General features: G+C 37.9%; 12 protein-coding genes and 2 long non-coding RNA genes across 27 annotated transcripts in view; 5 read left to right on the top strand and 9 right to left on the bottom strand.

The window, feature by feature from the left end:
- Positions 1–49,936: 49,936 nt before the first annotated feature.
- Positions 49,937–65,513, bottom strand: LOC141362430 (tripartite motif-containing protein 16-like). Of its 2 annotated transcripts, XM_073864489.1 has the most exons (7): positions 64,816–65,513; positions 63,254–64,513; positions 62,959–63,054; positions 62,640–62,873; positions 62,331–62,484; positions 62,120–62,179; positions 49,937–53,514 (listed from the first exon to the last, which is right to left on the bottom strand). In XM_073864489.1, exons 2-7 carry the CDS (start codon positions 63,836–63,838, stop codon positions 52,985–52,987), a joined length of 1,659 nt encoding a protein of 552 aa, XP_073720590.1. In that variant the 5' UTR covers positions 63,839–64,513; positions 64,816–65,513; the 3' UTR covers positions 49,937–52,984. The 2 variants fall into 2 exon arrangements, with proteins under 2 accessions (XP_073720590.1, XP_073720589.1); XM_073864488.1 differs by having other exon boundaries at positions 63,254–65,513.
- Positions 65,514–83,133: 17,620 nt separating this feature from the next.
- On the top strand, positions 83,134–84,647 carry LOC129453934 (uncharacterized). The gene is made up of 2 exons (XR_008647624.2): positions 83,134–83,513; positions 84,019–84,647. It is a non-coding gene; the product is annotated as an uncharacterized lncRNA (long non-coding RNA).
- A 483-nt stretch (positions 84,648–85,130) lies between these two features.
- Positions 85,131–86,788, bottom strand: LOC129444658 (uncharacterized). Its single transcript, XR_012368213.1, has 2 exons — positions 86,398–86,788; positions 85,131–85,893 (listed from the first exon to the last, which is right to left on the bottom strand). It is a non-coding gene; the product is annotated as an uncharacterized lncRNA (long non-coding RNA).
- An 11,753-nt stretch (positions 86,789–98,541) lies between these two features.
- LOC141362428 (tripartite motif-containing protein 16-like) lies at positions 98,542–102,262 on the bottom strand. Its single transcript, XM_073864486.1, has 6 exons — positions 101,619–102,262; positions 101,328–101,423; positions 101,009–101,242; positions 100,679–100,832; positions 100,468–100,527; positions 98,542–99,765 (listed from the first exon to the last, which is right to left on the bottom strand). The coding sequence occupies exons 1-6, from the start codon at positions 102,207–102,209 to the stop codon at positions 99,236–99,238; spliced, it is 1,665 nt and encodes a 554-aa protein (XP_073720587.1). The 5' UTR covers positions 102,210–102,262; the 3' UTR covers positions 98,542–99,235.
- Positions 102,263–104,662: 2,400 nt separating this feature from the next.
- Positions 104,663–107,971, bottom strand: LOC129443218 (tripartite motif-containing protein 16-like). The gene is made up of 6 exons (XM_073864487.1): positions 107,353–107,971; positions 107,058–107,153; positions 106,746–106,979; positions 106,420–106,573; positions 106,209–106,268; positions 104,663–105,280 (listed from the first exon to the last, which is right to left on the bottom strand). The coding sequence occupies exons 1-6, from the start codon at positions 107,935–107,937 to the stop codon at positions 104,748–104,750; spliced, it is 1,662 nt and encodes a 553-aa protein (XP_073720588.1). The 5' UTR covers positions 107,938–107,971; the 3' UTR covers positions 104,663–104,747.
- An 837-nt stretch (positions 107,972–108,808) lies between these two features.
- On the top strand, positions 108,809–114,675 carry LOC129443226 (pyroglutamyl-peptidase 1). 3 transcript variants are annotated; one of them, XM_055203703.2, is made up of 6 exons: positions 108,814–108,875; positions 108,959–108,991; positions 109,762–109,814; positions 110,976–111,092; positions 111,624–111,856; positions 112,039–114,675. In XM_055203703.2, exons 2-6 carry the CDS (start codon positions 108,961–108,963, stop codon positions 112,229–112,231), a joined length of 627 nt encoding a protein of 208 aa, XP_055059678.1. In that variant the 5' UTR covers positions 108,814–108,875; positions 108,959–108,960; the 3' UTR covers positions 112,232–114,675. The 3 variants fall into 3 exon arrangements, with proteins under 3 accessions (XP_055059680.1, XP_055059678.1, XP_055059677.1); XM_055203705.2 differs by lacking the exon at positions 108,959–108,991 and having other exon boundaries at positions 108,809–108,875; XM_055203702.2 differs by having other exon boundaries at positions 108,828–108,991.
- Positions 114,676–116,090: 1,415 nt separating this feature from the next.
- Positions 116,091–154,771, top strand: LOC129443210 (regulator of nonsense transcripts 1). Of its 2 annotated transcripts, none has more exons than XM_073864448.1 (24): positions 116,091–116,470; positions 123,600–123,736; positions 124,387–124,476; positions 124,576–124,743; positions 128,968–129,148; positions 129,733–129,894; positions 130,850–130,934; positions 131,319–131,417; positions 132,262–132,370; positions 132,452–132,611; positions 135,745–135,863; positions 136,191–136,355; positions 136,601–136,715; positions 138,426–138,569; positions 138,703–138,916; positions 139,006–139,123; positions 139,326–139,482; positions 141,262–141,404; positions 141,496–141,670; positions 146,950–147,031; positions 147,151–147,312; positions 147,399–147,622; positions 149,861–149,983; positions 151,237–154,771. In XM_073864448.1, exons 1-23 carry the CDS (start codon positions 116,300–116,302, stop codon positions 149,978–149,980), a joined length of 3,300 nt encoding a protein of 1,099 aa, XP_073720549.1. In that variant the 5' UTR covers positions 116,091–116,299; the 3' UTR covers positions 149,981–149,983; positions 151,237–154,771. The 2 variants fall into 2 exon arrangements, with proteins under 2 accessions (XP_073720549.1, XP_073720548.1); XM_073864447.1 differs by having other exon boundaries at positions 130,850–130,937.
- Positions 154,772–156,218: 1,447 nt separating this feature from the next.
- Positions 156,219–185,665, top strand: LOC141362375 (homer protein homolog 3-like). Its single transcript, XM_073864364.1, has 10 exons — positions 156,219–156,639; positions 157,688–157,740; positions 165,750–165,906; positions 170,730–170,861; positions 171,033–171,140; positions 176,991–177,124; positions 179,552–179,708; positions 181,665–181,772; positions 181,932–182,012; positions 184,321–185,665. Exons 2-10 carry the CDS (start codon positions 157,718–157,720, stop codon positions 184,504–184,506), a joined length of 1,086 nt encoding a protein of 361 aa, XP_073720465.1. The 5' UTR covers positions 156,219–156,639; positions 157,688–157,717; the 3' UTR covers positions 184,507–185,665.
- Positions 185,666–186,368: 703 nt separating this feature from the next.
- On the bottom strand, positions 186,369–188,997 carry LOC141362376 (ubiquitin-ribosomal protein eL40 fusion protein). The gene is made up of 5 exons (XM_073864365.1): positions 188,874–188,997; positions 188,098–188,207; positions 187,664–187,750; positions 186,603–186,705; positions 186,369–186,521 (listed from the first exon to the last, which is right to left on the bottom strand). Exons 2-5 carry the CDS (start codon positions 188,198–188,200, stop codon positions 186,428–186,430), a joined length of 387 nt encoding a protein of 128 aa, XP_073720466.1. The 5' UTR covers positions 188,201–188,207; positions 188,874–188,997; the 3' UTR covers positions 186,369–186,427.
- Positions 188,998–189,692: 695 nt separating this feature from the next.
- Positions 189,693–203,394, bottom strand: LOC141362398 (ceramide synthase 2-like). Of its 3 annotated transcripts, none has more exons than XM_073864403.1 (11): positions 203,048–203,393; positions 201,965–202,146; positions 199,853–199,970; positions 194,928–195,046; positions 194,540–194,597; positions 194,184–194,234; positions 193,811–193,903; positions 193,179–193,307; positions 190,905–191,011; positions 190,599–190,755; positions 189,695–190,285 (listed from the first exon to the last, which is right to left on the bottom strand). In XM_073864403.1, the coding sequence occupies exons 2-11, from the start codon at positions 202,132–202,134 to the stop codon at positions 190,082–190,084; spliced, it is 1,206 nt and encodes a 401-aa protein (XP_073720504.1). In that variant the 5' UTR covers positions 202,135–202,146; positions 203,048–203,393; the 3' UTR covers positions 189,695–190,081. The 3 variants fall into 3 exon arrangements, with proteins under 3 accessions (XP_073720505.1, XP_073720504.1, XP_073720503.1); XM_073864402.1 differs by having other exon boundaries at positions 189,696–190,285; positions 201,965–202,134; positions 203,048–203,392; XM_073864404.1 differs by lacking the exon at positions 193,811–193,903 and having other exon boundaries at positions 189,693–190,285; positions 201,965–202,134; positions 203,048–203,394.
- A 6,181-nt stretch (positions 203,395–209,575) lies between these two features.
- LOC129443235 (cortexin-2) lies at positions 209,576–213,230 on the bottom strand. Its single transcript, XM_073864437.1, has 3 exons — positions 212,873–213,230; positions 210,975–211,237; positions 209,576–210,837 (listed from the first exon to the last, which is right to left on the bottom strand). Exon 3 carries the CDS (start codon positions 210,657–210,659, stop codon positions 210,399–210,401), a length of 261 nt encoding a protein of 86 aa, XP_073720538.1. The 5' UTR covers positions 210,660–210,837; positions 210,975–211,237; positions 212,873–213,230; the 3' UTR covers positions 209,576–210,398.
- Positions 213,231–225,606: 12,376 nt separating this feature from the next.
- LOC141362367 (ras-related protein Rab-11B) lies at positions 225,607–231,553 on the top strand. The gene is made up of 5 exons (XM_073864347.1): positions 225,607–225,822; positions 227,072–227,267; positions 228,095–228,288; positions 229,094–229,174; positions 231,247–231,553. Exons 1-5 carry the CDS (start codon positions 225,783–225,785, stop codon positions 231,390–231,392), a joined length of 657 nt encoding a protein of 218 aa, XP_073720448.1. The 5' UTR covers positions 225,607–225,782; the 3' UTR covers positions 231,393–231,553.
- Positions 231,554–238,300: 6,747 nt separating this feature from the next.
- On the bottom strand, positions 238,301–286,360 carry LOC141349220 (phosphatidylinositol 4-phosphate 5-kinase type-1 gamma-like). Of its 8 annotated transcripts, none has more exons than XM_073864340.1 (19): positions 286,026–286,345; positions 262,847–262,878; positions 261,390–261,479; positions 260,942–261,072; positions 260,604–260,721; positions 257,336–257,488; positions 252,451–252,750; positions 252,169–252,371; positions 251,877–251,960; positions 251,717–251,765; positions 249,162–249,246; positions 248,921–249,082; positions 248,626–248,758; positions 248,512–248,547; positions 248,121–248,231; positions 247,160–247,379; positions 246,055–246,123; positions 243,006–243,077; positions 238,301–241,194 (listed from the first exon to the last, which is right to left on the bottom strand). In XM_073864340.1, the coding sequence occupies exons 1-18, from the start codon at positions 286,117–286,119 to the stop codon at positions 243,012–243,014; spliced, it is 2,136 nt and encodes a 711-aa protein (XP_073720441.1). In that variant the 5' UTR covers positions 286,120–286,345; the 3' UTR covers positions 238,301–241,194; positions 243,006–243,011. The 8 variants fall into 8 exon arrangements, with proteins under 8 accessions (XP_073720441.1, XP_073720440.1, XP_073720446.1 ...); XM_073864339.1 differs by having other exon boundaries at positions 243,006–243,080; positions 286,026–286,344; XM_073864345.1 differs by lacking the exon at positions 286,026–286,345 and adding an exon at positions 267,630–267,851 and having other exon boundaries at positions 243,006–243,080.
- A 1,379-nt stretch (positions 286,361–287,739) lies between these two features.
- LOC141362386 (phospholipid hydroperoxide glutathione peroxidase-like) overlaps positions 287,740–288,358 on the bottom strand; it is a 10,078-nt gene continuing 9,459 nt past the window's right edge. The window contains exon 7 of the mRNA XM_073864383.1: positions 287,740–288,068. Coding sequence (XP_073720484.1) covers positions 288,036–288,068 — 33 coding nt within the window. The 3' untranslated portion in view covers positions 287,740–288,035. The remainder of the gene's footprint in view (positions 288,069–288,358) is intronic.

The following is a 288,358-nucleotide window of genomic DNA, read 5'->3' as shown; positions in this document are numbered from 1 at the left end:
GAGCACCGAGGAGCAGGCCAGAATGGCCTGCACCGTGGGTGCAAAGCCCTATTGTTTTTGCTTCGTTTATTATTATTATTATTATTATTTTCCGAAATGAATCGCATTTTTGAAGGCCTAAACATACCCGAAAACTCATGAAAATTTGCACACGTGTCAGAAGTGGCGAAAATTTACATGTAGTATAGTCGTCAGAAGTGGGCGTGTAAAAATGGCTCGATAGCGCCACCTGCAAAATTTCAAGAGAACAGCCCCCCCACTACGAAAAACGTACAGATACGAAATTTGGTAGGATCATCTAGCACCCCAAGACCTACAAAAAAGTCTCTTGGAGCTAAGCTCTAAACCCCACAGGAAGTCGGCCATTTTGAATTTTCTCTGTCATTTTTTGACATTTCCAAGCGTTGTACTTTAACGAACTCCTCCTAGCGAGTTAATCCGATCATTATCATATTTGGTCAGTCTCATCTAAAGGCCTTTGCGATGCTAAATTGCGGAGATCTTGACTTTTCGTCGGAGGGTGTGTCCGTGGCGGCCTGACAAATTTCGGCATTTTCGCCATGAAACAGGAAGTTGTTATAACTCAGGCATACAATGTCCAATCTGCCCCACGCTTCACATGTTTGATAAGAGTCTTGACCTGAACACATTTTAATGCCAATATTCAGCTTCAGTCATAGCGCCACCTAGAGGTAGCAGGAAATGCCATGTTTTACGCTGTGATTTACTGCTCTTAGAGATTTAATCAAATGATCATCATTTTTGGTCAGACTGATGTTAAGCCCTTTGCCGTGATAAATTGCGAAGATCTTGACTTTTCGTTGAAGGGCGTGTCTGTGGCAGCCTGGCAAAGTGTGATGTTTCGCCATGAAACAGGAAGCTGTTGTAATTCAGGCATACATTATCCGATCTGCCCCTGACTTCACACGTTTGATAAGGGTCCTGGCCTGAACACGTCAATATAACAATAATCAGGTACAGTCATAGCGCCACCTGCTGCACACAGGCGGTGTGGCACATCAGTTTCCCTTTGAATATCCACCTATATTTACCCACTTTAATTCATATCCCCCTGGTTCACTGCTTTACCGATGCAATAGGGTAGCGGTGCACATGCGTGCGAGGGCCCTTCCATCGCTGCTTGCAGCTTTAATTAGGGCCCGAGCACCGAGGAGCAGGCCAGAATGGCCTGCACCGTGGGTGCAAAGCCCTATTGTTTTTGCTTCGTTTATTATTATTATTATTATTATTATTATTATTATTATTATTTTCCGAAATGGATCACATTTTTGAGGGCCTAAACATACCCAAAAACTCATGAAAATTTGCACACGCATCAGAAGTGGCGAAAATTTACATGTAGTATAGGCGTCAGAAGTGGGCGTGTAGAAATGGCTCGATAGCGCCACCCGCAAAATTTCAAGAGAACAGCCCCCCCACTACGAAAAACTTACAGATACGAAATTTGGTAGGATCATCTATCACCCCAAGACCTACAAAAAAGTCTCTTGGAGCGAAGCTCTAAACCCCACAGGAAGTCGACCATTTTGAATTTTCTCTGTCATTTTTTGACATTTCCAAGCGTCGTACTTTAACGAACTCCTCCTAGCGATTTAATCCGATTATTATCATATTTGGTCAGTCTCATCTAAAGGCCTTTGCGATGTTAAATTGCAGAGATCTTGAGTTTTCGTTGGAGGGTGTGTCCGTGGCGGCCTGACAAAGTTTGGCATTTTCGCCATGAAACAGGAAGTGGATCTAACTCAGGCATACAATGTCCAATCTGCCCCACACTTCACATGTTTGATAAGGGTCTTGGCCTGAACACATTTCAATGCCAATATTCAGCTTCAGTCATAGCGCCACCTAGAGGCAGCAGGAAATGCCATGTTTTATGCTCTGATTTACTGCTCTTAGAGATTTAATCAAATCATCATCATATCTGGTCTGACTGATCTTAAGCCCTTTGCAATGATAAATTGCGAAGATCTTGACTTTTCGTTGAAGGGCGTGTCCGTGGCAGCCTGGCAAAGTGTGATATTTCACCATGAAACAGGAAGCTGTTGTAATTCAGGCATACATTATCCGATCTGCACCCGACTTCACACGTTTGATAAGGGTCCCGGCCTGCACACGTCAATATAACAATAATCAGGTACAGTCATAGCGCCACCTGCTGCACACAGGCGGTGTGGCACATCAATTTTCCTTTGAATATCCACCTATATTTACCCACTTTAATTCATATCCCCCTGGTTCACTGCTTTACTAATGCCATAGGGTGGCGGTGCACATGCGTGCGAGGGCCCTTCCATCGCTGCTTGCAGCTTTAATTAGGGCCCGAGCACCGAGGAGCAGGCCAGAATGGCCTGCACCGTGGGTGCAAAGCCCTATTGTTTTTGCTTCGTTTATTATTATTATTATTATTATTTTCCGAAATGAATCGCATTTTTGAAGGCCTAAACATACCCGAAAACTCATGAAAATTTGCACACGTGTCAGAAGTGGCGAAAATTTACATGTAGTATAGTCGTCAGAAGTGGGCGTGTAAAAATGGCTCGATAGCGCCACCTGCAAAATTTCAAGAGAACAGCCCCCCCACTACGAAAAACGTACAGATACGAAATTTGGTAGGATCATCTAGCACCCCAAGACCTACAAAAAAGTCTCTTGGAGCTAAGCTCTAAACCCCACAGGAAGTCGGCCATTTTGAATTTTCTCTGTCATTTTTTGACATTTCCAAGCGTTGTACTTTAACGAACTCCTCCTAGCGAGTTAATCCGATCATTATCATATTTGGTCAGTCTCATCTAAAGGCCTTTGCGATGCTAAATTGCGGAGATCTTGACTTTTCGTCGGAGGGTGTGTCCGTGGCGGCCTGACAAATTTCGGCATTTTCGCCATGAAACAGGAAGTTGTTATAACTCAGGCATACAATGTCCAATCTGCCCCACGCTTCACATGTTTGATAAGAGTCTTGACCTGAACACATTTTAATGCCAATATTCAGCTTCAGTCATAGCGCCACCTAGAGGTAGCAGGAAATGCCATGTTTTACGCTGTGATTTACTGCTCTTAGAGATTTAATCAAATGATCATCATTTTTGGTCAGACTGATGTTAAGCCCTTTGCCGTGATAAATTGCGAAGATCTTGACTTTTCGTTGAAGGGCGTGTCTGTGGCAGCCTGGCAAAGTGTGATGTTTCGCCATGAAACAGGAAGCTGTTGTAATTCAGGCATACATTATCCGATCTGCCCCTGACTTCACACGTTTGATAAGGGTCCTGGCCTGAACACGTCAATATAACAATAATCAGGTACAGTCATAGCGCCACCTGCTGCACACAGGCGGTGTGGCACATCAGTTTCCCTTTGAATATCCACCTATATTTACCCACTTTAATTCATATCCCCCTGGTTCACTGCTTTACCGATGCAATAGGGTAGCGGTGCATATGCGTGCGAGGGCCCTTCCATCGCTGCTTGCAGCTTTAATTCTTTTTATTTTTATTTATTTTTTTTTTTTTTTTTCAACACTTTTGGACATTTTGGGGGCCTTAACATACTCGAAAACTCTTGAAATTTGGCACAGACATCAGAGTCGTCCGTGATCGCCGAAAGCCAAAGGCTGGAACACGGGCGTGGCACGGGGGCTCTGTAGCGCCCCCTGTAATGCAAAAACAAACAGGAGTGCACAGATCGGGCAAACATGTACGCATATTTACGAAAGTTGGTACGCATATAGATCTCATCGACCCGAACAACTTTCGCCCTCTAACATTTTAGCTCCGCCCAACAGGAAGTCCGCCATTTTGGATTGTTTAAAAAATGCATGCGGTGAACTTTTGAATACTCCTCCTAGGGGATTCATGCAAATGACACCAAATGTGGTGATCATGATGTCAAGACATTGGACTTGCTAAATTGCGAAGGGATTTTTGATATCTCGAACGGTGTTGCCATGGCGAAGCGGCAAAGTCATGGTGAAATCAGAGAAACAGGAAGTGTCTAATATCTAAGGCAAAAAATGTCTTATAGTGATGACACGCGGGGTGTTTGTTCGTCTGAAGATTCCGATCGCATCGATGTGCCTATTGTAAGTCTCGGGTATAGCGCCACCACCAGGCGCCAGGAAGTGTTGCAGTCACAAAGGTTGATTTTTTTGACAGTTCCATGTGATGTTCTTTTAAATACTCGTCCTAGAATGTTTATGCGATTGACACCAAAAGTGGTCAACATGATGCCAAGACATAGTAGATGATAAATTGCGAAGGGATTTTTGATATCTCAAACGTTGTTCCCCCGACAACGCGTCAAACTTTACTTTCATTTTAAAGGCATATTTAAGCCCATGCAGTGAACTTTTCAATACTCCTTCTAGGATATTCATGCGATTGACACCAAACGTGGTCAACATGATGCCGAGACATTGGAGATGATAAAAAAGTGAAGGGATTTTTGATATCTCAAATGCTGTTCCCATGGCAACGCGTCAAACTTTTTACTTTCATTTTAAAGGCTTATTTAAGCCTGACAGTCGCATGCAATGTTCTTTTTAATACTCCTTCTAGGGAAATAATGCAATTCACACCAGAAGTTGTCAACATGATGCTGAGACATTGTAGACGCTAAATTGCGAAGGATTTTTTAACATCTCTAACGCTGTTCCCATGGCAACGTGTCAAACTTTACTTTTATGTCAGGCATATTTAAGGCTCTTGGTGTGCTTAGATTAACTTTAAATTTGGCACACACATCAGATTTGTCGGCTGTTAAGTGTTGACAAAAACGTCAGATAAAGGCGTGTCTATTTAGTGGCTCACTAGCGCCCCCGTTTGTCTAAAATGTGGGGTTTCTTTTACCTACAGTACCTAAATGGTTCAGTAGCAGCATGATATTTACCCACTTGATGCACTTGCCCACCGTGCATCGTTTTCTCGGAGACACCGTGTAGCGGTAAACAAACGTGCGAGGGCCCGCCATCGCTGCTTGCAGCTATATTTATTATTATTATTATTTTCCGAAATGAATCGCATTTTTGAAGGCCTAACCATACCCGAAAACTCATGAAAATTTGCACACGCGTCAGAAGTGGCGAAAATTTACATGTAGTATAGGCGTCAGAAGTGGGCGTGTAGAAATGGCTCGATAGCGCCACCTGCAAAATTTCAAGAGAACAGCCCCCCCACTACGAAAAATTTACAGAAACAAAATTTGGTAGGATCATCTAGCACCCCAAGACCTACAAAAAAGTCTCTTGGAGCTAAGCTCTAAACCCCACAGGAAGTCGGCCATTTTGAATTTTCTGTGTCATTTTTTGACATTTCCAAGCGTCGTACTTTAACGAACTCCTCCTAGCGATTTAATCCGATCATTATCATATTTGGTCAGTCTCATCTAAAGGCTTTTGCGATGTTAAATTGCGGAGATCTTGACTTTTCGTTGGAGGGTGTGTCCGTGGCGGCCTGACAAAGTTCAGCATTTTCGCCATGAAACAGGAAGTTGTTATAACTCAGGCATACAATGTCCAATCTGCCCCACGCTTCACATGTTTGATAAGGGTCTTGACCTGAACACATTTTAATGCCAATATTCAACTTCAGTCATAGCGCCACCTAGAGGTAGCAGGAAATGCCATGTTTTACGCTGTGATTTACTGCTCTTAGAGATTTAATCAAATCATCATCATATTTGGTCAGATTGATGTTAAGCCCTTTGCCGTGATAAATTGCGAAGATCTTGACTTTTCGTTGAAGGGCGTGTCCATGGCAGCCTGGCAAAGTGTGATATTTCGCCATGAAACAGGAAGCTGTTGTAATTCAGGCATACATTGTCCGATCTGCCCTATACTTTACACTTTTGATAAGGGTCACGGCCTGAACACATCAATATAACAACAATCAGTTACAGTCACAGCGCCACCTGCTGCACACATGCGGTGTGGCACATCAAAGTTCCTTTAAATATCCACCTATATTTACCCATTTTAATTCATATCCCCCTGGTTCACTGCTTAACTAATGCCATAGGGTGGCGGTGCACATGCGTGCGAGGGCCCTTCCATCGCTGCTTGCAGCTTTAATTATTATTATTTTTCTTCTTCTTCTTCTTCTTCTTCTTCTTCTTCTTCTTCTTCTTCTTCTTCTCCGAAATGGATCGCATTTTTGAGGGCCTAAACATACCCGAAAACTCATGAAAATTTGCACACACGTCAGAAGTGGTGAAAATATACATGTAGTATAGGCGTCAGAAGTGGGCGTGTAGAAATGGCTCGATAGCGCCACCTGCAAAATTTCAAAAGAACAGCCCCCCCCCACTACGAAAATCGTACAGATACGAAATTTGGTAGGATCATCTTGCACCCCAAGACCTACAAAAAAGTCTCTTGGAGCTAAGCTCTAAACCCCACAGGAAGTCGGCCATTTTGAATTTTATCTGTCATTTTTTGACATTTCCAAGCGTCGTACTTTAACGAACTCCTCCTAGCGATTTAATCGGATCATTATCATATTTGGTCAGTCTCATCTAAAGGCCTTTGCGATGCTAAATTGCGGAGATCTTGACTTTTCGTTGGATGGTGTGTCCGTGGCGGCCTGACAAAGTTCGGCATTTTCGCCATGAAACAGGAAGTTGTTATAACTCAGGCATACAATGTCCAATCTGCCACACGCTTCACATGTTTGATAAGGGTCTTGACCTGAACACATTTTAATGCCAATATTCAACTTCAGTCATAGCGCCACCTAGAGGTAGCAGGAAATACCATGTTTTACGCTGTGATTTACTGCTCTTAGAGATTTAATCAAATCATCATCATATTTGGTCAGACTGATGTTAAGCCTTTTGCCGTGATAAATTGCGAAGATCTTGACTTTTCGTTGAAGGGCGTGTCCGTGGCAGCCTGGCAAAATGTGATATTTCGCCATGAAACAGGAAGCTGTTGTAATTCAGGCACACATTATCCGATCTGCCCCCGACTTCACAAGTTTGTTAAGGGTCCCGGCCTGAACACGTCAATATAACAATAATCAGGTACAGTCATAGCGCCACCTGCTGCACACAGGCGGTGTGGCACATCAGTTTCCCTTTGAATATCTACCTATATTTACCCACTTTAATTCATATCACCCTGATTCACTGCTTTACTAATGCCATAGGATAGCGGTGCACATGCGTGCGAGGGCCCTTTCATCGCTGCTTGCAGCTTTAATTACTTTTGTTTATACTTACAGTAAATATTTGAGATGAGTTGAAGGGTTTGGTCAAAGTGATAGAAAACAGGTTTGAGAGTTTGACTCCATAACTTCAGTAAATGAGTGAAGGGTTAATGAATTAAAAACAGTAAAGATCATGAAGGATTTCTGCTATAATTTTCTCACAACAGACATGTTTATAGTGTTTGTATGCAACATGAATTGCGAAAAGTCTTAAAAAGATTATATGTCAAGAGTGTCTTTCAATGCTTTGGAATAAAAAAGATTAATTAAAGCTGCAAGCAGCGATGGAAGGGCCCTCGCACACATGTGCACCGCCACCCTATGGCATTAGTAAAGCAGTGAACCAGGGGGATATGAATTAAAGTGGGTAAATATAGGTGGCTATTCAAAGAAAATTGATGTGCCACACCAACTGTGTGCAGCAGGTGGCGCTATGACGGTACCTGATTATTGTTATATTGACCTGTTCAGGCCGGGACCTTTATCAAACGTGTGAAGTCTGGAGCAGATCAAACAATGTATGCCTGAATTACAACAGCTTCCTGTTTCATGGCGAAACATCACATTTTGCCAGGCCGCCACGGACACGCCCTTCAACGAAAAGTCAAGATCTTCGCAATTTATCACTGCAAAGGACTTAGCATTAGTCTGACCAAATATGATGATGATTTGATTAAATCTCTAAGAGCAGTAAATCACAGTGTAAAACATGGCATTTCCTGCTACCTCTAGGTGGCGCTATGACTGAAGTTGAATATTGGCATTAAAATGTGTTCAGCTCAAGACTCTTATCAAACATGTGAAGCGTGGGGCAGATTGGACATTGTATGCCTTAGTTATAACAACTTCCTGTTTCATGGCGAAAATGCTGAACTTTGTCAGGCCGCCACGGACACACCCTCCAACGAAAAGTCAAAAGCTCTGCAATTTAACATCGCAAAGGCCTTTAGATGAGATTGACCAAATATGATGACGATCTGATAAAATCTCTAGGAGGAGTTCGTTAAAGTACGAAGGCTGGAAATGACGAAATTTGCACAGAAATCACAGTGAAAATTCAAAATGGCCGACTTCCTGTGGGGTTTAGAGCTTCGCTCCAAGAGACTTTTTTGTAGGTCTTGGGGTGTTACATGATCCTACCAAATTTCGTATCGGTACGTTTTTCGTAGTGGGGGGGCTGTTCTTTTGAAATTTTGCAGGTGGCGCTGTTGAGCCAATTCTACATGCCCACTTCTGGCGCCTATGCCAAATGTAAATTTTCGCCACTTCTGACGTGTTTGCAAAATTTCATGAGTTTTCGAGTATGTTTAGGCCCTAAAAATTGCGATTCACTTTGGAGAAGAAACGGAATAATAATAATAATAATAATTAAAGCTGCAAGCAGCGATGGAAGGGCCCTCGCACGCATGTGCACCGCTACCCTATGCTATTAGTAAAGCAGTTAACCAGGGGGATCTTAATTATAGTGGGCAAATATAGGTGGATATTCAAAGGGAAACTGATGTGCCACACCGCCTGTGTGCAGCAGGTGGCGCTGTGACTGTAACTGATTGTTGTTATATTAATGTGTTCAGGCCGGGACCCTTATCAAAAGTGTGAAGTATAGGGCAGATCGGATAATGTATGCCTGAATTGCAACAGATTCCTGTTTCATGGCGAAACATCACTCTTTGCCAGGCCGTCACGGACACGCCCTTCAACGAAAAGTCAAGATCTTCGTAATTTTTCATCGCAAAGGGCTTAAGATCTGTCTCACCTGATATGATAATGATTTGATTAAATCTCTGAGAACAGTAAATCACAGTGTAAAACAAGGCATTTCCTGCTACCTTTAGGTGACGTTAGGACTGAAGCTGAATATTGGCATTGAAATGTGTTCAGGCCAAGACCCTTATCAAACATGTGAAGTGTGGGGCAGATTGGACATTGTATGCCTTAGTTATAAAAACGTCCTGTTTCATGGCGAAAACGCTGATATTTGGCAGGTCGCCACGGACACACCCTCCAACGAAAAGTCAAAAGCTCCGCAATTTAACATCGCAAAGGCCTTTAGATGAGATTGACCAAATATGATGACGATCTATTAAAATCTCTAGGAGGAGTTCGTTAAAGTACAAAGCCTGGAAATGACAAAATTTGCACATAAATTACAGCAAAAATTCAAAATGGACGACTTCCTGTGGGGTTTAGAGCTTCGCTCCAAGAGACTTTTTGGTAGGTCTTGGGGTGATAGATGACCCTACCAAATTTCGTATCTGTAGGTTTTTCGTAGTGGGGGGGCTGTTCTCTTGAAATTTTGCAGGTGGCGCTATTGAGCCATTTCTACACGCCCACTTCTGGCGCCTATGCCACGTGTAAATTTTTGCCACTTCTGACGTGTGTGCAATGTTTTATGACTTTTTGAGCTTGTTTAGCCTGTCAAAAATGCGATTCATTTAGCGATACTTTGCGAGGCTGCAACGCACACGCCCTTTAATGAAAAGTCAAGGCCGTTGCTCTTTATCATCACACAAGGTCTTGAGATTACACTGGTGAAATATGATGTTGATATGTTTAAATCTCTAAGAGCAGTAAGACATAGCATAAAACATGGTATTTCCTGCTGCCTCTAGGTGGCGCTATGAGTGTTACTGAATTATGCCATGTTGATGTGTTCAGGCCTGGACCCTTATCAAACGTGTGAAGTCAGGGGCAGATCGGACAACGTATGCCTGAATTACATCAGCTTCCTGTTTCATGGCGAAACATCAAACTTTCCCAGGCCGCCAAGGACACGCCCTCCAACGAAAAGTCAAAAGCTCCGCAATTTAGCATCGCAAAGGCCTTTAGATGATACTGACCAAATATGATGATGATCAGAGTAAATCTCTAGGAGGAGTTCGTTAAAGTACGACGCTTGGAAATGTCCAAAAATGACAGAGAAAATTCAAAATGGCCGACTTCCTGTGGGGTTTAGAGGTTCGCTCCAAGAGACTTTTTTGTAGGTCTTGGAGTGATAGATGATCCTACCAAATTTCGTATCTGTACGTTTTTCGTAGTGGGGGGGCTGTTCTCTTGAAATTTTGCAGGTGGCGCTATCGAGCCATTTTTACACGCCCACTTCTGATGCCTATACTACATGTAAATTTTCGCCACTTCTGACGCGTGTGCAAATTTTCATGAGTTTTCGGGTATGTTTAGGCCCTCAAAAATGCGATTCATTTCGGAGAAGAAGAAGAAGAAGAAGAAGAAGAAGAAGAAGAAGAAGAAGAAAAATAATAATAATTAAAGCTGCAAGCAGCGATGGAAGGGCCCTCGCACGCATGTGCACCGCTACCCTATGGCATTAGTAAAGCAGTAAACCAGGGGGGTATGATTTAAAGTGGATAAATACAGGTGGATATTCAAAGGGAAACTGATGTGCCACACCGCCTGTGTGCAGCAGGTGGCGCTATGGCGGTACCTGATTATTGTTATATTGACGTGTTCAGGCCGGGACCCTTATCAAACGTGTGAAGTCGCGGGCAGATTGGATAATGTATGCCTGAATTACAACAGCTTCCTGTTTCATGGCGAAATATCACACTTTGCCAGGCTGCCACGGACACGCCCTTCAACGAAAAGTCAAGATCTTCGCAATTTATCACCGCAAAGGGCTTAACATCAGTCTGACCAAATATGATGATGATTTGATTAAATCTCTAAGAGCAGTAAATCACAGAGTAAAACATGGCATTTCCTGCTACCTCTAGGTGGCGCTATGACTGATGTTGAATATTGGCATTAAAATGTGTTCAGGCAAAGACTCTTATCAAACATGTGAAGTGTGGGGCAGATTGGACATTGTATGCCTTAGTTATAACAACTTCCTGTTTCATGGCGAAAATGCCGAACTTTGTCAGGCCGCCACGGACACACCCTCCAGCGAAAAGTCAAGATCTCCGCAATTTAGCATCGCAAAGGCCTTTAGATGAGACTGACCAAATATGATGATGATCGGATTAACTCGCTAGGAGGAGTTCGTTAAAGTCCGACGCTTGGAAATGTCAAAAAATGACAGAAAAAATTCAAAATGGCCGACTTCCTGTGGGGTTTAGAGCTTCGCTCCAAGAGACTTTTTTGTAGGTCTTGGGGTGCTAGATGATCCTACCAAATTTCGTATCTGTACGTTTTTCGTAGTGGGGGGGCTGTTCTCTTGAAATTTTGCAGGTGGCGCTATCGAGCCATTTCTACACGCTGACTTCTGACGCCTATACTACATGTAAATTTTCGCCACTTCTGACGCGTGTGCAAATTTTCATGAGTTTTCGGGTATGTTTAGGCCTTCAAAAATGCGATTCATTTCGGAATATAATAATAATTAAAACTGCAAGCAGTGATGGAAGGGCCCTCGCACGCATGTGCACCGCCACTCTATGGCCTTAGTAAAGCAATAAACCAGGGGGATTGAAATTTCAGTGGGTAAATATAGGTGGATATTCAAAGGAACTTTGAAGTGCCACAGCTCTTTTTGTGCAGCAGGTGGCACTATGATTGTAATTGATCGTTGTAACATTGATGTGTTGAGGCCAGGACCCTTGTCAAACGTATGATGTCTGTGACAGGTCGGACATTGCATGCCTGAGTTACAACAGCTTTCTCATGGCGAAACATCAAACTTTGACAGGCCACCACGGACACGCCCCTTTAACGAAATGTCAAGATCCTCACAATTTATCATTGTGAAGTCCCTAAGTTCAGACTGACCAAATATGATGATGATCTGAATACATTTAGATTAGCCGTAAATCACAGTGTTAAACATGTCACTTTCTGCTTCCAGCAGGTGCCGCTATAACTTTTACTGAATATTGGCATGTGTTCAGGACAGGATACTTATCAAACTTGTGAAGCATGGGTCAGATTGGACATTTTAAATCCGAGTTAGAACAACTTCCTGTTTCTTTGAGAAACACAGAAATTTGGCAAGCCGCCACTGACACACCCTCCATTGAAATGTCAAGATCTCCGCAATTTAGCATTGCAAAGCCCTTTAAATGAAACACACAAAATATGATGATTATCTGATTAAATTTATAGGAGGAGTTCGTTAAAATACGAAGGCAAGAAATGGCAAAATTTTCACTCAAATTACAGAGAAAATTCAAAATGGCTGACTTCCTGTGGGGTTAAGAGCTTTGCTCCAAGAGACTTTTTTGTAGGTCTTGGGGTGATACATGATCCTACCGCATTTCGTATCTGTGCGATTAACGTAGCGGGGGGGCTGCTCTACTGAATTTTTGTAGGTGGCGCTATAGAGCCATTTTAACACCCCAAGTTCTAAAGCCTATATCACATGAAAATATTCGCCACTTTTGACACGTGTGCAACATTTCATGACTTTTTGAGCTCGTTTAGGCTGTCAAAAATGGGATTCATTTAGCGATACTTTGCGAGGCCGCAACGGACACGCCCTTTAACGAAAAGTCAAGGTCGTTGCTATTTATCATCACACAAGGTCTTGAGATTAGACTGATGAAATATGATGTTGATATGGTTAAATCTCTAAGAGCAGGAAGTCACAGCATAAAAGGTGGTATTTCCTGCTGCCTCTAGGTGGCGCTATGACTGATACTGAATTATGCCATGTTGATGTGTTCAGGCCGGGACCCTTATGAAATGTGTGAAGTTGGGGGCAGATCGGACTATGTATGTCTGAATTACAACAGCTTCCTGTTTCATGGTGAAACATCACACTTTGCCAGGCTGCCACGGACACGCCCTTCAACGAAAAGTCAAGATCTTCGCAATTTATCACCGCAACAGGCTTAACATCAGTCAGACCAAATATGATGATGATTTGATTAAATCTCTAAGAGCAGTAAATCTCAGCGTAAAACATGGTATTTCCTCCTACCTCTAGGTGGCGCTATGAGTGAAGTTGAATATTGGCATTGAAATGTGTTCAGGCCAAGACCCTTATCAAACATGTGAAGTGTGGGGCAGATTGGACATTGTATGTCTGAGTTAGAGCCACTTCCTGTTTCTTGGCGAAAATGCAGAAATTTGTCAGGCCGCCACGGACAAACCCTCTGACGAAAAGTCAAGATCTCCGCAATTTAACATCGCAAAGGCCTTTAGATGAGATTGACCAAATATGACGATGATCTGATTAAATCTGTAGGAGGAGTTTGTTAAAGTATGAAGCCTGGAAATGACCAAATTTGCACAAAAATCAAGGCAAAAATTCAAAATGGCGGACTTCCTGTTGGGTTTAGAGCTTCGTTCCAAGAGACTTTTTTGTAGGTCTGGGGGTGATAGATGATCCTACCAAATTTCGTATCTGTACGTTTTTCGTAGCGGGGGGGCTGTTCTCTTGAAATTTTGCAGGTGGCGCTATCGAGCCATTTCTACACGCCCACTTCTGGCGCCTATACCACATGTAAATTTTCGCCACTTCTGACATGTGTGCAAAATTTCATGAGTTTTCGAGCATGTTTCGCCCCTCAAAAATGCGATTCACTTTGGAGAAGAAGAAGAATAAATAATAATAATAATAATAATAATAATAATAATAACAATAAACCGAGCAAAAACAATAGGGTCCTCGCACCCCGGTGTGCTCGGGCCCTAATAATAATAATAATAATAATAAACGAAGCAAAAACAATAGGGCTTTGCACCCACGGTGCAGGCCATTCTGGCCTGCTCCTCGGTGCTCGGGCCCTAATTAAAACTGCAAGCAGTGATGGAAGGGCCCTCGCACTCATGTGCACCGCCACTCTATGGCCTTAGTAAAGCAATAAACCAGGGGGATTTAAATTTCCGTGGATAAATATAGGTGGATATTCAAAGGAACTTTGAAGTGCCACTACTCCTTTATGCAGCAGGTGGCGCTATGATTGTAATTGATTGTTGTAACATTGATGTGTTGAGGTCAGGACCCTTGTCAAACGTATGATGTCTGTGACAGGTCGGACATTGCATGTCTGAGTTACAACAGCTTTCTCATGGCGAAAAATCAAACTTTGACAGGACACAACGGACACGCCCCTTTAACGAAATGTCAAGATCTTCACAATTTATCATTGTGAAGTCCCTAAGTTCAGACTGACCAAATATGATGATGATCTGAATACATTTCAATGAGCAGTAAATCACAGTGTAAAACATGTCATTTCCTGCTTCCAGCAGGTGGCGCTATAACTTTTACTGAATATTGCCATGTTGATGTGTTCAGGAAAGGACAATTATCAAACTTGTGAAGCGTGGGTCAGATTGGACATTTTAAACCTGAGTTACAACAACTTCCTGTTTCATTGAGAAACACAGAAATTTGGCAAGCCGCCACATACACACCCTCCATTGAAATGTCAAGATCTCCGCAATTTAGCATTGCAAAGCCCTTTAGATGACTCTCACCAAATATGATGATTATCTGATTAAATTTATAGGTGGAGTTTGTTAAAATACGAAGGCCAGAAATGGCAAAATTTGCACTCAAATTACAGAGAAAATTCAAAATGGCTGACTTCCTGTGGGGTTTAGAGCTTTGCTCCAAGAGACTTTTTTGTAGGTCTTGGGGTGATAGATGATCCTACCAAATTTCGTATCTGTACGTTTTTCGTAGCGGGGGGGCTGTTCTCTTGAAATTTTGCAGGTGGCGCTATCGAGCCATTTCTACACGCCCACTTCTGGCGCCTATACCGCATGTAAATTTTCGCCATTTCTGACATGTGTGCAAAATTTCATGAGTTTTCGAGCATGTTTCGCCCCTCAAAAATGCGATTCACTTTGGAGAAGAAGAAGAATAAATAATAATTAAAGCTGCAAGCAGCGATGGAAGGGCCCTCGCACGCATATGCACCGCTACCCTATGGCATTAGTAAAGCAGTAAACCAGGGGGGTATAAATTAAAGTGGGTAAATACAGCTGGATATTCAAAGGGAAACTGGTGTGCCACACCGCCTGTGTGCAGCAGGTGGCGCTATGATGGTACCTGATTATTGTTATATTGACGTGTTCAGGCCGGGACCCTTATCAAACGTGTGAAGTCTGAAGCAGATCGGATAATGTATGCCTGAATTACAACAGCTTCCTGTTTCATGTCAAAACATCTCACTTTGCCAGGCCGCCACGGACACGCACTTCAACGAAAAGTCAAGATCTTCGCAATTTATCACGGCAAAGGGCTTAACATTAGTCTGACCAAATATGATGATGATTTGATTAAATCTCTAAGAGAAGTAAATCACAGCGTAAAACATGGCATTTCCTGCTACCTCTAGGTGGCGCTAGGACTGAAGCTGAATATTGGCATTGAAATGTGTTCAGGCCGAGACTCTTATCAAACATGTGAAGCGTGGGGCAGATTGGACATTGTATGCCTGAGTTAGAACAACTTCCTGTTTCATGGCGAAAACGCTGAATTTTGTCAGGCCGCCACGGACACACCCTCCAACGAAAAGTCAAAAGCTCCGCAATTTAACATCGCAAAGGCCTTTAGATCAGATTGACCAAATATGATGACAATCTGATAAAATCTCTAGGAGGAGTTCGTTAAAGTACGAAGGCTGGAAATGACAAAATTTGCACAGAAATCACAGCGAAAAATCAAAATGGCCGACTTCCTGTGGGGTTTAGAGCTTCGCTCCAAGAGACTTTTTTGTAGGTCTTGGGGTGATACATGATCCTACCAAATTTCGTATCTGTACGTTTTTCGTAGTGGGGGGGCTGTTCTTTTGAAATTTTGCAGGTGGCGCTATTGAGCCATTTCTACACGCCCACTTCTGGCGCCTATGCCACATGTAAATTTTCGCCACTTCTGACGTGTTTGCAACGTTTCATGACTTTTTGAGCTCGTTTAGGCTGTCAAAAATGCGATTCATTTAGCGATACTTTGCGAGGCCGCAACGGACACGCCCTTTAACGAAAAGTCAAGGTCGTTGCTATTTTTCATCACACAAGGTCTTGAGATTAGACTGATGAAATATGATGTTGATATGGTTAAATCTCTAAGAGCAGGAAGTCACAGCATAAAAGGTGGTATTTCCTGCTGCCTCTAGGTGGCGCTATGACTGATACTGAATTATGCCATGTTGATGTGTTCAGGCCGGGACCCTTATGAAATGTGTGAAGTTGGGGGCAGATCGGACTATGTATGTCTGAAATACAACAGCTTCCTGTTTCATGGTGAAACATCACACTTTGCCAGGCTGCCACGGACACGCCCTTCAACGAAAAGTCAAGATCTTTGCAATTTATCACCGCAACAGGCTTAACATCAGTCAGACCAAATATGATGATGATTTGATTAAATCTCTAAGAGCAGTAAATCACAGCGTAAAACATGGTATTTCCTCCTACCTCTAGGTGGCGCTATGAGTGAAGTTGAATATTGGCATTGAAATGTGTTCAGGCCAAGACCCTTATCAAACGTGTGAAGCGTGGGGCAGATTGGACATTGTATGCCTGAGTTAGAGCCACTTCCTGTTTCATGGCGAAAATGCAGAAATTTGTCAGGCCGCCACGGACAAACCCTCTGACGAAAAGTCAAGATCTCCGCAATTTAACATCGCAAAGGCCTTTAGATGAGATTGACCAAATATGACAATGATCGGATTAAATCTGTAGGAGGAGTTCGTTAAAGTATGAAGCCTGGAAATGACCAAATTTGCACAAAAATCAAGGCAAAAATTCAAAATGGCGGACTTCCTGTTGGGTTTAGAGCTTCGCTCCAAGAGACTTTTTTGTAGGTCTGGGGGTGATAGATGATCCTACCAAATTTCGTATCTGTACGTTTTTCGTAGCGGGGGGGCTGTTCTCTTGAAATTTTGCAGGTGGCGCTATCGAGCCATTTCTACACGCCCACTTCTGGCGCCTATACCACATGTAAATTTTCGCCACTTCTGACATGTGTGCAAAATTTCATGAGTTTTCGAGCATGTTTCGCCCCTCAAAAATGTGATTCACTTTGGAGAAGAAGAAGAATAAATAATAATAATAATAATAATAATAATAATAATAATAATAATAATAATAAACCGAGCAAAAACAATAGGGTCCTCGCACCCCGGTGTGCTCGGGCCCTAATTAAAGCTGCAAGCAGCGATGGAAGGGCCCTCGCACGCATGTGCACCGCCACCCTATGGCATTAGTAAAGCAGTGAACCAGGGGGATATGAATTAAAATGGGTAAATATAGGTGGATATTTAAAGGAACTTTGATGTGCCACACCGCATGTGTGCAGCAGGTGGCGCTGTGACTGTAACTGATTGTTGTTATATTGATGTGTTCAGGCCGTGACCCTTATCAAAAGTGTAAAGTATAGGGCAGATCGGACAATGTATGCCTGAATTACAACAGCTTCCTGTTTCATGGCGAAATATCACACTTTGCCAGGCTGCCATGGACACGCCCTTCAACGAAAAGTTAAGATCTTTGCAATTTATCACGGCAAAGGGCTTAACATCAATCTGACCAAATATGATGATGATTTGATTAAATCTCTAAGAGCAGTAAATCACAGCGTAAAACATGGCATTTCCTGCTACCTCTAGGTGGCGCTATGACTGAAGTTGAATATTGGCATTAAAATGTGTTCAGGTCAAGACCCTTATCAAACATGTGAAGCGTGGGGCAGATTGGACATTGTATGCCTGAGTTATAACAACTTCCTGTTTCATGGCGAAAATGCTGAACTTTGTCAGGCCGCCACGGACACACCCTCCAACGAAAAGTCAAGATCTCCGCAATTTAACATCGCAAAAGCCTTTAGATGAGACTGACCAAATATGATAACGATCGGATTAAATCGCTAGGAGGAGTTCGTTAAAGTACGACGCTTGGAAATGTCAAAAAATGACACAGAAAATTCAAAATGGCCGACTTCCTGTGGGGTTTAGAGCTTAGCTCCAAGAGACTTTTTTGTAGGTCTTGGGGTGCTAGATGATCCTACCAAATTTCGTATCTGTAAATTTTTCGTAGTGGGGGGGCTGTTCTCTTGAAATTTTGCAGGTGGCGCTATCGAGCCATTTCTACACGCCCACTTCTGACGCCTATACTACATGTAAATTTTCGCCACTTCTGACGCGTGTGCAAATTTTCATGAGTTTTCGGGTATGTTTAGGCCCTCAAAAATGCAATCCATTTCGGAGAAGAAGAAGAAGAAGAAGAAAAAGAAGAAGAAGAAGAAGAAGAAGAAGAAAAATAATAATAATTAAAGCTGCAAGCAGCGATGGAAGGGCCCTCGCACGCATGTGCACCGCTACCCTATGGCATTAGTTAAGCAGTGAACCAGGGGGATATGAATTAAAGTGGGTAAATATAGGTGGACATTCAAAGGGAAACTGATGCGCCACAATGGCTGTGTGCAGCAGGTGGCGCTATGACTGTACCTGATTATTTTTATATTGACGTGTTTAGGCCGGGACCCTTATCAAACCTGTGAAGTCGGGGGCAGATCGGATAATGTATGCCTGAATTACAACAGCTTCCTGTTTCATGGCAAAATATCACACTTTGCCAGGCTGCCACGGACACGCCCTTCAACGAAAAGTCAAGATCTTCACAGTTTATCACGGCAAAGGGCTTAACATCAGTCTGACCAAATATGATGATGATTTGATTAAATCTCTAAGAGCAGTAAATCACAGCGTAAAACATGGCATTTCCTGCTACCTCTAGGTGGCGCTATGACTGAAGCTGAATATTGGCATTAAAATGTGTTCACTTCAAGACCCTTATCAAACATGTGAAGCGTGGGGCAGATTGGACATTGTATGCCTTAGTTATAACAACTTCCTGTTTCATGGCGAAAATGCCGAATTTTGTCAGGCCGCCACGGACACACCCTCCAACGAAAAGTCAAGATCTCCGCAATTTAGCATCCCAAAGGCCTTTAGATGAGACTGACCAAATATGATAATGATCGGATTAACTCGCTAGGAGGAGTTCGTTAAAGTACGACGCTTGGAAATGTCAAAAAATGACAGAGAAAATTCAAAATGGCCGACTTCCTGTGGGGTTTAGAGCTTAGCTCCAAGAGACTTTTTTGTAGGTCTTGGAGTGCTAGATGATCCTACCAAATTTCGTATCTGTACATTTTTCGTAGTGGGGGGGCTGTTCTCTTGAAATATTGCAGGTGGCGCTATCGAGCCATTTCTACACGCCCACTTCTGACGCCTATACTACATGTAAATTTTCACCACTTCTGACGCGTGTGCAAATTTTCATGAGTTTTCGGGTATGTTTAGGCCCTCAAAAACGCGATCCATTTCGGAGAAGAAGAAGAAGAAGAAGAAAAATAATAATAAATATAGCTGCAAGCAGCAATGGCGGGCCCTCGCACGTTTATTTACCGCTACACGGTGCCTCCGACAAAACGATGCACGGTGGGTAAGTGCATCAAGTGGGTAAATATCAGTGGACTATTTTATGTTGTTACTGACCCATTTGTGGACTGTAGGTAAAAGAAACCCCACATTTTAGACAAATGGGGGCGCTAGTGAGCCACTTAAGAGAAACGCCTATATCTGACCTTTTTGTGCACAGTTAATAGCCAACAACTCTGATGTGTCTGCCAACTTTTAGGTTAATCTAAGCATGCCAAGAGCCCTAAATATGCCTGAAATAAAAGTAAAGTTTGGGGCGTTGCCATGGGAACAGCGTTCAAGATATCAAAAATCCCTTCGCAATTTATCATCTACAATGTCTCAGCATCATGTTGACCACTTTTGGTGTCAATTGCATGAAAATCCTTGGAGGAGTATTTAAAAGAACATCACATGGAACTGTCAAAAAATCCACCTTGGTGACTGACACACTTCCTGGCGCCTGGTGGTGGCGCTATACCATGGAGTCACAATAGGCACATTGATGCAATCAGAATCTTTAGACGAACAAACACCCTGCGTGTCATCATAATAAGACATTTTTTACTTTAGATATTAGACACTTCCTGTTTCTCTGATTTCGCCATGAATGTGTCACCTCGCCATGGCAGAACCGTTCGAGATATCAAAAATCCCTTCACAATTTAGCAAGAACAATGTCTCGGCATCATGTTCACCACGTTTGGTGTCAATCCCATGAATCCCCTAGAAGGAGTATTCAAAAGTTCACCGTATGCATTTTTGAAACCATCCAAAATGGCCGACTTCCTGTTGGGCGGAGCTAATAGGTTTGATTGTGAAAATTGTTCGTGTCGATGGGATCTATATACGTACCAACTCTCGTACATGTGCGTACATGTTTGCCCGATTTGTGCACCAATAATTTTTTTGCATTATAGGGGGCGCTACAGAGCCCTACTGCCACGGCCATGTTCCAGCGTTTGCCCGGTCCTAATGGCCGATGACTTTGAGGTCTGTGCCAAATTCCCGGTGTTTTCGAGCATGTTAAGGCACCCAAAGTGCATGCCAAGTGCTTAAATATGCCTGAAAATGAAAGTAAAATTTGACGTGTTGCCAATGGAGCAGCATTCGAGATATCAAAAATCCCTTCGCAATTTATCATCTACAATGTCTCAGCATCATGTTGACCACTTTTGGTGTCAATCGCATGAAAATCCTAGGAGGAGTATTTAAAAGTTCACCGCATGCAACTGTCAAAAAATCCACCTTTTGTGACTGTCACACTTCCTGGCGCCTGGTGGTGGCGCTATACCCGAGACTCACAATAGGCACATCGATGCGATCGGAATCCTTGGCCGAACATACACACTGCGTTTCATCCCAATAAGACATTTTTTGCTTTAGATATTAGACACTTCCTGTTTCTCTGAATTCGCCATAAATTTGTCGCCTCGCCATGGCAACACCGTTCGAGATATCAAAAATCCCTTCGCAATTTAGCAAGTCCAATGTCTCAGCATCATCTTCACCACGTTTGGTGTCAATCGTATGAATTCCCTAGGAGAAGTATTTAAAAGTTCATGACTGACACACTTCCTGGCGCTTGGTGGTGGCGCTATACCCGGGAGTCACAATAGGCACATCGATGCGATCGGAATCATCAGACAAACAAACACCCCGCATGGCATCACAATAAGACATTTTTTGGCTTACATATTAGACACTTCCTGTTTCTCTAAATTCGCCATGACTTTGTCACCTCGCCATGGCAGAACCGTTCGAGATATCAAAAATCCCTTCGCAATTTAGCAAGTACAATGTCTTGACATCATGATCACCACGTTTGATGTCAATCCCATGAATCCCCTAGAAGGAGTATTTAAAAGTTCACCGCATGCATTTTTTAAACAATCCAAAATGGCCGACTTCCTGTTGGGCGGAGCTAAAATGTTAGAGGGCGAAAGTTGTTCGGGTCGATGAGATCTATATGCGTACCAACTCTCGTACATGTGCGTACATGTTTGCCCGATCTGTGCACCAATGTTTTTTTTTGCATTACAGGGGGCGCTACAGAGCCCCTGTGCCACGCCCGTGTTCCAGCCTTTGCCCGTTCGCAATGACGGACGACTTTGACGTCCGTGCCAAATTTCAAGAGTTTTCGAGTATGTTTAGGCACCCAAAATGCCCAAAAGTGTTAAAAAAAAAATAATAATAATAAAAAAAAAATAATAATAAATATAGCTGCAAGCAGCAATGGCGGGCCCTCGCACGTTTTTTTACCGCTACATGGTGCGTCCGAGAAAACGATGCACGGCGGGCAAGGGCATCAAGTGGGTAAAATATCAGTGGGCTATTTAATGTTGTTTCTGACGCATTTGGGGACTGTAGGTAAAAGAAACCCCACATTTAAGACAAACAGGGGCACTAGTGAGGCACTTAAGAGACACGCCTGTGTGTGACCATTTTGTCAACACTTAACAGCCGAAAACTCTGATGTGTGTGCCAAATTTAAACTTAAACTAAGCACGCCAAGAGCCTTAAATATGCCTGAAATTAAAGTAAAGTTTGACGCGTTGCCATGGGAACAGCGTTCGAGATGTCAAAAATTCCTTCGCAATTTATCATCTACAATGTCTCGGCATCATGTCGACCACTTCTGGTGTCAATCGCATGAATCCCATACGAGGAGTATTTAAAGGTTCACAGCATGTAACTGTCAGCCTTAAATATGTGTAAAAATGAAAGTAAAGTTTGATGCATTGCCATGGGAACAGCGTTTGAGATATCAAAAATCCCTTCGCAATTTATCATCTACAATGTCTTGGCATCATGTTGACCACTTCTCGTGTCAATCGCATGAAAATCCTAGAAGGAGTATTTAAAAGTTAACTGTATGCAACTGAAAGGCTTAAATATGCCTTTAAAATGAAAGTAAAGTTTGACGCGTTGCCATGGGAACAGCGTTTGAGATATCAAAAATCCCTTCGCAATTTATCATCTACAATGTCTCGGCATCATGGTGACCACTTTTGGTGTCAATCGCATGAAAATCCTAGGAGGAGTATTTAAAAGAACATTGCATGGAACTTTCAAAAAAATCCAGCTTTGTGACTGACACACTTCCTGGCGCCTGCTGGTGGCGCTATACCCGGGAGTCACAATAGGCACATCGATGCGATCGGAATCTTCAGACGAACAAACACCCCGCGTGTCATTACAATAAGACATTTTTTGCCTTAGATATTAGACACTTCCTGTTTCTCTGATTTCGCCATGACTTTGCCGCTTCGCCATTGCAACACCGTTCGAGATATCAAAAATCCCTTCGCAATTTAGCAAGTCTAATGTCTTGACATCATGATCACCACGTTTGGTGTCATTTGCTTGAATCCCCTAGGAGGAGTATTCAAAAGTTCACAGCATGCATTTTTTAAACAATCCAAAATGGCGGACTTCCTGTTGGGCGGAGCTAAAATGTTAGAGGGCGAAAGTTGTTCGGGTCGATGAGATCTATATGTGTACCAACTTTCGTAAATGTGCGTACATGTTTGCCCGATCTGCGCACTACTGTTTGTTTTTGCATTACAGGGGGCGCTACAGAGCTCCCTTGCCACGCCCGTTGTCCAGCCTTTGCCCGGACCTGATGGCCGACGACTCTGACGTCTGTGCCAAATTTCAAGACTTTTCGAGTATGTTTAGGCACCCAAAGTGCCCAAAAGTGTTAAAAAAAAATAATAATAATAATAAAATATAGCTGCAAGCAGCGATGGCGGGCCCTCGCACGTTATTTTACTGCTATACGATGCCTCCGTGAAAACGATGCACGGTGAGCAAGTGCATCAAGTGGGTAAATATCAGTGGGCTATTTCATGTTGTTATTGACCCATTTGGGGACTGTAGGTAAAAGAAACCCCACATTTTAGACAAACGGGGGCGCTGGTGAGCCTCTTAAGAGACGCGCCTACGTCTGACCTTTTTGTGCACACTTAACAGTCGACAACTCTGATGTGTGTGCCAAGTTTTAGGTTAATCTAAGCACGCCAAGAGCCTTAAACATGCCTAAAATTAAAGTAAAATTTGACGCGTTGCCATGGGGACAGCGTTGGAGATATCAAAAATCCCTTCGCAATTTATCATCTACTATGCCTCGGCATCATGTTGACCACTTTTGGTGTCAATCGCATGAAAATCCTAGAAGGAGTATTTAAAAGAACATTGGATGGAACTGTCAAAAAAATCCACCTTTGTGACTGACACACTTCCTGGCACCTGGTGTAGGCGCTACACCCGAGACTCACAATAGGCACATCGATGCGTTCGGAATCTTCAGACGAACAAACGTCCTGCGTATCATTACAATAAGACATTTTTTGCCTTAGATATTAGACACTTCCTGTTTCTCTGATTTCGCCATGACTTTGTCGCTTCGCCATGGCAGAACCGTTCGAGATATCAAAAATCCCTTCGCAATTTAGCAAGTACAATGTCTCGCCATCATGTTCACCGCGTTTGGTGTCAATCGCATAAATCCCCTAGGAGGAGTATTTAAAAGTTCATCACATGCGTTTTTGAAACAATCAAAAATGTCCGACTTCCTGTTGGGCGGAGCTAATAGGTTTAAGGGCAAAAGTTGTTCGGGTCGATGAGTTCTATATGTGTACCAACTCTCGTACATGTGCGTACATTTTTGCCCGATCTGTGCCCCAATGTTTGTTTTTGAATTACAGGGGGCGCTACAGAGCTCCCTTGCCACGCCCGTGGTCCGGCCTTTGCCCGGACCTGATGGCCGACGACTCTGATGTCTGTGCGAAATTTCAAGAGTTTTTGAGTATGTTAAGGCCCCCAAATTGCCCCGAAACGTAAAAAAAAAATAAAAAAAAAAAAATAATAATAATAATAAAAATAATAATCCGAGCAAAAACAATAGGGCTTCGCACCTTTCGGTGCAGGCCATTCTGGCCTGCTCCTCGGTGCTCGGGCCCTAAAAATATAGCTGCAAGCAGCAATGGCGGGCCCTCGCACGTTTTTTTACCGCTACACGGTGCGTCCGAGAAAACGATGCACGGTGGGCAAGGGCATCAAGTGGGTAAATATCAGTGGGCTATTTAATGTTGCTACTGAGCCATTTGGGGACTGTAGGTAAAAGAAACCCCATATTTTAGACAAACGGGGGCGCTAGTGAGCCACTTAAGAGACACGCCTATGTCTGACCTGTTTGTGCACACTTAACAGCCGACAACTCTGATGTGTGTGCCGACTTTTAGGTTAATCTAAGCACGCCAAGAGCCCTAAATATGCCTGAAATAAAAGTCAAGTTTGGGGCGTTGCCATGGGAACAGCGTTCGAGATATCAAAAATCCCATCGCAATTTAGCGTCTACAATGTCTCAGCATCATGTTGACAACTTCTGGTGTGAATCGCATTATTTCCCTAGAAGGAGTATTTAAAAGAACATTGCATGCAACTGTCAGGCTTAAATAAGCCTTTAAAATGAAAGTAAAAAGTTTGACGCGTTGCCATGGGAACAGCGTTTGAGATATCAAAAATCCCTTCGCAATTTATCATCTACAATGTCTTAGCATCATGTTGACCACTTTTGGTGTCAATCGCATGAATATCCTAGAAGGAGTATTTAAAAGAACATCGGATGGAACAGTCAAAAAAATCCACCTTTGTGACTGACACACTTCCTGGCGCCTGGTGGTGGCGCTATACCCGAGACTCACAATAAGCACATCGATGCGATCGGAATCTTCAGGCGAACAAACACCCCGCTTGGCATCACAATAAGAACTTTTTTGCCTTAGATATTAGACACTTCCTGTTTCTCTGATTTTGCCACAACTTTGTTGACTCGCCACGGCGGCACCGCTCGAGATATCAAAAATCCCTTCGCAATTTAGCAAGTACAATGTCTCGACATCATGATCACCACGTTTGGTGTCAATCCCATGAATCCTCTAGGAGGAGTATTTAAAAGTTCACCACATGCATTTTTGAAACAATCCAAAATAGCCGACTTCCTGTTGGGCGGAGCTTAAATGTTAGAGTGCGAAAGTTGTTCGGGTCGATGAGATCTATATGCGTACCAACTCTCGTACATGTGCGTACATTTTTGCCCGATCTGTGCCCCAATGTTTGTTTTTGCATTACAGGGGGCGCTACAGAGCTCCCTTGCCACGCCCGTGGTCCAGCCTTTGCCCAAACCTGATGGCCAACGACTCTGACGTCTGTGCAAAATTTCAAGAGTTTTTGAGTATGTTAAGGCCCCCAAATTGCCCCGAAACGTAAAAAAAAAATAAAAAAAAAAAAAATAATAAAAATAATAATCCGAGCAAAAACAATAGGGCTTCGCACCTACGGTGCAGGCCATTCTGGCCTGCTCCTCGGTGCTCGGGCCCTAATAATAATAAAAAAAATAATAATCCGAGCAAAAACAATAGGGCTTCGCACCTTTCGGTGCAGGCCATTCTGGCCTGCTCCTCGGTGCTCGGGCCCTAATAAATCCTAAGAAAAACAATAGGGCTTCGCACCTTTCGGTGCAGGCCATTCTGGCCTGCTCCTCGGTGCTCGGGCCCTAATTAAAGCTGCAAGCAGCGATGGAAGGGCCCTCGCACGCATATGCACCGCTACCCTATGGCATTAGTAAAGCAGTGAACCAGGGGGGTATAAATTAAAGTGGGTAAATACAGCTGGATATTCAAAGGGAAACTGGTGTGCCACACCGCCTGTGTGCAGCAGGTGGCGCTATGATGGTACCTGATTATTGTTATATTGATGTGTTCAGGCCGGGACCCTTATCAAACGTGTGAAGTCTGAAGCAGATCGGATAATGTATGCCTGAATTACAACAGCTTCCTGTTTCATGTCAAAACATCTCACTTTGCCAGGCCGCCACGGACACGCACTTCAACGAAAAGTCAAGATCTTCGCAATTTATCACGGCAAAGGGCTTAACATCAGTCTGACCAAATATGATGATGATTTGATTAAATCTCTAAGAGCAGTAAATCACAGCGTAAAACATGGCATTTCCTGCTACCTCTAGGTGGCGCTAGGACTGAAGGTGAATATTGGCATTGAAATGTGTTCAGGCCGAGACTCTTATCAAACATGTGAAGTGTGGGGCAGATTGGACATTGTATACCTGAGTTAGAGCCACTTCCTGTTTCATGGCGAAAACGCTGAATTTTGTCAGGCCGCCACGGACACACCCTCCAACGAAAAGTCAAAAGCTCCGCAATTTAACATCGCAAAGGCCTTTAGATCAGATTGACCAAATATGATGACGATCTGATAAAATCTCTAGGAGGAGTTCGTTAAAGTACGACGCTTGGAAATGTCAAAAAATGACAGAGAAAATTCAAAATGGTCGACTTCCTGTGGGGTTTAGAGCTTCGCTCCAAGAGACTTTTTTGTAGGTCTTGGGGTGATACATGATCCTACCGAATTTCGTATCTGTACGTTTTTCGTAGTGGGGGGGCTGTTCTTTTGAAATTTTGCAGGTGGCGCTATTGAGCCATTTCTACACGCCCACTTCTGACATGTTTGCAAAATTTCATGAGTTTTCGAGTATGTTTAGGCCCTCAAAAATGCGATTCACTTTGGAGAAGAAACGGAATAATAATAATAATAATAATAATAATAATAATAAACCGAGCAAAAACAATAGGGTCCTCACACTGGTGTGCTCGGGCCCTAATTAAAGCTGCAAGCAGCGATGGAAGGGCCCTCGCACGCATGTGCACCGCCACCCTATGGCATTAGTAAAGCAGTAAACCAGGGGGGTATGAATTAAAGTGGGTAAATACAGGTGGATATGCAAAGGGAAACGGATGTTCCACACCGCCTGTGTGCAGCAGGCGGCGCTATGACGGTACCTGATTATTGTTATATTGACGTGTTCAGGCCGGGACCCTTATCAAACGTGTGAAGTCTGGAGCAGATCAAACAATGTATGCCTGAATTACAACAGCTTCCTGTTTCATGGTGAAACATCACACTTTGCCAGGCTGCCACAGACACGCCCTTCAACGAAAAGTTAAGATCTTCGCAATTTATCATCGCAAAGGGCTTAAGATCAGTCTGACCAAATATGATGATGATTTTATTAAATCTCTAAGAGCAGTAAATCACAGCGTAAAACATGGCATTTCCTGCTACCTCTAGGTGGCGCTATGACTGAAGCTGAATATTGGCATTGAAATGTGTTCAGGCCAAGACTCGCATCAAACGTGTGAAGTGTGGGGCAGATTGGACATTGTATGCCTTAGTTATACAACTTCCTGTTTCATGGCGAAAATGCTGAACTTTGTCAGGCCGCCACGGACACACCCTCCAACAAAAAGTCAAAAGCTCCGCAATTTAACATCGCAAAGGCCTTTAGATGAGATTGACCAAATATGACGATGATCTGATTAAATCTGTAGGAGGAGTTCGTTAAAGTACGAAGGCTGGAAATGACCAAATTTGCACAGAAATCACAGTGAAAAATCAAAATGGCCGACTTCCTGTGGGGTTTAGAGCTTCGCTCCAAGAGACTTTTTTGTAGGTCTTGGGGTGATACATGATCCTACCAAATTTCGTATCGGTACGTTTTTCGTAGTGGGGGGGCTGTTCTTTTGAAATTTTGCAGGTGGCGCTATTGAGCCATTTCTACACGCCTACTTCTGGCGCCTATGCCAAATGTAAATTTTCGCCACTTCTGACGTGTGTGCAGAATTTCATGAGTTTTCGAGTATGTTTAGGCCCTAAAAATTGCGATTCACTTTGGAGAAGAAACGGAATAATAATAATAATAATAATAATAATAATATAGCTGCAAGCAGCAATGGCGGGCCCTCGCACGTTTTTTTACCGCTACACGGTGCGTCCGAGAAAACGATGCACGGTGGGCAAGGGCATCAAGTGGGTAAAATATCAGTGGGCTATTTAGTGTTGTTTCTGAGCCATTTGGGGACTGTACGTAAAAGAAACCCCACATTTTAGACAAACAGGTGCACTAGTGAGCCACTTAAGAGACACGCCTATGTCTGACCTTTTTGTCAACACTTAACAGCCGAAAACTCTGATGTGTGCAGAGATGTATAGTAAACGAAGTAGAACTACTTCACTACTGTACTTAAGTACTAAAAGACAGTATCTGTACTCTACTGAAGTATTATTTTTTTCTCCTACTTCCACTTTTACTTCAGTACATATTTTCGATGAGTTTAATACTTTTACTCCAATACATTTTTTATGTGCTGCATAGTTACTCGTTACACTCAAATGTTACGAATCATTCCAAACCTACATTATCACTGCCGGAGCGGTGATACACATTAGAAACACACACAGATTGTGGTCTAAACCAATAGGAGATAGTGAAGAGCGGACCCCTCCCTCCCTCTCACTCACAAATATGAGCCGCGGTTGTGGACAAATGTGAAGTGAAGAGAGAACCAAAGTGCACGAGAGAGACCGATAGAGAGAGAGAATTCGCGAGAAAGGGCGAGTGTGCGCGAAAGAAGGAAACCTAAATACATTGAAACATCTTGTACCTTTACCTATTACCATTACATCGACTAATATTTTATTAATTCTGAATTCTCTATTGCCATATTAGTTAAATTAATCTGAACATTCCTGTCCTTGTACTCCTGCTACAGCCAAAGCAATTGTGAGTGTCCTTTAGCTTAAACATTTGAAATAATATATAAACAATATTATATTAAAACTTTTGACTGTTTTCTTTAATAACTACATTACACAATACACTCTAAAAAAAAAAAGGTTCTATATAGCACCAAAACTGTTGCTTTGGATCGTAACGATAGAAGAACCATTTTTAGTGCCATATAGCACCAGTGAAGAACCAGTGAAGCACCAGTGAAGCACCTGTGTAGAACCATATAGTGCTATGTAGAACCATATGTGGTGCTATATGGCCCCTATATGGTTCTACACTGGTGCTTCACTGGTGCTTCACTGGTTCTTCACTGGTGCTTCACTGGTTCTTCACCGGTGCTATATGGCACTAAATGGTTCTTCTATCGTTACGATTGAAAGCAATAGTTTTGGTGCTATATAGAACCGTTTGTTTTTTTAGAGTGTACTTGTACTTTTTACTTTCAGTACTTGAGTATTATATTTTAAAATAAACTACTTGCAATACTTAAGTACAAAACATGTTTAATACTTCAGTACTTCCACTTAAGTGGTGTGCTCACTTTTTTGATAGAGCACTTGTACTTTTACTCAAGTCTGGGTGCCTAGTACTTTATACATCTCTGGATGTGTGTGCCAAATTTAAAGTTCAACTAAGCACGCCAAGAGCCTTAAACATGCCTGAAATTAAAGTAAAGTTTGACGCGTTGCCATGGGAACAGCGTTCGAGATGTCTAAAATTCCTTCGCAATTTATCATCTACAATGTCTCGGCATCATGTTGACCACTTCTGGTGTCAATCGCATGAATCCCATACGAGGAGTATTTAAAGGTTCACAGCATGTAACTGTCAGCCTTAAATATGTGTAAAAATGAAAGTAAAGTTTGATGCATTGCCATGGAAATAGCGTTTGAGATATCAAAAATCCCTTCGCAATTTATCATCTACAATGTCTCGGCATCATGTTGACCACTTCTCGTGTCAATCGCATGAAAATCCTAGAAGGAGTATTTAAAAGTTAACTGTATAAAACTGAAAGGCTTAAATATGCCTTTAAAATGAAAGTAAAGTTTGCCAGGTTGCCATGGGAACAGCGTTTGAGATATCAAAAATCCCTTCGCAATTTATCATCTACAGTGTCTCGGCATCATGTTGACCATTTCTCGTGTCAATCGCATGAAAATCCTAGAAGGAGTATTTAAAAGTTAACTGTATAAAACTGAAAGGCTTAAATATGCCTTTAAAATGAAAGTAAAGTTTGACGCGTTGCCATGGGAATACCGTTTGAGATATCAAAAATCCCTTCGCAATTTATCATCTACAATGTCTCGGCATCATGGTGACCACTTTTGGTGTCAATCGTATGAAAATCCTAGAAGGAGTATTTAAAAGAACATTGCATGGAACTTTCAAAAAAATCCAGCTTTGTGACTGACACACTTCCTGGCGCCTGCTGGTGGCGCTATACCCGGGAGTCACAATAGGCACATCGATGCGATCGGAATCTTCAGACGAACAAACACCCCGCGTGTCATTACAATAAGACATTTTTTGCCTTAGATATTAGACACTTCCTGTTTCTCTGATTTCGCCACAACTTTGTCGGCTCGCCATGGCAGAACCGTTCGAGATATCAAAAATCCCTTCGCAATTTAGCAAGTCCAATGTCTCGACATCATGTTCACCACTTCTGGTGTCAATCGCATGATTCCTCTAGGAGGAGTATTCAAAAGTTCAACGCATGCATTTTTTAAACAATCCAAAATAGCTGACTTCCTGTTGGGCGGAGCTTAAATGTTAGAGGGCGAAAGTTGTTCGGGTCGATGAGATCTATATGCGTACCAACTCTCGTACATGTGCGTACATGTTTGCATGATCTGTGCATCAATGTTTGTTTTTGCATTACAGGGGGCGCTACAGAGCCCCCGTGCCACGCCCGTGTTCCAGCCTTTGCCCGTTCGCAATGACGGACGACTCCGACGTCTGTGCCAAATTTCAAGAGTTTTCGAGTATGTTAAGGCACCCAAAATGCCCAAAAGTGTTAAAAAAAAAAAAATAATAATAATAAATATAGCTGCAAGCAGCGATGGCGGGCCCTCGCACGTTTGTTTACCGCTACACGGTGCCTCTGAGAAAACGATGCACGGTGGGCAAGTGCATCAAGTGGGTAAATATCATGCTGCTACTGACCCATTTAGGTACTGTAGGTAAAAGAAACCCCACATTTTAGACAAACGGGGGCGCTAGTGAGCCACTAAATAGACACGCCTTTATCTGACGTTTTTGTCAACACTTAACAGCCGACAAATCTGATGTGTGTGCCAAATTTAAAGTCAATCTAAGCACACCAAGAGCCTTAAATATGCCTGACATAAAAGTAAAGTTTGACACGTTGCCATGGGAACAGCGTTAGAGATGTCAAAAATTCCTTTGCAATTTATCATCTACAATGTCTCGGCATCATGTTGACCACTTCTCGTGTCAATCGCATGAAAATCCTAGAAGGAGTATTTAAAAGTTAACTGTATGCAACTGAAAGGCTTAAATATGCCTTTAAAATGAAAGTAAAGTTTGACAGGTTGCCATGGGAACAGCGTTAGAGATGTCAAAAATTCCTTTGCAATTTATCATCTACAATGTCTCGGCATCATGTTGACCACTTCTCGTGTCAATCGCATGAAAATCCTAGGAGGAGTATTTAAAAGTTAACTGTATGCAACTGAAAGGCTTAAATATGCCTTTAAAATGAAAGTAAAGTTTGACGCGTTGCCATGGGAATAGCGTTTGAGATATCAAAAATCCCTTCGCAATTTATCATCTACAATGTCTCAACATCATGTTGACCACTTTTGGTGTCAATCGCAGGAATATTCTAGAAGGAGTATTTAAAAGAACATCGCATGCAACTATCAAAAAAATCCACCTTTGTGACTGTCACACTTCCTGGCGCCTGGTGGTGGCGCTATACCCGGGAGTCACAATAGGCACATCGATGCGATCGGAATCTTCAGACGAACAAACACCCCGGGTGTCATCACAATAAGACATTTTTTGCCTTAGATATTAGACACTTCCTGTTTCTCTGATTTCGCCATGACTTTGTGGCTTCGCCATGGCAGAACCGTTCGAGATATCAAAAATCCCTTCGCAATTTAGCAAGAACAATGTCTCGACATCATGATCACCACGTTTGGTGTCAATCCCATGTATTCCCTCGGAGGAGTATTCAAAAGTTCACCCCATGCATTTTTTAAACAATCCAAAATGGCCGACCTCCTGTTGGGCGGAGCTAAAAGGTTAATGTGCGAAAGTTGTTCAGGTCGATGAGATCTATATGTGTACCAACTTTCATGCATGTGCGAACATTTTTGCCCGATCTGGGCCCCAATGTTTGTTTTTGCATTACAGGGGGCGCTACAGAGCCCCCATGCCACGCCCGTGTTCCAGCCTTTGCCCAGACCTGATGGCCGACGACTCTGACGTCTGTTTCAAATTTCAAGAGTTTTCGAGTATGTTTAGGCACCCAAAGTGCCCAAAAGTGTTAAAAAAAAATAATAATAATAATAATAAAAAAAATAATAATCCGAGCAAAAACAATAGGGCTTCGCACCTTTCGGTGCAGGCCATTCTGGCCTGCTCCTCGGTGCTCGGGCCCTAATAATAATAATAAATTCGAGCAAAACCAATAGGGCTTCGCACCTTTCGGTGCAGGCCATTCTGGCCTGCTCCTCGGTGCTCGGGCCCTAAATAATAAACCGAGCAAAAACAATAGGGCTTTGCACCCACGGTGCAGGCCATTCTGGCCTGCTCCTCGGTGCTCGGGCCCTAATTAAAGCTGCAAGCAGCGATGGAAGGGCCCTCGCACGCATGTGCACCGCCACCATATGGCCTTAGTAAAGCTGTGAACCAGGGGGATATGAATTTAATTGGGTAAATAAAGGTGCAGTTTCAAAAGAATTTTGATGTGCCACACCTCCTGTGTGCAGCAGGTGGCGCTATGACTGTAACTGATTGTTGTTATATTGATGTGTTCAGGCCAAGAACCTTGTTAAACATATGAAGTCTCTGACAGGTCGGACATTGTATGCCTGAGTTACAACAGCTTTCTCATGGTGAAACATCACATTTTGCCAGGCCACCACGGACATGCCCTTTAACAAAAATTCCAGATCTTCACCATTTATCATTGTGAAGTCCTTAAGTTCAGACTGACCAAATATGATGATGATCTGAATACATTTCTATGAGCAGTAAATCACAGTGTAAAACACGTCATTTCCTGCTGCCAGCAGGTGGCGCTATAACTTTTACTGAATATTGCCATGTTGATGTGTTCAGGCCAGGACACTTATCAAACATGTGAAGTGTGGGTCAGAGTGGACGTTTTAAGTCTGAGTTAGAACAACTTCCTGTTTCATTGCGAAACACAGAAATTTGGCAGGCCACCACAGACACACCCTCCAACAAAATGTCAAGACCTCCACAATTTAACATCGCAAAGGCCTTTAGATGACACAGACTAAATATGATGATTATCTGATTAAATTTCTAGTAGGAGTTCGTTAAAGTCCGAAGCTCAGAAATAGCAAAATTTGCACTCAAATTACAGAGGAAATTCAAAATGGCTGACTTCCTGTGGGGTTTAGAGCTTTGCTCCAAGAGACTTTTTTGTATGTCTTGGGGTAATACATGATCCTACCACATTTCGTATCTGTACGTTTAACGTAGCGGGGGGCTGCTCTCTTGAATTTTTGTAGGTGGCGCTATAGAGCCATTTTTACACCCCCAGTTCTGAACCTTATATCACATGAAAATTTTCACCACCTTTGACATGTGTGCAACGTTTCATGACTTTTTGAGCTTGTTTAGGCTGTCAAAATGTGATTCATTTAACAATATTTTGCGAGGCCGGCACGGACAAGCCCTTTAACGAAAAGTCAAGGTCTTCGCTATTTATCATCACACAAGGTCTTGAGATTAGACTGATGAAATATGATGTTGATATAATCAAATCTCCAAGAGCAGTAAGTCACAGCACAAAAGGTGGTATTTCCTGCTGCCTCTAGGTGGCGCTATGACTGTTACTGAATTATGCCATGTTGATGTGTTCAGGCCGGGACCCTTATGAAACGTGTGAAGTTGGGGGCAGATCGGACTATGTATGTCTGAATTACAACAGCTTCCTGTTTCATGGTGAAACATCACATTTTGACAGGCCGCCACGGACACGCCCTTCAACGAAAAGTCAAGATCTTTGCAATTTATCGCCGCAAAGGGCTTAAAATCAGTCTGACCAAATATGATGATGATTTGATTAAATCTCTAAGAGCAGTAAATCAGAGCGTAAAACATGGTATTTCCTCCTACCTCTAGGTGGCGCTATGAGTGAAGTTAAATATTGGCATTGAAATGTGTTCAGGCCAAGACCCTTATCAAACTTGTGAAGCATGGGGCAGATTGGACATTGTATGCCTGAGTTTGAGCCACTTCCTGTTTCATGGCGAAAATGCTGAAATTTGTCAGGCCGCCACGGACACACCCTCCAACGAAAAGTCAAGATCTCCGCAATTTAACATTGCAAAGGCCTTTAGATGAGATTGACCAAATATTACGATGATCGGATTAAATCTGTAGGAGGAGTTCGTTAAAGTACAAAGCCTGGAAATGCCAAAATTTGCTCAGAAATCACAGTGAAAATTCAAAATGGCCGACTTCCTGTGTGGTTTAGAGCTTCGCTCCAAGAGACTTTTTTGTAGGTCTTGGGGTGATAGATGATCCTACCAAATTTCATATCTGTACGTGTTTCGTAGCGGGGGGGCTGTTCTCTTGAAATTTTGCAGGTGGCGCTATCGAGCCATTTCTACACGCCCACTTCTGGCGCCTGTGCCACGTGTAAATTTTCGCCACTTCTGACATGTGTGCAAAATTTCATGAGTTTTCGAGCATGTTTCGCCTCTCAAAAATGCGATTCACTTTGGAGAAGAAGAAGAATAAATAATAATAATAATAATAATAAACGGAGCAAAAACAATAGGGTCCTCACACCCCGGTGTGCTCGGGCCCTAATAATAATAATAATAATAATAATAATAATAATAATAAACCGAGCAAAAACAATAGGGTCCTCGCACCCCGGTGTGCTCGGGCCCTAATAATAATAATAATAATAAACGAAGCAAAAACAATAGGGCTTTGCACCCACGGTGCTGGCCATTCTGGCCTGCTCCTCGGTGCTCGGGCCCTAATTAAAGCTGCAAGCAGCGATGGAAGGGCCCTCGCACACATGTGCACCGCCACCCTATGGCATTAGTAAAGCAGTGAACCAGGGGATATGAATTAAAGTGGGTACATATAGGTGGCTATTCAAAGAAAAATTGATGTGCCACACCACCTGTGTGCAGCAGGTGGCGCTATGACGGTACCTGATTATTGTTATATTAACCTGTTCAGGCCGGGACCCTTATCAAACGTGTGAAGTCTGGAGCAGATCAAACAATGTATGCCTGAATTACAACAGCTTCCTGTTTCATGGTGAAACATCCACTTTGCCAGGCTGCCACGGACACACCCTTCAATGAAAAGTCAAGATCTTCGAAATTTAGCATCGCAAAGGCCTTTAGATGATACTGACCAAATATGATGATGATCAGAGTAAATCTCTAGGAGGAGTTCGTTAAAGTACGACGCTTGGAAATATCCAAAAATGACAGAGAAAATTCAAAATGGCCGACTTCCTGTGGGGTTTAGAGGTTCGCTCCAAGAGACTTTTTTGTAGGTCTTGGAGTGATAGATGATCCTACCAAATTTCGTATCTGTACGTTTTTCGTAGTGGGGGGGCTGTTCTCTTTTTTTACACGCCCACTTCTGACGCCTATACTACATGTAAATTTTCGCCACTTCTGACGCGTGTGCAAATTTTCATGAGTTTTCGGGTATGTTTAGGCCCTCAAAAATGCGATCCATTTCGGAGAAGAAGAAGAAGAAGAAGAAGAAAAATAATAATAATTAAAGCTGCAAGCAGCGATGGTAGGACCCTCGCACGCATGTGCACCACTACCCTATGGCATTAGTAAAGCAGTGAACCAGGGGGATATGAATTAAACTGGGTAAATATAGGTGGATATTCAAAGGGAAACTGATGTGCCACACCGCCTGTGTGCAGCAGGTGGCGCTATGACTGTACCTGATTATTGTTATATTGACGTGTTCAGGCCGGGACCCTTATCAAACATGTGAAGTCTGGAGCAGATCAAACAATGTATGCCTGAATTACAACAGCTTCCTGTTTCATGGTGAAACATCACACTTTGCCAGGCTGCCATGGACACGCCCTTCAATAAAAAGTCAAGATCTTCACAATTTATCATCGCAAAGGGCTTAAAATCTGTCTGACCAAATATGATGATGATTTTATTAAATCTCTAAGAGCAGTAAATCACAGCGTAGAACATGGCATTTCCTGCTACCTCTAGGTGGCGCTATGACTGAAGCTGAATATTGGCATTGAAATGTGTTCAGGCCAAGACTCTTATCAAACGTGTGAAGTGTGTGGCAGATTGGACATTGTATGCCCTAGTTATAACAACTTCCTCTTTCATGGCGAAAACGCTGAATTTGTCAGGCCGCCACGGACACACCCTCCAACGAAAAGTCAAAAGCTCCGCAATTTAACATCGCAAAGGCCTTTAGATGAGATTGACCAAATATGATGACCATCTGATAAAATCTCTATGAGGAGTTCGTTAAAGTACGACGCTTGGAAATGTCAAAAAATAACAGAGAAAATTCAAAATGGCCGACTTCCTGTGGGGTTTAGAGCTTAGCTCCAAGAGACTTTTTTGAAGGTCTTGGGGTCATAGATGACCCTACCAAATTTCGTATCTGTACGTTTTTCGTAGTGGGGGGGCTGTACTCTTGAAACTATACAGGTGGCGCTATCGAGCCATTTTTACACGCCCGCTTCTGACACCTATACTACATGTAAATTTTCGCCACTTCTGACACGTGTGCAAATTTTCATGAGTTTTCGGGTATGTTTAGGCCCTCAAAAATGCGATCCATTTCGAGAAGAAGAAGAAGAAGAAGAAGAAGAAAAATTAAAGCTGCAAGCAGCGATGGAAGGGCCCTCGCACGCATGTGCACCGCCACCCTATGGCATTAGTTAAGCCGTGAACCAGGGGGATATGAATTAAAGTGGGTAAATATAGGTGGATATTTATAGGAAAATTGATGTGCCACACCGCCTGTGTGCAGCAGGTGGCGCTATGACTGTACCTGATTATTGTTATATTGACGTGTTCAGGCCCGGGACCCTTATCAAACTTGTGAAGTCGGGGGCAGATCAGATAATGTGTGCCTGAATTACAACCGCTTCCTGTTTCATGGCGAAATATCACACTTTGCCAGGCTGCCACGACACACCCTTCAACGAAAAGTCAAGATGTTCACAAATTATCACCGCAAAGGGCTTAACATCAGTCTGACCAAATATGATGATGATTTGATTAAATCTCTAAGTGCAGTAAATCACAGCGTAAAACATGGCATTTCCTGCTACCTCTAGGTGGTGCTATGACTGAAGCTGAATATTGGCATTAAAATGTGTTCAGCTCAAGACCCTTATCAAACATGTGAAGTGTGGGGCAGATTGGACATTGTATGACTGAGTTATAACAACTTCCTGTTTCATGGCGAAAACGCTGAACTTTGTCAGGCCGCCACGGACACACCCTACAACGAAAAGTCAAAAGCTCAGCAATTTAACACCGCAAAGGCCTTTAGATGAGATTGGCGAAATATGATGACGATCTAATAAAATCTCTAGGAGGAGTTCGTTAAAGTACGAAGCCTGGAAATGACCAAATTTGCACAGAAATCACAGCAAAAATTAAAAATGTCCGACTTCCTGTGGGGTTTAGAGCTTAGCTCCAAGAGACTTTTTTGTAAGTCTTGGGGTGATAGATGATTCTACCAAATTTCATATCTGTATGGTTTTCGTAGTGGGGGGGCTGTTCTTTTGAAATTTTGCAGGTGGCGCTATCGAGCCATTTCTACACGCCCACTTCTGGCGCCTATGCCACATGTAAATTTTCGCCACTTCTGACGTGTGTGCAACGTTTTATGAATTTTTGAGCTTGTTTAGCCTGTCAAAAATGGGATTCATTTAGCGATACTTTGCGAGGCCGCCACAGACACGCCCTTTAATGAAAAGTCAAGGTCGTTGCTTTTTATCATCACACAAGGTCTTGAGATTACACTGGTGAAATATGATGTTGATATGGTTAAATATCTAAGAGCAGTAAGTCACAGCGTAAAACATGGTATTTCCTGCTGCCTCTAGGTGGCGCTGTAAGTGTTACTGAGTTATGCCATGTTGATGTGTTCAGGCCTGGACCCTTATCAAAGTTGTGAAGTCAGGGGCAGATCGGACAATGTATGCCTGAATTACATCAGCTTCCTGTTTCATGGCGAAACATCACATTTTGCCAGGCCGCCACGGACACGCCCTCCAACGAAAAGTCAAAAGCTCCGCAATTTAGCATCGCAAAGGCCTTTAGATGAGACTGACCAAATATGATGATGATCGGATTAAATCTCTAGGAGGAGTTCGTTAAAGTACTACGCTTCGAAATGTCAAAAAATGACAGAGAATATTCAAAATGGCCGACTTCCTGTGGGGTTTAGAGCTTAGCTCCAAGAGACTTTTTTGAAGGTCTTGGGGTGATAGATGACCCTACCAAATTTCGTATCTGTAAGTTTTTCGTAGTGGGGGGGCTGTTCTCTTGAAATTTTGCAGGTGGCGCTATCGAGCCATTTTTACACGCCCACTTCTGACGCCTATACTACATGTAAATTTTCGCCACTTCTGACGCGTGTGCAAATTTTCATGAGTTTTCGGGTATGTTTAGGCCCTCAAAAATGCGATCCATTTCGGAGAAGAAGAAGAAGAAGAAGAAGAAGAAGAAGAAGAAGAAAAATAATAATAAACGGAGCAAAAACAATAGGGCTTTGCACCCACGGTGCAGGCCATTCTGGCCTGCTCCTCGGTGCTCGGGCCCTAATAATAATAAACGGAGCAAAAACAATAGGGTCCTCACACCCTGGTGTGCTCGGGCCCTAATAATAATAATAATAAACGAAGCAAAAACAATAGGGCTTTGCACCCACGGTGCAGGCCATTCTGGCCTGCTCCTCGGTGCTCGGGCCCTAATAATAAAAATAATAATAATAATATAAACATTTTACAACACAATGTGAATCTAGTAATGGGTTTAGACATCCACTATAGATTCTGGTTTGTTTATTGTACACTTATTTGATTTATACACTGTTCTGTATACTGTACACATTATATTAAGCACAAGCTTTGGTCATTATTAACTTCACAATCAGATAATGAATTAATGTAAGAGATTAATAATAATGTCTCTGCAAATCTTCAAGTATTGACTTCTGAATTTAATTAGATTAGATGAAAGGTGTTGAGACACATCTGAACATTATCACAGATTGAAAAACTTTTATTTTGATTTTATTTTAAACCAATTAACAAAGAAGAACCTAATAAATAAATATACATTTAAAAACATTACATTATCATCATTACACAAGAGTAAAGTTTAGGTGCATTTTGCTGATTGTCCTGCAGGTAACTTTTTAACATTTACGATGCATTCAGGGATTTAATTTAGATCTAAAACGATTTTCAAGTGTCTGGTGATTTTTCAAAAAGCTTTTGCACGGCCCATAAGTGTAAGATGATCTTAACGATTGATTGTTTTTACGATCTGTGCTGGTCATATAATTACAATATCATCAATTTATTTTACTAATTCCATTCAAAAAGTGAAATTTGTATATTATATTCATTCATTACACAGCCTGATATATTTCAAATGTTTATTTCTTTTAATTTTGATGATTATAACGGACAACTAAGGAAATTCCTAAATTCAGTATCTCAGAAAATCTGAATATTACTTAAGACCAATAAAAAGAAAGGATTTTTCGAAATCTTGGCCAACTGAAAAGTAAGAACTTAAAAAGTATGAGCATAAAAAGTATGAGCATGTACAGCATGAAATACTTAGTTGGGGCTCCTTTTGCCTGAATTACTGCAGCAATGTGGCGTGGCATGTAGTCAATCAGTCTGTGGCACTGCTCAGGTGTTATGAGAGCCCATGTTGCTCTGATAGTGGCCTTCAGCTCTTCTGCATTGTTGGGTCTGGCATATCTCATCTTCCATTTTACAATACCCCATACATTTTCTATCTGGTTAAGGTCAGGAGAGTTTGCTGGCCAATTAAGAACAGAGATACCCTGATCCTTAAGCCAGGTACACTGTAAAAAAATTCCGTAGAAATTTCAATGTTATTGCAGCTGGGTTGCCGGTAATTTACCATAGATTTACATTTATGTTATTTACTGGCAAGAATTTGTTCAAAGTTAAATACATTTTTAATATTAACAAGTATTTATCTTTACAGAATAAAACTATACAATAACAGCCTCATGCAAAGCATTCGGGGAACCAGAAGTCATCATCAACCTTTTTCTGTTTTTTGCTTCAGATTTTGTTTACCAGAATGTTTTGCTTGATAATGTTTTTTTAGTTTTACTCTATAAAGACAAAGACTTGTAAATGTTTAATGTTCATTTAACTTTGAACAAAATGTTGCCAGTTAAAAACATAAATTTAAATCTACGGTAAATTACCGGCAACCCAGCTGCAATTATACGGAATTTTTTTACAGTGTAGTGGTAGCTTTGGCACTGTGTGCAGGTGTCAAGTCTTGTTGGAAAATGAAATCTGCATCTCCATAAAGTTGGTCAGCAGCATAAAGTGCTCTAAAACTTCCTGGTATACGGCTGCATTTACCTTGGACTTCAGAAAACACATTGGACCAACACCAACAGATGACATGACACCCCAAACCATCAATGACTGTGGAAACTTTACACTGGACCTCAAGCATTGTGGATTGTGTGCCTATATCCACTCTTCCTCCAGACTCTGCCCTGCTGAAAAAACCAGCATACCAGCAAGACCAGCATATGTTGTGTTTTGGTGCTGGTTTGCTAGTGAACACCAGCTAAACCAGCATCAAACCAGCATCAGCACCAGCATTAGCACCAGCTAAACCAGCAACAAACCAGCATTAGCACCAGCTAAACCAGCTTTAGCACCAGCATCCCATGCTGGTCATACCAGCATATGTTGTGTTTTGGTGCTGGTATGCTGTGACCACCAGCTAAACCAGCATAGACCAGCATAATTCCCATGCTGGTCCATGCTGGTTTGATGCTGTTTTTTTTCAGCAGGGTGGGACCCTGATTTCCAAAGGAAAATTTACTTTCATCAGAGAACATAACTTTGGACACTCAGCAGTCAGTCCTTTTGTCTTTAGCCAAGGCGAGACGCTTCTGACGCTGTCTGTTCTTCAAGAGTGGCTTGACACAAGGATCAACTTTATGGAGATGCAGATTTCATTTTTCAACAGGACTTGGCACCTGCACACAGTGCCAAAGCTACCAGTACCTGGTTTAAGGACCATGGCACTTTATAGTGATATTGACCCAGTTAATTCATGATTATCAGGCTTATTAAGATTGTTAAAGCGTAACTAAACCCCTGGTCAGAGCCTGACTCCACCCACTGGCAATATTTGAAAAATGCAAGAAAAGTGGGCAGATCCCAACAGAGATAGAGGGGACGAACTAAGCTCGTAACAAGTGTGTGGTGAGATCGTAACAAGGGCGTGGTAAGCTTAAACCTGCTTACGTCACGAGTCATTTTTGGACCCAGCATCCAATAGGAAAATTCAACTGCAGTAGCCACCGTTCAACCTGAAGAGGGCAGCACTAAGACGTTTGTACACCATATATTGCAGTATTGAAACACTTTATATCCAAATGTCAAAATACTTACTCAAATCAATGAACAGCACTAATAAACCATCATTCTTACAGATCAGTAACTAAAAAAAGTTGGATAAGGGTTTAGTTACTCTTTAAGCAATTCAGGCTGGGAAACCAGCTCAAATCAGCTATTTCCATCTCAAACCAGCTAAAACCAGTCCACCAGTGTAAGAATTATAGTCAGCCCTGAAAAAGATTCCACTCCAATTTAGCTGTTGAATAAAGCTCATCCCTCTTGTCAGAAAGTCTTTTATTTCCGGTAGTTTTACTTTGAAATCGCATTAATATAATTTCCTTTCCGAGCGCGTCACATCTTCATTCACGACTCTGCATTCTGTGGGATGGTGGCTCTCGTGTGCGTAATCTAAGCGAAAGTAAGTTTTATTTCGAACTAAGATGCAAATATTGCTATAGGAAAATGTTGTTTACTTTCACTTGTTTTACTGTTAAGTATATTATGCGCATGGTTTAATACTTTTGCGTGTATTTCTTTAGTTAATAGGCATCACGTGACTGTTATAAGCCATTGTTAGACTGGAGATTATTTCCTTTACATTATGTCAGCTTTACGCTGTATTCATGAGTGCTATATTTCAGTTCTTGTACCCTTTTGTCTTACTGCTAAATTGTATTTAACATGTGTGTCACCGTTGTTTTATTACCGTTAGACGCATTTAGTGTGTAGTTCAGCACGTCTTGATCACGCGCCCTCACATAATAGCTGTGTCCCAATTCAGGGGCTGCGACCTTGTAAGGACGTATTTTAAGACCGATTGCGTCACAGCAGCGCGACTTCAGGCTGGTAAGGCCGTCCCAATTCGAAGGATGCTTAGAATGAAGCCTCAAAATGCGTCCTCATTTCTCCGCGATGTTAAGGATAGAACGAATGGATCCTTAACAGCCGAGGATATCCCAAGATTCATTGCGCGCCTGCAACGGCGGCTGGATATTCTAAAATAAATAATTAAAACCTTCATTAAATAAAAGTGTGTATTTATCAAAAAAAGTTTGTCACTGTTTTAGTATTATAAGTTATGTTTTGTGTTAATATTATTATTTTTATAATGCATATATTTCTAAGGTGAATTAATTAAATTTAATATACTGTTGAATAGTTTAATCTACATCAACGTGTCATATTTTATAAAGTAAATTAATATTTTTCTGCTTTCATATTTATTTTAATAAGTCAGAAACGTTTCCGCTATGTCCTGCTAACAGGCGCAGCAGGTGACGCCAATTATGGGTCGTCTGAAGGTTAGACCGTCTCATTTCAGGTCGGCGGGCCAAGATGGCGGCGTGAATAGATGCACATGTTATAGCGCTTACAAACAATATAGGGTATATCTTACAAAAGTTTATGTAAGAAGAAAGTCACATTTGTTACGGCTTAGTGATAAATAATTGCAGGTAATTAATACAAATTCCGCGGTTTCTTACTTGAATAGAAGAGGAATTATCATGGATTCGTCAGCCCATGAGATGGATACCGAACTTCAGAGATCAACAGAGAAAAGACTTATTAGCCAAACTCACTCTTATACTTGTCAACAGGAAAAGGAAGATGAGTGGGATTCGACTCCAAATACGCCAACCAAAGCACCACCGTCGAAAAAGCATGCAAAACGTGCTGCCCCGGATGATCTAACTTTAAGTCAGGTGCAGCAAAGTATCATACAAATAATCAGACAGTCATCCGAGGAAATAAAAGACATGGTGAAAGAAAATTCGAACAGCATCAATCTCTTGAAAGATGCTTTAGAAGTGGTGCATTCTGAAATTTTCGACATTCGAAAGGAGAATGACAATCTTAAAAACAAAACCGAAGAAAACATGAAGCGCATCTCTGAGTTGGAGGACAGATTAAATGATCAGGATCGTTACTGTCGAAGGTGGAATCTTCGATTAGAGGGGCTGACTGAACAGGCAGATGATAGTGTCAAAACTCGTGTAATGGAAATCTGCAAAGCGGTGGTTGTCGAAGAAGATCGTAACTTCGTGGCAAACAACGTGGACATTGCTCATCGAGTTGGAAGACCCAGTCCAAATAGTGGCAAGGAAAAGAAACCAAGGCCGGTAATAATAAGATTCACTTCCAGAACAGCGAGGGACCTCACATGGAAAGGTGCAAAGGGAAATGACTTTCTTAAAAGGAACAAGATGTACTTCAAAGAGGATCTCACGTTTAAAGACAGGGCTACGCGGAATCTCCTTTGGCCTTCGATCGACAGAGCACGGAAAGAGGGTAAAAAGGCCTTCTTTGTGGGAGTCAAGGCAATCGTAGATGGTAAAGAAATTAAAATGTAAACCTGCACTACTCTCTTTACTTTGTGATCTGAATCTTAAATGACTATGAAACGGAAAATGGGTTGGCTTTAGGCTTCTATTCTTTAAAGACTAAAACTAACTATGCGTTTATTTATATTGCTTCTATTCATTAGAAATGTGAAATTACAATTTCACAAGGTTTCTTTCTTTTCATTTTATTCAAATTGAAGCAAGCAGGATTTCAAAAATGACTACGAATGTGACTGATTTTCGAAAAGATGAGAGTAAGATTATACCCTTTATTATACACTCTCAACACTTTCAACCTTAATTTGGTTATTGTTCACCTAATTGTTCTATTAAGGTGTTCTTTCATTCTTGTTCGAGTTCATGTCAATAACAATATTTTCAGTTAATGCCAGGGGAATACGAGATATGTTAAAAAGAAAAGCTCTGTTCTTGTTTTGTAAGGGTAAAGAAGCAGATTTTTGTTTTATTCAAGAAACTCATGCCTGCAAAGATGACGTTCTTTTTTGGAAGAATCAATGGGGTTCTGACATTTGGTTTTCTTTTGGTGCCTCAAATAGAACAGCAGGTGTCGCTATTTTAAAAGACAAATTTTCAGGGAAGGTTCTAAGTCACAAAACAGATGATCAAGGTCATTGGGTTGCTTTACTTATTGATATTAACCAAATTAAAGTTATTATTATAAATATATATGCCACCAATAATAAAAAAATAAACGAGTTGATTTTTCAGGATATTGAAGGCCATATTAATAATTTACATTCGAAATTCCCATCTGCTGAGATCATTTGGGGTGGTGACTTTAACACAGTGTTTGATGGACAATTAGATCGATGGCCACCCAGAGTTGACAATATGGCAAATGAATTAAGCAATGTTTGTTTACGGCTGAACATGATCGACATATGGAGATATAAAAATCCACAATCACTTATGTATACATGGAGTAATAGGGACAGATCTCAACAGTCACGTATTGATTTTTGGCTAATTTCAGAACATATAAAAGAGAGAGTTGAATTTGTTACTATTGAACCATCAGTTTTAACAGATCACAAAGGCTTATCAATTAAAATAAATGTGTTAGTATGTCAGTCAAGCAGAATTAAGCGAGGATATTGGAAGTTAAATAATAGTTTACTGGATTACAATGATTTTTGTGACCAAATTAAGAAGTTAATAGTTAAATATTGGCAACAGGCTTCTTTGATTCAAACTTATGGGGAATTATGGGAACAAACTAAATTTGAAATAAGGAGATTTGCAATATCATATGGAAAATCAATTAAGAAAAAGAAAAAAGAAAATGAAAATAAAATAATTAATGAAATAATATCCATCACTTGTAAAAAGAACCAAAATATGACAAGCACTGATTTATTAAAACTTGCTACATTGCAGAATGATCTGGATAAGATTTATGAAGAGAAAGCGAAGGGTGCTTTTGTTAGGTCTAGAAGAAAATGGATGGAAGCAGGAGAAAAAAACACAAAATACTTTTTTGGTTTAGAAAAAAGAAATGGAGAAATAACATCTGTAAATAAATTAATAATTAATGGAGTTACTAATGATAATCCCAGGGATATTTCTTGTTTTGTTCATCAATTTTATAGTAAATTGTATAGTTCAAATAATCAACTAAATGATGCAGATTTTTTTCTTGATAATGTGTCCAACAGCATTAATAAAATTTCATCAGATTACAAACTGTTATGTGATAAAGAATTAAATATTGAGGAAATTACTAATTGTATAACTGATCTTAAAGACAACAAGGCACCTGGGAATGATGGATTGACAGGGGAATTTTTTAAAAAGTTTTGTGATGACCTTGCACCTTTTTTACTTGCTGTTTTTAAAGAAGCCATTGATTTGGGAGAAATGCCTGCATCATTAAAACAAGGGGTAATTACACTTATACCAAAGCCTAACAAAGATCAATTATTCTTAGACAATTGGAGACCAATTAGTTTGTTAAACAATGATACCAAAATGTTTTCTTTAATCTTTGCAAAACGTCTCAAAAAATATCTGAATACAATAATTGACGAAGAGCAGTCGGGTTTTCTGAAAGGACGTTTTATTGGAAATAATATTAGATTAATTTTAGATTTAATTGATTATAGATTCCTTATTCCAGATGATTCCTTTATATTATTCATTGATTTCTATAAAGCGTTCGATACTATTGAACATTCGTTTATGTTCAAAGTTATCGACTTTTTTGGTTTTGGATTTTTTTTTCAAAAAGCAATTCGTACACTTTATAATGGATGTAATAGTTCAGTCCAGCTTTCCCACGGTACTTGTCAGAGATTTGATATAGGCCGTGGGATAAGACAAGGATGTCCTATATCACCTTTTCTCTTTATTTTGGTTACTCAGGTCATTGCTGCATATATCAAAAAAGCAAGTTTTCAAGGAATATCAGTGTTTGGGAAAGAGATTAAACTTAGTCAATTAGCAGATGATACCACAATTTTTATCAAAAACAGTGATGATGTGGGCGAAGTTATTAATTGTATTGAAACATTTTCTGGTATATCTGGATTAGTGATGAATAAGAATAAGTCCATCTTATTTTCTCTTAAAGAATGTGTCTTGAAGGAAATTTGTGGAATACCAATTAAAGATAATCTCAAATACCTTGGGATAATGGTATGTAAAGATTTGAATCAAAGAAGCAAGTTAAACTTTGAGCCTATTATAGAGAAAATTAAGAATCGATTTAATATGTGGCTTATGCGAGATCTGTCCCTAAATGGACGTGTTCTGCTTTCAAAGGCAGAAGGGATTTCAAGGTCTGTTTATATATCAATGTCAGCAGATGTACCAAACATTGTTGTCAAAGAACTGGATAAGATTCTTTATGATTTTATTTGGAGGAAGAAAATACACTATTTACGGAAAGATATTCTAAATAATAATAGAGCTTTTGGTGGCCTTGAAGTCTTAAATTTTACAGATCTTAATAACGTGTTTAAGATAAAATGGATAATTGAATATATTAAAAATAAAGACAGTATTTGGAATATTTTCCCTAATTACATATTTAATTCTTTGGGTGGCATTAATTTTCTTTTAAAATGCAACTTTTCAGTTGACAAAATCCCAATTAAATTGGCAAACTTTCATAAGCAGGCATTGCTGGCTTGGCAATTAATTTATAAACATAACTTTTCTCCGCATCGATACTTTATATGGAATAACAAAGATATCCTGTACAAAAAAAAATCTATATTTAATCAGACTTGGTACGACAATGGAATTCTTACTGTTAATCAATTGCTTAATGAACAAGGATTACTCTTAACATATTCTGAATTTCTCAACAAATTTATGATTCCTGTGAGACCAAAAGAATATGCTATTATCTTTGATGCAATCTCTGATAAAATTGTACTACTATTACGGAATCCTGGATTCTATCCTGTAAATGTTGATCTTCAAACCAGTTTTTGTAGTGATACAATGTTTATTGGGGATGTTGATATACTGAAAGATAAATGTAATAATAAATATATAAGAAATATTTTAAAAACAAATTATTTACCATCCTCAACAGTGTTTTGGTCCACAAAATTTAAAGATATTAATTGGAAAAAAGTATGGTCAATTACAAATAAATTTTTTATTAGTAATAAAATTAAAGAAGTTTCTTATAAAATTTTACATAGAATTTATCCTGTCAAAGAGGTGATTGAACGTTTCCATTTGAATATTGAAAACTTGTGTGAATTTTGTGGTGTTGCCAAAGAATCTATCACTCATCTTTTTTTTGATTGTGTATACTCAAAAATGTTTTGGGTAGATGTATCTAACTTCATTTCTAGGATGTGTGAAATATGTATACAAATTGATCTTTATGATGTAGTTTTTTTCTTTGTGCAGGACATTGTTGATTCCAAAAGTAAGATGTTTTTCCTTATTCAACTTTTTATTTTACTTGGGAAATACCATATTCATGTAAAAAGATGGACAAAAGCTAAGCCAAACTTTGAACAATTTTTAAAAGAAATTAAACAATATGGTATTACACTGGACAAAATCAAAAACAAAAAGGCAAGAAAAACCCATGAAATTCTTTGTTATTTTAAATTGTTATAACTTACCACTGGCAATTTTTTTTTCTATTTCTTTTGCTTATTATTTATTTTTTAACTACTCTATATTCTATGTTTACTTGATATTATATTGTTGCGAGTTGTATATTTTTTTTTATAACTCCTTGTATATTTTTTGAATTTCTGAAATAAACTTTCTATAAAAAAAAAAAAAAAAAAAAAAAAAAAAACCGTCTCATTTCAGTTCTCTTCGCGGATTTCTGAGGCTGCCACCTTGAAAGACTGAGTGCTCATATTTAAGGTCGCATGCTTATAAGGTCGCAGCCCCTGAATTGGGACACAGCTAATGAGCGCATGGGGTGCAGTTGCGTCCGCTTCCACTAGAGGGAGGCAAAGACCACCAAATCCACTTAGTACTTTGCTTCATTACCCTTTGTATGCCTGTATATTAGTTGTTGATGACTCTTTCCAGGTTTTTTGACTAAATAATTATATTTCAGTATTCTGATTCAATGTTTATTATTGTATTGGATATTACTATATACCTTTGTACATTTTTATTTTACTTTGTACATTGTGACTGATAATATTTTATGCTTTGTTTCTTTTATAGAACACACACACACACACACACACACACACACACACACACACACACACACACACAAACTTCAATAATAAAGTTATCTGGAATGATCTCTCCGTACCCTTCTCTTCAGGGGCGTCAGTTTGTGGTGGTGGGGACAAAAGATCAGATGAAAAAACATTACAGCAGGACGGGAAAAATATTGAAAAATGGCGCATCAAAAATGGACATAGTGTAGGCCGGTCAACAACACAAAAATACTCAGCATAAAACCCTCAACAATGTCGACTGCACATGTAACAGTCCCTACAACACCAGCTCAACCGAACAGTGCCAAAGCACCATACTGTAGAAAACAGTAGATTGTAGATAACAGTAGTACTGTAGATAAGTCAATGATTACAATGAAATTCATTACATATGTAAAATAAAACACACTATAAGCACACAACGCAACATATGTGACCCTGGACCACAAAACCAGTCATACACTGCAAAAAATTATTTTCAAGAAAAAATGTTCTTAGTATTTTTGTCTTGTTTTCAGTAAAAATATCTAAAAATTCTTAAATTAAGATGCTTTTTCTTGATGAGCAAATGGACCCAAGAAAATAAGTCTAGTTTTAAGACCAAAAATACCAAATGTAAGTGATTTTGTGTATAAAACAAGCAAAAATCTGCCAATGGGGTAAGCAAAAAAATCTTGCAATTTTTTCTGAAACACTAAATTCAAGAAAAAATCAAGAAAAAATTGCTTACCCCATTGGCAGATTTTTTTTTGCTTGTTTTATGCACAAAATCACTGAAATTTGATATTTTTGGTCTAAAAACTAGATTTTTTGCTCATCAAGAAAAAGCATCTTAATTTATGAATTTTTAGATATTTTTACTTAAAACAAGACAAAAATACTACAAATCTTTTTCTTGAAAATTGGACTTTCTTACTTTTTTGTCTCGTTTTCAGAAGAAAGTCATTTTTGCAGTGTAAGTGGCACAGGTATTGTTTGATTTTTCAGAACATTTTAACCAAATGCTTTCAAAAAGTGGTGGGGACAAAAAAGGCCATTTCAAAAAGTGGTGGGGACATGTCCCCAGCGTCCCCAGTGTAAATGACACCTATGCTTCTCTCTGACCGGAGCACTGTCAAAGGAAACTGTCAGCCAGCATTATCCCCTTCAGAGTGACTTACCCTATCACACCTCCTCTAAAAGGCTTGGTAATCATAAAAGGTAATCTCAGTTCAAGCAATACAATAATCTGAAGTAATATTTTTTAGTAGTATGGGAGCAAATGTGAGACTTCTTGAACCAACACAGGTCAAAGAGGGTTCATGATAGAAAGACATCTATCTAAACATTATCTGATCAATTGGTTGATCACACAGTTGGGTACCAAGATAGTCTGATCATATAAATACAATTACCCATTTGGGCACAGTGGGAGATATAGGGGCCATTTGTAGTATTAGTCTTAATTTACATTTAAAGAAATACTTCATTAGCATTAGGGGTGGGAAAACAGGTTTGAAACTATAAAGTGTTAAGACTGACTTTGCTCATGGTTCACTCCGCTGAACCCAAACTACGACGTGCTTCGTCACTGCTACCACAATAAACTACATTCATCAAGATTTTCAATGTCCTCCTCATTTTTTCTTACAACCAGCATAGGCTGGTTTAAGCTGTTTTTTTTTCAGCAGGGCTGTCACCATAAGATATAGTGTGGAACCCCCCCCCCCCCCCATTTATGCCATCCTTAAAGTAAAAATCTGCAACTGTTCAGCTGTGCACAATTTCAAGCTCGTTTGCGATTTACAGATTTCACATAGTGAGGTGTATGCACGTTTTCTGTGCGTACATTCGTTTTATGAATCACACGTGTGCTTTTTAGAAATTTTCCTAAGATCAAATTTAGGACATTTTCTATGCAGCATTTTATAAATGAGGCCCCAGCCAGCTGTTGAAAGGACGCGGCTACTATACTGTCCCTCAGGCTAATATGAAGTATTTAGTTTATTAAGTACACATTATAACTATATTAAAATTACCAAGACAGACACTTAACAGATGAAATATAGAGGATTAAGTCCACTGCAGTAATTAAAACAATGAAAAATTATCTCTTGTTTCAAACAATAAGGACCTGAATGACTTACAGTAGCGTAGAAATAAAAACATTTACAGCAACTGATCCATGAAGGTTTCTCTATTTCAAATGAATTTAACTTCAGAATTAACTCTCAGTTCATCTCTCCATATACTCTATCTGTTTAACAACTCAAAACACATTTAGATAAAACCTTCATATCTACTTCAAAAAAATCTAAATATTAACTCCCAAACTTAACAAAGGACTAAAAGACTTTCCTGTACAATGACTCGACTCTCTGCTTATGAAATAAATCAAAAAATCTTCTCATGAAGCTAAGATGTTGGATTTCAATGTGTTATAGTCTAAAGTTAAAGACACAATCTAAACAGAAAAATCTCAAAGATTTAAGAAAGAAATGTATAACAAATATGAATTATAATTTATCTTTTGATTTAGGTGACACTTAAGCAATATCGCTCGAGTAGGAGTGTGATATAGCTCTATATCATCACGGCTGTGATTAGGCCAGAGGCACGAGGCCGGAGGCAATCACAGCCGTGATGATATAGAGCTATATCACACGACTCCGAGAGCGATATTGCTTTTATACAACAGTTCGACGGCACACGTTTGAAAAACGAAAACTAGAAAACAACAACGGAGTTATTTTAAAAGCCTCTTTGTTTGAAAACTACTTCTTCCGCCACGGATTTGAGGGCGGCCAGAATGACAGGAAACACTTTCGGCTGCTTTGAATCTCATAACAACTCAATGGACGGAAAAGCTGTTTCTTTATATTACCGTTTCTTGGTCACAAAGTGTAGTTTTAAGATTATTTCAGTCGAGAATGTATCTGTATTATATTTAAATCTGCAGTCGATTAGTAAAGATAGCGCCTTTTTGAACGTTTGCTTAGTGAGATTCGGTACGAATGAGAACCAAAGCATGAGAGGACGTCAGTGTTCACTCGCCCCGCTGACCACCGCCCTCTCTGGGCTACATCTCTGAAAGGGATACCCTGGCTCTCATGTTGGCCTTGTTTGTTTATGATCGTCAAAATGAGATCAAATCAGCAGTATTTGGTGTCATGATCAAACTATTACTTGTTTTTTAATTCATATTTAGTGTCTTTTGTGTTGTTGTTGTTTTGGCGCGAGGTAAAAGTTAATAAAACTACTTGTATAACGTTACTATTGCTTTCTCATTTATTCTTAACGCGATACGAGCACTCGATTATTATTATTATTAAACTTTGTTCTTGTCAGTACTATATAAAACGTTGTTTTATAAGTGTCAGAGAGATGTTTTTGCATGCTGCTTATAAATATATCAGTGGCGATATCTCATAACATGTTTTAATAGTCAGGTCACGATAAAGTAAATGATCAATGTCCACGTTTAAAAGCTGCGGGGCTTACCTGCAGTTCCACGGTGTTTTCGTGTTCTGATAAGAGATATAGCTCCAGAAAAAAAACGAGTGTTTATATTCCTCTTTCCAAGTGTTAATCGTCCACGCGATGTGACAAGACATTTCTCCCAATAACTTTAACGTAACATCCAAGAGCGCTGATCTTTGACTAATAACTTCCGATTGGGGATTCACAGACTGATTTATGAGCTAGTAAACTAATAAGACACACAGAGAGTGATTCCAACAGCGCGTCTGTGTTTTTCCATTCAGAGATGAGCCTGCTTAGGACCTCCATTCACTAGGTGGCGGAATAATACGAAAGGTGAAGCGGTTACAGTGCCGTTATCAGCACAATATCGTATAGCTCTTAGCCAATCAGATTCGAGAACCAGAAAGAACTGTTGTATAATTGTGTATATAATCTAGTATAAGCATGTATCATTTATAGGTTTAGATCACATAGTTTCACTCTTGAGCCAAAAAAGTTAAACCAAAACCCAGGATAGAGAGGTTTAGTGAATGTGGTGTTGACTCTGTGGATGAGGGTCATTGTGTCAGAGACGCTGTAGAAGGACAGAGATCCTGAACTGTGATCCACATAAACTCCTATTTTACTGGAGACTACTGGCAGTTTAGTCTCTATATTATTGTGCCAGAATGAACATTTATAGGAAGAACAGAACAAACTCCAGGACTGATCATTAAATCCAAATCTACACTCATGACCTCCCTTCCTGCTGATGCTCTTATATGACACTGATATAAACACACCATCAACACCACTCCACTCAATCTCCCAGTAACAGCGTCCACATAAACTCTCTCTACATAACACCTGACGCCAACATTCAAATCTGTCTGGATGATCAGGATACGGCTGATCTGTGTCAGTGCAAGTAGCTGCTCTGTTCTCCTCAGACAGACTGATACTACTGTGGGCTGTGTTTGGATCCAGAGAGAAGAGACTGAAATCTGAGCAAGATAAAAACATCATATTTTAATGTACATTAGTTTATAATATTTGTTTGCATGTTTCTATGATGATTTATTTGTTAATTTGAGTGTAAAGGTCAGGTTAGTGTATATACAGTATCTATACACTGATCATTTAAAGAGATGAAGTGAATAACATTGATTATATTATTACAGTCAGATATATTTCGACCTCATTCAGACCGTCGCCTATCCTCGAGACCTAATATCAACAATGTCAGGTGAATGACCCTAGGTTGGCTATATAACATCCGGATGAACCAATCACTTCCTCTTGCCTTTCTCGCCTCATCTGAGACCGAAGCGGTAGAGCACATTTTTTTGAACTTATTTACAGAAGAAGACTAAACGTTTCAATCCATCACATTTTTTTCGTGCAGGTGCTTTATGTCCCTGAGGATTGCAAGGGTTTTCTTCTTATTTATCTATCTCGGCACGTTGTTGGAACGCTAGTCGGTGAGTATTGCTTCAGTTTTATAGTTAGTTTTTCAGGTGCTCTGTCTTACGTCAGCTATTCGCAGCAAACAGTAGTTTTTCCATCACAGTTTACTGCGTGTACGCATGTAGAATGGTGGATATATAATTAGTGTGACGTGCTGTCCTGGGGCGACGGTTTCGAGCTCGGGAAATACCCCCCGAGTTCGGAACGTTCGTCCCTTTGAACGGGGAAGGAGCCCCGGGCCTGGGGCATGCCCTGACCCGGGTTATCTCCAAAAAGAGCAGGTGGTGCAGGACAGCCGCCTGAACAACAATTCCCCAAAAAAGGCTGGCTTGAGAAGGCGAGGTGCTGGCCCTCACTGGGGAAAATGCTGAAGCAGTGGGTAGAATTAAAAAGGCAGCTCTGGAGTGCTGTGAAGAGATAGGTTGAGAAGGACAGTATGAGGTGGGGCAGAGGCCTAGACCCAAAGGCTGTAGTTTGAAGAATATAGGAAGCTCCAGAGGAGCAAGTTTTGCTGCTGCCAATATGTAGGGATAGGAGAAAATTTGTGCTCCGAAGAAGAGTGGGGAGTTTTTAAGGTAGTAGGTGAGGTAGTGCTGTAAGGAGCAAGGTAGGACTCCAGGGGAGCGAAGGAAGCAGTTTGTGCCCTGAGATGGGACTGAGCTCTAGAGGAGCCAGACATGAGGTAGTTGGGGAAGAAGAAACTCCATAGGGAGCAGTACTGCTTAGGCAGCTTTAGATGCATAAATTCTGCGGGGGCGGTTGCGCTGAGATACGAGCTTCGAGGTTGAAAGAAGTCTGCTGCGGCTGATCGAGGAAAAGGCAAGGGCCCCTGTGGGGGCGGTCGCTGCTGTGATACTGGCCTAAGTTGGAAAGGCAAAGTTTCTATTGGCAGAGAATGTGAAAGAAGCACGGGCCCCTGCGGGGGCGGTCACGGCTGCGATACTGGCTTCTGAAGTCGACTGCTGCGGCAGAGCGAGAAAGAAGCACGGGGCCCTGCGGGGGCAGTCGCTGCCGCGATACTGGCTTGAAAGTATCTGTGGCAGAGAGTGAAATAAAAGCTTGGGCTTCTGAAAGAGCAGTCGCGCTGCGACAGTAGTTGTAATTGAGAAGGAATCTGTTGCGGTAGGGCTGTGTAAGATTTGGTGGGGGGTGTCGACTTGAGTTGTCGGTACTGGCTTCTGCGGAGACAGGGAAGTGGATTGAGGGTGATGATGGGTTTATTTGTAATGGGGTGATCTTGTGTCCGTTCGCTGGGTTGTGAGTGTTTGGTGGGCTTTTTTGATGGAAGCACGGTCTGCCCTGATGTAATCTTTGAATGCTTCCGAAGACCAGCGGCCTAGGGTTTGTATCTGGGAGTCAGGGAGTCCGTTTTTTGGCAGCTGTTATGGCTGCTCCAATGCTTAAGGAATGACTTGAAAATTCATGGGGGGGAACCGGATGTTAGCAGAACTTGTTTTAGGTGCTTCTGAAACCAAAAGCGGGTTACTTTGCGGTTGAATTCATCCCCAAAAAGTGGGTCGGAAGAGGATTTGATCTGGTGGCAACGGAAGGAAGTGTAGGCTTTGAGAACTTAGTATGGTTGGATGGGAGTTTGAATTTTGAAAATGTATATGTGGTGTCCTTTTCTCATTTGATCCGTCTTGCTGTGTTTGATAAAAATGAGATGGTTTCGTCATCTATTATGGCTAGATCGGAGATGGTTGGGTGTAGGTTTGGGTCAAAGGTGGCTGAAGCGGTGAATTCTGAACAGCGGAGGAAACCAAAAAAGGCTAACACAAACATGGCGTCTTGGGTTCGGGGAGTATGTACTGAGGAGTTCTGAAGCTTCTCCAAGCTGTCAGATAGGTTTGAAGAGTTCCCATGGAGACTGCTTGGAGTATAGTATCTATAGAGGCGGTTAGAAGGTCCTTGAGGGGATGATTTATGGGAATATTAGTGTTAAATAGGGAGGCACTGGTGTTGGGTGAAGATCCGCTTCTGGTGCCGGCTGCCTGAATTTCTGCAAGGATCTGTTTCCTGATGGAACTGATGACAGGGGGAGGTTCCATGATCAATGCGTTCGGTGGGATGGGCATCTGTGACGCTGTGTCCAGCGTGAAAGTTTGACGTGCCTGGGGAAAAGAATCTTGTAAACTAGAAGCCACTGGAGCCACTTGCAGAGGCAGCCTCACGCTTTGGGTCGATCCTTGGGCGAAAAGTTGAGGAGGAAAAGTTGTATAGGTTGCCGGGGCCTGACCCGAAGGCGGAGGCATCCTCACGCTCGTGTCGGCTCCTGCGGCAAAAGAGGGAGAAAAGTGAGGAAATGTGAGTGAGACCGGCGCGGCTGCTGAATGCAACTCAGTATTATAGAGAGACAGAGGGGCAGCAGGCCATTGGCCAGGAGAAGAAAGCAGTGGTGGGAGGAGCGAAGCCGTTGCAGAGAGCAGAGGCTTGCTCACGCTGTCTGGCTGGCTTGCTAGATGCCTTGTTTGTGGACTAACCTCTTGAGAAACCATCGGGGGCCTAGACTAGCCAATGGTTTGTTGCAACGTCTTTGAGACCTCCGAGTGTTTGCCAGAGTCTTTCTGGAATACGGGTTTTCCGAGCTTGCACACAACCAACACTCGCTACTACAACCAACACTTCAACATCAATGCAAACGTACTGCAAAACCCCACAAGAGGCGCGAGTTTCGAACCAGTTTTATCCGTAAGCGATACTCAGAATGAAGCAATGACGTATTCAACAGAAAACGAGGCCTCGTTTGTCATCATCACGTGATTTCCACGGAAACGATACAAGCCTCGAATCGGGGCTTCATCTGGAACGCCCCTTTTTGCTCGACACAAGCTCCGGAGCCTCGCTTCAGATGTCCCATCACTACCAGACAGTTTATTTTGAGATTTCATTTAACTTTAATCAGTGAAAATACTGTGATTTGTTAACAGCTATTTGTTGCTGTTTCTTTCATATCTAGACTGTTATCATATTAAGTGAACTCTGACTTCTCATCATGAGTCACTTAAAATGTAGATTTTGTCAATCGGTTGTGCACCTACAGGATGGGCACCGGGAATGCCCCTCCTGTTTGGGTATGCAGCATTTATTAGATGACATTGAAAGCCCATGTGCAGCTGCAAAGGAGCTTTCTTTACAGGAGAGAATACAGAGAGCAAGACATTCAACTGGTGGTAGTAAAGTGATTCCCAGTGGGTCTTCTCAAAAGCGCAAGAGGCCTGATGAGTCCACTGTATCCTCATACTCTGACATGCTTCAGGATAAAAGGGAGAGTGCTGCGGCAACTCAAGAGCCCAAAGATGACACGCAATTACATATTTTGGCAGCATTACGTGACTTAGCTAGTAAGCTTGAAACGTGTAGTTCTCCAGTAAGCACACAACCATCTGTACTAACTGTTGCACCCTCTCTCAGAGATTTAACATCATGTCAGGAAGAGAGGGATTCTATGGATGCTGTATCACTCCACGTTAATAATTTTCTCTATGGTAGTGAGGGGGATGCTGAAGAAAATGATGAAGAGGAATCTAAGTCAGACGTTTCAATAGGGAATCCTCAGTCTGATATCCTTGCCCACATCTTAAGCGCAGCAAGGATACTGGGCCTTGACACTCAGGAAGAAGCTGCTGCAGCCCCAGCCCCCACACAAGGTGTATGGACAGGCATTTCTCGTACACAGCCTCCTGTGTCTATTCCTGTGGCTGATGATTATTCCCAGATGCTAAGGAAAGCCTGGAATAATTAAATGGCTGCACCCCAGTTTAACGCAGGCTGTAGACGGTTTGCTAAATTAAATTACCCCGCTGAGAGTGGTATGGGAAACATGCCTCCAGTGGAGCGAGAGATTGCAACCTTAACAACTCTGGGACCAGACAAAGTTACAGACAATCCCCGTTGTTCTGGTAAGGAATGTCAAAAGACTGATCGATTAATGAGTCAAGCGTATAATGCAGCTACCTGGGCTGCCCGATCAGGGAATGCTTTGGCAATAGTGTTGGCTGCTTTGAGGAAAGTTGTCAATACAGAAGAGCGTGATGTCATGAATTTAATTGACACAGCACTCATCACACATTCACAGCTTACCAGGGTTATTGGGATGTCTTCAGCAATTTTACCCAGAAGACAGATTTGGTTAGCTCAGACAGATTTGCCTGAAACCATTAGAAGAGAACTGACTATTTCACACCGATTCCCAGTCCTTACTGGATACTGCTGACCAGGCAAGACGCAGAAGAGAATCGGTTCAGCAAACATTTGGTGGACCTACTAGATATGGTCATAGAGCTATTCATTCCTTTCAGTCCTCACGCTTTCATCATTCAGAGCCTTGGGGGCATGACAGTTACCAATCCCATGACAAGGGCACTAGACCGTTTTATCAAACTCCCCAAATGGACCAGTCCCACACTCCAGGTAGGGGAGGACCTCTTAAAAGGCGACCTACCAGGGGTTTCAAACCCAGAGGAGGCCATGTATAGCGGTCTCGGAGTCGCCGGAGAATGCTCCCAACTAAGCCTGTACAGTTGGGAGAAAGTAACATCAGATCCTTGGGTTCTAGATACCATCAGGAAAGGATACAGGATACAATTCCGGCGACGTCCTCCTACTTTTTCAGGGGTTCATATGACTGTAGTCAGAGACCCAGCCGAGGCACAAATTCTGACCAACGAGATCATGGTCTTAACTACAGAAAAAAGCAATTGTACAGATAAACACCAACAAACAGCTAACTGGGTTCTATTCGAAATATTTCCTAGTACCCAAGAAAGATGGGGGGCTTCGACCCATTCTGAACTTACGACAACTGAACAGATTTCAACTTTCAAAATTCTGACTACAGTGCAAATTCTGGAATCCATAGAACTGGGAGAATGGTTCACTTCCATAGACTTAAAGGATGCATATTTCCAGATACCCATCTGTCAGGATCATCACCCCTTTCTTCGCTTTGCCTTTCAAGATCGGGTTTACCAGTTTAGGGTCCTCCCATTTGACCTGTCTCTGTCTCCAAGGGTCTTCACCAGGGTGGTCTCAACAGCACTTCGTCCTCTTCATGTCCAATCTTTTGACTTCAAAGTGAACTGGGAAAAAAGCAATCTAATTCCCAGACAACAGACAGTGTTTGTGGGAATTTCGCTAGATTCCAGACTGATGAGTGCATCTTTATCACCCCAGAGGGTGGTACAATTGCTACGTCTAGCCCAGTCATTTCGCCTGAGCAAGAAAATAAAGTTTGTTGTGCTTGATTGCAGCAGCTGTGATTCCACTCGGCCTCCTCAAAGCATGTCCTCTGCAGCGGTGGCTGAACAATTTTCAATTACACCCCAAATTACACAGAAATGTACGGATAAAGGTCACCCGAAAGTGTATCCAAATGTTATGTCCTTGGAAAAGCAATGTGTTGCTATCACAAGGGGTTCCCTTAGGCAACATCCCAGCGAGGCGGTCTGTGATAACAACAGATGCCTCTATCGGGTGGGGGGCAGTGTGGGAAGGCAGGTCCATCAGGGGTCTGGGAATCTCCTTTAACTTTGGAGCACATCAATGTGTTGGAACTTAGGGCAGTGCATCTCTGCCTGAAAGCTTTTCTCCCGTTAGTACAGAACAAACTTGTACTGATAAGAACGGACAACATGTCTGCAGTGTACAACATCAATCACCAAGGCAGCACAAGATCAGCACGATGCCTTCAGGTGGCACGAGAACTACTTTCCTGGGCATTTCCGAAACTCCGGTCACTCAGGGCAGTATATATTCCGGGAGTAGCAAACAAAGCTGCAGACTTGTTATCTCGAACCGGACCTCTCCCAGGGGAATGGCGTCTCCATCCCGAAGTAGTGAGGCTCATATGGGATCAGTTCGGTGTGCCGAAGATCGACCTGTTCGCGACAACCCATTGCAATCTATGGTACTCCTTGAACAAACAGGGGGATCCCTTGGGGATAGATGCACTATCTCAAGAATGGCCTGAAGGATTGTTGTACACTTTTCCTCCCCTACCTTTGATTTCGCTGGTGCTCAGGAGGATAGCATTGGTCCATCACAAAGTCTTACTTGTAGCCCTGAGGTGGCCAAAGAAGCATTGGTTTCCGGCCCTTGTACATCTGATCCAAGGTCACCCTTGGCAGTTACCGAAGAGAGCCGATCTCCTCTCCCAAGCGGAAGGCCAGATTTGGCACCCCAGACCAGAGACGTTACAACTATGGGTATGGCCCTTACTAAGTCCCTCTCTAAAGACTTAGATGAAGGTGTGTTAAGGACAATAAATAGTTCTAAAGCACCCGCTACATGGAGTAATTACTCTAGCAAGTGGCAAATATTCTCAGCACGGTGTCAAGACCATCAACTAAATTCAGCCGATTGTGACACCAGTATGGTTCTTCGGTTTCTTCAAATATTACTGGGCTCGGGGAAATCAGTCAATACCATAAAGGTCTACATTGCAGCTATTTCCCACTTCCACACGTTAATAGATGGTGTAAGTGTCGGTAAACACCCCTTGGTATCTCAATTCCTTAAGGGTGCACATCGTTTAAACCCAGGGAGATTTATGAGATCTCCTACTTGGGACCTTACCATTGTTTTACACTCTCTGACCAAAGCACCTTTTGAACCTTTGGGAGAAACTGATCTAATGTTGTTGACATGGAAGACCGTTTTCCTCCTGGCGAAATGTTCAGCCAAGAGAGTCGGTGAATTGCATTCCTTATCAGTCAGTGAAGACTGTTTGAGATGGAAGGCAGAAAGAGCAGGGGTTTTTCTTTGGCCAAACCCATCATTCCTACCCAAGATTCTTAAGCCTAGTACCATAAATCAGGTAATTGAGCTTGATGCTTTCCAACCTGACCCTCTTTGTTCGGGTACAGGGTTAGATAATTATACCCTTTGTCCTGTTAGAGCGTTGCACACATACATTGAGCACACTCGACCATTGCGGCACGCACACACAAACTATTTGTATGCTTTGATAAGAGGTGTACAGGTAAGCCTGTGTCTAAGCAACGTTTGTCTCATTGGATTGTTGATACAATTTCACAAGTATATTTAGCCAAGGTCTACCCATTCCTGGTGAGCTGGTTGCTCATTCTACCGGGAGCATGGCTACTTCCTGGGCAGCACTCAAAGCAGTGGCACTCTCAGTCATTTGTGCTGCAGCCTCTTGGAGTACTCCATGTACGTTCTCAGAGTTTTATAGGATTAATGTGACAAATCCTAACTCTTTAGGGTCTACTGTTTTATCTGTAGCTAAACTACCAGGGAAGGGGAAAGATACTAATCCCTCGTGACCCTGATGTTATAAGTCATCCAGGATAAGACCGTGGTGACGGTCTGAGTGAGGTCGAAAAAGATTGTAAGTTATGTCCATAACTATGGATCTATAAGACCGAACGATGACTGTCACCATCTCTTGTCACTCGGTAAGAGCTGGGGCGTTCCAGGCAAGAGAAAGTGGTTGGTTCATCCGGATGTTATATAGCCAACCTAGGGTCAGTCACCTAACATTGTTGATATTAGGTCTCGAGGATAGGTGGAAGAATGGCGTCATTCAGGATAAGACCGTGGTGACGGTCATCGTTCGGTCTCATAGATCCATAGATATGGACATAACTTACGATATATTAGACAACAAGTCAACAGTCAGTTCTTCAGTTTCATCTGTTAGAAGAAGAAAAGATCTGAACGACTCTGACAAGAGGAAAATAGTGATGATAGACGACTGGATCACAAAACATCAAGACTTGTGTGACAAAAGTGATGCAAACAAGGACAAGCAGTGAAGCATCATCAGGGTCATCATGGGTCTCCAAGGTTTATTGATGTACGTGTGAAGTGAGATGAAGTCAGGACGGTGAACATTACACTGACCAATGAGAGTCCTGACATTCATGTGGATCGATCTTTGTTGTGGTCATCACTTTTATAAGTCACTTTGGATGAAAGTATTTGATAAATACCTAAATGTAATGTACTTTGACACAGACCATCTACCTAAAGATTATTACATGTCCACACACCACAGGTGCAAAGTGTAACATTATTTTCAAATAACTCAACGACTCGTCGTCAATTATTCCTTACATAACGTATTGGGAGTGTATTGTATGATCTGAATGTAATGAATGAGAAAATAATAATGTGTCTTACACTTTAGGAACTCCTCTCTGATCTTGGGTTCATCGGTGGGAATAACTACAGTGAATAAAACTAAAGAAAATAAAGTGACATCATCAGATTAAATCTCATATAAAATCATCATCATTTTAATCTGCTCTGTATTTCTTCTGTTATATTTGATGTTACTGTAAGACTCATTTCTGAGAGTAAATCACAGTCTTAGTTTGAGATGTTTCTTTACCTTTCTCAGATATCTTTTCAATCTCTTCTTTCCAAAAATCCTCAATCTTGTCTTTCAGTTTAGTGACAGATTTCATCACATCATCAAAAGAGAGAAGAGAAGAGACAGTGATGTTGTCTGAAGATCCAAGAGATGAAGAGAGAGACTGAAAACTCTACATGAACACAACACAATGACAAAAACATCAAACCTACAATACACAACAATCAGATTTGTGTAGATTTAGACATGAATAAAACTCAATCCTATCTGATTAAAGTCAAGATGTATTTATTGTAATGTATGTTGTCGTGTACAGTGTTGAGTTACCTGAAGGAAACTGATGTGATCTTTTGTTTGTGAAAGTTTCTCCATCTCATAATTTCTCCTCCTCAGATCATCAATCTCCTTCTTCAGTTTCTTCAAGAGATCTTCAGCTCGCCTCACTGCAGTCTTTTCCTGAACTCTGATCAGTTGTATCACCTCAGATCGTCTTCTCTTAATGGATCGGATCAGTTGAGTAAAGATCCTCTCAGTGTCGTCCACTGCTGTCTGTGCAGAGATCTTTTAACAAACATTAAAATCAGACTGAAACTCAATCTCAAACACTTCTTCCAGTATTTATGTTTCTCTATTGATCAAAACTCACCGTGTGAATCTTCACAGACTCTCTTAGATCCTGAAGCTTCTTCTCTTTCTCCTGGATTCTCTGATGGAGTTTTCTCTGTTTGTCCTCCACTAATCTCTGTTCAATAGATTCATAACAGATAACTCAACTGGTCAGGTAAGGTTTGAGTAAGTAATCTTCTAAACTACTTTCTGTTTTACAGTCAAGCTGTCATTTCTTCTGCTCTTGTGCGCCCTCATGTGGCCGCGCGGCACTAAGCAGCCGCTTCACTTCTGCTTTATATTTATATTTCATATATTTGTTCATTTGTTCATACCTGTTTCTCAGTTCTCTCTGCTGCAGCTGATACAGTGTCGTGATTTTTATGTTCATCCATCGCACACAGATAACAAATACATCTCTGATCAGTGTGACAGTAAACCTCGATGAGTTTGTCATGTTGAGAGCAGATCATCTCCTGAAGTCTTCCTGTCACATCAATCACTTTGTGTTTCTTTCCTCTGTGAAAAGCTTCATGTTGTTCAAAGTGAGTTTGACAGTAAGATTCAAGACACACCAGACAGGACTTGACAGCTTTGTATTTTCTCTCAGTACAGACGTCACACTTCACATCTTCAGGTCCAGCAGAACTGAGAGCAGATCGATCAGTCTGAAGTCTCCTCAGGTCCTCCACCATATTAACAAGCATCACATTCTTCCCTAAATCAGGTCTTGTTCTGAAGGTCTGTCTGCATTGAGGGCAGCTGTAGTTTCTTTTCTGATCATCTTGATTCCAGCAGTTTGTAATACAGCTCATACAGTAACTATGTCCACAGGGAATGGTCACTGGATCCTTCAGTAAATCCAGACAGATTGAACAGATGAACTGATCCTGAGACACTGAAAGATTCACTTCTGCCATTTTACTGACTGCACAAATAAGTTACAGTCACGCGCCAAAAACTCTTCAGTTGTTTCTGTTTCTCTTCTCAATAAATGTTTACGTGTTGAGAAATGCAAGCAAAGTAGTTTAGTGCTCGTTCACAAAATGTCCACTAGGTGTCAGTGTTGTCACGGCCGGCTCGTTCTCGACCATAACATAAAATAGGTTCACACTTGCACAGGTGATTTCACTTGCAAGACAAATTTATTAAAGTAAAAATGAAACCATTACAAAGAATATAGTAAGGTCTAGGGACTTAAACAATACAAAATAATAATCCAAAAAGGTAAGGAATGTTGTTAAATGTGAATCAGAAGAAAATGCAGGAGTACGGATGACTTCTCTGGAGACTGCCATTCCCCAGAGAAAGTAACAAGAGATGCATCAGTCCATCATTTATTCGCTCCACCATCAAAGTAATCAGGCAACAGGGGTGTGCAATCAACCACACGCTTCCAAGAAATTCTGCCACCAGCAGGAATGGAAAGGGAGCACAGGGTCGTAACACCTCCCTCCCCAAAAAAAGATTCGGCAAACGAATCTAAAAAAAAAGGAAGAGAGAATCAAACACCATCCAGAAGAACAAGACAGTAAAGTAATCTAGATTTTCAAGAAGCATCTTCACTCCACTTCATTCTTCAACACCTCTGGGCCCTAGAGGTGAAGAAAACAAAGAGAAGAAAACACATAGGTCACGATGTTACACTCTAGAAAGAGTGTCGGCTATCACGTTGTCTTTTCCTCTAACATGCTTATTATCAAGGTGGAAAGGCTGTAAAATAAGACTCCATCGCATGAGTCGTTGGTTTCGATTCCTCAGCCGATTTAAGAAAACTAAAGGATTGTGATCTGTATAAACTATGATTGGTGCTGCAATTTCTTCTGTTATATTTGATGTTACTGTAAGACTCATTTCTGAGAGTAAATCATAGTCTTAGTTCCAGATGTGTCTTTACCTTTCTCAGATATCTTTTCAATCTCTTTACAGAAATCCTCCATCTTTTCTTTCAGTTTAGTGACAGATTTCATCACATATTCAAAAGAGAGAAGAGAAGAGACAGTTATGTTGTCTGAAGATCCAAGAGATGAAGAGAAAGACTGAAAACTCTACATGAACACAACACAAAAACATCAAACCTACAATACACAACAATCAGATTTGTGTTGATTTAGACATGAATAAAACTCAATCCTATCTGATTAAAGTCAAGATGTATTTCTTGTAATGTATGTTGTAGTGTACAGTGTTGAGGTACCTGAAGGAAACTGATGTGAACTTTTGTTTGTGAAAGTCTCTCCATCTCATCATTTCTCCTCCTCAGATCATCAATCTCCTGCTTCAGTTTCTTCAAGAGATCTTCAGCTCGACACACTGCAGTCTTTTCCTGATCTCTGATCAGTTGTATCACCTCAGATCGTCTTCAATCAATGGATCGGATCAGTTGATTAAAGATCCTCTCAGTGTCGTCCACTGCTGTCTGTGCAGAGATCTGTTAACACACACAGAGAGAAACATTAAAATCAATTAACCCCAAATATACCTCAAAATGTTGTACAGCCAACACTAGGGCGAGGGCTTCTTTCTCAATAGTCGAATAAATTTGTTGATGCCGGTTAAACTTCTTTGAAAAATAACTAACAGGATGTTGAATCCCATTCAGCCATATCACCCTGTAGCCCAAGACAGCTTGCCCACTGAAGCTAAGCAGGGCTGAGCCTGGTCAGTACTTGGATGGGAGACCACCTGGGAAAACCAGGTTGCTGCTGGTAGAGGTGTTAGTGAGACCAGCAGGGGGTGCTCACCCTGTGGTCTGTGTGGGTCCTAATGCCCCAGTATAGTGACTGGGACACTATACTGTCAAAAAAGCACCGTCCTTCGGATGAGACGTTAAACCGAGGTCCTGACTCTCTGTGGTCGTTAAAAATCCCAGGATGTCCTTCGAAAAAGAGTAGGGGTGTGCCCCGGCATCCTGGCCAAACTTGCCCATTGGCCTACTAATCATCCCCTCATACTAATTGGCTATATCACTCTGTCTCCTCTCCACTAATAAGCTGGTGTGTGGTGGGCGTTCTGGCGCAATATGGCTGCCGTCGCATCATCCAGGTGGATGCTGCACATTGGTGGTGGTTGAGGAGATTCCCCCATTCATATGTAAAGCGCTTTGAGCACTGGAAAAGCGCTATATAAATGTAACGAATTATTCAAAGCTTCTTGCAAGAGTACTGCGCCGGCACCACAAGCACTAGCATCGATTGCAAGACTAAACGGCTTTTCAAAATTTGGGTCTGTCAACACAGGAGCACGTGCAAATAAAGCTTTACAATTTTCAAAGGCCTGCTGACATATCTCAGCCTCTGAAAAGTGATTTTCGGACTCAATAGATCGGTTAAGGGGGAAACTACGTTAGCGAAATTTTCACAAAAACTCCTATAGTATCCCACCATGCCGAGAAAACGATGCAACTCACGACGAGTGGTGGGGATTGGAAAATCACAAATAGCTTCTACCTTAGCCCCGATAGGTTTCACACATCCATTTCCCACTACCTTACCTAAATACGTAACAGTCGCTTTACAGAATTCAGATTTCGCAAGGTTGATAGTAAGATTGGCCTTTAGCCACACGGGAAAACAGTTCTTTTATCTGGTTAAGGTGGTCAGACCAGGAAAAACTATATAAGACGACGTCATCAAGATACGCTTCGCATCCAGACATTCCATATAATACACCATTCACCAATCGTTGAAAAGTCACAGGTGCATTACGAACCCCGAAAGGCATCACGGTGTATTGTAGAAAAGCATCAGGTGTAACAAAGGCAGATTACTCTTTTGCATGAGTAGTCAAAGGCACCTGCCAGTACCCCTTTAGAAGGTCAAACTTACTTACGTATTGGGCAGAGCCAACATGATCAACACCATCGTCAATATGAGGTAAGGGGAAACAGTCCGGTTTGGTCACAGCATTAAGTTTTCGATAATCGGTGCAGAATCGGTACGAGCCATCAGGTTTATTAAAGCTCCACTGTGTAGGATCTACTCCCATCAAGCGGTGAAAGTTTATATGACAACCAACTGAATATTACTTTCTAGCCCCCACCATTCGGAACGCGTTTTAACTCGTACGGTGGCCCGGCCGTGTCATGGCAAGGTTAACATGGCTTCCAGTAGCTACAAAGCAAAAGCAATGAAAAAAAATGAACAATTTGCAATGTCATTTGCGTGTGATCCATCAAAGCACACAGATTTATGTTTAACATGGAAAAAGTCTGATTGTCATGATATGTCCGCTTAAAATCACATACAAAAAGCAACCATAAACGTAGCTTAGACACTTCTTTTTTCATCGACGCGAGGAAAATTATCACAGGGGCCGTTAAACTTGGTATTCAGATGTGTTTTCGTCGATCAGATCACAAGTAGACGAGAGAGACACATTACGTTTACACTTGGTGTTTAAATCCGTCTCTTTTTGTCCATTTTCGACCGCTTCTCTTCAGATTACTGAGGAGATGGTCTGTGGACGAGTCCCTCTGTCATTTAATTATGAGCTGGATTAATGAAGGGTTTAAATGGACGCGAACTAATATGTCAGAGTCCAATGCTTATGTTTAAGTAAACGTTACATGTCCGTGTATATGTAAAAGCTTTCTCTGATATTGGTGAAATAAGATCGCTCAACTTTCACACGCTTGTAAAATTAAACGAAAGACGCGCAGATCAGACGCTTTTATCAATGAAAGGCTAAAAATAGCGCTGTACACCGTGTGTTTGTGTTAGAGGTCAGAAAAGATGAAAAACATTTATCTCATACATTACATAATTTGGGCGGAGAGACGGCGTGTGGCTGTTCCAAGACATTAAACCACATGCATGTTTATGTAGCACCCCCACACCTGATGAGGGGAGATATTATGTTAGAAAAAACACACACAAGGCACGGAGCTGCTGCTTCACAAGGAGTCTGTGTATTTCTGAGCAGCGCGCCCGTCTCCCCCTACAGGTCAACACTTGCAAGGAAAAGCAATCAAACACTGCAATCATCGATCAAGGCAAAACAAGACAAGATAATAATGGTTTCCACAAAGTAATTAATTATTATTAATGTTCTTATTTTTCATTTAATATTCAGTCATTGTTGCATAAAATTTATAATTTTGATCTCCAAAAAAAAATTTATAACACCACATATATTTCAACATTTTTGTAACCACCACACTCTCCCCTTCAAAACAAATGTCGTCCCGACATTACTAAAAACACATAGTTGATTCAAATAGAAATTTGCTTGCGTTAGTGCTACAACTAGTGTATGGGCTGCATGATGCCTAATCATATTTTTGTTAGTGTGTTGGGGGGTGTATAGTATATGGTCCTTGCTTTACAGCTCGTATAATTATTTCATGCCTTTACAGCTTCTCTAATGCACAGTCATTCTCTCTAGTGGACATATAAATAAACTGGTGCATATGGCAGCATTGGATTAGTCCACTGGTTTAAGTTCCAGGTTCCATATGGCACTGACTGAGGTGTTACTGGCGTTACTTGCTCTATATTGTAGCATATGGGAGTACCCAAATAATCATAAGTAAATGTCTTTGGTGGTCTCCTTTCTCTTCTAGGCCACCGAGCATTCTGTCTTTCTTCATGGCTACTTATACTTTGCAAGTCATCCATGTCTCTCATAGTATCCAGTTCATCATGTTCATTCTCGGTAACACCTGTTTGCTGCTGATGTACTCTCTCATTTTCTGTTTGTATTCTTGCATTTTCTTTTATCTCTTTACTAACTCTGTCTCTTTCTTTTTCAGGTTCATCAGGCTGGACAGCAGGTAAGTTTGCATTCTCTAACTCAATGTTTTCTTCCACAGGTTGATTGTTTTCTTTCCTCAGGTTGATGGAGCTGGACCTCAGGTAAGTGTGCATCTCTTAACTCACGGTTTTCTTCCACAGGTTGACGGGGCTGGATCTCAGGTAAGTCATAATAGTAGGCACATCCCTCATCCTCATCTTCTGAGCCAGAATTCTCCTTGACTGCATCAGCTGGTTTATCCATCTTTCTCTTGGTCTTCGACTGTGTGCTTAGCTCTATTTCCAGCGGTAAGTAATCACACGGCAACAAGAGATTGCGATGAAGGACTCTTTACCTCCCTTTTCCACGTTCGGGTTTCACTTCGTAAACAGGACCTTCTCCGATTCTTTGGACAACAGTGTGTATAGCATCTTCCCAATGATTGCGCAGTTTTCCTGTGCCTCCTCTGGGTGTGAGATTTCGTATTAGAACACGGTCGCCTGAGTGCAGCACTGAACTCCTCACTTTTCCTTCAAAGTTCCTTTTATTTCTTTCTGCTGATTTTTTTGCATTTTACTTGACGATTTCATATGCCTCCTGCATTCCTTTCCTCCATCTCCTTACATACTCCTTATGGTCGTCAGTCCCTCCTTCTGGTGCTAAGCCAAAGAGAAAATCAACAGGCAGTCTTGGCGATCTTCCAAAGAGGAGATAAAATGGGGAAAATCCAGTGACCTCACATCGTGTACTGTTGTAGGCAAAGGTCAGTTTATTGAGTGATTCCTTCCAGTTGGCCTTTTATGTCTCTGTCAATGTCTTTAACATTTGGAGCAATGTCCGATTGAAACGTTCCACCTGCCCGTTTCCTTGGGGGTGGTACGGGGTGGTTCGTGACCCTGCGATCCCGCAGTTCTTTTTCAACTGGGAGAACAGCTGATTTTCAAATTCTGCTCCCTGATCGTGATGGATCCTTTGGGGAAATCCGAATTTCAGTGCGTAGTCATTGAAAATTCGATCAGCGGCAGTTTTAGCAGATTTAGATGTTGTGGCATAGACCTGGGCAAATCTTGTAAAGTGATCAACTATTACGAGTATATACTCGTATCCTCCTTTACTTTTATCAAGATGCAAAAAGTCAATAGAAACAAGTTCAAATGGGTGAGTGGTTACAATATTCACAAGAGGTGCTCTGGTCTCTTTACTTGGTTTCTTTTGCCTTAAACAGTTACATCTTTTTGTCACAAAATGTTCAATTTCACAGTGCATTTTTGGCCAGAAGAATCGATCTCCAATCAATGACGCTGTTCTTTCCACTCCTTGATGTCCCATTTTATTATGTAGTTCTTCCAGGACACGTGGTTTATATTTCTCTGATAGCACAAGCTGTGTTCGAGTAGCTGTCTTTCTGCGAAGGACTCCATCCTCCTCTATGTAAAGCTTGTCCCAGTGACGCAGCAGACTTTTACTTGTTGCACTGAATGTCTTTAATAATTGCTTGGTTGGTTTTTGGCCAGCTACCTTACATTGTACTACTGGTCCAATGTGAATATCATCACTCTGTGCTTGTCGGATTTGGTCAGTAGAATAAGTTTCAATCTGGTCTACTGTACTCTCAGAATCAGAAAACAAAGATGTGGCAGTCCATGCCGTGGTCAGATCTTGAGCTTCAATGGCCTGGATGGTTGCTTTGACACAATCAGATGATAGTTCTTCTGTACATTGTTCTAACATTCTTTCAGCATCCAGTGGCATTCTGGACAAGCTATCTGCGTCAATGTTTTCTTTGCCTGGGCGATATTTAATGGTGAAATGAAAGTCTGCAAGTTCTGCTACCCATCTACACCTTGTTGCATTGAGCTTTGCACTTGTCATTACATAAGTAAGCGGATTGTTGTCGCTGTATACGGTGAAGGTGGGTGCATAATACAGGTAATCTCGGAACTTTTCTGTGATTGACCACTTTAAGGCTAAAAATTCCAATTTCCCTGAGTGCAAATGGTAATTTCGTTCAGAGGCTGTCAGTGTGCGAGATCCGTAGGCAATCACTCTAAGTTTTCCACTCTGCCTTTGGTACAGGACAGCACCAAGCCCTTGGTTTGAGGCATCTGTGTGAAGTATACTGCCCTCCAAAGGCTAAGTGCAGTATCTATGCAAACACTGAAACTGAGAAAAATGGCTTTAAAGTTTTTTACACCAGCCAGTCAAACATGTTACTGCAATTTTGGCACACACATTTCTCTGAAATGGGACAAAATTTAACCAGGAGACTTTGTCACAAGACACAACAGATCTCACAAAGCCCATTTTAACCCTTAACTCAATTTTGACCAAATGCGTAGTTACTGCGCTTTCGCTTTGTAGGGCAGTATAAACGGCTGTGAAAAATCAGGGAATCCCAGCACTGGAGGTTTCGCCAGGCAGTCTATTAGTCTCTCTAATATCTGCTGGTGTTGTTCTGTCCATACAATGGGCTTTTGAGAAGGCACTCCTTTTTTTCTGTTTGTCTTAACATTGGTGGTTATTCCATTACTTCCTCTCTCCTCTGTCTCAGTTGCTCCTTTTAGCAGGTCATACAATGGCCCAGCAATCTTGGAAAAATCTTGGATATACTGCCGATAATAACTCAACAGGCCAAGTACTGCTCGCAACTGCCCCACCGTGCTCGGTCTTTTTTCCTTCAGCGCTCTTACCGCCACAGTGTCAGCAGGGTCTATTTTACTCCCTTCTGCGGACACGATCCTCCCCAAGTACCGGAATTTTAAATAATTCACACTTTCCAGGTTTGAGCTTGATCCCATATCGTCTCAAATGCTGCAGAACCTTTCTCACATCATTCACATGGTCTTCGAAGGATTTACTGAACACCAGTGTGTCGTCGAGGTAGGGGACACAGCAGTCATCTCGGAGATCTTCCAGGCACTCTTCCATGTGTTGTGGTTTTCCTTTTCCTCAAATGAAACAATCTTCAGTCTTAGGTTCTGATTTCAAGAGATAGACTTTTATTTTCCGGACAAAATAATAAGCCGAGCCTGCCTGATGAAACCTCCCAGAACCAGTCAGGCCGGCCTGGGAGCAATCTTCAAAACCAGTCTGAAGTCTGTGAGCCCGGTCTTGGTAAATATATATGGTCTTTGTCCCCTCCCTCATGCTTAAAACAATATGTTTCTGTTCAGGCTTGTAACTTGAAGAATCACATGACAGTCCCCAGACCCGTGGCTCTTTCCCATGACCTATTTGACCCTGGGCTATTCCCTTTGTGCCTGTCCATTGTCCAGATGGCTCTTTAAACTTCCTTGGAACCTGAATACACCCAGCTGGTCCAGATGGTCCAGATGGTTCTTTAGACTACTGCTTAGTTGGATTATATTAGTAAACTCATAATGCACATATTTGGATTAAAATAAACTACTTCATAATCCCCGCTCTGAGGCTTACCTAGCCTCAGTTTTCCTGTTTATTTATTTTAATCCGGAGTGCTGTTTCATAATTCAGTGTCTCCCCTATTACTATCTTGTGGCTAAAGAAAGCCACTATACATCACCAATTACCCAATTATGCCACAGCACTTCGAACTATGGACATTAAGAACAAACGTCTTTCCATTCTTATTTTGTCTTGAATGTAAAAGTAAAAGAACTTAAGCCCTAAACAGTTGTGCGCAATTGGTTCTGCGCTTACAGATATCATTATAGTTATGTAGAGTATATGAAAAACATCGTAAATGTAAAGTCAGCATTAATGAACCAAGTAAAAAATAATAAAAACAAAAGTAAAGTATGCATAATAAACACAAAAGAAAGGTTAAAGACTCAATATTCAAATTCAAAACGAGTAAATATAACTATTTGATACTGAATTGAAGCATAAAAACTCAAAAATTAAGTATAATAAACAAGTATAAATGTAAGTTAATTCAAATAAACAAAGTAAAGAGCAATAACCAATAATAAAACTAGGTAAAGATGGCATCAAAAACACAAATAAATGTAGATTAACTCGAATAACACAATAAAATGTGAACCCCTAATATACTAAGTAAAGATTGCAACACAAATGAAAGTAAAGTATTCCAAATATAACCAGTAAATGTAAATAACCAATAATAAACTAAGTAAAGATTGCATAATACACACATAAATGTAATTAATTCAAATAAAACTAGTAAATGGAAATAACCAATAATACAACTAAGTAAATCATGCATAATAATTCTTGATAACAATTTAAATGAATTTTTCCCATCCTCATCAGAGGTGCTTGAATTCTCGTTTACTAGTTGTAAATTCATTACCGTCTTGTAACGTAAGTCCTGATAATATTCTTGTTAATTTCAAGTAAATTTTCCATCATCCTAATATTTTAACTTCCATTTGGTTCTCTAACCAGACACCTACGCCTCATTTACCCACTAACCTTTAATTAAAATTGATTCAGTATGTGTTATCATGTATTTCTAATGGCTGCATCTAGTTGTTATCCTAAGATAAATTAATGCCTTATTTGTAAACTTAATAATCTACTTTTTGATTGTAGTACTGTACATAATTTATTTATTCTGTATTTTTATTTTGACAAAACTTTATTAAATTCCTTATTTAGCTTAATCCCATCCCTTTATCTAATTTGGTACCCATTTGGTTGATCAACAGAATCTACATATAATATATGATTAATTGTTGTGTTCATCCTTTTATAAGGATTCTAAATACCCTTCTTTTGTAGTGATTTCTTGTCTCCATCATATTTAAGTACTTTTTCTCTCCCTCCTAATGAGGTCAAGCATTTTCTTTTTCTACCAATCCAAAATAATTCTCCAATCGATATTATTTGATCTTCCAATACCTTCATTGTATATGTTGCTCTGATTTGATTATATTATTCTTCTAATAGCATTTCTCTTCTCACTTTTACACCTTAAGTTATACTTTTTAATGTCTTCATAATAGATCTAGAGGTTTCTTAGTTGATTCATTCAAAATTCTTGTTATAAAACATTTCCTATTTAATTTCCTTAAGTCTATAATTCCATAAGGCTTATATTTTCTTGATTGTAATCTTACTGTACCATTCAGAATTTTTACTGTACCATTCTGAAATATCTATCCTTCCTTTTTTATATTTAGTGTTTTGTTATTTACGTCCATTGACACAAATTTCCAAATTGTGGCCTACCAGATGTATTTTTAAACTCAGATATTTTCAAAGGACCTTAAGTATTATCAAGATAAGTTGACCTTAAACTTTTTCTCGTAATCCATAAGAATTCTTGTTGAACTTATCACCCCAAACTATGTGGGCTTGAAAATGTTATTGCATTATTGAAATCTGGTTTAGTTTAAATCATAAAAAGCAACTTTGTGAGCATATTTCCTTAACTTTAAATATTCCCCATTTGTATCCTTGGGATGTTTCCCATAAAATGTCCACCTTATGTTCTCTGTTCAATGTCTCTATGTTTTCAGTCTTTCTTTCAGAGTCTGTTCCTTTGAAATTATTGCAGATCTTTCACTGGGCCTTGTTTAAGGCAAAAGTCCATCAAGGCAAAAGTCCATCGCCAGGAAGTTTACTTGACTGTAGCAATGCAAATCTTCTGTAGTAATCGGTTTAGTTCTTTAATTGACTGTAGCAATGCAAATCTTCTGTAGTTATCGGTTTCGTTCTTTAATTGACTGTAGCAATGCAAATCTTCTGTAGTAATAAGTTTCATTTTTTAATTGACTGTAGCAATGCAAATCTTCTGTAATAATCAGCTTCGTTCTTTACAATTCAATTTCTTTTGACAATTTCTCTTTTTAACTTGTTCCACTCGGTGCTCAGAACTTTGCTCTCCATCCGTCGATATACTTGAATTGCTTTTACTTTGATTTGGTTTTGATGTTTCTTTTTTTCATATCATGGCATTCTTTCTCCTTCTCTCCTTCCTACGAGCTCTGCTACATTGGCTGCTCCTCCCACTTGGACATTCTGGGGCTGGTCTCATCCTGTCTCCCCCAGTTAGGCCCCCTGTGGCCGTGTTTGGGCTCCTCCGACCTCTCGAACCTCAGATAAGCTAGATCATCTCGCACTCATCAAGTCATGTTGTCTCATGTCCTCCTCAACTCCTTTCAGCTTTTTCTGTACACAAATAACTCAATACATAGACAATTAGTTTGTTCATATAACACTTAATTCCAGATGTTTTTACAATACGCATAGGTCTATCAGCGAATATTTCATGCAGTGTTAAAGGTGTACGGTTGTTAGTTTAGGTAAAACATAAGTTCTGTTATGATTAGTATTTTCACACATTTTGTTAAGTATGGCTTTGATGATTATTCCTTTTCTATACCTTTTTATCTACCATCCTTTGTGATTATAGATGATAGTCAAATTTTTCTTCTCTCTTATCTGTCACATCAATTTTTCCCTTCTTATCTCAACTCAAAATCTTTATTCTTCTCATGAATCAAATAATTTATTTTCATTCCACTTATTTGCCCCATGTACATCTATGATAATAATCTTTATGACTGAAATTTTTCACTTCTATACAATCTAAAAAGATCTCCTGACACTCTTGAGACCCTTTTTAGCTTCCACATCTGTTTGCCCCTGCTGGCAAAATTAACTGTTCTCCTGTGTCCCTATAACTCAATAACAACCAATAATTTTATCAACTTTTTAGCATTAATCAACCAAATTAACTTTCCGCATGTTGGAATAGTAGTTCATCCATTCTAAACCTGTATAATATTTTCCCTTATAATTAAATACGTAAATGCAAGTATCTACTTCTTATGCAAATCATAATTCACAGTAAAAATGTTTATCAAATGGAGAAACACTTGTAAGCAAAGTATGTAATTTTTTGGATCATCAATCTTTTCTTGTCATTAATTGCTCTTAAATCGTGACTAGATACAATTTAGATTTATTTCCTTCAATCGTATGTTTGTTACAATAATTAGTTATTTCTTTTTCTATTCTCACAGCTTTTTCTTGTTTACCTTTTATAGTATCCTATGGTGTTTTTTCAATTTATTTCTTTTATCTATTTTATTTTCCTTTCTGCCATAGCTGTTCTATGCCATTTATATTTGCTTTTTAGCTTAGTACCATCATTGGAGTTCTAACTTCCTCTGTAGATACCAAATTCAAACCCCCCCCCCCCCCCAATTTTCATTATGCATTTCTTCCTGTCAGATTAATAGGAGTCTGATTTGATTTCAGAACAGGTAGTCACACCTAACAACATAAGTTCTTGATCAGCCTTTAAATTTGTCTAGCTGATTTTCACCTAAAGATTGTATGTGTCCCTACAGTTATAAGGTCCTAGCCAAACATTGAACGGCTGTTTTACTCTTTACCCTCTTTCACTCAAAGGCTCGTATGAAAATGAAAAAGTTCAGTGTCCAGTGAAGTGTTGTCCAGTTTCTCTTGCCTCCAAGAACATTATTGTCTTTGTGGGTCTTTCTGGACTCCACTCAGTCTTTTTTCTGAACATGTTTCAGAACATTGTGCAGTGCCCCCATCACTGCTTGAGATCAGTTATAGTCCCATTCTTAGGATGTGTTCTCAGTCCAGTTTATGAGTTCTCCTGTCTTTGCAACTCCAACACTTTGATGTCACACAGTTTTTGCCATTGTCTTTTCATCGCCAGCTTTTATTCACTTTCTTGAATGTCAAAGGATGCGAGCTTTCAGCTTTTCAATGTTTAACTTAACCCATTGCAAAATATTGCCTGTTTAATTTAAAATAAAATGTATTTTGTGACCACCTTCAATCATCAGATGAAGACTCCTCTTCATTTTGTAATAATGTATCTTTGTCTAATTTATCAGTGTCATTCACCTTTTAATAATTTTCCTGTCCTTTTTATTTTCCTCTTTATTTCCACCTTTAATAACTTGGTCTCTTTTTTTCTAATTTGTTGTTTTTCTTTCAAATATTTACTTCTGTCTTCCTGCTAGATTTGGCTTATCCCACAATTCCCTCGAGCTATGGGAGTTGACCTTCCCCCTCCCTTTCTCTCTCTCTCTCTCTCTTTCTCTCCTTCTCCCTTTGAGCATTTCTTTGTCTGTTAATTATCTCCTCTTATCTTTCATTAGTTTATATTTTTATTTAATTGTATTTCTCCTCACACAATGCCACATCAAATGTTTCCTCATTTGAACTCCAATTATTTTATTTTCTAATTCTCCACACAACAATTGTTTAATCTTTATTTTTTCATTAATGTGACTGCCATAATCTTTTCTTTGCAATATAATACACCTTATATTTTATAATTATTTCTCATTTAACCACTTCACAAACTTATTGTTTTTATTTATCCAATTTATATATTCCCCAAATTGTTACTTAGATTTCCAATGTGTCTTTAAAATAAAATTTCCTTTATAATATTTGGTAGTGTTTTGTCAAATAGAATCAAATACCTTCACCAACATCTGTCCTTTTTTGGACTAGCAATCTTTTCCTATTGAGCACAATTTTCTTTATTTTAATCAATCATTTAAACGAATTATTTAATTTCTAGAATTAGCTTTATACTTCACTGTAATAACTAATATTTTTGGCTACAATACCTCAGAACCACAATGTCTTCAAATCTAATTTTTAATACCCAGCATTTACAACTGTCTCTTATTCATACTCTTACTCATATTTTCAAACTTTATCTCCTTTTTTATAGTTTTAAACAATCTTCACTCCTGTAACACAACACCTATCTGTGCTCTCTACAGAGCAACAGAAGAAAGACACACCCACTGCTCACTCAGCCCCCACTCTTGCCATCTCATACATTCACACACAGACTCTATATATTACAGACACATTGCATTCTCACACAAATAAAATAAAACAACTCTATCTAGACTACCTGGCCAAGTTCATCATTCCACTTCACTTCCATCAACGTGGAAAAGATTCACTTACACAATTTACCAATCCGACATGACAAATAAAACAAAAACAATATCTCTCATCAGCCCGGGCCTTCCAAAACAACAAGACAAATAACACATAGACCGTACCTGACCTGCAGGACTTAATAACTCTTTTCTCCGAACCCCAACGTGTCTGCCCCGACACGGTAACACTCAGGTTCGCGAAACTTCTTAGGCATTTTCTCAACTTAACATTAACTCTTTATCCAAGCCACTCAACGACAAAAATAAAACTCATTCACACCATAAACCATCATTTGTCCTAGCACACATTCCTTTTGAAAATGAAACCCTTTATTCTTGTCATTTAATCTAGTAATCTTTAATTTCCCCTTTTTATTCTTAAATTTGGAAGAGCATTTGTGATTTGACCAGCACTTGTGATTTGACCACCCCGAGCCATCTCAGGTGAACAATACAATCTTTTAACAAGCAAAACTGCTCATCTCTGTAGGTGGCCACCTAATTGCATTGTCCATTGAGAAAGCCAGCTGTGGTCTCAGGTTCTGTGCTCCTTTTGATGTCCCATCTGGTGTCAATTGTTTTTACCAAACCTTAATTTTCAAATGTATGTTTGATAACCTATAAACCAAATTGTTAACCCAACCATTTTTCAGTAATAACCAATTAGCATTTATTTATTTATTTTTTAGGGCTCATTCTTCCACACTCTAACACAGTAATTTACCCTATACTCACAGGATATACCCCCCTTAACAGCCCGCAGAGACTGCCTAAGGGAAACTTTCTCCCGGCCTGCCAGATGCACGTTCACATTTCTCTCACTATCATCCATTTTGCAGCTGCATACACACTCAAAATTTCAAACACACAGAGTACATATATTTTCATACATAAAACCTTGTATGCCACCTCTTGATATCACCTAATATACCCAAATCAAATGACCATTACACCTCCTACAACATGGTCGTTAACTAAAACAATAAAATATACCACTTTTACACGGTATACTGTCAATATCGATAAACACTTCCGACCACACGACATTGACCTCTATACCATGCACCTCCTCCACTGGTATAGACTTCTGTATCATACACTTCCAATCAACAGATACAGGCAACTCTTACGCGTTCTCTTCACTTAAAATCTGTTTCAATTCACCCTGATCATCAAAGCCAAAGTAACAGATTCCTGCATGCATGCCTTAATTAGATTGTACCCTTGAAATCAAAACCCAGTTCACCTATATGGTTCTTAAATTTAGAAGAGCTTAAATTTCTCACCACGTTGAGCAAAGTCTGGCCAACAACACAAACCTAATTTAATAAGCAAAAAGTGCTTACCTTTAGTATATGGCCATACGCTGTTTGTGTTGCTCGTCAGATTTGCCCAGGTGGTGTGACTGTCCAGCTCTTTTCTATCCCGGGTTTCGGCACCAAATGTTGTGGTTTTCCTTTTCCTCAAATGAAACAATCTTCAGTCTTAGGTTCTGATTTCAAGAGATAGACTTTTATTTTCCGGACAAAATAATAAGCCGAGCCTGCCTGATGAAACCTCCCAGAACCAGTCAGGCCGGCCTGGGAGCAATCTTCAAAACCAGTCTGAAGTCTGTGAGCCCGGTCTTGGTAAATATATATGGTCTTTGTCCCCTCCCTCATGCTTAAAACAATATGTTTCTGTTCAGGCTTGTAACTTGAAGAATCACATGACAGTCCCCAGACCCGTGGCTCTCTCCCATGACCTATTTGACCCTGGGCTATTCCCTTTGTGCCTGTCCATTGTCCAGATGGCTCTTTAAACTTCCTTGGAACCTGAATACACCCAGCTGGTCCAGATGGTCCAGATGGTTCTTTAGACTACTGCTTAGTTGGATTATATTAGTAAACTCATAATGCACATATTTGGATTAAAATAAACTACTTCACATGCAGCGTTGGAAGGCTGCGGGGGCATTCATCAATCCAAATGGGACGCGGATCCACTTATAGAGCCCCCATGGTGTCACAAATGCTCTCAAAGGTTGACTCTCTTTGGCCATAAAGCCCTGATGATATGCCTTCCCTTGGTCGAGTAATGAGAACCAGGTGTTTCCTCCTAGACTGTCCAATATATCTTGAACACGTGGGATGGGCTGTCGATCCGGATTTGTCTTTCTATTCAATTCCCTATAATCTATGCACAACCGTAGGCTGCCATCTTTTTTGCGAACACAAACAACAGGCGAGGAGTATGGTGAGTTAGACTTTTGTACCCATCCTTGTGCAATAAGGTTGTGTAGGTAATCCTTCATTTCCTTATACAGAGGTCTAGGTACTGACTGGTAAGTGCGTGTGACTGGGGTGGTGTCTTTTAGTGAAATAGTCAACTGCAATCCATCTATGCAACCGATGTCATCATCAGATTTTAAGAATGAAGCTGCCTCTTCTCTTAACATCTGTTGTACAATTTCTCTCCTTGATTCACTGAGGTGACTTAAGTCCAATGGTGGGTCCCATGTTGGGTCAGAATGTGGTTCAGATTGGTTTGTGACTTGATTTATCTTCACAGATTCCATATGAGGTTCCTCGAGGACAGGAGATGGGTATACGGCCTGGACTGGGTGCACTGTGCCGATAACTGTCTTGCCACCTAATATTATATCATGGTCAGTAGGATTTTGGACAGAGACGATGACATGTGGTGAGGTCTGTTTCCGCAGTTTCACAAGGGTTTCACAGAACTCCAAGCCCTCGGTCCACGTAGGGTTTAAGGCAGGCTCGAACATTAGCACTGTGTCCTCCTTTGGTGTAGATGTCTGCACTCTACATTCAATTTGAACTGAGGTATGTTTAGCCACATTGACTTGTTCTCTTGTTGTTTTAATGATGTAATCACGTGGTGTTTCTGCATGCACTTGTTTGATGAATGCTTGAATCTTCTTCTCTTTAGTATTAGGTATGGCTGACATCTCTGTGTCACTATTGTGGGGCTGGAGTAACGTGCTCTTGTTTGCTATTTGTTCAATCACATTATACCCAATGATAGGATGGCATAAGTGTCTACCCCTCATCACTAGCACAGGTATGGTGAGTTCATTCTCTTTCCTTTTATCCAGCTCTAGTCCAAAGGTGATTTCCATCCATCCTATATAGGGTATATTTTGACCATTTGCAGCTACGAGACGAAGTTCTTCAGGTGCATCGATTGCTTCTGATACATCTCTTACTCTCACACTTGGCAAGTAGCTATTTTTCCACCATTCATCGACAATGCAGACTTGAGAACCAGTGTCCCATAATGCCTCCACTAGTAGACCTTGAAGGTAGCATTTTACAAGACATTGTTTTCCTACCAGAGAAGCACAAGTAGGTTTGTTTGTCTTCACAACTTTTGCACTTGAGACAGGGTTCACATTTAACTTTGAATATCCGTTACACTGTTTCTTATGGTTGGCCCAATGATCCATTTGGCATGCTTTTGAGCAGTACAACGTCTGTTTACAATTTGAGCATTGTCTTAATACCATGCCATTATTTCTAACGCCACAGTATGTACAGCACTGAGGGGACTTTTGTATAGAACCGGTCACTCCCTGTCCCGCGGTCGTGACCCAGTCCCGTTTAACGGCCCATCCCTCTGCATGACGGGCATCCTCGCCCGACAGCCAGCTGCAAAATGGTCGCCGCCACCACACTTGTAGCAATGGGTACAGTAGACGTCTAACCCACTTTGCTGACAGGCAAAGCACTTCCTTACTCGAGTTGCAGGAGGGTAATAACGCTGTGCTGGAACCCATCGTGGATGCTGAATTGTCTCTCTCCTCTGGAAGTAAGGCTGCTGATAGTATTGATTCGGCGGCGGTGGCCCACTAGCTATATCTCCTACCAGAGAGGAACACTGGGGTGACGTGACCTGGGGCTGTTTGATTGACTCTTTAATCTGCGAAACTTCTACACTGAGGTCTTTCAACAAGGCCATCCCAGAGCGCATTTCTCTCAGCTCACTTAAGATATTGAGTTCAGCCTTCTCTGTGTCCTTCTGACACTGTCCTTTTCCCTTCCTTTCGACACTAGTGTCGTTTGATTGTACAGTATGCACTTTGGTGACACTTGGTTGTGCAAGCCTCTTTTACTTTGGCGTTCTGTCTCATGGGCACATGCTAAATTGACCTTGTCAAAAAGCAGCTCATCACTTACATCAGCTTGAGTCAGGTAAGGCCTTAGATCACCTCTGATACTATCATTCTGCAGGCCGGTCAGAACGGTATGGAGAAACATACTCTGAACTAACTGTGGATCGTACTTCAAACTGGAGTCGGCTTCTTGTGAGGCGAATAGAATTTTCTGTCTTAAATCTAAACAGCGAACAAGAAAGCTCTGTGGGGTCTCTTTGTTGCTTTGTACCTCTGAGGTAAGTTGTTTATACAATTCCGTTGCACCCCTTTCTTGGAAATGAGCTCTGAGTATGCGTCTCAGTGTGGGCAGAGTAAGATTTGTCTTTCCCTCCAGGTAGCTACGAAGCTGCATTCCCGGTGCAATTGCTCTTATTACTGCATCAACAATTTCGAGTTCAGAGAAACCCCTACTCAGTCCATGTTCAATTTGGTGAGCAAGACTTGAGAAGGTGAGTTTGTCCTTTTGTCCAGGTTCACCTATCTGACCTGATATCTTAAACTCTCTGCTCCAGGTCGCCACAACTGGCCGCACTGATGGTTGGGGCATATTTGGGATGATGTTTCTTTGTGTATCATGGTCTAATTGTGTGCTACAGTGAGTTGAAACACTAATGTGATGTGTGTCTGCAACAATATTCTGTTTTCGTTTAATCAACTTCTGCAAAGCTAACTGCAAGTTGTCAATTTCTTTTTGCAGTAATTCCTGCTCTGTGACCTGCTCTACTGAGTCTACAGCCACCCCCTGCTGTGTTATTTGTGACCCTGAAATGTTTTCAGTATTCTGCTGAAGTTCAGAAATTTTGTCCCTTAAACACAAAAATTCAGACATACCCTCATCTTCTAGTTCACTTAGCCCCTCCCTCTCAAAGTGTTTCACCAGGGTAGAAATAACAACTGAACGTGTTTGGCTAACAACATTCTCACACTCATCAAAATTTACAAACTCACATAATTTAACAAGTTTTTCTTTTGACAGTGAATACAATGCTCCAATCACTTCAAGCTTTAAGTCCTCCAATGGTTCCATTGTTCATTTAGACTTTAGGTGAGTGCAAAGTGATGTGCAAAAGCGTCCTTAGCTGGTCTGAAGATGACGATGCACTGGGAATTAACGATAAACCTCAGATGACACGCTATTTTCTTCCAAACCCAACGCTGACGCAAGCCGTTCTCACTCTGCTGTTCTCCCAAGCCAAATTTTAGAGTGAATAGCACCGTAGGTAGACCATCATCTATGGACGCCGACCTTCACTGCATATTCATCCTCGCTGGGGCCTCCAAAATGTAGCACCCCCACACCTGATGAGGGGAGATATTATGTTAGAAAAAACACACACAAGGCACGGAGCTGCTGCTTCACAAGGAGTCTGTGTATTTCTGAGCAGCGCGCCCGTCTCCCCCTACAGGTCAACACTTGCAAGGAAAAGTACGGTGGCCGTCAGGGGTCACTGCCTTGCAATGAAAGAAAACACATGCAAATAGAAAAAACACCAGCAAATCAAGAAAACATCTTCATCAGTTTGACAACACATGCGCTGCAGATATCGCAACACATCCAAATACAGAAACGCGTTGCAAATATCACAACACGACCAAAAACAGAAACGCGTTCCAAATCTCACAACACATCCAAATACAGAAACGCGTTGCAAATTCTTACAACACGACCAAAAACAGAAACGCGTTCCAAATCTCACAACACAACGGAAGTGTTTCAGGGGGGTCACAAAAAGTGATGCACCGGTCTGAGAAGTGTTTTCGGTTTACATTCAATTCGTCCGTGGAGCTTTTGTGAGTTTACATCGATCAAATGTAAGTTTTTCTTGTTTATTTTAATATCCTAATTGCATATTTTTTTAGCCTTTCTATTATTATTAGCCTATAGACTCAAATAACTTGACGAAATACATAATAAACTGTGAAACGTTGTGTTAGCTGGCTTAGTTACACAAATGTCACTAGATAGTGTTCTAAGAGGACAATAAATACCACATTCTTCATTAAAACAAGTAAAAATAACGTGTGTGTGTGTACACGTGTGTTTCTATGGGAGGTTTTTGTGCTAATAATAGCTTATTGAATGTCTAACCAAACGTCTTGTGTGTGTGTGTTTTATTTTCAGGCAGCAAACATACTGTTTATAACTATATATAATAGTGTTAATTCAAGTTGTTTTTCATATTTTATTTACACATTTATCAGTTTTATATCATCTCTTTTATTAATGTCTGAAACTTGTTTAATTTATATTGTGTGCTATGTGATTTTACGAATAGTTAACATAATTATTCTGTATTTTGTCTTTTTATTCTTCTAGGAAAGCTAAAGGACCTGCTATTACATTGAGAGCATCCTGAGCAGATGCAGTGTGATATGGTAGCATGATAGAAATTAACTGCAAGAGCCTGTAGAGAGGGATAAAGTCTACTGAGAGGAACACCACTGCCTTCCTTTTCACATTTGACAAACTAACGCACCAAAATTAACCAGAGTTTTGTTAGGTAGCTTTAAATTTGAGCTTGGGGCTTGTGTCAGACTGGTCTATCATTGTATCTATTCCAGAGCAAGATTTCTACTGCAAACTAAATAAAAATTAAATTGCATTAAAAAAAACATTTGTTTACTAGCTTAAAACAACATAACATATAACAAATAACACGTTTTCTAATTGTAACACAATTTTAAGTTAAAGTTAAGCATCAGGGCCATAATTTGTATTTTTCATTAGTAACAGCTTATGTTTTGTAGCTCAACTTCTGACAGTTTTAGATGCTGGTAGGTGATAATCTGGTCATACAGATTTACAATGTTAATGTTAATCTGAGAATGGTGATTATTTGTAATTATTTCTCTTGATTCTTTGTAGACCACTGCATTGTATTTCATATCATATCAGCTGCATATGAAGATGCATAAATTGGATTGACATTAAACATCTTGTTCAAAGATTCCTCTCCTGATTTTCTTACTGGAATCTGCTCCATATTTAGCCACCTCAACCAGCTAAACCTTAAATGTAGTGAAGCTAACTACAACCAGAACATCAATCTTATCGCTTTGACATGTACTGTATGACTTTTATTTGAATGAATAATACAGTTACTATAACATCTTACAATGTTGATACTTCTTTTTAGTTCCTGCTTAGAACTTCTTGTAAAGGACAATGCTGTTAAAAAATGTGCAGTAAAGCTGATTGATTGCCTATTTGTTTACTACAAATACCATGGCTATATGCAAATACAGTAACAAAACTGTTTCTTTTCTATCATCCTTGGTAGGTTATTTTCTATTTTTATCAAATTACTTACATTTTAAGATTATAAATCTTGCTGTTTCCTTTTCTTCCCTAAAATGAAAGAGTGTTTTAAAAGGAATCAAAGAAATTATTTTAAATATTCTCTCTTAAATATGCAAATGAAAAATGCATTTGAAGTTTAAAGCCTTTATTTTCATATGTATAGATACCTGTACAATGACATTCTTCCTTTTTATTGCCACATTACATTAAACTGTGGTTGTCATTAAAATAATAAACTAGAAAGAAACCTGTTATACAATATAATGTTGTCTGTGCAGTGTAAGTGTGACATGCTTGCCAAGTATGCAGCGCATACTCAAAAATGTGACCTCTGCATTTAACCCATCCCAGTAAATGGTGAACACACATGGAGCAGTGGGCAGCTATTCCTTCAGTGCCCGGGGAGCAATTGGGTTTAATGTGCCTTGTTCAAGGACATCACAGTCGCAACCTGCCGGCAGAGACGGAAACTGGAACTGGCAACTTTCGGGTTACAAGTCCAACCCTCTAACCACTAGGCTATGACTATGTGTATCAAAACCTGCAGTATTAAACTAATGTTTGTGTAGAGATTAAAATAATGACAGTGATATTGGGGTCAATTAATGTTTTTGACATATTGAACACTGAGGGCTGCTGGATAAAACGGTTCCTCAATCTTTACGTCCTGTAGCTTACACTTCTGTATGTATTGCCAGAGGATGTAGGTGGAAACAGTTTGGTATAAGTGGGCATTTTAACAATGGAACCGGCTCCTTTCTGTACTGTGTTCCTCTCAGTAGACTTTATCCCTATCTACAGGCTCTTGCAGTTCATTTAAATCATGCTACCATATCACACTATGCATCTGGTCAGGATTCCCTCAATGTTAAAACAGGTCCTCTAGCTTTCCTAGAAGAATAAAAAGACAAAATACAGAATAATTATGTTAACTATTCGTAAAATCACATAGCACACAATATAAAATAAACAAGTTTGAGACATAATAAAAGAGATGATATGAAACTGATAAATGTGTAAATAAAATATGAAAAACAACTTGAATTAACACTATTGTATATAGTTATAAACAGTATGTTTGCTGCCTGAAAATAAAACACACACACAAGACGTTTGGTTAGACATTCAATAAGCTATTATTAGCACAAAAACCTCCCATAGAAACACACGTGTACACACACACACACGTTATTTTTACTTGTTTTAATGAAGAATGTGGTATTTATTGTCCTCCTAGAACACTATTTAGTGACATTTGTGTAACTAAGCCAGCTAACACAACGTTTCACAGTTTATTATGTATTTCGTCAAGTTATTTGAGTCTATAGGCTAATAATAATAGAAAGGCTAAAAAAATATGCAATTAGGATATTAAAATAAACAAGAAAAACTTACATTTGATCGATGTAAACTCACAAAAGCTCCACGGACGAATTGAATGTAAACCGAAAACACTTCTCAGACCGGTGCATCACTTTTTGTGACCCCCCTGAAACACTTCCGTTGTGTTGTGAGATTTGGAACGCGTTTCTGTTTTTGGTCGTGTTGTAAGAATTTGCAACGCGTTTCTGTATTTGGATGTGTTGTGAGATTTGGAACGCGTTTCTGTTTTTGGTCGTGTTGTGATATTTGCAACGCGTTTCTGTATTTGGATGTGTTGCGATATCTGCAGCGCATGTGTTGTCAAACTGATGAAGATGTTTTCTTGATTTGCTGGTGTTTTTTCTATTTGCATGTGTTTTCTTTCATTGCAAGGCAGTGACCCCTGACGGCCACCGTAGAAAAGCAATCAAACACTGCAATCATCGATCAAGGCAAAACAAGACAAGATAATAATGGTTTCCACAAAGTAATTAATTATTATTAATGTTCTTATTTTTCATTCAATATTCAGTCATTGTTGCATAAAATTTATAATTTTGATCTCCAAAAAAAAATGTATAACACCACATATACCGTAAAACTTCAAATAATAGCCCGGGCTTTTATTTTCCCAAACCTATTATCACACCAGGCGTCTAAAAGAGACAGGCGTCTATAAGAGACAGGCTTTTAATTTAATTGTTCCAGCATGACAGCAGGAGGTTACCACATATTACGTTTTATTTTTAATTTGAATGTGTTTAACAAATTAGTTCGTGTAATAACAACAGTCTTAAATTATTGGCAGTATAAATAAAGCAAACAATGATATGTTTTTTTATTGGTAGTTGCGTGAAATCTTACCCAGATACAACAGTGCTATTTTCTGATTGGCTATTGTGTAGCCTCTTTCTTTTTTTGTATTGGCTCGCTCGACTAGAACTCTAGGGAAGACGGGCTTGATAGAGAGAGAGAGAGCGCAGTGCGGCCAAATACATTTTAAGCGCTGCAGCATATTAAATATGATAAATAGTGTTTCCGCGTGAGAAATACAATGTGTGGCGGGAGTGCATGCATGACAAAAGACTGAAAGCCCGGTTATTATCAGCGGCCCCAAAACACTCCCGATTGCCACTTCGCTACTGTCATCATCACCTCAATCCTGACGACGAAGCTTGTTGTGTTGTCATAGTGATGAGTAAAGGAACGACTGCGTCTGTCACGTGACATCTACCGGTAAGCAAAAAAAACTTTAGCGTGTTCAATCTGCACCATAGAACTGTCTTAAACAGACTATCTGACGGGTTTTAGAAGATTAAATACAACCCGAAACTAAAAAACAGACCAGGCCTTTATTTGAGACAGGCGTTTATTTACCCAAATTTGTCGTCACACCAGGCGTAACCACCACATTTACACTAACAAGGGTTACGCATACCCATGCTATAGTTAGCCAAGGAACTATAAAACTTCAAGTTTACAACATAAACTCTATAGATGTAAACGAATATGCTGAATTACCTGTGGTGAAGATAACTTAGCAACTTCATTGTCCAATGAGCCCCATCTTGGAAAACTAACTCCAATATTGACTTTGGTCTTGATGTTTTTCCTGTCGCGTTGTCATTTAAAATCCCTGTTTCGCTTCCTTGGCGACTTGTTTTAATGTCCTCGAGAATAGTTCTTCAACAGGCTTTCAAATCAAAGCATTAGATTGCAGGTTTATCACGGCGTGCGGCCGAAGGATTCAGTCTAACGCAGGTCGCATATCCGGGCTGCATACGTCATCAAGCCTGGTTTATTTAAATTAACTGAGCATTACATTCGCAAGTCATAAGCATATTACATCAATTTACAATTAACTAAGAATAAATGTCAGCTTTATAATTGTTAATATTCTGAAATAAGACTGTCTTGATGACGTATACCGCCTACACATGCAACCTCCGTAGGCTTCAGCTCGCGGCCAGCTTGAGTGTACTCTGAAAGCGCGAAAGGCGGAGCTTGAATTTCAGGAATGTCCCTCGTCGGCGAATGTATTTTAAAGATGGAGGCACAACATGGATTCAGCCAGAGAGCGCTACGGCGGTATGTATTTTAAATAGCAGATTCTACACTTACGAGAATACTTTGATTAGTGGGGTGGAAGTAATTACACATGAATGAGCACATACTTTTGGAAGAAAACATGGGTTTTTGCTAAGAATTAATTAAAAAAAGTACACACTGGAGCTTTAACTAAAAGGCAAGGAGAACTCCACGAACTAAAACTAGACTCAGCCAAATTATGAGCAAGCAAATAATTCACTTCCTGCTTTAACAAGTCCCCTTTTAAAGGGTTGACCCTATAAGCGTTTTGTTTAAAGGTCACATATGGTAAAAACTGACATTTTGTGGCTTTTTTCATGATAACTGAGGTCTAGGGGCTATGTAAGTACCATTTAAGTTTCAAAACAGTCATTTAAGAGTCAAATTCACACAGCCTGCTTGAAGTAGCTGTGAGCTAAAATCTTCGTTTGTACTTCCGTGAAGTTGCTACGTCACCGTGAGACAGTTGCCGCCTTCAGTCTCCACCCCGAGCACTGTCCACCATCCACTGCCCCACCCCCTTGTTGCTAAACAAACTCCTAAATTATATCACACCATGTGAGAAAATGCTGTTCAATTGATGGATGTCAGGAAACTAAATCATTGCAAAGGATTCTGAAAAACATTAACATACGAGAACAATGGTTAATATTCATTTAATAAGAAATTCCTCAACAATTAGTTCAACTTTAGCCGTCTGATCTAAACATTTCACAAGTGACTGCTTCGGTGTGGCAGTTCAATGTTGGTTTCTCCAGGAATCTACTCAAAGATGTTGCAGTCCTTTACTTTGTTGGATCCGACCTTAAATCCACAACCCGTAAGTAAACACATATTAAGCAGGGCTGCACGATAACTTGCACGTGATTGTCACGCAAATCTCGTCGTAAGTAGTAAAGCGGCATCACCTGCTCTCAGAAACGACTGCCGGTTGCCGCTTCTGAAAGCAGCTGATGGTGATTTACTACTAATCAATGAACCGGCTTTACTGAAGAGGTGAGTGAGACAATCGCATGCGAATTATCAGCAGTCCTAACTTTTATGTTACATTATGGAGCCAGAGAAAACTGAAATGATTATATTGTAAACAGTTATGCAACGCTAACGTGATGCTAACTAGATGCTAAAGTGTTATTTTGTAACGTTAAAGTCTTTGGTAGCCACCGGTTTTTATAGAATATATGTTGGAAATCAGACGTTGTTTGTATTCTTAAGTTACAGACACAAGCCCTTTTGGTGTCTGTTTCTTTATTGAGTTAAACATGGTAAGGTTAAAATCTCTTAGTCTCTGTGTCTATTGGTTTACTAACCTAACATTTAGTGTCCAGAAACGAACACTTAGTGTAATTCCATGGGTAACTTTATTTCAATTGCGTATTTCACTCATAAAACAACAGGCCTATCAGAAGAGAGGCTCATGAATATTACTTATTATAGGCCAAAACGACCTGTTTTTAGATGAGTTCCTGAAAGAGGAGCTGTAAAAAATATATAGAGATTGTTTTTGGTACTTAAACAGCAAATATATATTCTTAAGGACATCATAACCTAAAATAAAACTGTAGAAAGCTTAAAAATATGTGACCTTTAACGGGACATGCAGTTCCTACATCGATATCATGTTCAATGGCGGAAGTACACCCAGGAACATCAAGAAAAAGAGAAGGGAATGACATCACTATCTCAATGATGTCATTCCTCTCCTTTTCAGCTAAATAAGAAAGATGAGCAGACAGATCAGTTAAAATTTCAGAGTTGTTAAGTCGTCCCATCATCATCAGCATTCTCTAAAGAATCATCACCCATACTACAGGAAAGAGACTGTTGTTCTGGATTAAAAGAGTCACAGGTGTTAACAAGACCAACTGAGACAGAAGACACAGAAGCTAAATAAGGTTTCAACAGATTACTGTGACAAACTTGCACTTTTCTCCGACGGTCAGGAGTATTCAACAAATAATTATTATTTGAAAGGCATTTAGTTACTCTGTAAGGTCCTATAAACTTAGCTTGAAATGGATTAGCAGGAAGAGGCAACAAAGCCAATACCTGGTCACCCACATTAAAGTTTCTCAGCTTAGCCTTCCTGTCAAAGATTTGTCGCATTTTTGTCTGGGTCTTACTCAGCTTCTTTTTAGCAATAGCTCGTGCTTCATAAAGTCTACACCGAAATCCACTTACATAGTCTAAAACATTTTCTGAAGGCTTAGATGTATGCCACTCATCAGCTAAAACAGCAGTAGGTCCTCGGACTGGATGTCCAAACACCAGCTCATTTGGGCTTAAACCAATGCTTTCTTGGATTACCTCACGTATAGCCAGTAACATCCATGGCAGCCCTTCCTCCCAATCTGCATCAAGTTCCACACAATACGACCTTTCAAGAGCTCCTTGACTCTGTGGATGATAAGCACTAGAAATATTGTGTTTTACTCTAAGCTGACGCAGGGCATTTGAAAACTGTTTTGACGTAAAATTTGAACCTTGATTGAATTGAATTGAAATTTATTTGACAGAATTTCATAAAAATGTATAAAATAACAATTATCCCATACACTTAAAAAAACTGCCGAGGATATAGACACAAAAAAGCCTAAGGCTTATTTCCATTGTGGTCCTCGCTGTAAATAAAGCATATAGGCAATTAGCAGAAATAATGCAAAACCCCACAGATGACAAAGACTACAAACGTTTCTCCTAAGTCCACTTTACATCATATACAATAACACTGCAAACATTAACACATTTGTCATACAGTATCTTCCATCAACCACTTTTTTAATACCCTTTTAAAATGCTTCAGCTCTGTTATGTTCTTTATAGATGTAGACAGTTTATTCCATGCCATAGCACTAGTATATAAAAACGAATTTTTCCCTACTAAACTTTTAAATCCACAAGGATATATGTTAAAATCCCTGCCCCTAGTATTGTATAGATGTTGGGTTCTCACCATATTATTATAATTCACTAAATATTTTGGAACCATATTGTTTAAAATTTTACGCGACATACCCAATTTTAAAAATATGACTCTTTTTTCGACATTCAAGAGACCCAACTCTTTAAAACAATCATTATTTATGTGTGTACGTGGGTGCATTTTTAGGATTGTTCTGACTAATTTGTTTTGAGACTTTTGTAATTTATTTTTCCATTTCTGTGAACAACTACTGTACCAAAATGATGATGCATAATCAAAATGAGGTTGTACAAAAGCATTTGCCAATAATCTTAAAGAATAAGTGTCCAGTAAGTTAGCTTGCCTAGCTAAAAACTTTACCTTCCCACAAATCTTTGCAATCATTTTACTAGCCATATAATCACCTGTTAGTTTATTATCTATAAAACAGCCCAAATATTGTACTACACTTTTTGACTCCAAAATCATGTCGTTACTTTTAACTACAAAACTACCCTGTTTATTTAATTTCATTTTGGAAGCAAAAAGAATAGCTTCCGTTTTACCTAAGTGTAAAAATAACTTATTATCTAAAAACCATTTTGAAATCTCCTCTAACTGTAAAGACATTGTTTTCTCCACCATCTCTTTATCTCGATGGGCAACCACAATTGCTACATCGTCAGCATAAAGAAAGAGTTCCTCAGGACACGCTACCTTTAAATCATTTATATATAAAAGGAAAAACAAAGGTCCTAATAGGCTCCCCTGAGGCACACAATAAGGGATCGGATAATGTACCCTTAATGTCAACTTGTTGCTTTCTATCTTTTAAATAAGATTGAACCCACTTAAGAGAATTTTTATCAAATCCAATTGCCTTTAATTTGTGTATTAAAATTTCATGATCTATGGTATCAAAAGCCTTCTGCAGGTCCAGCATAACCATCCCACAGAAGTCTCCTTTATCTACTGCTTTCCTTATGCTGTCAGTCAGATGTATTATACAGGTTTCAGTGGAATGTAAGGGTCTGAACCCGGATTGTAAAGCATACAAAATACTATTTTTAACAATATAATTTTCAATTTGATTATATATAACCTTTTCCATAATCTTAGATGCCACACATAAAATAGAAACAGGCCGATAATTTGTCATGTCTGATTTACAACTCTTTTTATGTAAGGGAACTACTCTAGCATTTTTAAAATCTAAAGGGACTTCCCCTTGTTGAATAGACAAATTTATTATGTATGCTATAAGGGGTGCTGTTACCTTTGCTGAATCCTTAAAATATTTAACAGGAATATTATCAATTCCAGGAGCCTTGTTTATGTTTAGCTCACTCATAAGTTTATAAATGTCACTATCAATAACAGGACATAATTTAAAAGCATCAGAGGCTACTCCTTTTTGACCATAATAAAACTGAGTCATCTTCTCATTATACTTATTTATACTTGGTGGAATTTGCTTTCGCAAATTACTAGCTAACGATATAAAATATCTGTTAAAACTTTCAGACACCTCCTTTGGGTTAGAAATTAAATTCCCTTTTATCTTAAGATTAATATTTCCTAATTTCCCTTTCACTGTATCAGAGTAGCCCAAGTTCTTTAATACTCCCCATAGCTTTTTTGGATTCTGACTGTTTTGTTTTATTTTATCCTTAAAATAATTGATCTTAGCCTCCTTAATCCCATCTCTTACCTCATTTCTCCTTTGTTTATACTGCTGAAAACTAATAGAATCCATCTTTTTCCTAAATATCTTAAAACTAACATTCCTTGATCTAAGAAGCTGATGTATATCATCCGTAATCCATGGTTCAGATTTTTGTTTTACTCTTACTTTCTTAATAGGTGCTACCATATCTAAAACCTTGCAAAATAACTCCTTAAAACAAGCCCAAGCAACATCTACATTTTTACAATTTAATACAGGTGACCAATCAACTCTCTTCAGAGCCTCACAAAATGCCTCTGTGTTATAAGTCTTCGTCGATCTCAATAAAACTGTATTATGACCATTATAGTTTTTCTTCTTAATCTTTCTGCATAAGTAAACCATACAGTGATCACTTAAGCAACAATCAACAACCCCACTACTGACAATCCTCTTATGGTCAGATACCAATATCAGATCAATAATAGATTGAGACATTGGAGTAATTCTAGTCGGCTCCTTAATCAGTTGCTTCAATGAAAAAAAATCTGAAAAACCTTAAAAATGTTTGTATATCGAAGAGTCTTGTTTTAACATGTCCGTATTTAAGTCTCCACATAATATAACCTCAGATCCCTGTAGTTTTGAGCAGTTATTTAACACGTCTTCCAACACGTCATAGAAATCACTTTGGTCGGGAGGTCTATACACATGACCAATTAAAATAGGTTTGCATTTTGGGAACAATATATCCATCCACACAGCTTCAATAAGAGCATTGTCCAAGTCCTTTCTTATGTTGAATGCCAACTCCGTGTTTACATATACACATACGCCTCCGTTTCACTACATCCAAATATTATTGATGGTTTAAGATCAGAGCATAATAATCTTATCTCTGTAATTTTCGGTAGTGAACTCCTTACATTTAGATGTGCGATAAACAAACCCTTTGGAGCTTTCGTGAAGTCTGTATTGCTAACGCTATCCCCTGATCAGATTGAATAACTTTGGGAATTCCAAAGGTCGACATAAAATTAGTGAGGGCCTTCAAAATAGACTTTGTAGTAATTGATCTTAAAGGATAAGCGGCAGGATAACGGGTAGTCTGACACATGAGAGTAAGAAGATATTGATGACCAGGGGCAGAGGACCAACACAGTCAATAATCAAATGCTCAAAAGGGGTGGAAAACTGGAATAGGTTGCAATGGAGCAACAGGCACTTTTTGGTTTGGCTTACCGGTAATCTGACATGTGTGACAGGATCGTATATACTTCGCCACATCTTGTTTTACCCTAGGCCAGTGGTCTCAAACTCCCGGCCCGCGGGCCATTTGCGGCCCGCCCTCCCCCTCCATCTGGCCCGCGGCCAACGTAAAAAATAAAACGCAATCCGGCCCGCAAAATCATTTTTATAATAATTCTTTTTTGTTGTCAAATACCAAAACTTAAGATTCATAATCAATTTAAAGAAAAATATGTTTCTGTTAAAAATGTAAAAAACGTAAACACAGTACGCGTGCGTGCGTGCATGCTTGGAAATGTGACAAGCGCTGTTGGTGCTTTCCTATTATTTCGTCTGCGTACTGCGTAGCGCGGACGAAAAGATGTCTCTTTCCAAACAGAAAAGAAAAGTGGATGATGAACACAGACAGTTTCAAGAAAGATGGACATTGCGTTACTTTTTCGTGGAATCCTACCTGTCTGATATGCAAAGAAAATGTTGCGGCTATAAAGGAATATAATCTCAAGCGTCATTACTCGACTAAGCATGGAGAACAGTATGACAAGTTTCATGACGATGAGAGAAAACACAGAGTCACGCTGTTGCAGAGAGAGCTAACATCACAGCAAAGCATTTTTCATAAAGGTAAAAAGGATGCTGATGCTGCAGTTGAAGCAAGTTATGTGGTGAGTCAGTTGATTGCTAAAGCGGGAAAGCCATTCACTGAAGGGCATTTTTTGAAGGAGTGTATGCTTAAAGTCGCTGATATTCTCTCCCTGCTGAAAAAAACAGCATACCAGCAAGACCAGCATATGTTGTGTTTTGGTGCTGGTTTGCTAGTGAACACCAGCTAAACCAGCATCAAACCAGCACCAGCATTAGCACCAGATAAACCAGCACCAAACCAGCATCAGCACCAGCATTAGCACCAGATAAACCAGCACCAAACCAGCATCAGCACCAGCATCCCATGCTGGTCATACCAGCATATGTTGTGTTTTGGTGCTGGTATGCTGACCACCAGCATAGACCAGCATAATTCCCATGCTGGTTTGATGCTGGTTTTTCCAGCAGGGCTGTCCAGAAAAGAAAAGCATGTTCAACAATCTCGCTCTATCTGCAAACACGGTGGCAGAGCGGATTAGCGAGTTATCGAGTGACATTTACGATAAGTTATGTGACAAAGCTAGAGTCTTCACTGCATACTCTGTGGCACTTGACGAAAGCACAGACATAACTGACAGTGCTCAGCTAGCCATTTTCATAAGGGGTATTAATGATCGGTTTGAAGTGACGGAGGAGTTGCTAAGTTTGTGTCCAATGCACGGCCGTACCACAGCCAAAGACATATTTCAGCAGCTGTGTAACGTGATTGAGCGCAGTGGTTTGCCTTGGAACAGACTTGTAGGCATTACCACTGATGGCGCCCCCTCTATGACAGGCAGAAAAAACGGACTGGTTGCACTGGTACAAAGAAAGTTAGAAGAGGAAAATGCAGACCCAGCAGTTGTTCTGCACTGCATTATACACCAAAATGCACTGTGTAGCAAATGCTTGAAATATGAACATGTTATGTCTGTTGTCTTGAAATGTATTAATTACATCAGGTCGAGGAGTTTACAGCACCGTCAATTTCAGGCATTTTTAGAAGAAATTGAGTCAACATATAGTGATGTACTATATTTTACTGAAGTGCGCTGGCTCAGCAGGGGGAATGTTCTGAAGAGATTTTTTGAATTAAGAGCAGAGGTGAAGAGATTCATGGAAGATGGCAGAATGGATATTCCTGAATTTGATGATCCTAAATGGGTCATGGACCTTGCATTCTTAATTGACATAACACAGGAGCTGAACATCCTCAACCTAAAGCTCCAGGGCCCTGGTCAGCTTATCCAATAAAGATTACTGTTTGGCGCCATCTTGTGACAAACACTGGACAACCACAATTAAGAATGGAAAATTTTGACATTCATTTTAACATGTACGGAAAAAACAAAACATTTAAACAGTGGATAGAAGAACGAACAACGACAAGACATGGAGAGCTTACTGAGACTGAACTTGACAAAATAGAGCATGACAGCTACGAAGCCAACACACAAAAAAATACAGAATGGGCATTAAAACTTCTCAAAGACTGGCTAAAACAGAAAAAATAGAGACAGACAAGTATGAAGCAGACGATCTTAATAAGGTATTACGATCATTTTATGCATCTGTGCAAAGTTTCGCGGAAGGATAAAAATGTTAATTTAAAACAAATATGCCAAAAAAATGTTTCAAATTCATATTCATGTCCAGTTTTTTTTCTTATGTGGCAAGTAGCCGTGTAATAACAGGGATAATGTTTCAAACTTCCTAGTATACAGCGTGTTGACCTCAGAAAACACAGTGGACCAACACCAGCAGATGACATGGCACCCTGAACCATCACTGTCTGTAGAAACTTTACACTGGACCTCAAGCAACGTGAATTGTGTGCCTGTCATCTCTTCCTCCAGACTCTGGGACCCTGATTACTTTCATCAGAGAACATAACTTTGGACACTCAGCAGCAGTCAGTCCTTTTTGTTTTAAGGCCATACGAGATGCTTCTGACACTGTCTGTTGTTCAAGAGTGGCTTGACACAAGGATCAACTTAATGGAGATGCAGATTTCATTTTTCCAACAGGATTGGCACCTGCACACAGTGCCAAATCTACCAGTAGCTGTTTTAAAGACCATGGCACTTTATAGTGATAATGACCCAGTTAATTCATGATTATCAGGCTTATTAAGATTATAAAGCAATTCAGGCTGGGAGACCAGCTCAAATCAGCTATTTCCATGTCAAACCAGCTAAAACCAGATTCCACTCCAATTTAGCTGTTGAATAAAGCTCATCCCTCTAAAAGGCTTGATAATCATAAAAGGTAATCTCAATTCAAGCAATACAATAACCTGAAGTAATATTTCTTAGTAGTATGGGAGCAAATGTGAGACTTCTTGAACCAACACAGATCAAAGAGGGTTCATGATAATAAAAGACATCTATCTAAACATGATCTGATCACTTGGTTGATCACACAGTTGGGTACCAAGATAGTCTGATCATATAAATACAATTACCCATTTGGGCACAGTGGGAGATATAGGGGCCATTTGTAGTACTAATTTACATTTAATAAAGAAATACTTCATTAGCATTAGGGGTGGGAAAACAGGTTTGAAACTATAAAGTGTTAAGACTGACTTTGCTCATGGTTCACTCCGACTCCGCTGAACCCAAACTACGACGTGCTTCATCACTGCTACCACAATAAACTACATTCATCAAGATTTTCAATGTCCTCCTCATTATTTCTTACAACCAGCATAGTTAGCTAGTTTAAGCTGTTTTTTCAGCAGGGCAGTCACCATAAGATATAGTGTGGAGCCCCCCCCCCCCATTTATGCCATCCTTAAAGTAAAAATCTGCAACTGTTCAGCAGTGCACAATTTCAAGCTCATTTGCGATTTATAGATTTCACATAGTGAGGTGTATGCACGTTTTCTGTGCGTAGATTTGTTTTATTAATCACACATGCACACTTTTAAGAAATTATCCTAAGATCAAATTTAGGACATTTTCTATGCAGCATTTTATAAATGATGCCCCAGCCAGGTGTTGAAAGGACGCGGCTACTATACTGTCCCTCAGGCTAATATAAAGTATTTAGTTAATTAAGTACACATTATAACTATTAAAAATACCAAGAAAGACACTTAAAAGATGAAATAGAGGATTAAGTCGACTGCAGTAATTAAAAACAATGAAAAATGATCTTTTGTTTCAAACAATAAGGACCTGAATGACTTACAGTAGAGTTTAAAAGTAGAAATAAAAACTTTTACAGCAACTGATCCATGAAGGTTTCTCTATTTCAGATCATCAATCTTTATTCTTCATTGTTGGTTTGTAAAATGTTCTCCAAATGAATTTATCTTCAGAATTAACCCTCAATTCATCTCTCCATATAATCTATCTGTTTAACAACTCAAAACACATTTAGATAAAACCTTCATATCTACTTCAAAAAATCTAAATATTATTAACTCCCAAACTTAACAAAGGACTAAAAGACTTTCCCGTACAATGACTCGACTCTCTGCTTATGAAATAAATCAAAAGATCATCTCATGAAGCTAAGATGTTGGATTTTAATGTGTTTTAGTCTACAAACTAAAGTTAGAGAGACAATCTAGACAGAAAAATCTCAAAGATTTAAGAAAGAAATGTATAACAAACAGTGTTGGGTGTAACTAGTTACTAAGTAATTAGTTACTGTAATTTAACTACTTTTCCCTTGAAAAAGTAAAGTAAGGGATTACTCTTATTTTTCTTGTAATCTAATTACAGTTACTTCTGATGTAACTAAATACTGTGTATGGACAATTGTGTATACTATAATACAATAGTGGATTAACATGGTTTAAGTTTACAATTCTCACTATTAGCTTGATTATTAGCATTAATATTAATGAGATGCTGGCTGTCTATTTATACTTAAAAGCACATATTAATGCCTGATTCTGCTAAATCTTACTCTACGTCCTTAACCCTCCCCATTTCTACCAATACTTAAAATTAACAACTTCTTTACTATTAATAAGCAGTAGTTGGAGTATATTGAGCTTCAAAAGTAGTTAATAGTTAGTTAATAGAGAGAATTGGACCCTAAAGTGGGACCAGAACAAATGATGTACTTTTATACATTATTTTTTTCGAGCCATTTCAAGCCTATCCTTGTATCATGTACTAAAAAGGATTTAGAAAGTAATTAGTAATAAGTAATTAAATACTGTTTGGAGAGAGTAATTTCTAAAGTAATCTAATTACATGATTGAAGATGTAATTAGTAACTAGTAATTAATTACTTTTTTTGAGTAACTTACCCAACACTGATAACAAATATGAATTATAATTTATCTTATCAAGTATCAATTAACAAGTATAAGCATGTATCATTTATAATGTTAGATCACATAGTTTCACTGTTGAGTCATAAAAGTTAAACCCAAACCCAGGATAGAGAGGTTTAGTGAATGTGATGTTGTCGACTCTGTGGATGAGGGTCATTGTGTCAGAGACGCTGTAGAAGGACAGAGATCCTGAACTGTGATCCACATAAACTCCTATTTTACTGGACACTACTGGGAGATTTGTCTCTATATTATTGTGAATGAATGAACATTGAGAGGGAGAGCAGATTAAACTCCAGGACTGATCATTAAGTCCAAATCCAGACTCAAGACCTCCTCCCTTCCTGCTGATGCTCTTATATGACACTGATATAAACACATCACCACTCCATTCAATCTCCCAGTAACAGCGTCCACATAAACACTCTCTACACAACACCTGAGACCAACCATCAAATCTGTCTGGATGATCAGGATACTGCTGTAATGTCCTAGTGCGAGTAGCCGCTCTGTTCTCCTCAGACAGACAGATACGTCTGTGTGGTGTGTTTGGATCCAGAGAGAAGAGACTGAAATCTGAGGAAGATAAAAACATCATATTTTAATCTACATTAGTTTATAATATTTGTTAATTTGAGTGTAAAGGTCAGGTTAGTGTATATACAGTATCTATAGACTGATCATTTAAAGAGATGAAGTGAATAACATTGATTATATTATTACAGTCAGATATATTAGACAACAAGTCAACAGTCAGTTCTTCAGTTTCATCTGTTAGAAGAAGAAAAGATCTGAACGACTCTGACAAGAGGAAAATAGTGATGATAGACGACTGGATTACAAAACATCAAGACTTGTGTGGTGTTTCAGGTATGAAGTGCTTTGAAGCGGACAAAAGTGATGCAAACAAGAATAGCAGTGAAACATCATCAGAGTCATCATGAAGGTTTATTGATGTACGTGTGAAGTGAGATGAAATCAGGACAGTGAACATTACACTGACCAATGAGAGTCCTGACATTCATGTGGATCTGTGTTTGTTGTGTTCATCACTTTTATAAGTCACTTTAGATGAAAGTGTTTGATAAATGTAATGTAATGTACTTTGATACGGACCTCAAGATTGATGCTGACCACACACGAGGGGTGTAAAGTATAACATTATTCTTGAATAATTAAACAGCATGTCGTCAATTATTCCTTACATAATGCGTTATAGTGTATTATATGATCTCAATGTAATAAATGAGAAAATAATAATAATAAAATGTGTCTTACACTGAAGGAACTCCTCTCTGATCTTGGGTTCATTGGTGGGAATAACTACAATTAATGAAACTAAAGAAAATAAAGTGAGATCATCAGATTAAATCTCATATAAAATCATCATCATTTTAATCTGCTCTGTATTTCTTCTGTTATATTTGATGTTACTGTAAGACTCATTTCTGAGAGTAAATCAAAGTCTTAGTTTGAGATGTTTCTTTACCTTTCTCAGAAATCTTTTCAATCTCTTCTTTACAGAAATCCTCCATCTTTTCTTTCAGTTTAGTGACAGATTTCATCACATCATCAAAAGATGGAAGAGAAGAGACAGTGATGTTGTCTGAAGATCCAGAAGATGAAGAGAGAGACTGAAAACTCTACATGAACACAACACAATGACAAAAACATCAAACCTACAATACACAACAATCAGATTTGTGTTGATTTAGACGTGATCTTTTCATCTATTGACATGAATAAAACTCAATCCTATCAGATTAAAGTCAAGATGTATTTATTGTATTGTATGTTGTAGTGTACAGTGTTGAGTTACCTGAAGGAAACTGATGTGTTCTTTTGTTTGTGAAAGTTTCTCCATCTCATCATTTCTCCTCCTCAGATCATCAATCTCCTGCTTCAGTTTCTTCAAGAGATCTTCAGCTCGACTCACTGCAGTCTTTTCCTGATCTCTGATCAGTTGTATCACCTCAGATCGTCTTCTCTCAATGGATCGGATCAGTTGAGTAAAGATCCTCTCGGTGTCGTCCACTGCTGTCTGTGCAGAGATCTGTTAACACACACAGAGAGAAACATTCAACTCAATCTCAAACACTTCTTCCAGTATTTATGTTTCTCTATTCATCAAAACTCACCGTGTGAATCTTCACAGACCCTCTTAGATCCTGAAGCTTCTTCTCTTTCTCCTGGATTCTCTGATGGAGTTTTCTCTGCTTGTCCTCCAGTAATCTCTGTTCAACAGATTCATAACAGATAACTCAACTGGTCAGGTAAGGTTTGAGTGAGTAATCTAAACTAGTTTCTGTTTTACAGTCAAGCTGTCATTTCTTCTGCTCTTGTGCGCCCTCATGTGGCCACGCGGCACTAATCAGTCGCTTCACTTCTGCTTTATATTTATATTTATATATTTGTTCATTTGTTCATACCTGTTTCTCAGTTCTCTCTGCTGCAGCTGATACAGTGTCGTGATTTTTATGTTCATCCATCGCACACAGATAACAAATACATCTCTGATCAGTGCGACAGTAAACCTCGATGAGTTTGTCATGTTGAGAGCAGATCATCTCCTGAAGTCTTCCTGTCACATCAATCACTTTGTGTTTCTTTTCTCTGTGAAAAGCTTCATGTTGTTTAAAGTGAGTTTGACAGTAAGATTCAAGACACATCAGACAGGACTTGATAGCTTTGTATTTTCTCTCAGTACAGACGTCACACTTCACATCTTCAGGTCCAGCAGAACTGAGAGCAGATCGATCAGTCTGAAGTTTTGTCTTCTTCAGCATCTTCATCATCTGAGCAAACACCACATTTTTATTTAAATCAGGTCTTGTATTGAAGGTCTGTCTGCATTGAGGGCAGCTGTAGTTTCTCTTCTGATCATCTTGATTCCAGCAGTTTGTAATACAGCTCATACAGTAACTGTGTCCACAGGGAATGGTCACTGGATCCTTCAGTAAATCCAGACAGATTGAACAGATGAACTGATCCTCAGACACTGAAAGAGTCGCTTCCGCCATATTAACAGACTGCGTAAATACAGTCAAGCGTTCACAAACTCTTCAGTAGTTTCGGTTTCTCTTCTCAATAAATGTTTACATGTTTGAGATGAAAATGCAAGCGAAATAGTTTAGTGAAGTGAATACTGACATCTACAGCCCAAACTCATTTTAACAACACAAACCTGTATATGCACTGAGTACTAGTCTTTCTTAGGTTATATATTTACTTTTATTTATACTTACAGTAAATAATTGAGATCAGATGAAGAGTTTGGTCAAAGTGATAGAAAACAGGTTTGAGAGTTTGACTCCATAACTTCAGTAAATGAGTGAAGGGTTAATGAATTGAAACAGTAAAGCTCATGAAGGATTTCTGCTATAATGTTCTTGTTTCTCACAACAGACGTATTCATAGTGTTTGTATGCAACATGAATTATAGCGAGAAGTCTTAAAAAGCTTATGTGTCAATAGTGTCTTTCAATGCTTTAGACTCAGAAAGATTAATAATAATAATAATAATAATAATAATATAAACATTTTACAACACAATGTGAATCTAGTAATGGGTTTAGACATTCACTATATATTCTGGTTTGTTTATTGTACACTGATTTATACACTGTTCTGTATACTGTACACATTATATTAAGCACAAGCTTTGGTCATTATTAACTTCACATCAGATAATGAATTAATGTAAGAGATTAATAATAACGTCTCTGCAAATCTTCAAGTATTGACTTCTGAATTTAATTAGATTAGATGAAAGGTGTTGAGACACATCTGAACATTATCACAGATTGAAAAACTTTTATTTTGATTTTATTTTAAACCAATTAACAAAGAAGAACCTAATAAATAAATATACATTTAAAAACATTACATTATCATCATTACACAGAAGTAAAGTTTAGGTGCATTTTGCTGATTGTCCTGCAGGTAACTTTTTAACACTTACGATGCATTCAGGGATTTAATGTAGATCTATCTATTCATTTATTGCACACAAACTGATATATTTCAAATATTTTTTCTTTAATTTTGATGATTATTACTGACAACTAAGGATAATCCCAAATTCAGTATCTCACAAAATTTGAATATTACTTAAGACCAATACAAAGAAAGGATTTTTAGAAATCTTGGCCAACTGAAAATTATAAACATGAAAAGTATGATCATGTACAGCATGAAATACTTAGTTGGGGTGTTTAAGGTCAGGTGAGCTTGCTGGCCAATTAAGAACAGAGATACCCTGATCCTTAAGCCAGTTACTGGTAGCTTTGGGACTGTGTGCAGGTGGAAAATTTAATCTGCATCTCCATAAAGTTGGTCAGCAGCTGGAAACACAAAGTGCCCTAAAACTTCCTAGTATACAGCGCGTTGACCTCAGAAAACACAGTGGACCAACATCAGCAGATGACATGGCACCCTGAACCATCACTGACTGTGGAAACTTTACACTGGACCTCAAGCAATGTGAATTGTGTCCCTCTCCTCTCTTCCTCCAGACTCTGGGACCCTGATTTCCAAAGAAAATTTACTTTCATCAGAGAACATAACTTTGGACACTCAGCAGCAGTCAGTCCTTTTTGTTTTAAGGCCATACGAGATGCTTCTGACGCTGTCTGTTGTTCAAGAGTGGCTTGACACAAGGATCAACTTTATGGAGATGCAGATTTCATTTTTCCAACAGGATTGGCACCCATTTGCACACAGTGCCAAAGCTACCAGTAGCTGTTTTAAGGACCATGGCACTTTATAGTGATAATGACCCAGTTAATTCATGATTATCAGGCTTATTAAGATTTTTAAGCAATTCAGGCTGGGAGACCAGCTCAAACCAGCTATTTTCATCTCAAACCAGCTAAAACCAGATTCCACTCCAATTTAACTGTTGAATAAAGCTCATCCCTATAAAAGGCTTGATAATCATAAAAGGTAATCTCAATTCAAGCAATACAATAACCTGAAGTAATATTTCTTAGTAGTATGGGAGCAAATGTGAGACTTCTTGAACCAACACAGATCAAAGAGGGTTCATGATAATAAAAGACATCTATCTAAACATTATCTGACCACTTGGTTGATCACACAGTTGGGTACCAAGATAGTCTGATCATATAAATACAATTACCCATTTGGGCACAGTGGGAGATATAGGGGCCATTTGTAGTACTAGTCTTAATTTACATTTAAAGGAATACTTCATTAGCATTAGGGGTGGGAAAACAGGTTTGAAACTATAAAGTGTTAAGACTGACTTTGCTCATGGTTCACTCCGCTGAACCCAAACTACGACGTGCTTTGTCACTGCTACCACAATAAACTACATTCATCAAGATTTTCAATGTCCTCCTCATTTTTTCTTACAACCAGCATAGGCTAGTTTAAGGTGTCTTTTTAGCAGGGCAGTCACCATAAGATATAGTGTGGATATAATCTCAAAGATTTAAGAAAGAAATGTATAACAAATATGAATTATAATTTATCTTATCAAATTAAACTAGTTTAGGTGACACTTGTGTATATTAACCAGTATAAGCATGAATCATTTATAATGTTAGATCACATAGTTTCACTGTTGAGTCATAATAGTTAAACCCAAACCCAGGATAGAGAGGTTTAGTGAATGTGGTGTTGACTCTGTGGATGAGGGTCATTGTGTCAGAGACGCTGTAGAAGGACAGAGATCCTGAACTGTGATCCACATAAACTCCTATTTTACTGGACACTACTGGGAGATTTGTGTATATATTATTGTGCCAGAATGAACATTCAGAGGAAGAACAGATCAAACTCCAGGACTGATCATTATATCCAAAAGCAGACTCATCACCTGCTCCCTTCCTGCTGATGCTCTTATATGACACTGATATATACACACCATTATCACCACTCCATTCAATCTCCCAGTAACAGCGTCCACATAAACTCTCTCTACACAACACCTGACAATAACCATCAAATCTGTCTGGATGATCAGGATACTGCTGATCTGTGTTAGTGCAAGTAGCTGCTCTGTTCTCCTCAGACAGACAGATAACTCCGCATGCTGTGTTTGGATCCAGAGAGAAGAGACTGAAATCTGAGGAAGATAAAAACATCATATTTTAATCTACATTAGTTTATAATATTTGTTTGCATGTTTCTATGATGATTTATTTGTTTATGTAAGCAATAAGGTACGAGAGGCTGTGCTGTATCATGAATAAGTAACGGCTGAAGGGCGTTGTTAGGCACGAAGCGAAGCGGAGTGCCTGCAACCCCTTCAGCCGTTACTTATTCACGATACAGCACTTGCCTCGAGTACCTTATTGATTTTATAAAACGGTTACCACACAATATTAAAGTAAAAAAAATATTAGTGCAACTTTCATGAAGTTAAATCAATAAAAGCATTCCTTCCACTAGAAAAAATACTCCCTGACTGCGAACAACAACATGAAAGCTCAAATAAAAACAACAAACTGTTCTCAGACTTTGTCTCATTATATGTTTATGTGTTGCTAAGGGCGCAGTGATATTAAATAGAACCGTTGGGTGAAGCGGTCATAGCAGGGTTTTATCGTGAATAAAGCACACCTATTGACCAATCAGAATCAAGGATTGCAACTAACCGTTTTATAATTTGAGTGTAAAGGTCAGGTTAGTATCTATAGACTGATCATTTAAAGAGATGAAGTGAATAACATTGATTATATTATTACAGTCAGATATATTAGACAACAAGTCAACAGTCAGTTCTTCAGTTTCATCTGTTAGAAGAAGAAAAGATCTGAACGACTCTGACAAGAGGAAAATAGTGATGGATAGATGTGTTATAAAAGGGACAAATTCAGCACTTAAATTTAACCCATAAAATGTTTATATTTGACCCAGCATATTAAATAGGTTTGGTTCATCCCTTTTAAACCCAGAATGTTTTAGAGTGTATTATCAGATAATGTATTATAGTGTATTATATGATCTCAATGTAATAAATGAGAAAATAATAATAATAAAATGTGTCTTACACTGAAGGAACTCCGCTCTGATCTTGGGTTCATTGGTGGGAATAACTACAATGAATGAAACTAAAGAAAATAAAGTGACATCATCAGATTAAATCTCATATAAAATCATCATCATTTTAATCTGCTCTGTATTTCTTCTGTTATATTTGATGTTACTGTAAGACTCGTTTCTGAGAGTAAATCACAGTCTTAGTTTGAGATGTTTCTTTACCTTTCTCAGATATCTTTTCAATCTCTTCTTTACATAAATCCTCCATCTTTTCTTTCAGTTTAGTGACAGATTTCATCACATCATCAAAAGAGAGAAGAGAAGAGACAGTGATGTTGTCTGAAGATCCAGAAGATGAAGAGAGAGACTGAAAACTCTACATGAACACAACACAAAAACATCAAACCTACAATACACAACAATCAGATTTGTGTTGATTTAGACACAGTGATCTTTACTCTATTGACATGAATAAAACTCAATCCTATCAGATTAAAGTCAAGATGTATTTATTGTAATGTATGTTGTAGTGTACAGTGTTGAGTTACCTGAAGGAAACTGATGTGATCTTTTGTTTGTGAAAGTTTCTCCATCTCATCATTTCTCCTCCTCAGATCATCAATCTCCTGCTTCAGTTTCTTCAAGAGATCTTCAGCTCGACTCACTGCAGTCTTTTCCTGATCTCTGATCAGTTGTATCACCTCAGATCGTCTTCTCTCAATGGATCGGATCAGTTGAGTAAAGATCCTCTCGGTGTCGTCCACTGCTGTCTGTGCAGAGATCTGTTAACACACACAGAGAGAAACATTCAACTCAATCTCAAACACTTCTTTCAGTATTTATGTTTCATTAAAACTCACCGTGTGAATCTTCACAGACTCTCTTAGATCCTGAAGCTTCTTCTCTTTCTCCTGGATTCTCTGATGGAGTTTTCTCTGCTTGTCCTCCAGTAATCTCTGTTTAACAGATTCATAACAGATAACTTAACTGGTCAGGTAAGGTTTGAGTGAGTAATCTTCTAAACTAATTTCTGTTTTACAGTCAAGCTGTCATTTCTTCTGCTCTTGTGCGCCCTCATGTGGCCACGCGGCACTAATCAGTCGCTTCACTTCTGCTTTATATTTATATTTCATATATTTGTTCATTTGTTCATACCTGTTTCTCAGTTCTCTCTGCTGCAGCTGATACAGTGTCGTGATTTTTATGTTCATCCACCAAACAAAGCAAACAAATACATCTCTGATCAGTGCGACAGTAAACCTCGATGAGTTTGTCATGTTGAGGGCAGATCATCTCCTGAAGTCTTCCTGTCACATCAATCACTTTATGTCGTCTACCTGATTGAAGTTCTTCATGTCTTTCAAAGTGAGATTGACAGTAAGAGTTCAGACACATCAGACAGGACTTGATAGCTTTGTATTTTCTCTCAGTACAGACGTCACACTTCACATCTTCAGGTCCAGCAAAACTGAGAGCAGATCGATCAGTCTGAAGTCTCCTCAGGTCCTCCACCATATTAGCAAGCATCACATTCTTTCCTAAATCAGGTCTTGTTTTGAAGGTCTGTCTGCACTGAGGGCAGCTGTAGTTTCTCTTCTGATCATCTTGATTCCAGTAGTTTGTAATACAGCTCATACAGTAACTGTGTCCACAGGGAATGGTCACTGGATCCTTCAATAAATCCAGACAGATTGAGCAGATGAACTGATCCTCAGACACTGAAAGAGCCGCTTCTGCCATTTTACTGACTGCACAAATACAGCGACGCGTTCAAAACTCTCAGTGTCAGTGTTACAAACTGAAAATATGTTTAATTGTTGACTTTATTAATCATGTTATACTTAACTTTACTCTTTTATTTTTAAAGCATTTGTTACAAATTGTGTTGTTGTTTGCATATAAAGTTGTGAAAATATTTTTGTATTTGATAATATTGTCATCGAGCTGTTTTAGGAAATTAAATATTTCTTCTTTCTGCCACTTCTTTAACATCATGTTAAGTTCATATTTAGTTAGTGTTATCTTAATCCTTGATGTTGTATTTAATAATATGTTGTTTGAAATTTTAGATTTAATGACTTTGGTTTTAACAAAATGTTTTGTTTTATGTTGTCTTAAAAAGCGAGTGTGAAGAGAGAAAGATAAAAAATTTGTTTGTAGGTAACAAAAATAAGAATGACAATTTATATTTTAATCTACTGTATTTTGTGTCAAATAACGACCACGTCCACATTTATTTATTAATTGTACTAAAGAAAGTTATTTTCTACTGTATTTATTTCATGATTTAAAATCATATTGTGATATAAAAAAGAACGTCTCACCCCTATGATGCTTTAAGATCCATCATGAATCTTACACCTCAAGTTTTATATTTTGGCCAGGAAAAAAATATTTTTTTGCCGTATGGGTGGTAAAATTAGAAATCTATTTGTTGCATCTAAAATACACTTTGAAATATACTCTCAAATATAAATGTTAAAGTACAGTACATTTGAATTTAAATTAAAAAAATAATTTAAAAAATATATTTAAATTAAACTGTACTATCTACAAAATGTATTTAGCTTAAAACTTTTATTCGCTAACCGCCAGGGCGACAGGTGGCGATGTTGTAAACATTCAACAGGTGACGTCACTTTAGAAGAAGCCCAGTACAGGAAGAATCTTCGGAGATGGTTTGTGTTTATAAAATTCCCATCTGATGAAAGATCGATATTTTCTTTGTTGAAGATCTGTCTCATTTCTGTATTAATACCAGAGATGGATCAGAAGAAGACGGTTATTGTGACAGGTAAACAGAGCGCGAAATCGCGAGAGCACGATATATCTCGTGTGAGTCATGTCAGTTTTGAGAGTTTATGTACAGTAGTCTCCCTCTTCGTGTTATTATAACAGATGTTATCAAACGTGTTAAATGATAAATAAACTCATTGAATAATAAATCACTACGATATTTAGAAGCCACGAGGTATTTGTTTATTTAAAGCTGCCAGTAACACAGTAATGTGGCATTAGCATGTTGTCTGTGATGCATGTTTATTTTTTTTTAGACATTTACCATGGTATTTTCATATGACACCATCAGCATCGTGTAAATAGAGAACATGTTAAACATGGCAGGTTTTGTTTGTTGAAGTCACACGAGAGTTATTCATTACATTGGGTTGAAGAATCAAACTTTAGACTTTGAACTCTAGCGTTTGAATGGTTTTGCTGACTCCAGACTTTCTGAACACCTGTTGAGTTTAAGGGCTGTGAGAATAAAGAGGTGCATTGGGGTCCTGTCACCCTAAAATGGTTTATTTTCTAATAATCTCATCATCCTACTTATTATATGACATTCTGTCAAATAAATTAAAATAAAACTGATTTGGATTGAATGATTATTTTATTATGTGAGGTGAAACTAGCACAGCTGTTTTGAAATTGGCTGGCATGGACAACAGTACATTGTAGAGTGTAGTGGTCGTTACACAATCATATTTGACCAATCAGAATGAAGTATTTCATGTTTCTTTGTATTATAACTGAATCTCTTTTGGTTGTGTCGTGTTTCTCCAGGTTTTGAGCCGTTCGGTGAGCACACGGTCAATGCCAGCTGGGTGGCAGTACAGGTATGAGGTTTGCTTCTGTAGAAAGGGTTGCAAAATTCTGGGAATTTTCAAAGCTGGAAACTTTTCATGGGAATTAATAGGAATAAACTGTTGCCTATAACAGGGAACTTTAATGTAGTTAAAGATTTAATACATTTTCATTTGAAAATTTCCCTGCACATGCTTCAGTCACATGCACACAGCTACTGAAGAGTTATTGAGGCCACACCCCCTCCATGTACTTACATTCTTCCATAACATGCACAGATCATTTTTTTCAATCCTGCACACAAAATAATGTCCATCTTTGCATGTTTTCACGTAAATTACATACATTTGTTAAAACTTCCTTGTGCTGTATGTAAGTTAGTGTAGTGTACAACAACATTATACCATTGTAAAGACAAATACACTGACTGAGAAAACATTTAGTTGAGATTATCTCTATGTAAAGCACTTTGAATGACCTCTGTGTATGAAATGTGCTATACAAATAAACTTGCCTTGCCTTGCCTATTAAAAAAGTACCCAAAAATCACCCAAAAGTCTGGACACATTACTATTTGTAATGTTTTTGAAAAACGTCTCTTACGCTTATCAAGCCTGCATTTATTTGTTTAAAAATCCATATTAGACAATATTCAAATGCTTTCTGAAGAATTTTTGATCAAATAAATGCAGGCTTGATTAACGTAAGTATCAGGATTCTTCACATTTGTATTACCTTGCATGCATGTCTGCTTACGACCAAGCAAAATGTTTATTTATGTTTGTATATGATATAGTTTATATACATTTCCCTAAATTTCCAAATAATTTCCATAAATTCCCCATAAAATCTTTGAATATTTCTGAAATGTCTCAACTTGAGTTTCCATGGAAATTTACTGGAAACTTTCCATCCCTTTACAACTCTAATCTGAACATACTTAACATAATGTGCATAAATAAATACAAAATAATCTTGTAATAATTCGGTGATCATTGCGCAGCCTTTTAATATATCATGTGTATGTATGAAAAAAACAATGTGTGACAGCTGATCTCTAAAATATCTTGGTGATATTCTGGAAAAAGCAGTCCAATCCAATCAAAGGAAGAGCAAACAAGCTATTATTCATCCTGCTGTTAAACTCTGGTGAGCTATTCCTGAGCAATAAACATTCACTGTCCTCCTATTAGGAGCTGAAGAAACTGGGTTTGGGTCCAGATATAAACCTTCATGTTGCTGAAGTTCCTGTGGAGTATCAAGCGGTCCAGACTCTTCTACCGTCACTATGGAAACAGCATCTCCCACATGTAGCGTAATAATATTCATTTGATAATAAATGTTTACTTTATGTTTAAATGAGTTCTTTTGCAAACATACAATAATATTATACAATTACTCAAAGGTGAAATAGGTTGTTTATAGGAGGTAAAATATTTTCCATATCCCATAGCTGAATTATGTACTATATACATTCATAATTATAAAATGTGACCCTGGACCACAAAACCAGTCATAAGGGTCAATTGTCTGAAACTGAATAAAAAAGCTTTCCATTGATGTGTGGTTTGTTAGGTTGTCCAAATAAAGTCCTTAGCAACACATATTACTAATGATGAATACATTTTTTATATATTTACAGTAGGAAATCAATCCAAATATCTTCATGGAACATGATCTTCATATTCTAATGATTTTTTTGGCATGAAAATCCTTCAATTTATTGTATTGTAGGCTATTGCTACAAATATACCCATACGACTGGTTTTGTGGTTCATGGTCTCTTATAAGTTTATTATAATGGTCAAAAGTAACAATCCAATGGTTTTTCTGTTTTTAAGTTAGTGGTCCACGTTGGAGTTTCCGGAATGGCCACCACGGTAACACTTGAACAGTGTGGTCATAACCACGGTTATCTTCGTCTTGACAACAGCAGATTCTGTCCTAAGTCCCGTTGCTGTATGGAGGGAGGCCCGGATTGCCTTCATTCTGTCATAGACATGGATGTTGTGTGTCGGAGAGTGAACTCATCTGGGCTTGGGGTCACTGTTTCTGTGTCAAAGGATGCAGGGAGGTATGGAGAACAATACAACGCTTGTATGCATTTTTATTGATTATTGTCACTGATGGGTTCTGCAATTGCATTAACTGTAGAAATTACATGCTAAAAATAATAGTGTCTCAATAGACAGCTCAACTGGGATCTGGAATAAAGCTATAAAGTGTATGAATGTGTTTTCTCTCTTTATTCCTCAGATATCTGTGTGATTACACCTATTACATGTCGCTGTACCTGGGTGAGGGTAGATCTGCGTTCGTTCATGTTCCTCCCCTGGGTAATCCCTACAGCCCAGAGGAGCTCGCGCGCGCCCTCAGGGCCGTTGTCCTGGAAATGCTCGAACTGATGGAGCACAGCGACGGGACGAAACACTGCATGCACCACCAATGAGAACGGAGGGGCGAGTCTCGAGCGGCTCGCTCACTACACATGTAGCCTGGTTTTGGATTCGGGGGTTAGGTGTCTTAACTTGCGTGCTACATTACAGGAGCATTCAGCTGGTTTGAGATACACCCTATGTTTTAAACTCAATCCAACAGTTGTGCTCAAGCAGGATAGGAGGCATTGTATGGGGTATACTTGAAATATGCAGGGATTTGATGCATAATAGTCAAGTCTTTTAAAAGTAACTTTTTAGGAGCAGTTCACCTAAAAAGTCGTTACCCTGGTGATTTTATGTTATTTGTGGAACACAGGCATACATTTGTGGACAAAAATGTTGGCACCCTTGGTAAATATGAGCAAGAAAAGATGTGAAAATAAATCTATGTTTCTCCTTTTGAGCTTTTATGTAAAACAATCACAAAAATCCAATGTTTCATTCAAATAAAACAATTGAAAGTGGGGAGGGGTACATTATAAAATAAACAAATTCTCTAATACACTAACTCTAATTTTTATGTGTAAAATATCTCCTATTAATATTAACATTTTCTTAGCACACCAAGGTGACATGATGTTGTTCAGTCTACTGTTTTACAGGGAAATAAATATAAAGTAACACAAAGTCCAAATCCCCTTAATCATTCATCACAATGGGTGAAACCAAATACTATAGTTTTGATGTGCTGCAAAAAGATTGCTGAGCTACACAATATAGAAAGTGGCTTTAAAGAAATAGTTAAGACCATATAAACATATATTTCCACAGCTAGGGCAATAACGAAGAGGTTTTAATCGATTGAAGATTTAGCAAAACTGCCTGAAAGAGGATGTGTGTCTATATCATCTATATTCAAAAGACTCTCCAAGGATCACAGATGGGTCAGAAAGCTTTAAAATAAATAAATAAAAGAAATAAGGGCTCTTCGATCACCACAAGTTGTTTGGGACACAGTTTAGGAAATCCTCTGCTCTCGTGCATATTCATTTGTCGTACTGGAACTTTAAACAGGTCTGAGTTCTGCGGCCATATGAAACCAAAAAGACTTTATTAAAAAGAGCAACAGGAACACAAGATCGCTTTGGTGCACACATTAAAAAGTGCTCTGTGTCTAAAGTTAAATATACAGCCAGATCCTTATTGATGTGAAGCTTCTTTTACACCAGATGTCCTGGACATCTTATTCAGATACATTGCATCATGGATTAAATCAAATACCAACAGATAAAAAAGCCAAATCTTGACTTCCTCTGCTGCTTATAATGAGTTGTGGTTAAATCTTCCATCAAAACAAATCTAAGATCACATGCCATTAATTCTTTAACCTAAAAGAAGAATCAGAGCTGTTATACTTGCAAATGAAAGTAGAAAATAGTATTGGGGGGTAAAGTTTTATTATGTAACTTTCCCCCAGCTTTCAAATATTTTTCATCAGTGAAACACAAGATTTTTTTGTGATTTTTTTTATATAAAAGATAAAGGAGAAACAATGCAGATGTATTTTCCCAGCTTTCTTTTCTCATATTTATCAAGCATGCCAATATTTTTGTCCACAACTGTATAGCGGCAAATTTTTGAAGTGACTGCATGGTGCTTTTATGTATTTACTTTCATTAAATGGAAAATCATATTTACTGTATGTGATGTGAATGAACGTCATTTTGATTTGGTACAAATAAGGGGGAGTAAATGACTTTTCATAAATGAAAATAGTAGGGTTAGGTGATTCTGTTTATATTCATTTTCATTGGATCATGTATTTCTGCAGTATTAATACAAGGTTGTTTCATCTGCGAATTTCAAATATACCCCAACCACACTGGATAAAAGCACAGCCTTCGCTATCATTCATTGCAAAACCACTACCATTGTATAAGAATATCTTAAGAATACAAATATTTTCATGTTTAAAACACAAAGAGGCCTAAATCTGATGCCTTTTGAGAACCAATGTGTGTTGCTCTCAGTGAGCTGTTAGGACATCAGGACTGCTGTCACAGACTCCAACCACTGTTCACTTTTATCTCTTTATATATGACATGTGAAGTTGTGAGACCTATAGGGTGATGTATCTCTGTGGACATTATTTCATATGCTGTCCTTACATTTTGTTCACACTCTCTATGATGACTATTGATGACCAATGGACAGTTATTAACATGTTATATGACTTGGTTTTAATAGTCTTCTTTAGCTTTTAACTTGTTTTTCTTAACTTTATACTGGAATCTAAGTCATCGGTCAAATGCAGTGGACCAAACACATGATGCTGTGAATCTTGACTCCTTTTTTAATATTCAGTGGCTGAAACAGAATGTTATTTTCAGGATATTTTTGTTTTTATTGTTAAATGTTCTCAACCTGGTTCATGTGGAAAACTGTTGTGATTTAACTCTTCTAACTTTCCACGATCTTTTACAAACTAAATGTCAATAAATAATGATCTGCCTTATTTATTTGTATGTGTTATATATTCAAGCAAATTTACAAGTTTTGTGAAATGATCTTGCAGTTATAACTCAGTATTGAAGTTAAAACAAAAATTGACAATTATTTTCCATGCAACCTGTATAGAGGTTATGAACACTTGGCTAGTGCATAATTAACTATATCAGGGATCCTATTACATGTATCAAATTAAGACTGTATTTATTATTATTTATAACACATACTTTGTTATGATGGTTTTACATTACAAAGATATTTAAAAAGTAATAATATTTGGCATACTACATAGCATTGACATAGATTTTATCATGGTAACGTTATGCTTTTCATTTTAAGTTTTAATTTTATTATTATCTTATGAATGCGTTAACTTAATAAAAAAATGCATTCCAAAATGTTCTGGAGGACCCCCAGTAATAACCACGGACCCCCAAGGATCCCCGGACCCTCTTTTGAAGACCCATGAACTATATATCATATAATATTGGATTGAAATTGTGCTTAAAATAGTTTTAGTGAAGCATAGCATGTTACAGTACAGGACCAACTAAACTACATAGTGGCCTATTGTACGACTTGTGTATGTATTTGACGTTAAATATCATGAAAATCTGACTTTTTCCATGTTTAAGTGCTATAATTGGGTTCCCAGTGATTCTATCAACCTTGAAAATGTGTAAAAGATCAATCCAGTAACTTTGTTTTGTAAACCATTCTCTGCAAGCATGTGAAAAATAGGTCATTGAAATGTGGCTCCCCTTGTGATGTCAGAGAGGGATCTTATTATGATAAAACTGCCCCTTAATCTGCATTATCCAACCACAGACTGCCATTTAGTGCAGAGATCAGCTTATTTGCATTTTAAAGGATACACCTACACACAATTTTTACTCTAACACTAACTTTAACTTGCCCATATTTTAAAACTGTGGCAAGCATTTAGTTAAAAGCTATGGTGACTGGCAAATTTTTAATTCCAAAAACAATTGAAACTGAAAAACATGTATACGGTTACCGTGAAATAAAATGACTCATTCCATGAAATTTTTGGTCATATCGCCCACCCCTAGACACACCCAAAACGGCACATTTTTGCTCACATCTAAAAAGTGGCAATTTTAACATGCTATAATAAATTATCTTTATTATATTTTGAGCTAGAACTTAAATCTGGGGACACCAAAGTTTTATTTGACATCTTAAAAAAGTCTTGTAAAATGTCCCCTTTAAACAATCCATGACCATTTAAAGAAGCCTAAACTAACTTTCTACACACCTCGAAACAATAACTTTAATAATAAAATCGCTATAAAGCGTACTGTATGTTCATGACAGCAAAATATTTACAAAAGAGCTCTATTTCCACGTCGAGACAGGAACTTGTGTACACGTCACCGGCTTTATGCGCTCTACGTACGTGACGTCACCGCGCGTCGAGCGCTCGAGTGGGAGTCGAATCTTCTCCGGAACCGTTTGCTTTCATTTCTGCACGAGTCCGTCGCGCGCCGTTTCCTTGTCTTCGCTCCGTACCAAAACAAAGTCGCGCGCTTCGCTCGGTAACGTTCGCGCATCTCCAAAGAATTGTTCGGTGTCCCGTGTGAAAAGGCGGTGAATAAAGCCAGGGAAAGATGAGTGTGGAGGCGTACGGGCCGAGCTCACAGACGCTCACCTTCCTGGACACGGAGGAATCGGAGCTGCTTGGGGCCGACACGCAGGGCTCCGAGTTCGAGTTTACCGACTTTACGCTGCCCAGTCAGACCCAAACCCAGGGCCAGACCCAGAGTCAACTTGACAACCAGGTACAAACGGGTCAAAACACAAAAACGCGCGTTCTGTCAGGCGGCCCGGACGCGCGCGAGGGACCAAATATGGCGAGCTAGCTTGAGTTAGCCGAGCGGTAGCGTTAGCAACAGCAGCGATAGAGCAGGCCGCTGATGTGTGTGTGATTTCAGACTTTAGTGAAGTGCATTGTCATTAAAATACATTTCGCTTATTAATATACCACACAACTTGTGTTAGCTCTTTTATTGAGCCTTGACAAAGGGGTGTGTTGTGTCAGGGTTTGTTTTGTGAGTTTAAGGTGTGTGTAGTAACGTTTGTGTTTACGGGGATTACTGTCAAGCACATTGATGACAAACTGTACATTTGTTAATATACAGGAATGTGCTTTATCAGTGTTGACACATGTGTTTTTTATAAGTTCTGGTTTCAGTTGTTCAGTGTGTTTTCAGAAGGATTGTCTGTCTCACATTATTATGATGACAATTATTAGAATATTAACTACATTTAGTCTATTAGGCCTTGCTTTAGTTGTGTGTTTTTGTGTACTTTTATTTGGACTGGTGTTAATAAAATAGTAATACTGGAAATAGTATTTGTGTTTTGCGGGATATGAGTTTTTGTAAACTAGCAGCTGTGTTTTTCAAGTTACCCTTGTGTGTATTGCCTTTTATTTGAGCCCTGACAGAGCAATATGTTAAATATAAGATTTCTTTAATAGATCACTTTATAGTGATCACTTTATTAGAGCCCGACCGATATGCATTTTTTGGGGCCGATGCCGATACAGATATTAGAGAGTAAAAAAAGACCGATAACGATATATCGGCCGATATTCATTATGTGCATATTATAGTACAGTACACATATACTACAGTATATTATACTACTACAGTACTTTACATAGAATACACTATATACATTAACAGAATATACTATATATAAATACTTTTTGCAATGATCACTCTATGATCACACCACTAATGTGGTGATCAAACACTTAAAATGACGTGACAAAGATATGTAATATAGGCAGGTGTGTTTTACAAGTTAACAATAAACTTTATTATCCAAAATGATTCTGATATAAGTGCACAAAACATTAAAATTTGACTTATTATAAATAACTTTAAAACACAAACAAAACAAAATACATATAACTTAAACTATTGTCAGTTTTAACGAGAATAATGTTATATTGGGCTTATTTTAAAAAATGGAAACTTATAAAGTCATTGTTATATTGGGCTTAGCTTTAGAGTAAGTTATAGACTTCACAAATTAATTAAAAACTTACCGTTAAGACCATAGATATGGTTAAGACGACAATGCTTGAATTACTGACAACATACTGATGTAGGCTAATGTTTAATGTACTGCACAACTTTTTTATAACACGAACCCACAGTGTTCTGCCGGGACTTTAAACTTTTATAAAACTAAAGCGTCTGCTCTCCGCCTCTTTTATTTAAGAAAGGGTGTAAAGTTGCGCGAGCTTATTTAATCAATTGCTTTGAAATGAGCATGTAACAGCACAAGCAGCTGTACTCCCACAGACTGCGCATCAGTTTAAGCGCGTCCTTTCTCCGCCTCGCGTCATTTCTTCCGCTTGCGTTTGAAACAACTCGCAAGTGGACAAAAAAGACTGATTAAAACCACCAAATGTAAACAGGAATGTGTCTCTCTCGTCCACTTATAATCCAATCGACCAAAGCGCGTCTTAATACCAGGTGTAAAATGTATTGAAGAAACCGCGTGACTGCCGCGCCCGCCACCTGAACTGAGAGACTGACTGAAGTGAAGGGGGTGGGGGATTGGCTGATGTCACTACAGTGAGTGACCTGAGTCGCCATTAGCAACCAATAGGGCGCACTCTGCTGGACAAACAAGTACTTACATCTTTCAAAAGCATTTAATGTGTTCTGTAAGGAACGTTCATGTCGGCTTCATATCTGCGGCTTATACGCCGATACAGATATATCTGCGACATGCTCATATCGGCCGATAAAATCGGCAAAACGATAAATCGGTCGGGCTCTACACTTTATAGTGTTATTATGTGTTATTCATAGTGTTATTATGTTCTAATAAATTTTTGTAAGTTAGTTGTAGTTTGAAGGTTTGTGTGTGTTTAGCTGTTTTTTTTCTGTTATTGAAATGAGATGAAGTATAGACGGTTTCAGCAGTAACACAATTTTTTGTGTGGAACAAACTTAACTTCCGGTAAACTTGGCAGAGAATCAATAACAACCTTTAAGAGTTCTTTTAAAGTAGTTTATTTTGAATAACAAGCAAAATGACGTGTAAAATGTGTACTATATAATGTATACAATGTTAACTACTAGGGTTGTAACGATAATTCATGCTACACCCTAAAGGGCTCGTTATAGTTGTGCGTAGGTCCTATGGCCTCGCCGCGACAGCGTAGGTTCCGCATCGGTTTTCATTTATACTTTTGCGTCACCGTCCGCGTCGACGTGCAAACACACGCGCAGACTGCTGGTAGGCAGTATCCACGCGTGTAACCACAGTAGCAGCGCAACCGTCAAAGAAGAAGAAGAAGCTTGGCAAGTTAACCCACAAACGAAGAAGAAATTTGTTGCAGATTGAGTTAAATCACTCCTCAACTTGGCTCATCTTTCGCAAATGAAAATACCCATGACACAGTTTTTTACCTGACGGGAGGGGTTCTGGTGGACCATTCACTGCACTTGCGGTCCGCGTAGAACTGACGCACTGTTAAAAATTGTGAAAGCGCGCATTTGCACGATTAATCGTCACAGCCCTATATGCTGTATATATTTCCTGGAGCTGCCTGTGTATAATTGCATAAGCGCACAATGTATCGTTACACCCCTATTAACTACAGATCAGCTGACGACCCTCTCTTTACAAAGCAGTGATCCATGATCACCACCTCCCCTCGTATTTTGGAAACCAAAACATTTGATATTTCGACGAGACATTTGTTCCAGAGTTCAGTTTAGCCGCTAGTCAGACCATTAAACAAACAGAGACCGGAAGTTAAGTTCTACCCAGATGCCTAACCACAACAACGCGCATGTGTCAGATGAAACCGTCTATATCAGTGTTGGGTTTTGTTGTGAACAGGTATAATCCACAGAGGGCTTTTGTGCAAAGATATTGTGTTGATATGTTGATACACTATGATATGTCTTTGATCCGAGGATCTGTTTTTCTAATGTAGTTATGAGTAGGTTTGTGGTTAAAGTGCTAGTTTAGCCAACATTAAACGTTTCCCCAAGATTTACTTACCCTCAGGTCGTCCTCTGTGTACATGATTATCTTTTTTCAAACTAACACAAGCTGAGTTATAATAGAAAATGTCCTGGCTGTTCCAAGCTTTATAATGGTTGAAAATGGTGCTTCTGATTTAACCTGATAAGGATCAAGCCCCCCTCGGAAGTGAGGCTGCATAAACTTCATTGTAACTTTGAAGCATTAAATCTTCAAAATATACGGTCATGCAGCACATCGTTTGAAAGCTTAGACTCTCAGGATTTCATTAAGCCCACACACAAAGCATAAGATGATTTATAGCAGTCATAAAACTGTAATCTAGTTGTTCGTTACCTGAACCGGGCGGCACGGTTTAAGTTTGTTTACTTACCTTCAAAATCTTCCCTTTATCCGCTTTGGTCCGAGGAAGCCTTTTAATCCAAAATGATTTGTTCGCCTCACAATCTTGACGTTTCTGACCGAATTATGATATAAAATATGTAAACAATTAGTTCACTACCGGACATTCGTTCGACTCTCACTTCTCATTCAAGACTTAGGCCCAATCCCAATTCTATTTTATACCCCTCCCCCTTGCCCTTACCCCTACGCCTACCCCTTCCCCTTGCCCCTTGAAACAGAGTGTCAAGGGGTAGGGCTGAAAATATCCCCCTAAGAAATGGGACACCACTACTAGACCGTTACACGTCATCATAAGTCGTTGCTAGCTCCTACGTCATAGATGGTCCGATGTAATAATACAATAAAATTTAATATTACAAGAAATTATTAAAAAAATATATGTTGTGGAACTATCACAAAGTCAATAACATTAGCAAACTTTTTTCATGGCGATTTTTACAAATCTTTTTTCTGAGAACATACTGTATACATGAACACAAGATTAAAGGCAACATAAAACAAGTGATTATTTGTTATTAAAATACTTTTTAATGTCCAAAAATACTTAAATTTATGGGCCATATTGGAAATGTATCATACCCCTTCGTCTGAAGTGTGGTCCTGAAAAATCTTCGTTTGAAGGGCTATCTGGCCCTTACCCCTACCCCTTCCCCTTCAGCCAAAAGAGAATTGAGACACCCCTACCCCTTCACGTGAACGCGCGAAACAAAGGGGAAAGGGAAAGGGGTAAGGGGTAGAATTGGGATTGGGCCTTATAATGCTACATTTGGGTGTTGCGTTTGTTGAGCAAAGTCTTTTGCATCAAACACGCCCTCTTGTGGAATTTCAGCCGTTTCATAAGGGGCGATTCACATTTTGCGTCTTTTGCGCGCTCAAGTTCGTTATTTAAAATGTAGGCGCGCGGTATGCACGTTCATAATGGAAGTGACGCGTTCGCGATGCGCCCATGGTGCGTCCACACCGCATCGAGTTAAGAACATTTTAACGTCTCAGAATGCCGCAAGCGCATCGCAGGTCATGTGACAACAACCAACCAACGGTCGCGTTTTCTGCGTGGTTTTAGAAGCGAAATGTGAACCGCCCCTTAGGGCCGATTCACACCGGCTGCGTGGCGTATCTGTTGCGTTTCAGTTGTGTGGCGGCTGCGTCGCGTTTTCTGTGTTTGTACATACCAGAAGCATGCCTGACGCGGCGCTGACGCGCTGCTGTTGCTATAGGTGACATATACTTTGCCTGGAAACGCTTCCAAGACGCTTGCGTGTGGCGTGAAAAATAGGCGTGGGTCCTATTCCTAGCATGCACGCGTTTTCGGCGCGGCTCGAGCCGCGCCTGAGACGTGCGTGTCATGCAGGCGGTGTGAACTGTCAAACCTGCTAACATGGGAGCCTAAATAAAAACGGACACGCCACGCAGCCGGTGTGAATCGGCCCTTAGTGGTTAAAGCCCCAAAAAGTCCATCCATCACAGAAGTAATCCACACGGCTCCATTGGGTTAAAAAAGGCCTTTTGAGGGCAATCAATGTGAGTTTGTAAGAAAAATATAAATATTTAAAACTTAAACTAAAATAACTAGCTTCTGGTAACTAACAACGCATGTTATGAGAATTTATGACATAATCTCCACTGTGTCTTGTATGCCACTTCATACGTGCGTATGGATCGACAGACTTTTTTGGGCTTTAGATCAGAAATACCATTTACTACCATTATGAAGTTTGGAACAGCCAGGACATTTTCTGATATACAGTGGGGCAAAAAAGTATTTAGTCAGCTACCAATTGTTCAAGTTCTCACACTTAAAAAGATGAGAGAGGCCTGTAATTTTTGTCAAAGGTACACGTCAACTATGAGAGACAAAATAAGAAAAAAAAATCCAGAAAATCACATTGTCTGATTTTTTAAGAATTTATTTGTAAATTATGGTGAAAAATAAGTATTTGGTCAATAACAAAAGTTTATGTCAATACTTTGTTATATACCCTTTGTTGGCAATGACAGAGATCAAACGTTTTCTGTAAGTCTCCACAGGTTTTTACATATTGTTGCTGGTAGTTTGGCCCATTCCTCCATGCAGATCTCCTCTAGAGCAGTGATGTTTTAGGGCTGTGTCTGGGGAACTCAGATTTTCAACTCCCTCCAAAGATTTTCTATGGGGTTGAGATCTGGAGACTGGCTAGGCCACTCCAGGACCTTGAAATTATTCTTACGAAACCACTCCTTCTTTGCCCGGGCGGTATGTTTGGGATCACTGCCATACTGAAAGATCCAGCCACGTTTCATCTTCAATGCCCTTGCTGACGAAAGGAGGTTTTTAGTCAAAATCTCACGATACATGGCCCCATTCATTCTTTCCTTAACTCGGATCAGTCGTCCTGGTCCCTTTGCAGAAAAACAGCCCCAAAGCATGAGGTTTCCACCCCCATGCTTCACAGTAGGTATGGTGTTCTTTGGATGCAACTCAGCATCTTTCTCCTCCAAACACAAGAAGTTGAGTTTCTACCTAAAAGTTATGTTTTGGTTTCATCTGACCATATGACATTCTCCCACTCTTCTTCTGGATCATCCAAATGCTCTCTAGCAAACTTCAGACGGGTCCGGACATGTACTGGCTTAAGCAGGTGGACACATCTGGCACTGCAGGAATTGAGTCCCTGGCTGCATAGTGTGTTACTGATGGTAGCCTTTGTTACTTTGGTCCCAGCTCTCTGCAGGTCATTCACTAGGTTCCCCCATGTGGTTCTGGGATTTTTGCTCACCATTCTGGTGATAATTTTTACCCTACGGGATGAGATCTTGCGTGGAGCCCCAGATCGAGGGACATTATCAGTGTTCTTGTATGTCTTTCATTTTCTAATAATTGCTCTCACAGTTGATTTCTTCACACCAAGCTGCTTACCTATTGCAGATTCAGTCTTCCCAGCCTGGTGCAGGTCTACAATTTTGTTTTTTGGTGTCCTTTGGCAGCTCTTTGGTCTTGGCCATAGTTGAGTTTGCATTCTGACTGTTTTAGGTTGTGGACAGGTGTCTTTTATACTGCTAACAAGTTCAAACAGGTGCCATTAATACAGGTAACAAGTGGAGGACAGAGGATCCTCTTAAAGAAGAAGTTACAGGTCTGTGAGAGAAAGAAATCTTGCTTTTTTGTTATTGACCAAATACTTATTTTCCACCATAAATTGCAAATAAATTCTTAAAAAATCAGACAATGTGATTTTCTGGATTTTTTTCCTCATTTTGTCTCTCATAGTTGAAGTGTACCTATGATGAAAATTACAGGCCTCTCTCATCTTTTTAAGTGGGAGAACTTGCACAATTGGTGGTTGACTAAATACTTTTTTGCCCCACTGTATCTCAGATTTATTTTTCCAATTCAATTTTTATTATTCGCTGGATTATCCCTTTAATGGTGAACTGGATTAAAATGTGTGTCTGTTTTCATGTAAGTGCTGCTGAAGTTTGATGTACTTCTTGTTGGGCTGTTTGCAGGTGAACGGACCTGATGGAGGTCTGCCCAATGGAGAGGATGCAGTGGCGACGACTGTCCAACTACTGGCTGATCTGAATTTTGAGGAGGATGAGGAAGATACTTACTACACTAAAGACCTGCCGGTGCACGCCTGCAGGTACTGTTCATACACCTGCCATGATCTCGTACTATAAATACAGCATCTCACTTATGTATACTATGTGTGTACTTCTCTCTATGAGACTGGAATACTTGAATGTACTAGTGCTGGGCAAACATTAATCGCGATTAATCGCATACAAAATAAAAGTGATTCTTGGCATAATATATGAGTATGTGCTGTGTGTAATTATTATGTATAAATAAATACACACACATTCATGTATGTATTTAAGAAACATTTACATGTTTATATATATTTATTTATATTTTTATATATTCTATATTAAATATAAATTAAAAAAAATATATATATAAGTAAAACAATTCTGAAATGAATATATGAATGTGTGTGTGGTTAAATATACATAATAATTAGACACAGTACACGCACATATATTATGCCAAAAATTACTTTTATTTTGTATGCGATTAATCGCGATTAATCTTTGCCCAGCACTAGAATGTACTTTTTGTTGAATGTACAGATGTTTTTGTATAATAACGATTCTTTGCCACAGGCAACATATTTCCCATACAGCTGTGCTAGTGTCTACGTTGTTTGTCTTCTCTAACATAATGAAATAACATTTTGAAAACATTGCTAATATTTGTATGAATGTGAACTGTTATGCTTGTATGTTTTAGCTATTGCGGCATCCACGATCCAGCATGCGTGGTCTATTGCAACACCAGCAAGAAGTGGTTTTGCAACGGTCGTGGTAACACCTCTGGCAGGTAGGTCGAATATGTACAACACATCCACAGTACATCGAGTTGTTATGTGAACTAAAGCAAGTTTTGTTTTTAATTTGTATCTCTGTTTGTTTTGTGCAGTCACATTGTGAATCATTTAGTGAGGGCCAAATGTAAGGAGGTGACCCTGCATAAGGATGGCCCGCTGGGCGAGACCGTTCTGGAGTGTTATAACTGTGGGTGTCGTAACGTCTTCCTGCTTGGCTTCATCCCAGCTAAAGCGGATTCTGTTGTGGTCCTTCTGTGCAGGTAAATATTCAGTTACATTTTTAAATGCTATTTTATATAAATGCTATATTTATGTGACTGAAGTCTTTACTTTGAGAGAATAGACACAAACAGGTTGGTGTATTAATTGTGCTCATTCTGCCTGGTAATTTGTATTTGCCCTCGGTCTGGATTAACAAGGTTACTTCAAAGCGTTTAACCATGAAAGATTGCATTGTTCAGGGGTAAAATCTCAGCAACACTAATATAACAAAAGACAAATATTTACATTTCTTTCTCCCAGTAATGAAGTTCATAAGGCTAACTCTTGCTTGTTTAGCAAACACTTGTGTTATCACAGTCATAGAATGAGCTGTCGCAAGCTTTGATCCCAGCTCATCCAATCAGAATTTATCTTTTTATAATAAGGCTTTTTTTGTGCATGACTACTTGAGATGTGTAGGGAAAGTCCCTAGTGTTCGCTGTATCTTCATTTTCACGTAATGAAACTGGGTGTGAGTTTAAGAAACTGGCAACGTACTTGGGGGTGGTTTCCTGGACAGGACTTATCTTAATCCCAGACTTAAATGCATGTTTGAGCGGACTTAATTTAAAAACATCTTGCGCTGAAATATCTTCACATATATCTGTGCCATTGTTTTGCCTCAAGATGCACACCAGTAATGTTTATTGTAAGGTATAATTGTAAAAACGACTTAAATGTTCTAATATAACCTAGACCTAGTCATGGATTAATTTAAACCTTTTCTGCCAACCCTTAGGGGCGGTTTCCCGGACCAGGATTAGCTTAATCCAGGACTAGGCCTTAGTTTAATTAGGAAATATAACTAGTTGTAACAAACGTGCCTTACTAAAAACATTACCTGTGTGCATTTTGAGGTAAAACAAAGGGCACTGATGTATTTTAAGATATGTAAGTGCAAGTTGTTTTCAGTTTGGAGAGCTCTTTAAAGTGTTTAAGTCTAGGACTAGTCTAATCCCTGTCCGGGAAACCGCCCCATTATTAGTTAACACTAAAGAATGAAAAAGTAATTTCAAAGTTTAATTTCATTTCTACATTAGAAAATATGTAAATGGCCAAAAAAAACACCCAAAACCTTATTGGAATTTTTTACAAATCTTTGTGCTCCTGTACAGCTCAGTGCTAATGGCCGAATACGTTATAACGATAACTATCGTCCACACCACCGGGCGATAACTTTATGCTAATTCACTCGCAAGGCGCAGCACTCGTTCAAATCATTTATCTTCAATGGCATTAACTAATATTGCATATTTCTTTTAATAAAAAACACTTGTAGTTGTTCACATGTCATTAAATGTATAAATATGCTGTTCTTGTTGCATTTACACAGCCGGTATAATTAGCAGATGTTTTCAACATGTTTGCATATCTCTGAACACTGAATCTTGTAGTTGTAGTGTAATCTAATATCTTATCTTTTGGTGTATTCAATGTAGTAGAATTAAAGCAGTGCTTCTCAATTAGTGGGGCGGGACCCCCAGGGGGGGCTCGAAGCGACACCAGTGGGGGGGCAAGCCCCCGGGGAAAATACTTTTTCAGGAAGTGATTTTTTTGCACCGTCACTTAAAGACATTACACCCCAATCACGCTGATAAGCCGCTTGTTTTTTTATTATTATTTATTGATTATATTTAATTTAATTTTTCAGTATCAAATGGTCAAAAAATATTATACTTTATATAAGGATTGATTTTTTTTATTTCAGGCAAATTGATGCATTTTAAATCTTTTCTGTTACAGACTATAAAACAATGTTAATAAAGTTATTGTAAGTTGATCGATATTTCTTTTTTTGTTTTCTTTTTGTGTTTTCTCAATGTTAATAAGGATACAATGTTTTGCAGATGTGTGATTTTATAGACAAATTATACTATTTACAGTCGCGGCGGAGAGTTTGGGGGGGGGGCGCGAAATGTTTACTACTTCTTAGGGGGGGGCGTGACAGAAAATAATTGAGAAGCACTGAATTAAAGCATTACATAAAGTTAGTCAATTTCACAGCAACTGCATCAGCGCTTGGATACCTGAGGTCATTTTATGTTATAGACCTCAGCAATGAGCTTCACTGCTGTGTCATTTGTCATTACAAATGTGCATGCACTTTAAGTTCAAATAGATTTGATTGGCTGTCAATGGTTTATCGTTCATCAGGTGGAAAAGTCAAGTGATTTCCAACGTTATCGCTCATTGTATCGTTATCGTTAGGGATGCAACAATACCAGTATCGGTATCGGGCCAGATACCAAGCTCATGTACTCGTACTCGTAAAAATACCCCAATACCAAAGACAGATACCTCACATGACATACTTTATCACAGATTTGATTGTCTTGTCTGCGATTTCTCTAGCACTTTGACAGTTTTGTGACAGGCAGGTAAAAATTACAGTCATTATGCCCTTGGTTTTGCCCTTTGGAGTTTATTAGACACTGTGAAGATTTGTGATAAGCACATATTGATTTGGTTTTTTTTTCATAATATGAGTTGAAGTTGGCAAAAATAAAAATGCTGATATGTTCATTAGTCTCATTGTGTTGTTCTTAGAAAATTGCCACATGAAAATAAAAACAGTAAAACAAGCATCGGTATCGCCGAGTACTAGATCTTAGGGATGCTCATATCAGTTAATTTTCCCGACCGACAACCGTAGCTTCTGAACCGAAGATTAACCATTAACTTATAAGATTTTAATATGAAATTGTCATTGAGTAAAAATACAGTTGACGGTTGTCTGAACTAGTAAAAACAAAACATTTAATTTGAACGTGCAAACAGCAGCGATAGATCAACAACCGAACCAGGATTCATACATTATCAGATATTCACGCAACATTACCTTATTAAAAAGCACGCGATCAGTCCAGAGGATTAATATCCAAAAAGGGCAGATTGTCTCTGTTTCATCTACCACAGTGGTCATAAAGCAGGACGCTTTTCAGAAAGTTTTGCTTTTGCGTCGTGTTTCTCCGTTTGTCCAAAAAGAGAGATGTTAATGGTCAGGGTCAGAGGCCATCGGCGAACATCTGTCCGGATGTGCGCAAGACCGAGACGGACCGCGCCATCTTGCGGGGACACGCGCGTCTCCGTTCAGCTTCCAAACACGCATACAAATGATTTCTCATACAAATGATTACTTTATCAGACCATCAGGGCAGCAATAATTTGTGTCATTTACAGGAAATTCACAAATTAAAGATAGAAAAGTGGCGAAATGTCTGTCGGCTCATGACGACACGCACCATGTATTAACAAATATTTTTTTCTTTTAACTGATAACGTTAATCGGTCATAAATTCTTACCTTCGGTTAACGGTTAAACGGACAATGTGAACATCCCTACTAGATCCTAAAAGAAGTGGTATCGGTGCATCCCTATATATCGTTATAGTTGTGGTGTAAACGCAGAGACTCAGAGTTTCGGTATGTTTAGAGACTTAATTGTATTTTTATTGTAACACTTAAAAAAAGTAATTATTTTACATTTAATTCTGTAATATTTACAACTTTAATTCTTATTAAAGATCTTTAAAAAAATGTAAAACCATCCCAGAGAATTTTGCAGATTTTTCAGAAAAATTTTCACGAGAAATGTCTGCAGATGCATCTGGACCTGGTCTTGTGGTTGTGGTTTTGTGTAAAGGGCGATTTATAGTCGTACGTAAGTTCTATGCCGTAGGCTATCCGTAGCCTGTGCGTAGCTCTGCGTAGCCTGACGTGCACCTCGCAAACATTTTAACAGCGCGTCAGTTCTACGCGGACCGCAAGCGCTGTGATTGGTCCACCAGAACCCCTCCCCTCAGGTTAAAAAACTGCGTCATAGGTATTTCCGTTTGCGACGGTGAAAACAAAGATGAGCCAAGTTGAGAAGTGATTTAACTCAAACTGCATCAAAAGTCGCTGTTTATTTACTTCCATCATTGCTGGTCTTCTCAAATTATACACAACAAGTTGTTGTTTCTTCTTCATTTGTGGGTTAACTTGCTTAGCTGCTTCTTCTCTGACGGTCGCGCTGCTACTGTGGTTACACGCGTGGATACTGCCTACCAGCGGTTTGCGCGTGTGTTTGCACGTCGACGCGGAGGACGATGCAAAAGTATAAATAAAAACCGATGCGGAACCTACGTCGTCATGGCTACGCCATAGGCCCTACGGACGACTATAACGAGCCCTTTATGTTTCTTTGTGTCACACACGCGTGTGTTTTGTTTTTGTATGTTTAGGCAGCCGTGTGCCAGTCAGAGCAGTCTGAAGGACATTAATTGGGACAGTTCTCAGTGGCAGCCTCTCATTCAGGACCGATGCTTTCTGTCCTGGCTTGTGAAGATCCCATCTGAACAGGAGCAGCTGAGAGCTCGTCAGATCACCGCCCAACAGATCAACAAACTCGAGGAGCTCTGGAAGGTACCGGATCTCACTGACCCATTCATGTGGCGCTGTATAGCAGGGGGTTTAAACTGTGGGTCGTGCAGTCACTTGGCTTTTGCAGAGAATTACACAAAAACAGGCTATAATGACAAATGTTTAGTAGTTCACCCGTTCATTGTGTTTTTATGAATGAAGCATGGTGAAGCTTGTGTTCATACTCGGCGCATTTCTCGTGTACCACACATACAACAGGATAAGTATTATTATAAGTTTAAATTCAAACTCAGATTGTGATGTTAAGAATTTAATATGATTTATTCTATCATTTGAGTTTATTGTTATTTTAAAATGAGGGGAAAAAATATATAAGTATGTGTATTTATGGGTGCCGCTGTCATTAGGAAATTTTAGCAATAATTTTATAAATAATTTTAGCAATAATGTTATAAATAATGTTATGCATTGCTTGTATGTATGTTATTTTTAAGTGTTTTAGCCTACCGTTTGTGATGCACCTTGGGCAACTTCTGTTGCATTATGTGTGCTATATAAATAATAAAACAAAACAAAAACAAAACATAAATCCCCTGTAACATGGTTATGTCTCTTTATTATGACAGGAAAATCCAACAGCCACCCTGGAGGATCTGGAGAAACCCGGAGTGGATGAAGAACCTCAGCATGTTCTGCTGCGATACGAGGACGCCTATCAGTACCAGAACATATTCGGGCCGCTCGTCAAACTAGAGGCCGATTATGACAAGAAACTCAAAGAGTCCCAAGTATGACATCATCTATTTTCTATTTCTTTACATTGATGGATTAGTCTGATCTCACAGTCTTATTCACATGCTCAAAGTAAAGAAAACAAATATAACAACAGAGAAGATCTGTTAGTGGATGAACTTTATAAAAAAAATTTAGGGATCAATTTACTTTGTGAAAAGGGTCTCTCTCTCATTTAGAGTCACAGCGGAGGTCCGCTAGTGTGTGTACGTAGAAAATAACGTGAATGGCTTTTAAAGTATTTATATTGTTAATAATTCATTGGAAATAAAGGGCAAGATGCATTGAATTGTGACCTTATAAATCATAATTGAATTAATACACAATTACTCCAAAACTTAAAAAAAAAAAAAAACTGGTACGAGTAGGGCTGTCACAATTATGAAATTTGGCTCACGGTTACTTGTCTAATAAATTGTGGTGATTATGACGATTAATTGATTTTAGGAATTTGATGATTATGACAATGAATTGTCTGTTTTATTGCTTTGATATTTAATTCTCATACATTTTTTGTTTGTTCATTAAATATTTTTTACGCGTTGTGATTACTTAATTAAATATTTTGCAAGGTTTACCTGCCATTAAATATTAATACACATAACACACATTTAAAATTTATTATTTTATGAATATATCTTAAAAAAACGCAAAATTCTTTAGGCCTTAAATAGTAGCCAATCCTACTAGGGTCATATTAGTACTGGACCACATGTCTGTAGTGGCTGCAAAAAAATCAATTCCTTACGGTGCATTCACACGGGGGGCGTAAGCGCAGCTCCCTCTTGTGTTTTTAAAAAGAAGTGCAATCATTGCTGTGACAAGGTCATTGGTGTTAATAAATCAAAACAAGACTCTTGCTGATAAAGACGTCATTTAAGTTGAAACTAGTACATTTCCTCAAAGTTTCATATTTATTAAATGATGATTTCTGTTTTTTGTTTGTTTCAGACTCAAGATAATATAACAGTCAGGTGGGACTTGGGGCTGAATAAAAAGCGGATAGCTTATTTCACTCTGCCCAAGACGGATTCAGGTGGTAATATTTACTTTTGACATCTTCTGTGTCTACCAGTGCTTCATGATATCCATCCCATCCCTAACACCGTGTTCCATGCATCCCTCATCGATGTGTGCGCGGTCCTGTTCACCTGAGTGTGTGTTTGCAGGGATCTGTCTAACTGAGTGCTTGTGTGAAAATGATCGGTTCCCGTGTGTGTGCGTGCGTGTGAGAAAGTATCTGTGTTCACCCGTGAGTGAGTCTAGAGATAATGTTCACCTGTGTGTGTGCAGGTATTGGTTCACCTGTGAGTGTGGGCTATTCTGTGTATGTGATGAATAAACATTAATAATGTTAATGTAATATAAATCAAAGATTTTTGTTTCTTTCTGAATGTCTCTTGTATGTGGCGTTTTTCAGACATGCGACTGATGCAGGGCGATGAGATCTGTCTGCGCTATAAAGGAGACATGGCTCCACTCTGGAAAGGGATTGGACATGTCATCAAAGTCCCCGACAGTATCTTTTTTAGCACAGACCTTGAAATCAAACTGTTTTTACACACTTTATTTGCTGTGTATAACACGGTAAATGGACTGCATTTACATAGCGCTTTTAACAGACCTATGGCCATCCAAAGCGCTTTACAATTAGCCTCACATTCACCCATTCACTCACACATTCATTTTTTAAGATCACAATTACTTTTGTGAGTTCTTATGCAGGGTTCACAGCAGACGCGGTAGAGGCGGCAAGCGTGAGTGATTTACATGTTAAGTCAATGGAAAGACGTGAATTGAGCGTTGCCGCAGGAAACGCGTGAATTGAAAAATCGCGCCATGTTAACCAATCAGGACCTTGCTGTAGTAGTGACGTGATTACAGGAAGCAAGCGCAAGCGAAGTCTCAGCGGAGTCGCAGAAGCCCCTCCCATGACACGAATTTCCACGTGAATATCACACTAGAATTTCACGTGCGAATGAAGCGAGTAAACTCAAATGTTCAAGTGTGCGAATAGTGCGTTTTTGCCGCCTCTACCGCAGTTGGTTTTAAAAATAATGTTTTTGTCCAGAGGACAATGAACAAAGATAATGGCATTATAGCAACAGTCCCTCTTGCTGCTTAATCTAGCTGGTTAATATTTTTTGCCTTGTGTATGTCAGTAGGAAAGAAACGTTATTTCTTTTTAATTAATTAAAAGTTATAAAAACAAACATTATTTATGGTATAAGATGCATTGATAAATCGTGCACTGTGAGGACTGTTTTGATTTCATATTGTCAGTGATGTTCTGATGAGTTAGTATAACAAGTCTTTAAGGGTTCCGTTCAGAGATGTTGGTTCTTTAACAAAGACTTTTCTAGATTATGGAGACGAGATAGCCATCGAGTTGCGGAGCAGTGCTGGAGCACCTGTGGAGGTGCCACACAACTTCCAGGTGGACTTTGTCTGGAAGTCCACATCTTTTGACCGGTTAGTTTAACTAGTCTATTTGTTCATCTTGCTGCATTCATTTCCCACTTTTATTATCATCTGTACCTTCTTGCTGTTTAGAATGCAGAGCGCCCTCAAGACGTTTGCTGTGGACGAGACGTCTGTGTCTGGCTATATCTACCACAAGCTGCTGGGTCATGAGGTGGAGGATGTGATCATCAAATGCCAGCTGCCTAAACGTTTCACTGCACAGGGCCTGCCAGACCTCAATCATTCACAGGTACACACATGACCCTGTATACTCTTACAAACACTACAGTATTCATTCACTGTCTAGCAGCAATGCAATGTTAACAGACTAAAGGAGATCTGGCTGTCCCGGTTGAGTCTGGTTTCCCTTTGTGCTTTTTCTCTGGTAGAATACTCACATTAGATTTTGGGTTTATACTTTACTTAATGGTCAGACTGTAATCTTAAAGGCCCATCTCTTGTTCTCAGTAATGCTAATGTACATTAAAAGCTTTTACTGCTTTTTTTCCTTTATCGTGTTTCCTCTTTTTGTCCCATTTCTATGTTAACTGTAATGTCCTGTCAATTTTAATATGATACCTTTCAGAAAAGTATATACTGTCTATCTATTTAGAATCTGACAATACTACAGTTAAGTGCAATTTATACTTCTGCATAGGGGTGTGACGGTTATTATATAACCGTGAGACCGACGGTTATAGTTGAACACCGTCATTAGAACTCTATAACCGACAAAACCGTGTTATTAAAATATTAAAAAATATAAAGAATGTTTAAATACTAATTAAAACAATTGTCAACAGTCTGTGTTACACGCCCCACCATGTTATCACGTCACGCAATGAAAAATACAGAGCGGAGCAGACACTGACAACGCGCTGACATACAGGAGAGACCATGGCACTTTTTGGTTACTTTTGAGATTAAACATATTAAACAAAGTCTCACCTTTCAAATCATCTCTTCCTTCTATTTAATTTATAGAATCAAATAAACATGAATGACCATAAGATGTTTTAACCGCGGAAAGGCTCCGCCCCGCTTTTCAAGTTCAAATCCTCCCATGTTAATCTACTAACTCTCCTGAAAGCACATTCACTGCTAGTTGTCTTGCTGTTAATTGTAAATAAACGTAGAGCAAGTAACTAATCAGTGTTTCGTTTATTCAAATACTGGTTTCACATCGCAAGCATGAGCACTGAGCAGCACGTATGCGGAGAGCGTTTGCCGCGCGTGGCCATTGTGCTTTTACAACGACTGCGTTTGCAGCGCATATGGCGCAGTTTAATAACAGTATAACAATCTCAAGTTCACATTACTTTATTTTACATGCATTTATGAGCAAAACCTCTTCAAGACGCTTTTTAATCCACATTGTTTTCGTGCTGTTCTGGTCCGTGTAATGACAGATATAGACACAATTATAGACATTAAAAGTCCATGGCACAAATCTGTTTCTCTGAAGATTATTAAGATAATGATAGATAGAGGATTCATTTATGCTGGGCAGAGAGTGACAGCGCAGTCTTCTGGCAACAGTGTGTTTTTTAAATATTTAATTGCTTTCTGTTAAATTTCTCAAAGTCATTACTGTTTAAAACACACTTGGCATCACATTCATGATTTTATGGTAAATGACACTTTCGCGTCAATCCACAAGCATTTAAACAAGCAAACCCCCCCAGACGGTTATGTGACGAACCGTCACATTTGACTCACGTCATAACCGTCATCACCAATTCTGAAACCGGCACAGCCCTACTTCTGCATCAATTGTATAGCATCGCCTATGCAGAGACGCAAACCCTACGCAGTAGCCTGACGCGCACCTCTCCAAAAATGTAACACCGTGCAATGCTACGCGGACTGCATGCGCCGTGATTGGCCTGCTAGAACCCGCATTTCAGCTTGTGACATTAAAAGCAACTCAGGTTGCAACAAAAAAATTACTTATTCCCCTCCAGCATTTTTTGTGATTTTCACAAAAGTTTCACAAAATGCCTTCCAGGAAAAGTTTCTTCTAAAAATATAAACATGCAAATATAGCAAATAAAAGAACAGACCCTCTGCTTTCAAACAAACAATAAACAAGCAAACAAACAAAACAGGGGAAAAAATGTTTCATCCTATCTATAATTTTTCTCTGTTTATAAACATTAAATATGGGCATTTTTCTAAAAAAAAAAAAAAAAACACAAATAATTTCATTTTTGTGTAGGAATTTTGTTAGAGATCAGATTCAGAACAATTATCAAAACACACATAGCGTTTAAAATTTGTAAATAACGTTTTGGCTTCAGTTTTTAAAAAATTGGGTAATCTAGCATCTAGTGGATAATCGCGGTATTGCAGATTAACATAAAAATTCTTTAGTAATAATTTTTTTTGCAATCGTGTTTTCTTAATTGATGAGATACCGTATTTTTCCGGACTATAAGACGCATCGGAGTATAAGCCGCATCATTCAAAAATGCGTCATTAAGACGAAATAACATGTATAAGTTGCAGTGGACTATGTCACGTTTATTTAGAAAATTATTTCACAAAATCCAAGCCAAAAAACAAACATTTAATCTTGAAAGGCGAGTTATTCAACTAAACAATAGCAGACTGAATAGATGTCTGTACGTTAAAGTAATATTATCAGCGTCAAGTTCACATACTCGTCATTCCGCATCACTGAATCCATTGAATAACATAAATACAGAAGCAGCATATGGCGGACTCTCGCCGCTGTAGACGGTAATGATGTCTCTTGCCTCATAAATGTCAAAATTAATTCATACGGACTCACAAGGCGCACCTGACTATAAGACGCAGCACCAGCCAAGTTATCAAAAAAAAACCACGGCTTATAGTCCGAAAAATACGGTAACTCATCAATGGCGGGAAAAGAGTTATAAACAAAAATGTACCTCCATCACTGCTGATGCTTCTCTAACAATGTACAAAATCTACTTTTGCCTCGATACTGTAACATGCCTGTGAACACTGCCTACTAACCATCTGCTTATGTAATGCACATTAACGCAAACAATGGCGCACAACTATAGATGAAAACTGACACGTAGGCTGCAGCGTACAGGCTGTGTTGTAGGTCCTACGCAGAAGTATAAATCCGGCTTTAGTGTCGCTAATATACATTTTATGAAAAGTGATCATGTTACATCATATCATTTATGGGTTTTTTTATACAGATACTGTTAGTATAACTAATTTACATCTCGTGTCAAAAGTTGCAATCATTTATTCTGTATAATTTGTCCTGTACTAATATGCATTTACTGTAAAGCAAAATAGTAAAAAAGCACAGTGGAAGTAAATTTGAATAAATTTTATTGTTGTACAGTTTTCTAAAATTGTTAGTTTTGAATGTGTTGTAGGTTTACGCAGTGAAGACCGTTCTGCAGAGACCTCTCAGTCTGATCCAAGGACCTCCAGGAACTGGCAAGACCGTGACCTCGGCCACCATCGTCTACCATCTGGCCAGACAGGGCAACGGGTAAGACCGTATTCGATGAAACACCACAGTGTGTCCACAAGCTCATAGTCAACATTAAACTCATTTAAATCTGTAATGTGAGAGAGGATATTCAGCTCTGCTTTCTATTGTGTTAAGCAAACATCTTTAAACAACAAGTTCCTCATCTTGGGCTTCATTACTTCCACATTTCTCCATAAGCAATATAATACTAATAAAGCAGCCCTGCCTGATATTAGCCAAGCAAATATTGTTTTACTGCCATACTGCTGAGCCCTGTTCAAAGTCTGTATAGTCTATATTTTGATCCTTATCTAATATAGCTGTGATCTGTTATTGTGTCTTTAGCCCAGTGCTTGTATGTGCTCCGAGTAACATCGCAGTGGACCAGCTAACAGAGAAGATCCATCAGACGGGGTTGAAGGTGGTGCGTTTGTGTGCTAAGAGTCGCGAGGCCATAGACTCGCCCGTGTCTTTCCTGGCTCTGCACAACCAGATCCGCAATATGGACAGGTATGGACTTCTCTGCTCTTAATGATTTTTGGTTTTAAATGATTTAAAATGTGAGGGGTTCCTACCTGAGCAACATTTGTGAACGTGACATGTGAGCTGCATCTTCAAAAATCAGCCAGCTGTGTTTTTTATTTCCACCAAAAACTTATTACATTGTATCCTTCATGAACAAAGACAGTCATACAGTGCATTGCCATAGCGCTTGAAGCTCATGAGCACTGATGTGTGTTTTTTTATTTCTGCAGCATGCCAGAGTTGCAGAAACTCCAGCAGCTGAAGGATGAGACCGGCGAGCTGTCGTCATCAGATGAGAAACGATACCGAGCTCTCAAACGAACTGCTGAAAGAGAACTGCTCATGGTAGATATCTGACTTCACATCACTTTGCAATCAAACAGTGGTCAGGGCTGGGGAGTGTTTCCAGTCTGTATGCTTTACAGCTTGGAAACAGTGATCAATTATTTCAGTCATTTTGGGAATCAGAAAGTTGTTTTACCAAGTAATGAAACTGGAATTATGATGAGAAAGGAGAGTTAGACTCCGTACCAGAATTGTTAAATACCTCAATTTCCATACCTGATTACAGTAATGATTAAAGGTCACCTATTATGCCAGTCCCTCCAGAAAAACACGATTATGCGATCGCATGATTCAACGCACAAAAAGCCTACATACTGTATTTATGTGAGGGCCGCATTTTTTCAAATATGACGCACTTTCTCAACATAAATGTTTTTTTGGCAAGTTCCCGCATTTTTTTTGGCAAGTTCCCGCATTTTTTTTGGCAAGTTCCCGCATTTTTTTGGCAAGTTCCCGCATTTTTTTTGGCAAGTTCCCGCATTTTTTTTGGCAAGTTCCCGCATTTTTTTTGGCAAGTTCCCGCATTTTTTTTGGCAAGTTCCCGCATTTTTTTTGGCAAGTTCCCGCATTTTTTTTGGCAAGTTCCCGCATTTTTTTTGGCAAGTTCCCGCATTTTTTTTGGCAAGTTCCCGCATTTTTTTTTTGGCAAGTTCCCGCATTTTTTTTGGCAAGTTCCCGCATTTTTTTTGGCAAGTTCCCGCATTTTTTTTTTGGCAAGTTCCCGCATTTTTTTTGTGGCAAGTTCCCGCATTTTTTTTTTGGCAAGTTCCCGCATTTTTTTTTTGGCAAGTTCCCACATTTTTTTTTTTGGCAAGTTCCCGCATTTTTTTTTTTGGCAAGTTCCCGCATTTTTTTTTTGGCAAGTTCCCGCATTTTTTTTTTTTTGGCAAGTTCCCGCATTTTTTTTTTTTTGCAAGTTCCCGCAGTTTTGCCAAGTTCCCGCAGTTTCACCGCATAAAATTGCATAAAATCCCGCTGTTTCTATCCCCTTTTTTTTTTTAAGAAAACGTGCCGCCAGATCAAGGATTTTTGCAAGCAAAATCACAAATAAACTTTTTCCTGGAAGGACTGTTATACCCATTTTTAAGTCTCAGGTGTGCCCAGAATGGGTCTGTGAAGTTTCAGCTCAAAATAATTTATTATAGGTCATGTCCAAAATGCTCCTATTTGGGTGGGAGGAAAAACGTGTCTGTACCTTTAAATGCAAATGAGCTACAGCTCCTCACTCCCTTACCAAGACAGTGAATGCTTTTAGATAAAATGGATCTGATTTATGTGAATACAATCTGAGAGAAAAGTATCTCACTTTCAAGATATGGCAGACAGCATACAACTTTCTGAAGGTAGAAACATGCAGGACTGTCAGTCAGTGGCTGTGGGCGGGGCTTTATCAGTGTGACATCACATTAACAAGAGAATCAAAATAGCATGTCTAATGAGACTGCTTTGGTTTAATAGGGATTAAAAAAGGTAGTGGGTGGATTTTTTTTCATTGTGTGGTGGTTGTGTTTGCACACGGCCAATACACATTCATGTCCAAATGTTGATTTTACATAATAGGTGTCTGTGAAGCAGTATTTGTTTGCATGGGATGTTTTTTTGTCATAAAGTGCATTTTTTTATTGCATTTTTTTCCTATAAAAAGCAAAAGTCTGCCTCGTGACAGGAACACATGGCACCTCTTATAACAATCTTCTCTCTGTGTGTCAGAATGCAGATGTGATCTGTTGCACGTGTGTTGGAGCGGGTGATCCTCGTCTGGCTAAGATGCAGTTCCGCTCCATTCTCATCGATGAGAGCACCCAGGCCACAGAGCCCGAGTGCATGGTACCAGTGGTACTCGGGGCTAAACAGGTACGTGACAGGAGCACTTATTTACATCTATTGACCCCTGATGGACTCTTGCCATCTAAATCATATACGCACACACCTATGGCTGCACTTAAAAAGTAACCAATAAATGATCATTGTCTGCTTTGTTTGACAGCTGATTCTGGTTGGTGATCACTGTCAGCTTGGTCCTGTGGTCATGTGTAAGAAAGCAGCTAAAGCGGGTCTGTCTCAGTCCCTGTTCGAGAGGCTGGTGGTTTTGGGCATCAGACCCATCCGTCTGCAGGTGCAGTATCGCATGCATCCGTCGCTCAGTGCTTTCCCTTCCAACATCTTCTATGAGGGATCGCTGCAGAACGGAGTCACTGCCGGTACGTCGGCTCAGATCAGGCGTGTTTGGGTTTAGATATTACGGGTTATGATGTTGATATGAGTGTTTAAATGTCGTTTTGTTTTCCAGCTGATCGAATCAAGAAAGGCTTTGATTTCCAGTGGCCTCAGCCAGATAAGCCCATGTTCTTCTACGTGACTCAGGGTCAGGAGGAGATTGCTAGCTCTGGCACGTCCTACCTCAACAGGTAACATGATATCAGAATAGTAAATTCCCTTTCAGATGCTTGATATCAAATAAAAATATATATGATGTTTTTCATTTCTTTCTAAATCTAGAATAAGCTAAAATTTTAACTCACCTGTATGCTAAAATACAAACATTAGAATCCAGCCGTCTTCGTACATTCAGAATCTAATTTGTTTTGTTCATCTTCTGTCTGCATTCAGGACTGAAGCAGCTAATGTGGAGAAGATCACCACGCGTCTGCTGAAGGCCGGAGCCAAACCGGACCAGATCGGCATCATCACGCCGTATGAGGGCCAGCGCTCGTACCTTGTGCAGTACATGCAGTTCAGCGGCTCACTCCACACCAAACTCTACCAGGTCCAAAGCTTTTAAACACCATCACTGCTGACTGGACTGGTTTCAGATGCATATGTTTCGATATATACAGTTGTGTTCAAAATTATTCAACCCCCCAATGGTGTTAAGGGTTTTAGGGAATTTAGTGTACATTTGTAATTGTATTCAGAATGAAATCCTACAATGACTTCTTAAAGAACCATATGCAACTAAAATGACATCAATTGGTTTTGTAATATAGTAGTAAATGTTTCTTTTGTGAATTCTTCATTGACACAATTATTCAACCCCTTAAAGAACTACCACTCTGAAGAACAGAGGTTCATTGAAGTGTTTTCAATCAGGTATTGAAAACACCTGTGGATGTCAGGGAACAGCAATAAAGCCTAATAAGCACCAATTAGGCAGCTTTAAAATGACTGTGATACTCAACTCCTTCTAAACATTTACTGGTGTGGTTACAAACATGGTGAAGTCAAAAGAATGGTCCAGGAAGACAAGAGAAGAGGTGATTAATCTTCACAGGAAGGGCAATGGCTATAAGAAGATTGCAAAGATGTTAAACATACCAAGAGACACCATAGGAAGCATCATTCGCAAATTCAAGGCAAAGGGCACTGTTGAAACGCTTCCTGGTCGTGGCAGAAAAAAAATGCTAACTGCGACTGCTGTGCGCTATCTGAAGCGTAGAGTGGAAAAAAGTCCCCGTGTGACTGCTGAGGAACTGAGAAAAGATTTGTCAGATGTGGGTGCTGAAGTTTCTGCTCAGACAATACGCCGCACCCTGCGTACTGAAGGCCTCCATGCCAGAACTCCCAGGCGCACCCCCTTGCTGTCTCCAAAGAATAAGAAGAGTCGACTGCAGTATGCCAAAAGTCATGTGGACAAACCACAGAAGTTTTGGGATAGTGTTCTGTGGACTGATGAAACAAAATTAGAACTGTTTGGGCCCATGGATCAACGCTATGTTTGGAGGAGGAAAAACAAGGCCTATGAAGAAAAGAACACCTTGCCTACTGTGAAGCATGGTGGGGGGTCAATCATGCTTTGGGGCTGTTTTGCTTCTGCAGGTACAGGGAAACTTCAGCGTGTGCAAGGTACCATGAATTCTCTTCAGTACCAGGAGATATTGGATGACAATGTGTTGCAGTCCGTCACAAACCTGAGGCTTGGGAGACGTTGGACCTTTCAACAGGACAATGATCCCAAGCATACCTCCAAATCCACTAGAGCATGGTTGCAGAAAAAAGGCTGGAACATTTTGAAGTGGCCATCGCAGTCACCAGACTTAAATCCGATTGAGAACCTCTGGTGGGACTTAAAGAAAGCAGTTGCAGTGCGCAAGCCTAAGAATGCGACTGAACTGGAGGCTTTTGCCCATGATGAATGGGCGAAGATACCCGTAGATCGCTGCAAGACACTTGTGTCAAGCTATGCTTCACGTTTAAAAGCTGTTTTAACTGTAAAAGGATGTTGTACTAAGTACTAAGATTGAATGTCACTTGGGGGTTGAATAAAACTGATAATGATGTGAGCACAGAAAATACATTTGTGGTTATTTCATTATAAATGTTATGTTATATTTGTCTGACCTACACATGCCTCTTTGATGTAATTGTAAGCAGGATGACTGAATGATCAAAATCAATGTCAAACCGGCCAAAACAATCAATTTCAGTTGGGGTTGAATAATTTTGAACACAACTGTAAAACCTTTTTTAAGATCGGACAACTTTATTTATTTCTGTCTGATAATAATATAGCAGGATGCATGTCTCTAATGTCTGTTTGTTTTCACAGGAGGTGGAGATTGCCAGCGTTGACGCCTTCCAGGGCAGAGAGAAGGACTTCATCATCCTGTCTTGTGTCAGAGCTAATGAACATCAGGGAATTGGTTTCCTTAATGATCCACGGCGTCTCAATGTGGCACTAACCAGAGCCAGGTAACAACACCATCACCTGCAGGTTTCGCAGTTTTACCACACCTTTATAAATGATAATCTAGGAGGATAATTGATTATTGTCTGTATGCAGGTACGGTGTGATCATTGTGGGAAATCCTAAGGCTCTCTCCAAACAGCCTCTCTGGAATCATCTGCTGAACTATTATAAAGAGCAGAAGGTTCTAGTGGAGGGGCCGCTCAACAATCTGAGAGAGAGTCTCATGCAGTTCAGTAAACCACGCAAGCTTGTCAACACCATCAACCCTGTGAGTACAAAACACACCACAGTTTACCAGACTCATAAATGAAAAAATATCATCATGTTCCACTTTCATAAAAAAATCTTAATTTACTCGCCTCCATGTCATCCAAGATGTTTATTTCTTTCTTTGTTTAGTTGAGAAGAAATAAAGTTTTTTTTCAGGAAAACATTTTTCTCCATATAGTGGACTTTAGTGGACCTCAACCGTTTACAGTTACAATGCAGCTTCAAAGGACTCTAAACAATCCCAAACAAGGCCAGGCTTCCCACGGGTCATGGAATTTCTGGAATATCATGGAATTTTAAAAGGTCTTTTCCAGAAATTGAAAATCGGGAATTATTTGTCCAAGTCATAGAATATCAATGATTTTTGTTTGTTGCTTTAAATTTTAGTTTCCATTTATCTAAATGTAATTCACTTGTTCCGGTCAAAGCTTTTTCGAACTACAATTTAAATAGCTGTTTATTGACACTGCTTTTTCAATACATGCATTTAAGATCTCACAGTGCACACTAGGCTCACAGCATCCCAGACGTGGGTCATGGAAATTCAGCTTTTTAGTCAGTGAAAGTCAGGAAAAAAACAGGGAATTTGACATGTGGCTTAGAGTGGGATCCCTACAAGGCATAAGGATCTAATTCAGGGAAATGATCGTTAGTCTATACTTTTAAACCACAACTGTTTTGCACTAGCTGTGTGATGCGCCAGCGTGACCTTACATATTACGTAATCAAATGGAACGGTCACGCATGACATATGTCAAACTAACGCTCCAGTGTTTACAACTGTGGAGAAAGAGGAGCGTTCTGACGTTTTTGTTTGATACTAATTAAAGGAATAGTCTACTCATTTTCAATATTAAAATATGTTATTACCTTAACTAAGAATTGTTGATACATCCCTCTATCATCTGTGTGCGTGCACGTAAGCGCTGGAGCGCGCTGCGGCGCTTCGATAGCATTTAGCTTAGCCCCATTCATTCAATGCTACCATTTAGAGATAAAGTTAGAAGTGACCAAACACATCAACGTTTTTCCTATTTAAGACGAGTAGTTATACGAGCAAGTTTGGTGGTACAAAATAAAACGTAGCGCTTTTCTAAGCGGATTTAAAAGAGGAACTATATTTTATGGCGTAATAGCACTTTTGGGAGTACTTCGACTCGCCTGAAAAGTCAGCTCCCCTTCTCACTCTCATAATGGGAGAGGGAGGGTGTTACTGCGCCGAGTCGAAGAAAAGCGCTACGTTTTATTTTGTACCACCAAACTTGCTCGTACAGTTGTGTTCAAAATTATTCAACCCCAACTGAAATTGATTGTTTTGGCCGGTTTGACATTGTAAGCAGGATGACTGAATGATCAAAATCAATTACATCAAAGAGGCATGTGTAGGTCAGACAAATATAACATAACATTTATAATGAAATAACCACAAATGTCTTTTCTGTGCTCACATCATTATCAGTTTTATTCAACCCCCAAGTGACATTCAATCTTAGTACTTAGTACAACATCCTTTTACAGTTAAAACAGCTTTTAAACGTGAAGCATAGCTTGACACAAGTGTCTTGCAGCGATCTACGGGTATCTTCGCCCATTCATCAAGGGCAAAAGCCTCCAGTTCAGTCACATTCTTAGGCTTGCGCACTGCAACTGCTTTCTTTAAGTCCCACCAGAGGTTCTCAATCGGATTTAAGTCTGGTGACTGCGATGGCCACTTCAAAATATTCCAGCCTTTTTTCTGCAACCATGCTCTAGTGGATTTGGAGGTATGCTTGGGATCATTGTCCTGTTGAAAGGTCCAACGTCTCCCAAGCCTCAGGTTTGTGACGGACTGCAACACATTGTCATCCAATATCTCCTGGTACTGAAGAGAATTGATGGTACCTTGCACACGCTGAAGTTTCCCTGTACCTGCAGAAGCAAAACAGCCCCAAAGCATGATTGACCCCCCACCATGCTTCACAGTAGGCAAGGTGTTCTTTTCTTCATAGGCCTTGTTTTTCCTCCTCCAAACATAGCGTTGATCCATGGGCCCAAACAGTTCTAATTTTCCACAGAACACTATCCCAAAACTTCTGTGGTTTGTCCACATGACTTTTGGCATACTGCAGTCGACTCTTCTTATTCTTTGGAGACAGCAAGGGGGTGCGCCTGGGAGTTCTGGCATGGAGGCCTTCAGTACGCAGGGTGCGCCGTATTGTCTGAGCAGAAACTTCAGTACCCACATCTGACAAATCTTTTCTCAGTTCCTCAGCAGTCACACGGGGACTTTTTTCCACTCTACGCTTCAGATAGCGCACAGCAGTCGCAGTTAGCATCTTTTTTCTGGCACGACCAGGAAGCGTTTCAACAGTGCCCTTTGCCTTGAATTTGCGAATGATGCTTCCTATGGTGTCTCTTGGTATGTTTAACATCTTTGCAATCTTCTTATAGCCATTGCCCTTCCTGTGAAGATTAATCACCTCTTCTCTTGTCTTCCTGGACCATTCTTTTGACTTCACCATGTTTGTAACCACACCAGTAAATGTTTAGAAGGAGTTGAGTATCACAGTCATTTTAAAGCTGCCTAATTGGTGCTTATTAGGCTTTATTGCTGTTCCCTGACATCCACAGGTGTTTTCAATACCTGATTGAAAACACTTCAATGAACCTCTGTTCTTCAGAGTGGTAGTTCTTTAAGGGGTTGAATAATTGTGTCAATGAAGAATTCACAAAAGAAACATTTACTACTATATTACAAAACCAATTGATGTCATTTTAGTTGCATATGGTTCTTTAAGAAGTCATTGTAGGATTTCATTCTGAATACAATTACAAATGTACACTAAATTCCCTAAAACCCTTAACAGCATTGGGGGGTTGAATAATTTTGAACACAACTGTATAACTACTCGTCTTAAATAGGAAAAACGTTGATGTGTTTGGTCACTTCTAACTTTATCTCTAAATGGTAGCATTGAATGAATGGGGCTAAGCTAAATGCTATCGAAGCGTCGCAGCGCACTCCAGCGCTTACGTGCACGCACACAGATGATAGAGGGATGTATCAACAATTCTTAGTTAAGGTAATAACATATTTTAATATTGAAAATGAGTAGACTATTCCTTTAATTAGTATCAAAGCTCGGAAGGTCGCGAGAACACAGAACAAACTTGTGAGAATTGAGATGTGTGCGATCTTCCTGTTGGTTACCTGACCTCCGCCATTGATTTGTCGCAATGACTTCTGTGGCGTAACGCGGTTTCAGCGCGCAAGTCTGCACTCAATGCATTCTCGATATCAAGAACACATCCGGGTATATTCATGCGTCCTCTGTATTTGCGTTTTTGAGAATTGTAATTGAATTTCGATGGTCAATGGTGACGTAGAGCAAAAACACGAGGATGCAAGATCACTGAAGAACGCATATTGAGAAACAGCCTTTGTGTTTAAAATGCGCCACAAATGTGTGATTCACATGTGTGAAGCATGACCTTTCCAAATGATTACGTAATATGACGAGAAGTTGTGTTTTAAAAGTACATTTTTTTTTTGTGCAAATTAAGATGGTTTTGCTAGATAAGACCCTTATGTCTCATTTGGGATCGTTTAGAGTCCTTTGAAGCTGCATTGAAACTGTAAACTGTTGATGTCCACTAAAGTCCACTATATGGAGAAAAATCCTGGAATGTTTCTTACTCAAACTTAATTTTTTTTGGACTGAACAAAGAAAGAAATAAACATCTTGGATGACATGGCGGTGAGTAAATTTGGGGGATTTTTTTTATGAAAGTGGAGTAATCCTTTAAAGTTCAGTTATCTGCAGATGTCATTGCTGCTAGTAATGTCTGAACTAACCAGTTAAGGCCACATTCACACCAGAGCTTTCCTTATCTGATCGTATTGTTTCCTCGTTCTGAAAAAAAGTCTTTAAACACAGCATCATTTTAAGAAATATGTGTATACACCACTGATCTATATAAATGACTGGATTGCGCATGACGTCACAACTGTGAAGTCACTGCGCTGCCATGTTGGTATACCCAAACATTCTATTAAATCAATGGACGCGATCAGATTTTAATGATAAAACATCACTTTACTAGTCTTCGTTTTTATATCTGAAGTTACCCTGTACATTATTACAATACAAACGTCCAAAGCATGAACATAGTTATTTACTGAAAGTTGTACATTTTAGTTTTTAATCAGTTATTATACATTCATCTTCAGTACAGAGTATCAGATCAGCAGACAGACCGCAACATATTTAGTATTAATGACAAACGTGCTCATTCTGAAAATCTAAATAAATAATCATACTTTGTACCGTATTTGCATGCAATAATTTGCTGGTTTTATGTTATCTAAACTTACAAGTTACCTAAACTTATTTAGAGAAATAACCCTGACCGTGTAGCTAAATGTCAAAAAAAACTTTATTTATACCCGTGTCATTAACAGAACGCAGCAGACACACTTACCTTAACGGTTTTTTATAAATCCATTTTCCTGCCCGATTAAAGCATAAACATTGCAAATAACACCAGAATTAACAGTTAAATTACGTACACATATCCTAAAATTAATCTTGCGTGACTGATACGCTGTAAAGCGGGTGAATTTAAAACATGATTTTGAATGGAAGTCAATGACGCCGTCTGCCGGTTGGGTATACCAAGATGTCGCCTCGAACTCTGCGCTGGCTTCACCTCACGCTGTTACGTTAAGCGTTCTATGCGCAATCCAGTTATTTATATAGATCAGTGGTATACACACAAAACCACTGAGCTGACTATGCCACAGAAATGCACTGAAAACAGAGAAGACCACTTGGAGCATGTGCATAAAACTTGTTGTTGTCCAAAAATCCTTTGTTGCTCTTCATAATAGCAAAAGAGCAGAAGATTTTTTTTCACTACCTTCTGCAGGACAAACACAAGCATGTTGTCTGCTGTTGTTGTTGTTGCTGTTATGTTATTATCGTATCACAAATTATATGGATTGGCTGATTTATTGGCGGACCCGGTTTCAAAAAAATACTGGTTTCAGTTTCCCAAAACACTTGATCTGTTTGGATGTAAGGGCTCTATGTTGTATGTTTTCTTATGCTAACGATTTTCAACAGATCTGCTGTAAGTCACCTTAGATGATAGTGTCTGCTAAATGTAAATGTTTATAGTATTTAATTTATTTTAGAAAGGGCTCCAGAATGAGTTACTTTTTAATGATGGAAAAAAACCTGTGTAATGCATACTTGTACTCCTAATAAAGTGGATGTGTTTGTTTTTTTTTGTCAGGGTGCCCGGTTCATGAGTACTGCCATGTATGATGCAAGAGAGGCCATGATTCCTGGATCGGTGTATGACCGCAGTAGCACTGGTGAGAGCCGTTCACGATGTATTTAGTACTTTCTCCGTTCTTTCATGGTTATCTTGTTTTTATAAACACATTTTTGAGATGAAAATGAGGTGGCAATATTCTGTGATCTGTCTTTGCAGGACGTCCGTCTAATATGTACTTCCAGACCCACGACCAGGTTGGAATGATCGGAACCGGGCCAAACCCAATGGGTTCCCTGAACATCCCTATCCCGTTCAACCTTGTCATGCCACCCATGCCTCCGCCCGGGTACCTGGGCCAGGTGAATGGACCGGCTGCAGGTAAAACAACATCAGAGTCATGTACAACAGCAGTTTATATGAAGTTAGCTGTAAAGATATGACGATCTATTCTCGCTCTTGCTCAGGACGTGGTGCACCTAAAGGCAAGACCGGAGGTCGTGGAGGTCGTCAGAGAAACCGGGGCACAGGTAACCACGGGAGCGGGCAGGCCAACATGCCGAGCAGTCAGGCGAGTCAGGATCTGGTATCACAGCCGTTCTCTCAGGGTCCTCTGACCCAGGGTTACATCACTATGAGCCAACCTTCACAGATGAGCCAGCCTGGACTGTCCCAGCCTGAACTCTCACAGGTATAAACAACAAACATGAAACAAGAATTTGCAATTGGAGAGCTCAGATGCAAACCAAACCCTTGAAGTCTGTCTGACATGTTTTCTTCTAAATAAGCTTTTATTTATCAAACAAACCTGTATTACTGAATGACCTGAGGCTGAGATTAAGTGGATTTGAAGCACATATAATATTTGATGAACATATAATACATGCCAAGAGCATTAATATTATTATCTCAATTTTTAAAAGAGGTGGCAGTTAGCGGCTTTTGCATCTGAGCTCTTAATGAAACCTTGTAGTCTCTATGTTTTATGTTTGCCTTTTGTGCAATGTAAAGCTGCTTTGAAACAATGTAACATTATAAAAAAGTCAGGGTTCCCACGAGTCCTTGAAATCCTTGAAAGTTAGTAAATCTGGGGGGGAAAATTGTCATTGAAAGTGCTTGAATCTATTTTATGCAAGAAGTTTTCTGGGGAAAATCCATATTATTTCCTGTGTAGTGTAGGATAATATCATCAAATTCTAGACTTTTTAAGCACACATGCTAAATTGTTCACTTTAAATGCTTATATCTTCTGTATGTGAATGTTGATTCATACCTAGGGTTGGGCATCGTTTTGATTTGAACGATTCTGATTCCAATTCCGATTCTTCCTTTCGATTTCGGTTCTTTTCGATTCTCAATTCCGATTCTTTGAGGGGTGGAGTCAAAACATGACACAGGCTCATTTCACAGAGGAAATGTTTATTTTGATTCAATGAGTTTTATATTTGGGAACTGCAGCTTATGTAGGAGAAAATTAGGAACGTTGTTGTTCACCACAACTAGCAATTTGGTTAAGCGCTTTGTGTTACGGGAAAATGGGTATTGTCTCTTTAAGAATGTGGGGCTTGTAGTGCATGTAGTCGAGGAGCGCTGTGTTCGCATGTGCGTTGTTAATAGTGATACACAGAAGGAAATACGAGCTGTTTTCATGTTTATCTCAAGTTTATTTGCAAGTTTTGCCTTGCCACCCGGGTGTTCAGATGATGTAAACCTGATAAGAAAGCGATGGAGACTGTTTCGTTGGAAATAAAAAAAAAGGGCTTCGGAACAACGTTGTCTGCTCATCACTGCGTGTAAACAAACCCGAGTGAACTGTTACAACTACCGTCACGATAGCCGAGGCGGATGATAAAAAGGTAACATTTGTTACACTACAATCACTTACCTGATTGTGACGACGAGGTAATGTTTGTTGGCGCAGGGTTGCCCGAGGAGGACGAGACCGTTGACCTGCACAACACGTCGAACACGCTACAGTCCTTGTTAATTTGTACACCATGCAGGCGTAGGTATTTAGTCATGTTTGTAGTGCATCCTCCCGTGCAAGAAATAAGTTTATTACATGTGTTGCACTGTGCCGGCTTTTTTAATGTGAAATAAAGCCACACTTTTGAGCGTCGCTTACCGTGCTCCATGACTGCAACTGAACAAGTGGGCTCGTGCGCGGCAAGCACTTCCGGAAATACGGTGGCCGCTATGGAAACCAAAACTTGCACGTTTGGAACCGATGATCGGAATCGAAAACAAATTTTCTAAATGATTCCAATGGCATCGTTATTTTGGAGCCGGTTCCAGTTGGAACCGGTTCTCGATGCCCAACCCTATTCATACCAAAATGCTTTTTTGCATAGTTGTGTTTGACACATGAAAACGTCTCGGGTTACGTATGTAACTGTTGTTCCCTGAGAAGGGAATGAGACGCTGCGTCTCTCTTGCCATACTTCCTGCGTCCCTGTAACGTCGTCTTTGGCAATATTTCAGATAGCGATATACTTCCTGGCTCCCGCGTCACCCTGTCTTTGTCGTTAATCCTCACTATTGGTTGAATTTGATATACACATTCAGACGCACTTACCTCTGGAGGCGTCCCCAAAGTGTCACTGCAGTGACGCAGCGCGAGTTCCCTCGAAAGGAAACTGTAACAATGTATCTTAAAAGGTAACACGATGTAACCTTGATCTCACTTGAAATGTGTCCCCACATTTAGTCCTTGAATTTGAGAGTATTTGACCTGGATAGTCCTTGAAAGGTCCTTGAATTTGAAGTTAACTAAGGTGTGGGAACCCTGTAAACATTTCTGTCAAGTCGCCTTGCGTAAGGCATCTGCCACATGCATACATGTAATATTAATGAGAAAATGTGCACTTGTATTTTTTACTCTGTGTTGTGTTATTAACCTGGTTTTGTGCGTCTCTGTTGTGTGAAACAGGACAGCTATCTGGGTGATGAATTCAAGTCCCAGATGGATGTGGCGCTCTCCCAGGATTCCACCTATCAGGGTGAACGGGCTTACCAGCACGGAGGAGTGACGGGACTCTCACAGTACTAGAGTGTAAGAACACACACACAAACACACACACACACACACACAACCTAGGTTACACCGTTATGGATGTGACATTTACAGTCAAAACATGAAATATAGCCTCTCAGAGAGTGTATTTATTACCAATACCATTTGTTTATATTTTCCTGAACTCCTGTTGATAGAGTTCACATAAAATATATGCGCCCATTCCTCTTGTGCCCATTTATGAAGAATATTGCCCATCTGTCTGACTGGTGTAATGAACCGTCACTTCCTATCTAGATGACTTAACCCCTTAACGGGCGCAGCTTTTTTGAGTGGGGGGTGAAAATGTGATGTACACCTTCAGATGAACATAACTCTGGCATTTTTTTGGTCTGGAAGCCTAATCTCGGTCCATGTTTAAGTTTTTCATGGAAGTGTCTGGAGGTGAAAATATTACATAAATATTTAAAAAAAATGTTACATCAGTTTATTGTAATAAATAAAAAAAACAGTAAAGTATATATTTATATATAAAATTATCACAAAAAAAGAGGTTTGTGTAATGGTGTGTTCAGACCAGCTGCGGTAGAGGCGTCAAGCGCGAGTGATTTCAATGTTAAGTCAACGTAAAAAGCGTTAATGCGCGTCTGGAGGTGTTGCGGCGCGGTAGATACGATTCCGCCTGATTCGTGCTTCTAGACGCGAGTTGAAAAATTTTAACTTTGGTGGAAAAACACGCCGTGTTAACCAATCAGGAGCTTGCTTTAGTAGTGATGTGAATACAGGAAGTCGCAGAATCTCCCCATGACCCAAATTTCCGCGTGAATGTCTCAATGACTAGAATTACACACGCGAATGAAGCGAGTAAACTCAAAATGTTCAAGCAACAAACTAGACGCGAATTTGATGCCTCAAACGCGCCTGGTGTAACCCCAAAGTTACACTTTTAATGGTTTTTACCAACAACGGCCACTAGGTGTCAACGGTTTGCTGCATACTCTTGTCACAAATTAATAAATGACTGTCACTGCATTATTATAACTGCGAAAATGTTTTAAAATATAAAAAGTACCTTTTTAATGATGTATATTTTGTTGTGATAGATTAAAATGTACATGCAAACTATTGAAATAAACTTGGGTGTCCTCGGGGACAGCGCCTGTTAAACGGTTCAGGGGACAGGCACACGGCAGATGTCTGTGTTGATATTCTCTGCTTGTTTCTTCAAATGCAACAAAGAAGAGTTTAAGATCAAGAGTAATAATGCCGTCTGTCTGTGTTTGTCTCTTCAGGTTGTTGGAACAAGAGCTAGGCCTGTGCTGAGCTTAGTTCATCAGCATTTTAAATATGGGTAAATATAAAAAAAGAACAAACATGGATGCCCGTTTACCACTGTTACAACTGAAGCACCATGATGTGGGAGCAACAGGAGAGAATCTAACCAATCACAGGAGGGAGCGAAGCTGGACAGGAGGTGAAGAGAACGTGAGAATGGAGGTCTACATCCGCCATTCGTTGAGGATGAGGAGGAGGAGGAGGAGAGGGGAGACGCAGTGTTAGGAGGAGACGAAACACGAGATCTTCGATCTACAACTCCGCAATGTGGAGGAGGCTCCAAGAGTGCAGGGGCCCTTCCAGGCCCCTCTATCTCTCTCTCTCTCTATCTCTCTCTCTCTCTCGCCTGGCTATGAACGCCAGCCTCAGGCCTCGCCCTGCCAACCAGAGACGGAGCAAAGATGAAGTTCTCTTAAAACTACCTGCAAAAACCACGCGTGCTGTCGTCTCCACGAGCTGAGAGAGGGGGTGTGACATATTTACAAATAATTACAAACGCTTTTAAGCAGCTGAATTTGGGAAAATAAAGTTCCCCTCAAAGTTGACATCTTACATTCAGGTTCTATCACCGGACATCTTGGAGGTCAGGGATACCTGCGGCAAAAGTTTTGAGTTCGGTTTGGTTTCGGAGAATTGAAGAAGGAGGTCTCCTCTCAATCGACGGTGCTAGGACGCTCTGAAGAGGGATTCAACTTTGAGGAAAGTTTACCGCCTGACGTCTGGGTGGGTCGAAGTTCTGTAACGGAGGGCCCGTCGCATCTTTAGTCGCTCTACGCCAAGTCATTCGAAAAGAAAATGGGTTGTTTAACATAACATGGTTTTGGGAATTTTTCTTTTTGTTTCTTTTAAATGTTTGTCTCTGGAGAGCTGACGTGGAAGAGCCTGACAGATTTGTCCTGATTTTCCCTCTTTCATTTTAAAAGGTTTTTGTTCAAATAGAATAAAAGCAATGAGGTAGATTACGCTTGATTTAGATGTGACTTCTTAATATCTTACTATAAAAATCAATTAAGTCCCCGAACAGACGGAGTCGAGAGGCGAGACTTGCGTAAGATCATTTTAAATCTGTAGTGAAATGTACTACAGCCAAACTACTGATTAAATGACGACTCGATGCCGTGTAAATCGGTAATCATCTCGCAACGCGGACAGATACGCAGTTAACCCCTCCCACTGCAGTTCTGTCCAATCAGAGTGACGCATGTCATAACAAGTATAGAAATGTCCAAATGGCTTTAATCAAAGGTGTGAAAAAATGAAGTGCGCCTCAAAGAAAGCGAAAGGATATCGCAGCACCAAATGAAGGACAGACAGGTGAGATTCTCGCTGTTTTTGTGTCTGACTGTAAGAGACGATGTCTTGCGCTCTTATATTATGATGATGATGTCAGTGAGATCGGGCAGAAACGAACACTGCCCCAGAGGAGTGCGTGTATGTGCGTGCGTGCGTGTGTGTCTTTGTGTTATCAGACAGCCCTCCCTCATTATTATTGTGTTGTGATAGATGTAGTTTTGCGTTGTTTTCCCTCTGTTCAAGTTGTTGATTTGCTTTTTCCTTCTTAGTAACTCATTTAAATATTATTTGTATGATCTGGTTTTCATGTAACCTCTCTCTCTCTCTCTCAGTGTGGAAGTTGCTCCTAATTTCAACTTCTTCTTTTTTTTGGTTTCGAAGGACCAGCTGAGTTTTGTGGCAGCTTTAACATCTGTTGCACTCACTTCAACTTTGTACTTTTACTCGGGAGTGTTTATACTTTGCTGTTACTCCATACTTACGGTTGACTGTTTGATATTACTGAAGTACTGCAACATGCATTTTATAACCTTAAATTCCTTTTAAATTTACACTCTTTGCCTAAAACTAATTTTTTTTGCTTCATCTTTCTTTACCCACGAGACAATCAAAATCCGTTCATAATCGATGCGCAGGTTGCAAAAAATGTTAAATAAATGTTTAATAGTTCTGAGCATGTATGCGTGTCTCTGACTGCTCTACTCTCTTTTTCAAATATAACTTTCTCATTTTAGAATAAACTTTAACATTTCTTTATTCTTAGTTTAGTTTACATTGCATAAATTAATTGTAATTATCAGTGATCAGATTTGACATGATGACAAATTATTGAGGATACGAGGTGAATACTAACATTCAACAACATGGCCACTGTGATTTGTGATGTATTTCAGTTCTGATTTAGAGTTTGAAGAGATTGGAAAAACACTGAGAAAAGTTGCATCATACTGATTTTTCTGTATAGCCTGCATTGAAGAGAAACAAAATGATTATAACATTAGGATATGAAGTATACACGGGTCAATGACATGTTATGCATATTTTTGTGTCTGGGGGCATTATGTACAAAGTAACTTGATGCATTAATGATGTCACTTTTTATTCTATAAAACCTGTTTAGTTTAAATACACAAATAAATAAATATATCATTGATTTAACTAAATATATCAAACTTGTAAAATGGCAGACGGGGCAACTGTTTGTACAAATTAGCAGTTTAAGACAACTATTTAAATGGTGTTTAAATTCAGAAAATTAAATATAAGATACTTTGGCATTAATTATTAACTTATTAAAATTATTGGGGCTTAATGCATTTTATTTCTTAGGGGCATTTGTTGCACCCTTTGACTTTCTGGTTGCACCACCTGACCTCTGCAATGAATTCACATTTAACGGACTTCCACTTGCTGGTATAAGCTTTTGCATTTGATGTCAAATTCATAAATATACTTCTTAAATACCATTCATATAAAACCAAAATGTATGAATATTAGTTGTCGGGATGTTGGCATAGTTGAAAAATTTCTTTCAACAATTTGTATGTTCTTTAATATCAAGGTAGTACAACTGCAATTATAGGCCTTTTATTAAGAAGATAACAAGTATAAACCGTAAACATATCACATCATCCATTGAACGCCAGGTGGTCTTTATGGCTGAATAAAGTTTGTCGATTTCTCTTAAATACCGAAAAAACAGCTACTTTAATGTGAGGGGTAGGCTGTGACACTTTTTGTGTCAGGTGGTACAACCAATGTAAAGTAATTTAAGTTTTAATAAATGCAAGCAAAGGTTGTCTATAAATGCTATTATGCTTTTTAAAATATTGTTGTTCTTAAATTTAGTATTCAAAAGTTAGTTTTATGGTAAAGTTATTTTAACATTTTTTAGGATTATAACTTTAAATGCCACTGTCACATAAACAATCAGCATGGCAAAAATAGTGCATTCAAACTTATTTGGCAAATAGACAATGAATGGTTGTACCACCTTAAATGTTCAACAAACAAAACTTTTGAAACATTGTTCCTGACTCAAAAATATGCATTACATCTATTTTTAAAAGATTTTTTACGTTTTTAGGAGGCTGTTTTGTCATTGACCCGAACATCAGGATTTTGTTTTGTGGAAAGAATAATCACACCCACAGAATGTACATGTAACATTACAAATAAATGTTGCTTTCTTTCACCCAACCCCTCGCTCCATTACTTGACTCACTGAAGGATTTGAATGATTGTGAATGTTAAACTGTTTGAGGTAAATCAAATATTTACAGTTGTGGATGAATACAGTATGTTTTTGTGTCATGTTATACTTTAAAAAAAATGTAAAGTTTAAATAAATTTTCCCATTTCAAAAAGCAATTCACTTCTAGTAATTATATTCTGTTGCTGTTAAGAAATGTGTACAAGTCTTCACTGGTTCAATACTATAAACTAGTTAAACATGTTGTATTTAACTTAAGGTTTATTTTCTGCATCAGAATCTACCTGCAGTAGGACTAATGTGTTCATCCTGATCTCTGTCATCAACTCAAGCATGCATTAAACATTTAAAATCATTTATAGCTCATTATTATTAATAGTTAAATGTTATAACCATGCATATATAATACATAAATTATTTACATTTAAGAGTTTTTTTTTTCAAATATTATGATTGTACTTTACAATAATGTTGTTTGTGTTAATATTTAATATTCGTTTTACATTAGATAACATGAACTAACAATGAACAATACTTCTGCAGCATTTATTCATCTTAATTCATGTTAATTTTTGCATTTACGAATACAATTTTTATTTATAAAAAAGTGAATGAAATAACATTAACAAATATATAGGCATTAAATAACATCAACAAAAAAAATTATTAAATGCGTTTCTATAACATGAATTTCTAGTTCATGTTAGCTAATAAATTTACTATCGTTAACAAGTAGCCTTATTGTAAAGTGTTACGAATATTTTCAAGGCATTTTCCTTAAATTTGTGTGATAGATTTTGTACAATAGTACCCTACAAACAATATGCACTTATGAAGTTGTTTTGCCAGTAACTTACTGTAGATTTAAATCTGTTGCCACTAAATAATGCCAATGCCCCTACTTCCTTTGCACTAGAAGTGAAGTTGTGTTTGACTTCAAGGACCACAATGGAAATAAGTTATTTTTAACTTTATTGTGTTATCCTTGACAGATTTTTTTGTCCAATTAATCAAATCAAAACATAAAAATGTAATGAACATTAAACATTAACAAGTCTTCGTCTTTACAGAATAAAATAACAGCCTCATGCAAAGCATTTTGGGAAACAGAAATCCTCATCAACCTTTTTCTGTTTTTTCCTTCAGATTTTAATTCCCAGAAAGCTTTGCATGCCACGAGGCTGTTATTTTATAGTTTTATTCTGTAAAGATAAAGACTTGTTGGTGTTTAATGTTCATTTAACATTCAACAAACTGTTGCCAGTAAATAACATCAATTTAAATACAGTAAGTTACTGGCAAATAGCTGCAAAACTACACAAATACAAAGAATATTTCCCTGCCATAAAGCATTGTATTTCCATGCTAGGTTTGGCGATATATCGTCACGTGCACGGCTTTGAGTTATTGACACAGATCACTAGAGCTGGAATGGCGTGTTAAAGAAACCCCGCAGATACCGCAATGATGCTGATGGCCGTGATTCCCGCCACCGGAGGGCGTCCACGAGCGATTTAAAAAGCGCACCCGCGGCGGTGGTCGCAACACAGAGCAGCAGCGGCTCGCGCTCGGGACATGAAAGCTCAACTGATTACAAAGTAACAATCGCGGCGCGTCATCAAAGTCGCGGCGGGAAACATCAGAGCGTCGCCGCCCGCGGGGCTTTCCCGCGAAGCCGCGAGCTCACTGAAGTACAAGCAAAGAGAGAAAAGAGGAATTAAAAGGCGCGTGGTCATCACGAGGCACCGATTCGCTTGTTGCCATGCAAATAAACGTCGTGTTCACTCGATAGAGAGCCAGGAATACAGCTGCTGCTGCTGCTGCATCTCATCCTGTGTGTTTACTGAGACATGAGGTGAGTCTGTCATGTCACATTTGAATATAAACCTCAACATATGACAAAGCAACTTTACCTTCATAGACTTTATACAGACTTCATTTAACTCGAATGGATTCATGAGCAAACTGTTGGGTGCTGACACTTCTGAAAACTAGTTATGTGACTCAAAGCAAATATTTACTCATCTTTTAAAGCAATGCTGCATTGGTGCATTTAATATTTGTATACCTGAGTAGTTCAAGAAATTTAAAGGTACTTGCAGGGTCACGTGTTCCCTTACAAAAATAACCATGTTTTTTGATGTGGTAAAAGTGCAGGAACCATGTTTTTTGATTAGTATTAGCAAAACTATGGTTTTACTACAGTAAACATGGTTTACTTGTGGTTTTTGAAAACCATGTCGCACTGTAAAAAATCCATCAAGTTAAAGCAGCTTGGTTTTGCAAGTCAATTTAACCTACTATTTTAAGTTTTGACCTTTTAAGTAAAGGTTGACATAACTTATAAAGTCAAGTTAAATTTTTTAAGTTAAAGTAACATATATATATATATATATATATATATATATATATATATATATATATATATAATTATTTTATTTTTTTTACAGAAATGCGTTTTTACAACAATTTGAAACTAAAGTAGATTTTTAAATGATGACACTTCAGAAACATTATATATCTACATTTTTTATGTAGGAAATTGTAATGTCGAAAATAAGGTGCATGTGTTAATTTTGTGAAGGTACGTCATTGATCTTTTAGAAATGACGCACATTAAAGTAGCTAAATAAATATTTCTTTAAATAATGTATTGATGTAACTTTTAAATGATGTCACCTTAAAGTCTTTCTGGCTTATAGACTGATATTTTACAAATTAATAAATAATAATAATTATTAGTATTATTATTAATGCAGTTATTCGTTGTATAAATAAAATGTATAGATGTGATATTTGCATGTATCATTTCACACAAAATCGTGTAATTCATTTCTAGTAAAACTTTTCTTTAATGTTAGGATTTATAAATTATTTTCTGTAATTTTTCTTTGCTGTTATAGATAAAGACTCGGTCCATCTGTCCAGTGAGGATGTTTTCATTACACAGAGAGAGGTGAGTTCATCTGTGTTTATCTATGTCTATGGTCAGAGATGCTTTGTTTAAGAGATCTTATGTAAGTTTAGAATGAAAGATGAAACAAAATGGGTGATCATTTAAGATGAGCTGATTTCTGTGATCAGGTTTATTTTGTAAGCTTGGCCAGAAGTTAATTTTGTTCTTGTAATGGCTTTGTTTGTGTATAATTTCATCTTTTGATTTTGAGTAAATATCACATAAAAGTCTTGTTGGTTTATGTACATCTACCAAATATCTAGGTCAACTTATCTTTGGCAACAAAGTACATATTAAGGTATTTATTTTTTTACAGTCATTGTAAATTAAACACAGGATTTGTCTGATAAAATACAGAAAGGCACCTGTTTGACATGATGAAGTCCTACAGTATAGATGAGATATGACCCTGTTAATCTCTACAGAAAGTGATGACCATAAACACATCTCACACAGATGTCTATGGGATTTTGTTGATGAAACAGGCTGTATAGTTTTTTCCAGTTGCCATGACTACTGCACAATGTATGTTGTGTTGCTGCGTCTCAAGTGTTCGTCTCGATGAAGGTCCGGTGCGCCGTGTTTCTTTACGTCTGACTATAAAGCTGTTGTTGTAGTTTGACCTTCTGCGGTGTTACGGTGGATTAAATCAGCAGTGATGAAGATGATTTGTTCAGACATGATGCTGTTGGGTCAGAACACGACTGACCTCATTTCTTTTAAATTCTGTGTCCTTCAAACTGCCCTGTTGTTTTAAAGCAGAGACTCTTAGACTATGGGAAATTTAGTTAGTACACTTTCCTGGTTTAATTGTGTACGATTTATCATTTTATTAAAAAAAAGAATTTAGTTTGTTTTCTAAGACCTCTTGTTTTCAATCACTCCAACCAGCTGTCATAGGCCTTGTTTACACCTGTTATTACGGTGTGTTTTGGTCTATCAGATCTTAAGTGGACAACGCTGAATACAGGCGTAAACGGGGTGTGAACGTTTTTAGCTCATCCACGTTCGACTACATTCAGAGAGATTCAAAAAACACATTCGACCGGATTGCTTTTGTGGTGTAGATGTGCATGTGGTCGAATGTGTTTACTTCAAACAGCTACAAAAGACCGCCTACTCTTCACCTGTTGATGTAATGTGTGATGTACCGAGCACAATATTTTACATCGGTCCTGACTTTTTAGTGCAAATCCAGTGTTCAGCTTGGTCTTTAGGCTTTCATTGATCAAACTAAAGTACATGGCTGCTCTCCACCTCTTTTATTTTGGTTTCATTTTGCATCATTAAATCCATCAGTTCTTCTGCTCTTTTTATTTAACGAAAGCAGAGATCCATAGACCATCTCCTCGCAGTAATCAGGACAGAAGCGAATTGAAAGTGAACAACAGACGCAGATTAAAACACCAGGTGTGAATGGACATGTCTCAAACTCTAATTGTCCAAAACGCATCTTAATAACAGGTGTAAATGTGCAAATAAAAAGACACTTCACCACTATTAAATGTCCAATTGTTCAAAGTCCTGCATTAGATTTTAGTTTTCTTCTTTTTCAGCACTCAGAAATGTCCTTTAACTCTTTCACCGCCATTGACGAGATATCTCGTCAATTAAGAGAAAACGCTTCCCCCGCCAATGAGGAGATTTTCCTTCTTTCCGCAATACCGCTATTATCCACCAGGTGGCGCCCTTCCGCAACTTTTTAAACCCGGAAGTATTGCCCTATTGCAAGCGTCTGCATGTCCGTGTTTGTTTTAAAGATCACTCTGAATGGGATCTCTATGAAAAGTCCGTCACAAAAATGGAATTATCTCTGCTTTTTGCTCAAAATGTGGTGTTTTGCAGAAACCTACCCATATTCAAAAGCTGATTACAAAAGAACCACTGAAGGTAGGATGAAACGTTTTTTTTTTTTGTTTGAAAGCAGAGGGTCTGTTCTTTCATTTGGTATATTGTATGTTTATATATTTAAAGAAGAACATTTTCTGGAAGGCATTAAACTTTGGTGAAAATCATGAAAAGCGCTGGCTGGCAACTTTTTTAAAAAACGCTGGCGGTGAAAGAGTTAAAAATGCAATAATGTGACGCATTACCATAAAATATAAATTTATTTCATGATGTACAGTACTGACTGTGCATAAGTCCACAAGGTCAGCACCACCAGCTTTGATGGTTTTAATGTCCATCCATATTTATTTTTCATTCTTTTTATTAAGAAACAAACAGAAAATACAGGAAATATGAACACAAAACTAAAAGCAAAACAATTCATAACTAAGGGCCAGATTTACCGCCAGCGCAAACCATCATTTTGGCGTTAAATAACGACTGTCAGGAAAGACGTTCAGTGCACCATTAGTGCTGAAAAGCTGTGCTTTAGTTATTTTCGTGACTGACCTTATTGCATGTCTAGGAGTTTCCCTTTCAAACGCAAAATGTATGTGAGGAGATTATTTAAATGATTCACGCAAAACAATCTACTAATGTTTGCGCGTGTGATATGACTTTTATTTGCACCATTATTTAACGCCAAAAAAAGCATGTCTTAAATAATTTTTGTGTTTGAAATGGATGCAACTGTTGCTGATAGGAGGCATCGCAAAGATTAGAGAGCGCGTGCTACAAGAGAGAGGATTTTTTTTAAAACTTTTTTTTACTTTTTTTGTCCTCTGGTTCTTTTCAGTGTACTATGGTTTCGTACGCTCAGCTGTGGTGCTGAACTTAAGCACATCAGGCGTTAGTAGATCACCTGCACCTCATCAGCTGTACTTATTTGTGACCCTGAACTAATTTGCTCTTCTCTTAGTAGATTGTGTTGGTTATTATGGAAATCATTATTGCGGCAGCTGTTGTGTTATTTAATGTGCATCTTTCTCGTAAATAAACCGCAGATATTACCACTGCCTTCTGCGTTTTTTTTTTTTTTTTTTTGGAATTGCACTCTCATGCTAATTTGCACCGTTTTGTAAATCTAGCCCTAAATGTCTTCCTCAGGCATCAGTCAGTATATAGTGTTGACCTCTCTTGGCACTAAACACATCTTGAGCTTTTTTTGAGGAGACTGAAGTCATCTGACTCTTTCAATCCTACTCACAATATCATTAAGGACAAAAACCTGTCAAATATCTTGAAATGAAACGCCTGAACAATATTTTATGCGGTGGTAACCATGGTATAAGCAGAATAATTGACTCTGGTCCGTTGTGTAACTCCTCTTTGGGTTGTGGCCGCATGACCACCTCAGGTGTGTATTATTTATTTTTGAGTAATTCAGCGCCCTTTCATCTGTTGTTCCTTACTTGCATACATATTACATACGCTAGAATATGACAAATCAAAGCACATCGTCCAAACAGTGTCTGTTTGTAACTTTGTCTTTTCTAGTTGTTGATTTGTGAATTTACCTTCTTTACTTCAAATTTAGCGCAGAACATTTCTTGATGTAAAAGTCAGAGGAGATATATGATGTGTGAATGTATAAGAAACACCTCATGGATTTCTGGGAATTCAGGACAGGCTATAAGAAGTGCTGTGATAGTGTGATGGTGTTTGGTGGATTTTTAAGGATGTGTTTGTCTGTATGAGTTTGTGGTTAAAAAGATTCAGGCTCGGGGTTTAGCAACAGAAGACTGAATAGAAGTTCAATCTAACTCCAGGTCTTACCGCTGCTCTCAGCATGTGTTACATAAGAAATCTGTGTTTCATTCAGATCCCTGAGAAATCAACAATGACCTTTTCATACGAGACTCATTCTGGATTTATTGTAGGGTAGAATGAAATGAAAGGGTTCCTCAGATTAGGTCCTGAGCTTCATTCTGTTAGTTGTGTCACACAGACTTTCTTTTGACTGATTTGATGAAAAATAATAATTGATAGTTAATGCTAACGCTGCTATAGGACACATCAGACCAGATGTTTTCTTCTGAATGACCTTTACTGCTGGAATACTGTATGGTAATAACATCTCATCCAGATTCATTTCCAGAAAGCCCATTATTATGGGATATGATCAGGTGCAGACAGTCTTCTCAATGTAATGGTTATTTAATTTGATATTTCTGAAATCTGACCTTTCCGGAATCTCTTGGATTTCATTTCATGATCCCATCATCACACAGGGAGCTGTTACCGATGTCTACTGTCTTGCTTTACTTTAATAGATTCACAGATATATTCTGATGTTATCATATCATTTGAAATCAAGAAGACTAAAAATAAAGCTGTCAGAGATGACAAAGTCTTTGATGGGGTGCTCACATGTAGTTTAACCATAACACATTAACTGTCATTATCATAGACAATCTGTCAGTCAGATGATATAAACGTCCATCAGATTTCATCTCATCATTTATTGTTTATTTCACTCTGAGTTTAAAGAGTCTGTCATGACATGATGAGAAAAACACAGACCGAAATGCATGAAATCCAATATTATCTGCTTGTAAAGTTTAGGCTCCAATATTTAAAGTTCAAGTCATTTCAGAGAATTGTTATAAAGTCATTATAAATGTTTGTATTGCTGAAACATGTTAAAAAGACAACTGTCAACTATGAAGTACTGAATTCTGGAGTCACAGTGTTAAACTTTTTTTTACCATTTCTGTGTACAGGATTATTATGCTTAGTGGCTCCGTTGCATCATCGAGCCACCATTTTAGCCCCACCCCAACACAATCACGAGCATCCAATCAGGTGTTAGCCGTATTTAAAAGTTAAAGGGAGCCTTTGTTATCAGACGTCAAATAAATCTTTGGTGTCCACAGAGTACATATGTGAATTTCTAGCTCAAATACCCCAAAGATAATTTGTTATAAAATTGACGCTTTGTAGGTGTGAGCAAAAATGTGCCGTTTTTGTGTGTCTCCTCTGCACTATGTGGCAGTGCCGTGGTTGGATAGTGCAGATTAAGAGGCGGTATTATTATAATAACATCCCCTTCTGACATCACAAGGGGAGACCAATTTCAATGACCTAATTTTTCACGTGTCTGTAGAGAATGGTTTACCAAAACTAAGTTACTGGGTTGATCTTTATCAAGTTTTCTAGGATGATAGAAGCACTGGGGACCCAATTATAGCACTTAAACATGAAAATCTGACTTTTTCCATGTTTTTCCTCTTTAAGAGAGACGGCAGCTTTCCCGGGAGTGCGGGTGGTTTCATCTGTGACGGAGGGCATGCCCCCAAAGTTTGAGAGTAGAGAATCCTGTCTGTTTTTGATAACTAATTTAACTTATTTATTTTTAATCATTCAAATTTGGTTGGGTGGTTAATATCACATTTTTCTGTGTTGTGACAAACACATTTAAAGGATTACTCCACGTTCATAAACAAATCCTCATAATTTACTCACCCCCATGTCATCCAAGATTTTTATGTCTTTTTTTTGTTCAGTCGAGAAGAAATTAAGCTTGCACACGGCTAGTGCAAGACAAGAAGTTGCAGTATAAAAGTATATTTATTACATTTATTTTTTTGGGGTGACAATCGTCACCCAAAGATAAGACCCTGCTAGATAAGACCCTTATGCCTTGATCCCCTTTCGCCTTCAGAACTGCCTTAATTCTACCTGGCATTGATTCAACAAGGTGCTGAAAGCATTCTTTAGAAATGTTGGCCCATATTGATAAGATAGCATCTTGCAGTTGATGGAGATTTGTGGGATGCACATCCAGGGCACGAAGCTCTCGTTCCACCAAATCCCAAAGATGCTCTATTGAGTTGAGATCTGGTGACTGTGGGGGCCATTTTAGTACAGTGAACTCATTGTCATGTTCAAGAAACCAATTTGAAATGATTCGTTCTTTGTGACATAGTGCATTATCCTGCTGGAAGTAGTCATCAGAGGATGAGTACATGGTGGTCATAAAGGGATGGACATGGTCAGAAACAATGCTCAGGTAGGCTGTGGCATTTAAACGATGCACAATTGGTACTGAGAGGCCTAAAGTGTGCCAAGAAAACATCTTTACACCACTAGCCTGCACAGTGGTAACAAGGCATGATGGATCCATGTTCTCATTCTGTTTACGCCAAATTTTGAATCTACCATCTGAATGTCTCAACAGAAATCGAGACTCATCAGAACAGGCAACATTTTTCCATTCATCAACTGTCCAATTTTGGTGAGCTCGTGCAAATTGTAGCCTCTTTTTCCTATTTATAGTGAATATGAGTGGTACCCGGTGGGGTCTTCTGCTGTTGTAGCCCATCCGCATCAAGGTTGTGCGCGTTGTGGCTTCACAAATGCTTTGCTGCATACCTCGGTTGTAACAAGTGGTTATTTCAGTCAAAGTTGCTCTTCTATCAGCTTGAATTCTCCTCTGACCTCTAGCATCAATAGGCTTGGGAATCGAGAATCGAGAATCGATTGGAACCGGGACTAGCTTTGCGATTTTCCTGGAATCGTTCAAAAGTTTAAATTTCGATTCCTAGTTTAGATTCACAGTCCGCCGACCGGAAAAAGAAACCGCTGAACACCAATGAAGAAGCGTCTGTTTCGTGCATAGGCACGTCGAACGTAATAAAGCACCTCGTTCATTGAGTAGAAATAAATGTGTGCCCCCGTCTTTGACGCGCTGCGCCGACCGTCCTCTGCTGCCTCTTCCTCTGTCTCTGACCCCCAGCTTGGCACCGCAGTGACTGCACTGCAGTCTGTTTCAAGTAAGTAAAACAATACATATACAATGAGGGCTCGCTAAATTTCAAAATCCCTGGTAGAAAAAAGAAAGCTAAAACAATGTTAGTCTCTGAAAACAAAAGGACTTATTATTTTTAAATTACTTGAGTTCGCGCTTTTTGCTGAGCACAAGAACAAGCGGACCCGGGATGCAGAACTTGTGAAGAGCGGACCCGGGATGCAGAGGAGCGCGCATCTCAGACGTGAACACGGAAGGAATAATGGGTTTAATTATGCTTTCAGTTTCACTTCTTGTTACGTGAGGATAGTAATGACTGACAAGACGACGCCGTACATACTACCTAACAAAATCTGAGAGAATGCAAAAACATTAAAATATTTTTCCTATGATAACCCGACGGGCAGAGCGAAGATGCATTTTGGTAACCCGACAGGAATTCGCAATAGCCCCGGGACGTCGGGATAGCGATTTTGCGAGCCCTGAAAAGAATGCCTTGCGCCAACATTGAGCTAACAAATTAGCCCATGTATTTTTTCATAGACAATTTACGAGCTAAGAGTGCGAACGTTAGTTAGCCCATCAATGGGAGCACGGTAACATGTTCAAGTACCTGCAGCAGCATCATACACTCATGTGTAAATGTGTTTTCATGAGGCTTTCAAAAATAAAGCTCTCTTGAGGAAAGTGTACCCCTGTAAAAATATATTCATAATTTATAATATTTATATTCAAGTTAATAGATTTGATATTTATATTGTAGTTGAAAACAGCCATGTGAGAAATGAATAGTAAAGTTCATAAAAAGTCAAAAGTTTATAAAATTTAAATTGATGGAGAAGGTCATACTATTTCCTTCAGAAAGACCATTGGTTAGCTAGCTCATTTAAAATATACTAAACATTTTTGACCCTGCCTCTTAAAAGAATCGGAATCGAGAATTGATAGGAACCGGAATCGAAACAAGGAATCGTAATCGTTCAAATTCAAACGATACCCAACCCTAAGCATCAACAAGGCATTTTCGCCCACAGGACTGCTGCATACTGCATGTTTTTCCCTTTTCACATCATTCTTTGTAAACCCTGAAAATGGTTGTGCGTGAAAATCCCAGTAGTCTGGCACCAACAACCATGCCACGCTCAAAATTGCTTAAATGACCTTAAGAATCAGTTTGGAGTTCAGGAGATTGTCTTGACCAGGACCACACCCCTAAATGCATTGAAGCAATTGCCATGTGATTGGTTGATTAGATTATTGCATTAATGAGAAATTGAATAGGTGTTCCTAATAATCCTTTAGGTGAGTGCATATGTGCATGTGATTATAAACACTCATCACAATGTCTTGTGTGTGTTTGTGTATCTCATAGAGAGCAGCCGTTCTTCAGCACAAGAGCTCATGTGTTTCAGATCGATCCCGCCTCCAAACGCAACTGGATTCCTGCCAGCAAACATGCGGTCACCGTCTCATTTTTTTATGACGCTAGCAGACACGCCTATCGCATCATCAGTGTGGGCGGGACCAAGGTGAGCATCTTCTCTCATACAAAGTTTTTTTTATATTTGTTCTTTAGAAAAAGTTCTTCAGTGTCTTTAGTTTATATATCTGTGATCCTATCAATATCAGGTGGTTCCATAAATGATCACTTTTAGTCTGATTAGGCGTGAATTTAACATGTAATATTATGAAGTCTTGTGGCAACACTACACTATTTATTGTTGCATGTTTGCATATGTTCACACAATGTTTATAAAGAATTGACATCTGAATGAAATCACATCTGATGCATTGGTGAATAAATGTCAAATGCATTTTATTGTTGGATACAGTATTTCTCTAACTGTACGCTGCACATTTTGTCAGATGTAGTAGAGGTCATCTGGGTTTGCACGATGTTCATAAGTAGTTTGGTAAAATGCCTTTTGAAGTGTGGTCCCTGAGCACTTACAGTCGGTCTACTGATTATTAGTGCACAAAGGCAACATACCAAGAAATCCATCCGACTTCTGCAAAGAGAAAGTCTTATCGTATAATGCGATAAAAGCACCTAACAGCGACTTACAACCTTTTAGACCGTGATTATTGACTAGATCTGATTTACTAGATGTGATTAGAAGTGCAACAGAATACTTCGTATAGACGTGAAGCATTTATAATCTCACACCTGATCTGTGATCTGTGAGAGGTTTAGCAATGAAGTAGAATCAAAGAGCAGTAATGTGTGTAATGAAGAAAAACTCCAGGCATCAGGACAGAGAAACATTGCATTCGGTGTCTGCTGGTATAAATCAATGTTTGTTGATGGAGCGAATCGAACCTCCGCAAGCTGCTCAGCCGAGAAGCAACTCCGCCTGAAGAGTCGATGGCAGTGAATGACAGACCGCAGGTGACCTTGAGTAAAACACAGATGAGACAGATCATCTCACTCTTTCTTCTGAAGGGGGGGGGCAGAGTGGGCCTGGCCCACCCAATCAGAGGCTTGGCCCACCCTGGCCCCACACCACATAACAGCCAATCTTTTGTACTCTTTTTTTTTTTTTTGTATTTCGTGAAAGAAAAACAGCATTTCAGATAAATTAACATTTTCAGTTTGTAACAAGTTTGTTTTAGTTGATGTAAATAGTTATTTTAAAAGAACTGTCCCTTTTTAACAAAACATTACAAGAATAAACCGGAAGTGCACATTAAGTAGCGCAAGCTTAGTCAGATAGCGTCTACAAAATGCTCAATATACGTTAGAAGCCAATGTTAATCGCTAACAATTTGGGACAAATATGATGTTATATATTGTTAAATTATGTGAGTGGCGCTCTGTGGCGCGACAGGGATTTGAGCGACTTCCTGAGTCGTAACTGGGCGTTGCGGACAGGCGGCACCTGTCGTCGCCGGTGTGCGTATACTCATAGAAAACAATGTGTTCTGTTTTTTCAGAACGGCACGGCGTGTGTCCAGTGTGCAACCCCCTTTACAGTTCATGCTTCACTCAAGTAACAGGTTTGTTTTAGTTGATGTAAATAATTAATTTAAAGAATTGCCCCTTTTATCAAATCTAAAGTTACTTAATACAAGATCTGTAAAGGGGTCAAAAAATATTACAAATGCAAAAAGAGAGAATGTAAAAATAAACATGTCAACCATTTTTATAAATATAAAGTTACTAAAAGTTCCAAAATATGTAAAAAAAAAAATATTAAAAATAAAGAAAACACAACAATAACAAACAACCCTAACAATTGCAGTGGCGACCCAGTGACTTCTTTATTCAAGGGCACTTGATGCGAAGTTCGTCACATGTATGTAGCCCATTGTGTGTGTGTTTCGTAATTTCAAAATATGTGTTTGGTGCATCGAGTGAATCTATGAGCATCACGTGTCTTATCAAAATAAGTGCCTGCTGCAGACGCGTCTAAAGGGTTTATGATAAAAGAGACGCTTGCGTTTGCCAGATACTCGCATAATCTCATGCGTAATCAGAGTTTACTGTTAAGGGAGTAACTTGCGTGTATTTTGTGAATGTGAGCGTCTCTTTTATCATAAACGGTTTTGACACGTTTTTGAACAATTGTCTTAACCTGATAAGGAACACTCCCTCCCTTGCACGTGAGGGTGCATTACGTCATTGTAACTTTGAAGCATTAAATCTTCAAAATATACGGTCATGCGGCACATCGTTGGAAAGCTTAGACTTTCGGGATTCCATTAAGCGCACACACAAAGCATAATATGATTTTCAGCAGTCATAAAACTGTAATCTAGTTGTTAGTTACCTGAACCGGGCGGCGCGGATTTAGGATATTTACTTACCTTCAAAATCTTCCATTTATCCACTTCGGTGAAATTGTCCAAAACAATTTGTTCATAAATCCCCAAAAGTCCAAGGAAATGGAATATCCAAGCCTTTTAATCCAAAACGATTTGTTCATCTCACAATCTTGAAGTTTCTGACCGAATTACGATATAAATAGCGTATACAATTAGTTCATTAACGGACATTCATTCGAATCTCACTTTTCATTCACAATTTATAATGAATATATTCGGATGTCACGTTTATTGTGCAACGTCTGAGGAACAAATACGCCTCTTGTGGAATTTCAGACGTTCCATAAGAGGCTACATATATGATATTAAAACTACAGACGTGTGTAGATTAAAGGACCCCCCCCCAATCCAACCAGCCCACCTGGAATATCACTTGGCCCACCTTTCATCTCATACCTGGATATGAAACTTATAATATATTACAACTTGTAATACAATATAACTATTGAAAGTATATGCAGATAAATCATCATGATCTTACAAGCTATAACCACAAACTTGAAACTGTTGTAATGTGTTGTAATTGTTGCTATGATTTTCTTTATCAGATTGATTATAAAGTTGCCTGCAGTGTAATGCATTAAGAATGACCTCATAATGCATTATAGATAGAAGCTTCATAGAAAGTGTTACTGATCTGCTCTGATGTCTGACTGCATGTTTGTGACAAACACAATGAATAAAATTAAAAGGTTGTGTTTTTTCTCATGAATATTACGAAAATCTCACAAAACCCCAGAGAAAATCTTTAAAATTCTTATGTTGGCGTGATGCTTATTATGAATACACCCACAACCATTCAGGTTACAAAAGGAGTTTTTCTCTTTTATTCAGTTTATTCATATTGATCTGCGGTTACTGTATGTAGGCTACTCTAGTTTAATATAGTCATAATAGATTTTGTCAAAACCCATTTCTAATCTTTAGTGAAATTTGTGTTTTGTTTAACGCTTTACATATCTGTATGATACAGTGACTGCGGTACTAATATTAAATTCATGAATCAAAGCTGTGCGTTTTTCAAAGCCTTTAAATCTCAGTTGTATGTGGATTACAGGACTGTCTTGATTTAATCCAACACCTCTCATCTGACCCACATTCATTCAGATTATGTCACTGTCAGGAGTTCAGTCATTCAGGCTGTCATTGTGGTAATCTGCTGCAGGTCACATGACTTCTGCGGTCGTGCGAGCAGGTGGGGTGGGTCAATAGAGGGCGCTAGGGTGCTGACCCTTCCTGCCTCAAACACCAAAATAATCAAATTATAATTATTTTGTAGATTATATAAATTGATATTTATATGATGTAAAATGATAGAAAATCGTCGGTGGGAAATATTTGCTTTCTCCATATGAAGAGTTTCGTTGCAAAACGAGATAACTTCGTTTTTAAAATTTTTGTCAAAACATGTTTACTATTTTGTTATCATGTTATTATTTTGTTTTATGGTGCTACTTAGCTGTATTTTTTAAGTTATGAAGGTTTAAATCAAAACAAACCAACTGCATTTGAATTGATATTAATTGGAATTAGGGATGCATAACGATTAATCGTGATTAATCTACAGCAGAATAAAAGTTTTTGTTTACATCATATATGTGTGTGTGTGAACTGTGTATATTATTTTGTATATATAAATATGCACACATGCATGTATAATTTTAAGAAAAAAATTATATTTATATAATACATATTTATATTTATATTTAATATAAATTATACATAAATATTCAAATGTGTACATTCAAATGTAAACATTTCTTAAATATATACATGCATGTGTGTACATTTATCTATACAAAGTTATTATACACAGTTCACACACATATATGATGTAAACAAAAACTTTTATTCTGCTGTAGATTAATTGCGATTAATCGTTATGCATCCCTAATTGGAATGCACAACCAAAAAACGAGATTTCTGAAAAATGAACGAAACTCTTCATATGTTCCCTCAGCCTGTCTGCACATCTCAAGTTCAGCTGTGGGGCAATCGAGAAATTGCCCACAGGAGGCGGGTCTTTGTCGAAGTTTAGACATTATGATATGACATCAAATTTAGCCTATCAGCGTCCTCATATCTGATTGGAGTTTAGTATTAGGGGCAATTTCTCAGTTGCCCCTAATACTAAAACTCCTAAATTCAGGACTGCGAGGCGTGATTATGTAATTCATAAGATCGCGTTGGTGCATCACACGGCTAGTGCAAGACGAGAAATTGGGGTTAAAGGCAGAGTGCGCGATTTCTTAAAAATGCTTTGGAAAAGAGATTCGGGCTGACTACCAAAACAGACTTGTAGCCAATCAGCAGTAGGGGCGTGTCTACTAAACAACATTGTTGCCTGGGTTGTGTATGTGTGGGGCGGGTTCTTTTAAAAGACTATTTTTTATTTTATTTTAAATGGAAGAGTTATTTTTGTTATTGTCAACATGATACAGCATCAATAAAGCTCAGATGTTTTATTCAGGTAATATTATTTAAGATTGCATTTGGTTTTTAATGGTTGATGTCATCTTTTCTGTAGGCGATTATAAACAGTACCGTCAGTCCCAACATGACCTTCACTAAGACATCACAGAAGTTCGGTCAATGGGCCGACAGCAGAGCCAACACGGTTTATGGACTCGGGTTTGCCACCGAACAACAGCTGCATCAGGTGTGAACCTAACCTAACTTACACAACATTGGATTAGCATTTATATCTGAGATGTCTGCATATTCTTTAGACCTCAGGTTGTATAGAAAATAGAAATGTTTAGTTTACTGTTTTTATCTCTTGCACGGATGGACTGGGCTGTGCTTTAGGATAAATTATGTTTTGTTTCAGTTTGCAGAGCGTTTTAAGGAGGTTAAAGAAGCAGCACGTCTGGCCCGAGAGAAGTCGCAGGATAAGATGGAGTTGAGCAATGCAGCGCTCAGCATCGCAGCTCCTCAGGTATGATGTCATCTTACTGCACAAATAAACAATCATTTAAATAAACCCTTCCCACCTTATTTTTGACATAAATATGGGCACCACCATCTTTGAGGTCTTTTGTGTAAGACTTCTGGTGAATCGCTAAAGCTAATAGTAGTCATATTGCGAATGACACGGGTGTGCCGTTTTGACTGGCTTGTTAATGTTTATTATGAAATAATTTGGCATAATTTGTGCAGTTAGTGGTTCCCATAATAGCTCGAACAAACACATTAAATCTCTATAAAACATTTGTTTTGACTAAAATCTGTGCACCAGTGCTGAATGTGTATGTGGCGCACCTGCACCCATGATCTGTATCCACATCCATTAAAACCTTTCATAGAAACTGAGTCTGACAGTGAACCATAAATACAATAATTGTTTAAAAACAACTAATATTATATAATAAAATATGCTGATTTAGCTGGTTGGTTTATTCTGATACTACCCTATTTTCCGGACTATTTTACTTCCGTATGAAGGCACTTTGGAGTATAAGTTGCATTAATCAAAAATGCTTCATGAAGAGGAAAAAACATAAGTCGCAATGGACTACTTGTCGCATTTATTTAGAAAATTATTTCACAAAATCGAAGCCGAAGAACAGACATTTAATCTGGAAAGGCAAGTTATTTAAATAAACATATAAACACAAATAAATGCCGTCGCATCATCCAGGTGGATGCTGCACATTGGTGGTGGTTGAGGAGTTTCCACCGTTCATATGTAAAGTGCTTTGAGTACTGAGAAAAGCGCTATATAAATGTAACGAATTATTATTGTTATTAATTAATATTTTCATAAAACGAAAGCAATACTGAATAAATGTAATAGTTTAATATGTTTCTTATGGTGTGTTCAAATAACTTAGCAGTATCTTTCTCATTCAATACATTGTGTTTTGGACCGCATGAAGCTTGATGTGTCACCATAAAAACTCAAAAACTAAAAAAAAAATCACACCAGAGGGACAGTAGTGACATTCTAAACCATCACCTTAAACACGAAGTCTTGGTCTATTTCATGTACAAACACTTGATTGACTTTCCCATTGTAAAGATACTGGTATGTCTCTGTGCTGTTATAGTTGCGCATTGAAGACCCATCACCCTTGAGCAACAACATGAAATAATTAAATATATCTTCATATGATATATTAAGCCACTTTTTAATTTCATCCTCCCACTGGATCATACATGTCACTGTTTTAATCATGTTTTATGTGTACTCCCATGACATTGTTTTCTACCAGCTGGCTTTTAAAATGGAAGTTGCGCACAAAAAAGGAAAATATGTCACAACACTGTAATGCATGTATACTATAGTGATGAGTTGATATCCAGCAGTACTAACAGCATCATGGCACTGAATAAAAGATTCATTTATAAACATAAAAACAAATCTCAACTCTCATTCACAACTTTTTATCATCAACAAACATTTATCGTTTTCATTTTCCTTCAAATTTTGAGTTAAATCAAGTTATACTGCAGTACACGGATACACGATGAAGAGTTACTGTAATGAGAGAGAGAGAGAGAGAGAGGCAGGATGAGCTGGGTCATTCATCTCATTGGGAAGTGACAGAAGAACTAGGGCAATGATAAAATTATCCAGTACACACACACACACTCTTTCTCTCTCTCTCTCTCTCTCTCTCTCTCGCCCGCTCTCTCTCTCTCTCTCTCTCTCTCTCTCTCTCTCTCTCTCTCTCTCTGTCTCTCTCTCTCTCTCTCTGTCTCTCTCTCTCTCTGCTCATATTTTCAGGTCAAGAGGCTCTTGGTTTGCTCAAGTTCTGCTGTTGTAATTTCACACAGTCATGGATACAATTTACATTTCTGGGACTTTTAAAACTGTGCTTTCCAAACCCAGAAAATGGAAATTTCATTAGTTGTGCTCCTAAAAAAATACTTCCTTGGCCTACAAATGTGAGTGCGTCTATAATTCAATCCAATGCAGTTTTATTTATATAGCGCACAATTGTTTATTGTTCCAAAGCAGCTTTACATGAAATAGAAACAGAAAACGGAAAAGCAAAGAACAAAAAGCATGGCAGTTTTTTATATAGTTTCTGATGATGAAGTATTTGAATATATACAGTGAGGAAAATAAGTATTTGAACACCCTGCTATTTTGCAAGTTCTCCCACTTAGTCAGTTGTCATTGTAGGTGCATGTCCACTGTGAGAAACATCCCTACTGAAAAATCCAGCTAAGACCAGCATAAGCTGGTAGCTGGTTTAAGATGGTTTACGCTGGTTCTCCCAGCCTGACAAAGCTGGTCATGCTGGTAAGCCAGCTGGTCTTCCAGCCTGACCAGCTAAGTCCAGCTAGACCAGTTAAAAAGTGACCAAAACACAGCTAGACCAGCTTGATACACCAGCAAAACCAGCTTCCTACACCAGCAAAACCAGCTTAAACCAAGCTGGGTGACCAGCTAAAACCAGCTCACCAGTTTATGCTGGTCTTAGCTGGATTTTTCAGTAGGGATAATAATAAAAAAATCCAGAAATCACAATGTATGAACTATTTATTTGTATGATGCAGCTGCAAATAAGTATTTGAACACCTGAGAAAATTAATGTTAATATTTGGTACAGTAGCCTTACAATTACAGAGGTCAAACGTTTCCTGTAGTTTTTCATCAGGTTTGTACACACTCCTCCACACAGATCTTCTCTAGATCAGTCAGGTTTCTGGCCTGTCGCTGAGAAACACGGAGTTTGAGCACCCTCCACAGATTCTCTATTGGGTTTAGGTCTGAAGACTGGCTAGGCCAACCAGAACCTTGATATGCTTCTTACAGAGCCACTCCTTGGTTTTCCTGATTATGTGCTTCAGGTCATTGTCATGTTGGAAGACCCGTCCTCGACCCATCTTCAATGCTCTAACTGAGGGAAGGAGGTTGTTCCCCAAAATCTTGCAATACATGGCCCCGGTCATCCTCTCCTTAATACAGTGCAGTCGCCCTGTCCCATGTGCAGAAAAACACCCCCAAAGCATGAAGCTACCACCCCCATGCTTCACAGGAGGGATGGTGTTCTTGGGGTGGTACTCATCATTCATCTTTCTCCAAACACGTTTAGTGGAATTATGACCAAAAAGTTCTATTTTGGTCTCATCTGACCAGATGACTTTCTCCCATGACTTCACTGGATCATGCAAATGGTCATTGGTAAACTTAAGACGGTCCTGGACATGTGCTGGTTTAAGCAGGGGAACCTTCCGTGCCATGCATGATTTCAAATCATGAAGTCTTAGTGTATTACCAACAGTAACCTTGGAAACGGTGGTCCCAGCTCTTTCAGCTCATTGACCAGCTCCTCCCGTGTAGTTCTGGGCTGATTTCTCACATTTCTTAGGAACATTGAGACCCCACGAGGTGAGATCTTGCATGGAGCCCAGTCCGAGGGAGATTGACAGTCATGTTTAGCTTCTTCCATTTTCTAATGATTGCTCCAACAGTGGACTTTTTTCACCAAAAAAAAAAAGGCTAGAGGAGATATCTAAAACTAGTGGACCATGGTGACACTAAAGTCCACCCTGATTTGCATGAAACTTTAACTGCAACTTTTAGAAAAGCAAGCGCAGAATGTGGAAATGCAATCCAGGGAAATAACAGCACAAGCATACAAAAAATAATAGAGAGAAGAAAAAATGAAGATGTGATTTTGTATGCAACTTGGATAACTTTGCATTCATTTTCCAGTTTTGTGCAATTAAAGGGGTTTAAAGTTGATTGAAGCTTATTTTTTTTTCATTCACATGCATTATTTTTTGATCCGTGACCTCAGTACATTTGCTGGAAAATGTATACCATAGTGTTTTTTCTTATTTAAAGGTGCAGTGTGTAAATTTTTGCAGCATCTAGTGGTGAGTTTGCGAATTACAACCAACGGCTCAGTCCACTGCTCACCTCTTGCTTTTTAAACGCATAGAGAAGCTACAGTAGCCCCCACCGGACAAACATGTCATTGTTGGAGACAACTTAGTGAAAAAGTTTGTCCGTTAAGGGCTTCTGTAGAAACATGGCTGCACAAAATGGCGGCTTCCATGTAAGGGGACCCTCTGTGCATGTAGATAAAAACAACTTGTTCTAAGGTAATAAACACATAACGGTTCATTATACAAGGTCTTTATACACCCCCTGATAATTTAGTTTTGTATATTATTTTGCATTTCTGTCAAGAGATCCTTCTAAAAATTACACACTGCACGTTTAAATGATGTATTGAGTAGTACTTCAATTCAAACTATATTATAAACCTAGTCAAAGACGGAGTACATGGAGGTATTCTCAATAATTTCCTGATAGAATGATGTTTTGGGTAATAATATAATAATAGTGCCTTCTAAAGTGATTTAGTGATATTCACTACAGATGGTAACTGGACCATAACAATGAAAGCAGTATTAATGTAACACATAATGATCAATAATGAAAATACTATTTATATTATAGTTATGAGAATGTAGAAGTCAATCTGCTTAACTTTAATCAAGATCTTGCTGCATCTGCAATGTGTAAACAAAGTTCAAACATTGAGTTGTACAGAAAATGTCAAATAATAATCACCTGTATCTCTTTTATGCCTTCATACTGGATCATGTACAGTTTTCTCAGGTGAGTTTTGCATTGATCATATCAGTACAGTATGTTTGTCAGCAGACGTTTAGAGATGTTTTATCTCAATGTAACACACACACACACACACACACACACGTAATGATACTGTGTACCATACAGTCACTGTAAACCTGTTAGATCTTCAGCAGGACCTTTATCTGCTCTTATCACAATCACTTCAATAACCAGCCAAGCGTGCGGGCCGCTGAGTTTCTGACCATGACCGTTCACTCCTGCAACATGCGTGTTTCACTCCCACCTGCGCCACATTGTTTGTGTCCACTCACATGGATTTTCTCAGAGCTTCTAAAAAATGTAAACGCGACTATGTGTGTCTGATACGCACCAAAGGATTAAGTAAACAAACAGTGTGACTCTTAACAACCTGATGGGTCACCACTAGTGCTCATCAGTTCTTCCAGTCGTGAGGCACATTTATAACAGCGTCCCTCTGTCTCGTGCTCTCCGAAATCGCCAGGGTTTGTGCCACATGCTGTTTGGCTTATTTTCTTCTCAACTTCATGTGTTGACTCTATTTCTATTACACGGCAAAGCCCACCGAGCCCCACAAAATTTTCTGATCGCCCATTAGATTGGAGATTTGCATTGGGTCCCGCGAGAGCCGAAACCCAATGCAGACCTCAACATTGTCCCCTATTCATAGTGCTGGGAGTGCACCATTTTGTTAAAGCCAATATCAGTAAGGAATAATTGACGACGGGCCATTGAATTATAAGAAAATAATGCACACCAAGGTGGTAATGCCGTTACACCGCAGGTGTGCATTATTTTCAAATAATTCAAAGAACCGGAGTCAATTATTCCTCTTATACCACGGTTACCACAAACATTGCTCTGGTGCCTATTTTTAAGACATTTGAAAAGTTAGGTGTGCGGTTTACAGAAAAATAATCAACACCCATAGAACATTTCTCAGCCAATCAGAATGCAGCATTCAACAGACCCGTGGTATAATTTTTTATAACCAACATGACACAAAACATTAGTTTAATGTTTACTATAAGCTGTGAAGTATTGATTGTCATCAACATTTATATATTTTTGTTTATAAAACTTTAAAGTCACATGAGGAACACAAAACACTGTGATAAATGTCTAATATGATGCCAGTTGTTGTGTTTCAGTCTGATTCAGACAGTGTGTTGGTTTGTGTTTGATCAGTGTGTATGTGTGTTGTAGGATCTGTCAGATGAGTTGCAGTCTCCTCCGGCGATGTGTGTGAACGGTCCGGAGGATAAACTCTTCAGGAGTCAGAGCGCTGATATCACGCTGTCCTCAGAGAAAGAGCGCATTAAAAAGATGCTTTCTGAAGGGTAAGATCAGCTGTCCAATCAAAAGCCTTTAGTCTTTCTGAAGCTCAATGGGTAGAGCATTGCATGAACAGCTCAAAAATCACAGGTTCAAATCTCAGGGAGCATTTATATAGATTTTAAAAGTGTACAGCTTGAATGCACTGCAAGTTGATTTGGATGAGAGCGTCTGCCAAATGCATGAATTGTAATTGGAGAAGAGTGTTCATCCTGTAAAACATCTCTTAATTTAGTTACAGGTCCTTCTCTGTATCCGGTGAGGTTCTGTTACATTATATTTTATATCTGATCTGCTAGCTGAAGTCTAATGATTTTTATAACCTGAGAGTATGTGAATCGTTGTGCACCGTTTACTGATCATGTGGTTATTGAAGAGATATAAGCGGTCAGATTTTCATCCTGCAGATAATGAAAAATGTGATGTTTTTGTGTCTGTACCTTTAAATGCAAATGAGCTACAGCTCCTCACAAGATGTCTTCACGGGTTCCCTGAGATCTGAAAACCCAAGGTCCAACTCGAATCGTGTGCTTTAATGCTATCATCAGACAACAAATGAAAATAAATGGATAATCGAGTAAAAAAATTGCGTCTGGGTCGGGTATGATTGGGTCTAATATTCACGGGTTTGTTTGAGGTCCCGTCTTTCTTTAAAAAAAGCATTTATGCAGCTTGGTTTCGGGTATGAAGTGATTCGGGTCATTTTGGGTCAGGTACACTCCTCACTCCCTTACCGACAGGCAATGAGCACTTTTGGTTAAAATAGATCTGATTGCCGTAAATAAAGTCTTAGATAAAAGTATCTATAGCTGCATTATCGTTACAAAAAAAACAATTTTGGGGGAAAAATGAACCAGTCAGTCAGTGGCTGTGGGCGGGGATTTATCAGTGTGACATCACATTAACAGGAGAATCAGAACAGCATGTCTAATGAGACTGCTTTGGTTTAATGGAGATTAAAAGAAGTGGGGTTTATTGTGGTGGTGTTGTTTTCACACACTGGCAACACACATTTAAAGTGGATTTTGCATAATATGAGGCCTTAAAGAATGGACGGTATTCATCTTTAGAGCAGAATTTCAGACCGATTTTGATGCTTAACACATATGAGCTTCACTCACAGTGTTTCTAATAGAAAATGTACAAACGTAGCTTTGGCTTGCTTTGTATTTTTCCATCTTAAAAGCATCTCTGATGAATTCAGATGTGTAGTAGTGTGTAAACTACTGAAACAAAGAGATTTGCTATTAAAATGTGTTGAGTAACACACACACATGTGTACACATGAATGAACATGTCCTTCAATCTGTTTCTTCTTGTGTTTCTGACAGATCTTCATTATTAAAGGTGCAGTGTGTAATTTTTAGAAGGATCTCTTGACAGAAATGCAAAATAATATGCAAAACTATATTATCAGGGGTGTATAAAGACCTTTCATAATGAACCGTTATGTGTTTATTAACTTAGAACGAGACCTTTTTATCTACATACACAGAGGGTCCCCTTACATGGAAGTCGCCATTTTGTGCCGCCATTTTTCTACAGAAGCCCTTAACGGACAATTTTTTTTACTAAGTTGTCTCCGACGATGACATGTTTGTCCGGTGGCAGCTACCGTAGCTTCTCTTTGTGTTTCAAAAGCAAGGGATGAGCAGTGGACTACGCAGTTGGTTGCAATTCGCAACCTCACCACTAGATGCCCCTAAAATGTACACAATGCACCTTTAAAACAGGGTTGCTATGGTGAATGTTTGACACATTAATATTACACCTTTAATTTCCTGAGAAAATGTGACACAACAAACGCTGTCAGAGAAAATTACAGTACAGCTTTCTGTAGCTGAGCTCGTATTCATATAAATGATTTAAATAAGCTTTGACCTCAGGAAATCCCAGGATTAAATGCAAACACATGGTGAATCCAATGATGTTTTAATAGACGTGAATTTAGACATGTTTATTCTGCTTATTAAATATATTTCAATTGATTTGTTAAAACCTACAGCGTGTGACAATATCACTTGAAATATGTTTTCCACAGTACTTTGAGTTTTATATGGAGGTTCTGTTCATTTTCTGTTTAAAAACCTCAATAAGTCAATATTTTTTTATTATAAGGTCATGCAGTTAAATCACTGAACAATGAACAAATAATTGCTGATGTTAAAATAATTGACTAGGGTTGGAGCCAATGGTTTAGTGGACAGTGCCTTGACATACGGTGCAGATGCACTTTCGGCAACCCAAGTTGGAATCCTGGCTTGAGGTCCTTTGCCGATCCCATACCCCTCTGTCCATCCTGTACTTTTCTGTCGTCTCTTAATTATGGTCTATCAAATAAAGGCAAAATACCTTAAAAAATTGACTATGAACGTAAGAAGTGTAAATGATCAATTTCACTGAATGTATATTGTCTGTCTGTCTGTCCACAGGTCTATCTGTGAGATGAATCTAGAAGCTGAACTCTTCACGTTACAGGACAGTAATGCTAAACTGGTGGCAGCGCTGCATGAAGCGAACACTAATGTAGACCAATGGAAGAAACAACTGGCAGCGTATCAGGAGGAGACGGACAGATTAAGAGATCAGGTTCATTCATGTCTGTTAATAATAATCATTTATGATGTGAACGGGGCTGGACAAGAAATTCAATATCAGTATAAATCGTGATATGCGTTGATATGGTTTCTAAACACGTCACGTCTAAAAACGCAGGTCAAGGTGCTTTTTCCTTTCAAAGCGCGCTCCCGTGGCGTCTTTCGTTGTTAAGCAACCATGACCTGCGCTCTCCGGGACTATGAGGAGGAATGCCTGATCGGAGTTAAATCTGAATTACAGATGAGAAAAAAGGTTAAAGCCATCAGGTGCCAGGTTAGAAAAGGAAAGATGAAAAACATGTATGTATGCAGCTATGACACTCGTCTCATTATGAGTATAATATGTATATAAAGTAGTATGCTCGTATTTTATTATATCATTATGTAGCTTGCCATGCGATTACAATCAGAGTTTTAATATATAAATGTTTTGTCCAAATATCTTAAACAGCCTACTACCATTCAAAAGTTTTAGAGTCACTTTCACTTACACTATTTATTAATATTTCCCCACATATTACTATAATAACAAGTTGATAAATACTATGAAAGTCAATCCTGTGAGTGAAGAAATCCATTCGTTTGAGAGGTCTGCATTGCAGCATTTATTTATTTAGTGGACTGACGTTCAGGTGAATCTTACTAATATTAAAGGTTTATTTGACAGTGAGTTTACATTCATTTGTATTTAGCTGTCATACAAAATTAAAAGATGTAACATCAATTTATTTATATCATTATTTTTTTTTTAAATATATTTTATATGAGTAGGCTTTATAGACTTGACAAAATCATTTGTTCAGAAGTTTGTAGGTACAGACATTTGTTTTGGGCATTTGTTGCAGTTTATCCAAATACTGTATCGACCAAAATTTAGAAGTATAGCGGCGATAGGAATTTTCAGCATATTGTCCAGCCCTATGATGTGATGAATCCAGTGCTGTGTGGCATTACAGTTACATTACATCAATCTTTGATTTCTTTTTTTACTAAAACTATTTGTGTTTTATTTGTATCTATGATCCACACCATATTGAGCAAACTGGAGAAATAACCTAGAAGAAGATTAAATCATTTAAATTCTTGAAATCTTTGTAATGCATGCAAAGATCAAATTTGGGTGTTGCCGAAAAACCACATCGACCTCTATTTGTGATGCATGTAGATGCAGCGGAAAATTGTGTACTCAAACAAGTTTTCTATAATCCTGTGATTTTTGTGTTAGTCTAAGGAAGGTGATCTTATATTTGACTAGAAAATCTGTTAAATCTGTGTGAGATTGTGATCATGACAGTCACTCGCTCCTCACTGTGTGCTCTTGTTATCTCCTAACAACCAAGAACATAATGAGCGTCTCTCTCTCTCTCTCTCTCTCTCTCTCTCGATTGGGCGACCAGGTGGCTGAAAATGGTTCATGTCTCAGAGGACTAGAGAGAGAGAGAGAGAGTCCTATAGTAAGACAAGAAGAGAGACAGGCATGGGGTGGTTTGTAGGACAGCAATATCCTACTTTCAATGGCCTAGTTAGGAGAAATGAAATATCACCGATGGGAGCTGACAGACCCTCACATGGGAAACTTTTTGTGCACTTTACACAGTTAAAAATAAGCCTGTCGCTCTTATAGCGCTCCAATGCCAGAGACCTTTAGGAGATCTGTTCCTATTTCTATTGGGGTGTGTGCGTGTGTGTAATATATACATACATTCATAATATTAGGGCTGTCAAAGAGTTACTCACGATTACTCTTATGCAAAATAAAAGTTTGTTTTTGCAAAATATATGTGTGTAATAATTACACTAATTTTAATTACATAAAATTTGTCTTAAATGTATTCAAACCTTTGATGTGTGGCACAGTTGAAACATTATAATCAGTGGATTTTTTAAGATGATTTATTTAAATATATGACATGTAAAAATCATTTGATTGATGTTTGTCGGTGTGCAGGTAGCAGAACTGGAGGCTCATGGAGTTCACGGACCCAGCGACCTGCTGAAAGATGAACTGACTCAATCCCTGGAGGAACTGGAGAACTTATTAAAGGCAAAAGATGAGGTGAGAACAAACGCGTGTCTATATGATAAAGGAGCTGTGTACTGCAACCTACAAATGTGCTTTCATAAAGTCATGTTACCATAATCACACTTGGAGCTGACGGCACACACAGTTTTAATACGACTCAAATAAACACTGATGATGATTATTCTGTTTCAGGAAATCCGTATTCTTCAGAGTAAAAAATCTGACTACCGTGAGCTGGAGCAGGAGAGAGAAGAGGCCATTCACAGACTACAGGTCATACACTTTTAAAATTAACATCAGCACATCACATAATAAAGTTTTGTTCATCTAAACATTATTTCTACAACATTTATATTTAGGCATTTAGCTGACGCTTTTATCCAAAGATTAGGAAACAATAAAGTGATTTGTCTTAGGGAGGCAATAATACAAAAGGTACTCATACCAAGATGCAAGTTTTCACTATTTCTAAACAATACCTGTTGAGAGAAAAAAAAAAACTTAATTTGTTTAGTACATTTTTTTTTTAAGTTTAAATAAAATAAAACATCATCAACAGCATCTTTTACCTTAACTCTAAAAACGTAAAATATAATGTGAAAATTCTACAGTAAAAAACCTGTTAATTGATTAACTGTGTTAAAAATAAATATAAAATCTTGTTTAAAAAATAATTTGAATGTGAATTTTTATTGTAAAATAATGTAAAATGTAACGGTTTTCGAAGGTAAAAGGTGAATTAACATATATTTTACAGAAAAAAAATTATGTTTAATATAGACGTTTCATCGAATGCATGTGCGTTGACGCTGTTGCGCGTCTGGTGGGAACTTTACTTCCCATTTCTGTTTGACTAGAGGCTAAAATAAACTCTGGAACAAATAACTAGTCAACAATAACGAATGTTTTGGTTTCCTAAGGAGGAGGGGAGACGGTGATCATGAATCACTGCTATGTGAAGGGAGGTTTGGCAGCCGGTTTGTAGTTAACATTGTATACATTATAGTACAAATGTTACCCAGCAACGTTTGCTCAGTGTCATTTTTATACGCTTTAGCTATGAAATATGAACTAAGGTTATCTACTTTTCCAAAAACTACTTTTAAAAGACTTTGTTGTTATTGATTCATAGTGGAGTTTGCCGGAAGTTACGTGTGTTCCACGAAAGCCGTTTGTTTATGTTGTTACTGCTGAAACCATCTACTTTTACAGTAAAATATTGTTAAAATTATGTTTTGTAATTTAAAAAACAAATCACCATAAAATCTTGCTTGAAAAACAGTGAATGAACGATTCCATAATTCCCCATGTGACATTTAATATTATTTCGTTTTTTTAATTTTGTTTTATATTTTGTTACCAGTTACATTAGAGTGTTTTATGTTACATTTATGTTGTTTAATTAATGTTTATATCATCTATATGTCACGTGTGTTATCCTCATTCTGTTTTGTATAGAGATGGTGCACAGTGTCATGCAAACAAATTCAAGTATTAGCAACAATCAATCGAAAGGCCATTTTACCGCCTGCCTGTATTATAGTGGTTAACTGTATTTTGTAAGACACAAAGCAGATTTATATTAACAATCATGTATTTTAGCTAATGAAATATGTGGCTAAAAGTTAAAACATACAAAACTTTGCTGTGAAATATACAATAAAAAATATTCAAAACTAATGTATACCAATTATTTGGTATATGATTTTGTTATACCTATTTTTTAGTTTAAAACTTTAGAGTTAAAAGAGCGAGTTGTTTACGTGTTTTAGCAGGCAGTGGACCTAAAACTTTTAGGTATTTTTGGGTGATCACAGCAGTCAAACAAACAGATTTTTTTTACAGTACACAATGATTTAAAAGCATAAATTTCAACCTTCTGTAAGTGTTAAAGGAGGGGACATTTCACAAGACTTTTTAAAGATGTAAAATAAATCTTTGGTGTCCTCAGAGTATGTACGTATGTAAAGTTTTAGCTCAAAATACCCCACAGATAATTTATTATGACATGTTAAAATTACAATTTGTAGGCCTGAGCAAAAATGTGCTGTTTTTGGGTGTGTCCTTTAAAATGCAAATGATCCGATGATCATCATTATGGTGGATTGTTAAAATTGAAACTTAATTGTGCCGTTAATTATTTTCTCTCTTTCTCTCTGTACTAAATGGAAGTGCCGTGGTTGCATAGTGCAGATTAAAGGGCGGTATTATTATAATAAGATTCCCTTCTGACATCACAAGGGGAGTCAAATTTTACTGACCTATTTTTTCACATGTTTGCAAGTTACTGGGTTGATCTTTTTTACATTTTCTAGGGTGATAGAAGCACTGTGGACCCAATTATAGCACTTAAACATGGAAAAAGTCAGGCCCTTTTTCACAAACACATCTAATTACTGTACATGTACTGATGTTTATTTTTTTTTGTGGTAACAGATATGCTGTCAGGAATCATAAAATTGTATTTAATCTGGATTGTTCTTATAATGCAGCATATTGTGTTCATATGTGGCCCATCGAAGTGATTGTGAATCCTCTATGAATGAATATGAAGTCTCCGTTTATTGTCTTTTGGTTTCAGGAGTTAGAGATGCGTAACGTTGAGCTGGAACGTCGGGTACAGAACACAGAACAGAGTCTCGCCTCCGCACTGGAAGATCGTGACCGCGCTGAGAGTGAAGTGCAGAGAGTCGTTCAGATCCTCGATGTCAAGATATTTGATCTGAATGACCTTCGACAGAGTCTGGTTAAGCTGATCAGTAAATAAATCATCTGATCTGAGACCTAACCGCTGCAGAAAGCACATCATCTACTACAGTCTATGAACATTTCTGCACAATGCTTTATATACCTATATCGCTTTCTTTCTTTTTTTCATTTGATTTGCACTGAATTAAAGTTTTTTTTATTTAAGTACAGCAATAAACATCAGTAGGGGGAGGATGATACATCTGTGAAAACAAATACTGATGGTATATTTTTACACAGTGGTGTATGAGCGTAGACGAGTTTATTCTTGATATACACTACACTGTTAGTTAAAAACTCTTTTGTGTCACACTTGATGTTTTGTATCAGATTTCAGCAGACAGTGAACAATATTAACTTGATACTAACAATATAGTAAAAATGATTGATCAGTATTATTTTTCAGCTACTAACATTTTAGTAATTTTTTGCTTAATTTTTGTAACACGTTATGTTTTGCCTGTTTCAGCTACAGATACTGTTTACTGCTTAGGAAAAAGTGTTTAATTTATTGCCAGTTTTTGTTTTTTAGCGTCAGTATTTTCTCTGTGTGTTTTCTATTGGAGTGGATGTGATCTGCATCACAGCTGGGTGCTTGTAAACCAAAGACCAGCTTGAATGTGACTGTCAAACACCTTTGTGCAATATCGAGAACAGCTTTGACTTTATCAGAAATAACCAATTAGATAGGGAAAAACTCTAGTATGTAAAGAAATCCCTCACGCTCATGGGAATTTATATTCAAGAGTAGCTTATAGGGCTCCATTGGGATTGCATTTAAACTGTAGTTGTCATTATAAATGACAGCTCAGCTAAAGACATAATGGTTATACTCATCTGTGACTTTAAAGAGGTCATAGTGTGAAAATGTTAGCATTGCCACTTTGTAGGTTTGAGCACAAATGTGTCGTTTTGGGTGTGTCTTATAAAATGCAAATGAGCTGATGAAGTGCAAACACTGATCACAATGATGGTGGTTTGATGCAATTCAAACTCAATTGTGCTGTGAATTATTTTTTCTCTGCACTAAATGGCAGTGCTGTGATTGGATAGTGTACATTAAGGGGGCGGTATTATTCTAACAAGACATCATAAGGAAAGCCACATTTCAATGACCTATTTTTGCTCACGCCTACAAAGTGGCAATGCTAACATTTTCACGCCATGGCCCCTTTAACTGCAGTATTAAAAGTGCTAACAGTTATAATCCATCACAGTTAGGCACAAACAAGAAAGACATTTGTATGTGTGCTTTTTTACGCAGTTGATGTAGGGTAAAATCAGGTAATAACCACACTTTTATATTTATTTGACAATGGCGTTCTTTCAGTATGTGTACTGCTTTATAGTCTTAACAGCAAGCACGTGTTATGATTCAGAGAAAAGCTAAAGCACATCATGAGATGCCATCATATCTGCTTGAATTTCAAAGAATAATGCAAGTCTTGAATTTTTTTCACAAACCCAAATGGTCCAGATATAAGCTTTGACAGGCATGTCGATGAAACTAGAATTAAATCATTTATACTGAACAACTAAAGCAACAAGTCCAAGTATTCAACAACAAACATTGTCTCGGTTAACATAAAAGACAATCTCAGAATAAATGAATATCAAAATCTATTTTGTTTGTGCGTGTCTGAAAGACCCTAACAGTGGATATATTGTTTATCAGTCTGAAGATGATATGTATGGGGCTGAAGAAAAAAAGGACAACGTTGTTTTAGAAGCCCTAAATCCCTACTCGTGTAAAATCATTTGGGCAAAATAATTGTCCATTGCTTATAAACATGTGTTACAAAAACAGTGATTTGGATAATAGCATTTGCTGAAAGCCTAAATGTGAATATACCCCCACAGTGAACACACATTCAACTCAACTGGTTTTAACAATGTTTTATTTGAACAATGAAGCTCCTGAAACGCATCAGATCTTTAATCTACTTCAGCTTCTTCTTAGGACGCAGGTTGTTGGTGTGGCCACACTTCTTCTTGCGGCAGTTAACAGCACGCGGGTGCAGACGGGCGTAACACCTGACACACAACAAGGAGTTGAGCAAACAGCAATATCAATTCAATTTCAAATTAAATGAGAAAATACCAGCAGCTCCTTACTTGCGACAGATCATCTTCTCGCAGTTGTACTTCTGAGCCAGTTGTCTGAGTGAAGGCTCGATGATTCCTCCTCTGAGACGCAGCACCAGATGAAGAGTGGACTCTGAAAGAAACATTAAACACAATCAGAGTCAAACATTTAAACAAAAGAGACAAAGACACCAATGCAGGCAGAGCAACATCCCGATAAAACACACAGAAACTGAATAATTAGGGAGTGCAAAGGGGCAGAAAGTTTACGATAAATTTCTGGAAACTTTTCATGGAAATATTCCAATTTGGAAACTTAACAGGAATTATCAGGAACTTTAGGGAAATGTATATTAACTATATACAAACAAATACACATTTTGTTTTGTCATGAGCAGACATGCATGCAAGGGAATACAAGTTTTAATGAATCCTGATACTTGTGCTCATCAACCCGTGGATTTATTTGATCAAAACCTTCATAAATCATTCTAATATTAATGAACATTAAGGATTTTTTATCAGATAGATGCAGGCTTAATAAGCATAAGAGACTTCTTTTAAAAACAGACTATGTAATGTGTCCAAACTTTTGGCTACTTTTTAAAATTATTTCACCTAAATGTTTTCTCCGTCAGTGTATAATGTTGTTGCACACTAGCTTACACAAAGCACAAGGAAGTTTTAAACAAGAAAACATGCAAAGATTGACATTTTGACATTATTTTGTGTACAGGATTCAAAAACTTGTGTGTTCATGTTATGGGTGAATGCATGTGACTGAGTTTTAAAAAAATGTATGCTGCAAGATTTTTTTTAAGTACATTACATTCCCTGTTATAGGCAACTCTGCAATTTCTTTCAAATTCCCAGTTTAGTCCCATTAATTCCCGCTAATTCACATGAAGTTCAAGGTTTCCAGCCTTAAAAATTCCTGGAACTTTGCAACCCAATAATTAATACTCTCTTATGTTAAGAACACAGACTCAAAAAAATCTCTTGAAAACTATCAGGATCACATCTATAATGGTCAGATCAGCAGTTTTTGAGAAACAGCCAAACTTAACTAATCTTGAAGCAAACAAACGTACCTTTCTGAATGTTGTAGTCTGAGAGCGTGCGACCATCTTCCAACTGTTTACCAGCAAAAATCAGACGCTGCTGGTCAGGAGGAATGCCTGAGGAAAAATACAGACATTAGTAGCCGCAATGGGATAACACCATGACTCAAACTGACAGGACTTGGAAGATTTTATCCATTGACTGGATGAAGTGATCACTGTATGACAGGAACATTTGACTGCTGACAAAGACAAAGAAATATCTTCTCTTGTGTGTAATATACAGAACTAAATATTTTACAATAAACTCAGCAACATATCTTAACAGCCAGGTCCAATCAGATTTCACACTGAATAATTTGATAGTGTACAACATGCTATTAACATGCTTATATATTATGGTAATACATTACAAACCCCCATGCTTATATTAATGTATATAATAAATACTAGTTAATACTCACCCTCTTTATCCTGAATTTTAGCCTTGACATTCTCGATGGTGTCGCTGGGCTCGACCTCGAGGGTGATGGTCTTACCAGTCAAAGTCTTCACAAAGATCTGCATTTTGCCACTGTCACGTGAAATAAAAACAAGATTGATCTCATTTACAGTCACGTAAATCTGAGACGAACATTTTAACTTTAAAAACTCACATTCATCAATGACGTCAGAAGCGAAGGGGGACTTTTATTTGAGAAACACGTTCGGTTTGTTTTAAATGTTCTCTAATGCAAGTCACTACCAAAAATATCGTTTACTAAATAAATATTATGAACATTTACTGGTTTTTGCACATGTACAATAATACCATAGTGAATCAATATGGCAATCATAAAATAGCGCTGAAACTAAGTAGCATAGCATTACCATCTCATCTGATATATACCTGTACTGCTACAACACTTCTCTCAAGTTAATGTTAGCTTAAATGTTAATCGAATCGTTTTAAATCCACTTAAAATTAACAACCGGAGTACTTGTTAAGATGAAAGCCATTTTATTTACATATATTTAATGTCAAGAGTCTCGCGCACACATGGCATCCGCGGCCATGACACTTCGTCTCCACACATTAAACTTCAAATGAAATAAAAACACGTAAACTTAACACATAACCGTCTTTAATCACACCAGTGATGGGCATAAACATCTAACGCACGCCTTAATATCAGTGTATGGGTGAATAAAGTATGAAATTGTGAGAAAATTCGAGAGTTTTAGGGACAGTGATTCTCACCCTCGCAGTCTCTGCCAGTCCGGGCGGAAAGAGAGCGACGCGTGCTTCGTGCGTTTAGATGCCGCGTGTATTAGAGCATCAGCGTGACTTTAGCGCCGCCTGAAGGCCTGGCGGAGAACAGCAGCACTTCAAAAAGCACATTATTCAACAGAATTATTATTAATAATAATAAAACACGGAGAATACTGAAAGTTTGTGTCAGTAACAAAATTAGGATGAATCTTACTAAGTTCTACATAGAAATTTATCCAATTAAACAGCCAGCTGATATTAGCTTAACTTTTACGTTATGTTACATATACATTATTAATGCTTTGCTACTTTGTTGTCCTATGCTTTTCCTATTTTTCTTGTTTTTATTAACGTAAAGCTGCTTTGAAAAAATTAAACAGCTGTAAAAAGACCTATATAAATAAAATCGAATTGAATAAAACATATTTTGGAAAGATTAATATTTTTCATACTTGTGAATTTTGTGGATGTTTTATCATTGTATCTACTTAAGACTTTTTGGAAAGAAGTGGAAAATTATATAAGTAGAAAATTGGGTAGAAATGGGTGTATGTGATGTTTTTTTTATTTTGAGAGATAATTTGAAAAGTAATGAACAATATGTTAAATGTTGTATTTAAAAATATAAAGATTTATATATGAGTGTGTATGTGTGTGTCTAGAAATTGATTGTACTAGAAATAGATATTGTTAATAATTTATCTGTTTAAAGCATTTATGAATAAAAGAAAGTATATATTTTATATGATCACCACAAAACAGATCCCTATAAAACACACAGTTGCTCAATTTACAAAAACAATTTATTTATTTGAATTTTTTATGGCTCTCGTGTTGCATATGCCATTATTACATTCATATTTGTGCATAATGTAAACAATATATTTTAAGTTATAAAAAGACACCTTTTGTAACCTATTATCACAGACAATTATACGAGTTCTGTTAAATTTACATCAGTTGTCCGTTTTTGTTCTCATTCAATTCTGCTCCTTAAAAAAGCATATGACGTGTGCATTAAGACAACAATGACACATGATGAAATACAGTAATCTATCAAACTATATGATATTACAGAAGTAATGCCGTCATTTATGTGTTTTTGACAAGCAGGGTATTTGAAAGCAACAATATAATAAATACAACATATCAGCACTTTTCAGATAGTAGTTTGTTCGTACTAATACAGTATGTTGCTATCTGGCTTTAGGCAATCCTCTGTTCACATCAGCCTTCTGATTGGTCAAGTTATTTAAAACACAGCTCGAGTTGAGCATTGCCAGTCTTGAATCCATCACAACCTTCCTCTTCCTCCATGAAGACCGATGTTCGTCCTTCTCTTCTTCCTCTTCTTCATCTTCTAGTTCACTTTCAACATCACTTCGCTCATCTTTGTCCAGCTGTCAGGTTATGAGAGATAAATATCATAATTTATATACTCCTATTGTATATGACAATGCTAACAAACACATTAAAAAAAGCTTTTGGGTAAAATTAACCAGTCAGTCAGTGGCTGTGGGCAGGGCTTTGTTAGTGTGACATCACATTAACGAGAGAAAGAGACTTATAATGGGAATTAAAAAAAAAGGAGTGGATGGATTTTGTTTTCATTGTAGGGTTGTTGTGTTCACACACTGCCGACACACATTTATGTTCAAACACTTTGTAAAAGTGGATTTTGCATAACATTATTTCTCTTTAAGCTTAACTGACCTTTCCTAAGAAGAGAAACTTGTAGATCATTCTCAGGATGAGATAAGCCCAGTAAATGTGCAGCGCCTGAAGGACTAACAGCAGAGCATTAAAGAAATAATATCCCACAAACGGCTTGAATACTTCCATAGACAGAACAAGAGTCGTGTAGATGATCCTATGAGAGAAAAAAACAGAAGAGCACACGCTGAAACACCTGAAAATAAACTACATAGTGAGCAGACAGATGATATGAATATGCGTTTTAAATGATGGTTATTAACTGATACTTCATGTTTGCAATGAGCACTTATGTGAACTTCTTACTTGCTTGGAAACACAACCAGACGTGAGACCAGAAATACAGCAGCAAAAATCACAAACAATGAATCACAAGCTTTTTTCCACCCAGCGTAGTTGAACATCTTGGCAGACTGTAGAAAGAGCAGATTTACATCAGATGAGGTCATCCATAAACAACATTCAGCTGATGGATTATACATATAGTGTATCTCAGAGAAAGAAACTTGGAAATAATCAACAAAGATCTTGTATCAACTCAAAGCTGATGCATGCACCACAAAAATTTAACTTGATTTTCAAATTTTAAGTTGCTAAGGGTTTATTTCCAGGATGTTGCTTGGTTGTAGGTGTATGATATAGGTGTCTTAACTGTGTGATTTTGTACTGACCAAGCAGAAATTTCTATTATTTTGTTTTCATCATGTGTCTCAGGTTCCTTCCTCATTGCTATTATCAGAATAGTTTCACCATGTTTATCATCTACTAAAATGTTGTTTAGGATGGGCTTACAGATGCTGGCATAGTCTGACATGGGCCGTGCCAAAATTTTAACAAAGCATCCGTTCTACGCAGACCGCAAGCACTGTGAGGAAGAAAAAAATTGTCTTCTTTCTTCCTGAGACAGTGATGAGATTTTCTCTCTCAAAAATATTTTTTTCTCTTTTAAAATATAATTTTTCCTTCAAATTTTTTTTCTTAAAAATACTTTGGCCCCGCAGGTGTCACCACAAGAACGAAATCTTGTGCCTTAAAGAGAACATATTTCATATACAAAACAATGTTATTTTGTGTATTTGGTATTGTAGCAGCCCTTGGTTTCGAGAAGAGAGAGTCTCGACTGATGCACAAGTTGTCCTTTATTTAGTTCGCCAAACCAGAATGACGTTCATCGTTTTAATCCATTGTTAACTTAGCACCGTGAAAACTGTTAAAACATACAACAAACATTTTACACGCATGTTTTCACAGCTACAAGTTATTATATATATAATACAATGTGTTCGCGTAGTTTATGGTTAAAAACACATTATTTTCCACATTTGTTTTTTTTCTTTTAATTTTTTTCTCTTTCAAATTTTTTTTCTCTTTCAAATGTTTTTCTATTTCAATTTTTTTTTCTATTTCAAATTTTTTCTCTTAAAATTTGTGTCTCTTTCTAATTTTTTTTCTTTCAACATTTTTTCTCTTTCAAATTTTTTCTCCTTCAATTTTTTTCCAAAATAGCAAAAATTCAATAAAGTTTAGTTTCGTGTGCGCACGAGAAACTATTGCGTGCACACGTGAAACTATCACATGCTCATGTGAAACTATCGTGTGCACACGAAACTAAACGTAAAAATTATTCTGCACATGAAATTAAACTTAAGATTTTTTTTACTCCAATGTCACCTTAGGGGCTCTGTATTTTCAACATTTTTGTCTTTCAAAAAAAAAATCTCTTTCAAATTGTTTTCTCTTTAATTTTTTTCTCTTTCAAATTTTTCCCCTATAGCTTTTTTTCTCTCCCAATTTTTTTTCTCTTTCAATTTTTTTCTCTTTTATTTTTTTCTGTTTAAATTTTTTTTTCTCTTTCAATTTTTTTTCTTTCAACATTTTTTCTCTTTCAAAATTTTTTTCTCTTTCAATTTTTTTCCAAAAAAGCAAAAATTAAATAAAGTTTAGTTTCGTGTGCGCACGTGAAACTATCACGTGCTCACGAAACTAAACTTAAAAACTTTTTTCTCTTCCAATTTTTTTCTCTTTTATTTTTTTCTGTTTCAATTTTTTTCTCTTTCATTTTTATTAAGTTGCGCTTCCGTAAGAACCCCTTCCTGTGAGGTAAAAAAATTCTTCATAGGCATTTTCGTTTGCGATGGTGAGAACAAAGATGGGCCAAGTTAAGGAGTAATTAAACTCTTACAAAAGTCGCTGTCTATTTACCTCCATCACTGCTGGTCTTCTCAAATCATACACAACAAGCTACTGCTTTTTCATTTGTGTGTTTACTGGCCAAGCTGCTTCTTCTTTGGATGTTTCAGTGCTACTGTGTATTACACGTAAGTTCTGTCGTTACCAACAGAGTTCAATGGTAACAACGACCATAGTTAACTAACAATGCTTTTGGGAAACACACCCCTCCATTTGTAATTGCACTTTGGCGCGGACCATGACGCAGAAGTATATAAATAAAAAGAATGCGTAGCCCACTGCATGGAGCGTATGCTGTAGGACCTATGCAAAACTATAATGAGCCCTTAACAAGACATTTAAAATGACCCATCTCCTTCCAAACTAAAGTCCCCCCAGTGAATCTCTCACCTCAAGCAGAAAATCTGAAGAGTCGTGCACAAGCATCACCAGGGTCCCAATACGGATGTAGTTTGAGCAGTAAGAGAAACCAAGCAAGAAAATTGTGGCAAAGTGATGGACAATCTGTTCTTTAAAATCCTAAAACAGAACAAAATAATATACTTCCTTTAACAACATACAGGAAAAACGTCATGAGCTTTACTGTCAGGAAATGTAATCTGAAACAGGCAACAGGACAAAACTTATACATAACAGACGGCCTGTTGACAAACTTGATTTTAATGCCTATAGTAACTGCCACCACACCTGTAATGAATCTCTATGATGGAAAAAAATCCAGTCAAAGCAGTCTCATTAATCAATACCATTTTGATGATCTTGTTAATGTGACGTCACAAAAACAAAGCTCCACCCACAGCACTGATGACTGACTTTATTTTACCCAAAAGCTTTTCTAAATGTGTCGTTTAGCACATTGTAGCGCTAATGCAACAGATACATTTTGGACATATTAAATGATCTGTGGGGTATTTTAAACTGAAACTTCACAGACAATTCTAGGAGCACATGATACTTATTTTACATTTTGTAAGAATTGGCATAATGTATGTGCCTTTTAAATCTATTGTGTGAGATCTTACTTTTCTTTTCACATCTATAGACACACAGAGCAGCAGTGACCAGTAGAAGCCCAGTTCAAGCATGTAATACCAGTAATGAACATCCTGCACGGGCTAGAGACAACACAAACACAGGACCTTAAGGAAAACAGCGCTTATACAGTCATACGTCATCAAGAACATCACATCAGTTCTGATAAAACACAACAGCCTTTGTGGATTTAACATAAAACACATAATTAGAAAAACGATACTGAAAGAGATAAAGAGCGACTGGGACTCTTTAGCCCAAATTTTATATTCAGCCATTTAATTTTTTTATATGAGGGTGAGTACGTGATGAATTTTCAGTGACGTGTTTCTTATTAGATGTTGTTCAGACAGGTTTGCACACCTGTTGAGGATATCCTCTCCAACATTCCCTCTGATCCCTTAACCAGGACGTCTATGAGAAAGAGGAACACACGCGCAGTGATGTTAATCACAATAAAACAAACATATCACATTAACAAAAACAACAATAACAGAAATCTTCCTGTAACAGTCTGTCAACAAACACAGACAGCCAGTGTTAAGTTTCACACATATCATCTGTGATTAAACTAGAGATGCACCGATATATCGGCCTATAATCGCTATCGCAGATAAAAGCAATTTTTCACCACTAACAGCTGATAATCAGACAGATTAAATTCTGACAAGACAAACTTGAGTTTAGATTAAAAAAAAGAGCTTTAAAGGTCAACTCACGTTTATTAAAGATGCAAGTCCAGCCATGAAAGCAACCAGATAAAATGCAAATCTCCAACTTGGGAAACAAAAGATTTGGTGTTACATTGAAGCACAAAAATTAAATAAAGTAAAGTTTATTTAAAGGTGCTTAGATGAGTTCTTGCTTGATGACTCTTGAAGTAATAAAAAATGTCCAAATATCGGCCGATATATCAGCATCAGAGTCAACCACTAATTGTGACGCCATTAACATGGTGAATTTGTACGTAGTGTTCGCAGTTCATAACTATATATTTACACATATTTTTAAGTTTTTTTTACAGGCAGCTCAGTGAAGAGTGAATGCAGACGGGTACAAACAGGTATAATTATAACATCATGAAAACATCTGAATAAAAAAACTTACCAAGCCTCACAGAACTTCTTACTGCTGCTCGGCCGGTCCAGATTCCTGCGGTTACGAAACCAAACCTCCACCTCTCTATGAGTCCAGCCGCTCTTCTTCACAAGACTGGCAATATCATTCTAGATAAAACAAAACAAGAACCCAAGATGAAATATAGCTGCAAGCAGCAATGGCGGGCCCTCGCACGGTTTTTTACCGCTACATGCTGCGTCCGAGAAAACGATGCACGGTGGGCAAGAGCATCAAGTGGGTAAAATATCAGTGGGCTATTTAATGTTGTTTCTGAGCCATTTGGGGACTGTAGGTAAAAGAAACCCCACATTTTAGACAAACAGGTGCACTAGTGAGCCACTTAAGAGACACGCCTATGTCTGACCTTTTTGTCAACACTTAACAGCCGAAAACTCTGATGTGTGCAGAGATGTATAGTAACGAAGTAGAACTACTTCACTACTGTACTTAAGTACTAATAGGCAGTATCTGTACTCTACTGAAGTATTATTTTTTTCTCCTACTTCCACTTTTACTTCAGTACATATTTTCGATGAGTTTAATACTTTTACTCCAATACATTTTTTATGTGCTGCATAGTTACTCGTTACACTCAAATGTTACGAATCATTCCAAACCTACATTATCACTGCCAGAGCGGTGATACACATTAGAAACACACACAGATTGTGGTCTAAACCAATAGGAGATAGTGAAGAGCGGACCCCTCCCTCCCTCTCACTCACAATTATGAGCCGCAGTTGTGGACAAATGTGAAGTGAAGAGAGAACCAAAGTGCACGAGAGAGACCGATAGAGAGAGAGAATTCGCGAGAAAGGGCGAGTGTGCGCGAAAGAAGGAAACCTAAATACATTGAAACATCTTGTACCTTTACCTATTACCATTACATCGACTAATATTTTATTAATTCTGAATTCTCTATTGCCATATTAGTTAAATTAATCTGAACATTCCTGTCCTTGTACTCCTGCTACAGCCAAAGCAATTGTGAGTGTCCTTTAGCTTAAACATTTGAAATAATATAAACAATATTATATTCAAACTTTTTACTGTTTTCTTTAATAACTACATTACACAATACTTGTACTTTTACTTTCAGTACTTGAGTAGTATATTTTAAAATAAACTACTTGCAATACTTAAGTACAAAACATGTTTAATACTTCAGTACTTCCACTTAAGTGGTGTGCTCACTTTTTTGATAGAGCACTTGTACTTTTACTCAAGTCTGGGTCCCTAGTACTTATACATCTCTGGATGTGTGTGCCAAATTTAAAGTTCAACTAAGCACGCCAAGAGCCTTAAACATGCCTGAAATTAAAGTAAAGTTTGACGCATTGCCATGAGAACAGCGTTCGAGATGTCTAAAATTCCTTCACAATTTATCATCTACAATGTCTCGGCATCATGTTGACCACTTCTGGTGTCAATCGCATGAATCCCATACGAGGAGTATTTAAAGGTTCACAGCATGTAACTGTCAGCCTTAAATATGTGTAAAAATGAAAGTAAAGTTTGATGCATTGCCATGGGAACAGCGTTTGAGATATCAAAAATTCCTTCGCAATTTATCATCTACAATGTCTCGGCATCATGTTGACCACTTCTCGTGTCAATCGCATGAAAATCCTAGAAGGAGTATTTAAAAGTTAACTGTATGAAAGGCTCAAATATGCCTTTAAAATGAAAGTAAAGTTTGACAGGTTGCCATGGGAACAGCGTTTGAGATATCAAAAATCCCTTCGCAATTTATCATCTACAATGTCTCGGCATCATGTTGACCACTTCTCGTGTCAATCGCATGAAAATCCTAGAAGGAGTATTTAAAAGTTAACTGTATGGAACTGAAAGGCTTAAATATGCCTTTAAAATGAAAGTAAAGTTTGACGCGTTGCCATGGGAACAGCGTTTGAGATATCAAAAATCCCTTCGCAATTTATCATCTACAATGTCTCGGCATCATGGTGACCACTTTTGCTGTCAATCGCATGAAAATCCTAGGAGGAGTATTTAAAAGAACATTGCATGGAACTTTCAAAAAAATCCAGCTTTGTGACTGACACACTTCCTGGCGCCTGGTGGTGGCGCTATACCCGAGACTCACAATAGGCACATCGATGCGATCGGATTCTTCAGACGAACAAACACCCCGCGTGTCATTACAGTAAGACATTTTTTGCTTTAGATATTAGACACTTCCTGTTTCTCTGATTTCGCCACAACTTTGTCGGCTCGCCATGGCAGAACCGTTCGAGATATCAAAAATCCCTTCGCAATTTAGCAAGTCCAATGTCTCGACATCATGTTCACCACTTTTGGTGTCAATCGCATGCATCCTCTAGGAGGAGTATTCAAAAGTTCAACGCATGCATTTTTTAAACAATCCAAAATAGCCGACTTCCTGTTGGGCGGAGCTTAAATGTTAGAGGGCGAAAGTTGTTCGGGTCGATGAGATCTATATGCGTACCAACTCTCGTACATGTGCGTACATGTTTGCACGATCTGTGCATCAATGTTTTATTTTGCATTACAGGGGGCGCTACAGAGCCCCCGTGCCACGCCCGTGTTCCAGCCTTTGCCCGTTTGCAATGACGGACGACTCTGACGTCTGTGCCAAATTTCAAGAGTTTTCGAGTATGTTAAGGCACCCAAAATGCCCAAAAGTGTTAAAAAAAAAAAAAAAAAAAAAAAAATAATAATAAATTCGAGCAAAACCAATAGGGCTTCGCACCTTTCGGTGCAGGCCATTCTGGCCTGCTCCTCGGTGCTCGGGCCCTAATAATACTAAACCACACATTATTATTTCATCACTGTCTAAAGAACAAACTGTAAGTATGAGGCTTTGAGGCACAATATAAGAAATCTTTTTTTTATCCTCTAAAAACTTTCAGATATTTTGGATAAATCCCAGCAAGCAATTTTGCATTTAAAAGACGTCTAATAGCTATCCAAAACGCAAGAAGTGGGTTACTCATAACCAGACTATATAGGGTCTATAGTTAACCTAGTTAGTGAAATGACACCCATTGCAGTCAGGAGATCAAGTCTTGAGTCAGAGTCAAGACAGAGTCACGAGGTCGAGTCTAGGGGTGCGCCAATAAATGCTGATATACACTAATAATACGTGGCCTATAACTATTCTGAATAGCCCCGCTGATATATTCACAGATATTTCATGTACTACGGCTTTTGATCAGTAAGTCCTTATCGATCTGAAATCGCTGATAGTTTGAAAAAGCAACACTCGTCAAACATAATCATTATAAATATTCTTTATTATCATGAAAATACCTGAAAAGGTTTAAAGAACAGCAATATAAATATATCCTTAAGCCATTTTCTGGAGCTGTGTGTCATAGCTGTGTGTGTATTGGTTCTTCGTCTGTAGCGAATACTGAGTTTCTGCACGAGAGAGCTCTTTGGCTTTTGGATGTAGCAGCATTTCACCGTAATTCATTGAGAAGCATAGCAAGCATCATCGGCCGATATATCGGTGCACCCCTAGTCGAGTCTGAGTCAAGACCGAGTCCAGAGTTCGAGTCCGAGTCAAGACAGAGTCCAGAGATCGAGCGTTGAGTCCGAGTCAAGGCCGAGTCCAGAAATTGAGTGTCGAGTCCGGGTCAAGACCAATTCCAGAGATCGAGTGTCGAATCCGAGTGAAAGCCAAGTCCAGAGATCGAGCATTGAGTCCAAGTCAAGACAGAGTCCAGAGATCCAGGGTCAAGTCCGAGTCACGACCAAGTTCAGAGGTCGAGTACGAGTCAAGGCCGAGTCCAGAGATCGAGCGTTGAATCCGAGTCGAAGCCGAATCCAGAGATCAAGTATTAAGTCCAAGTTGAAATCGAGTCAGGAGAGCGAGTGTCGAGTCCGACCAAGACCAAGTCCAGAGATCGAGCGTTGAATCCGAGTCAAAGCCGAATCCAGAGATCAAGTATTGAGTCCGAGTCGAGATCGAGTCAGGAGAGCGAGTGTCGAGTCTGAGTCAAGACCGAGTCCGGAGAGCGAGTATCGAGTCCGAGTCGAGACCGAGTCCAGAGATCAAGTGATGAGTCCGAGTCAAGGCAGAGTCCAGAGATCCAGGGTCAAGTCCGAGTCAAGACCAAGTTCAGAGGTCGAGTACGAGTCAAGGCCGAGTCCAGAGATCGAGCGTTGAATCCGAGTCCAAGCCGAATCCAGAGATCAAGTATTGAGTCCGAGTCGAGATCAAGTCAGGAGAGCGAGTGTCGAGTCCGAGTCAAGACCGAGTCCAGAGATCAAGTGTTGAGTCAGAGTCGAGACCGAGTCCAGAGATCAAGTGTTGAGTCCGAGTCGAGATCGAGTCAGGAGATCAAGCGTTGAGTCCTCTGGTCTTGACTCTGACTCAAATACAATACTAGGTCTGAACTCAATAAAGAGACTCTACACCCAAAGGACACAATCTTACAACACTCTACAGTAACACAAGTCTTCAATGGCCACTTTCCAAGAACAACAATGCATCTCTAGACAAAATAAATGTCAACAATATCAGGTTCCTCATGCTGTCATACAATGCTTGAGTAGAGTTCATACTCTTGCAGTGTAAAAAATGTATTACAGTACTGTATATTAACAGCTGTAAAGCACACATTTATTTGGATCATATTTATATATTAGAAAACAACACACGAATGATCTAAAGACTTGAATGTGTGAGTGTCTGTTATTGAGAGACCTCCTCCTCACCTCATGAGGTTAGACAGACACCAACATCCTCATTTGCAAATGATTGTGGATATTTTCCAGGAAGGTAAGATGCAAAACAAGCGTTGAAGATAATCTCTTAAATGCAGCCACGTTTGTTTGCATCTCTCTACACAGATTCATAGTTATGTTTATTATATAAAAAAATGTGTATAAGGATCTAAGCAGTATATGTGTCTGTGTGTACTCACTTGTGTTGGCTGTCTGCTGTGTTTCATATAAAAAGTCTCTAAGTTGGGGGCAGCAGTGACTTTAAAACGAATCTGATCTTTCACTCCTAAAACTCGACTCAGAGGAAGAGCTACAACTCTGCGTGAAGACAAACAAACAAAAAACTCCACTGAAATCACAACACAGATCACAAATAAACACCAAGATATGTGTAGTGTACAGACAGATCTACTGTATCATCATTCACAACATGAGACTTACTCGAGTACTCAATTATATGTCAACTTTTGTCAAGACATTATTTGATCAAATTACCAGACATGAGACAAAATAAAATTGAGACAGTTACAGTAATGCTGCGTAAAACACTAAACACAAAGCATTGCGTTCCTTGCTCTAGATTACTCGCGGGATTTAACTTTGAGTCATGTGAATTTTTTTTTATTATCAACAATCGCGCTGCCCAATTTGTGTCATTTGCATCGCCCCGCACAAGTTTGTGTCTAAGGTGTGGAAAGATGATCTGAGATCAAACAAAGGTGAGAGGGGTCACAGCATCAGCCTCAATGGGTTACTATAGCAACCAGCTGCCGTGGCAACAACACGCACGCACACACACACACACACACACACACACACACACACACACACACACACACACACACACACACACACACACACACACACACACACACACACACACACACACACACACACACACACACACACATACAAAAATGCATACATACATTGTCAGTGCGCTGTCTGTTAATACAGCTTCCCTCCTCCTCACCTGTATCTCTGCTCCCTCAGGCACACAACACAAACACACAACACACAACACAAACACACACCTGCTCCAGACTGATTACAGGCCACAGGTCATCAATAACGATGGTGTTTAAAGTTACGCAGCAGCAAACACCAAACACACAAAACTAAACAAAGAGACAATTTCATATGAAGGCAAAGCAGCTAATGAATATTTATGCATGCGTGGATAAACTCAAGCACACACACATTTCATATGTGAGATCACACAAACCACAACTTATAACTTTACTAGTTGTTTGTGATTACTGGATAAGACTTTGTAAATAGATTTGTAGAGAATCACTCAACAACAGCAACTATTAACTATTAACCCAATATTTCTATTTCTATGCATATCATGATGTTTTATAGTTTTATTCTGCGTGTAATATTATAATAATTGTTTTACAGCAAATACCTGGGTGCGATTTGATGTGATGGGGGATTGCCCCCTCTGGACTTTATATCCTTGCCTCTTATTAATTATTTTTATCGCTGATGGGGACAAAATTTATCTCCCCCATAATTAATGGTCATCAAACAGCCTAAAATAAAGATAATTTATTATAAGTAAAAACACTGCCATGTACGGAGCCCCTAAGGAGCAAAATTCTGCACATGAAGGTTTTGCGTGAGCACATGAAACTAAACTTTACATTTTTTTTACTCCAATGTCACCTTAGGGGCTCGGTAGCCATGCAATAGTGCAAACAACAGTAAAATCAGGAATAGAGTATTACTGTCAGCGCTTCCACTCCTGTAACAATAGGTGACAGCACATCTAGGTCTTGTCATGATCCTTTTTTAATTCATCCCCAGATTCTCCAAATTTCGGCAAGCACGAATAGTCTATTTCAGCGACGGCCAATTCGCGTCATTCACATTGCCCTGCGCAAGTTCACATCTATTTGTACGGAAGAGGATTAGGGCCACTGGTGAAAAAATATTTGAATTCTGACTTTATTCTCAGAATTCTCACTTTAAACTCAGAATTCAGAATTCTGACTTTAATCTCAGAATTCTGACTTTTTATCACCAGTGGCCCTAATCCTCTTCCGTATATTTGCGTCTGTGCATTGACTTTGATCTATTTGTGACAAATGTTGAATTCGCGTTTGGTGTGTATGCCCCAGTCAATAGTTGGTAACTATGCAATTTTCATTGCAGTAGTAATGTATGCTATTTTAGAAACTATGGTTAACATGGTCAGTTTTGTTAAAAGAAAGCCTCCTGATATTCATCTAATTGAGAGCAGACTTTGATCATCAGCAGTAAATTACATTGAAAGCCCCGAGGAGAACGATAAAGTCATCAGTCACCTCTCAAAAGCATAACGAAGCGTGATAAATCCCACAGCGAGAGGCAGAGAGAAGAGCAGATCTCTCGGGAGGGGACGTACAGAATTCTCCATCTTTTCCATATCTTTCCAACTAACACCTGGAGGAAGCCAGTATTCCTGCTTCCAGAGCCACTGACTGATCTGATCCATCTGGAATAAAGACTGATATCACATTAACACATAGAAGAGGAACACTTGAGTTAAACAAATGGAACAAAAAAATATTATGGTTGCACAATCATCAACATAAATAGAACTTTTATTTAAAAGAAAGAGAAAACATATATTAAACAAAGTATTTTTTCTCTAAAGCTGTAGCAAATGAAAGTACTCTGTCCGTACTATAGTCACAGTGATGGTGTTAGATCAGTGGTTCCCAAACTTTTTCAGCATGCGGCCCCCCTTGTTTAAGGTACATTCCTTCGCGGCCCCCCAAAGAAAATTTGTGACAAAAAACTGTTCTAAAACTCAAAATTTTAATTAAAAAAAACATTAAATTATACAAAAAAGTAGTGCTTTTGGTTAGTAGCCTTATTTTTTTAGATTTAATTACACAGAATTCATGATAAATTAATGTATTTCATAAAATGTCATAAAACTGGGGCCCCCTGGCACCATCTTGCGGCCCCCAGTTTTAAAACCACTGTGTTAGATGATGTTACCATAATACTAAATGATTAAAATACAGTATACTTCAAAGAATAAGTTATTATAATACCATGTTACACGTGCAAGAAAAACAATATTAACATAGTATTTTATCAAAAAACTTATAGAAGCCATGTAATTGTTGGAATGATTTACAAGATCGTTTTTGTATGTCAAACACAATAGGCTACATGTCTCTTATGAAATCATGAAAGTGAAATGAAATAAAGTTTTGTCTGTAGTAAATATTTTTCATCCACCTGCCGGCTGTAAGATCTTTTTTTAAACAATTAAACATTCTTGTTTTAAAAATCCCATACAGTTTAAAGTCACACCATTATACACATTCACTGTGTTAGACAATAAAGAGATTTTGGGAAATAATTTTAGACAATAAAAAGAACAGTTTAAATACCTGATATTCTCTGATGATCTGATTCCTCCTGATGATTTATGATGTGTGAAACTGTGTGATGTTGTGTTGATAATGATGTTGTTGTGGTGTAGCCTAAGATGTTTTATTGATGTTGTGTTGATGATGCGCAGTTCTAATAAACGGTTTTTACGCAAATGATTTTCATTAAGATTTGCATCCAGATTCCTTTTTTCATAAAACCACCGATGTGTCCAAAATGCGGCAGTGGAAAGTCTCAAAATTATCTCATAAACGCATTTGATCTTCGATTGGTTGCGTTCAATTCCTAACCCCTAATAAGGATGCTGTATACAGAACCGAACTGCTGTATCCGATTCCTTTAGCCTCGCTGTGCATATATGATCCGATAAAAGCGCAGAATAAACGCTTGCGATCTCTCTCTCTCTCTCTCTCTCTCTCTCTCTCTCTCTCTCTCTCTCTCTCTCTCTCTCTCTCTCAATTTTCAATTTTCAATTTCAATTTTCTCTCTCTCTCTCTCGATAATGTGAGGTTGTCTGTGCGTTCAGAGATTATGGCCTCGTGTCAGTGGGTGTGTCGACTCGGAACGTCAGACAGCTTAGGTGTCCGAATCATTTAACGACCATTCGAACGAACGGTTCATTTCAATGAATCATGCAAAACAATTCAGTTGTTTGTGTCATTCTTTATTTCTGGTGGCGTCCCTCTACTTTACAACATGAAATAAAGTTGAAATAAACTTTAAATACCAATAAATGTTTGAGAGAGATTGCATTTGTAACAAAATATTCATGTTCCTGCCTTACCTCAGAGAGGTGTCATGGATTGTAATTGCAACAATATAAAATTTTGAAGGAAAACACCACCTTTTTTCAATATTTTACTATGTTCTTACCTCAAATTAGATGAATTAATACATCCCTATCTTTATTTTAATACATGCACACTTAATCTTTGTACAGCCCGTCATGAATGTGTTAGCATTTAGCCTAGCCCCATTCATTCATGGCTCCAAACAGGGATGAATTTAGAAGCCACCAAACACTTCCGCTTTTGTTTGGAGCCATACGAATGAAGGGGGCAAGGCAAAGATTAAGTACATACATTGAAAAAAGATAGGTATGTATTATTTCATCTAATTTGAGGTAAGAATATAGTAAAATATTGATAATGGTGTGCAGTGGTGTTTTCCTTTAACACAAATGAAGTGGTTCTATTGTGAATATAGATTTTATTTAACACGTACAATTTAATTAAAATGTTTTAACAATATATATATATATATATATATATATATATATATATATATATATATATATATATATATATATATATATATATATATATATATATATATATATATATATATTAGTGCTGGGCAAAAATTAATCGCGATTAATCGCATACAAAATAAAAGTGATTTTTTGCATAATATATGTGCGTGTACTATGTCTAATAATTGTGTATATTTAACCACACACACATTCATATATTCATTTCAGAATTGTTTTACATATATATAATTGTTTTTAATTTATTTTTAATATAGAATATATGAAAATATTAATAAATATATATAAACATGTAAATGTTTCTTAAATACATACATGAATGTGTGTGTATTTATTTATACATGATAATTACACAAAGCACATACTCATAAAAAACTTTTTAAAAAATCACTTTTATTTTGTATGCGATTAATCGCAATTAATCTTTGCCCAGCACTAATATATATATATATATTCAGCCAAAAGTAGTGTCCTCAAAATTCATGTCTGTGGTGTTACAACAATGGATGTCGCCAATTTAAGATAACGGGGAAATCTATTTGGACTTCTTCCTGTGTGTAAAGATCATTATAGGTGCTGGTTGATCTGAGGAGTCATGGTGAGTGCATTGCTGATTCATTTTCTTAAATTTAGCTAAACTTCTGACAATTTCATGTGTCGCACTTTATTAGTGTCTGTGGTGTTTATTACTTGCATATTTTTAATATTTTAATAAAAATAACAAGAACAGTGAACAAGAAACTTTTTTCTGCTAATCACACTCTTTTATTTAATAAAATAAAAGTTGAAATGTTTATTTTAAAATATCTAGCCGTTATGTTCAGCCGTTACAGGCTCCCAATGAATCTCGGGATAACCTAGGCTGTGAAGGGTGCATTTGTTATATCCTTAGCAGTGTGGAGAAATAAGGACGCATTTTGAGTCTTCATTTTACGCGTCCTTCGGCTTAGGACCTTACTAGCCTTAGAATAGATCCTTAGAAGGTCGCAGCCTTCGAATTTGGACCCAGCTTACGTCTTTCCTGCACTGTGCCATGAATAAAATGCTATTGGTTATTTAAAAAAAGGGGGAGGGTCTTCAGTTAAACTGACGTCACCTTATCAAATAATGCTGCACATTGCAAGGCACTTCAGTGGGCCTTTAACACCATTCCAGCATCTATGAATATTAATGGCATATTAATCCATACACAAATTAATCACACACATCGGGAGGGGGCAATTTGGCATTCACAATTCACCTAATTTGCATGTTTTGGGCTGTGGGAGGAAACCACGTGGACACAGGCAGAACATGCAAACTCCACACAGAAAGGCCACCTGACCACCTGGGCTTGAACCAGAGACCTTCTTACTGTGAGGCACACTGCTACCCACTGATGTAATCATATTTTCCCCCTTACGCTGCATTCTTCCCTACATTTCTGATGTTATATTACACAGATTTGACACAGTGCAGGAGTGTCACCAAATGTCTCTGTCACTGTACAAACCAGATATTACTGTTTAGTTACCTTCACTCATCTTCCAAGATCATCTTGAATATTAAATAGTTAAGCAATAAAACCACTTTTTAGTGCAGACAAATATAATATTAATATAATATTGTGTGCCACCTGTATATGATACATAGGTTGTAAAGTCTGTACCTGTACATTAGCTCAAGTTCATTGAACTCGGATGAACTTGTTATCAAGTTTCTGTTTTTTGTTCTGGTGAATTGGAGCTGAACTCTTTTGTATGTCTGATGTTTTGCTAATGAGGTTAAGGTCAGACTGACAAATAATGTTTACTACTGAGTCCATTTTAAATACAACATTTTAAATCTCAAGTTTATCACTTCAGCTGTCAGAATATGAAAAGATTGAATTCTCTTTTAAATTAAGTTAAATTAAATTACATTTCTAGGAAAATTTAATTTAATGGGACCTTGTCAGAAATAAGAAAACATTTTATTCTCCCATAATTAATTAGCATAATTAGAAACATACACCTAGGACTTAATGTTTGTTAAGTATCACTGAAAAGTATTACAGAATTAACAGTTATTTTCTCACTTGAATTTAAGAATTAATTTTTTTTATATTTTAAATTTTTATTATATTTATTGTAGGGCATAATAATTAGAAATGCACCAATATAGATCGTCCAATCGGTCAATAAAAGCTATTTTCTTACTTTTGGCTATTGGCCAATAGTTTAAAAACATTTGATCATGGCCGATTTATCCTTTCAATCAAAGGAGAACAGGAAAATGCAAGGTCTGTGTATAGAAAATGTAAAGAACCATGACTTGTTTAATGTTTAATATTAATGGTCATTCTTTAAAAGAATAACATTTAGGATATTTAATCTTCAGAAATACTTAAAGCAAATTAACCACCCATTTATCGGTATTAGCAGATATCACTCTGAATAGGATAACGGTGTGGGTGGAAAATGTAAAATTAGTGGACCTCTAGTAATAATTCAAGCAGTCTTATTTTCCTGTACTTATTTCACACAACATTATTTTGTAATTTGTGATATTTATTTATACCGCTAGATGGCGCTTGCAGGTAAGACATTTATCACAACTTTCCTCTGAATGAGAGAAAACTACTGAAATGCTTTGTTTAGCTGTCATTTCAAAGACTATGCATCCTAATTCCCATATCGCTCATTTATAAAACGGTTAGTTCCAATCCTTGATTCTGATTGGTCAATAGGTGTGCTTTATTCACGATAAAACACTGCTATGACCGCTTCACCCAACGGTTCTATTTAATATCACTGCGCCCTTAGCAACACCCTTAGCAACACATAAACATATAATGAGACAAAGTCTGAGAACAGTTTGTTGTTTTTATTTGAGCTTTCATGTTGTTGTTCGCAGTAAGGGACTATTTTTTCTTTGGAAGGAATGCTTTTATTGATTTAACTTCATGAAAGTTGCACTAATATTTTTTTTTACTTTAATATTGTGTGGTAACCGTTTTATAAAAGCAATAAGGTACTCGAGGCAAGTGCTGTATCGTGAATAAGTGACGGCTGAAGGGGTTGCAGGCACTCCGCTTCGCGTCGTGCCTAACAACGCCCTTCAGCCGTTACTTATTCACGATACAGCACAGCCTCTCGTACCTTATTGCTTACATAATGGTGTGTAATATTATTAGTAATAGTAGTACAAATAAGCAAAATGCATGTATTTTGGGACTAAATTACTATTACCAAATGTATGGCAATGTATTTAATATAGGTTACAATCAGGTAGCAAAACAGTTTGGCCCACTCAAAAATAACCCGGCCCAGATGCAGGATGAATGATAAAAGTTTCTTTAAACATTCTATTATTTTTAATTGTTATGACAATGTCAGGTTTTAATGTTCACCCAATATTTAAAACAACTGTTTTCTATATTTACTTTTTTGTTTGTTATTTAAATAATAGAGAAACATTGTATTTTATTTAAATCTGTTATAAAACATTATTTCTGAATGTTCAGTAAAAATATTGCTGTAGAAAAAACAATTGATTTAGGCTTAGATGTTGATGTTTTGTTTCATTTAAAGTTATCATTGTGGTGATCAGTGTTTGTTTTAGTTGGAATCTTGACCCTTGACGTTTTGTTTTTCCCTGGTTGCATTAACTTTGTGTGTATAAAACACATTTTTGTAAAACAAAATAATGAAAAACTTAATGCTGATTATGTGTAACATATATTTGTAGCTAGTGTATATGTTAATGATGACCAGTATTAGATAAGGCACACATTTTTTGATATTTAGATGGATCCCAATACTACACTGGTGTTGAAAATACACCAGCAGTGAAGTTTATTGCTTAGCAGATATATGCAGTGTGATGAAGCTATTTTAAACATCATTAAGTCATTTTCACACATCCATGAACTGGTCACAAATCATCTCATATATTGCCCACAGAAACGGACGACTAGCAGAAGCAGTCAGACAATCTCTTACTACATAACATATTTATAAAGACATAATAAATCATTTCCATTTTCTATCTGTTGAAGATGTTTTGTGTTTAACATACAGTAGAGCTAAAGCTTGTGAAGATGTTTAGAAGTGAGCTGGTTAACTCATATCCTCCAACAGAGAGCGAGAGTCAATACCTGTGAGATTTACAGCATACTATAATCAATTATTCGGTCAATGCATGTGTCTTCTAATCAGATCTGCTGTATGCTCATTTACTGAGCATCTTCACATACAGCAGGACATTATTTATTGCCTTCATGTACTGAATAGACCACAAAGAGAAAGCAAGCAGAAAATGACCTTTCACCCATCAGGTGATGTCCAAAATGTCATTTGTGACGGCTTGTAAAAGCTCATAAATCTCACCAGGATCTTTCTTGTCACACGTTAATAAAACAGGTGAATTAATTAATGCCAAGGGAATAATGTTTTTTTCTATCATGTAAATAAAATTGATTCTGAAGTATTGATCTAAACATGTTTACAGCTGATATCTTGCTGACTGTTTTTGTTCTTCGTTAAAATAATATGAGATTTGTACCCTCATGAGAGGCGTCCACAGATGCGCCTGATTAATCCGGAGAGACTCGAGTCAGACGACACAAAATACAGTTCACTGACTGAGCAAAAAAAATCATTTATTAAGCAAACTGCATCATTCTTTGCTAAAAACAATACGTACAACTCCAGGAAAGTGTTTGGACACTGCCTTAACCTTTTAAATGATCAACTTAACCCCTATTATGGAAATTAAATATGAAAATTAACAGAAATGCAATCGAATTTCTGATTTACAAATAATTCTGACTGCAATAAAGGCACATGAGCTCCAAATATCACAGATTAAACCTGCAAACAAAAACTGCAAAAAAATTATTTTGTATTTTTGTCTGGTTTTCAGTACCAATATCTAAATTATTTTAAATCAAGATAGATTTAATAACTCTAGTTTTTACACAAAAATATCAAATTTAAGTGAATTTATACGAAGCCCCTAAGGGGACATAAAGTTTAGTTTCATGTGAGCAAGTAAAACTTCTGCGTTTAGTTTCAAAATTTTACGTGAATCTTTTGCGTGCGCACGTAAAACTTTCACGTGAGCGCGTGAAACTTTCACGTGAGCACGTGAAACTAAACTTTAAATTTTTTTTACTCCAATGAAGGGGCTCGGTAAATTTGTAGAGAGCCCCTAAGGGGACATGGAGCAAAAATTAAATATAGTTTAGTTTCGCGTGCGCACGTGAAACTAACGCATGGTCACATTAAACTCGCATGCGCACGTAAAACTTTTGCTTTTACGTGGCATGCGATAGTTTCATGTGCGCTGGCGATAGCATGCGAAACTAAACTTTAAAAAAAAATCTGCAAATGAAGGTTTCGCGTGAGCACATGAAAGTTTCACGTGAGCACATGCAACTAAACTTTAAATTATTTTTACTCCAATGTCACCTTCGGGGCTCTGTAAATTTGTGTTTAAAACAAGCAAATAAAAGAAAATAAAAAATCTGTAAATGGGGTAAGCACTTTTTTCTTGAATTAAGTGTTTAAGAAAAAAGTTCAAGACTGTTCTTACACCAATGGCAGATCTTTTTTGCTTGTTTTAAGCACAGATTCTCTTAAATTTGATGTTTTTTTTGTCTAAAAATGTGACTTTTTTCTTAGGTCATTTTGCTCATCAAGAAAATACATCTTGATTTAAGAATCTTTAAAAAATTTAGCTCAAAACAAGACAAAAATACTAAGTAAGAAAGTCAGTTTTGCAGTAAACACATGATAACAATGCCAAAAGCACAGAATAAATCCATGCAACAATAAACAAAATATAAAGATTGAGAGCAGAAAGGCTGTTAGAACAAGATGTGAATTTCAACAAAATTTTAAATGTTGTGTTTGGTATGTTATACATCCCTTTGAATTTGCTTTCAGTATGTGCACAGTGCAACAGATCACACAGACATTACCAGAATCTGATCACATGTCGTCTTCACGTTTATATAGGCAGCAATGTTCCAGGACAGCATCTGAATGCTGCGTTAATGTTTGTCATTTGAAAAGGCAACATTACACTGCTGTGTAGCTTTTAAAATCAATATACAGTTACACCAGCGCGTGATCAAACTGTCCCTTCTCAAATCCATCTTTGTGGTCAGACCAGGATGAGGACGGCATGCTGCTGTAGGGATCCAGAAGAATCCGGAAACAGCGGACCATCAGAAAGACTAAAAACACCAGCAGGAGCCCAACGAAACACAACGCTGTGTTCTGCTCTGTGTCAGGGGCCGGCAGGAGCCCCGCTGTGGCCCCGGGCTCCGAAACAGTCGACTGCAGCTCGTACTCCACCAGAGATCTTTCACTCATCTTCTCGGCTCCAAAATGAAACACTGAACGTAAGAGGATCCCATACGAAAGAAGTCACAAATATTTAATTTTTCAATTGTTTCTCATTTCCAGGTGATCTTCTTCAAAGACTTCAGTAATGTAAGGTCTCCTCTAGAGTTTCAGAAGAGATCTCAAACAGTGCTAAGATTTGCCAAGACTGCAAACAAAAGTCAGAGATTTTAATATGAACTCAAACATCAAATCCGTCCAAACCCAAATCTTGATTTTGTAATCAGTTTTGAAACAAAACGTGAAGGAGCAATGATCGCCGTCCATTCAGTTGTTATGCATTACCTCTCAGGTATAAATGAATCCGCCACATCAGAAAGTCTGGAGATGACTGAAGAATCAGACACGACGACCTCCACATCTCATACTGTGCTGATATAAAAGCGTCACGGCTGCTTTATATGACACAAAACATGCCGTGACACGCTCTTCTGTGACTAATTGAACACGCGACGTCATATTCAGGTGTCACCGCAAACCAAACAAGATAATTGTTGGCAGGGCTAAATGGAGAAAAGCTGCTATTTCCAGCAGGAACGTGACAGGAACTGTGAATGAAGAGAAAGACAAGCCCGGTAAATCTGGGTCGATCAGGATCTTAAAACATTGTGGATCAATAACGGCCACATAAAAGAAAAGTAAATCAGGTCACCTCTCCACCGCACCATGACTGAAGTACATCTGTGCCGAATGTAACACGCATGCACACCAAATCCCAATCATCTAATGAAACTCTCTCACATCTCTTTCTGATCAACAGGTCAACACTTTATTAGGACAAGTTTGTGTGCTGCTGACAGCTGACTTCTGTATACAGGAGACAGCTGAGCTTCAGCACAAAGATAACTGAAGGGTTAAGGGCAGGTCAGAGGTCAACTATAAATACTATGAGATGACATAAGTGCTTTAATTAACAGCCTCACATCATTATCTGCTCTTTAACACAGAGAATGTTAATAGGACCGGTTGCATGGTGGTATCAGATATCAATATCATGGTACAGTACTTTTTGATTATGAACAGTACTTTAAGACAGTGGTTCTCAAACTGGGGGGGGGGGGGCTGCGAGATGGTGCCAGGGGCCCCAGTTTTATGACATTTTATAGAATACATTAATTTATCATGAATTTTGTGTAATTAAACAAAAAAATAAGGCTACTAACCAACAGCACTACTTTGGATAATTTAATGTTTTGTTTAATTAAAATGTTAAGTTTGAGAACTGTTGTTTGTCATAAATTCTCTTTGAGGGGCTGCGAAAGAATGCACCGTACACAAGGAGGGCCGCACGCTGAAAAAGTTTGAGAACCACTGCTTTAAGATACAAAAACATCACGTCAGTGTTCAATAAAGATATGATTATGTGAAAGAGGCAGTAAGGATGAATTCACTTTCACCAATAACCTATAAAATACTACCGCTTTTTTAAAAACTAACATAATTTAATGACCAAATACAATAAATTCTTAACTGCACATTTCTAATATTGCAGTGCAGTATAATAGGCCTATGTGTTTTATATTTTTTCATAAAAATTGTGTGCTTTAATAGTCTGAACATTTTCTCTTTCTGTAAGAAACAAATATCTGATGTGGAGGCTGTTAATAGCTTGCATTGTATCATCATTTGACAATGGCAGTAACTTTGAAGGTTATAAAGGTGTCGAAAAAGTGAAAATGAATTAAATGAAGTCAATGCACCTCTATATGAGCAGAAGAAATCCTGCTGAGCAGAAATAAACACAGATCAATACTTATTGATCCGATCACAAACATCAAATAAATTAGACTTCTCTGTCTCTGTACTTGACTGGAGCAGCTCTTAAAAGAATAAAAAAATAATCTTTTCTTTTGTCAGTTATTGTATATCTCTACAATAAACAAAACACATACTGTAACTGATTCATAGTTAAATGCATTTTGGACATTAACTGATATTTTCTGAAAGTTGTTATCATTTATGGTTAGCTGCAATGCATTATTAAGCATGATAATAATCCTTCAAGAACTTTAATGTTTAAAGCCATTATACATTTTAAATCACGCGTGAATTTTCTATAAAGTATTGTATAAGAAACTGTCACCAAGAATTTCATTCATTCATTGTATGTAATATTGTTCATGCAAGGACGCGATCAGTTTTATAACACTTTAAAATATATAAAGGATAAAAAAACAACATACCCGTGTTGAAGTTTAGGATCTGTGCAGGGTGCACGGCTCGTGCTGGACTGTTGGCATCTCTCTCGCGCGCACTATCATCCTTCACACACACGCGCGCGCACAGGCGAGCGCGTTTTATTGGCCGATTGAATCCACGCGGGGCATTCAGTGCGTTCGGTCCAAATACAAACAAGAAAACAGTATAAAACTTTTGGCCAACAAAATTGGCAAATTATGCCTAAATAAAGTTACAACACAAATTGAACAACAAAGAAAAACGAAATGTTACTTTGAAGGGTTGCTATTGTCTTCATTAATGCCAGAGCGGATTTTTGTGGTTAGTTTAAAAATATCCTTCATCTGAAAGCTATAGAGCAGCTGCCTGAGAGAGAAACTACTAACGTAACTGAATATCTGATTTTGATCTAAGGTTTTATATCTCCAGCACATCGCAGCTAACAGATAAAAGTTTTAAGAACGTTGCTTGAAAGTTCCCAACGTTCCCAAAAAGTTTCTGGCAACATAAAACTAAATGTTTTCTAGGTAAAAAGTTTCGTGGTTGTCTGAATGTTGTAGGAATGTAAAATTTTACCATTTTCAAACGTTATGACAATGTCATGTTTTAAAGTTCACACAATGTTTAAAACAACTGTTTTCTATATTTACTTTTTTGCTTGTTATGTTTTTTAAAACTGTTATAAAACTTTATTTCTGAATGTTTTGTAAAAATGTTGCTGTAAAAAACACAATTTACTTATTAGGTTTAGAAGTTGATGTTTTGTTTTGTTTAATTTAAAGTCACCATTATGGTGATCAGTGTTTGTTTTAGTTGACCCTTGATATTTTGTTCCCCTGGTTGCATGAACTTTGTGTGTATAAAACACATTTGTTATGATAATGTAAAGTTAAAGGCAGGGTGCATGATCTCTGAAAGCCAATGTTGACATTTGAAATCACCTAAACAAACACGCTCCTACCCCAATAGAATCTGGACCTGCTTTTAATAGACCCGCCCCACACATTCACAACCCAGGCAACAATAGGTGTGTTCGACTTCATGCGGCGCTGTGCAGACCGATCGGCGGCTGACTTGAAGCAGTGCATTCCGGTTAGTATTTTTGTCCGACTTCAGCTGGCGCTGCAGGCACGTGACTGTGTCATATGGTTTTAAAGTACTGCGAGAGCGTTTTGAGAGTAGCCGGCTAGCTCAGCCGGTGCAGTCTCTCCAGAGCGGCTGCACGGAGTTGTGATGACGACACAGCTTTTCTTGATTGGTCGCCTCACTGATGACAACGATCACGTGCGTTTCAAGTTTAATCCAACCTTTAATTCCACTAATAAACATTATAAATTCATGTTTTAAAACAGGAAAAAACACGTTAATATGAATTAGGGATGCACCGAATCCAGGATTCGGATTCGGATTCGGCCGAATACTGGGCTTTTTGACGGGGTTCGGGTTCGGCCGAATCCTAGATTTTTTTCCCACCGAACCGAACCCTTGGCTTGCGCTACGCTGGTCGACGTCACGCGGCCGTTGATTACACACATCGGGTGCTGACGTGGAGATGAGCTTTTCTTTCGGTGAGCCTTAGGGGCTGGACACACCAAAACTTTAAAACACGGCTGAAAACGCCTTGAGGACGCCAAATGCCAGCTGTTTTTCAGCCGAGCGCTTGGTAGCTGTGATGCTTCAGCTGTGAGCCGGTTGGTTGCTGTGGTAATGTCCTGCCCCTCCTCCACTGTAATTGGATGGCCGTGTGAAAACTGACATTGACGAGCGGAGCTTCTCACTCAAAGTTAAATATAGTTTTCAGCGCGGAGCTGCTTGCTTATTGGAAAATCAAGCGTGTCGCAACGCATCGCTTTCATTATGCATAGGCTTATGGTAATTGTCAAAATAGTTTTTCCAACTTGTCATCCTGGCATAATGTACAGTTAAAATTAAATAAAATGAAAAATACACTGCTGTGGACGTTGTTTACTTCATTAATGTGTTTACTGTGTTAATGGAATAAGGATGCGAGTAGGATTCGGTATTCGGTTTCGGATTCGGCCGAATCTTAAACGGTGGATTCGGGATTCGGCCGAACCTAAAAAATCTGGATTCGGTGCATCCCTAATATGAATAAATATGTTATGTTGTGTTGTGTAATAAAATAAAAATGAAAATAACAAACTCTATTGGTATTTTAATAATATAGGCTTGTTTCCCGTTATTTTCGGGTATACAGTATATGCAGCAATTAAAATATTCGATATAAAATGTTTCTGGTTGCAACTTTTTATTAAAAGATTTGTTTTTATCAAATTCAGCATCTAATTCACTTCATTCGCGATTAAAAACAAGGAAACACGGCGCACACGTCACTACGGCAAGCAGCAGGTGTCCGGCTTGACGGCTCCGTCTTCAGTTCCTCCCTCGACTGCAAGCGGCAAACCTCGCAGATCGGTCTGCGCAGCGCCGGATGATCTCGGACACACCTAATGTCGGTTAGTAGACACGCCCCCTTACTGCTAATTGACTACAGGTGTGTTTTGGTAGTCGGCCTGACTCCCTTTTCAAAGTGTTTTTCAAAAATCACGCACACCGCTTTTAATAGTGCAATTCTTTGGTGGTTGGTACATAATAGTAAAGATCCTCATTTAATTAATTGATTTACTCACTCATCAAAAGTGTATTTTCTGTCAAAATGAGATCCAGCACTCTCACAGCAGTTTGTCAATAAGGATTTTTTAGAAACTATAGACAAAAATTTACCTCTACTTGGGAGGAACAAACATCAAGAACATTGTCATAATGTTTGATAGAATGTAACATTCCTCTAATGTTCAGACTTTCCCTGTATTCATATGTTTTAATCTTAACTATAATATTATCAATTAAATAGTGCCATGCCATCTTATATTTAAATCACACAGACACCCTTACAAAACAAATAAATAGAATAATATGCATTTTATATTATTTAGAAACAAAATTAAACTAAAAAAGAAATGATTTTTAATAATAAACTGTTTTGCATCTACAAAATAAACCATAAGACTTTGATGTTATCTATTCTTTGTCTGGATGTCTAAAGTTTTTCTGCACTGCGGCTCATCTCCTCTCGTCCAGCTTCACTAAGTAATAATTCACTTATTGTGTATCTTTGCCTCATGGGGCAACAGTGTAAATGTGATACAGAGTCACAGAGAATGCACAATAAAAACCACTGTCATAAAATATCTGTATCTCAGAGCCAAAGACCCTCGGGTACTGTGATAGAGCTTTTACTTTGTCCCAGTGTCACCTCTAACCTAACATATACCCAAAATCTAATTATAGCATAAAATTACTCTATATTTTAAGTCAAATATCCATGATTTCTTTTGTGCATGAGGACCATCTGTGCATTAAGATTCTCTCCATAGAAAGTAAAATAGGATATTATTATAGCCCACGCTTACCAAATATGCTGACTGAGATATCCGTCCAGCTGTTTCGTGAAGAATCACAGTCGACATGTTTCTAATGAAGCCGAGATTGTAAATGTTCTCAATACTATTTCTGGAGACACACCAACACTGAACAGTTTGAATGTCACTCTTATGGGACACGACTATTTCAGGTCTGTAGTACTCGACTAACAGCCTGATGAGTTGAATCTTATTAAAGGACACCTATTATGCAAAATTCACTTTTACAAGGTGCCTGGGCATAAATGTGTATAGATGTTTCAGCAATAACAACATAAACAAACAGCTTTAGTGGAACAGTAACTTCTGGTAAACTTCCACAAAGAATCAATAACAACAGAGTCCTTTTAGAGTAGTTTATTTCTAAATAACAAGCAAAATAAACAACAAGTAAAAAACCTTAGTTCAAATCATTGCTAAAGCGTATCAAAAACTACACTGAGCTAACGTTACTGTCTAAAATGTGTACTATATACTTTATAAAATCGTAACTACCGATCGGCTGCCAAACCTCCCTTCACATAACGGTGATCCATGATCGTCGTCTCCTCTCGTCTCAAGGAAATCAAAACATTTGTTATTTTCGAAGAGGTATTTGTTACTGACTTCAGTTTAGTCACATCCACCATACAGTACAATGAAAAAACATCTTCCCACTCCTTTATAATCCCTACTAAACCAGAGCAGTTTCATTAGACATGCTGTTTTGATTCTCTTGTTAGTGTGACGTCACACTGATAAAGCCCCGCCCACAGCTACTGACTGAAATTCCTGCAATACCATAGTTTCCACCAACAGCTTGTTTTACGCTGTTCGCCATATCTCAATAGTGAGATATAGTCTCAGACTGTATTCACAGGTATGTATTTAAAGGTACAGACACATTAACAGCCACCCAGATAGGGGCATTTTGAACATGATATAATAAATGATCTGTGGCACATTCTGAGCACACCTGAGACTTACAGTATATTACTGTACATCTTGTAAAAAGGGACACAATAGGTACGCTTTAAGGAAGAACAGGACTGAGAAATGTTTTAGCGATAGACCCCTTCACGGTTCACGTAACAGGCGGTTCCCACTGCGCATGTCGGGGTCAGAAAAGTCATTACAGCAGATTGAGTTGCGTATTATTCGGTATCGTCAAAAATGCCTACTTGCCTCGTGGGCTGTGAAAAATGGCACCAGGTCTTCCGTTAAGTTTTTCGGGATTCCTGCAGAATCTCAAAAACATAAAAAACAACATTTGCGGCTGCAAGCGTGCAAACTGGGACAATGCAAATATCAAAGAGGCTTGTGTTTGTAGTGCTCACATCATTTTTCAGCCCTGTTAGATTAAACTAGAAAGCCTAAATGGTATGAACAGTTTGACCCCATGCTGCATGCGCACCCGATAGTCATTCAATGTTTACAAACCTTGAAGGGGTCTTTTGGATGAAGGTAGTGAATGAAAACATTGCCTGATACTCAATTGGTGTCTATGGAAGATCTGATAGCGGTGGTCCACATATCATCATCCGTTTATAAACCTCATCAGAGATCTGTAAGTTCAGAGAGAAAGATTGACATTTACATTTATCATGCAAAAAAAGACAAAAATATTCAGACTTACCTCTTTAATGATGAAAACATTTTGTGTTTCAGATGAGAAAAGTCACACAGGATTAAAAAATAGACGTGAGGGTGAGTGAATCATTACTTTTTTTTTAAGAGAAACTAAAGTAAATTTAATGTTGATGAGTGTTTATTATGTTTTAGCCTAAAGTAAAATAATGTCAGAAATCCATGTTATAAAACACATTTTCATTTCATCTTTAATCTCATCACCGTATGGCCGTTCCCCGTTCAATATCTTTCTCTGACTCTATTGAAATAACGAATGCTTGGTGATTCAGATAAAAAGATATAAAGGCTCGTAAGCCTAATAAAGAAAAGCCCTCATGTTCAGTCACAAGATAAAAACAACAGAATAAATATGTCACAATCAAAGAGATCAGGACATAATGTAACATGTTTTTGTTCAGATGTGGGTCAAAGGCTTTTAAGAACTCAAAGCCCATCGGTGTGCAGTGATGGAAAAACATTTTCACACTCATGCGTCACCCCCCCCCCCCCCCACACACACACACACACACACGCAAGCTTAACACACTTATCAGGTGACATTTATGGATCACTGAATTCGGACAGATGGAATGAGGATTGTCGGGTTGATTCTAGAAGAACTGTGGTGCTCTTGATGAAGTCTTTTCCCCAGTTGCTCCCCTTCGGGTGTGTGTGTGCATCAAATGTTTCAGTTAATTCAGTTAGCATATTAAAAATGATAGTATGATAGATTAGTATGTAACTTACCAGCATGCAGTATCAACCCTGAATGCTGCAGGTCACCATGACAACCTGAACCTGAATGTGATCATCTTGAGACTTCCATCTATAGTCTTCCTCACAGATAATTGACCAAGAATGAAAACATACACAATTAAGTAATAAATTAATATAAAATAACATTTCATTTGAAGATACATCATCATTTATGCACAAAGTACCACACATTCTTAAAAATAATGATTCATTAAATTGTTTTTGGTCAAAGTCCTATATAACATCCACAGAAACCTTGCTGTTGCACAAAAGCTTATTTCAAGTTGAGACCTTACAGACTATTAAAAGTGAAATAATAATAATAATAATAAATGGTTCTAGGAACCTTTAAGGGTTTATTAAAAAAACAAAAAAGGTTCTTCTATGGCATGGCTGTGTGTCTTTATAGTACATAAGTACATAAGTGGTCATCAAATGTGTTTTAATTATTAGTCAGATCTTCCACATCTACAGTACCATCATCCCACGTGATCCCACATAATCACAATAAAACAACAGACATTATTAACACGTATACTACATTATTTAACCCTTAAACAGTCAAAAGGTGATGTGCATGTGTGTATTTATATAACTAATTATTTGGTCTAGAAACAAAATGTTAGTCTCTTTTTTTTTAGAAGACAATTTAAAGTTTTGAGTATTGAATATGAAATAAAAAATAGTTATAGTAATTTACATTTATTTAAAAACATAAAAGTCAAAATGTTTTATTCCCAAAACTCTACAAAAATAACGCCACAAGTTTCAACTTTCTGATTCAAATAAAAAAAGGTTGCTGTCACACTTAAAGTGGTTTTACCAACAATGGCCACTAGTTATTAAAGGAACACAAGGCAGCATTTTTATGTTAATAAATCATCTTCGTAAGTCGGTATATGGTTAAATGACTCATTACATGATGAATGAAAACCCTCTCGCCTGCCCCTACCGTCTGTAGGAAGAATACCCCACTTGCAAGTTCGCTGTATCCGACCCGGTGTCCTTAAGTCTCGTAAAGTCTCAGATATATAAAGCATTTACTCCCAGAGCTAGTAGAGAAATAATACTCAGACTTGCCTTGTGTGCCTTTAACAGATTGCTGCATAATCTTGTCACAAACTAATAAATGACTGTCACTGCATTATTATTAATATAAATATGAAAACTATATTCTTAGAGCTTTCAAATGATATAGGCTGTCAAGATTTTTTTAGATTTATAGTTATCTTATTTTGAATGATATTAAAATGATGACTATATAATAATTAATATGTTTTCCGGTGGGTTTGGTGTCTTCGGTGACTGTCACTATACAATTTAATAAATCATCAAATGGCCTTGAAATAGGAAAACAACATTCTTAGAGCTTTCCAACAATATATAGTTTGTCAAGATTAGTGAAGGTTTAGACTAAGAAATGATTGTTTTAAATATAATGCCAAACATCCCACCTGTGGGACAGTGACGTTAAAGGTCTCGTTCTTTCTGTGTTTTTGAAGCTTTGATTGTGTTTACAGTGTGCAATATAACATGTGTTCATTTTTCACATGTAAAAAAACCCGGTATTTTCACACAATGTACTTATCTGTATAGTGCTGTTTGCACTGTCCTCAAAATGGTCTGATGTCTTCCTTGTTCTATGAAGTCCTTCCTTCAGAAATACATAATGAGTTCTGATTGTGTAGTTTTTTTAGTGTGTTGTGATTCGACAGCAGCTTAGCTTGCCTATTGGCTTATCTGGTGACTGACGTATTCATGTGGGCGGAGTTTAGTCAACAAACTGTTTCTACTGACGTCATTAAAGCAGGAAGTAGAGGGCTGTACACTGTAAAACAAATCAGTAGAAATTACAATGTTATTGCAGCTGGGTTGCTGGTAACTTACTGTAGATTTAAATTTATGTTATTTACTGGCAAGAGTTTGTTTAAAGTTGAATACATTTTAAATATTAACAAGTCTTTTAACTTTGAACAAAATGTTGCCAGTAGTAACATAAATTTAAATCTACGGTAAGTTACCGGCAACCCGGCTGCAAATTTCTACAGAATTTTTTTTACAGTGAGTCCAAACCGGCCGTTCGCTGTAGGCTTTGAAAGGCGAATTCTGTTAAAGAAAATATATCGCCTGGCAGTGAATTTTGAGCTTTATCATTTTAAAGGTATTATTTATGATATTATAGCAACATTACACACTAACTAGGGTTTAAAAAATGGGATCACACTGTAAAAAAATCCGTAGAAATTACAATGTTATTGCAGCTGGGTTGCCGGTAACTTACCGATGATTTAAATTTATGTTATTTACTGGCAAGAGTTTGTTTAAAGTTGGATACATTTTAAATATTAACAAGTCTTTCTCTTTACAGAATAAAACTATACAATACCAGCCTCATGTAAAGCATTGTGGGAACCAGAAATCATCTTCAAACTTTTTCTGTTTTTTGCTTTAGATTTTGTTTCCCAGAATGTTTTGCTTGATGCTGTTTTTCTAGTTTTATTCTGTAAAAACAAAGACTTGTAAATGTTTAATGTTCATTTAACTTTGAACAAAATGTTGCCAGTAATAACATAAATTTAAATCTACGGTAAGTTACCGGCAACCCGGCTGCAAATTTCTACAGAATTTTTTGAGTCCAAACCGGCCGTTCGCTGTAGGCTTTGAAAGGCGAATTCTTTTAAAGAAAATATATCGCCTGGCAGTGAATTTTGAGCTTTATCATTTTACAGGTATTATTTATGATACTATAGCAACATTACACACTAACTAGGGTTTAAAAAATGGGATCACACTGTAAAAAAATCCGTAGAAATTACAATGTTATTGCAGCTGGGTTGCCGGTAACTTACCGTAGATTTAAATTTATGTTATTTACTGGCAAGAGTTTGTTTAAAGTTGGATACATTTTACATATTAACAAGTCTTTCTCTTTACAGAATAAAACTATACAATAACAGCCTCATGCAAAGCATTGTGGGAACCAGAAATCATCTTTAAACTTTTTCTGTTTTTTGCTTCAGATTTTGTTTCCCAGAATGTTTTGCTTGATGCTGGTTTTTTAGTTTTATTCTGTAAAGACAAAGACTTGTAAATGTTTAATGTTCATTTAACTTTGAACAAAATGTTGCCAGTAATAACATAAATTTAAATCTACGGTAAGTTACCGGCAACCCAGCGGCAAATTTCTACGGAATTTTTTTACAGTGCAGAAAGAATGTGACCTTTAAAGGGTAAAAACCCCATCGTTATAATATTGTTGAAGAGCTAAATTCATACATGCAACATTCATTTTGTTCAACTTTAAACTTATGACAGACAAAGAAATCAGAATTTGCTTGTGTTTCAGCCTCAGCTGAATTTGTTTTGGTCATGAGGGTTTTTCACGGTAGAAATAGTTAACCCTGGGTTATTCTAAACCCCAGTCCTGGGTCAATCCTGGGTTATTTGTTTCAAGTTTCACAGTGTTTATACTTCACCAGGGGTTAAGATATAACCCTGGGTATTCATTATTTGACGTTTTACACGTTGCATTCCTAAACCCTTGGTCAGGAGTCTCTAACCCTGCTCATACACACCTGTCTGTATAATTATCAAGCAACCCTAAACACCTTGATTAGCTGCTTTAGCTGGGTTTAATTGGGGTCATAACTTTTAACCCAGCTTCGTTTGGCACCCACAAAAGTGGTGCTTCAGAGTAGGGTTTCATAAACCTGGGTTGATTTCAGGGATAATCCCGCTTCTAAATTACAAGTTTCAAACACTCTAAAAGCAGGGTTTAGAATAAAGATAACCCAGGGTTAAGCGCAGTGTGAAAAGGCCTATTAAGTGTTTAATATCAATTGAATTTGATTGTAAATTTCCAGGATTCTGTGGTAATGTTGTGATGAATGGGGTGTCCTGTATGATGTATGGGACAGAACACAAAACAAAACCTTCAGATCAAAAGAGAAACTGCCGGAGTCTCTCACGGCTCCCGAGGACATCATACAAGCATTTTATAAATCAATTATCTGCGTAATTAAAACCATGATTGACCCAGTTTTCATAGAAAGAAAAAAGATGTCAAGATGACTTCATGTTCTAGATTTTTGTAAGTTATTCCACAAGGGATCTGAAGAGTAAATCTGAAATAATGTCATATTCACAGGGGTTTAAAACATACTGAAACAGTTACGCAATAGGCCAACAACATACTAATACACCTAACATTGTGTTTTCACAGTTATATGTGTTTACAAATAACTTTTTAATGAAGTAAAACAGCAACATAGACATAAGTAAAATGAATTTAATGAATTCTGTCATGTTTTAGGGTTTTGTCTCATATGACCAATAGTTAAAAAATATCAGTATGAAGGTTAAAACCTGATGTAAGTTAACACTCATTATACATTATACATTAATAATGTTTAGGTTCTTGATCTTGATCAGGGCATATCTTCGTTGATGAGTTCAAATTTTATTACAATAAATACAAACAACAAACAAACAAATGAAATGTACATTCCCATTTTATTATTATTATTATTATTATTATTATAAAATATTAAATTTTGGTGCAAAAATGTTGAGCAGCATTATAAGTAAACTTACATAAAGTTATATAAAGATAAATGCTTCAGGTAAAAGACTCTTGAGTATTTTACACGTGCACACTACACCATCTAGTGTCTGTCAGAGGAACTGCAGTGAGAAACTGACTGCCACTGTTGTTTGTTTTATCTAAGAAAACCATCATAATTTCTGTATCAGCACATTTATTTAATATTTGATGTTTCATTGACAGTAATATTTATTAACTTAGGCATTTATCCAATGCAGGATGCATGATAATAAATATAACATAATGTCTAATCTAATCGAGTTACGATTGGGATTTGTGATTTCTTAGTGTTGTATAAAGAAAAAATGGTTACACTTTATAATAATAATCATAATGAACTAAGACATAAATGTATTTTTACATAACCCTACCGATATGTTCAAATTTTAACAACACTTTTAATGTGTGTGGTCAAATTTACCCCAAATACTTTAAAATATGCTAAATAACTTCAAATTTAAAATAAAATTGTAGGAAAAAACAACTTTTTTACACATAAATTGTTTTATTGAATACATTCATTTCTATGAAAACTTGTCTTTTGTGTCACATAAATTCAGTGTATATTTAGTAGAATAAAAGTAGTAATAAAAATAATATATAACATTTTTATTTTATTTGAGAATAGTTTTACCAGTTTTTATAAATGTAACGAATTAATAAATTAAAAGTGACTAAAAGTAACTTCAAGTCAAAAAGTATCAAGAAAAGGTCAAAAAGTAGGTTTAAAGGTTTTAAAATACAATTTGACCCCAAACATAGGAGTGTACATTATTAACTAATGCAGAATTAAGGCATGTACTAATCATAAGAGTCATCATTAAGTACAACATTACATGGTTTATAGTTGATAATGTATTATTGTATTAATTAACAATGAATTCATGTGCTTAGTCCTGTTGTAGTTATTGATGACCCCTTATTAGTTTATGATTACTACAGGCCTTAACTCAGCATTAGTTTATATTTAAGTTAGAATTAATTTAGGTATTAGGTTATCAGAATTCACAGACCCTTTTATAAAGTGTTACCAAATTAATCTCCTTCGGGAACAGAACGTAACCTAAAAAAGCAACATTTACATTACATTTGACAGAGACTTTTAGCCAATGTGACTTACAGTACATTACTCTGTATCAGTTTTTATCAGTATGTGTGTCCACTGGGATCAAACCCATGACCATTTGTGCTGCTAATGCAAAGCTCTACCACTGAGCTATATGAAAGCACAATCCATAAACAGCTCAAATATAAATGTTAAAATATGTTAAAATAATCAGAGTGTGTTATAAATGACATCTTCATTGATCCTTTTTCTTATTCTGTAAAAGAGAGAGTCTTTGATGACGGTTTTGCATGCGAGTCATGTGACTGAATCTGAATGCTGCTTTCATTTGCATGTTACTATGGGAAGATTGCACGACTCACTGAGTCCTCAGAACCGCCCAATGTCTTACACATCATGTTACACTTAATAGCATTTGTAAATCATGATGTATTTTAATAAACAACATGGACTGCAGCTTTCTAGTTTGGGGAAGATTAAAATATCTAGCAATATTCAATATTTTGAATAGGAGCTAAAATATCTTTCAATGTTTGAACAAAATCTTACATAATCCTAAAAAGAGAAATATAAAAAGGAATTAAATACTGTTTTTCAGAATTTCAGTTGTAGGATATTATTGGATCCAATAGCAAATTTAGATTTTTTGATTGTTAAAGCCTCAGAATTGATATTTTTCACACGTCACATCACATGTGTATTGCTGTTTGTCTTATTCAGCAGTTTACAGCAGATTTCCTCTAGGAAACAGTCAGGTCACTGAAGGTTACCTTACATGTTTCCTCCAGCACTTCCTGATGTTCATCTTTATCCTTTAGCTTAATGAGTTCACATTTTCTTAACCTAACAGACAGACAGCAGAATTGATCAGGGACGTCTGCTTCAGAAAGTAAGAGGAAATGATTAACACAAATGCAACAACTACCATAAACACATACTGCAGTAAATCTGGTATGAGATCATCATGCAAATAACTTCATGTACAGACCTAAAGCATTTTACTTTCACATGCCAAAGAAGAACCATTTAAGGTCCCCAAAGTAGGCCTTCCAGTCAAGGGTTAGGATTATATAAAAAATTGTTTAGTTAGTTGTCTTTTAGCCTTAATTTTTTATGCATGTGGTATTTCCCTATAATTAGAGACAGACTGATAATAAAAGGTTTGGTGGTAATCTTGGCTGAAGTGTGCACGTGTGAAGCGCGCCCTCTGCTGTGCGGTATGTATGGAGAGATTACGCGCGCGACTCCTCCCCTGCTGCAGATCCGAGCGGAGCGCATCATCATCATCATCACCATCTCTCCTCTCTTCCTGCGGTGACAGATCTGCGCATTTCTGCTTCTCTTTCCTTTCACTTCAGTCTTTTCTGTTTTGCATTGAACCACCGATCAAACATCTGCAGCTTTGGACGAGCTAAAGGTCGCAGCTGGTTTCTCTTACAATGGGCAACAGGGACGATGATTACGATTTCTTGTTCAAAGGTAAAATTCTGCATTTCCCCGCTTATAATCAACCCATTGTTTCAACCCTATTGATATTACGGGCATGTCAAAGCCTACCGCATCATTATATGGTGATTTAACTCATATCGTGTCCATGTTAAAGCTGTCATTGCACCGCAGGGGCATCAATACTCACCAATTGATCAGTAACACCAGAACGCGTTCACATTCCTGTGCTTTATAAGATCTGAATCAATGACTTCATGCGTGCATTTATTCAGAGACATATTCAGAGAGACATACAGGCCAAAAGATCCAGAAGATAAAGATGTAGTTGGTGTAGCATTACCTTCTTGTCTTTATGATGCTTTGAAGTGAACAGAAAGAAACTCAGTTTCACATTCACACTGCAGTATGATGATCAATATAAATATGTTTTAATTATATGATCATATGCTTAAAGTCGTCAGATAGCAGAATGATTTGTAATAAACAGTGTGATGATAATATTATTGTTGAGGTCAGATGCGCGCGTGACGCCGCGAGTGTTACATTTGTTACAATGTGTTTGATGTGTCGCGTCACCGCCCGAATAAAGCAAAACTGTTACATTACAATCAGTTTTCACTGATAACTTCATTTTATATCCTAGTATGACAACAAAGCACACTGAAAGCTCACAAGGACATCTGAGTTCTGTGTTCAGCGTATGGAAATCAATGCAAAAACATTAACGCGTGTAAATGTTTTTACTGTCAGTCAAAGCTCTCGTGCTGTTGCTCAGAAGCCACACATCACTGAAACCAAACCTTTTCAACGTTAAGGTCCCATGTTGTCATTTGAAAGCCCCCACATTCATAATGTTTACTCAATGAAATATTCTAGAGCTCAACATAACTAAAAAGATTCATTATAAAATTTAATTAATGATTTGAGTTGATTTCCATACTGAAAGATCCAGCTAAGACCAGCATAAGCTGGTGAGTTGGCCTCCCAGCTTGGTTTTAGCTGGTGTTGCCGGCCTAGTCTTTTGGTCACTTTTTAAGCTGGACTTAGGCTGTAAGACCACCAGCTTTGGCAGGCTGGGAGGACCAGCTTAAACCAGCTACTGCCACAGTTAAAACCAGCTACCAGCTTATGCTGGTCTTAGCTGGATCTTTCAGTAGGGTTAGCTTATTTTAATGCTTGTTTTTTCTTATTTTAAATCATCTTGAGACTCTAGTAGTGAACCCTGGTTGAGAAACACTTCATTAGAGAAATCTTTAAATTTGTCTGCTTCACTTCTCAGTTGTTCTGATCGGAGATTCGGGTGTGGGGAAGAGTAACCTGCTGTCACGCTTTACACGCAATGAGTTTAATCTGGAGAGTAAAAGCACCATCGGGGTCGAGTTCGCTACCAGGAGCATTCAGGTGGACGGCAAGACCATCAAAGCACAGATCTGGGACACGGCGGGTCAGGAGAGATACAGGGCCATCACATCTGCGTGAGTACAAATACTGGTGATACAGCGATGTATCAGATGGTAAATCAATGTTTCTTTCATTTATACCACAGAATCATTTCAATACGGATGTATTTTCAATGCTACTCTAAAGCATCATGGTACTGCTTTTTATTAATAAAAGAGCTTTTCATTTCATTTAGATCCAAAGCACATAACAACTGTATATACAGTACATTAGTGGCCAAAAGTGATCTCTGGAGGGAATATTTGTGCAATTTTTGCGTTTAGGGATCCTGCAGTTTTGAGAAAAGTAGGCAAATAAAATATCAGGGAAAATAGATATGCAGAAATGCATAGAAGAAAAACAAAAATCTCACAGGAAAGAGCAAACATCAACTGCAGTTTCATCAATTATTCATATTTTGTTGAATCTCTCGTTTTTGATGACAGCAGTCATTCTCCTGAGCTTTGACTCAATAAGCTTTGTAAATGTGTTGTGTGTCATTGTTTGCCAAATCTCCATAAATTCTTCCCAATTCTTGCTCCAAGCAAAGCAACATGCATACAAAATCTTAAATAATATGCGTGAATAAATCACTTGTGCTACGATGGACGTCACTTTTGGCCACAACTGTATACAAATTTGATTTTTCAAGATGCATCTGTGGTTGATAAGGTAACAGATGAGTTTGGTTAAATCTCAAAATAACAATCAAATGATAACAGTTACTAACCAAAGTACCAAAGAAAACTTAAACCAGATCTGTTAACTTATTTGCATGCAATAAATGGAGATATTTTCCTCTAAAAACCGTCCTGTAACTGTGTGTGTGTGTGTATATATATATATATATATATACGTGCAGGTATTACCGTGGTGCCGTTGGTGCACTGCTGGTTTACGACATCGCCAAGCATCTGACCTATGAGAATGTAGAGCGCTGGCTGAAGGAGCTACGAGATCACGCAGACAGCAACATCGTCATTATGCTGGTGGGGAATAAAAGCGACCTGCGACACCTGAGGGCGGTGCCAACCGATGAAGCGCGAGCATTCGCAGGTACACAAATCCCCAGACAGAGTACCAGAGCTGTTACCTGCCATACCTGTAAACACACTGTTACATTACAGTAAACACAGTATCATAATGTCAAGACAGGCAATGCACTTTCCATTTTACACACGAAAAATATCACAATGCTTTTTATAGATGTTTTTCTTTCCTCAAGGTGAATTTAAAATAAATGTGTAATTAAAAAAAAACAATGCACTTTTGCATTTGATTTTTACTGCACACCTCCTATAAGACACCTCCAGACAAAGCAAACTTGTTTCTTGTATGAATTGTTACATTCACCTCAGTGCTCAATAAGATCTACACAGAAATGAGTTGTGTGAATAAACAAAGGTTGTAATAAAGAAAGAAAGTGATAAGTGCGTGCACACCGCCAATGACTTTGTCACCGTGTGTGTCGCTTGTTTCTTTCAATGAGGTCATAAGGAGGCGTTCCTAATTCTGGTTCTTTTACTACAATTATAAACAAACGATTAACCGCCCTCTCGTTAAATGATGAAAGATGGATGACATGAATTTCACTGCTTTACTCTCATTGGTTGTCGCTCACAAAAGTAATTCGTCATTTGCATAAAGTGTAACCTTGTTGCACAGGTGGAAACGCCTACTACCTGTTGTAAACGGTTACTTTTGCTCATGTTGCTGGAAATCACCAAGCTTCCATTGAAATAAATGAGATTCAACGTTGCTAGCCACTGGCGGTGTGCACGCAGCTTGAGAGTATGTAGGTTATATCATCAGGGGATTATTATAAGAGCAGGTGATAATAAATGCACATCCTTGTTTCCAGAAAAAAATAACCTATCATTTATCGAGACGTCTGCCCTGGATTCAACCAATGTAGAAGAGGCATTCAAGAACATTCTAACAGGTACATGAAAGTGTGTGTGTCTGTGTGTGTACATTTAAATGTATTGCTATTAAACTTTTCACAATTTTGCCACTTTTTTAAGCAGCTTTACTGTAAACGCATATTATTAAACACAGAAATAAATAAGAAAAAAACAAATGAAGAGTTTGGTTCCAAAACGCGATAAACACCATTTCTGAAAAAAAATGAGTTACTGCCAAAATCAGAATTATATCAGGTCATTAGTTAAAAGTAAATTCTTAATTTTACGCAAAATCCAATATCCACCGTGTTATTCTGTCATCTTTTCTCCCTTTTTTCCCAAAATGCGATAAACGCCACTCCCCCTTTTTTACAGAACGCAATAAATCCATTCCTGAAATTACAGCCCACCAGTCACGCAATGTAAACAAACAATGGCGGCGCGCTGAGTACACGGAGTCCTAGTTTTCCTCATCTACTTTGTACTTCGTGATCAACAAACAAAACAAAATTATACTTTAATTGCATTGATAAAACTGTGATGGTTGTCTGTGACGGGAAAGAAACGTAAGCCATCAACATCTAATAATTTCCGCGAGAGGCACTCGTTTCTCAGGCTAGAACATTGACCCCAGAGGATCTTATGAAAACTTTACATTATTTTACTCAAAGTCAACGAAAATCGAGCGGGACCAAAACATTTTACAGCTGGTCACGTATAACCGCAGCAATGACTCTGTTCTTAATATAACAAAGTAAGTGTTTTGGGTAATTCCATTAATGTTTATTTTTTAATCATTGTATACCACTAGTCAACTAAATAAATATAAAATGGTAAAGATGAATGCACATTTATATATTGATTTAATAGATTTATAGCATTTTGAAATAAAAAACTGTCATGGATTTATTGCATTTTGTGGAAAAAAGACTTTGTTTTTATAATAAATCTTTAAAAAACTAGTTATGGATTTGAATTTTTAATGTTTTTATAACCTAAAGATGCTATGTGAAAGTTTGTAACAGTTGTAACAGTTTGTCTTGGTATAGAAAACACGTTTTTACCGAAATTTGTCAAAATGGATTTATTGCGTTTTGGAACCAAACTCTTCAAATATTATAAAGTATATCAAATAAACTGTATTATTGCAAAATGTATAATACTTGAGGAGCTCAGATGCAAAAGCCACTAAATGGTCTTGGCATGTTTTATACATTCATCAAATAGTTTTGCCTTAAATCTGCTTAATCCCGGCATAACGCCATAAGAAATATCACATTGTTGGCAGAATCCATTAAATGCCACAATGGTTTAGTAGCAAAGTCCTCTAAGTACACGGAAGATGAATTGGGTGAACGACGGGGCGCCGCACGTTGAGGTGCAAGAGTTTATATTCCGGTAAACCTCCTTTTACTGGGTAAAAAGCTCTTGAACCTTGACATACACACCCAATATTAGGATAATGACCACATTTTTGAGCCTTTTACCGTATTTTCAGAAAGGAAAGTGAAGTTTTTTTGTAGTGGAGATTTTTTGCAGCTAAAAAGTCAAATTGGTTAAATAATTGTTTAAATACTAATGAAACGACTAAAGTGACATTTGTGAAAATATGGCATTTTATTCACTGACTAATAATCATTTCATTACCATTAAAGTGAAGTGACTGAACCTAAACCAAAGACTCTGATAAAATGTTGGACGCACTTTAGAGGGTTTTGCATCTGAACTCTTTGATTGTTCGATTTTAGATTTGTAATTGATTTAAAAGACTGAATTGATGACAAATACATTTAATTGAATTTATTAAATCTGGTTTATGTGATATCATAAAGGGGTTGGGAGGAGTTTTTATTCACACAAACAATGATAATGGTACAGATACATTTAACTGGAACCATCAAAACATCACTAAGAGACTGACAGAGTCAACACCAACCATAATAATGATGTCATTAAAATCACCTAAAAACAACCGGGTAAAAACGCAGGGTATCCAACCATTATTTGAACGTGATTTTACTACTGCGGTAAAATTACTGTATCTTGTACAGCTTTTGCAATAGTTTTTAACATTTTTAACACGGCTCATCCAATCCCCTTTATTTTCTAGAAATCTATCGTATTGTATCACAGAAGCAGATCGCCGATCGATCAGCTCACGACGAGTCGCCAGGAAACAATGTGGTGGACATCACCGTCCCACCGACCACAGACGGACAAAAGGGCAACAAACTGCAGTGTTGCCAAAACTTGTAACCATGACAACCCGCCCCACCCACCTGTCACTCATCTCTGATTTACTCAACATGTTGTTGTGTCACTGTTCTACGTTTGATTTGCATAATACATGTATTTTTTATTTTTGATAGCTTGGCAACTCACATGCTGAAGTAAAACTTTACAGTATCTGACTGTTTTATTGGCTTCCAGAGTGTGTTTAACAAAAAAATGAAGCTTTGCTATAAAAGAAGACGATCCAGACAAACAGTTCATGTCTCAAAGTAAATGTGTGAATCATACAGAACCCGTCAAGAACGTCTGAAGGTCATATTTCACCCCCCAATATCTAAACAAAATAAATTCTGTTTTACATAGAGAAACCAACATGTTTTGCATTTTTACATTATGTTACCGTTTTGCACATTAATCTCATTATTGTAATACTGTAAAAATCATAATATATTTACAGTATTACATTTCTACAACAAAATGTCAAAATGCAAACCAAGAGAATGGTCCTAAAACAAGCGTCCTTCTATTCTTGTCATTTTTTACACTAAAAATCTTCTTTTAACATTAAAGTGAAGAGGTCAAATAAATTAAATAAGTGTTTATATGTGAATAAGCTGCTACTGTAGTTTATGAATCTGATGTTTTTCTATTTCTGACCACATAAATGCTTTGTGGGCTAAATGTGAAATTTACAACAGAGAGGAAGTACAAACTCCCCCAGCCCAAAAAAAAAAACATTTTTTTTCTCATGGTTTGATTTTCCAATTATGCTAAATAACAAGAACACTGATGTGGAAAGCGTTGTGAAGATGAAGAGTTAAAGCAGGCAAATAAATTCATTGAGAAATGTCTTGTTGTTTAGGCACAGCTCAATATATTAGAAACACTTTCTGATTTTATAATAATATAGATCTTTTAAAACAAAGCTGCACTTTTTTCTTTAATATGTGTACAGTCTTCATTATTGTCATACAGACCTCATTCTCTCTGTTATATCTGAAGAAAAGTCCTCAGGAGGTTATCTGTGAAAATCATACACGCATACATGCACAATAATCTATTTGTAATATCAATATTTTCAAGTGAAATAAATAAAAGAGACTATGAACACAAACCGTTTTGCATCAAAAAAGCATACATGTATACACATAAAATAATCCCATAAGACCAAGAGTTAATGTTTCTCTAAAGTCTCAAACAGAGCGCATTGCATTATGAGTGAAACTACAGATCACATAGAATAGAAAAGACTTGTCCTCTGTCTCTAATGTTTCTCTTTATCCCATCAAATTCTCATATAATCCAAACGATTGGAGTTATGCAATTGATTTTAGCTCTGTACTTCTACTGTATATATTTATATTTTTACTTATTTTAAGAAATTTAGAGAACCATCTGACATTTGAAACATACTGAGCAACTTAATGAAATATAAACCTCTGAATAATATTTCCTGAATAACAGCAGTGTGATGTACATTCAGCATATTTCAGAGTTTATATTCTATGTTAATGGTCTCAGCATTCAGGAAGCCTGTACACAGCTGATAACAGACGCCTGCTGTGACAGGTCAGGCCATCACAGTCTGTGAGAAAAACAGCACACAATAACAAAATACATGCAGTCTAATGGAATAACTTCACTGAGGCTAAAATATTATGTTTTTTATATCAATTCAATCATAAAAAAATAGGATAAGATGTTTTCATGAATATTTCAAGTCTTGAACTCATGTCTTGAAGTGTAACTCATATCAGTGGCCTAAAACACATGTTAGGGTTTATTTCACTGTGCACTATAGCTTAAAAGTAAATATTTACCTCAGTTCTTAAGTTCACATCCACCAGCTACTGGTAATAACTGGAGTTAAAGACACAGCACAGCATGTCTATATAACTCCCGTCCAGAAGAGACAAAAGTCCTAAGAAACAAGAGACCTGAAAAGACAGCCATCTTGAAAATACAAGCATCCCGAAGACACAAGCGTCCTAAATAGATAAGATTCCTGAAGAGACAAGTGTCCTGAAGAGATAAGAGTCCTGAAGAGATAAGAGTCCTGAAGAGACAAGCATCCTGAAGAGACAAGCATCCTGAAGAGACAAGTGTCCTGAAAAGAAAAGCATCCTGAAGTGACAAGAGTCTTGAAGAGACAAGTTTCCCGAACAGACAAGCATCCTGAAGAGACAAGTGCCCCGAAGAGACAAGTGCCCCGAAGAGACAAGCATCCTGAAGAAACAAGCGTCCTGAAGAGACACGAGTCTTGAAGAGACAAGTGTCCCGAAAAGACAAGCGTCCCAAAGAAACAAGCGTGCCAAAGAGACAAGAGTCTTGAAGAGACAAGAGTCTTGAAGAGACAAGTGTCCCGAAAAGACAAGCGTCCCAAAGAAACAAGCGTGCCAAAGAGACAAGAGTCTTGAAGAGAAAAGAGTCTTGAAGAGACAAGTGTCCCGAAAAGACAAGCATCCTGAAGTGACAAGAGTCTTAAAGAGACAAGCATCCCGAAGAGATAAGCGTGCCAAAGAGACAAGAGTCTTGAAGAGAAAAGAGTCTTGAAGAGAAAAGAGTCTTGAAGAGACAAGTGTCCTGAAGAGACAAGTGTCCCGAAGAGACAAGCATCCTGAAGTGACAAGAGTCTTAAAGAGACAAGCGTCTCAAAAGAGACAAGCTTCCCGAAGAGACAAGAATCCTGAAAAGACAAGCGTCCCAGAGAAACAAGTCATGAAGAGACAAGTTTCCCGAACAGACAAGCATCCTGAAGAGACAAGAGTCTTAAAGCGACAAGATCCCCGAAGAGACAAGTGCCCCGAAGAGACAAGTGCCCCGAAGAGACAAGTGCCCCGAAGAGACAAGTGCCCCGAAGAGACAAGCATCCTGAAGAAACAAGCGTCCTGAAGAGACAAGAGTCTTGAAGAAACAAGCGTCCCAAAGAGACAAGAGTCTTGAAGAGACAAATGTCCCGAAAAGACAAGTGTCCTGAAGAGACAAGAATCCTGAAGAGACAAGCGTCCCGAAGAGACAAGCGTCCCAAAGAAACAAGCATGCCAAAGAGACAAGAGTCTTGAAGAGAAAAGAGTCTTGAAGAGAAAAGAGTCTTGAAGAGACAAGTGTCCCGAAGAGACAAGCATCCTGAAGTGACAAGAGTCTTAAAGAGACAAGCGTCCCGAAAGAGACAAGCTTCCCGAAGAGACAAGAATCCTGAAAAGACAAGCGTCCCAGAGAAACAAGTCATGAAGAGACAAGTTTCCCGAACAGACAAGCATCCTGAAGAGACAAGAGTCTTAAAGCGACAAGTGTCCCGAAGAGACAAGCATCCAGAAGAGACAAGCGTCCTGTAGAGATAAGAGTCTTGAAGAGACAAGTGTCCCGAAGAGACAAGCGTCCTGAAGAGACAAGCATCCTGAAGAGATAAGAGTCTTGAAAAGACAAGTGTCCTGAAGAGACAAGCATCCTGAAGAGACAAGCATCCTGAAGAGACAAGTGCCCCGAAGAGACAAGCATCCTTTAAACGAAAGTCTAGCAAAAGATAAAAAAGACAAAATAAAACAACCAGAATAAAGTAGTGTTTGCATTGTACTGTATAAGTAAACAAATATTAAGGTATATTAAGAATTTGTGTGTGTACTTTCTGTCAGTTGTGAAGCTGTGACATTGATTTGTAAGTGAATGTAAATGATTTAACCATACATTTTAGATGAGAGAGATTACATGCGATTTGTTTTGTCCAGCAGACAGAAAACTAAATCTGATGTGCGATCTGCTTGTTTCAAACACAAGCACATGACAAAATACAACAAATTCACTGCCCAATATAAAACATCACAAAGAGATTCATGTCATTTGTCATATACACTTTTATTATCAGCTGATAAACACACAGGCCATTGATGTTCTTGATTACAAATGAACATATACAGATTCTTCAGTACTGGATCCTGCTGTCCGACACATGCAATGATTTTCATGAAATGACAGCTAGCAGTACAGTAGAGACAAATAACCAAACACATTCATACAAAATCTCTCACACAAACACACATGTGTGTATTACATACCCATTAACACCAAGGAGCAGTTTCACAGACAAGTCTCAAGTCCAGTACCAGATTAAAACTCATGTTTGAGACGTCTAAACTAAAAACAGCTTGTCCTGACATATCTTAAAATAAATTAGTATCATTGTTTTGTCTCAAGATGTAAAAACTACTTAATATTGTTTAACTAAGGCCTAGTCTTGGTTTAATCTAAACCCTGTCCTGGAAACCACCCCTAGACATTTAATGAGCTAAAGGACCAGACACTGTTTATTTATCATGTATGACATGCAGCCCAAAAATAAAACTCTTTTTATTTCAAACATATAATACATTCTAACTGTAAAACATCATGTACATTATACTACAGAGACACACAGACTGATAGATGTTGATATTATTAACAATGTCCTTATAATGATATCTATGTCACTATAAGGCTAGATCTCAGTTCTTGAAGTTCATGAAGTTATTGAAGATGAAGTATATCAGCAATTATCAATTGAATGAAATAAAACAAATAAAAAGGTTTTATGGTGCCGCTTTCTGTTTAAATGAGAAGGGGAATGTTTAGAGTATATTACAGTAAACCAGTGTAAACGTCTACAGTATATTACTGTTAAATATAATTTACCATTATCATGAAATAACATTCATAATCCAATTTACGTCTACAATGTGATTAGTATGTAATTAAAAAAACTACAAAGAGAAATGCAGGATGAGGCTGAATAGTCAAACGAAAGCTGTAATTATGCAGCTGGTTGCCAGTAACTTACTGTAGAAGAAAAAGACTGAAAATGTTTCATGTTCATTTAACTTTGAACAAACTGTTGCCAGTAAATAACATAAATGTAAAATCTACAGTAAGTTACTGGCAGCTAGTTGCCATTAATACCCAGTAATACTGTAATTTCTACAGACATTTTTTACAGTGTAACTGGATGATGAAGATAACTGTAAAAAATCTTTGGATTATAGAGGAGTTCAGGCTGATAGTCAAATTGATCTCATCTACACATTTTTAAATGTATTATTATTTGCTATTATTGCATTGTGTTTTTTTATTGCATTGTTAACTTTGCATTTTGGCATTAAAATGGTTTCAAACCATTGCAATACCTACAACTGTAGCCCAAAAATGTCTTATATCTGGCTATTGGCTACAGATTAACATTACAGGTCACATGACATCAGCTGAGAAAGTTACGATAACACTTTGTTTACACAGAGCCATTGTTACATGTGTACTTACTATAGTAACAAACAGTAAAGTATGAATAACTAATCCTAAACCAAACCCCTATAGTAAATACATGTTATCAGCAATAATACTCATTAAGTGAGTGGTTCTCAAACTTTTGGGTGTGCCAACGTGTAGGGTGCAAAGAAAATTCATGACATAAAAAAATCTCGAACCTAATTTGTATAGTTTAATATGTTTTGTTTAATTCAATGTAGTGCTGTTGGTTCGTTTATGTACATACAAATATGTATTTTATAAAATGTCATAAAACTGGGTCTGGGCACTATCTCACGTCTCCCAGTTAAAGAACCACTGCACTACTTAAAAATATTATTACCGGTACACTGTAGGAAGAACACCATGAAATAAAGTGTAACCAATGTTATTTTATAAGCATCACAAGTTATTATGTTTTGATGAGTGATAACAAAGAGCAACAGTTATATGTGTAATGTTTAATCATACACAATAAGACCAGCAGCATGTTTTAAAACAACTAAACCCACACACACAACGCAAAATTTAATATTTCGTATTAACAGACTGAAATATCATCCAGGCCAGTTCACTTAATGAAAAACAGAAATTGTCAGATGCACAACAAATACTGGGTTCAATTTAAATTCATGAATGATATTATGTTTTAAGATCATGGGTAGAAATTTTCATAATTTTGTTTCCAAGCTGAATTAATTTCCCTGTCATCACAGGACCCTGATCATATTCCTCTTACAGTATTTACAGTATATACACACACCAGCATTATAATCAGATCATATAAGCCAAACTATGTTTTTCAGTCATGTTCCCGGTGATCTACTGCACTGCACATTTAGGGCCGTTTCTGGGCATAGGCAAAGTAGGCAGTCGCCTAGGGCGCCACCAGCTGCAGGGGCGCCAAAGAGCGTATATACATTTTGACAGCTGCTTCACTGACTAAAAATAAGTAAAAACTGAGCACTGAAACAAAATAAAAGAGAAACTCTGAATGTTGCATGCACAGCACAATATTTCACCAGCATCAGACAGAAGGTGGTATTTGTATATGCAAGACTCTGAGCGAAGCCTTTGCCATAGATCTCGACATAAACCCACTCTTGGTCATCTTTGGGTTGACTGTTGATGGTAATCTTTCAGTAGCGATTCAAAAGGCTCTAGCCTTTACTACTTTACTAGCAAGGCGTCTCATACTTTTGAAGTGGAAACATGCCTCACCCCCTACATTTGATACATGGCTGAAAGAAGTGTTTACTTGTATTAAATTGGAAAAAATCAGACTGTCACGGGCTGGATCTTTAAAGACCTTTGATAATCTGTGGCGCCCCTTTTTGGACTACTTACTAGCTAATTCTCAAGACACTTAAACTGAGCATCCTTTGAAGATTTGTTTATTTATTCTGGGAATAATATTTTATGTAATTTATTTATTTATTTATTGCTATCTTTATTATTATCATTACTTTTTTTTTTTTTTCTTTCTTTTTTCTCCTGTCTTTTCTTTTGTCTTGCTGGAGGCCGTAGGTGGGTGATGTGAGGGAGGGTTTTACTGGGGTATTAACAATGTGGAACGATTATTTTATAAAATCACTATTACTATGTGTTGTTTGATGTTCCAACCTGAAAAACCATTAAATAAAAATATAAAAAAAAGAAGGTGGTATTTGTGGTTTGCCCAAAATTATTGTAGCTTTTCAAGACCACAACCTTTGTTTTTTACACATAAATAATAAAGCACTTCCCCTTAAGAAAAGGAAGCTATAAACTATAATAAACATAGTTTTATTTGTAGTAAGTAACCACAAATTGACTATGTTCTCACCGTAATAACAACAGTATTTTATTTGTAGTAAAACTATGGTATTAAATCAGCTAAAATCGTGGTTACTTCAAAAATAAAGCCATGATTAATTTTCCTCATGATGATACAGTTACTGTAAATATGGCTCACAATGGATATGAAATGAGATGCATTAAAGATTTGAGTGATACTGGATCACAACATGATTTGTGTTTTTTGTAAGTAACAGTGCATGTATAATTGTATGATCTGGGGTGCCAATAAGGGTTTCGCCTAGGGCGTCAAAATGGCTAGAAACGGCCATGTGCATATTTCATATCAAATCAAATCTTTATTTATAAAGCACTTTAAAACAACCACAGTTGACCAAAGTGCTGTACAGAAAACATCTAAACATAAAAACGCAACTCATGCAAGATTGATAAAACAAATTAAAATTTAAATAAAACAAATTTAAAACACATGTCTAGTGTCAAAGGCCAAAGAGAAGAGGTGGGTTTTTAAGAAGTGACTTAAAAGAAGATAATGAAGAGGCCTGCCTAACGGGCAGAGGCAGATCATTCCATAATTTAGGAGCTGCCACAGCAAAAGCCCGGTCCCCTCTAAGCTTACGCTTTGTTTTGGGCACATCCAGGAGTAGTTGATCAGTTGACCTGAGAGAACGGGCGGGTGTATAAGGGTGTAACTTCTCAGAAATGTAATTAGGGGCAAAACCATGTAAAGATTTAAAAACAAATAAGAGAACTTTAAAATGGATCCTGAAATGTATGGGTAACCAGTGAAGTGAGGCTACAATAGGGGTAATATGCTTGTATTTGTGTGTTTCAGTTAACAGACGTGCTGCAGCGTTTTGAACCAACTGCAACCGAGGACCCACTTACCCCAACATACAGTGCGTTACAGTAATTCAGCCGAGTTGTAACAAAGGCGTGTATTACTGTCTCAAAGTGCTGCCTTGAAAGAAGAGGCTTTATTTTAGCCAGCTGCCTCAACTGAAAAAAGCTGGATTTAACGATGCTCTGATCTGACTGTCAAGCTTAAGGTCGGAATCAAGGTCAGTTTCTTGTACCGAGACAGGGCACCCAGATCAGCAGAGGAGGTGTCAACAAAAACCATCACCTCTGTCTTTTTGACATTAAAACGTAAAAGGTTAAGAGACATCCAGGCCTGTATATCATTTAGACACTCAAGCAACCGTCTGATAGTTCCATTCTTAGCAGATACAGAGAGAATAAAAGAGGACCTAAAACGGAGCCCTGTGGAACCCCACATGTGAGAAAAGCGGAGGAGGACTTAAAGTCACCACAGCTGACACAGAAAGTCTGACCTGAACCATTTGAGTGCTGTGCCCTTGATGCCCACCCTCTGCTCCAAACAAGAGATCAGAATTTCATGGTCTAAAGTGTCAAATGCAGCAGTTAAATCAAGAAGCACAAGAATAACAGAATCACCAGAATCAGTGGCTAAAAAGATATCATTAAAAACTTTTAAAAGAGCAGATTCTGTGCTGTGCATAGTTTTAAAACCAGACTGGTAAATTTCAAGAATACTGTGTTCTTTCAGATAAGCCATTAAATGACTGTAAACTATCTATTCAAGGACCTTTGAGAGAAATGGTAGTTTGGAAATAGGCGTGAAATTTCCAAGATCTGAAGGATCCAAATCAGGTTTTTGATTAGAGGTTGCACTATTACATGTTTAAAAACCTCACCTGATGACAAACTGCTATTAATAACTGCAAGGACACTGAGGTGGACTGAGGTGAGGTGTGTCACATAAGAGATCATGTGGAGAGCAGTGGATCACCACGAACATGATTGAAAACCACTGATCGAGATAGCAATAGACTCATGGACTGATCCGCTTTACCTCAGGAGTCTATTGCTATCTGGGTATCACCACTAACCATGACAACCAATATCAGTAAAGTATCACCTATAAATACAATAGAGTTAAAAATATTTACAAAATGGTCAAATTATTTTATGACTGACAGAAAAAAATGTACACTTATATTCAGCTTTGAATGTTATTCTCTTTCTATAGCCATGAAATAGTCAGATTTTCTCTTGTAAGCTCTTCTGCAAATCAGGGTCGGCAGGTGGGCAATAGAGCATCTTTACGAACATATGACGTGATTTACTTTTGTTTGTTTATTTATTTAGCAGACGCTGTTATCCGAAGTGACTTACAGATGAGAGAGCATTCAACATTTCGTCTTACTGTAATGCTTTCATTTTTAGATCTTTTATGTTTTCATCACACTGCACAAGATTTGTTTTAAACATCGCAGAGGCACACAACATAAAAACATATCATATCATTACTGTACATGCAATCGTGTATGATCTGCAGGAAAATGGAGAGAAGTATTTGCATAATGAAGAAGCTGTACGGGATACAGCTCACACACTTCATAAATGATACGATAATGATATGATACACATACACAAGTCTGATCTGAGTGCATTATGGGTCGTCCACACATCAGGACAGCATTACAGTACATGAACTATATCAAAGAGTCACACGTGAAGGTTTGTCTTACATGATCTGACACAAACACACAGGACAGTCAGAGATGAGGAATGATGGGAAATGGCACCCAGGCTATTTTTTCTGGGTTTTCTGTCCCTTTTCATCACGCTGAGAAGAGCAGAGTCAGCATTACAACATCTGTCTGACGACAGATCAGTCACCGCACAAGTCTTCATTCATCCTACAGCACATTTCTACTGTAGATTCAGCTTACTGTAAAGAGAGAGAGAGAGAGAGAGAGAGAGAGAGAGAGAGAGCAGATTAATGAAATATCAGCTAATAAAAAAACATAGTTGCATCTTCATTTACACGACAACACATCACTAAAGTTCTTTTTACACAATAATAACACAAACATGAAAAACTCTTTTAAATCAAATATTGTAAATTATACACCCATAACTTTTGCATCATGCATGTATTTAATATTAGTATTTACAGTAACATCTACATTTACTACTTTTAAAGGGGTCATATTACGCCATTTCATGTTTTAATAAAATTTTCGAGATCTTCTTTTTAACTCTTTCGCCGCCATTGACGAGATATCTCATCAATTAAGAGAAAACGCTTCCCCGCCAATGACGAGATTTTCCGTCTTTCCGCAATACCACTATTATACTTATACAACCCGGAAGTAGCGCCTCACGTGAAAAAGAAGAGCTCCGTGTATGTTTTAAAGATCGCTCTGAATGGGATCTCTATCAAAAGTCCTTCGCAAAAATGGAATTATCTCAGCTTTTTGCTCAAAATTGGGTGTTTTTGAAGAAACCTACCCATGTTTGAGAGGTGATTACAAGAGAACTAATGAAGGTAGGATGAAACTTTTTTTTTTGTTTGAAAGCAGAGGGTCTGTTCTTTCATCTGATGTATTGTTTGTTTATATATTTAAAGAAGAACATTTTCTTGAAGACATTCAACTTTTGTGAAAATCATGAAAAATGCTGGCGCTGGCTGGCAACTTTTTTTTAAAAACGCTGGAGGGGAAAGAGTTAAAATTGAAGGCTTTTCCACGCCATAAAACAGCTAAATCTAATGGGAAGATTTGATGGGAAAAAACGTCCGAAACGTATACTAAAAAAAAGAAGGCGTAACTTTTATTCTTGCTGTTGTATTGTTGCTGTCACCACCATGTCGTGGAGACGCTGTGTTTCGGAAGCTGATATTTCAAACATGGTAAGTGGCGTAACATTTCTGTCAAATGCTTAAGGTATTTGGCCAATCACAATGCACTGGATAGCTGGCCAATCAGATAGGCTTGTGCACAATTCAGAATTGGCCTCCATTCAATTCATGAATTGGATTAACTCCGCCCTACAGGAAGTTAAATTGGAATTGGAATGACAGGAAGTGGAATTAAATTCATGTCAATTCAAAGAAATTCCACAGTCACACAACACAAAGAATCTCACATACATTCAGTTTAGGAAAGTTACTTTGGAAAATTGTTTGGTAACCATTTTGAATAGTACTTGATTAAAGAAAAGCGTTCTGGGAAATGTTCCAATGTGTTCCACAAAATAACAATTACAAAAAAATCTAACTTAATTATTTATGTGGATAGAGTTTTTTAACATGAATTGCTGGGGGAAAACATTTCCTGTTAATGTAATCTGTACAAGTAGTTAAAACAAATATAATTTATAGAATATGTAATGCAATCATATCTGACATATACTGAAAGCTTCATTTTTAACACTTCACTTACTGTATAATATGTATATGAATTTCTTTGAATTTCTATTGAATTGCAATTCTGCTTTAATTCAATTTGTAATTCTAGATCCTGTTTTTGACATCAATTCAAATTCAAGAATTGAATTGGAATTTAGGAATCGTTCTCAATTCAATTTTGAATTGTGCACAAGCCTGCAATCAGAGCACAAGGCACTTTTCATAACAATGAACTTCTGTCTCTGGTGTAATAGTGTGTTCATATGAGATAAAGACGTCACAGTGTCACCTGTGTGTTTTTCTCCAGGGGTTTGTGAGAATGTGTTTTGTTCCTATAACAGCAAACTTACTGCCTGTTAATCCTCATCAGATACAGAGTTATAATGAAGAGGTGAATGAACCCAACTTCTCTCATCTTGATGCTGCTGAAACACCACAACAGCAGAGGGCGCCAGAGACACGAGCACATGCAGACAGACAGACAGCACAGAGAGACAGACAGACAGACAGACAGACAGACAGACAGACAGGAGACATGCAGAGGCCATGAAATACACACAAAGACAGAAAGAGCAAATGTATGAGGAGCCAAACCTGTGTGTCTGTGTTTATAATGTCATACTCTCGTACTTCTCTAAAAGGCAACTATTTTCAAGCATGCAGTATGTATACTGTGTACAAAATCAACATTTTTTGTATGTATGTTATATCCAGATGACTTATTACGTTAGTTAAGTCAAAATGTGTAATATAAAACCAGAACACTGAATACTCTTTCCCACAATGCATTGCACTAAACCCAGATTTGTAAAGTAAATTTTCAATTATTCGTATTTTATTCGTGTTTTTCTTTGGAAAACAAACATTCCAAAACATATTATCATCATTTTTACTCCACTACATTTCATAATTTTTAAGTTTTTGGTTTATATTTAATATTTAAGTACATTAAACATCTAGTAATTTTTTGTACTTTTACTTAAGTAAAAATTTTTTCGTACTTTTACTCAAGAAAGTAAAAGTACACAATTTTTATGTAATTAGGCATTAAATCAATTTTAATATGCAATATATAATAATTACACAGTATGGTTTTATGCTTTAGAATGTAGTGAACATTTTTTAGTAAAGAAAAGTACATTTTTTCCCAAGACAAACACTCTGATAAAGCACAGATGCTATGAAAATAAAATACTTAAGAATTATACACCTCTGATAAACCTGATCGACCAATGTGAGGAATGAACCAGAAGTGATATCTGTTTTAAACAATGCCTTTTTAATTGAGTACTTAATTTGACTATAAAAAATTTAGAATAAAAAACTGATAAAAATGCTTTTATGATTTGTTTCTGTGCTAATAACCAAATGCCACTGAATGTAAACTGATGCAGCCTGGGGTGGTTTGGTTCGAAAAGGTGATACACCTTCAAATTAATATAACTGGCTTTTTTTTTTTGGTCTAGAAACCTAATCTAGTCTTGTTTTAAAGAAGACACTTTAAAGTTTTTCACCGATGTGTCTGGAGGTGAAAATATTAAATAAAAAAAGTTATAGCAGTTTAAATTTATTGCAATTAATACAAATAATGCAATAAAGTATATATTTTATACATAAAAAGGTTATAATTTTAGTGGTTTTACCAGCAACGGCCACTAGGTGTTAACAGATTGCTGCATACTCTCATCACAAACTAATAAATGACTGTCACAGCATCATTATTACTGCTAAAAGATTTTGAAACATGAAAACTACATTCTTAGACCTTTCCAACAATATATAGTTTGGCATGATAGATTAAAATTTACATGCAAAATATTGAAGTAAACTCAGGTGTCCCGCTGACAGGACAGTTCCAGTTAAGGGGTTAAATATGCACTATAATGGGGTCATATGATAATAATTTAGCACACTGCATGCTGATTTACAGTTATATTCAGTGTATATACTGTATGTATGCTAATATTCAATTTCAAACAAAATGCATGCTAGTTTCTTCACAACAATGTGATGACTGCTTGTGATTTTGCAGTGAACAACAGTGAAAGAGAGAGAAATGCAGTACATTTACACTAGTATACTGTATCTCACTACTAACACTACTGTACTGTATGTAGAGAGCATCTAACTAGATAGTTTATTAGGAATCTACACTAATGAGAAAATCAATAACATCTACAATGAAGTCAACACAAAAACTAAAGTCTAATGCAGGATTTCCCAACCGATCCAGAATAGATCTTGACTGTGTTGTAAAGATATCAGCAATCAAATGTTTAAAGGACACATATTATGCCCATTTTTTACAAGATGTAATATACGTTTCAGGTGTGCCTAGAATGTGTCTGTAAAGTTTTAGCTCAAAATACCCCACAGATCATTTATTATAGCATGTCCAAAATGCCCCTATTTGATGTCTGTACCTTTAAATGCAAATGAGCTTCAGCTTCTCACTCCTTTACTAACAGATAGTGAGCGCTTTTAATAGATCTGATTCCTGTGAATACAGTCTGAGACAATAGTATCATAAGCCAAATCACTGCTACAATGGCTAACAAATATATTCAGAAAAGCTTTTTGGTAAAAATTATCCAGACAGTCAGTGGCTGTGGGCGGAGCTTTGTCAGTGTGACATCACATTAACAAGAGAATCAAAACACAATGAGTCTAATGACACTGCTTTGGTTTAATGGGGTTAAAAAGGAGATTTTTTTCATTGTAGGGCGTTTGTGTTCACAAACATTTATATCCAAAAACTCTGTAAAAGTGGATTTTGCATAATATGGGCCCTTTAAAACAAAACTAAGATGTCAACACAGTCTCATGCTGTCCTGTAAGTTTGATGTTAGGTTAGGACAGTGCTTCTCAATTATTTTCTGTCACGCCCCCCCTAGGAAGAGGTAAACATTTCGCGCCCCCCAACTCTCCGCCGCGACTATAAATAGTATAATTTGCCTATAAAATTACACATCTGCAAAACATTGTATCCTTATTAACATTGAGAAAACACAAAAAGAAAACACAAAAAAAGAAATATCGATCAACTTACAACAAAGAATAACTTTATTAACATTGTTTTTTAGTCTGTAACAGAAAAGCAACTGCAACAATTTGCCTGAAATAAAAAATCAATCCTTATTTAAAGTATAATATTTTTTGACCATTTGATACTGAAAAATTAAATATAATCAATAAATAACACAAGCGGTTTACAGCGTGATTGGGGTGTAATGTCTTTAAAAATCACTTCCTGAAAAAGTATTTTCCCTGGGGTCTCGCGCGCCCCCCCTGGTGTCGCTTCGAGCCCCCCCTGGGGGTCCCGCCCCACTATTTGAGAAGCACTGGGTTAGGAGATCCTGCTGTAAAATAAACCTGAATCACTGAGAAATCTTCACTTACAACACTGCATGAGCTCAACTTTCTCCTGTGAAGAACTGGAGAATAAAGCCAATATCTGCCTTCAGCATACTGACAACACACACACACACACGTGTGCGCACACATATACATACACACAAATACACATGCACACACACACAAACAAACAGAAGGGAACAGAAAAACAATGTGATGTTGTTTATGAAAGTTTGAGAAATGAAAGGGAAAAGATGAGCAATAAAACATCAAATAAATCATAATGCTGATGTCAAAATTACATCATAACTAACTATTATTTTTCTCACTTAATACTGTATATGTTGTTCTTGTGTTACTGTGTATAAAAACTCTTTTATTTGTGATTTTTTATTAAAGTGTACAGCTGAAACTTGCCCTGCCTTATTGGCTGACATCACCAATCCCTCCTTGCATTATAACAATTCAGTCATTCCTGATGTCCAACCCAACAGCTTTGTTTTTGTTTTATGTTTGAGTAGTGACACCGACACTGACTGATAAATATCTGTAACTACTTCACATCACTGACCATTAACTATTGTAAATAACAGAACAGAGAAGAAAAAAGAGAGACAAAGAAATAAAGAAAAAAAAGTTAGCTATGATGAAATGAACGAATAAGATAAGTGATGAAAACAACACACACATCATTCTTTCTCTCTCTCTTTACGTATCTACATATCAAAGTAGAGAGAGAGAGAGAGAGAGGTAGTGTTTGTTTGTTTGTGTGTATGTTTGAATGTGTGTATCCTAATACCACCTGTTACAATATAGCAGAAGCAAGAAAATAATCATAAGCTGAGTTTCCATTAGCCCTCAAATTACGCAAATTGACATTGCGATAAAAAAAAAAATGGAACATTTTTGTGATGAAATATGCAATTTCCGAACGCAGAACTTTTCAGTGATAAAAAACACCTGCAAGGCCTGAAAGAGATCAAGCATCAGCCAAGTAAGAAAAAGTAACGCAAAAGTAAGCATTACTTTACATGGAAAGTAACTAAGTAACGCAATTAGTTACTTTTTTGGGAGTAACTTAATATTGTAACGCATTACTTTTAAAAGTAACTTTCCCCAACACTGCTCATAATGTTTTACTCAGACTTACAAAGCAGATATCAGAAGATGTCGCGAGCTCCTCCTCCAGTGATTCATGACTTTGAGACTCTACAGTCGCTCTTACACTGGAACAGATCTGCTCAGACGTCTCGGGTTCAGTGCCCGTCTTCAGTTTGTTGGGCATGTCTGCCATGGAAACATCAGTTTGTGATGGTGCAGTTATCTCTGTCTCTCGTGTTGGGTCCAGGACGTTCACATCTTCTGCCACACTAATAAAAAACACAAAAGTCAAAATGTTGTCATAAATGATAGATTAAAGATAAATTGGTTTCTGTGTTCTTTAAAGCACAAATGTTCTTCAGCCATCATCAGTAGATGCTCTCATATCTATGAGATATATGTCAAGAACTTTAATTTAGCCTAGAGGTCTTCTCGTGTGTAAAGAAATGTACCCGACAAAATGACGAAATCACTTTTTACACGAACCCAACGTGCATAAATATATACTGTATATTTTTTAAGAAAGACCCAACCAAAGATAAACTCGAGAAAATAAGACCGGATTTCAACCCAAACCAGTGGCAATTTTTTGTAACCTATTTAATCTCATATGTAAATCGCCCAGACATGGCCTCACAACCAATTTGGAACGCTGCTCCATTTATTTTCCTTTGTTATCTGATGACAACACCATGAAAACCACTAAAAAGTACATTTATGTTCAAGTTCATTGACAGGTCTGGCTAAATGAAAATTAACCTACGACCAGCCGTAGGTTGTCTCAGGTCGGTTCTGCAAAAAACACATTCATTTTAAATGACCAGAGGCCGCTAATATTATACCTGACCCGTGTCCGAGGCACACATGAAACTTTTAGACCTAAACCCGTTCGGGTCTCGGGTCTGACCTTGGGATTTTGGATGTAACTGGACTCGTGAAGACCTTTAATTTAGTCTCTAAAAGCTGAACTTAAGACCTAAGATTGCTACCACAATATTTGAGCTCCATACTTGATCTCTGGAGATTCATCAGGCTCCTCAAAGTCTCGGTTTCTCTTCACCTCCACCTGTACAGTGATGGTCTGCTGATCCTCTTCGTGAACATCAACAACTTCCTGTGTCCTGGAGAACGCACAAAACACAAAAACTAAAACTTTCATGTGTGAACATCAAAATAACCACAAATCATCAGCTTCATAGTTATTATAAATAAACATTACATTTACAATAAACACAAAGAATGTTTGCAATGTTTACATCATACTTCAATAAATATTATAGTACATACATGTAAAAATGGCAAAGATTCCCATGGTCCCATATCTGTATAAAATCATGCTAATATCTTTCTTTTCAGATTAGGATTTACTGAAAGACACAATCATATAAACACAACTCTCACCTTCCCTCAGCATCCTTCAAAGACAACGTCTGCCTTCTGGAAAATCAAATACATGATATTATCTTATATTTATACTCTACAGCTGAATAGCAGATATATAAGAGAGATGTTCACCTGTATCGTGGATGTTCTGTAGTGTCTGATGGTGAACGTTCAGGTATGGATATGGAGTTGTTTGAGGACAGCGTGGTGGCTACAGACACTGTAGTCGCTTCTTCAAATGATGGAGGGGTGCAAGACGGCAGACCTGATAGTGAACATTAGAAAAAACAGTAAAGCTGTTAAACTACAAAAAGAGTAAAACTACAAATGTTATGAGATTAATTAGGTTTGGCAGGTAAATATGGTAGATTTCTTTTATAGATTACATTTTAGTCCCAGCTAGAAATTGTGAAAAGTCATATTTTACCATCATTTTCCAGTACAGGGTAACTGTGAGCTCCTCTCAGATCATACGTGTTCTCGTATCTCTCTGAAGGAAGCTGACTGGCAGACCAGGCCGACCCGGGGCCGCCGAACTTGGGCACCGTCAGTGCCGCACGGCCTTTCTTAGCGGGTGATGCTTTCAGTGCTGAAGAAAACAGAAGTTTATAATCAGATTTATTTTATATGTTTATTTAGCTTAACAGTGACTTTTATCGGTTACTCACATGTACTCTTCTTAAACACAGTGCTGCTCATAAATCGAAAGAAACGATCAGCGTAGAAGTTCGGTCTGTGAACAGACACGGTGTCCTGAAACACAAGAAAGAAGAGTTCATACAAATTCATTATGTGACTCATAAAATGAGTTCAGGTGTCTTAAATTTTCCAAGTACAATTGATTACTTTGCAAGACATACCTAGCTAACAGAAAAAAAGTTCTAAGAACGTTCCTTGAAAGTTCCCAATGTTCCCAAAAACGTTCTGCCAACATAAAAAGTGTTTCTTGACGTTCTACGAATATTTCTGGGTTGTCTGAACATTAGAGGAATGTTACATTCTACCATTTTCAAAAATTATGACAATGTCATGTTTTAATGTTCACACAATGTTTAAAACAACTGTTTTCTAGATTTACTTTTTTGCTTGTTATGTAAATGATAGAGAAACATTGCATTTTATTATTTTAAAAAAATATTATAACATTATTTCTGAATGTTCTCAAAAAATATTGCTGTATAAAACACAAATTACTTATTAAGTTTAGATGTTGATGATTTGTATCATCACAATGGTAAAAGTCACCATTATGGTGATCCGTGTTTGTTTTAGTTTGGACTCTTGACCCTTGACGTTTTGCTTGCTAATTTTTCCGTTGGTTGCATTACTTTGTGTGTATCAAGCACATTTTGTTATAGTAATGTAAAGTCTATAGCGTTTGGTACACAATAGTAAAGACCATTATCTAAATAATTAACTTACTCATCAAGTTTCATTTCTGTAAAATAATGTATATGAGATGCAGCACTCTCACAACAGGTTGTCATTAAAGATTCCTTGAAACTTTGGACAAAATGAACCGCTGTATATTTGGGACATACAAACATCAAGAATCAGAGTATGAATCTCAACAATGGTGACAAATAAATGAAAAAAGTTATACTGCAATGCATGCATCTCATCCAGGATTCCCAGCATGCACTGCAGCTTGGATAAATAATTAACTTTTTACAATTTTCTTTGTCACCATGGTTGAAAGTCATACTCTGATTCTTGATGTTTGTGTGTCCCAAATAAGCAGCAGATAATTTTTGTCCAACGTTTCTAAAACTCCTCATTGACAAACTGCTTTGAACGTTTACACATTATTTACTATATACAGAAAAAACTTTTGATGAGTAAGTCAATTAATTATATGAGGATCTTTACCATTATGTAACAAGCACAAGAGAATTAACTTCACATTACCATAACAAATGTGTTTTATGAACACAGGGAAAGCTAGCAAGCAAAAAGTCTAGGGTGAGTCCAACTAAAACAAACACTGATCACCATAATGGCGACTTAAATTGAAACAAAAAATCAACATATAAACCTAATAAGTGAATGGTGTTTTCTACAGGAATATTCAGAAATAATGTTTTATAACAGTTTTAAAATAATAAAAAGCTATGTTTCTCTATCATTTACATAACAAGCAAACAAGTTAACATAAAAAACACAAGGTATGTGCACAAGGTATTTTTGCATCCAATTGAGGAAATACAATGATTCATGTTTACATGCATACTTTTCTCCTGATGATCGGATCACAGTTCGGACTACACCACCCATTTCAATACAACTGAAATTTGCATCTGATCGGTCTCAATCGTCTTGATTAACGTGTTAACATGAAGGCTTATCAATACAATTGAGCCGTCAATATGATTACAAAAGGGTTATTTATTTGCATGTAAACACAGCTATTGATAATTATGAGAAGAAGGTCAAGAAAGGTCAAATGTCTGCAGGTATTACTGTAATACCATTAAAAAAATTAACCATGTTATTTGTGGTAAAAGTGTAGTAACCATGTTTTTTTTTATTTTAACTGTAGTAAACCATGCTTAAAGGAACAGTATGTAAGAAATTTATATCTCTATATTTATATTATTAATCCTAAAATGGCACTGATATGCCACATTAAGACATTAAGAAATCATTTTCATTTCAAATACTTATATCACTGACCACAATTAAAAAGTGGAGGTTTAGCCACAAGTTTTGTGATTGCAGTACCAGTTTTGGCCACAATCCTACATACTGTTCCTATAATTTTGATAAGGGTATGCAAGAACCTTTATTATAGAGATTATGGATCAGATTTTCATTGGCTTTCCAAACACCAGATATTGTTTTATGTATTTAAACATAACAATTGAATGTAATATTTCTGTTTTGTGATTGTAGAAATATATTTCTACAATTATAAAACATATATTCTCGTCTAATTTCATACTAAATAGTAGGCAAAAATCAGTAGGCGAAAAGTACACGGATGACCTACTACTTCCAGCATGATTTTGAAAAGTGTGCATGCATTTTGCACACTAATATTTTTTCTTTGTTGAGATTTGATGAGGTATAAGGTGATTTGATGACCAGATTTTACTCTCAACAAACTCCAAAAATCCAAAGATAAAATATAACATATTGAATATCAAAAATGAGAATCAGAATGTGAATGTAGTTTCTCACAGATAAAGACTGAATTATGAGAATGGTTTCTCTTTAAACTCACCCCATCATGGACAAGAGCTTTCCACGTGTGTTCAAACTTCTTAATGAGTCTGAAGAAGACAAAATATACAAACTCAAATTATAGATTCAGAAACATTAAGCATCTATAAGATTAAACAGTTTTGGAATAGTTTGTGTTACCATAGACATTCTTGTTTTACCTGTATGACTGCAGGATGTCTATTATACCAATAAACAGCAGGAGTCTCTCTCCTTTACCACTTACTGCTGGAATCCCACCCATTCTACAGAGAGAGAGAGAGACAGAGAGAGAGACAGAGAGAGAGAGAGAGAGAGAGAGAGAGAGAGAGAGAGAGAGAGAGAGAGAGAGAGAGAGAGAGAGAGAGAGAGAGAGAGAGAGAATCAGTATGCAGTGTATATTCAGACCAACTGTTCTTATCTCTGTTTACATCATCATTATTCATCATCCAATCAGCAGAAGGTCACACATACGTGTCATCAGTGTCTATAGAGTCTCCACATGAAGCTCCGCCCTGTATGGACTCCATGGCCGTGGAGTAAAGCGCTCGCTGAGCCGTCGGCCGTTTCTCATCGCTGCTCTGTGAGCCCTCCACTTGTCGCTCTCGCTCCGCCTGATCAACATTATGAACCCCCAACAGCAAACTGTAGTCCATGATCTTAAAACTCTCCAACACCTGAACAATCACAGAAGAACTTCATTATGGAGAATATAAAACGCATATATAGTACTAGACCATCAAACGCTATAGATACCAGACAGTCTCTCTGCAGTGTTTTCACCAGAGCGTTATACGTGTCCACATCCAGCAGAAGACCATCTTGAACCTCCTGCATGAAGTCCAAATCTTTGAAAGTGGGCCTAGATTTCTCACGTTCCTTCTTTGAAGCTCGGCGCTTGTACGTAGAGCCCTTCAGGTCAAACTTATAATGCATGCGGAAGACACGCGGCAAAACGTTGTTCATCACAACGATACGAATGTTCTTCCCACCCGACTGTACGCAGTACAAACCGAAGAATTTAGGCAGCAGGGTGCGAGGATTCTGATTCAGGTTCTGAAAAAGAGAAATGAATCTGTGTTGATATTTTATTCTGTTACCTGTTACTGAAGTTTGTTATAATTTGACTACAATCTGACACCTGTTGAATGTAATCTTATTCCAGATTTAGCTACTAAATTACCCAATTTTACATTAATAACTTCTTTAAGTATTTATTTACAGTAATAAAGTATTATTGAAAATTAAAACGGCACTATTTTAAAAATGCTTACTTAAGTAAATCTGGTCATTTTTCATGATCTGTGGTTTATTTAAAGTGCACCTACCGTATTTCATTGCTACAATACCTCTGACGTCAGCCGGAAATGTGATGCTCCTTACCATGTTTGAAAGATTCGGTTGCTAACAGGAGTTTACTTACAGGCTGAGTCAGAAGCGGGAGCAGTCGCATAGCTATGGGTGGGCCACCTGTCAGCTAGGCCCACCCACCTGCCTATCCAGTAAAGCCTATTAGTTATCCAAATGAGTAAATTATGTTGCAATTATCACTATTGACCTATAAAATAAATCTTTTTTTAAACTCTTGTTTGCTATTATAATAAGGAATAAGTTAATTTTGTAAATAGTAGTGCAATAAATTCTAACACAGCGCATTTCGAACAGCCTCCTCGCCCCTAAATAAATATTGCATTTATTTAGAATTTTTTAATGCTACCCCAAAGATTTATTATATATGATGACTTTGTACCTGTGGATATGAGATGAGAACCGTTTTTATGTTATGCTTAAATTTCAAAACACCCACGGCGCTGTTTTAGTGCTGAAATGGCACGTTTATAAATGATTTATCTCCTGTTTGTTACAAATAAACTATTTTTAAAGTACAAACCTTTTCTTGGATATTTTTAAATTATTCTTTGAGGTTACTGATCATGTAGGCTATCCATACATTTACAACAATTAAAAGCCTGCTATTTTTATTTCCATGACTGAAAGAAAACGGCTTTTAAAGGTTTAAATGAAGAATTTCGTTGCAAAACTCTGTTTTTAACATTTTTGTCAAATTATTATTATGTTATCATGTTATTATTTTGTTTTATAGTGCTATTTAGCTGTATTTTTTAAGTTATGAAGGTTTGAATCAAAACAAACCAACTGCAGTTGAATTGATATTAATTGGAATGCACAACCAAAAAACTAAACTCTTTTTCAACGAAACTCTTCAAATACCAACAAATTATGCTACTATTTAAAGTATTTTTAAAGTACAAAGCTTTTCTTGCATATTTGTAAAATATTCTTTGAGATAACACTGATCATCTCTGGGCTATCAATACATTTACAGCAATTAAAAGCCTGCTATTTTTACTGCCATGACTGAAAGAAAACGACTTTTAAAGGTTTTAATACCAAAAAACTAACAATTTCATTACAAATAAAAACCACGCAATTTTTTAATATCAATCTTAAACTGGTGGTCTTCCTTCTCCACTTAGTTTTTTAGTTTACAAATTCTGCCAAAATATGGAATCAGGATGGCGCCAGCGCAACTGGCTTGTAAAGGAGATGAGACTCTTATGGGTTTATTGCACATTGCTTAGATTGTTAAAATAGGGCCCATACAAGCTTTCGTTATTAAACGGTGATATATTGAAGCTGGTGTAGTTGTGTGTTTGTATATTTTGATAACAGATGCATTTTTGGTTAAAGAGTAACTAAACCCTAAACCACCTTTTTTTAGTTACTGATCTGTAAGAATGATGCTTTATTAGTGCTGTTCATTGATTTTAGTAAGTTTTTTGACATTTGGATATAAAGTGTTTCAATACTACAATGTATGGTGTAAAAACGTCTGAGTGCTGCCCTCTTCAGGTTGAACGGTGGCTACTGGAGTTTAATTTTTCTATTGGATGTTGGGTCAAAAAAATGACTCGTGACGTAAGCAGGTTCAAGCTCACCACGCCCTTGTTACGATCTCACCACACACTTGGTACGAGCTTAGTTCGTCCCCTCTATCTCCGTTGGGATCTGCCCACTTTTCTTACATTTTTCAAATATTGCCAGTGGGTGGAGCCAGAGGCTTACGCTTTAAGGCCAACCTGATTTTCTCTAGGCCCACCCACATTGTGAATCCTGGCTACGCTAGTGAGCGGGAGGAATTATGATAATGTCGGTCTTTTGTACCTCACCAATCCCAGGAAGTAAACCGTTGCCTACAATTTGTGTGTTTGTTGTAGTCCAAGAAAAGATTTACATTGGAGATGATAACTCGCGTCAACGTTTACTATGGGGTTTGTACCTTTTGTATATCCTTAACATGTAATAATACACACTTACAAGCCAAAGGAAATGTAAAATTGCGAATCGGACCAACGTTGCTCTCAAGCATTAAAGATTTGTAGCGTGCTAAAACGGAAATCTTTAAAAATGACATTTCATAGATTTCAGTTTATTTTTTATTTACCACTAGTTATAAATACTATAACCTCAGGGTTTTTAAAAAACTTTTTTTGTCAGCAGAACTCCCTTGACCTAAATTATTTATATGAAGTACCCCCTGACATAAATAATCCAGTAGCACATTTGCATTTGTAATTTAAAAGACATTTATTTTTCATCTGATTTAAAGTTTTTATACCTACTATTTTACATCATTATTGCCATTTTTACCTGTTATTGGACCTTCATATGGTCATTTTCTTTTATTGTTACATAAAAAATATCTGTTCATTTTGCATATTTTGCAGTTTTAGCAGCCAGGGAAAATCAAGAGTCCAACTAAAACAAACACTGGTCACCATAATGGTGACTTTAAATGAAAAAAAAAAACATCTAAACTTAATAAGTGAATTTATTCTACCAAACATTCAGAAATAATGTTTTATAATAAATGTGTATAATATAATGTTTCTCTATCATTTACATAAGCAAAAAAGTAGCTGGGGTGGTGTTGTGTAATTGTCACATGACATTTTGTCACGGTTGGTATAAACCGGATAATGGAAAATAATAGAAGAACCCAAATGCAAAAGATGTATGAAAATATAACTATGATTTATTTACAAAACAGAAAAACCCACGAGGGGGTAAAAACAGAAGAGAACAAAAACACTGTGCTGGAACACAAAATAAACAGAACACGAGAAAACTCGGATTGTAACTGGTGAACATTAACACAGTATCTACGACAACGCACGCACACCACACAGAGAACACAAGGGCAATATAAAGACACCACATCAATGGGGAACAGGTGAACATACTTAATCACTTAAGACATGATTACATAAGGGAGTAGGGTAAAAGTGACAAGACACTGGGAATACGTGTTACACATACATGATGTGAAAACACACGTATTCCCACATAAAACAATGCTGCCCTGGTCCTGCCCTCTGGATAATAACCAAGGTCAGGCAAGACCATGACAGCCACAAAACACTGGGAACACGTGTCACACAGATATGATGTGAACACACGTGTTCCCACGTACACACACTGCTGCCCTGACCTTGCCCACAGAACATAGACCTGATCTATACTAAGGTCTGGCAAGATCACGACAGCAACAAGACACCGGGAACATGTGGCAGCCACACACAAAATGTGATCCCACATGTCCCCACACAGAACATGATACTGCCACGGTCCTGTCAGATGCACTCAGACCTACATCTAGCACAGATGTCTGACAAGACCGTGACACATTTAGATTAAACAAATAAAATATTTCATTTATTTAGACTGTTGTTAGAATGTTAGATTTATTTATTTACATTTTATGATTTATTTGTAATTATTTTATTCATCAACTCACGAACCCCCTGCAATTCCCCTGCGAACCACCAGGGATCCCTGAACCCCAGTTTGGGAAACCCTTCAGCGCATTTATATATAAAATCTTTATTTACTATTTCTAATATCACAAAGAGCATTTTTTTATGGTTGAATTTTATTAATTTTACATTTATTTATTTGGATAAAATCTGGGTACAAATTTGTCCCCAAAACATGGTTAAGTAGGTACACAAGCACACAGAGACAGTCATAAATGTGTTGAGAAAGTACAGAGATGTGTAAAATCCTCTATCTCTCATACACTTTAAATTATTATCACTGCTTATCATCCAATTCATAAATTCTGTCATTTTAATAAGCTAAAAGATCAAGCCAAGTTCAGGGCAACCTGTCGGCCACGAACACATCCTTATAATCAGCTGGATGTCATCTTAGGCTCAGTTTGACTAATAATAACCGCATGAAGTCAAAAACATCCTTATGACTTCAGCTGTCAAATCTCATTACTCATTGCTCAATTCAATATTAACCTGGGTAAGATCCAGATACAATCACTTTCCAGTGGTAGTTAGTTTTATATGTTACATTACTTCACTTAATAACAGTTTGAATATATTTTAAAAAAAGCAATCGATTTTGAAGGAGAACTGTCACAAAGTGCATCTTTTCTGTTGTGCAAGAAATTGTGGATAATATTAGCACAGATGCACACTTAAAAAATTCCCCAGAAATAGTAAACCATCTGGACACTGTTGGCATCCTATGATTTGGGATGCACTAATCCTAATCTAGCCTATTAGCGTATTTAGGACAAACTGTTTGTACATGTGCCCAGACTCACCATGTAGTATCCAGGCAGCAGTTTCTGTAGAAATTCAGCTTCTTTATGCATGACGGTCTTCAGGATAAACTCATCATCTCGTGTGACGTAAAAAATGGAGCCGCTGGCACCAGGATTTGAAAGCTCGATCAAAGGTTCATTACACAGTGAATACTACAACACAAACAAACAGACAACACACACAAAGAGAGAGAGAATGAGAATGTTTTTACATAGATTCTATACATTGTGAATTATATAAAATGATTATATTATTAATAAAATGAATGATTAAGCTTTGCAAATATATTAGTGTATAAATCTATGCTTTAGGGCAGTTTTACTCATTGCGCGGCTTTCGAGGTTCTTTTTCTTGCCAAATTTTCCTGTGGACACTTGCTTTAGATCAATACCCATTAGATCAAGATGCATGTCGATAAGCGTGTTTAACTGAATGCAATGCTTGCACATATAACATCAAAGTACCTTGATATCTGCTTGTTATGATTTTGAATTGCATTAAATAAAAGGCACAGAGCCCCATAAGCCAAAAATACCAAAAATGTCCACACAAGGTCAAAAAATGACTGTTATTATTATCTTTGTGGGGACATTTTATTTTACATACACAGATTACACTCATAAGCATTATAGAGCCATACAGTATGTCATAAACAGGGTTGTGTATCATTCATTGTTGTTCACATGGGCTATGCATATTTTATAATACAAAATAAATTAATTATAAATTGATTTCCCAGAATGCCATTAACTCTTAAATTTAAACAATCTTAACTCTTTTCTTGCCATTTATGAGCAGTGTTGGGTAAGTTACTCAAAAAAGTAATTAATTACTAGTTACTAATTACATCTTCAATCATGTAATTAGATTACTTTACAAATTACTCTCTCCAAAAAGTATTTAATTACTTATTACTAATTACATTCTAAATTCTATTTAGTACATGATACAAGGAAAGGCTTGAAATGGCTGAAAGAAATAATATATGAAAGTACATTAATTATTCTGGTCCCACTTTAGGGTCCAATTCTCTCTATTAACTAACTATGAACTACTTTTGCCTTAATATACTCCTCTGCTTATTAATACTAAAGTAGTTGTTAATTTTAAGTATTGGTAGAAATGGGGAGGTTAAGGACGTAGAATAAGGTTTTGCAGAACCAGGCATTAATATGTGCTATTAAGTATTAATAAACAGCCAACATCTCATTAATATTAATGCTAATAATAATCAACCAGTTAATAGTGAGAATTGTAAACTAAAACCATGTTAAATCCACTATTGTATTTTAGCATACATAATTGTTTTCTAGTCCATACACAATATTTAGTTACATCAGAAGTAACTGTAATTAGATTACAAGAAAAATAAGAGTAATCCCTTACTTTACTTTTTTATAGGAAAAGTAATTAAATTACAGTAACTAATTACTTAAGTAACTAGTTACACCCAACACTGTTTATGAGATATCTATTTTTCATCGGATTGAAAGTTTTTATCCATACTATTTTACATCATTATTTCCTGTTATTGGACCTTCATACAGTAATTTTATTTTATTGTTACATAAAAAATATCTGTTCATTTTGCATATTCTGCCATAACATTTTGCAAAGTTTTACCAGCCAGGGAAAAACTAGAAAGCTAAAAATCAAGGGTCAAGAGTCCAACTAAAACAAATAGATTTCCCAGAATTCCATTTACTCTTAAATTTAAATAATCTTAACTCTTTCCCCGCCATTTATGAGTTATCTTGTCAATTAAGAGAAAACATTTGCAGGTGTTCCTGATGATGGTTTATGTTAATCTGTAATACCGCGATTATTCAATAGATGGATAATTACCCAATTTATAAAAAAAACTGAAGCAAATGTTTTACTTATTTTAAACTATGTGTATGTTTTGATAATCATTCTGAATCTGATCTCTAACAAAATTAATTCATAAAAATGCAATTATTTCACCTTTTTGCTAAAAAAATTTTATTTTTAAAGAAAAATACCCAGATTTAAGAGTTTGTAAGCAGAGAAAAATAAAGATAGGATGAAACGCTTTTTTCCCGTTTTGTTTGTTTGTTTGTTTGTTTATTGTTTGTTTGAAAGCAGAGGTTCTGTTCTTTGAATTGATGTATTTGTATGTTTATATATTTTTAGAAGAACATTTTTCTGGGAGGCATTTTGTGAAACGTTTGCTAAAAAAATTGTATTTTTAAATAAAAATACCCAGATTTAAGAGTTTATAAGCAGAGAAAAAAACATAGATAGGATGAAACGTTTTTGGGCTGGCTGGCGAGGAATGAGTTCATAGTCCAATTTCTTTATGGTGTAAGCAATTTTTACAAATTCACACTGATGAATTAAATCCAGTTCTCCAATACTTCATCTGAACAGGTAACATTTTACAATAATGTTCTATTTGTTAACATTAGTTCATTACATTAGTTAGTATCTACTAACAACTAACCAGCGGTTAAGTCCACATTTTCATTATGTAAAGCACTTTGAATTACAGTCTATTTATATTTTTTCTAACTGGTTTTAGCTGAAACATAAGACAAATTTGATACTTTAAGTGAATCATAATTGAGAATGGAAAAACATTAAGAGCCGTTGAAGAAGCATTAATGCACTCTTGAGGGAGACAGCGACCGTATAGCTGTGAAATGAATTCTCTGATATCATCTTCAGATTATTAAATTAACAGCACAACTGAGTCGATCTCTGGTACAGCTGTATTATTTCTAATCTTAAAGTCCATGTGAAGTCATTTCAGAGAATTGTTTGTAAACACATTATAAATGTAAGAAATGTATTGCTAAAAAAAGTTACATAGACGGCCATCTATGTAGTGCTAAACTGTGGAGTTACACCATTTCTGTGTTTAGGATTATTTGGGCGGGGCTAACACAGTGGCTCGATGATGCACTGGAGCCACGAGCATGGCCCCGCCCCTAACACAATCACAAGCATCCATTCAGGTTGCAGCGGTTTTTGAAAGTTAAGAGAAACTGCAAATTTCCTGCCAGGTAAATAAATATGTTATCAAAATCTACAGGCAGGATTCTCTGCTCTCAAACACTGGGGGCGTGTCCGCTGTTCAGCCCCGAAGCCACGCCCCCAATGTTTGAGAGCTAGATTTTGATAACCTATTTAATTTACCTGGCATTTCATCATTCAAACTTGTCTGGTTGGTTAATATCAAATTTTTCTGGTGTGGACAAACTAAAAACACATTTTACTTTAAATCTTTGACATTGAGTGTCTCACCAGATAGTCATCAGGTCGAATCCCAAAGAGTTCCCTGAAGTATCGGAACGCCACCGGAGCGTACGTCTTAAATCTGAAGTCTGGATAATGATGTGCTGGGGTCAGATTACTGCCCTCGCTGAGACAGACAAAATAAAATACAACACACCATCAATCAAATGTTTACTGTAGGATCACTTATAACTGAATCCAAACTATATAGATGACACTTTGAGTATTATAGTGTGACTGAAAAAAACAAAGACAAAAAGCTTTGCAATAAATCACTTTGATTTAAAGTATCTGCTAAATAAGTAAATTAAAATAATTAAAAACGATATATTTGATCACATACACACCTTGGGAAGAAAATGCTCTCCACCACATAGAAGTCCTGCATGAGAACATCTCTCTCTGGTTTGGAGCTCAGGTTACCCACGGTGTAGCCGATGCCCAGCTGAATGGCTCCTTTCAGAGCAGATGAAGTCGTCTGTAGACACAAAGATTTCACAATGATCCTCAATCCTTTACATTAAACAGTTAGATAATAATATATGAAGGATACAAAAGGAACTCATGGCAAACATGTGTACAATAATAATAATTAATACCACCCTTCACTAAGGATTCAAATATGGTGTGTTTTTATATGATAGGTAATAATGTATCCATATTTTGGCAATTTTGAGAGGATCACTATGGCCAATAATAAATTGTTATATAGAAACATAAAGGTGAATGTAGAGAATGAGAGCAACAGGACTAAAGAAGTTTATTGAGGTGAATTAAACACACACACACACACACCTTCTTGTAGGTGGTCTCACCAGAGGCATCTATTCGCCTGTGACCGATCTTCTTCTCTAGACCAGAACTGGGACCGGAGGACGATGGCATCTAAGAAAACATAAAATGGCATCGCTTTTATATCTTAGCTAACTCCCTTAGACAGCAATGAGATCAAATGGAGAGATAAGGCATCTTGCTTCTCAGGTGAGAAAAATAATCGTCATGGGCTGGGTTTCCCGAAAACAATTGAACTTTAATTTAAGGATTATAGAGCGCTTTTTACGAGCTAGTTAACGAACATTCGTTGGTCATTTGTGCGCGTTTCCTAAAGATGGACGTAAAACGATCGCTCGCAGCTGGGTTTTAACTGCTACTTACGAGTCGCTATCCGTTTGTCAAGTGCCGAAATTGTCACCAATAGAATGACTCGTAATTGTAGCAGAAGCTTGTTTAGGCTAATGATCTTCAGCCGAGGTGCACTAATATTTTTTATAATATTTTTCATTATTGTTCAATGAGTTTTTTAAATGTTTTAATAATTTGTGCATAATGAAATATTCTTTTCCGTATTTAGTTAAACTATCATGAAACGCACATGAAACTTTCGCTGAGCAAGCGAAACTAAACTTTAAAAGAAATTCTGCAAATGAAGGTTTCGCATGAGCACTTGAAACTAAACTTTAGATTTTTTTTACTCCAATGTCACCTTAGGGGCTCGGTAAGTTAAAACTCGTCCCACTGCGAAATGCCTTTTGCATTTTATATTATAGTTTAGATTATTATTATTATTTGTTTTTATTATCTATGTTTATTTATTATTAGGGATTATTGCATTGTACTGTAAATATTTATTTGGTTTCTTTAATCAGATGCCATTTCCCTTCAAAACAATTTTTTTACTGTAGATGAATTATAGCAGAAATTGGTAGGAACCATTTATCAAATTGCTAGTACCAACTTTTACCAAAATTGTACCAATTACGTTTTCCTTCTTTACTAATTTATGTTCAGTCATTAAAATTTGATTTCTCATTTGAATGTATATTAAAGTAATTTAAACAAATAAACAAAAAAGAACCCAATAAATAAATGTACATTTAAAATGTTACATTATCGTCATTGCAAGAGCGCAATTTGCTGGTTGTCCTGCAGGTGACCTTGTAACTTATGAATGAACGATTACTCCAGAGCACTCGTAGATCTACAGTGATTTTCAAGTGCTACTTAAGTTATGAAGCTTTTGGGAAACGGCCCGTAATTTTAAGATGATTCGTACAATCGTTTTTACGATCTACTTGGCCTTACGATGGTTTTGGGAAACCCGGCCCTGTTTGTTTTTCTACTAAGGAATTTTAGGAGAAATAAGTGGACACTTAAAAGTTTTATGAGTTAAAATGAAGCAATAAAGTCTTGACTAGAATCACAACAAAAATATTTAAAGTTTTATTAAATAAATGACGTCTGATTTTCTTTACCTCGGTTATGTAGGTCTTCTTTAAACCAGTGTCTGAAATGACACAGAAAGAGACAGACATTGTAACACATCTTTCAGACAGATAAATATAGACAGATTTATAATAAATATCTGCTAAACATGATGATGATACTGTAGTAGTGTGAATAAAAAACACATGCTGGTCTTCGTATAAATAACAGTTCAAGGGCAAACTGTGTGAATCTGCAGCTTTTTGTTACACACACTGCATTATTATTATCTTCTATCAGGGGTGGAGCTAAGCACACGTAAAGCTGTCAATCATTTATCCTGCACGTTTCACTGTGGAATTAAGTCAAAATGACCTGACCCGCTTTACACCCGAGAGGAATGAGACAAATTAATAGCCGAGAATTAGAGCAGCTAGAAACCATTTTACACATCGGTTCATCTCTGTGTACACGGATGAATCTTACAAAACTATTTGACCCAAAAACACTATAATAAAAACGATAACAGTAAAATATTACATTTTGTTGCAAGAAAACACATACTGCAATGACGTATATATACAGGATTTATCCTTTTTTTATATTTGGCTTAAAATGATTTGTGAAATCCAACCACATTAAGCCAAACAGAAACACATTCATCATGAAAACTGTTGCCTTTATGTTTGCGTGTGTTTCATACAGACATTACAAGATTGTTGATGGTGTCTCGTGAAAGCAGATAATAGTTTACTATAGTAAATATACACCATATTAACTGCATGGTAGAGAGAGGTATTTTTAACCCAAATCACAAAAATGCCCAAACAAACGTACAGAGATTTACACATCAAAACAGTCAGATTTTCTATGATGTCCTCATTCTTATCATCTGACCGCTGTCATAAACTTCATTTCTGATTCAAATTTAAGGAGATCGATCGTTTTCATTAGTATGTGTGTTATGAACATCCCTGCTACTGTCATAAACAATAAACATAAGCGATCACAATGAGTGCTTTTAAAGACTAAAGCATGAATATGATCCAGCGACAGACTGAATCTCACCAGGAGTAAAGTCAACAGTCTGTGAGTAATACACAGCCAATTTCTAATGATGGACATTTTATTCAATCCAAATTTTATGTTGATGAAATTGTCTGTGTGATTTTATTCATTTGTCTGTTGCTCATCAAATAATAAAACTCTCTGTGTTGTACAGCACAGTCAGACAAGAAATGTCATCTACAATAACTCTGTACAGATTCATTATAGATGCTGAATTTTATCCTCAGCTACACTACAATGATTGTAATAAAATAAGAAACAATACATTTATTAATGCTATCTAATCTTCTAATAAAACAAAACTTAAAAACTCTTACAAGGTACCCTGGTTATAAACACGCATTACATGGCTCTCTAAAATGCTTGATTCTGATTGGCCAACAACACACAGTAACCAGGATGCTCCAAATCATTTTGAAATGTACAGTTTAATATTGCACAAAATAAAATGTAAATATGTCTTTTAATAAAGATGTGGGGTCCTGATCACACTGTCTGGGCTTATTTCTGCGATGAAAAACGACTGCCTATACATTATCCCTTACATGTACTATATAGTTTAATAAATTAACACACTGGGATTGGTAATATAAATGTGAAAATAAAAACAGTACAATGTTATAATTTTAATAAACTTAAAAATATATATATTTTTTAATCTGAGGCTGACATTTAATTTTTCAACACTAACCCATTCTCGCATGAAAAACTAGAAGATACCATATTATTATTACTATTAAAGGGACACTCCACTTTTTTGAAAATATGCTCATTTTCCAGCTCACCTAGAGTTAAACCTTTGATTTTTACGGTTTTGGAATCCATTCAGCCGATCTCCGGGTCCGGCGGTAACACTTTTAGCATAGCTTATAGCATAATCCATTGAATCTAATTAGACCATTAGCATCGCACAAAAAATAACCAAAGAGTTTCTATATTTTTCCTATTGAAAACTCGACTCTTCTGTAGTTACATTGGTATAATACCGACAGAAAATTAAAAGTTGTAATTTTCTGGTTAGAACTATACTCTTATTTTGGCGTAATAATCAAGGATTTTGAATGAATGAAGGAATGAAGCTTTATTGTACTTTACAATACAACAAAATTACAATAATAATCAAGGACTTTGCTGCTGTAACATGGCTGCAGCAGGCGTAGTGATATTACGCAGCACCTGAAAATAGTCCCCTGCTATTGAAAGTAACCAAGGGGACTATTTTTGGGCAGTGCGTAAATGTGTTGTGCCTGAACGAGTTCATTGAACGAAAGTTTATATTTTGGGCGAACGTGAACTGAACGTACTGTATTACTGCCTGATGAACGTTACTGTGAACTCATTCATTCTGGTGCTTGTGAACGGCACGCTCTCTCAGTTTAACATCATTCAATAGGGTGCCAGATTTCTATAGAGTCTTCCAGGAGAAAACCCGGCTAAAACACACTTTAAACAGACCTTAATGTGTAGCGGAAAAAACACCCAATCTGGCAACACCAGCCAGTGTTTCACGGCTGCATGCGTCATCAAAACAAAAAGGAGCATGGAAGTGATACACTGACTCTGGACGCTGCTGGAATCGCAGCACTCACATAGTTTAACATAAAATAGCATAATTTTCGTCCCAAATCATTAACGATTAACATAGCCTGCTAACGCATATTCTGGATCTTGAAATAGACTCTGACTAAGCTCACGCTATTTAACGTGCACGTGCAGTGTGCAATACCTGCGAGTTGTCCTACACGCAACGTAAATCTGACGCATTTAGCCTCAGTGTTAAAACTGATAAAATAATTGCTGTCTGTGGTTCTATATGGGCTATATTAGCCTGACGTTGTCATACTCAATTTTAGTCAGAATTTGAGTCTGATACCGCTCCATTGAGCTTTAATTATGAGGCGTGTCTCAACCGAAAAATGCCTCTGCACTCAATTGGATAGACCTACGACCAATCAGAGCAACGGAGTGTGTGACGTATGTTGAAATGTCTTTGCAGCTTGACCGAACTGCTAGTTATTTCGCTATACAATACAAGTCTTGAGTTAGCGAACGTACATCAAAACCTACTATGTTTACAACATTTCATTTATATCACATTAAGTCATACAGTAAGACTATCTCTTACCATTTGTACATTAGTTGAACTTCATCCACGACGATACCCATTACGTTTGCTTGAAAAATATCGGAGCCTGGCATGTCCCTCCACGATTCCGGGCTTCCGAAAAGAAGCTGGCAACGACAGCTAATTATATCCATCTCGTCGTGCACACCGAGTTGCATCGCCGTGATACCCATTTCAGTTGCTTCTTTAACTTGATCCTTTATAAGTGCGACAACTTTTGCCGAATCCCGTAGGAAGGACGGCAAAAACATCAACAAATGCCTTGCTCGCGTTTCTCTGTTCCTCTTTTAAAATCAATGCTCTGTCGATATCTTTTAGAACAGACTCAATGTCAGAATCCACACATCTGATTTCTACCGTGGCAGCCATTTCGTTGTAAACAGATTCAACACACGCGCTCTTTGGTGACGTGGTTGATTTACGTTACTAATCATCTGTCCATCATCGTATAAAGCATAGTAGCTCCTCAACGGTGAATCCCCAGACCGATCTTCCCGTTTCTCAAAATGTTGTGGGCGGGGCTAAGATCGGCTGGCACCCAGGCTAGGGCTATATGGCAATAATAATAAAAAAAATATATATGGGAAAAAATAACTATAAATTTGTTCATTTTTGGAACTGTGAACTAGTTCAAAATTTTGAAATATGAACTATGAACTGAACTACTTCATTTTAAAATTTGTGAACTGAACTTTGAACTAGTTTATGTAGAAAATGAACTTTCCCAAAACTGGTGCGTAATATCACTACGCCTGCTGCAGCCATGTTAGGGCAGCAAAATCCTTGAATATTACGCCAGAATAAGAGTATAGTTCTAACCAGAAAATCACAACTTTTAATTTTCAAAAAAAGTGGAGTGTCCCTTTAATATTTCACAACAACCATTACAGTTAAGTTAACATGAGTAATGCATGTTGGGTTTTTTGAAGTAATTTTTATATTACAAAGATCCATTCTACAAAAACAAACCTTTATTACAAGGAAATCAATTTTGTCCTAAAAATCAGTCAAAAAAAACAAAATCCTGAAAAACAAGAATGAAATAAATAATGATTCAAATTGTACAAGTTATTATTGTTATATTGTGTTGGATGAATTTCTCACGTTTCACTGTTTTACATTTTGTAAATGATTTGGAAAAAGTGTAAATGTATATTTAAAACAGAAGGAGCTTATAACACTAAACTGAATACAGCTGCTACAGAATATAACTAAAGATGAGTGATTTTTACCCTAGTAACAGACTGAAGGTGAAACCATAAACAAACACATTAGATTCAGTTGAGTGTATAAGAGCTGGAGGTCATCTGACTCACGATTCATACACAGAAATGACTCTTCTCTACAAAACATCATAAACGTTCTTCATCAAAACATAATAACTGTTGTGAAAACACAAGACTACACAACAAAACAAGATGACTTGAAGATCAACTAAAAAAATGTTACACAAGTTCTGTCATAAAACTACAACTACAATTAAATGTATTTGCTCAATGAAACCACAAATAAACAACAGGGTAAAAAATAAATAAATAGATAGATAAATTCTCTAAAAACTAAAAAACGACAGAAATGCTGAGAATAAAAAAGATTTTTATGTAACTATGAATAATCAATACAAGAATACAAACACAGACCTTAGATGAATCCTTGTGGTTTGCGTAGTTTGTGTATATTTGGAGACGGATCAGTCTATGAGATGTTAAAGCTCAATTGGATTGACAGGAGAAACTAATCTACTGTACTAACAAACACCAACTGAACACAGCCAACAGCCAATGAGAACGAGAGATTAAAACTGGTATCCGCCCACTGGAGGATAAGACCACAAAAACATCACTGTGCCGAGGTCTGCAGACTGCTGGAATAAAACAAACATCTCAAATCATAATTCATACAACACAACTTAAAGTTAATTCACAGACAGACCAGAATGGACTGAGCAAAAAAGCAAACAAACATATTTCACCATAGTACAATAAGTGTAAAATTTATTTGTTCAGAAGTTTATAGAAGTGATCCCTACTGAAAAATACAGCTAAGACCAGCATAACCTGGTTTTGCTGGCATAGCAAGTTGGTCTAGCTGGGTGATTCTCACGAAACCATTGAAACACCACGGCACTAATGATTTTAGCTTTAAAATGTGTAATATAGTAACATTAAAAAGCATCAGAATTAACACAATACTGTGTTCTACCTTGCACAATGTGTGATTTCAACATAAGAATTTATAATTGTAAATTTTATCTCATTTTCTGCTGAAATTCTCATTACCGCAATGTGTCCGGCTGTGTTTGAACATGCGTTATGTTGTAATTTAATCAAATTAACACAAAAATATTAAGAAAAAAAATAAATGGATGTTTTGCTAGACTACTTTAGATGACAGAAAAAATATTTACTGAATATTCATGTATAATAATAATGAAGAAAAATGAGGAAAATGATGTGTCCATGCCTGATGTTCTCATCCTCCGCAACACTTTTTGAGAACAGTTTAAGCACACATACAGAATTTTAATAAAGTTTGATTTTGAGTGACCAAGCACATGGACCAGTTACTTCAAGATGGCTACCAGGTAAGATCATTTTTTTACAGTTAATTTGAAATATTGTCTTGTCAGAATGCTTACACGACATTTTGATTATCATTACCGCAACAGATGCTTATTAAATGTTAATTTAATTAATAGAAGCATAATACTTTGATTTTAAATGCATGTGCAGAATCTCCAAATTATGTTCTTTCAGGTTTGTCATGTCATTTTGAAAATATGTCAGTGTTGATGTTTTCTGACTGTTGCGGTAATGAGATTTTTTAGGACTAATGTTTTAAATTATGTTACAAAAAGTGTTAAATGATAAGTAAAAGTTTTTAAATTAATGTTCCCATTTACTCCAGACTTTGTTTTTCAATGTCTGGTGGGAAAAAAAGTAAATTTAAGCAATTTTTACATTTTCAAGCTTGACATTTTTAAAACCAAGTTTTTGTGAGAATCCCCCAGCTATGTTTTGGTCACCTTTTAAGCTGGTATAGCTGGACTTAGCTGGTCAGGCTGGAAGACCCGGTGATCCACCAGCTTGACCAGCTTTGTCAGGCAGGGAGGACCATCTTAAACAAGCTAAAACAGCTGCCAGTTTATGCTGGTCTTAGCTGGATTTATCAGTAGGGATACTGGAAAGTTCTGTCTGTGGTAATCTCCTGTCACAGTCTGTGTTAGGATTAGGGTCATTAGACAATGTAAACACACACACACACACACACACGAACGAACGCACACACGCGCACACACGCGCACACACACACTTCACGTGTATATTACATCGGTTCATCTATATGATTTCTGTCAGATTTATAATAAACTTTCATCAGACCGCTGGATCTGCTCACTCCACTAAAACACTAAAAGCTCAGGTAGAGAAATAAATGCGTCCTGATGTCAGTGAGAGCTCTTAAAGTCTAAACCAGCCAAATAAAACATTTAATCACAGAGCGCTCCAGTTTCACGGTGAAATCAAGCTGCTCTGACTTCTAAACAGTGCTCAAGGACCTCTGAGGAAATTTATCACATAAAAATATTGGCAAACAGAAAGACTAAGATAGTCAGAAATTGAGCAGCACAATTCTTAAAAACTACAAAAACACTACTGAGAGGTACAATAGTATAACTTTAACACGACATTACAAAAAAAAACAATGCCTATGATGTCAAAATGGGCCAATACATTGTTTTAAAAAGCTTCTAAAGGTGGTGTGTGTAAATGTGAATGGCATGTAGTGGTGAGATTGTGAATTGCAACCAACTTCTCATCCCTGAATTATAAAACACATATGGTGGCTGGCACAGGACAAACATGTCATCGTCTGAGACAACATAGGGATAATACGCATCTATAGATCAGTTTGTCCACTTAGGACTACTGATGTAAGGTCTTTATACTTCACTGATAATAGTTGTGTAAATTATATTGCATTTCTGTCAAGAGATCCTTCTAAAAGTTACACAATCCACCTTTAAGTAACCAAAGTATATAAAAGTTCATTCACTGATGCATAAATAATGAGATTTCCTTTATATCTCAGCTGCATGATCTTCCAAAACAACGAGATGAAATTAGAGAAAATAAACTCTGATGTTTTTCTGAAGATTATAAAGAATTGAAATATTTCTTATCAAACTTCTCCAAAACCAAACATGTGAGTGTGCCGAGTCCAGTTTTATACATGAGTTTTATATTCTTATGTTATAGTACTTTACTCTAAAGTCCCATGAGTAAACGTTTACACTGTCCTTGCAGATAAGCAACAAGATGATGTTCTCTAGAAACACTTGTGTAGTCCTAAGTATTTAAAGGATTACCCGTGTGATTCTCACGAAACCATTGAAACACCACAGCACTAATGATTTTAGCTTTAAAATGTGTAATATAGTAACATTAAAAAGCATCAGAATTAACACAATACTGTGTTCTACCTTGCAAAATGTGTGATTTCAACATAAGAATTTATAATTGTAAATTTTATCTCATTTTCTGCTGAAATTCTCATTACCGCAATGTGTCCGGCTGTGTTTGAACATGCGTTATGTTGTAATTTATCAAATTAACACAAAAATATTAAGAAAAAAAATAAATGGATGTTTTGCTAGACTACTTTAGATGACAGAAAAAATATTTACTGAATATTCATGTATAATAATAATGAAGAAAAATTAGGAAAATGATGTGTCCATGCCTGATGTTCTCATCCTCCGCAACACTTTTTGAGAACAGTTTAAGCACACATACAGAATTTTAATAAAGTTTGATTTTGAGTGACCAAGCACATGGACCAGTTACTTCAAGATGGCTACCAGGTAAGTGTTACGTGTGACAAAATAAGACGCCAGAGAGTCGTTCATGCTTCTCAATCACCTGGTTCTGTTTTACTGATCAAAAGGTGCAACCGGAAATACTTTTAACCATCACCATGACATACGTTATTTACAAACACTTCCGGTGGTCACAATACATAATTAAATCACATATCACAACATCCTTCTTTTTTTTTTTTTTTTTAATTAACACAACACAATTTCATCAATATTTTAACACTAATAAAATCACAACATTTCAAACAATCCAGTATCATTAATCAATCACCAATATGCAAATAGCAAAACTACATTTCAGCAATAAGTCTTTGTGGCTTTGCAACAATTCTACCACTTCGTGTTTTGATTTGACCAGTACATGAACTTGCAGTCTCTTTATCATCCAACACAGCCCTTGTCTCATGGCAGTCATTAATTAAACTCTGATCCACTTCCTCAGTCTTTGCTTTGTATTCTCCTGTCTTGGACATCAGATATTTCCTATTCCTTCTATACAATTGTCCATCAGGTGTCTCCACAACATAAGACCTTGGTTGCTCAGCCAGAGCAGTAACTTGTGCTGGATTCCACACACCATTTTGCCAAACTCTCACATTTTCTCCTACTGTTAGTTTCTGCAGCTGTTTTGTTCCAAAGTCAAACTTTTCCTTCTGCTTTTTCTGACGATTTTCCAATGACTCTTTCACTGAAGCTGTAACTGTTTTAGGATTAAGTAATACAGTTGATGCTGGTAACCTTGTTCTCACTCTCCGACCCATTAGCAATTGTGCAGGGGAGACTCCTATGGTTTCCAAAGGTGTGTTTCTCAGATTTAACAATGAAATGTATGGATCTCTCTCATCTGCTTCAGTCTTTTTTAACATACGTTTCACAGTTTGTACAGCCCTTTCAACCATTCCATTTGATTGAGCATGGTGAGGGCTTGTTGTTTTATGCTGAAACTCCCATTCTTTAGAGAACTTGCGAAACTCTTGTGAAGCAAATTGCGGTCCGTTATCAGAAATTACTACCTCAGGAATCCCATACCTTGCAAACTGTGACTTCAGCAATTTGATGACAGTCATACTTCTGGTATCATTCTTGAGCAAATCAACTTCAATAAACTTTGAGAAATAATCCACCATGATCAAATACTCTTTTTTATTATATGTGAATAAATCAACTCCAATCTTCTGCCAAGGCCTATCTGGCACACTATGAGGCTGTAGTGGCTCTTTAGTCTGAAATCTTCTATGCGCACTGCATACTTCACAATGACTTACCATGTCTTCAATACTCTTAGACATTCCAGGCCAAAAGAGTACCTCTCTTGCTCTTCTTCTACAACTTTCGATGCCTAGATGACTTTCATGGATCCGATGTAACATGTCAGTTCTCATTGAAGCAGGAACAATAATTTGCTCTCCCTTGAAAAGAATACCATCAACAGCAGAAATTTCTTCTCTGTAATTCCAGTAATTTTGAATTTCTCTAGGGACTTTCTTCATTTTCCTTGGCCAACCATTCTGTACAACTTTTAACAACTTAATCAATGTAGCATCCCTTTCTGTTTCTCTCTGAAATTCTGTTAACTTCTTTTCAGACACAGGCACATTTGTGAGCAGCATATGTACCTGAGCTTCTGTGATATCCTCTTTCTCTGAAGTTTCAGTTTCTGCCAAACATGCTCTTGACAAAGCATCAGCGACATGCATTTCCTTTCCCGGACGGAACTTAACATTCAACTGATACTTTTGCAGTCTCATGAGTAGTCTTTGAATTCTAGCTGGTGCTCTGTTGAGTGGTTTTTTCATTATTATCTCAAGTGGCTTGTGATCTGTCTGAACTTCAATCTCTCGGCCATAAACAAATTGATGAAAGCGTTCTACACCAAACACTATTGCAAGCATTTCTTTTTCAATTTGAGCATAGCGTTGTTCTGTCACAGTCAATGCACGAGAAGCATATGCTACAGGCTTATCCTCTTGAAGCAAAACTGCTCCTAGACCACTTTTAGAGGCATCTACAGAAACAGTTACTGGTAGACTCACATCATAATAGCGGAGTACTGGAGTTTCTGTTAACATCAATTTTAACTTCTCAAATGCCTGTTGATGTTCATCTTTCCACTGCCACTCAACTTCATCTCTTAAAAGATCACGTAGAACAGTCGTATGCTGTGACAAATTTGGTACAAATTTTGCAAGAAATGTCACCATTCCAAGAAACCGAGACACATCTTTTTTACACTCTGGAACTGGCATTTTTCTTACTGCTTCTAGTTTAGCCATATCAGGTTTCAGTCCATCCTTTGTTATAATATGACCTAGATACTTTATTTCATCCAGACAAATCTTGCATTTGTCTTTGTTTAGTCTGAAATTCTTGACACGTGCTCTTTCTAACACTTGTCTTAGCCTGTCGTCATGCTGCTCTTTTGTTTCAGCCCATACAAGGATGTCATCAATATACGTTTCAACTCCATCAATACCTTCAAATAACTGCTGTACCTTTTTGTGGAACACTTCTGAAGCTGAATTAATTCCAAAAGGAAGACGAAGGAAACGATAACGTCCAAATGGTGTATTAAAAGTACAAAGACGAGAGCTAGCATCATCCAGTTTAATTTGCCAAAAGCCTGAGCTGGCGTCAAGCACTGAAAAATATTTAGCTTTGGGCAATCTACATGTGATCTCATCAACAGTTGGCAATTGATAATGCTCTCTCATCACTGCTGCATTAAGGTCACGAGGATCTAAACAGATCCGCAGACTGCCATTAGGCTTCTCCACTATCACAAAAGGATTCACCCATTTTGTGGGCTCTTCAACTTTCTTTATCACTTTCATTCTTTCCATTCTTTCAAGCTCAGCTTTAAGCCTTTCTCTCATGGCAACTGGTATTTTTCTTGGTGGGTGTACCTTTGGAGTAACGTTTTCATCCACTCTGATAGAATGTTCTCCTTCTAAACACCCCATGCCTTCAAACACGTCTGCATACTCTGTGAATATGTCCATGTCATTAATCATCATTACTCTCTGTACAAGATTTAATTCTTCACATGTTTGAATCCCCAATACTGGCTTTACTTCTCTCTTTGTCACAACAAATCTGACAAGCAGTGGCATAGTCTTATATTTCACTGCCAAGTCACACTGACCTTTCACTGAGATCTTCTCTCCTGTATATGTAGACAGTTTAACATTTGAGTTCTTTAACATTCTTCTTTTGCCCATTTTTTCTAACAGGCTATAGGGAATGACATTTGCTTGTGCACCTGTATCAAGCTTAAAATTCACACAGGTTTTTCCTATTTCTAAATCAGTTGTCCATTCTTCTTTAAGTGATGCTTTTGTGTACTTCAGTGACTGTGCCTGTACTATTCCCACAAATAAGTCATCACATAATTCTGTGACGTTTCCTGCAACAGCATGCACTTTCTTAGACCTGCACATCTTTGCAAAATGATTCATTTTGTCACAATTTCTACACTGTTTGCCAAACGCAGGACAACTACGTGGTAAATGTTCTATTCCACATCTTTTACATTTGAAACATGCTCTCTCTGTTTTGGTCTTTGTTTTCCACTCATTCTTACACGATTGTTTTTGCTTTACTGCATCAATGTGTCTGCTCTCAGTCATAGTGAGTTGCGCTTTTTTCTCCTCATGCATTTGTTGCATCTGTGCTTTCGTCGTTTCCGACGCGATACATATTTGCACACACTTTTCAAGAGTTGCTTCACTTTCTCTTAAAAGTCTCTCTCTTAAAGAGTCTAAGTTGATGCCACAGACAAGCCTGTCTCTTATAAGAGATTCCTCCAACTCTCCAAACTCACATGATTTAGCTTTTCTCCTCAGCTCTGTTACATATTGACTGATCGACATTTCTCCTTGTACACACGTAAAAAACTTGTATCTCTCATATGTAATGTTCTTTTTCGGATTACAGTATGTCTCAAACTGCTCCATTATTTTCACCAAGTTATATTTTTCATCATCATTTTCAAAAGTAAAAGTATTATAAACTTCAACTGCATCTTCACCCGCAACATGAAGAAAAAGGGATGATTGCACTTTTGCAGTTCTCGTGGCATAGCCACTTGCCACTGAATATAATTCAAACCTTTGTCGAAATCTTCTCCAGTTTTCTGATAGGTTCCCATGACGCAAATCAAGTCCTGCAGGAGGTTTTAATCCTTCCATATTGCGAATTTTAAATCCGTCTTTTACTCTTTCACTTCTGACACCATGTTACGTGTGACAAAATAAGACGCCAGAGAGTCGTTCATGCTTCTCAATCACCTGGTTCTGTTTTACTGATCAAAAGGTGCAACCGGAAATACTTTTAACCATCACCATGACATACGTTATTTACAAACACTTCCGGTGGTCACAATACATAATTAAATCACATATCACAACAGTAAGATCATTTTTTTTACAGTTAATTTGAAATATTGTCTTGTCAGAATGCTTACACGACATTTAGATTATCATTACCGCAACAGATGCTTATTAAATGTTAATTTAATTAATAGAAGCATAATACTTTGATTTTAAATGCATGTGCAGAATCTCCAAATTATGTTCTTTCAGGTTTGTCATGTCATTTTGAAATTATGTCAGTGTTGATGTTTTCTGACTGTTGCGGTAATGAGATTTTTTAGGACAAATTTTTTAAATTATGTTACAAAAAGTGTTAAATGATAAGTACAAGTTTTTAAATTAATGTTCCCATTTACTCCAGACTTTGTTTTTCAATGTCTGGTGGGAAAAAAAGTAAATGTAAGCAATTTTTACATTTTCATGCTTGACATTTTTAAAACCAAGTTTTTGTGAGAATCACCCACCCCATGTTCATGAAAACAAAAGCCAGTTAATTTACTCGCCTCCATGTCATCAAGATGCTTGTCTTTTTTGTTCAGTCAAAAAGAAATAAAGTTTTTTGAGGAAAACACATCAAGATTTTTCTCCATATAGTGGACCTCATCAGTTTACACTTTCAATTCAGCTTCAAAGGACTCTAAACGATCCCAACTGAGGCATAAGGGTCTTATCTAGCCAAACCATTGTCATTTTTGCCTCAAAAAATAAAAAATATGTGTTTTTAAACCACAACTTTCCGTCTTGCACTAGCCGTGTGATGCACCAGGGCGACCTTACGTATTACGTAAATAAATGAAAAGGTCACGCATGATGTATGTGAAACGACCTCTCCAGTGTTTACAAGTGTGGAAAAAGAGGATCTTTCAGTATGTATTTCATGTTGTATGTGAAATAGTGATGTAACAGACCGCAGTTGATCCATGATCCGTACGGATCACGACCCACGGTTCGACTCGCATGCAATTCGCGGATTAATACGAAAATTTAAATAGGGAACGTTTATCATTTCAGCATTGTGTTTCAAAGGCTTGTACATGTTAACACTCAAGTGATTTTAAACTATTCACTGCAAAAAGGTGAGCAGCTTTCTGTATGCACATGCGGTTGAATGTGTCCGGTCCAGCTCCAGTCAGACGTGATCATCCCTTCAAAGATCAGTAGATTCAAAACTCTTGACTTTTAGAGAGAGTTGCAATACTGTGTCTCAAAATGTAATCCATAAAATACACAATGAAATGAAAAACAAAACTTTATGTGGACCGACTGTTTATGCTGCATCTCCTTTACGAAGCACAGTTTGGAATTCCTCCTCCGTCTGTGTGTGCACACGCTTAAGAGCACTCAAAAGTACACACACGGAGAGACGCGTTTCAAAATGCAAGTGAACATAAAATCTTTCTGTTCTTGACAGGGCACATACAAACAAAATGATCTCCACTGAATTCTTTTTTATAATAAAAAAATTTCTTTATGTCTTAAGTGTGTATGTATAGATTAGAGCAGTGTTTCCCAATCCTGGTCCTCGGGCACCCCCTCCCAGAAAGTTTTAGATGTCTCCTTATTTAAAACACCTGATTCGACTCATCAGCCTCCTTCCAAAATGGTAAACATGTCTCCCTAACAAGCTGATAAGTTAATTCAGGTGTGTTAAATAAGGAGACATCTAAAACTTTCTGGGAGGGGGTGCCCGAGGACCAGGGTTGGGAAACACTGGATTAGAGTAAAAAACCAGGTCCAAGCTTATCTTAAAGAGACAGTAACGTTAATTAACCTACTCAAGTCTGTGTCATTAATGTAGGGCTGGGGCGACGCGTCGATGACGTCGACGCATCGACGGCAAAATTCCGTCGACGTCATATTTTTGCGTCGATGCTTCGACACAGCTCGCCACCTGCTCGCCACACGCACGCACGTATGAGACCAAAACATTAAACATTCAATTTAAGGCCCATAAAAATGAATGATCACATTCGTCTAATCTTTCGTAACGATCTGCTAGCTGCCCGTCTCATAAGCACGCTGTCAAAAATCGCGTCTCTGTAGGCAGCCTGGGCTCTGAGATCTGCACACAAACTCAAAACCAAAATAAAGTTTTCCAACCAATCACCAACAGGGGATGGCTGTTGTTAGGTAGAAAAAGCCAGTGTCAAACCTCACAACAGTCACACGTCAGTGATTGGAATGTCTTTAAAATGATGTAAGTGAAGTCGTACATTTTCATGTGGACTGAATAATGTCGATTGGCATTCGTTTTACAACAAAACCCAGCACCGTGTCTATCTTTTAGGCTTCTGTATGATTGTTAATGGGACTGGATTGCATTGAACTTGAAAGCGCGACGCGCATATCCGATAGCGCACGTGCACAGCCAAACGACTTCATGTTCGCGTCTTATTGGATTAAACGGACAAATGCTCATATGTCAAAATAGCTGTCTGTGTGATTTTCAGAGTAAACATTTGGTTACTGTACGTCTTAAACGAATAAACATTGTATTGCATTCGGTCTTATAGGCTGATATTAAGCATAATCTGTCTCTGTCATTAAAGTTAATTGAATATCAAAAAAGAAAACTTTTGCATCTTCGTAAATAAAGATTACTTTACTTTAAAAAATTTTTTTAGCTCTGCTATTTGAAATAAGTTCAAGGTTTATCATAAAGTTTAGATTTTCTGATCTTTTGCTTCATTAAAGGGATAGTTCACACAAAATGAAAATTCTGAAAAATGTTGTTTTTAAACCTGTACGAATTTCTTTTTTCTGATGAACACAAAAAAGATATTTTGGTAAATTATGGTAAGCAAACAGCTGATTGTAACCATTGACTTCCAGTAGGAATAAAAACAACATGATGGAATTTAATGGATATACCATTAATTGTGTGCTTACCATCATTTATCAAAATATCTTATTTTGTGTTTATCAAAATAAAATAAACTTATACAGGTTTGGAACAACATAAGGGTGAGTAAATGATGACAGAATTTTCATTTTTGGGTGAATCCCTTTAACAGAAATACAGCAGAAATGTTTAAAATTCTTCCTTATTATGTTTACATTTAATAATGCATTATTTCATGTAGGGCTGAAACGATTCATCGAGTTACTCGATTCAAAAAATTCCTCGAGGCAAAAATTCTGCCTCGAAGCCTCGTTAAATTCCTATGACGCGCACTACACGCGCCAAGATCTGATTCACACGGACCGTTGTTCAATGTTCAGGAAGCACATCATAGCGCGTGGTTCATTTTGAATTTAGTTGGCGCGATGGCGGAGCGAATATGTCCATAAACGGCAGAGAGAGAGACTGTCTAAAGTTTGGGATCATTACATTCAGCATCTGAACTGAAAACATTCACTGCTGTTTCACCAAGCGTCGATGAAACAAGGTAACATAGCTTCCGCTGATTTTAATCCCATACTGTATTTGTAGCGATGTCGTTATGCGGTTTGACTAGATATGATGTTTAGCTTTGATGTTTTTAAGGAGTAAACGTATTCACGTTCAATTGCAGGACAGTATAGATTAAAAAAGAACCCCTTGACACACACGCATGCACTACAGGTGTGTGTACCAAAAAACGGCACCACAGTGCAATCATATATGGGCAACTTGTAATCTGACATATTTTGTTCAATAATAATAATCTCTGTTTTATTGGAGTTTAGCATAAGTTATTCTCTCTCACGCGAGAGACCGATCGCGCGATGCATCACATATGCTTAAACTTATGTAGCCACGCAACAATAATTTCAGCATGCATTCACTGTATACAGCGGGACGTGATGTTGTGATTTTTCGAGCGGATTCTTAACCTAAAATGCACCGCAATGCAAGTGATGCAAACCAAATGCAGCGTTCTATTGAAAAGTAATGTATGTATTTCTGCAGTACCAAAATGCAATGAAGCAACTGAACGTCTGACTGGGGTGTAACTCTTCCTCACGCACAGAACGCGTGCACACGCACAAACACAAGTGCACGTGCGCGCATACACACAGGTTGTTACCATAGCAAATAGGCTCACCCCAGAAATGATATATTATATGTTAAAAGCCTAATGGTAAATGCTGCAGGTGTAGAAATGTACATAAACCAGATATTTACTTTGATGTCAGGGCTAGATTACAGCATGAAACCTGTTGTGCATATTAATAAATTAAAGTGTTTAATTGTTGGCACTGGCACTTATAAACACTAAATGGGTAAAAAATTGAAATAAATAGGCTTATTTCTTGGAGCCAAATACCTCTGTTTTTTTTTAGAAATAAAAGCCAAATGCTTGAACATTTTACAGCCAAGTCATTTTCGTTATGCATTATTTGTTTTGGTTGTTTAAAAACACACAAAAAAATTATCCGATTACTCGATTAATCGATCGATTCAGTGCTAGATTAATCGATTACAAAAAGAATCGATAGCTGCAGCCCTAATTTCATGCTTTCTTGATACATGGTTACACATCATTTTCTTTCATGGACTATGGACCCCCTAAAGTAGCTTTGGCCACCCTCTGGCCTGAAATCGCTGATACAACGTTTAAAGTATATAATTAAGAATGTTTTTGGCATTTTTTTGATATACATTATGGTTTTTATTAATCAAGCAACAGAAACTAATCGTTAGATGAATCATCCAATTAGTCGTTAGATTAGTCGACTAATCGGAAAAATAGTCGACAGATTAATCGTTTAATAAATAGTCGTTTACCCCAGCACTACATTAATGTTAATTGAACAACCCAAGACAAATACAAAATCACTTCTGTAGCTCCAAAAAAATAATAATATATTTCATTTATACAATAAAGACAGTGTTATTATTCAGTTGATTCGATTCCTAATGCTAATTTTAACCTTACTTAATGTGCAACTATATTCTTTTTTATAAATGTTTGTAATTTCTTTATTTGTCCTTATTAGATTTTTCCCACCCCTTTTTTTGCTGATCCGAAAAATTATCCGATCCGTGCCTTAAAAACGGTAATGTGATCCGAACCGTGAGTTTTGTGATCCGTTACACCCTTAATGTGGAATGATACTAATTAATGCCTTTGTGTCAGTTTATTGTTTAAAATGGTCTGCAAGTGCACGTTTGTTAAAGGAGGTGTAAGTTAGATTTAAGTAAGTTAAATGTTTCTTCTGAATTAGGTTAAGCTATGAAAGTGCAACATCATGAAGGTCATGTCATGTTGTATGTGTGTGGATCATGTTTTGATAGTTAGAGTAAGTGTGAGTTGGACGGGTTTCTGCTCAGCTCTATTAAACTCAGTTGTTTAGTTATGTAAGTCTTATGTAAAGCAAGACTTCAGCCTTTGGCATCAGCACACAGACGCAACACGACAGAAATAAAAAACGCTGTGTGAAGCTCAGACACACGTCAAAACATCATACCAATGTCAATGTCAGGCTTTGCTTACAGATAAAGAAAAGACTGTCTGATCTCACAATTAATCTCACAATACTGCTGTACTGATAACACACTCAATGGTTTTATTCTGATGAGTATCGAGACCTGGACTTGTATTTAAAGTGGATCAATTCTGCTCAGTAATCTCATGGTACTGTAAATCTCTGATATCTAACAACTGCTACCAAATCAATTGTTTAAAACAATTACACAAAGAAAACATAGTCACAGTCCCCAGGTTAGGTTTGTTCAGGTAAGAATAACATTTTACTGCTTGTACTTATGGTTAATGATTTAAATGAACCTGGCAAACAGAAACCCGGTGACAAATCTCATAAACTTACACTGAAGGAGAGACCCAGGGAATATATAGAGACCAGACCATCAAGAGAGATTCAGGGGTAGACTATTTTGACTTAAACCAGAAAGCAATCACCTCAACAGAACACCCTAACAACCCACTAGCAACCACTCAGAACATCCTAGCAATGCCCTAGCAACCATTTTAGCAGAACACCCTAGCAACCACCCAGAACCTTTAGCAACCACTTAGAACATCCCAGTAACGCCCTAGCAAACACTCAGAACACCCTAGCACAACCCTAGCAACCAGCTAAGCAGAACACCCTAGTAACCCCCCAGAACCTTTAGCAACCACTTAGAACATCCTAGTAATGCCCTAGCAACCACTCACAACACCCTAACAATGCCCTAGCAACCACCTAAGCAGAACACCCAAGCAACCACACAGAACCTTTAGCAATTACTTAGAACATCCTAGTAATGCCCTAGCAACCACTCAGAACACCCTAACAATGCCCTAGCAACCACCTAAGCAGAACACCCAAGCAACCACCCAGAACCTTTAGCAAACACTTAGAACATCCTAGTAATACCCTAGCAACCACTCACAACACCCTAACAATGCCCTAGCAACCACCTAAGCAGAAAATCCAAGCAACCACCCAGAACCTGTAGCAACCACACAGAACCTTTAGCAAACACTTAGAGCATCCTAGTAATGCCCTAGCAACCACTCACAACACCCTAACAATGCCCTAGCAACCACCTAAGCAGAACACCCAAGCAACCACCCAGAACCTGTAGCAACCACACAGAACCTGTAGCAACTACTTAGAACATCCTAGTAATGCCCTAGCAACCACTCACAACACCCTAGCAATGCCTTGGCAACCACTTTAGCAAAACACCCTAGCAACCACCCAGATCCTGTAGCAACCACTCAGAACACCCTAACAACGCCCTAGCAACCACCTAAGCAGAACATCCAAGCAACCACCCAGAACCTGTAGCAACCACACAGAACCTGTAGCAACTACTTAGAACATCCTAGTAATGCCCTAGCAACCACTCAGAACAACCTAGCAAAGCCATAGAAACCCCTTAGCAACAATCAGAACACCCTAGCAGGTGCAGATTATGATGAAATAACAATAACATGTCAAGCACCTACATCGCTCTATTAACCACATACAGCAGACATTCACACATCCACACGTGATGATGTCACATCACATGTTCATCTACAATAGCACACGGACACATGAGCTGGTCACTGTGGACGCCATGGCAACCTGCATCTCACATTACACTCTTATAAACCTGAAGACACGCACGCTGGTCTGACGGGCGTCTCTCATAAAGAGCTGATAAAACTCTTTATTCACACACTGTAAAACATACACAAATCTCATGTATTTACTGCTCATACTGTATGATCAAACAAAATCTCAATTATGTTTAATTTAAGGATAGACATCTCTAATTATCTCTCTGATGATGTCTCCCCTTCAAATTCATAAGAAAGACACTTGTTGACACAGTAAAAGCAAGACTACAAAAGTTTTAAAGCACACTGCTCAGATTATCATATGATGATGATAAATATTTCACTTCATATTATTGAGATTATTGAAAGAAATGATCTGCACAAAGTGCACATGATGATGGTTTTGTCTATTTGCATTGATTGTCTGTGTTACTTTTGGCACGGGACACACATAACAGTATTTTTTGGCTCACATTTTGGCAAATCTGAGCACAGTTTGAAACACAACCGAGATATGAAACTCCAAAGGAGACACATTAGAGAATATTTTGGGACTTTTATTATTTTATTATATTTTACTGTAAAGCACTTTGTGATTTCTATCTGTGAAAAGTGCTATATAAATAAATTTTACTTACTTACTTACTTACTTACTTTTCTCCAGTTAATCTCACTGCTCGAGATGTTAATAAGATCTTGTTTGTTTCCTTTTGGAGTTTTGTAGGAAAAATGAAAGAAGCTCTTGTATTGAGTCTGTTGTGTACTAAAGTGTGACATCATTAATTTTTAACCTGGTTAAATAAATATTCTCAGTTTGTAAACACATTCAACACATCTCAACACATTCTCTGGCACGGTTCATCTGACAAGAAGTTAAAGGTTTTATGTAAAGATGCCCAAATGCAAAACAAGCAGAATATCTAAAACACAATCTACACATAAACATCAATCAACACGAATCAGATATCAGCCGCTGACAGGCAGTCTCAGTATACATCAAAGAGCTCTTACTGTGAGTCTCATGTCATGTAAGAAGATCATCATACAGTCCTAACATCAATGAAACAAAACTACAACATGTGTTTGTATTCTGCAGACAAGAACGTCTCTGAGATTCACACTGTACAACATTTAACCTTTGACCTCAGGTGACCTCTTACATAACATTCACAAAACAACTCTCTTCTTTGATCCTCATTGTTGGCCTGCATGCCCTTCGTGTGTCTATCATGTGTTGTCCATCGTTTTTCAGACAAACACATTTTCGGATATTTTAGAAAATATTTTAGATCTTTCGTTTGATTAAATGTAATGTTACGGGGTCCAGCAATAGTCTACGACCTTCAAGTCCAAAAAAAGTGCGTCCATCCTTCACAAATTAAATCCAAACGGCTCCAGGATGATAAACAAAGGTCTTCTGTGGGTAATCCGTGCGGTGTTGTTGTAGAAATATCCATATTTAAAATGTTATTAACTTTATAAACTACCTTCCGGTAGCGCCGCCATCTTAGACTCAGGAGAGAATATTAGCGTAGTGTACGCACTTTTCTTAGTGACGTATGACAAATTCGGAGGGCGGGGCACAGAGCAGCAGCAGAGAAACTCTGTACGCTGCGTAAGCTCTCATCCTGAATGCGCATCACTCCAAAATGGCGGCGCTACCGGAAGGTAGTTTATAACGTTAATAACATTTTAAATATGGATATTTCTACAACAACACCGCACGGATTACCCTCAGAAGACCTTTGTTTATCATCCTGGAGCCGTTTGGATTTAATTTGTGAAGGATGGACGCACTTTTTTTGGACTTGAAGGTCGTGGACTTTTGCTGGACCCCATAACATTACATTTAATCAAACGAAAGATCTAAAATATTTTCTAATATATCCGAAAATGTGTTTGTCTGAAAAACGATGGACATATGCAACTCGGACAGCTTGGGGGTGAGTAAATCATGGGTTTAATATCGTTTTTGGCCGAACTATCCCTTTAAACATGGAAAAAGTCAGATTTCATGATATGAACCATAACAATTAAGCCATTTTACTTCAAAAATACAACACTATACTCAACTAGACAACAATGTAAAGTTTATCCATTAGATGATCTGACTCTCTAATTAATTAATGAAATAACCATAATTTTGCAGTGAATTGTGGGAGATTTACTCCTCTATCAGCAGTAGACACAATACTGAAGACATGGAGGTCAAAAATCACTCACTTTGTGTATTTTTACGAAAAACAGTTACAAAACTATATCATCATTATAAAAGGGCTGCATCACCTATAACACTAACATAAAGCAATGTGTAACATTAGTTAACATTAACCCTAAAATAAAAGGCCGAAATGACATGAGCCAATCGAAGAGATAAAGCCCTTTTGGTCTCTTTTGAAATAATGTTCACAGACCTGGACTGTGGGTTAATAAAGTACATTTTAACTTTTGAGACTTTAAACTCAGCTGATCTATGTAGGTTTGAGCGTGATTGTTGTAAACACATCAAATGTAGTTGTGTTTTTAATCTAAAGCTCTTATACAGGTATGAGCATGTCTGGTACACAGTTCAATTCTCAATAACTGAACGAGCAGGCAAACAGGTCTCGCAACTGTAATAAATGTTTATTTCCCTTAGTAACTTTAGACCCAAAACATGTTTTCAGTCCTATAGCTCAGCCCCCCCCCCCCAAAAAAAACCCATTTCCTTCCTCTACTTCCCTGATATGCTTCTGTGGAGATGTAAGTGAAGTTATTTATCCAAATCTGACTCTGATCTTTGAGAGAATGATGTGAAGTTTGATAAGCTTGACTCAAATAGGACAATAGGAGAAAGAGACAGCCAAATGCCATTGACTGTAGATAAACCCACACAAACACATCAACAAACTACAACTGAGGGGGGTAAACAATAACAAAAACTTCTCTTTCAAAGAGACGTCAAATATTTCCACCAGTGCATCCAAAGTCAGACCTGCAGAAAGGACCTGGAGACGCTTTAACGTGAAGCCGGATTACAGTCTAAATCCCTCATGAACAGGAATGCTGAGTGTGGAAAACCGTAGGTAAAAACAGGATTACTGGTCGAATGTGAAGTCTGCTACACTACACGGTACAGAAGAGCCCTGAGGGAAAGTACAGGACCTGAGAGAGACCCCCTGTCCATGTATTCTCAACAGGACATTCTGCAGGGACAGCTGTCCACACACGACATAATGACACGGAGGAAATATTCAGATAGTTTTGAGTAAAACAAGACCACTTTGACTTTCATGTGAAGGACACGCATCAGCAGTATGACATGAACTACAAGATAACACGAGATCACATGACATTAATGTGCACTTTTAAATGCTTTACATGTGAACAAACCCCATGTTTGCTGTGCATACATTTAAGATTAACCATTTGATGTTATGCTTTAACATATACACTATATGATAATTACTATTATTTAAATAGCATGTTACGCCTGATGCACTTTCCTATAGTATATGAAGAGAGTGCAGTGTTTTTATATGAAGTGTTTCTTTTCTCTATTTCTTTACATAACGTGCATTATAGCGTCATTCTGTGATGGTACTTGGACATATAACATGCGACTGCATAATATAGGCTATTTATATTACTATATAATAAATACCGTTACCTGTTTGATTACCACCACAATAATGTAACGTTATAATAAATGTGTTTAGAATATTAATATACTGACTATAATATTTCTAATATAATTTATCATCACTCGTGTGAAATAAAAGCACGCATGCGAATCTGATATGAATGTAAAAGCCAGAGCATTCCGCATACCGAGATCTCCAGCCTCGGACCCGCAGCCGGAGCCGAGCACCGAATCCGAGTCGTCCGTCAGCGCGGAACATCCTGCGCTCGCGGCTCCCTCCATCAGATCCGTCGACCTTTCAAACCCGTCAAATCACGAGAACGAAACGCGCGTCATGTTTCGACCCGCGATGCGGTGCAGCGTGCGCGCGCTCCCTCCAGCTGCCGCACCGCGCGAGTCCGTCCGTGACGTCACAGGCCCAGACAGGTCCGCCGACGTCAGAGTATGAATGACGTCGGCGGGAAATTAGCATACACTCTTTATTAATCCACAGAGACTGCGTTACATAAATGTCTAAACGCAGAGGGCGAGTTAGATTATTCTTCAAATTTACACAATGCAGATCTGGTTAAAAACTACAAGAGAAAGAGCGACACATCAGCAGAGTTATTAGTGTGTAAATAGCGCCCTCCATTGAATGACATTCATATTACAACACACCTGAAACTTAATCGGAAGGCTGCAGCCTCCGGAGGTCGCATTTGTAGGCTGTATACGTTATAATGACAGTCTTATTTCAGAATATTAACAATTATAAAGTTGACTATAATTCTTAGCTAATCATAAATTGTTGTAATATACGTATGACTTGCGAATGAAAATGCCCAGTTAACTTAAATAAACCAGGCGTGATGACGGATGCAGCCTGCATATGCGACCTCCGGAGGATGCAGCCTTCGGATTGAGAAACGGCAAAAAATTAGTTGGTCAAAAATATGTTTTGTAGGAAGCTTAATTAAATATTTTTGTAAATATACTTAGCTTTAACCTTCAAATTAACATACATTTCAAAATGTATTTCAGGGCAACAAATACATTTCTAACTTTACAACCCATACGGCAAAAAACTGACCAATATATACAATTTGTATAAAAAATCGTATAAAGTGTATAATTATGTATAATATATAAAATAAGTATATTAAATGTATTTAATTTTATCTTTTTAAACCTGTTATGTTAACATGTTCATCTTTCAATGTGCCGTGAATATAATTGCTATAAAATATATTTATTTTTAATATATTACAAAATATACAAAAAAATGGCCAAAAATATAACGGTAAAAAATTAATTTTTGTAAACATATTTTGTCATCTGCACTGGGAACAAATCAGAGTTTTTAGCCTTTTTTAATTGAGATTTATATAAATGTGTTTACCAAATGTATTACTAACAAGAAGAGCTCAAGGCCACGGTGGTATGGCATCCAAGAAAAAATATGTATAAGAATTTCAATATTAATACAAATCCTAAAAAATTCTTACACCTATCCAGCATAATAGACATATCTATTGAACCATTGTTCCCCATAGGATTATTCTGTCATAGGACTTAATTTGAAATCAAAGTAGGTCATGTTGAACTGTTTTTTTTTAATCATATAGGATTTTTATGTAAAAAGGTCACTTTCTCCAGCAGATGTGTTTCATTTGGGTTTGCTTATTCTTTACGCATTCCTCTAAAATATATTTAATTATGACTCCTTGCAGGGCTCAAACAACTACACCAGACCACCAATAGATTTACTTGACTGAGTTAATATATTGGGTTACTTTCTTAAGACATTTAATCTCATACATAATCTGAAACCTAAAATTATAACTTAATCAAGTTTATAATAACATACATACCTCTTTCCGTCCATACAGCTTGAAGAAACGACCACACAGAAACACAAAGTTCTGATTTCAGTTGTTTATTATTATTATTACCATCTATTAGAAAATGTTTTCTGTATCATTGTCAGTATACACATGTATAACAGGCTCTTCTCTTGATGAGACATCTGGACATTAAAGGGTTTTCCCAGAAAATTTGCACGTCAGGGTTCATCAGGCCGCCCCCACCTGTAGAAAGGCTTCAGAAACGGCCGTCACAGATCTGGGTGTGACCCTGCTAATGTCCACTCATGTCAAACCAGAGAGGAAAGAGTGATCACAAACACATGAGGCATTAAATGAATTGGACTTAAGAGGTTACAGGTACTTGGGGAGATCCTTTTCAACAACCTGTTGAGACAAAAAAGCGATTTTAATATCAAGTATAGTGCACAAGTTATAGGAACAGGTGATGTACACCTTCAATTTCATATAATTCAAATATTAAATATAGCAGTTTACATATACTGTAATAACTAAAAATAAAGTAATATTTTTGTACATAAAATGAGGTTTGTGTTACCATGGGTTCACACCAGCCACGTTTGGGGGGTCAAATTCGCATCTACCGCATCTAGTTTGCCACTTGAACATTTTTAGTTTACTCGCTTCTTTCACACGTGAAATTCCAGTCATCCGAG

This window comes from Misgurnus anguillicaudatus, unplaced genomic scaffold (genome assembly GCF_027580225.2).
Source record: "Misgurnus anguillicaudatus unplaced genomic scaffold, ASM2758022v2 HiC_scaffold_26, whole genome shotgun sequence".
Taxonomy (NCBI): Eukaryota; Metazoa; Chordata; class Actinopteri; order Cypriniformes; family Cobitidae; genus Misgurnus; species Misgurnus anguillicaudatus.
Note: the sequence above shows the minus strand (reverse complement) of the source record. Positions and strands in the feature narration are given on the sequence as shown.

Bases quoted from the DNA above. Each gene is read 5' to 3' on its own strand.
- LOC141362430 (XM_073864488.1), bottom strand. From the start codon at position 63,838: ATGGCAGAAGTGAATCTTTCAGTGTCTCAGGATCAGTTCATCTGTTCA. The intron at 62,180-62,330 runs GTAAAGAAACAT...TATTTTCTTTAG, and splicing joins TGAAAAGATATCTGAGAAAG to TTTTATTCACTGTAGTTATT. The intron at 53,515-62,119 runs GTAAGACACATT...TATCTTGCTCAG, and splicing joins CAGAGAGGAGTTCCTAAAGT to ATTTCAGTCTCTTCTCTCTG.
- LOC141362428 (XM_073864486.1), bottom strand. From the start codon at position 102,209: ATGGCGGAAGCGACTCTTTCAGTGTCTGAGGATCAGTTCATCTGTTCA. The intron at 101,424-101,618 runs GTATGAACAAAT...TCTGTTGAACAG, and splicing joins CAGAGAGAACTGAGAAACAG to AGATTACTGGAGGACAAGCA. The intron at 99,766-100,467 runs GTAAGACACATT...TATCTTCCTCAG, and splicing joins CAGAGAGGAGTTCCTTCAGT to ATTTCAGTCTCTTCTCTCTG.
- LOC129443218 (XM_073864487.1), bottom strand. From the start codon at position 107,937: ATGGCAGAAGCGGCTCTTTCAGTGTCTGAGGATCAGTTCATCTGCTCA. The intron at 106,574-106,745 runs GTAACTCAACAC...GTGTTCATGTAG, and splicing joins ATCACATCAGTTTCCTTCAG to AGTTTTCAGTCTCTCTCTTC. The intron at 105,281-106,208 runs GTAAGACACATT...TATCTTCCTCAG, and splicing joins CAGAGCGGAGTTCCTTCAGT to ATTTCAGTCTCTTCTCTCTG.
- LOC129443226 (XM_055203703.2), top strand. From the start codon at position 108,961: ATGGATCAGAAGAAGACGGTTATTGTGACAG. The intron at 108,992-109,761 runs GTAAACAGAGCG...GTGTTTCTCCAG, and splicing joins GAAGACGGTTATTGTGACAG to GTTTTGAGCCGTTCGGTGAG. The intron at 111,093-111,623 runs GTAGCGTAATAA...TCTGTTTTTAAG, and splicing joins GGAAACAGCATCTCCCACAT to TTAGTGGTCCACGTTGGAGT.
- LOC129443210 (XM_073864447.1), top strand. From the start codon at position 116,300: ATGAGTGTGGAGGCGTACGGGCCGAGCTCACAGACGCTCACCTTCCTG. The intron at 129,895-130,849 runs GTATGACATCAT...TGTTTGTTTCAG, and splicing joins AGAAACTCAAAGAGTCCCAA to ACTCAAGATAATATAACAGT. The intron at 147,623-149,860 runs GTATAAACAACA...TGTGTGAAACAG, and splicing joins CCCAGCCTGAACTCTCACAG to GACAGCTATCTGGGTGATGA.
- LOC141362375 (XM_073864364.1), top strand. From the start codon at position 157,718: ATGTTTTCATTACACAGAGAGAG. The intron at 171,141-176,990 runs GTATGATGTCAT...TGTGTGTTGTAG, and splicing joins TCAGCATCGCAGCTCCTCAG to GATCTGTCAGATGAGTTGCA. The intron at 177,125-179,551 runs GTAAGATCAGCT...GTCTGTCCACAG, and splicing joins AAAAAGATGCTTTCTGAAGG to GTCTATCTGTGAGATGAATC.
- LOC141362376 (XM_073864365.1), bottom strand. From the start codon at position 188,200: ATGCAGATCTTTGTGAAGACTTTGACTGGTAAGACCATCACCCTCGAG. The intron at 187,751-188,097 runs GTGAGTATTAAC...ATTTTTCCTCAG, and splicing joins TAAAATTCAGGATAAAGAGG to GCATTCCTCCTGACCAGCAG. The intron at 186,522-186,602 runs GTAAGGAGCTGC...GTTGTGTGTCAG, and splicing joins GAGAAGATGATCTGTCGCAA to GTGTTACGCCCGTCTGCACC.
- LOC141362398 (XM_073864403.1), bottom strand. From the start codon at position 202,134: ATGGATCAGATCAGTCAGTGGCTCTGGAAGCAGGAATACTGGCTTCCT. The intron at 195,047-199,852 runs GTGAGTACACAC...TGTTTTATCTAG, and splicing joins ACAGCAGACAGCCAACACAA to AATGATATTGCCAGTCTTGT. The intron at 194,235-194,539 runs GTGAGTTGACCT...TCTTTCTCATAG, and splicing joins GACTTGCATCTTTAATAAAC to ACGTCCTGGTTAAGGGATCA.
- LOC129443235 (XM_073864437.1), bottom strand. From the start codon at position 210,659: ATGAGTGAAAGATCTCTGGTGGAGTACGAGCTGCAGTCGACTGTTTCG.
- LOC141362367 (XM_073864347.1), top strand. From the start codon at position 225,783: ATGGGCAACAGGGACGATGATTACGATTTCTTGTTCAAAG. The intron at 225,823-227,071 runs GTAAAATTCTGC...TTCACTTCTCAG, and splicing joins TTACGATTTCTTGTTCAAAG to TTGTTCTGATCGGAGATTCG. The intron at 229,175-231,246 runs GTACATGAAAGT...TTTATTTTCTAG, and splicing joins ATTCAAGAACATTCTAACAG to AAATCTATCGTATTGTATCA.
- LOC141349220 (XM_073864339.1), bottom strand. From the start codon at position 286,119: ATGGAGGGAGCCGCGAGCGCAGGATGTTCCGCGCTGACGGACGACTCG. The intron at 261,480-262,846 runs GTAAAGAAAATC...ATGTTTTCTTAG, and splicing joins AGAAGACCTACATAACCGAG to ATGCCATCGTCCTCCGGTCC. The intron at 249,247-251,716 runs GTGAGTTTAAAG...CTTGTGTTTCAG, and splicing joins AAGCTCTTGTCCATGATGGG to GACACCGTGTCTGTTCACAG.